At 40.9% G+C, this 242,364-nt stretch overlaps 2 protein-coding genes and 2 non-coding genes across 7 annotated transcripts; 2 read left to right on the plus strand and 2 right to left on the minus strand.

The window, feature by feature from the left end:
- The first annotated feature begins 21,584 nt into the window (after window positions 1–21,584).
- nr6a1 (nuclear receptor subfamily 6 group A member 1) lies at window positions 21,585–181,512 on the plus strand. Of its 4 annotated transcripts, none has more exons than XM_012968267.2 (11): window positions 21,585–21,698; window positions 58,719–58,760; window positions 69,877–69,927; window positions 158,973–159,203; window positions 167,293–167,348; window positions 167,735–167,892; window positions 168,236–168,463; window positions 169,323–169,577; window positions 173,284–173,405; window positions 174,290–174,442; window positions 175,581–181,512. In XM_012968267.2, the coding sequence occupies exons 1-11, from the start codon at window positions 21,656–21,658 to the stop codon at window positions 175,667–175,669; spliced, it is 1,428 nt and encodes a 475-aa protein (XP_012823721.1). In that variant the 5' UTR covers window positions 21,585–21,655; the 3' UTR covers window positions 175,670–181,512.
- mir181b-2 (microRNA mir-181b-2) lies at window positions 75,473–75,555 on the minus strand. Its single transcript, NR_049594.1, has one exon. It is a non-coding gene; the product is annotated as a microRNA mir-181b-2 (primary transcript).
- Window positions 79,628–79,722, minus strand: mir181a-2 (microRNA mir-181a-2). Its single transcript, NR_049610.1, has one exon. It is a non-coding gene; the product is annotated as a microRNA mir-181a-2 (primary transcript).
- Window positions 181,513–197,723: 16,211 nt separating the features above from the next.
- Window positions 197,724–205,492, plus strand: LOC101730772 (protein kinase C delta type-like). The gene is made up of 8 exons (XM_031891653.1): window positions 197,724–197,900; window positions 198,653–198,820; window positions 199,584–199,675; window positions 200,669–200,731; window positions 201,828–201,966; window positions 203,049–203,240; window positions 204,316–204,444; window positions 204,682–205,492. Exons 1-8 carry the CDS (start codon window positions 197,775–197,777, stop codon window positions 204,808–204,810), a joined length of 1,038 nt encoding a protein of 345 aa, XP_031747513.1. The 5' UTR covers window positions 197,724–197,774; the 3' UTR covers window positions 204,811–205,492.
- Window positions 205,493–242,364: the final 36,872 nt, after the last annotated feature.

Here is a 242,364-nt window from a genome sequence, read left to right on the forward strand (position 1 = left end):
ATATAAAGAGCTGCCATAATGGTTACTCAAAGCCATGGAGGATATGTCATACAAAGACCCTAAGGGCAGTGACAGACGGGGAAATTAGTTGCCCCGCGACAAATTTTCTTTACCGCAGGGGACTAATCTCCCCGCAATGCCATCCCACCGGCAAGAATGTAAATCGATGATGGGATGGCATACGCGTTGCTACGATTTCCGGAAGTCGCCGAAGTTGCCTTGAGAGGAAACGTTGGACGACTTCCAGAAATTGTAGCATTGCGTATGCCATCCCATCATCGATTTACATTCTTGCCGGTGGGATGGCATTGCGGGGAGATTAGTCGGCCGTGGCAACGAAGATTTGTCGGGGGGCGACTAATCTTCCTGTGATGGAACATTGGGAGATTTGTTGCTTGTCGTTAAATCTGGGATACGGTACCAGAATAATTTGTAGCCCATGATTAGATTTGACTTAGGTCAAGCCTGTGCTACTATGGGTGACAAATCTCCTAAAACTGTTTCCCACTGGCAAAAATACAAGTTGGTTTGGCTTTCTAAAGTCTATAAGCATGTTTTTCCCCTGGCAATTGCCATTATTGCTGGTGGGAAAGCATTTTCGGGAGGCTACTGTCACCCACAGTAGCGCATATTTAACCTCAGGCAACTAACCTCCCTCTGGTGCCATCAACCTAATACAGAAATTGTCTGACTGCATTGGCTGGTTGGCTGTCCCTAGAAGCAACAAAAGCAAAGAAAAGAGTTGCACTTTTAAGAGCTGTATACCACTGTAACTTTATAGCAATATTAAATGCAATTCTAACCTTGTTATAAGACGGGGGGGGGGGGGGAAACCTTTCCTTTAATGAAACAGTGCCCTCCAGTGGTAAGATTATCATACCTTTTAAGCACTAAAGTTAAAACTGAGCATCTGTCAGACATGGGAGTAGTGTTTGTTTCCATTGACAACGTAGCCCACTATTCATTGCAGTACAATTTGTGTTTTTAGTCTCCATTTATGTTGCATGTATTTACCATTTAGTTATAAGCACTGTGCATACTGTGCATCTCTTATGTTTGCGTCTGTAGAGCTGGAAAATAATACTGTATTGCTTTTATGGTTGAGATAATTCTATGATATCTGCAAAAGATAACTTCAAACAAACATTCATTTTAATCACTAGGGTTCATTTTTAATTAAGGGGAGTTTTAAGCTAATATCTCAATTTCATGTAAAACTACAAATAACTCTAGTCTTTATTTCTTTTAGCGAGCCAATCCATGACATCATAACCCCGCCCCAATATGGAATAACCCTGCCTCAATACATAATGGCCCTGCCCCCAATGTCATTTGTCCCACCCATGATGTCACTGTGTCTGCCCCCAATGTCATCAGGACGCCCCTTTGCCAAAGATAATGGTGGCAACCCTATGCAGCACATACGCTGCTACAGTATGAGCATCTCACGCATATATTCTTTTTGGCCCCTTTTTTGAATATGACATTGGTACCAATATCCTTCCATAAAATAAGCTATATATAAAATTTGAATTCAGCCAAATCCTTGGCTCTCTAGTGCCCATGGCATTCTAGGGTGAAATCTATTTTCACTTGTTGATAAATATGCCCCTTTGTAATATAATATGCCCTTTTTTGCAATCTAAAAAGAAAGCACCTGCTCACCCAGAATACAAACATAGTAGATTGTGCATTTGTAAAATGCGTTAAACACATGGGCGTTGGTGCACACCTTGAATGCACACTAACAGTGGGGCCTTTACTTTTAATAGGAAACAGTGGTCAGGAGCATGGCAAGGGAAAAATCACCACTAGCCAAACAAGGCAGTGATCAGACCCAGATTGGCAATCTGTGGATTTTGACACATGCCAGGGGCTACTATGAGATGTCATAGCGAGTGACTATTTATTGGGCTGGTGGGGGCTGTTTGGGCCTCTGTGCAGTTGGAACGCCAGGGCATGTTTTGACTCCCACTCTGAACCTGGCAGTGCTCACTAGCCTGAGGGCCCAATTCCCCAACTTTTTTGTAAGATAAAATATATATTACTCATTACCCCTCAGGACTTTGGGGTCCGACACTTAAACAGTGATTTATAAAGGATTCTTGTCTTTATTTCTTTAAAGTTAAAATGCTCCACTATGGCACTGAAACTGTTAAAGCGCCTGACTTTATCGCTGACCTTGCAAAGCCCATTGTATAAAAACATGACTTTGTAGTCTCCCAGCAGGCTTCCATATTATCCAAATAACCCGTGTTTTAGTTACTATTCCTTTTATTCCAACTGACAGCTCAAGATGGCAAAGGTGATACCCTCCAACCGATGTGAACTAAGAACCCCAGCTGCTGATTGGCTGGGGACTCTGGGATTTGTAGTTCCCAACAGCTGGGGGCCTGGGAGTTAACATGCTTGCCTTATAGAGTAAATGTTCTTTTTTTATTTACTTTTTGTTGATCTGTGTAAGGGGAAATATAAGCTGACATTCTCCATTGTCGTTGTTGGGCCAGAACTAAAAATTATCTAGAAGAGCATTGCATTGTTATTATTCATGGGGCAGTTTATTGCACTAAGCCAAATTGGGATGTAAGCAAGAAGCTGCAGGTACACACGAGCAAACATCCCACCACCTGATAACTGCCCAAACAACCACTGATACACAAACATTATCAGACTATGAAACATACAAGAATGCAAGCAAGGGATTTAAAAGCTGGGGGGTCATGTGAATACCAGATGGGGGCATAAATAGGATTATGATAAATAGTTCTGGTGAATAAGTGGCTGTTTTTTCCTTATCTCCTTAGTCTGACGTGATCGGGGGTCAAGTTGAAATTTCCATGTTTTTCAGGCACGCTAGCCTTTCACCAGGGGATCTGTATTGAGTGAGTAAAAATGCAGAGGGCAAAATGGACAAAATCTTGCAATTGCCATTACAATACTGGATTTTGTAGGTGTGTATGGACTAAAGCATTTTTATACGACCTGTTTTAATCACCAATTAAAACCATGTATTCTGCAGCCCTATGTGACCTTTAGGCCTATGATAAATGTGGTGCTTTCCCTGGAACTCCCTGCCTGTAGATGTTTCCCATTTGTTTGAATGTGATATGAACTTTTTTTACTTTCTATGTAAAATACTAGCATATTCAGGTGGGGATGACATAGGAATGCCAATCTGAGCATTACGTACAAAGTAGAGAGAACCTCGCACTATAGTAGTATATATTAGGGTGCTCAGTATTGGAAGTTTACAAAGGTAGTGTATCGTGTTATAGACACGAAAAAGCCAGTCCTGTCTTTTTCGTGTCTATAACATGATACACTACCTAAATCTGAGCATTACCACACAACCATGTCATAGTCCCAGCTTGTGCCATAGGCACATATAGCTTGTGGGCTAAATCCTCAATTTAGTCTCAGGGTCAGGTTTGTTCAGCACTATTGGCACTGTTTACATTTTCTCTGTGCTCTGAACAGTGTTCAGACAAACTCGTGCGTGTGGGAACACCCATACCGCCCTTTGAACTGGAGCCACAGATTCTCAAGTAGACGTTAAAGGGAATTTTGTTCAAAAAGAAAACTAGGTAGGCAGTTATAGCAGGAGAACAGGGCAACTGCTGCACTACTGCTCAGTTTTTTAATTGCCCCACATTCTGGGAAGCACTGAGTTAAACAATCTCCAAACATGTGAATAATAAAAAGTACTTTATGTTCTACAGTAAAATAACTATTGGTTTGCACTAGAACAGCAGCCCTGCAGCACTCAACTTTGTAAGCAAAACATTGTTTTAACAAAAAGAGAGATAATATGGATAATGTACTGCATCATTTCAGTAGTTAGTAAATATATCAGCAAGTTGTTATTATGAAATAGTATTGAAGCTACTGTATTCTGGGGCAACATACAGTTAGGGATGCTTCCAAAATAAATGTATAATAAATGTATCCAGAAGCTAAGGGTGCCCAAGGCAAGCTCCTAGCCATTATCGCTATCCCTCAACTCCATCCCCAATGCTCTCCCCACACCACACCAACCCCAATGGCTCTTGTCTGGCATCTGCTTCTAGATGTGCAGGACCAGAGTTAGAGAAAGCATCAGTGGTATGTGCCTAGGGTTCTAGTGCCCCCCACACACGATTTGCTCCCTAGGCATGTGCTACTGCTGCCTACCCTTAGTTCCCACCCTGCATCTCCGGTCTGCCCCAAACCTCTCTCCAGGCCGCCAAATGTCATAGCTAGGGTTGGATTGGGCTGGTGGGACACTGGGATTGAGGTCGGGGGGTGCAGGAGCTTGTGACTGGGGTGGGGGGATCCCCAGGCTGCATCACTGACACCCCAGTCCGACACTGGTCAAAGCTATGCCCCCCACCCTTTGTGCCATCTCCCATCAAAAGTAGAAGACCTACATACAGTAAAAATGGCTGTCTGCATCATTATTATGATAATATAGAAATACATTCTGTAGAGATAGTAAATGTTATTTCCAAGGTGAACTGAAAATAGCTATGCTTGTTGTGGGCAGCTCGGTGGTTACCCCTTGCACCTGAACAAACTGACCCTAATGTGACAGGTTCCTTGTAAGCTCCACTGAGGCAGGGATTGATGTGAATGATATATAATTGCCAAATATAATGTGGAATATGTGGGTGCTATAAAAAAAAGATGAAATATAAGTAAAGGAAGATAATAATACTCTGTAATCACCTTTTTTATTTTAGTACAAGTAGTGACCACTTTGATATCATAAAGGATGTCCAACCTTCTACTAGGTGGCAGCATCCATATTTAGTCTTTGGCGACTGACCTACAAACAGTGAAGATATGGGAACCCCTTATTCAGAAACCTAATTTCCAGAAAGGTCCAAATTGTGGGAAGGCCATCTCCCATAGAGCCTATTTTTAGCAAATAATTGTAATTTATAAAAATTATTTCTCTGTAGTAAAACAGTGCCTTGTACTTGATAGTAACTTAGCTTCATGATCCATATTGGTGGCAAGACAATCCTATTGGGTTTATTTCATGTTTAAATGATTTTTAGCAGACTTAAAATATGGTGATCCAAATTAGAGAAAGATCCCTTATCCGAAAATCTCTGAGTCCCTAGCATTCTGGAAAACAGATCCTATCCCCCTCCTAGATTATCTTTTTTAATATAACCATGGAAAGCATTCACTGCTCTTTGATGCCACCTGGTGTAACAAAGGGGAACAACATCAGTATCAGGTAACCAAAGTATTGGATCTATAATACAGTGTGTTTGACACTGGGGCTTTTCAGCATACAGGCTTTTTGGGTAATTTGTAGCATCATGCCTTAAAATTAGCTGAATTAAATATTTAAAAAACAGGATCCATTAATATGGATTTCTGCTAGCTTAGTTATAATCATGTATAATGCAACAAGCGGCCTATGAAGAGAATATGCCTGGCCATAATAACAATAGGAACAAACCACATACAGTACCACATACCTCTCCACAAACCTAGGAGGTGAATAAAAATCATTATCTTCAGAGCTTGCACTTAAATAAATGCTGTCTGCCAGACTTATCCAGAATCCCAGGATGATTCTCCTAGCCAAGAGGTTTTTCAGATTTCAGACATTTGGTCAACCCTGTTCCTCTTAGGCTGATGTCCCATGGAGTGTGTTATCTGTGAGTAACTGATACAAAATGCCTTTCCACCGGCACAAATAGGAATTGCTGGTGGAAAGGGTTTTGTATCGGTCTTCTGAAGTTGCGTGAATATTCCTCCTGCAGGCAACTTTGCACATCTTCAGAAAACAGAAGCGATGTGAAGTTAAGTCACCCACAATAGCAAAGATCTATTGCAGCTGACTAACACGTTCTGTGGGACATCAGCCCAAGGCTACCGCAAGCAGTACTGTACAGGAACTATTTTGGCACCGTGTTCTACATGACACAAGGACAGAGGGTACCAGGCCTCCTTGAACCAGAGCCCAATGATATCAATGACTTAAAAAGACCTCCTTCTTATATTTTTATCTTAGTTTCCTATCAATAACATCGGCATCAAACATTATTTTTACCAAGCTGGTAGTTGGGTAAAACTACCACCTTGGTAAGTTGGGTTGCCACCTGGCCAGTATTTTACCAGCTTGGTAAAAATTATGCTTGATGCCGATGTTATTTATAGGAAATTAAGATAAAAATATAGGAAGGAGGTCTTTTTTTTTTTTTTTTTAGAAAAGGTGGCAACCCTACCTATAAGGCTAAAGGCATATGGGGCATTTTATCCAGTGTAAAACAGCAGGGTTAAAATTCCTATTTCCATCTGTCACAGCTTAAATGCATAGGCATTGGAGGGTCCATAACATGGTTATTTACAATGGGAGCCCTGCCATTCTATGAGTTTACTGATTTACAAAGAGGGAACCTTTTCCATTTGCACCAAGGAAACTATTATATAAATTATGAATTGGGTTGTGTCTCAGATGTAGCCCCCCCCCCCCCAATTTTAACGAGAACAACATATTTTACACATAACATCTTAAAGATGCACTGTCATTCCTGTATGTTCTTTTTATAAGCAGCCAGAGAGCCTATTATGGCCTAAGTCCCCTAAAACCCCAGAATAATAACATATACAAAAGCTTTAGGGTTAATAAGTGAAACCATTTTTGATAACAAATATGATAGGTCCATAAATGGGATTTCCCACCATCTATGGCTCCCAAATAGATTCCATTACCACAAATAACAAATGAGCTTTCCAGCTCCCCATGTGCTATTTGCCCCTGGGCTGGTGTAGTTTTAGGAGAAAACCACGCCAGCCCAGGGTAGCTATGAATGACTGTTTCTCTTCCTTCTCTAGTCTGTTTTTGGAATTTGCCCAGTTCCAATCCCCTGCGTCTCTGTCAGTAAGCAAAGCTCTAATCAGCATCCACAATATTCGAGACTGGTTTGACGTTTCTTCTGTGGTCCAAAAAACAAGCCTACATAAATACCATAATTGCAAACTACATTATATCAATAATCTGTGTTAGTTTAACCCAAATCTCACAATACCTTGTCTTTATCTGGGGGTTCCAGGAATATCCATAATCGAAAATTAGCATTCAGCGTCTTGTCTTACCCTAAGTAGCCTTCAGACTGCCCACCCTACCCCCTGCCTGGGGCCTAACAATTTGGAAACCTTTATCCAGGTCCAGAACATGGCCAGAAGTTTCTGTGAAGCCGCCTGAGCTGCTCTATAAGTGTTACTTTATGACAGGTTCATACAGGAGAAAAAGGGGAACTCTTTTAATATTTACTGATACTTACAGATATTTGCAGAGATAAGAAAATCCACAAATAATCAATTGCATGTCTAATTTAGATTAGAAATGTTCCAACTTATGACATGAAAACGATAACAGGTTTACTGACTCCATCTACTGGTTACTCTTGATAGTACACACTCCTGCAACTGAAAGAAAGAAAAATTCAGATTATTGCTATTGCCCGGACTGGGATTCACAATAGGCCCAGACGAAGAGGCCTTAGAGCTCCGAAAGCTTGCAATGTATTTTTATTGTTAGCCAATATGGGTATCATTTCTACAATACTCTTGTATTTGTGTTTTTTTTTATTAGAATAGGCCCTGAAATTTCAAGTATGAAGATGCCCAAACAGCTCCCCACCAGCCCAATAAATAGTGACAGCAACCCTGCAACAGCTCTGCAACAGCAGTCAGAAAACCACTTCCTTAACAGGATTAATTAGCAAATAGGGTAGCAAGGTCAGCAGGTACAAGGAAACATACCCACAGTAGTTATTTGAGTAATGGCACATAGTGTAAGCAATGCCCATGATGAAGTTTATGCACACACATAAAAATGTTCATATTTTCTACAGGCATTTTTACACCATGTGACAATTCAGTAGCCACATGTGACACGTGCTGATGTTACTGGCTACATAGATTGTACCCTTCATGATTACACCTGTGATCATGTGTAACTATGATCTCAAAGCCAAGGGTTGTACTCTGAAATTCCTACATTATCCTCCAAAGTGTTTATGAAACCAAGTTTGATTTTTTTTTTAAATCTGACCTTCTAAGAAATACACACTAACACATTAATCGAAAAATTCCATGAATTGTGTTTTCTATTGGTATCGTATGAAAAGAATTCCAGTACCTGCTGCAGGGGTGAGAAATAATTCAGTAAATGGAGCTGCAGCTCAAGGACCCTTAGGAATAGGAGGCCTGATCTAGGGCAAAACAAGGCAGGCATCAGTATACCAGACAGAACCAACTACTGGATGTTCTTATGCTTGTGTAATGAGATCACCACAGGGCACATTTATGTGACCAGGTGGTAGCTCCAGGCTTCCCTCTATGCCCTGTGTGACTAGGCGCAACACACTTGGCCAAAATAATAGTGGCACACATGTCGCTCACACTCTGAACACTGGAAATTATGCAAGACAGACTTTTACATGAACAGGCGGTAGCTCCAGGCTTCCCTCAGTGCCCTGTGTGAATAGGCACAATATACTTGCACCAACATAATAGGGGCACACAGGTCAAGAGAATCACCAATTTGCATCCACAATGTTGCTGAGAATATGGGTAAAAATGGTGCAATATGGGCTAAAAATTATTTTTTGGGGCTTAAAATTACACTTTGCACACTGTATAAATGAATGTTCCCTTGTAATAGTTCATCTCCAATCATACAGCCCTAGTATGTTGTATAGCCACTTTGAAAAAAATAAAAGAACCAAAGCATGAATCTTCTTTCCATCAACAAGCCCATCACAATTCTTAGATGCAGGACTATTTGGCACTTAATTAAAAAATAGGTTCCAAGGTAAAATAAAATGGGACAGATTTGCTCATTGCTATCCATCACTATTCACATGCATTGAATTCATTGAATCTTGAATTGTTGCCCCTTTGTAACCAAATAACCATGAACTGATACTGCTATGTTCGAGGCAACAATGGTTCAAAGTGATAATAGGGAATGTGCTCTTCTAATTACACCAAATCATCTGGGCAGTGTAGATTAATTAATTAACAAACTGATTAGAAAATATAAAGCTTTCTACAACTTCCATGCACTTTATTATGTGTCTAAATACTACTGTAAAACTAGCATATAGAAGGTATTGCAAAAACATGGATAAAATGTTTAATGCCAAGTGGAAAAAGCCACATTTCAGGCTTCAAAAGCAGCAACTCTAAGCGGATCAATGGAGTAGTTATGGAGTTATGAGATAAATTAGCTGATGTTTCAGCATCTCTACTAATAAATAAAAAAAATGAACTTCATTCCTGCCATGTACACAACTCTTCTATAATTAAACAGAGGATGGAGTATCAGCTATTAGCTTTTTATGGCAGGGTATGACCAGAAATGTTGCTAATTTATTTTTGTTATAATCTCCTATAGATGCCATAATAAGCAAATAATTCAAATGTGTCTAATGATTTCCTTTTTCTCAGTAATGATAAAACAGTAGCTTGTACTTGATGGTAACTGAGCTGCATAAATCTATATTGGTGACAAAACAATCCTATTGGGTTTACTTTGATTTTTCAAGTAATCTAATAACCTTACTCTAGTCTGTTTTTCAGCTAAAGATCAAGATAGAGGTATAGCATCTATTATCCAGAATGCTTGGGACCTGGGGTTTTCTGGATAAGGGATCTTTTCATAATTTCGATCATCATACTTTAAGGCTATTAAAAAATAATTGAAACATTAAACCCAATAGGATTGTTTTGCCACTAATATCGATGCAGCTTAATTACATCAAGTACAAGGCACTGTTTTATTATTACAGATAAAATATAAATTATTTTTACAAATATTAATTATTTTATTAAAATGGAGTCATGAGACTTTTTGGAGCTTTTTGGATAACAGGTTTCAAAATGAATCCTAAGTTAAATCGTGGGCCACAGGGCTCCAAGTTTTATTTTAAGCCCTCTCATGTAAGTACAGTAAGTGCCAGGCCCAGACTGGCAATCTGTTGATTCTGGCAAATGCCAGAGGGCTGCTGTAAGATGCCATAGACAGTCACAATTTATTGATCTGGTGGGGGACTGTTTGGGCCTCTGGATACCTGAACTGCCAGGGGCTATTTTGAATCCCAGTCCAGGAGTGCTTGATTTTATGGGGTCCTTACCGCCCTGAGGCAGGCTTTTGGTTTCCAACCCCCCTCCCACCCAACACTTACGTGGTGAGATGGGCCATAGAGCCAAAGAGCGCAAAGTTACTAGGAGCGGCTTTTTGCCTCCCCTGGTAACTTGTGGGCTGCTGCCGTCTGAGGTGAGTTTCTCAACTCGCCTCATGGCAGCAGTGCCCCTGGGTGCCCTATTACCCTGACTCTTGCCTTGCCCATGACACTCACAGAGTAAGTGTTCCTAATCCTAAAAATACTGGTATTTTTTATGGTCCATAAAATGGAAAAAAAAAAGAAATGCCTCCCTTCGCTCCACTAGCTCTGATTACTGATTGTACAAATTAACCTGCTGGCTGGACTAAAGTGAAAGGATCAGCTCTGCTCCAAGTTCTGAATGGCAGGGCAGCAGAGTTTGGGGTTGTTGTAATGCCTTTGCTTATTACTAAAGCTACCCTCCATCAGAAACAACCCTGCAAGCTGCTTTCTTTCAGTCCAGAATTTGAATGGTTTTTAAGTAATGCAGCTAGCGCTGTCTAGTGATCAGCAATTAGAGCTAGTGAAGTGAAGGGGGAAATGGCAGGCAAGGCTTTGCGTTTTATAAAAACAATAGACTTTTTAATTCATGTATATTGGAAATTGATTGGAAATAGATAACCTGGAACCATTAAGGCCCCTGGCCACCAAAGTATTTTGGATATTAACTGTTTGGCTCCCAGGGGAGCCTTGATAATTTTGTTGTACAGGACCCCGTGATTTCTGATGGCAGCCCTGATTAGACAAAACAAATATTTCTGATCATATTAAACTCATTATACATTTTCCACCCTGTTTGATCGATATCTGACTGTGCCCTGATGTGACATTAATTGGGTTGGACATATTTTGAATCTATACATTAGGCAACAAGCTGCTGACTTGTCCAAGGAGTTAGAAGCTTATGTCTTACTGTGTGTGCGTGCATTTAATTCTAAATGAAAGTAGAATCAAGATGCCCATACACCTACGGGTGGGCGATATCGGGAGATATCGGGAGAATCCAGACTAATTCGATCGTTTGGCCCTGGGGCGGGTATAGGCAAAGTCGGTCCGGGGACCGCATCAACGAGCCAATGTGGTCCCTGATCCGACTAGATTTTTTAACCTGCCCGATCGAGATCTGGCCAATTTCAGGCCAGATATCAGTCGGGCAAGCCCGCCGGTATGGGGACCTTTAATATGGTTTTAAAGTGGCTATATAGGAATGGGATGTGCACTACCTTTCACTGATTCTGGGTTGTAATTATGGAAGAACTCTGCCCCTTAGAGCGAGCTACCATTTGCATTTCCTATTCAGACGAACAGAAAGGTGCAACTGGTGGTTAGTGGGCATTTTCAATGTTACAGTTCCCCCTGACAGGACCACTGATTATTAGTGTTTTATGTAAGGCCTGTGACTTGTGAAAGGCCCTGCTAGGAATGATACATTTCAGAGGCAGGCCAAGCTGACCAGGTGCCTTTGGCAATCTTCCCCCGGAGTGTGTGAGTGCCCACATGCATGTGCAGTGGCGTCTTCTGCCTACCCCTATCTCTGGATAAAAACCAGCACCTTTTCACCTTCCTCCTTCTACTCAGAGTGTTCTACAAAGCGAGTGTCTCAAGGCACAAACAATGATGTGAATCAAGTTCATAAATTTAAAGCTATGTCTGTAAGCTAATGTAATCTGTATGTTTAATATATATAGATCCATCTACTATACAGCGATGTGACATATATTGGCACTTTATATAACAGTAATAATAATTATAAGCCCATTCTGTGACCAACATCCTAGGCATGGGGAAGGACATTATAAATTGAGTTGAATTAAAAGGCAGTATTAAAGGTGTCACACCTAACAAATGTTATGATTGGAGTTATGTTTTGGAACAATCCACAAAAAGCTTAAAAAAATAACTTTTTGGAATATTCTGATAGATTTAAACATACATATAACCTATAGCAAAGCATAAATATGCCTTTCAGACCTTGATCGTATCATTTCAATAAGGCAATAACAGCGAAAAGGATTTAATAGGCATGTTTTTTATTCCCAAACTTCCGCAAGGTTCACCTTTTGTCCCAAGCAATAACTCATTCACTTCACACCCATGGCAGGACAAGGGAGAGCAGAAAACAAGATTGGTTGGGTAAATGTAAAACAGACGCTGGGTTTCCACCCCCTGCAGGTCTCCCTGATGAGATCCTGTTCATGAACTTTATAACCCATCGGCTGTTTGCCGGGAAATTTCTATATTAGCTGCAACAGAACCCACCTATTTGCCGTCAGCTGGTGAATTTTATGAGACCATCAAAACATCTTAAAAAAAAAAAAAAAAACCACACTACTGCAACGGAAATGGGAAACACAAAGGGAAACCAGAGCAGGGACTCACATAGAGTATATATATAAAAATAGTTTTCTGTGATGGACTCAGCAGGTATCTGTTTACTCAAAAACTGAGGTATACAAAATTAGGATCCTGCCTTTTTTTATTACATCTACAATCATATTGAATATTGGTTCAGTTGTCCAATACACTGCCCAAGATTTCTACGGTTGGCCATTGTGTTAGTGTAGACTTGGCCTGGTATTTGATCCTAGTGGTATCGCCATTTCTAGAGACTCCATTTGGGCTGAAACATTGGTTCCAATAACTTAAGAACAAGATACAGTGAAGATACAGTCTGATGCAAGAGTGTTCCATTAACATGCACTGTAGCAAATTGTTGTACTCTCTTCTTTCGCTGGTATTATCATGTAGTGCCCAAACTATATAAAATATATGCAACCAGCAGCACATTGCATACATCGCATTGATAAGATTGGGGATCTGTTGGTTTCTTAGAGGCCCAATGCATACATTGCATTGATAAGATTGGGGATCTGTTGGTTTCTCAGAGGCCCAATGCATACATTGCAATGATAAGGTTGGAGATCTGTTGGTTTCTCAGAGGCCCAATGCATACATTGCAATGATAAGGTTGGAGATCTGTTGGTTTCTCAGAGGCCCAATGCATACATCGCAATTATAAGGTTGGCGATCTGTTGGTTTCTCCGAGGCCCAATGCATACATCGCAATGATAAGGTTATTGATCTGTTGGTTTCTCAGAGGCCCAATGCATACATTGCAATGATAAGGTTGGAGATCTGTTGGTTTCTCAGAGGCCCAATGCATACATCGCAATGATAAGGTTGGAGATCTGTTGGTTTCTCAGAGGCCCAATGCATACATCGCAATGATAAGGTTGGAGATCTGTTGGTTTCTCAGAGGCCCAATGCATACATCGCAATGATAAGGTTGGAGATCTGTTGGTTTCTCAGAGGCCCAATGCATACATCGCAATGATAAGGTTGGAGATCTGTTGGTTTCTCAGAGGCCCAATGCATACATCGCAATGATAAGGTTGGAGATCTGTTGGTTTCTCAGAGGCCCAATGCATACATCGCAATGATAAGGTTGGAGATCTGTTGGTTTCTCAGAGGCCCAATGCATACATCGCAATGATAAGGTTGGAGATCTGTTGGTTTCTCAGAGGCCAAATGCATACATCGCAATGATAAGGTTGGAGATCTGTTGGTTTCTCAGAGGCCCAATGCATACATCGCAATGATAAGGTTGGAGATCTGTTGGTTTCTCAGAGGCCAAATGCATACATCGCAATGATAAGGTTGGAGATCTGTTGGTTTCTCAGAGGCCCAATGCATACATCGCAATGATAAGGTTGGAGATCTGTTGGTTTCTCAGAGGCTCACCCAGCCAAATGGCATTATATTAACTCTTATAATTATGTCTGGTTTTACATAGTAGAAAAAGACCCATTTTATGTACATATGATATTTCCCCTATGAGCTATAAAATATTTAAGATGCATAACACATTCTACTCATATTTATGGAAAATAATAATAGGGTACAGTGCTGGACTGGCCTACCAGGATACCAGGAAAACTCCCGGTGGACCCAGGTGTCAGTGGGCCCTCTTGCTTCTATCTATTTAGCCTATTTCATGGTCATTCCCTATTTCTGTATGGGGACATGGAAGCTCTATAGATGGAAGAATAGAGTATAGTATACAGTGTAGAGAAAAGAGACTAGGATAATAAAGAGTTTGAGGGAGGAGAGCAGTATTTAAAGTTCAGACAGTGGGCCCATTGTCCACGGTTTTCTGGTGGGCCCCTGCCATGTCAGTCCGACACTGTCAGGGTATAATATCAGTGTATTAGAACTCACCAAGGCATTCAGTAGGAGCCACCAAGGCATCATCTTTACATTGTATAGTAAGGGAGAATATTATTAAATGTTTCCATAACAAAGAAATGCAAGACAGATTGATAGATAGATTAGATAGATAGATAGATAGATAGATAGATAGAAAAACAGGTGCGCAATAGGTAACAAACCAGCAATGGAAACCAAATACTTATGTCCAATATAGTCCAGCACACGCAGGTCATTCATGAAAATATTAATCTTTATGTAATGTTTTGGCTCCAACTCAACCATTCATTAGGATAAAAGTTTGAGTTTGAGCCAAAACGTTGAATAAAGATTTATATTTTCATAAAAGTCCTGTGTGCTGGACTATATTGGACATATATATATATATATATATATATACACAGGAGACATGCATGCAGCCATAGACACCAAAATCAATGACAGTCCAGGTCCTTTTCTGGTAACTGTGTTACAATATTGATATTTATACTTTTGCTCCTGCATGAATTTCCTTTATTTCCATAAAGATTTCCAGAAGAGTACACTTGTCTTGTTCAACACCCGACCCTCCTAGGCATTCTCGGCCATTACATATGTAATAATAATATAGCAGATAAATATAAATAAATGTTCAAAGGAATATTTCATACATTACTGGAAAAAGAGGAATACAAGATAAATTCAACATTTGTAAGGGGCACATATATCAGCAAAATTGTTACCCCTGAGCAAAAATACTATTTTGCCCCCACTAAGCCAGGGACTGATGTGAATGCTATTTACAGTATATAATATCTGTAAAGTGCTGCATAAATAAAACAAATTTTAAGCTCATAATAATCAATAAACCCTTACTGGTGTTAATTTGTCTTTATCTTCCTTGTACCGTGCATATCAGTCAGGACACTACCAGATTCTCTACACTCCTGCTTTTCCCATTTCGCTTGAACATATTCTTCCTGATTGCTTCTTGGGGACACAAATAGTTGTGGTTTAAAAGAGGTGGAGTGTGATGACACAACTTATGGATCTTAGAGAATGCTGGGAGCTGTTGTGCTCAACAACAGGCAGGACAAACTCACATATTTGCACAAAGCAATATGATAATGAATTGATTAAAAAGATGAAAGGTTTAAAGAACTTTGTTAAATATAGTGCAAGGGTAAGTTAGGGCTAAGTTGGTACCTTGCTGTTGTAGTTAAAATACATACGTTCAGTCACCTCATTTAGGAGATTTATTTTGCCCTGTACTTTCTATAGTGTCCCTTCTCAAGCAAAGAGGCAGGAAGTTCAGTTTCCAATGATGAAATGTGTGGTTTCTTTGAAGATTTAATGTTAAATCTTTGAACAAAGCAATTTTTTTAAACTTGACATTCATCAAATTTCATTGTTAGCTCCCTCCTAATAATCTATCTTGCTTTTACATTATAGTGGAAATAAAGTGGTGTTTCCTGTATGTAAACAAACTACATATGGATGAAAATAGCCTATTGCAATCAATGAAATGCTGCCCCAGAAATATTCCAATAATACAGGTTTGGGATCCCTTATCCGGAAACCCATTATCCAGAAATTTCGAATTACTGAAAGACCATCTCCCATAGACTCCATTATAAGCAAACAATTCTAATTTTTAAAAATAGTTTCCTATTTTCTCTGTAGTAATAAAACAGTACCTTGTACTCAATCCCAACTAAGATATTAATCCTTATTGGAGGCAAAGCAATCCTATTGGGTTTTTGGGATTTTTAGCAGACGTTATGGAGATCCAAATTACGGAAAGATTCTTTATCTGGAAAACCCCAGATCCCATACCTTTACTAGGACTTGGACCCAAAAAAGTCTTTGGGTGCAGTCTAGAACTAGAATGTTCTGAAAGCTTGCTATGGTTATCTTAGTTAGCCAATAAAGGCTATATATACCTTTATACCACTTTTGTTATTTTTTATTTCAAAAGGGTTACCCTGTAAACATTTTTTGACTGGCTAACACGGTACATCACCTTTTCCTGCGGTGCAGTCTTCCTATCTTCATAATACCCATAAAGGGGACATTAAAGTTAACTTTTAGTATGTTATAGAATGGCCTATTCTTAGCAACTTTGTAACTGGTCTTCATTATTATTTATAGTTTTTTAATTATTTGCTTTCCTCCTTTCAAATTGGGGGGTCACTGAACTTGGCAGCCAAAAAATATTGCTCTGCGAGGCTTAAATTTTGTTTATTGTTACTTTTATTACTTTTCTTTCTATTCAGGCCATCTCCAATTCATAGTCCTGTCTCACATTCAAACCACTGCCTGGTTGCTATGGTAAATAAGACTGTAGCAACCAAATTGCTGCCTAAATACTAAACCGTAGAGCTTCCAAACCAAAGGCTAAATAACTGAAAAACCATACAAAAAAAAATAAGGACTAATTGCAAATGGTCTTAGAATATCAATGTCTACATTGGACTTTAGTAGTTAATTTAAAGGTAACCAACCACTTTAAAGGAATACCGTCATGGGAAAACATGTTTTCTTCCCAAAACACATCAATTAATAGAGCTTCTCCAGCAGAATCCTGCATTGAAATCTGTTTTTCAAAAATGCAAACAGATTTTTTTAATTTAATTTTGAAATTTCACATGGGGCTAGCCATATTCTTCTTTTCCCAGGGTGCCACGGCCATGTGACCTGTGCTCTGATACACCTTAGTCACACTTTACTGCTGAGCTGCAAGTTGGAGTGATATCACCCCCTCCCTTTTCTGCCAGCAGCTGATCAGCAGAACAATGGGAAGGAAGTAAGATAGCAGCTCCCAATAGGTATCAGAATAGCACTCAATAGTAAGAAATCCAAGTCCGGCTTGGCACTCCTCCAGTTACATGGGAGTAGGAGAAACAACAGGTTATCTGAAAGCTGTTCTAATGTCCTACTCCTACACCCATGTAACTGGAGGACTACAAACTTGTATGTTACTATGTATGTAAACTCTTGTTACTAGGGCTTAGAGAGCCTAGTAATCAGGAAGACATCCAAATGAAATACTGAAAGATGAAGAGGAGGGAGTCTGCATAGGAAGGTTTATAACAGTAGAATTGTAAGCAAACAAATCATCCATAGTGCCCCATAGTCTCTACTCCAAGCCAGCCCTCCACTTCTTTAAATATTGCACTGGCCATCAGTACTTTATGGCAGGTGGTCTCCAAGTTTCTCCTTAATCCAGTACTCCTCAGAGGAAGGTCAGACGTAGCACATGTGCAGAGTTGAACTTTGTGGAGAGTGATCTGGGCAGAAGAGTTCAGTGTTTTTTTTTCTATTGTCTATAACAATACATCAGGGCTAATTTACATGCACCAAAACAGCATAAATCACCATATTTTTGGCTATATTGAACACTATTTTATCATCATAATGGTGCCCTCTGCAATCAGGCTTACGTTATTGTGCCATCATTTAAATCTGGTAGAGAATCATGCATGTGGGTCAAATCTTGGCCCAACATGGCCTATGGCACACCCTTTACACATGGGCTATTTATTAGGCACAAAGGGCACCTTTGAACGTACCCTTACTGCTAAACCACCATGCTGGGTGGTTACAAAAACAAATCCGTTTTTTTTTCTAAATAAAGTACCAAAGGACCACTTTTTGAGGGAGGATGACATCTCTGCAATGTGTACTTGGAATGCACCAAATCCTGGCAAGTTTTGTCTTTAAAATTATAAATAAATACAATTACTTTATATTCACAGTTTTATTTCCAAACTTAACATATAAGTTACTTCTTATTACTTATCTTTCTATTCGGACCGAAGCGTTTTTTTTCATACTCCAGTTTCTTATTCGAATGACTCCTGGTTGCTAGGGTAATTTGGACCCTAGCAACCATATAGCTGCTAAAATTCCAAACTTGAGAGTTGCTAAATTACTCAAAACCCACAAATAAGAAAAAATAAAGACCATTTGCAAACTGTTTTAGAAAAGCACTCTTTACAACATACAAAAGTTAGTTTAATGGCGAACAACCTTTTTAACCTGAAATTTAGTGAGCCTCCTCTAAAAAATGGACTAACCCAGGTGGCAGTGCTAATCTCCTCTCTCAGCGTTCAATGTGGCGCCTGTGGCTTGTGTTGGCATGTGTGCATTACATAGGGTTACCACTTTTTCTGGCAAAAAATACCTGCCTACCTTTATCTTTTTCTCCTATTAATAACATTGGCATAAAGCATACTTTTTGCCGAGCAGGCCAGCAAAATACCAGGCAAGTGGCAACCCTAGCATAACATACTACCAGCTATCCCAAGGCCACCACATTGAACACTTAGAGAGGAGGCAAGATGGCACCACTAAACCATTAAAGCAATGCAAGCTTACCTGGGATTTCTTTCACTACATTCACACCTCCATTTTCCAGCCCCGGAGTGTGGGAGCCTCTGTGGTTCAGTCAAAAAAAATTATCTTCTGGAATAGAACATAGATGTGCCCAGTGTCAGACTGGGACCCCAGGGGCCCACCAGAAAACCTTATACCATAGGCCCCCTCTCCAAACTACTTTTCCTCCTTTCCTCGTCAACCTCATTATTCTCCTAGTCTCTTTTATTTACATGCTAGCATCTATTCTTCCATCTATTTCTCCTCTTCATTCCCATTTAGAAATAGGGAATGACCATATAGCAGGCCATTTGGTAAAGGCAGGAGGGCCCACTGACACCTGGGACCACAGGGAGATTTCCTGGTGGCAAATCCATTAAAGTACAAATCCAAATCCCAAAATCCGATCATTTCTGATGTTTTCAAAAGTCACGAAAATTCCGTTTGTTTCAATACGAAGATTTCGTACTTACGATCTGAAAGTTCCAAAATTTTCGTATTGCGAATCCGACAGTCACAAAATTTTCATATCCGAATGATCGTAAACAGCGGGAAAACCTTTCTGACTTTGGACCTTCAGTGCATGATTTTGGAAGCCTCCCATAGGACTTAATGGCACTCTGCAGCTCCAACCTGGCTCAAGGAAAGTCTCCCATAGGGCTCAATGGCACTCTGCAGCTCCAACCTGGCCCAAGGAAAGTCTCCCATAGGGCTCAATTGCACTCTGCAGCTCCAACCTGGCCCAAGGAAAGTCTCCCATAGGGCTCAATTGCACTCTGCAGCTCCAACCCGGCCCAAGGAAAGTCTCCCATAGGGCTCAATGGCACTCTGCAGCTCCAACCTGGCCCAAGGAAAGTCTCCCATAGGGCTCAATGGCACTCTGCAGCTCCAACCCGGCTCAAGGAAAGTCTCCCATAGGGCTCAATGGCACTCTGCAGCTCCAACCCGGCTCAAGGAAAGTCTCCCATAGGGCTCAATGGCACTCTGCAGCTCCAACCTGGCCCAAGGAAAGTCTCCCATAGGGCTCAATTGCACTCTGCAGCTCCAACCCGGCCCAAAGGGCTCAATGGCACTCTGCAGCTCCAACCTGGCCCAAGGAAAGTCTCCAATAGGGCTCAATGGCACTCTGCAGCTCCAACCCGGCTCAAGGAAAGTCTCCCATAGGGCTCAATGGCACTCTGCAGCTCCAACCCGGCCCAAGGAAAGTCTCCCATAGGGCTCAATGGCACTCTGCAGCTCCAACCCGGCCCAAGGAAAGTCTCCCATAGGGCTCAATGGCACTCTGCAGCTCCAACCCGGCCCAAGGAAAGTCTCCCATAGGGCTCAATGGCACTCTGCAGCTCCAACCCGGCCCAAGGAAAGTCTCCCATAGGGCTCAATGGCACTCTGCAGCTCCAACCCGGCCCAAGGAAAGCCTCCCATAAGGCTCAATGGCACTCTGCAGCTCCAACCCGGCCCAAGGAAAGTCTCCCATAAGGCTCAATGGCACTCTGCAGCTCCAACCCGGCCCAAGGAAAGTCTCCCATAGGGCTCAATGGCACTCTGCAGCTCCAACCCGGCCCAAGGGAAGCCTCCCATAGGGCTCAATGGCACTCTGCAGCTCCAACCCGGCCCAAGGAAAGTCTCCCATAGGGCTCAATGGCACTCTGCAGCTCCAACCCGGCCCAAGGAAAGCCTCCCATAAGGCTCAATGGCACTCTGCAGCTCCAACCCGGCCCAAGGAAAGTCTCCCATAAGGCTCAATGGCACTCTGCAGCTCCAACCTGGCCCAAGGAAAGTCTCCCATAGGACTCAATGGCACTCTGCAGCTCCAACCCGGCCCAAGGGAAGCCTCCCATAGGGCTCAATGGCACTCTGCAGCTCCAACCCGGCCCAAAGAAAGTCTCCCATAGGGCTCAATGGCACTCTGCAGCTCCAACCCGGCCCAAGGAAAGTCTCCCATAGGGCTCAATGGCACTCTGCAGCTCCAACCTGGCCCAAGGAAAGTCTCCCATAGGGCTCAATGGCACTCTGCAGCTCCAACCTGGCCCAAGGAAAGTCTCCCATAGGGCTCAATGGCACTCTGCAGCTCCAACCCGGCCCAAGGAAAGTCTCCCATAGGGCTCAATGGCACTCTGCAGCTCCAACCTGGCCCAAGGAAAGTCTCCCATAGGGCTCAATGGCACTCTGCAGCTCCAACCTGGCCCAAGGAAAGTCTCCCATAGGGCTCAATGGCACTCTGCAGCTCCAACCCGGCCCAAGGAAAGTCACAATACTAAAGCTTGAATGAATCCGAAACTTTTGTACTCGTTGCGACAAATAAGATTTTGTCGGGCAAATTATCGCAAAGTACGAAAAAGTCATGAAAACATTGCAGAAAATACGCAAAAGTTGTAAACTTTAGAAAGTATTCGGACCTGTGGTACTTTAATGGATGTGCCCAATATGTGGATTGTATTTAAATGAACTGCAGCCCTCCATCCACCTGTAACCAAACTACAGCTCCCAGCACCCCTTGTGGGCCATGTTTGGACACATTGTTTAACAACAGGCCCCATGTTAAAACTACCACATAACTTCTTCACTAGCCATGTCCAATGTGATTTACTAGCAAACACTAAGGGGAATCTAAACCTTGGCTCATTTACACACGCTTTACATTTTGCAGCTACTGGAACACCACGGTAAACACTGATTGAATGTTTTATTAGTGTTACTCTCTATAAGATTCAGCACCCACTATACACACTTGCTCTTTCCTAGAGCAAAAGCAGAGACTACGCTACCCATAATGCTCCGCGCTCACACGCTGGGCGTTCCCAGGTTCCCGCCCACCTGGTTGCTGCTGCTGCTGGCAGGGCAGGCTGACTGGCTGTGCCCGGAGGATGGAGCAGCGGAGCGGCCACTAGTACTGAAGCTTCTCGGCACCCCAACCGTGGGACATGGAGGTAGAGAAGGGCGCAAGCGGGCTGATGGATTCCCCGGGTGAGTGGCCGGGCAGACATGCTGGGTATGACCGTGAGATATAGGTGACAGAATGGGGTTGGAGAGGGCTGGCAGGGGATGCTGTAACCTATAGGAGTTTGCTATTGGCATTACAGGGTACTGGCACTTTTAATAGGGAAATGTCACATTAGTAGCATTGCATTAAAGAATGGGTATACATATCTGTTCTATGCATATGTGCAGTACCATAAGAACTAGCTATAACATTTAAAAGGGCATTAAATCCTCAAAATATATATGTTTTTGCTTGAAAAAAGAAAATGTGTTTTTTTTTAAGTAATTTTCAAGTAATTACAACTTTTTGCTTTTTGTTCTCAGCTCTGCTGGTTCTGACTTTTGAAGCAATGTAGGAGAAGCCAGCTGATTATCAGCAAAGAAGCATGCAAAGCTGACTTTCTGCTCCCATTGTTTCAACAGCCACAACCAGCAGTGCAGAAACAGACAGATACAGACTTCAATTGCACTTACATGTACAAATATACTTTCTATAGGAGAGTTGCTTAGAATTAGATTTTCATTTATTATGCCAAATGTTATTCGTAAGTATTTGTCAGATCGTATGAGCATGGGAATAAATGCATAAGGAAGTTTATATTCATATTTATACAGGTATGGGACCTGTTATCCAGAATGCTCGGGACCTGGGGTTTTCCGGATAAGGGATCTTTCTGTTATTTGGATCTCCATAACTTAAGTCTGCTAAAAATCATTTAAATATTGAATAAACCCAATAGGCTTGTTTTGCCTCCAATAAGGATTCATTATATCTTAGTTGGGATCAAGTACAGGTACTGTTTTATTATTATAGAGAAAAAGGAATCATTTAACCAATAAATAAACCCAATAGGGCTGTTCTGCCCCCAATAAGGGGTAATTATAATCTTAGTTGGGATGTAGTACAAGGTACTGTTTTATTATTATAGAGAAAAAGGAAATCATTTTTAAAAATTAGAATTATTTGTTTATAATGGAGTCTGTGGTAGATGGGCTTCCTGTAATTCAGAACTTTCTGGATAATGGGTTTTCGGATAAGAGATCCCATACCTGTACTTTTTAAATATTTGTTGGAGCTGTCCAACTGCATGCTTTGCTGGGATGAAATTAATATCAACCACAGTTTCAACATCTAGTGCCTTGAAAAGTTGAAATTAACAAAAAATTGGTATAATGTTTACTATGCAGAAACATTTGTACAGGTAATCAGTAAGATACTGGAAATGTGTTTTCTTTATTCTGCAAGAAAATGTATTATATTTGGGTTATTATGCGTCAGTGTGTTCTTTTAGGTGAAGTGAATCGGATAGGAGTGTTGAGGGAATTAGGGGTCATATCAATTCAATATAATGGAAAAGCGTAGGCAGTATAATGAATAGTGGGTATTGGCCCAGAGATTTTAATAGATGAGCACAGTAGGAAGTGGTATATGGAGACGACGGTGTTTGAGCAGGATAATGGATGAGCGGCATGAGTGTAACTGTTGGATATAGGAAAGGGGTGTTACAAGGATGAGTGATGCCATATGGATTTATAGGGAATTGTGAGTAACCCTGACAGAGTGATAGTGAAGGTATGACATTAATGGGGCTCTTTTTTATTAGCAGTATGAAAAATGAAAGTGTTTTAGTCAGAGCTCAGGGACTGATATAGTGGGTGTGTGACTGTCCCACGAGAGGGCTTAATCATGGTTTAGTATAATGCGAGTCTTGGGTTACAGAACAGGAGAATTAGAGAAAATGGGATATGGTGTTTAGAGAGCCAAGTGTGGTCTCTATCTCTAGGTAGAACCCATTTGGACTGTGACTTTGGCGAATTTGTGATTGTTTTCTAAGGGTGAAAATGGGGATTGGTGTAGGTTTGGGAGATGATTGTAAGCGATCAGTTATATAGAATACTTATACAGTGGTGTATATGGGGAAGATTATAATTATTTTCTGTGCTATGGCATTTTGTAGACTTAAATGGAAATCACGTCTTCCTGTGACAGTTAATGATTTGTCGACAGTTTTTCTTTTTATCTGTACAAAGCTGTTTTCTCAGGCAAGGATTCTGCAAGTTATTTGATTATAGTAACTCTAGAGCCACAAGTTGCTCATACCTGTTAGGTAGTGGAGCTGTTATCTGGAATGCTTTTGGTGTGGGGTTTTCAGTTTGAGGAAACTGAAAAATAAACACAGATTTGTGCTTGCTTGGGTAATACAAGTACAAGGTACTTAATCAGTGCAGAGTGTCAGTAATGGGATTTCTGTAATTTGGAGCTTTCTGTATGCCAGGTTTCCAGATAATATACTCTCCCTCCCTGTACCTGTTTAAGTGTGATGGCTGTACTTTTATTAGCGTACATGGCTTCCTGGACTGCAGTGAACTCACACATTATAATTAACTAAATTCACGCATCATTTTTCTTATTTGCACAATTACAGTTGTGTTTGTCCATTTTAAACATCGACTTATAATTGTGTCGTGAAATTCGGCAAAGGTGCATTCGGCAGCAGGGGGTCGTTTGTATTTAGCTTTTCATTGACTTCAAGATGCTTCCATTTGTCAAAAGGCAAACACAGATTTTGCAAACAAATACACAGAATCTGTGTTATTAGAATAGTCTCAGATGCCCTATGATCCTTCAATTACTATATCCATGTGAGATATTGGTGATATGTTGAGATATTCCTTGTGTTAATATAAATATATAATGTTATAGTTTTGAATGTTTATGGTAAACATACCTTTACATTTGATACATTTTGTTTAATGACAGTAAATAAGGTAATTAAGTTGCTAAAACAATTTTTTGAGCTATTCGGAGCAGTTCTACACTTCCTTAAGTGTCTGAATAACTAGCAATGTTGTTGATAGTTTTCCTTCAGTTCTGGTGGATTACTTAAAATAAATCAGAAATAATTTGTTTTGTACGGGGAGAGGCAGCTCTATTTGTGTTCTATTTTGCAATGAATATAAACAGTATATATATATATATATATATATATATATATATATATATATATATATATGTATATATAATGTATATACAGATGTCAATCAATATTGGTAACAAACTTGGCTGTGATCTTATTGGTTCAGTAGCCAAATTCTGGACCTATCTTTACATTTTTCAAGAAAAGCCCATATGGCACAGGAATTGATGTGTCAGGTTCCGGCACAGCATTAAAGCAAGTTAGTTGGAAATTGGGACCTGTTTTAATGTGTTTGTGCTAAATTTGATACTAAGATACCTCAAATCTCTGCTCCCTATTCTGCTTTACATGTTAATTGTCTCACTGGACGGGATGCCTGAACTAACAAGTGTGGAAAAAAAACTTCCGCATTAGCAGTGAGAAGTTCACCTTTAGGGCTGTTTGTTAAAATCAGTCAGAATCAGTTCACTTTATTAGTTACTTTATATGTTACTTTGCTAAATTGAGCATTAGTATTATTAACTTTTTTTTATAATAAAGCTTAGAAAAAAATCTCAAATATTTTTCTTTTACAAACCTGTAATTTGTTTACTACAAATTACTATTTTTGAATTATGGAATTATATGATTTGTACTGCACATTTATAATGCTTCTCTTATAATATGTATTTAAATAATAAAGACCAGCCATTACTTATATGACTTGCTTAAAAATAATCATTATGTATATAATTTTTGGTAAATTCAAAAATGTTTTTTGTTGCATAAGTAAGGGAATGAGACATAGACAACTATGACAACATAAATCTAACAGGAATGCACATTTTTGAGCTTTCTAGGTCATTAAATCTTATTTATTTTTTCCTTAAAAATAACACATATCAATTTCAACTTTTTGTCCATTATTTATATTGTCAGATTTATCATACATGCAGCAAAAATAGATTTTGTATGTGTTTGTAGCAATAACAGCCAATTGTTTTTACACCTTTTGTAAACTTATAGAGATGCTGTCTCTATGAGTGGGGACTATTGCACAGTTGCAGTAGATTATGGGGCGCATTTATCAAAGTCCAAATTTCGGATGATTCTAAGTACAATTGGCAAAAATTCGTATTAATAACGATAATTTCTGATGTGAGTTAATTACGTAAAAATTCGTATTGTTGTCGTAAGAAAATATTGTGGTATGACCCAAATTTACGAAATTTTTGCATCCGAATGATCGTAAACGGTGCAAAAAACTTTTTGACTTTGAACCTTCAGTGCTTGATTTTGGAAGCCTCCCATAGGACTCAATGGCACTCTGCAGCTCCAACCTGGTCCAAGGAAAGTCACGATACCGAAGCTTGAATGAATTCTGAAATTTTCGTACTCGTTGCAACAAATACGATTTTGTTGAACAAATTGACGCAGAACATGAAAAAGTCGTGGAAAATACGCAAAGTTCTATAAATTAGAAAAAATACAAATTTTTCCCATTTGGACCCAATTATACTTTGATAAATGTGCCCCTTTGTATCATTTTTTACTGACAGAAATTGTTATTAAAAGTGCCCACCCCTAAACAGTCTTATTTTTGCAAATGGAAGAGTATGTAACTGCTATTGGAAGAGTATGTAACTGCTATTGAAAGCAGTATTTGTGTGATTGTTTATATTCTCTTGCTCTGACTCCTAAACGATATATGATGAACTGTCATTGTGGAGAAATGATTTCTGCTACATTGTTTCAACAGTCACAACCAGAGAATGAAAAAGTGATAAGCTAGTGCTACTTTGAAAATGCCTTAATAAATATAAATTGGAGAGTCGCTTAGAATTGTGTTCTTACTTTTGGGTGGAGATCACCTTTCAAAGAGGAGAGCTACTAGCTTTTCTGTCTCTTGTGCCTTCTGACACCCTGCACCACCCATTAAAGATTCTATTTTTCTCTTAAATTCAGATCCTTTACGCTGGTTGTGAGTGTGTAAAAAGGATGTTTTTATTGGTAATGTGTGCAAAGCTTTGTGGGTGTCGTAAAAGGTGAACTTTTGAACTTGGAAAGATCCTGGAGCAATTAGCTAAAGCAATAGAATGGGGCTGCAATATGCCAAGCCTAATGCACTCTCGGATAGAACAGAGCCACCGCTTATTTATTTGTTTGCCCTGGAATGGAACCAACATTTCTCCATTACTTGCAACGCAATTAAAATGTTCAATATTTCGAAACAAAGTTGTGTTTAGAGAAAATCAGGTGCTGCATTCCTTTTCGCTTGTGCCTAATTTATTGCTGCCAGCTTATAAGAATAATAAATAAAGAGGCAGATTTATTAATTTTTCAAATATGGGGAAGAAAAAAAACAGGATTTATTCAAAAAAAGGGACAGCCGCATTTTTTATTCTCGAACACTAGCATATTTAAGAAAATATCCAGACAGAATAGTTGCAGTGTGTGTTATCATAGAAATTCACATTCTTTTTTATGGAGGTTGAAATTGTAAATTTTTTTAAAAAACTGGGAAATAAATGATTAAACTAAAATTGCTTGAGACAATGCCCACTGTATTTAGCAAGGTTTTTTCTCGAGTATGTCCGCGTTCTCATTTTTTTTCCATGTTATTCTCTCGCAAATTACACAAAAATTATTGATAAATCTTCTCTACATTTTGCAGATATTCACACCAATACTGTAGGTCACATTGGAGGAGATGCTCAGTTAAGTGTAAATTCACATTAATGAATGTAATACAAATAAGTAGTTACAAAGTTGCAAATAATTGCTTTAGAGTCTGGTGTAACCTACGACTTTGATGGAGGGTCTGCAGCTTTATGACACATGACTAAAATATATAACGTCAGATTGACTCAGATTGATTTATAGAATTGTTTCCAATCTTTGAGCATTCTATAGCACTTTTTAAAATGCTTCACTACTTAATTCAGCATTTCACTGATGATGGATTTATAGGAAATAATCAGATTTAATGTAGCTGTAAACTGAAGGGTCCTAGCAATTTTTGTACATAGGTTGAGTAGGTGCTTATGGTAAAAGGTGTATTTGGACGGGGATTGGAAGAATGCGATATTGTCGGCTCTCTAAAACTTTAATGACTAAGGGCATTGACATTTTAACTGCTCCTTAATAATGTATCTGTTTTGATGAATGTCCGTCAAAAGACAATTGATGGGAAAGAGGCAAACAAAAGGGAGTTGTGGAAATTGGGATTATTGCAAAATCCCTTTTCAAATGTCGGCTATGAGCAATGACCCCGGTGAGTCATTAATTCCTGGAACGATTGTAACTTGAGGATGTGTTTGAAGTATTGCGGACCCTTGAAATGGATCTGCGAAACGGTATCGGTACACTGTTAGAAAACTTTCATGGGCTCAGAAACAGATTGTATATAGTGTAATGTGATAAAATTACAGCACCCAGGGATAATTAAACCTGCTTTGTAAATCCTGTATTCCCACGTTTATGCGTGTATATAAAATGTATTTCCCTAACATGAAGCCTTTCAGGGCAATCAATCAAATAGTCTAGTTAAATGTATGTAGGAACATTAATTGCTTTGGGTTTTTCTACTGAAATGAAATCTGATAGTACAGCCAACTAAAAATATATTTAGTTTTCAAGATACTGCACTTACATTTTTTAATTCCTTCATCAAATTGAAAACCGATTTTAAAATTTATAACACAATTATTTTCCAAGTGAACAAATAAGTGTTCTAAGACTGGCCAGAGGGTCAGAACAGATTGAACTGAACAGGAAGTTGGTGAAGCTGAAATAATTTTGCAATTTTTGCCCAATGGAGGTGCCATGTAGTCATTTCTGAATTTGCGGCATCTTCTGGTAAGTAGCAAATGCTAATAGCTGGCAACATATGCCTTGTGATTACCAGCTCATTAAAGGTAATTGGTTAAAATGCACTATGCCCTGCTTTATACATTAAAGTAGGGGTTTTTAAATTGTGGTGCTGGCACCCGCTGGGTGAGCCTGGAGCAACTGTGCAGGGGCTTAGCCTGAAGGCTAAGGCTAGTGTCCCACAGAGTAGAGATCTATAGCGGGCGACTAACTGCTCTGAAATGCCTTTCCACCGCCAACAAAGGGAATTGCCAATGGAAAGACCGTCGCTTCGGTTTTCCAAAGTCACGCAAAGTTTTCTCCTGCCAGCAACTTGGGAAAACCAAAGCGATGCGTAGGCCTTCATCAGCGATTTGCTTTGTTGCCGGTGGAAATGCATTTCGGAGCGGTCCTCAGTTCCAACCATTCCAGTTAACAGAAACCATATCTTCACCTTTGAATGCAACCCTCTCTTACATAGAGTTACTATGTACAAAAGGATATATTACATGTTTTTGGGGGGAGTAAATAAAACGATTTATTTTAAAAATAAGTGGGTTGAATTATTGTCAAGATGTTGCCTTGATTAAAGTTTTTGAATGATGTGCTTGTATTGCAAAAGAGAATTTTATGTTATTATTATCTAGTATATAGCAGCAACACTTTTCTGCAGTGCTTTGCACAGTTTATACAATAGAGAAATACTTCTGCACACCACTTACGTATTTTCATAGGGTGCTTCAATTCCATGGCTGCTCCCAAGCCACTCCATGTACTTTACAAAGGGAAGAAGCACACCGATTTGTCAGCCATGCCTTTCAACACATTTATAATCTGTAAAAAATGTAACCATAAATACAAAGTATCACATTTAAAAGCAACTATACAAAGTATCCCACAGTAACCATACTAGCAACATTTATAAATAGCATCTCAGACTAAAACTTTCATTTATACCCTGAGAAAAATGCTTAGCTAAAAAGTAAGAAAAAATAAGATAAAGAAAAATCTAAACAAGAAGAAGGCAAGACGTTTTTATCTGAGCTTTCTGTAGCTAAGCATTTTTATTTTGCTAAGCATACGTAAGTTGCCCAGGTGATGCGGACAGTATTGGAACAAGTCCACTTACCTAGGGGTAGAAACTTGAATAAACAATTACTAAAAAGGGATGCAGTGTGGATTAAAAAATTCTCCTCAGGGTTTAAATGAAAGTTTGATGATGCTTATTATAAATGTTGCTAGTATGTTTACTGTGGGATACTTTGTATAGTTGCTTTTTAATGTAATACTTTGTAAAGACTGCTATGAATTTGGACTGTCGTTTCTCACATAGTTGATTGACGAGATGGCTGCTTGGGTTAATGGGTCACATGGTAGTATCACATGATCTTATTAAGGTATTTAAAGAGTAATGTGTTCACTTGTGTGTATTGCACCTGAAGAAGGGGGTAACCCCCGAAAGCTTGTGCCACTTATTTTCTGCAATAAATGTGTTCAAAGGCATGGCTGACAAATTGGTGTGCTTCTTCCCTTTGTAAAGTATTGCACAGATTATACATCATTACCATCAGTCCCTGCACCAGTGGAGCTAACAGCCTAAGGAGGTCCCTATCATCTTCACACACAGAAGGGCAAATATATCCTTGTGAACATTTCATATGGATAATTGAGGACTTTTTTGCCCATATCCAAACTTACCCCTAAAGAAGAACTAAAGTTTAGCTAAAGAAGTAGAGCAGACAATGTGTATATTATCTTTGGGTCAAAACGGTTTACATTTTGGGAAAATGTAAGATCTGGAAAAATAAAACACAGCTTGCCCATATGGGACCGCAAATAAAATTGGAAAATTGTAAATCCTGGTACTTCTATCTCATTCTGCTGCTATCAGAGTATGTCAGTAAAATCTTTTCAAATATAATACATACTTTTTTCAATTCCATTTATCTTGGGTGTGCAGAGCATTTTGTTTTTTAGGATCTGATTGTGACTGTCACTGCTGAGCCAAAAGTCCAATATACCCAAGGAAGGACCTGCTTGTCACTCCCCCGTCCCTCTAGTCACAACCTGCTCGCGTTTTCCCCTCAACACACTCATTAGCAAGATGCACACATTTTCCCCACTCTCTGTGGATACTCAAGTTGCAGAAGGATAGAACTTGGGGTAGTCAGACAAAAGAGCTATGTGCCTAGCCTCCCCCACACACTGTTATGCTCTAGGCAAGTGCCTCTTCTGGCTGCCCCTAGTGACTGTTATGGGTCAGAGTCAGGGCTGGAACGAGGGGTGAGCAGTAATGGGACCTGCTGAGGGAACAGCCTTCTTGGAAAGGAGGGAAATATGTTTTCATAAAGGAAGCACATCAGGCCAGCTCCTTGTCTCGCCTTGCCCTTTTCATGTATACAGGTCTGTGTAGGAGTAAGGGTGTTGTTGGTCCGATAGGTGGGGTGGAGGTAGCGCAGATTGCCACTTTTGTAATGGGTGCCGGACTCCCTTGGTCTAGCTGGTCAGAATTACAAAGAAACTGTTATTTTTGGTGCACAGTAAGAGGCAATTGCACTTTATTATCACATCATTTAAATAAGTGCCAAGTATACAATAGAGCTATTTTCCATAACAACCAAGCATCCCACCTCCTTGCTCTTGGGGTGGGTTAAGGGGCCTTATCATTAGTGCTGAGAGAAAAAAGAAATTAAGAAAATAATGGGCTACTGTTTGCAGTGTGTTGCATGAGAAGCTAGGGAGAAGCTAGGGGACTTGTATGTGGTCAGGCTCTGGTGTCTGTTTTCTAAGTCACTGGGCAGAGTCATTTATCTGTGGCAGAGGGTACTTAAAGGTCTGTACCTCCCACAAGAAGCTAATCAGAATCTCAGAAGAAGCCAGTGACAGTGCAGAGGATAAAAATCAGTGGAACAACAATAACCCCTAGTCTACCTTAGTCGGCTAACTAACCGCCCTCTTTCCGCTGTGAGGCCATAAGCCTTTTGTATAAACCCCCATCTGCACAATATCTGCAATGCCCACCATCAGCCATGGCATGTCATTTTCCTATGCCCAGATTGCCCAGTTTGGTCAGGATAATAAAACTCTTGTACCAAAATAAATTTCACCTTAAAAATGTCTGTATTTACCTACCAGGGGCAATGCAAGATGTTCACTAGAAGCAGCTGCAGCAATCCTTGCATTCTGTTCATTATGTAAATGATTGTTAATTAAAAAGACCAGCTTTAAGTCACAAAGGCTTAATAAGATAATGACTTTATCAGGAGGGGTCCGGTCCTGCTGTTGATCTGAGGGGATTCAATTGCAAAACAAGCCAGGGAATGCCCCTTGGGACAGAAAAAGCATCCTGCTTGTATAACCTTTCTCTTGATAGGGCCTAGAGTGGCTTTATTTCACTTTAATATAAATTTTTTTAACAAGCTTTTTTTGGAATTATTCATAGAAGAGAAGCCATCCACTTGGGGTGGTCAGATGTAAGAAAATGCATTGCAGGTTTATTCTCCATATCCATTGAAATATTAATAGCAGCACCCCTTTTCCCTTCCCTGTATTTAGGTACCACTATTTCTGGCACATAGGCAATAGTGTGGTGTTGCCAGACGGCAGGGTCATAGATTTCCACCATTGCCTTGGGTGCCAAATATCCTTTGTCCAGCTCTGGTATTTGCTTAGACTCTCAGGATGTTAGGCTATCAGTATATTAGGCATTCAGGCAACTGTGATCCTCGCATGGAGCACTGCAGTGATTAGAATTCCCTATCCCACCTGCTGGTGCTTTCTATTGATTAAAATAAGAAAGGTGATATTATGTTTATGTCAGTGAGAGGTGGCAGGAAAGAGCAATTTGCCATATTCCATAAAAAGGACTGGGGCAACCATAACATAAAAGCCTTTGATGCTATGCCTTTAATGGTTATTATTTAGCTGGATCCACCAACTGAACTGACTGTTTCTCTGCTAATTCTAGCTGTTCATTGTGTTGCCCAAAATGGCACAGAACCGATTAAGGCTGAATAACTGGACCACATTAAATTCTGTGCTGCCCAGTGACCAGAGAAACAAACAGAATATGTAGAAAGGCCTGTATCCTATAAAGATCTCTGACTGTAGGTTAGCTTCATATTTGCCCCACAAGCTATGCAGTGCTTTGCCAGTATTGTTAACATTTATAAATTTAACCTGTATGAGGTGATTAGTAGGGATCAAGTACATGGTACTGTTTTACTATTTGAGAGAAAGAGGAAATTGTTTTTAAAATGTTAATTATTTGATTAAAATGGAGTCTATGGTAGTTGGCTCTTCTGTAATTCACAGCTTTCTGGATAACAGGTTTCTGCATAACAAATCCTATACCTAAATCTAGATAAGGATGAGGCTAGAATGTTTTCTTCATGGTGATGTGCTGTTGCCAGATTCTACTTCTTTTCCCTTGTGATTTTGTGGCAGAACATGTTGATGCCCACCTTTCCGTTGTATTACTTTAGAGCGCTAAGCATAGTGTGGCTTCTGTTCTATAAGCCCTGACTCTGAGTCCATACACAGACCACAGATGGCAGTAGTAGGTTAAATTTCAGCCACTTCTCCATGTGTCTGTTTTTATCGGTGGTGTAAGGTTTCCTTGCAGTTTTATGCCTGTCTGTATTATTCGTTTTATTCTGCTGCTTTACCTGATGGCTCAGTGATTCCATTATTCTATCATGGCATGCCTGTGGACAATTAAATCCAGGAAATGGGCAACTTGAGGGCCTCTAGATGTTGTTGAACTACAGTGTTGTTCCCAGCATCTCCTTGGTAGCTCAATATCATGTGGGGTCTGAATGTTAGCCATTACAGATTTTCAATCTATCCGTTTAACTTTTGTGCCTGCATACTAATATGCTAAAGCTCATGGCTATACAAGAGCAGATTTATTATGAAGATTTGGTTAATCAAGAGATATCTGCTCTAACGTTTGCCAGAAATCTATTAATCAGGTTTAAATATCCCATCAGACAGGGACCACATTGAGCCGTCCCCTCCTGATGGACTGTTACGATCCAATTGTTGACCCAGGGGCCAAATGATTGGATCACCCTGGATTGGCCCAGACCTTGCCAAGCAACTGGATGTTATCTGCTTCATGTGCCTGCAACCAGGCCGACACAATAGCTCCGGATGCAGGTACAGGGAAAAGCTGATTCCAGCCGGGTTTTTTTAATAGAGCTTCTCTGGAAGTGAAATCCTGCATTCAAATTTTCGTAAATGCCAAAACAGATTTTTTTTTTATATTTAATTTTGAAATTTTGCATGGGGCTAGCCATATTTTTTTCTATTTATTTATTTCTCAGGGTGTCACAGCCATGTGACTTTGATAAACCTCAGTCACTCTTTACTGCTGAGCTGCAAGTTGGAGTGATATCACCCCTTCCCTCCCAACAGTCAATCGGCAGAACAATGGGAAGGGAGCAAAATAGCAGCTCCCAGTAGATATCAGAATAGCACTCAATAGTAAGGAATCCAAGTCTGGTTGGGACTCCTCCAGTTAAGGGCTCTGGCACATGGGGAGATTAGTTGCCCGCGACAAATCTCTCTTTTCACGGGCGACTAATCTCCCCGAACTACCATCCTACCGGCGAACATGTAAGTCGCACAGGTGATTTCGGCAAAGCGCCGAAGTTGCCGCGCGAGGCATTTTCGGCGATTTGCCGAAATCGTGCCGCCGCATGTGCCATCCCACCGGCGACTTACATGTTCGCCGGTGGGATGGCAACTGACGGCTCTCTGATGGCAACTCGGGGAGATTAGTCGCCCGCGAACAGGGAGATTTGTCGCGGGCGACTAATCTCCCCGTGTGCCAGAGCCCTAAATGAAGCAGGAGTCAGGAGAAACAAAGTTATCTCAAAGCAGTTCTAAAGGCAAAGACAAACGGGTGACTAATTGCTGCACTATAGCAGCTAAATCAATGCAGTTGTAGTCACACCGACTAATCGCCCCATGTGTCTTCGCCCTTATGTGTAGCACTGGCTCCTTCTGAAAGCACAGACTCGGGCAAAATTCTTGATATCGGGTATCAGCACAAAAATCCCCTGCTATTAAAGTGTACAGAATTGTATATTGCTCTGATAGCGTGTGGTTCTTTTGGTACAGGTATGGGATGTATTATATGGAAACCTGTTATCCAAAAAGTTCTGTATTATGTGAAGGCTACCTCCTATAGACTTTAATGAAATATTTCAAAATTTAACAAATAATTTCCTTTTTTTCTGTAATAATAAGACAATAGCTTGTATTTGATTCTAACTAACATGATAAATTCTTATTTGAGGCAAAACAATCCTGTTGGGTTAATTACATTGACTTTTAGTTCTTAAAGCATGGAAATCCACATTATGAAAAGACTAGGTCCCAAGTATTCTGGATAACAGGTCCCATACCTGTATGAGCAACTCCCATCTGAGCCAACATCTTAATACATTTTGCTCAAGTACTGCATATCTACATATTTATCTAGCAGTAACAATGCTGCAACCAAATTCACTGGTGCACACTGCAGCTTGAATACAAGTATGGGGCCTGTTATCCAGAAAGCTTGGGACCTTGGGTTTTCCGGATAAGAAGTATTTCCATATTTTGGTTCACCATACATTTAGGGGCAGATTCATCAAAGTACGAGTTTGAATCCCGAAATAGGAAAAATTCAGATTAGATACGATCATTTCTGATGATCGCAAATATCACGAAAATGCTTCCGAAAAAAACGGAATAGTCACGATAATATTGTATTGGCGATCAGAAAGTCACAAAATTTTCATATTGAACGATCGTAAACGGTGGGAAAACCTTTCTGACTTTGATCCTTCTGTGCATGACTTTGGAAGCCTCCCATAAGACTCAATTGCACTCTGCAGCTCCAACCCGGCCCAAGGAAAGTCTCCCATAGGGCTCAATGGCACTCTGCAGCTCCAACCCGGCCCAAGGAAAGTCTCCCATAGGGCTCAATGGCACTCTGCAGCTCCAACCAGGCCCAAGGAAAGTCTCCCATAGGGCTCAATGGCACTCTGCAGCTCCAACCCGGCCCAAGGAAAGTCTCCCATAGGGCTCAATGGCACTCTGCAGCTCCAACCTGGCCCAAGGAAAGTCTCCCATAGGGCTCAATGGCACTCTGCAGCTCCAACCTGGCCCAAGGAAAGTCTCCCATAGGGCTTAATGGCACTCTGCAGCTCCAACCCGGCCCAAGGAAAGTCTCCCATAGGGCTCAATGGCACTCTGCAGCTCCAACCTGGCCCAAGGAAAGTCTCCCATAGGGCTCAATGGCACTCATAGGGGCTGATTTACTTACCCACGAACGGGTCGAATGGAGTCCGATTGCGTTTTTTTCGTAATGATCGGTACTTTGCGATTTTTTCGTATGTTTTGCGATTTTTTCGGATTCTTTACGAATTTTTCGGATCCAATACGATTTTTGCGTAAAAACGCGAGTTTTCCTATCCATTACGAAAGTTGCGTAAAAAGTTGCGCATTTTGCGTATCGTTAAAACTTACGCGAAAAGTTGCGCATTTTTCGTAGCGTTAAGTTTCAACGCTACGAAAAATGCGCAACTTTTCGCGTAAGTTTTAACGCTACGCAAAATGCGCAACTTTTTACGCAACTTTCCTAATGGATACGAAAAACTCGCGTTTTTACGCAAAAATCGTATTGGATCCGAAAAATTCGTACAGAATCCGAAAAAATCGCAAAACATACGAAAAAGTCGCAAAATATTCGTTTTCAAGTCGGAACTTTTCCAATTCGGGTCGGATTCGTGGGTTAGTAAATCAGCCCCATAGTCTCCCATAGGACTCAATGGCACCCTGCAGCTCCAACCCGGCCCAAGGAAAGTCTCCCATAGGGCTCAATGGCACTCTGCAGCTCCAACCCGGCCCAAGGAAAGTCTCCCATAGGGCTCAATGGCACTCTGCAGCTCCAACCTGGCCCAAGGAAAGTCTCCCATAGGGCTCAATGGCACTCTGCAGCTCCAACCTGGCCCAAGGAAAGTCACGATACCGAAGCTTTAATGAATCCGAAGCTTTAATGAATCCAAAAGTTTCCTACTCGGCGTGACAATACGATTTTGTTGCAGAAATTTTGTTGCAAAGTACGAAAAAGTTGGCAAATGTACCAAAAAAGTTGCAGAAAATATGCACAGTACGACCTAATTTTTTGTATTTCATACCTGTCGTACTTTGATAAATGTGCCCCTAAGTCTACTAAAAAAATTATTTCTATATTAAATAAACCTAAATAGTATTAATTTGCACCTTATAAGGATTGATTATATCTTAGATGGTATCAAGTGCGAGGTACTGTTTTATTATTACAGAATTATTCATAACTTGAATCATTTTATTAATATGGAATCAATGGGAGATGGCCTTCTTGTAATTTAGAGCTTTCTGGATAATGGGTTTCCATACCTGTACTGGGGAAAGCTCCCATCTGTGTCTTTCCTTAAAAGCAACCTATGTACACACAAAAATGTGCTCCTTCTGATATGCAATTAATGTCTCTTAATGAGTTAATGGTTTTTACAGCTGCTGCTAGTGAAAGGGTGCCTCTATTGATCCAGTGCAGCGCCAATCACACTGACCTGATACCCTGATTGATTGACTATTTGTGAGCACAGCTGCCCCTGTGACTTTTTTTTTTTACATTTTTTTGACAGCATAGTAGGCCAGATTGGCTAGGTCAAAACTTTTGGAAGTTACAGCACTGAATACATTTCTTTAAAAATATAACATAATTGTGTGGCATTCTAGGACTTTATGATTGTGTCTCAGTAGGGTTGATATATACATTCAAGTCTGGACTGGGATTCATAATAGGCCCTGGCATTTCAAGTATACAGGGGCCCAAACAGCCCCCCAGCAGCCCAATAAATAGCGACTGTCTATGGCAGCACCTATGGCATTTGCCAGAATCCACAGATTGCCAGTCCAGGCCTGTATACATTGGCCCACAAATGTATTCTTTCTCTGGTTCTCCTGATTCTTACACTGAGATTATGTTAGAAAAAATATCTTAAAAAATGCTGCTTGTATAAGTATGCGCTTTATTATTTTATCGAGTCAAATTTCAGCAATAATAGTTTTCTCTTTTAAGGTAAATATGTACAGGTATGGGATCAGTTATCTTGAAACCCTTTATCTAGAAAGCTCTTACAAGTAGGCCATCTCCCATAGACAATTTTAAGCAAATAATTAAAAAAAAATAAAAATAAAATAAAAATAAAATTATTTTCTTTTTTCTCTGTGATAATAAAACAGTAGCTTGTACATGTATGGGATCTGTTATCCAGAAACCCGTCATCCAACTAAAGGGAAGGCCAGCTCCCATAGACTTCATTTTGATCAAATAATTCATTTTTGTTTAAATGATTCCCTTTTTCTCAGTAATAATAAAACAGTACCTGTACTTGATCCCAACTAAGATATAATTACCCCTTATTGGGGCAGAACAGCCCTATTGGGTTTATTTCATGGTTAAATGATTCCCTTTTCTCTGTAATAATAAAACAGTACCTGTACTTGATCCCAACTAAGATATAATTACCCCTTATTGGGGGCAGAACAGCCCTATTGGGTTTATTTCATGGTTAAATGATTCCCTTTTTCTCAGTAATAATAAAACAGTACCTGTACTTGATCCCAACTAAGATATAATTACCCCTTATTGGGGGCAGAACAGCCCTATTGGGTTTATTTAATGGTTAAATGATTCCCTTTTCTCTGTAATAATAAAACAGTACCTGTACTTGATCCCAACTAAGATATAATTACCCCTTATTGGGGGCAGAACAGCCCTATTGGGTTTATTTAATGGTTAAATGATTCCCTTTTCTCTGTAATAATAAAACAGTACCTGTACTTGATCCCAACTAAGATATAATTACCCCTTATTGGGGGCAGAACAGCCCTATTGGGTTTATTTCATGGTTAAATGATTCCCCTTTCTCTGTAATAATAAAACAGTACCTGTACTTGATCCCAACTAAGATATAATTACCCCTTATTGGGGGCAGAACAGCCCTATTGGGTTTATTTAATGGTTAAATGATTCCCTTTTCTCTGTAATAATAAAACAGTACCTGTACTTGATCCCAACTAAGATATAATTACCCCTTATTGGGGCAGAACAGCCCTATTGGGTTTAATCAATGTTTAAATGATTCTTTAGTAGAACTGAGATATGCAAAACCAAATTACATCTGGAAAACCCAGGGTCCTGGGCATTCTGGATAACAGGTCCTATACCTGTAGGTGATGGAAACCTACAGGTATAGGATGGAAACTAAGCTGCATTAATCCATATTGGTTGCAAAACAATCCTATTGAGTTTTTTTTAATGTTTAAATGCTGTTTAGTAGACTTAAGGTATGGCAATCCAAATTACATAAACATCCCTTATACAGAGAACCCAGTAGAATTGTTTTGCCTCCAGTATGGATTAATGCACCAAACCTACTTTTTTGAGTTAGGCTGAACCCACCCTGACGGATTCTGCCAAATCCCGAACCGAATCCGAATCCTAATTAGCATACACTAATTAGGGTCGGAAGGGGCACGTGGCAAAATTTTTCCCCCCTGACCATTCAACCCTTTCCAGATGCTAATTATCATATGCTAATTTATGCTAATCATGATTCGGTTCGGCCCGGACCGTGGATTCGGCCAAAACTGAATCCTTCAAAAAAAGCCGGGATTCGGCCCGAATCCCGAACCGAATCGGGGTTTCGGTGCATCCCTAATTTTAACCCATGGGTAAGTTTTAAAAGTAGATATTAAACAAAATTTTGTATATATTTGAAGCAATTGGAATGCCTTGGTCTTTGGGGAGTGATTTTATAGTCAAAATACAACATCACAATTCCATCAAGTCAAATGATGAGTTTGACATTACATTACATTAACATTTATTTATAAAGCGCCAACATATCCCGCAGCGCTTTACAATAAGTGGGTTACATACATTGGGCATACAGAGTAACATATAAAGCAATCAGACATATAGTACATTCTGTGTAAAACATCTTTTAACATTTGAAAAACTTTAAAACGTAACTACAAATGTAATTTTTATCATTATTTGCTCAAAAAGTCTGGTTTTAGTCACATAACCTTTTGCGCTGGGTGTAAGAGTCTCCTCTGAGGTGCAAGCTGCTAATTTGTGACAAATCCTAGAATAAAGTCATTTGTTGCTGCTTTGCACTTGTGTGGTTTTGCTTTCTTTGGGTGCTAATTAAATGATAAACTAATGAGAGTCTAGAATCTCTGTGGTGATTAAGGCACATGTGAGAGCCACTCGGTGGGATTCCATTTCTTAAAAACCATCCATCATTTCTCCGGCAATAGGATACCAATCCATCACTGAGTGCTGAGTTTGAGCTGTCAGTCAAGGGATCAGCGTCACAATGGCTTATTTTCATGCTAACGTCACATTATGTCTCTGTGAATGGAAAGGATACGTCAGGCTACTGGAAAAAGTTGATTTAGCATTTCCTTGACATCAGCAAAAAGAAGGTTTTATGGGTATGTACATAAATTGGAGCTAGGAACTGGCACTGATAGAATGAGCCCTAAATCTGCACTGGCCAAGCAATGCAACATTCAACTGCTTGTTAAGGGGAAAAAATGCAACTTGAAATTTGCCTAAAAGTGTCATGATTAATGCTAAAATGTTGCCAAAGATGAAGGCAGCTCTGGTAAAAGCAGAAGAAAATGGCACATAGCTAAATGGGGGGACAGAGAGAAGTGGATAAATGGGCACACAGGATAATGGAGAAGAAACATCAGGAGTGGAAGCGCTTAATAGAAAAGTACATTAGAAAGCAAACCTGCCCAAATGATATCTGGAAGATTTGGGTCAGACAGGACTGTAGATGGACCCTATAAAAGGGGCAATAAGCTGGCTTGGTCTGGAAGACAAAAGAAAAGAATCTTACATTTTTGTACATTTGGCCACTGGAGGCCACTGTTATACTAAAATGTTCACATCTACCATGTAATTGTGCACATAAATCCTATATACAGTTCCTTGACCATAGAGACCATACAGTGTTTGAATTGAAAATCTGGCTCTTCTAGTGCAGAGCCCAGTTCTACTTGCTTCCCTTTACATACCTCCCAACTGTCCTGATTTTCGCGGGACAGTCACGATTTTAACAGCTCAGCCCACAGCCCCCAGTTTCTTATTGAAAAGTCACTCATTTCTCTTTGGATCTCCTGCACTGAATGCCAAAAAAGATACAAACTTTGTTAGACCTAAGGTGGCCACACGAAAGATCGTTCAATCAGCCACTAACCGTTCAGGGCTGAAACGGCAGATAAAGGAGGTAGAAACAATAGGATTTCTTTTTTTTTTTTAAAGGTAATTTTTTTATTAACAACAAACAGACAGTTGTGCCAAACATTGGTAGTGTACATTTCCCAATAGTTTAAATTGGTTATACAGATCTGCAAGACATACTACATAGAGATGTAATTCCACTTTGCATATAAGACTTGTTGTATAGAGTTAGTCCAACCCTGCCTCAATCCACGGGTTCCAGATCAGGTCAAACTTAGCCTGTGTTCCCCTTGCTTCTGAGGTAAGTTTAATTAGTGGGATTGCTTGGTTTACCAACTGTGTCCATGTTTTTATGGACGGTGGCCGTGCTCCCATCCAATGCATGGCGATGTTTTTCCTAGCATAAAAAAGAAGGGTTCGGTACCGATTTCTGGCGTAACTGCTTGGAATAATGTCTTCTAGTATTCCAAAAAGGCATATGGAGGGAGAAAACAATAGGATTTCTACCTCCTTCTGCCGATTCGGCCTTGACGGCAGATTTTGCTCAGGCGCCTTCTATGGCGCCCAATCAAAATCTTTTAACCTGGCCGATCGGCGAGTAGACCGATATCAGCAGCCTCCTGCGATAAATATGTTACACAAACTAACTTAAAGACTACCTTTTGGAGCACTCACCCAGCACCTGATCTGGAAACTGGCACTTATACTGTAATGTCACCCACTGTGACCTATAGCACTTACATTTGCCCATTTGTGTCTGTTAGTTACCCCTCCCATATAGATTGTAAGCTCTACGGGGCAGGGACCTCCTTCATCTTGTGTTTCTGACTCTTATTGCAACTGCACCTTGTATTTATTGTATTTATTGTTGTACTTTGTATTTATCCATTATCTTTTGTATTTATCCATTATCTTTAACCCCCTGTCTGTATTAATGAATTCTACTGTACAGCGCTGCGTACATAAGTAGCGCTTTATAAATAAAGATATACATACATACATACATACATACAAAGTTGGCTTTCTCAGTGGTTGTGATTATGACACCAAGAGCAAAAATAATTAACGTAAATATTGTCTAACTGTGGATCTCCATATCTTAAGTCTGCTAAAAATATTGAATAAACCCAATAGGCTTATTTTGCCTCCAATAAGGATTAATTCTATCTCAGTTTGGATCAAGTAGAAGGTACTGTTTTACTATTATAGAGGAAAAGGAAATCATTTTAAAAATTAGAACTACTTGCTTATAATGGAGTCTATGGGAGATTTCTTTTCCATAATTTGGAACTTTCTGGATAACAGGTTTCAATAAAATTGTAGCCGTAGAGAGCAATAGTTTTTTGGCTGCTGGGGTCAGGGGCCCCTATTTGAAAGCTGGAGAAGCAGGCAAATAATTAAAAAACTATAATACTTAAAATACCTGTAAATTTAAGATGAAGACCAATTGAAAAGTTGCTAAGAATCTGCCTTTCTATAAGTTAACTGAAAGGTGAACTACCCCCATGCTGGGACTGGCAATCTGTGGCTTCTGGCAAATGCTAGAGGGGCTGCTGTACGATGCCATAGGCAGTCACTATTTATTGAGCAGCTGGTGGGCTGTTTGGGCCTCTGTGTACTTAAAATTCTATGGCCTATTTTGGAACCCAGTCTGGGACTGATTGTTCTGCTCTGATTTTCCTGTCAAAAGAGATTTGTTTGGAATTTTGAAAAGTTTAATAGATTTTTTTGTTAAGTAACAAGGAATGTTTCATATGGGTGACAAAGAACGGTATAGTTCTTATGTACTTGTATAAACCAACATGATTAATAGGCATCACTATAGCATGGTTACCTTGTGATTGATTTGTTAACCCTACTTATAAGTGGGGCATCATTTTTTTGCTAAAACCATGTATTGGGTAAATGCTCTGCTGGTGTCCAAACTACTAGCATTGTTGAATTTTTTAACAATCAGCCTTTTTTTGGGTTTGCATTTTTGATAAAAGCCAATAACAATGAGCAGCCATTAATCATTCTCCAATTTATAACAAAGACACAGAGCTACTAGTACAATTTATTGATGATTGTCTCTACGTGTATTTTAGCAGAGACAATTCTTAGTATTTGTATTGTCTATATGGCAAGGTATTTTCTGGTGTTTAGTACCCATGACAAATAGCTGCTACTAGTAGCTCCGTGTGTCTTCACCCATATAGATCAGACCTCTTCATTGGATCCGAGGGCCCTTTGTGTTAGGTTTTAATTTAATTAACCCTTTTTATGCAGGCATATCCTACAACGCAAAGGAAGATTCTTAAATGTTTAAACAGTGTAGCTTTTAAAAATAATGAATTCTGCCATTGATCAGTGCGCTGGTTACAAAAGAACTAGCAGCTATTAAGTTGGTAATCACATTTGTCTTAAATTTATCCATTAACAATGTAAGGATTTTTTCAGTGTAAGAAGGTTTTTTTTTACTGGTTTGTTACCAGTTTCAGTTTGAAATGTTTGATTTTTTTCTTTCAGCGCTGATTTATACATGTTTTTATATAGGTAATGTAACACAAGGAGACATTCTTGATTGATTACAAGGCAGCTTACCATAAAGGGGGGAAACGCAGAGGCAATTGGTGCCCAACTGCTCAGCCTAGGGACCTAATAGACAATACTGTATGATTTCCATATGGATAATGCTGATGTGTATGTATTGGCCAGTATCTAAATATATCACTATATGTGAGATGGAGCTGCAGCTTCCTGTATTTCTGCATTCACCAATGCCCCTTCCACCCTCAACACAGGTTGGTCTGTTGAAACTTACTCTATAGGTGCCATACATACATACAAAACATTCAATGGCATATTAGGTCTTCTGCTTTGTCAGATAAATTAAAGCATATTCTGATCAGATCAGTGGGTAACACAGTGGTATTATACAAAGTAAAATATGATTATTTGTGCATGTATGCTGGCCCACCAAACTCAATCTTTATCCAGGTACTGTAGATATTGTTTGTTTCTGGGATCGGCCAGTGCTGTTGGCCAATGCATCCTGAGTCTTCATATGAGAAGGTGAAGAAGAGCTTCTGCTGTTTCAGCATGTGAATGATTGGAGCAATATAAAGGTAGCCCCTGGTACACCTTCATCTTTTTGGCAGCCTGTAAGCCATGTATGGCTGCTGTAAGGGTTGCTTATTTTTACTTCCTCTAAAGTACAGTGATCAATCCTGGCCAGCTCTCTTACAGGGCAGTCATTTTATTTCCAAAGCTTTCAAATTACCTATCTGATTCCTATGTTCCTCTATGAGGGGGCTGCCATATTTGTGCAGCAGGACTCCATTAGCATTAGAAGCTATAACTGACAGGCTGAGAAGGGACAGTCAGGTTGGCAAAACAGTCAGAAACTTCAAGTAGAAATTACAGGTATCGGATCCCTTGTCCAGAAACCCATTATCCAGAAAGTTCAGAATTACGGAAAGGCCATCTCCCATAGACTCCATTTTAATCAAATAATTCACATAATTTAAAAATGATTTCCTTTTTCTCTATAATAATAAAACAGTACCTTTACTTGATCCCAACTAATATATAATTTATCCTTATTGGAGACTAAACATCTTTTTGGGTTTAATTACTGTTTAAATAATGTTTTTAGCAGATTTTAGGTAGGAGATCCGAATTACGGAAAGACCCCTTATCTGGAAAACCCCAGGTCCTGAGCATTCTGGATAATGGGTCCCACACCTGTACTTACAAAAGCAAACATATCAGCAAAAAATGATCAACGTGACCTATAGGTAACTTTTTATGTAGATTCATATTTTAAAAATATAGGTTTTTTTTTCAGTATCATTTTAAATTAACAACCATGACCCTTTTTAATGCAGTAATGTTTCATCTTTGAAGCAAAATAGTAATAAAAAATGATAGGTTGTAAAGCCATTAGTAGGTTGCAAAGCTAACTCACAGGTTGAAAACACTGTATTAAATGCTGATGTAAATCATTTATGGTTTTTCTGTGTGTGAATGTGGGATTATTTTGCTATTGATTGAGGCAGCAGGAACAATGTTGATGTTTACCTTCTGTGATAAAAGGGGGGCTTTACCTTAAGATCCGCTCGCTAGGCGATGTTGCCAAGCGAGCGGATCTTCTCCCGATATCCCCCACCTACGGGTGGGCGATATCAGGAGAATCCAGGTTAACGAGCTGATGCGGTCCCCGATCCGACTAGATTTTTTAACCTGCCCGATCGAGATCTGGCTGATTTCAGGCCAGATATCGGTCGGGCAGGCCCGTCGGTAGTGCCCATACACGGGCCGATTAGCTGCCGAATCGGTGTAAGGGACCGATATCGGCAGCTACAATCGGCCCGTGTATGGGGACCTTTACTCAGTTAACTTAGTAAACTGCCAAATTAGCTTTGATATAGATTTAAAAAGAATCAGCCAAAGTATGTTCAAAATCTTCAGAATAAAAAGCAGTATATGTTCATAATTTTCAGAATAAAAAGCAGGATTTGTTTATCCCATTCCGTTCTCTCTCTTGAATTGTGTAGCAGAAGTCAATTCTCCTCTAATTGTGTTACTCAGCTAGCCTCAGCTACATTGTTTCAGGAGTCAGAATAATCAAGGCAGAGAATATAAACAGCCAGACAGAATCTGCTTTCAATAGCAAGTGCTGAAATTTCTAACTAATAAATATGCTGAGAAACCCATTAATGTTTTGCATGCCTTTGACTTCCTTATGGATTTTGATCTTAATAGAAGTCAGTCAGAGAAGTCTCAGCCATTACCCTCTTCCATATTCAATACGTACCTATGAGTTACTGTGTGGGTCCTTGCAACAAGTCTGCACTTTGTGACTCCCTAAAACTGACTCACTCCCTCTAGGAACATTACCAGCTGAGGTATATATGTTTGCCCCAAAGTTTTATGCATAAACATATCTATATCATATCCATATCAAATCATATCTATAAAATCAAAACTTATTGAGAACATCTGTTCCAAGAGGAAGACAGACACCCCTTTCTCATCTCAATGGGCTTAGATTTTATTAAGTATTATGTAAAGGAGGAAACAGAATAAGGTCAACCAGTGTATAGTTGCCCTGATGTTGTTGAACTACAACCCTTGAAGGAGTGTTTGCCTTTAAGTCCCTCTTCTATTTATCTTCCAGTCTCTCATTCACACCATTACCTGGTTACTAAGGTAAGCAAGACCCTAGCAACCAGAGCTGCTGATATTGAGAACTGCTACAACTGGAGCTGGAGAGCTGCTACAAAAAAATAAAAACCACTTACAAATTGTCCCTGAATGTTAATGTCTATATCATACTAAAAGTTAATTCTAGTCCAGCAGAAGCATTTAGTTGAATAGGAGACAGAACAAAACAGACCTGAGTGTTTAGCTGTGACTGGGTGGTCTTGATATAATGCTTGCATCGGGTTAATTTTTGGCAACAGAATAAAAACATTTAGATGTGCTGCCTTGTCCCACAGAAGAGAGCTCATGTATCTGATAAGACTGCTTGGCTTTACCATGCGGAACCACAGCCATCTGTGCCTGTAGACAGACATATGTACAATAAGGGGACAGTTTTATATTTCTGTTCTGGGCAACTCCTTCACAGGTGTCCTAACAGTGAGATAGTCTGGCGTTCTGTTCTTGCTGGAAAATGGTGTCCTGTTGTTGTCCTTCTGTTATGATAAAAATAATGTGATTACTTTCCTATGGATAGAACGTGAGTATTTTCCTTTATTGCATGCCATCTAGGATAACTGTTCTCTTGCTTGTGGTCAAAACCATTACTGTTCCATGTTGTCTTACAAAACCTTCCATATTGTTGAGTTTATTGTAGGCATTGACTTAAAACCATTGCCTGGACAAACATTTTGGTGTGGGGCTGTAGAGTTGGTTGTTTTTTTTTGATGGAGGTATAGTATTTTTCATTTCTGTATGGAATGGTAGAGTTGGGTTTAATGGTGAGTTTGAGTCATTTCTGTGTAAGCATTTTGGATAAAGTTCGTATCTTTCCGTAATTTGGATCTCCATAACTTAAGTCTGCTAAAAATAATCTATATATTGAATAAACCCAATAGGCTTGTTTTGCCTCCAATAAGGATTAATTATATCTCAGTTGGGATCAAGTACAAGGTACTGTTTTATTATTACAGAGAAAAAGGAAACCATTTTTAAAAATTAGAATTATTTGATTATAATGGAGTCTATGGCAGATGGCTTTTCTGTAATTTGGAACTTTCTGGATAAAGAGTTTCCGGATAAGGGATCCCATACCTGTACTAATTATGCCGTTGACAGTGGTAGTTCACCTTTAAATTCACGTTTACTTTGATGTAGACAATCTTATTTTTTGTGGTTCATCAGCATTCTAATTTGGAATTTCAGCAGCTATCTTATTGCTAGGGTCCAGTTTACCATAACAACCAGGAAGCAGTTTGATTAAAATACTGGAAGATAAATAGCAGAGGCAAAGTAACTGACTATAAAATTGTAGCCTTATAGATTGATCCATAGATTGATATAGATTGATTGATTGATTTTTCAATTCTGGGGTCAGTGACCCCCATTTGAAAGTGTGAAAAAGGTAGAAGGTAAATAAATAAAAAGTGAAGACCAGCTGTTGAGTTTCTAAAAATAGGATATTCTATAACATATTAAATGTAAACATTCTCTACAGTGGACTGAGCACACTAATACAGCTAATGGACCTGGTTTTTGCCCTTAGCTTCTTAAGTTTTAGAATCACCACACTGTCCAATGCCTTCCTCTGATCAGAGTGAGATTTGTCCTGCTGCTTTTTGTTCACCACCTAAAAATATTAAGGTACCTTAAAAATAATAGATTGTGGTATGACGTGCTGGGGCACAGGCTTACTGCTGAACTCTAGCTAAGGCTTTCATCATAAAAAAAAGTCTTAAGGGCAGTAATTGCTAAGCCTGAAAAGTGGGCACGTGCTGGAGGGTTAATCTCACCCCCCCTGTGTGTAATTAGCATATGTTCCCATTCACTGGGGGCTGTGTTAGCAGGCTGGCGTGTGTCAGGGTCACAAGTGCTACAGATGTGTGGGTGGAGTTGGGAGTGTGCCTGAGGTGACAGGCCTAAACTCACAATGGAAAGGGATATGCTTGGCTCTGGATCACAGCACGCGTTCTTCCTGCTGTAGGAACGATGCCCTTGTAGAAGCCAAAATGATGTTAGGTAAGAACGATGGCTCACAAGCAATGCAACACATTTCTCCTGCAGAACCTCAATCTATTTTTTACCCTAAATCCCAACATTTTAATGCACTGCTGTGTCGAGTAATCTTGCGTCCCATTGACCCGGCACGGGGTGCTGGACAGTTGCCTAATGATAATGTGGCGGTTCTCGATTATTAATGTAATATCAACTTACCTTTCAGACCTAGATTTCTTGCAGAGGTGTGAATTCTTCTAATTTTACTTTTTGAGTTTAGTTATCTATTAGTAAATCTGTCCCAAGGAACAAATCAGAGATTTGCTTTGTGTTTTATGTATTAAAACCAACTGCTGACTGGCTGCCATTGGTTTTAATAACATTCAAATTTTAAACTGAGGACATTTTTTAAATGGAATCTTCATAATTGTAGTCTTTGTTTTATATGTGGGTGTTTATTGCTCAAAAGCCCCTTAACCACTGCAATCAAATTCTAAGCCTAGTGCCAAAAGGAGAATGATTTCTTCTAGGAGAGCTGGTCCTGTTGTGCATGGTTGCCTTTCTTACTCCAGAGGCCCCTATATGAAGATACTCAACCTTTTGATATGTATGCAGAGTATCTCATATAAGTACACTAGAGTGTTTAAAGATGGGTGTTAGGGGGTCATTAGCCTCTTTGATTGAGTAGTCTTGGATTCTTACAACCAGTCCACTGCTGCTCAGTGCAATGTCATTTTAAACACCTGTTGGTATAGGGTTTAGTGCCTTGTGTTCCTAATGTACACTATATTTGTACTTATTATTTTGCACAGGTTTGTATATATTTTTGCTCAGGTTCACATTATAGTAGAGGCTGTGGCAGGCAGATAAGAGTAACTGCTGCTGTTCTCCATGTAGGACAGATACAGCTGCAAAGTTACACTCTAAAGGCAAGGGGAATAATTAGCAAACAGACTGAATTGGCAATTGGTCACTGGTCTTTAGGGGAGCATTTGAAGGTTTGGAGGGACAGGGAATTCCAGAGAGATGGAAGCCTTAGACAAATCTTGCAGTTGACACAGAATTACTGCTTGAACTATTTTCATGCATCCTTTGAAGTTACCAACACTTTGCTTGTGGTAATGTTCTGTCATTGTAAAAGTATATTTATCACGTTAGCTATTTGTGTTGGCTACAAGCAACTGCTGTACACCAGGTAGCAGTCACAAGACACAGCACCCTGAACTGGGGCCAGAATGTTTGATTTTATGATTTCAGGTTTACTGCTAAATTTCTGAGTGATAACTGGCTGACCAGTGAGTGTAGGTTATGGGTCTGGCCATCTACCATTGAAGTGAAGGGAGGGGCAAAGCGGGACACTTTGCCACTGGCATAGTGAGCTAGAGAGTGCGTGGTTGGGCAAACATTGGGAATTGCCCTGTATGAAACTGCCCTTACTTTTCTGCCTTCCACCATCATGTGAACTGAGCCCTTACCTTATGTAGCAGTGTAACCCCCAACCAATGTCAGGTATATATCCTCTGCCTGTCATTGCTGCTCCCTGCCACAAATGCTGCCCTCAAATGTGCAAGGGCCTGTAATAATTACATTTGTAATGCTTCTATGTTCCTGAAAAGGACTAACTTGAAGTAATTCTTTTGGAGTGTTATAAAGGTGGAAGCGTCTTTTAACTAGCTCTTTAACTGCGGTTGATTTTATTGTATGTATCAAGACCTTATATTGCATTGTGGGATTTAGGGTGATGGCACACAAACCATTATCTCTGCTTCCTGACATGTATTCAAATAAGAAACACCAGGCAGGACCAGTTCCTACAGGCATTTTGCTTTTAAGGGAAAGGGATTCTTTTCTGCTGGCTGAAATATCCTGGTGGAGAAACGCCCTTGTTTAGAGAACCAGAAATTAGTGGACCCCCTTAAACATTTGGGCCCACTTAGATTGTAAACTCTACGGGGCAGGGACCTCCTTCCTACTGTGTCTCATACCACATGGCACTTATATATACATATATATATATTTATTGTATTTATTTATTATATCACTTGTCCTCCCTGTGTGTAATTTTGTATTCTGTAAGATTGTACAGCGCTGCGTACCACTGTGGCGCTTTATAAATAAAGTTATACATACATACATACACTATACCTCCAGGGCGTCCAGCAGGCACGGGGTCTATTTTCTCTACATTTCCCCCACTGGCCTTGAAGCCTTTCTGCTCATGTAAGTACTGCTGCCACTTTGGGAGCTCAACATTTGGAGTGATGCAATGGCAGAAGATACAGAGCTAACATTATGGAGGAGGGGAATTTTGACATAAGGTTAATCAGTGGGAGGGGGATGGGTTTACCTGTATGTTTTTGTTATATTTCCCAAAATAGCAAATAAAATATGCTAGTACGGGGATGGGATCCCTTATCCGGAAACCCATTATCCAGAAAGTTCCAAATTACAGAAAGGCCATCTCCCATAGACTCCATTATAAGCAAATAATTCTAATTTTTAAAAATGATTTCCTTTTTCTCTGTAATAATAAAACAGTACCTTGTACTTGATCCCAACTAAGATATAATTAATCCTTATTGGGGGCAGAACAATCCTACTGGGTTTATTTATTGTTTAAATGATTTTTAGCAGGCTTAAGTTATGGAGATCCAAATTATGGAAAGATCCCTTATCTGGAAAACCCCAGGTCCCAAGCATTCTGGATAACAGGTCCCATACCTGTACTATAGTTGATCCACTGCAAAGTATTAGGATAAGAGTGCTTTCTTTTAAGTTCTGATATCTGTCTTGTATATTTTTGTGTTTTTACTTAACTTTTTATTCAAAATTTGACTGTAAGTTACAGGTATGGGAACTGTTCTCTAAAATGTTCAATACCTGGGGCTTTCCAGATAAAGGTTTTTTTTTTCCAGAATTTGGATCTCCATACCTTACGTCTACTAAAAAATTATTTAAACTTGAAATAAACCAAATAAAATAATTTGATTATTTTGGCAACAATAAGGGTTAATTATATCTTAGTTAAGCACAAGATTATCTTTTATTATTGCAGAGAAAAATGAAATCAATTTTCAAAATTTTAATTATTTGTTTACAATGGAGTCTAGGGGCAATGGCCTACCCGTAATTCTGAGCTTACTGAATGACAGGTTTCGGGTTAAGAGATCCCATACATGTACATGCACATTCTTCATATTGGTGTGCATCACTTTAGCCTTCTTAATGTAATCTTGAATTCTATAAAGGCTTTATATAGTGTGTATATGGAATGATATTTCACTAATTTCAATAATTTGGTTGGGCAGTGCGTTTAACAGCAGGAATTGCAACAGCATTGTAAGGTAAAATACTTCTCTGTCCTCAGAAGCATATTGTTCATAAATATTTAATAATTTTAAAAATATAATAATTCTTCAGAAGGGTATTTTAAATGCATTATTAATATAAAAAGAAAATAATAAAATAAGTCAGTGCTGTATATTAAGCCACTTGCATTAAAAATAGTATTATCGAACTGTAAATGGTGACTTTAAACTCACCCAAAAAAACGTGCACCCACTACCTTTCCCTTTAATGCAATCCCACTGCTGTTCGCACAAGGTTTCCAGAAGGCTGTGAGTCGTGAATAGCACTCTGCTTAATCTGTAATCTCTGGTTAATAGTTTATGGGTTCTGTGTGTGTTAGCCTTAAAGGAAAACAATACCCCTAAACAATGTAGGTCTCTATAAAAATATATTGCATTAACCAACTCATATGTAAAACCATGTTTCATCTAAGTAAACCATTTTAATAAAAATATACTTTCTTAGTAATATGTGCTATTGGATACTCCTAAATAGAAAATTGCCATTTTAAGAATTAAGGTCCGCCTACTGGGATTATAGGATTCACTATGCACTTTAAACAAGCCAAGGCACACATATCATATCATGTGATCTCTGAGGGAAGCTTGAGAAAAGGCCAGATGTAGGCCTGAAATGTCGCTTTATCTAAAAGCCATGTATACTTAATAAAGGCTTTTTTAATGGAGACAAGAAGGTGCTGTTTGCTGTTTTTCTACATCTCTTAGGGAGGCAGAATCTCAAGTTTGCTGAAGAATTCTTTATGGCTAAACAAGTGGAATAGTTCAAGGACTGTGGTCTTGGCGAAGGCTTTGAGTGGGACTTTGTTCCTTCTTATTCATCGCTTGCTTGATAGTTATATGAGTTATACATTCATCTTTTAGCTTTTTTATCTCTTTGTATTCGATGTGGGAAATTGTATGTGTTTGTCCCCACGATATTTCTTCTGCTGTTAAGGCACTGAGATGGGATACATAGGGCCTGATTCACTAAAGTTTATCGCACGCTTTTTTGCGGTAAAAAAGACGCGACAATTAGCGCGTGATTCACTACAGCATTACCGCATGCGATAAGTCGCATTTTCGCATCCGGTATTTCTCGCGCTAGTTTTACCGCATACGTTCATTTCCGTGCTGAAAAGAATATGATCACATGATTCACTATAACTTTTGCGCGCTAAATATCGCATTCGGCTATGCGAAAATTAACACCTACTACAGGCAGGCGAAAAATTATACAAAAGTACAGTAAATGATTTTTTGCAATAAAATATGGACTTACAGTGTTATTTATTCAAGTCTGTGTTTCCCCTAGAGTGACGCAGCCGCCAGTTTGCAGCGAAATGTTCATTTTTAATACAGTAATTTTCTGCAAGTATTGGCGTGTATGGCTAACATGGCATGCATTCATTTGTGCGACTATTTATATTTGGCTACAAGTGATGAAATGTTTCGCCAGGCATGGATTCGCAGCGAATTTTTGGACGTGCGTTGAATTTTTTTGCGGCGGATTTTTTCATGCGTTTCGCAAAACAATCCGCCAATGGCAAAACGCCTGAAAAAATTTGCCACGCAAAAATTCACCGCACATACAAAAATTTATACAAGCGTCAAAAAATAATAGTCACAGCAACAATTTTTTTGCCCGCACAACATTTTTGCCGTTTCGTGGATCTTTCGAAAGATTTGCTAATTTTCACTAAAGATAACCAGAACACATTTGCTCATCACTAGTGGCTACTATTTATAAGCATCTACTATTTATATGATACCATTTATATGCTACCATTTATATGTGGCTAATATTTATATACACCATTTATATGCGGCGACAATTTTTATACACTATTTCTAAGCTACCATTCATATGCGGTGACTATTCGCGGGCGTAATTTAGCACATGTACCAGCAAATACCGCATTGAAATAGTCTTCGCGAGTTAAATAACGCATGCAATATCGCGCGTAAAAAAGCGCGAGTATGCTTATAGTGAATCGTGCGAAAAATCGCCAAAATTAAGACGCGGTAAAAATTTTAGCGCACAATAAAAATAGCGCACGTTTTATCGCCCTTAAGTGAATCAGGCCCATAGTGTTTTTATAATGGGCCAGAACTCATTTGTTGCTGTTCAGATTTGCCATAGGCTTGGTCACAAATTATGTGTAAGACTGGATAGGTGCCTATACACAGGCAGATGTTGCCCCTGAATGGCTCAAGTATGATGCCTTACCATTAAATATATGATCAGAGCTCAGACATATTATTTATGCTGGGCAGAATGTCCTGGAAGCCAAGAGCTGCATCCTCCTTGGAGTATTAACATTGACTTGAGGATCAAGTGATGGCGGTAATAATTTGCCAACCACTTCTAGCCCCATCAGGCAAAGATCTGCATTTTGCAAAACTTTTCTTGGAGGCAGAGGGCCATGAATGGCAGTCTAGCCGTGTATCGGCAGGTTTACAGTTGTCTATGGAGGATGTTGGCTGATTCTGATTGACCAAAGCGTTTGGATAAAGAAAGCCCCGTGTTCTTAATGGGAAAACACAAGGCAAGTGATTTATAGCACAGACTAACCGTACACACTCAGAATTATACATCACCTCATTGCCTGTTCCTATTCATCAATAACAGGCGGACTATTGCTTTTCTGTACATCCTCATGTAAGGCTGAATTAGAGACTGCACATTATTTGAAAACGGCATGATTTCAGACACCAGCTTTAGAGGCTTTAAAATCCAGATATTCTGGGCTTTTAAAATAAATACAAGTTGGCACTTGCTCCTAACTTCATAATGAATGCACCTACATCTGCATGTGATCCTCCTCTGAGTAAATGACACTGCATTGCTTAAATCTCAGTGAAACCACTGAAGCTTATAAATAACACCAATAGATGCAAAGCCAATTAGTTTCCCTTGCATCGAATGTAGCTGATTATTGGACCAATAACTGCAGCAATTTATTTTATATTACGTCTCGAGTGACATTTAAGTCAATAGCAGGACACTGCATAGAGAGGATGGTACTTTGTTTTAATGCATCAGGAGACAGCTAAATGGCCAGATGGCAATGATTTAATAATAAGTCACGGGACAATATTTATTAAGCAACCTTTGAACTCATTTGAATTGAGTATCGTTGCCAGCAAATGTAGGTAGGTAAGCAGGCCTGGGCTCTGGCAATCTGTGGATTTTGGCAAATGCCAGAGGAGTTGCTGTAAGATGCCATAAACTATTTATTGGGCCTATAGGAGACAGTTTGGCCCTCTTGGTTTATTTTGAAAATTTAGTCCAGGCGTGTAGGTTAGCATTGCACGCAGAGCTAAGTTGAACCAACCTCAAGATATAAGGATGAATTATTTATTTATTTCCTTATTTATATAGCACCACACATTTCCATTGGGTTTTACACAGATTATACATCATTCCTCATATATCAGTCCGTGCCCCAGCGGAGCTTACAGTCTAACATCCCTATCACATTCACTGTGGTCAATTTTAGTCGGAAGCCAATTAACCTGCCTGTTTGTTTTTGGAGTGTGGGAGGAAACAGGAGTACCCGGAAGAAATCTACGTAGTCACGGGGAGAACATACAAACCCCTTGCAGATAGTGCCCTGGCTGGGATTGAACTCAAGGCAGAAGTGCTACTCACTGAGCCGTTGTGCTGCCATGATCCGTAATATTTCCTTCTTGGTAACTTGGCAGGACCAAAACATTGCTTCCGGTTCAAGAGCTGGGGAGATCTGTTTGTTTAAAGTGAGGTGTCTGATAGGAACAACTATAATTTAAATGCGATGCAAGCCTAACATTTTGCTTATTAATAGAACTTGTAATTCTTGGTAACTTTATAATAAACATTAATTACACATTTGTATAAATATATATAGTTTTTGCTGTCTGTACTTCCTGTTATGTTCACCAGTGTTCAGTTGCTAGCTTTGATTAACAGACCTGTGAAGAAGAATGTTGGGCTTTGTGAGAAATGGATTCTTTGACTAAAGAAAGATTGTTGTCTAATACATTGTTTCAAGAGACTAATCAGTAGTGCAGAAAGGGACAGACTATTTCAATTACATTTATTAATAACTTTTATGGCAGTGGTGGGTTTGTCCCTAATTTCCTTCCCGCCTGCAGTAATGTGGATCGACGTTGGGATAACATGCGCCTTGTGAAGTAGCCTGAAGATTCTTCTTTAGGCAACTTGGGAAAGCAGAAGCAATGCATACATTTCCCCACCTGGAATTCACATTACTACAAGTGGGAAGGAAACCAGGGATATTATGTCATCCCCGTAGTATCGCAGATTTGCTACAGACAACAAAACGTTACAGGTGCCATTGTCCCTAAACCACTGAATGTTGTTGTTTTTTTTGTAACTTATATTTTTATTGATTTTTACAAATTTTCACAAGTTAGCAAAAGTAAAAGACATTATACATAATCACTTAGGAATAAGAAAGAAAGCAAGAAGGAAAGGAAGTGGGAAGAGTTACAAAAGGGGTGGATATAACTGAATGTTATTTTGTAAAGGTGTTAGATGTTCTTTCGTTATGCAAAAATCTGGGTTTTCTTCTTCAAATTATTTGTTAATCAATCAAATAACTTAAAAAGTAACCTGGCCCATCATATTGCTACAAGTAGTGATGTGCAAACTGAGTACTAAGTACTCATTTTAGTATAAGTAAGTGAGGGAAAGACTGAAAGTGTGACTGTCTCACTAATTGAAGGACACATGACTGGATATGCAACCTGCAGGCCTACCTGCTTTCACATCTAAAAATTAAGACCTTTTGGGATATATTCCTGACTATGACCAGTTCTGCCCAAACCCTGGTTCCGCATGAAATAATCGTCACCCCATTTAATAATGAATAAGGATTGACCTGCCTAAACAGGAATAATTGGAAGGTTACCACAATCAGATATAGAAAGGTTCAAGGATTTCCAAAAACAGATTGTTTGCCCTTTAAATATAGTAGGCATTCTTATATTAGATACACTATATTTTTGACAAGATATTTTTTATATTAGATACACTATATTTTTGACAAGATTGTTGTAAGCAGACATAAACTTTCCCTCACTTTATTAAAAAAATGAGTCATATATGGTGTGGGATGATTTTGACTTCCCAACCATCAGAACATCTCTGCTCCCCTTGGCCCATATTTCAGTAATGGGCTAAAATGTCCTGATTAATTTCAATTTGTTTTTGACTTGGCTATCTGCAATAAGATCATCAGCATTTTGCCATCCATTGACCATATCAGACTGTTGGGCATGTGTGCCAGTCAGTTGGATAATGGCAAAGTCACCTTATGTATGTGTCCTTAGGCTGGACATACACTCACCGATATAATCATAGGAAACATAGTTTTGTACGATTTTCAGACCTTGTGTGGGCTCCAAATTATCATTCCAGTCGTTTTTTTACCATGGTGATTGGTCATTTAGTTGATTGGACTGGTTAAAAATTGCGGTTGGATAATGATAAAATCTGTGCTTGTATTTGACGATATCCTTGGGGGACCTACAATGCATTTCCAGGCAGCCATTTTCGTATGACCGGTGTCTGCCAACTATTTCATGTTCCGAACATCCTCTGATTTGTTATTTTTAGGACTTTATCCTACAATTACGATTGATATCTGAACATTCGTCAAAAGAAGACTAAAATCTGATATTTTGTTTATATTGTATGGCTACCTTAAGATTTTAAAGTTTCAGCCCTAAATCTTTGTAGATCACTTGTACAGGTTGTAGTAAATACTTGGCTCCTCATTTTTTTTTATTCTGTAGGGCTGACTTTTAGGGGCAGTGTTGATCAGAGTTGTCTATTTTAGCCACGAAAAGTAGCTGCTACTAGTAGCTCCATGTGTCTTCACCCAAAGGTGGTTGATACCAGGTTGGTCCAGTCTTTGAGCCCTAGGGCCAAATGTTTGGATCACAAGGACAAGGATAGAGGCCATCGATCTGACAAAAAAAACAAACCTGCCGATCAACATCTACATGATTTTCAGCCACTTATCAGTCGGGTAGGCCTGTAGGAGGGCCCCATACATGGGCAAAAAAGATACTGACTTAAATCTAAATTTATTAGGATAATCCCTTTATTCCTTCATGTAATTAGACCCTGTCTGCTGATTGCAGTCCATTGAATGTAAAAGGAAAAAATCTTATGAAACAACTGTTGAACAGAGTGTCCCTAGCAGATGTCAGTGTAAAGCCTCACTTACAGTGAAAAGAATTCACTAGTAAGCACAAACTGGAGGAATTAATTATATTTGCAAACACACTTTGCAGCCAAGGAGGAGGTGGGTGGCATGGAGTAGAATGAGATTTCCTTGACATGTCATCCACTTTCCAGGCATCTGAGCCCTGCTGATAAGCCCGCCCCATCTAACAAAGGAGACCCGAAGATAGGCTTTCATTTGAACAATGGAATAAAAGTGAAAAGCCTGCAGGGCAGAGAGCCGCAGGTGAAAGGGACTCTTCACCGAAAGGGGAAAGATTTGGAATCAGTACAAACACAGCAATGAATCAATCTAACAGCTTTTCATTGCCAGAGGGGATGCTACAAATTGAAAAAGATATTATCTTCTATATTTTTTCTCTACAAGCACCTTTAGCGCTGTGTGTATTCAGTGCTGCATAGGAGACCATGCACACTAAGGGGAAATAAAGCAAAACTTTTAGTTTGATGCAGCTGCTGATTTTCTGTCATTAGATGATAGATCAATTATTTTTACCTGCGTTGAAGCACATTGAAACTCTGGGCACTTTTCATGCACTTGGCTTCAAATGGATAGGTATATTTCGGAGGAAGGATTCTGGGAGCTCAGAGTCATATTTATAAAGGTCACTGCATACAAATTTTGCTAACTGATGCCCAATTATTAGTGTTTCTTAGACGTCTAATTTTTTATTTTTAATATCACCAAGGTACTGACAGGTAAATCCCACAAGATTTTATATATACTAGACTTCAGTCGAGTCTAATGAAACCACTGTTCATCCAGAAGCCACGTTGTCCCCATGTTTGCTACACTTTGGAGAAACATGACTTAAGAGTCTCTAGACTCTTAAGTTAATGTTGAAGGGTGGGTGTAACGAGAAAAAATATCTTCGACCCACGGTAAAATCTTTTCTCAAAGGTCTGGAAAGATGACCCCTTTCCCAAACATGTTCTGATACTATTTAGTATTCACTGAGGGCCCCACTACATTCTTGGGCTCCCCAGCAAGTCCAGGGTCTGTTTCCCCTGTTGCTGTCCTTTCTTTTTTAACAACTGCTTAGAATTCTTCATTTGTTTGGTTGCAGGACTGATATAAATATTTATCAAATATTTTATTGAGGCAGCTGGAAAAATGTATTTATATTTTTTTTAAATTAAAGTACAATTTTTAAAAATATTTCCGTTCTTTTTTTCTAGGATTTTATAAGGAACCAGCTGGGGAAAATGAACATACTGCAGGTAAGCTTATAATACTGAAATATACAATTTAATGGATTAGCTAAATACTGAAACTAATCAAACCTGAAAAATTCTGGATAAAAAATTGTGGACTTGAGTATTCCAGTACTTTAAACTCCCATAACTTTACTAACACATTTTGAATCTCAAATGCTTCAACATCTGACGGGCAATGACAGGAACAGTCCTATAAGAGAACAACTTAACACATTTATAATACAATAAGAACCATACTACTCTGCCTGCCCTATGCTGCCTGTGTGTTGCCATCTCTGGGGCTGCATACTATGGTGCTATACAAACGCTTTTAAATACTTATCTCATTTTTATGGAACAATAAACAGCCACATATTTCATGGGAAAAGTTAACCACTTCTTATGCAGATGGAGGACTGGCGCTTCCAAACCTACAGTTATCCTACCTACCTCTCAGTTATATTATTTGCATTGGTGCTTCCTCCCAGACCCTCTCCCCTATCGCCTCACAAATGACTTCCCAAAGTTCCCTTTTACACTTTCTGTCCCTTATAAGATCTGGATTGCAACTTTTAAACTCTATAAGAAGGCCCCACCGCTGGTCTCCCCTAAACTTCCATCATGGGGCAACTTATATCTTCCACATCTCTGATACTTACAAGATTTCATTAACCATAGGACACATCCTGCATAAGACTGAAGACCACAAATTGGTATCACAAACTTACAGCTTAATTCTCTCTATGAAACCCAAGCCATTTGAAATAGCTAAAGTCCGCTCGCTTGTTGACATCCCTCAACTGACTTCTAAAGACTGGGAGGAAGCTTCCGATAACAGCTATAATTATTTAATATCGATTAGGGACCAACTTGTACAATATAAGATCATAGGATGGGGTAAACGTATACACAGTGGTACAGCAGTTAACATTGTCCCATTGAAGAGGTGAGGTTAATTCTCACCATGGAACTGTCGGCATGTACTTTATGTGTCCTGCCTGTGCAGATGGGATTTTCTCTAGGCATTACTGAAGTTTAGATTATACAAGCAATTTATGTGGCATGGTATAGTTGTCTCCACAGCTAACAGCTTGTCACAAAATTTTTTATATTCTACCCTTTCTTCCTATTAGATTTCTTCCCCTTCAAAAATCCAGTGGGTGCATAACAACTTAACAGGCTCTTAATTTTCCAATAGCTTGTAAAAAAAAAAAGAGAAGATAAATCTGTATCAGCTTAGGTGTTGCCCTATATGTCAATTCAGCAGGAGGTTAATCTGTAAAATTGGAAATAATATGTGGTACAGAACAGAGATTTATTTACAAAAAAATCACTATTGTATATTATCTTTGCTAAATGAAGGTAAAAAGCACTGGATTTGGAGAAATATATTTATTTTACTAACTTTTGAGTGGATGTGGCATTTCTATCCATAAAAGGGTTTTTTTTTCATTGTATTTGTGTTGCTATACTAAAATATTTATAATGTTTACAATAATTAGATCTGTGCAGTGCTTGTTTTTTAAAATATGTTGCCCAACACTGCTTTAGATGTTGGACTCAAAAGAAGACAGTGGGTAAGCTTGATACTGGGTGTTGAAATTTAGTATGTATTTAGGTTTAAATCCCCATTGCCCCCAGCAGAGTTGAACGGTGCAACTGTAGATTAAGGAAAAAAAGACGGGAGGTCGGGGCTTGGACCACCACCCTGTCTCTACAGCAGATGTTAAAGGAAAACTTAATTGGAGAATCTTTCTACACCCAAGTGTTCCACCAATCTAATTTACTTTGGCTGGTTATTTTCAAAGCAGAGGTGAAAATGCTTCTTATTGATTTATTTACTCTTCTGCTTATTCTTGATCTCTGTATGTTGAGCATCTGTTCTAAAGTAGAAAGATAAAGAAAGGGTTGGCTTCAGTCATAGGCTGTTATATTGTGCAGGGTTTCTTTAGGTCTAGAAGAAGACACTGATTGAATTTATATTTTAAACATATAAATCTATAACTTCTAATTTTATTTTAAATTTGTAAGCTATTTTGAGCAGCCTTATTCGCCTCTTTTATTGGTTATTGGTTGTATTTTTGTATTCTACTCTGTATGTCCAGTGTTTGATTTGCTTATGCTGTAGAGTGGTTAGTACATACTAAATCACACATACATGTTTAGATGCTACTATGCTTAAAAAAAGCATCTTATTCTTCATTGTCTATGGGTCTAAATTTGATTTTGAGATAACAGGTATAGCAAAGAGAGCCATTGTCTATAGTGACAGTGGGAATTCTAGCCTCTGGGAAGGAACTGTGTTTGTAGGATAGTGGGATGAGTTGTTTCAGCCTCTGGGAAGGGACTGTGGCTGTGGGATAGCAGGTATAGTAGGGAGAGATGGTGCTTATAGTAGCAGTGGGGGGATAATAGCCACTGGGAAGGGACTGGGGCTGTGGGATAGCAGGTATAGTAGGGAGAGATGGTGCCTATAGTAGCAGTGGGATAATAGTCTCTGGGAAGGGACTGTGGCTGTGGGATAGCAGGTAAAGTAGGGAGAGATGGTGCCTATAGTAGCAGTGGGGGGATAATAGCCTCTGGGAAGGGACTGTGGCTGTGGTATAGCAGGTATAGTAGGGAGAGATGGTGCCTATAGTAGCAGTGGGGGGATAATAGCCTCTGGGAAGGGACTGTGGCTGTGGGATAGCAGGTATAGTAGGGAGAGATGGTGCCTATAGTAGCAGTGGGGGGATAATAGCCTCTGGGAAGGGACTGTGGCTGTGGGATAGCAGGTATAGTAGGGAGAGATGGTGCCTATAGTAGCAGTGGGATAAAAGCCTCTGGGAAGGGACTGTGGCTGTGGGATAGCAGGTAAAGTAGGGAGAGATGGTGCCTATAGTAGCAGTGGGGGGATAATAGCCTCTGGGAAGGGACTGTGGCTGTGGTATAGCAGGTATAGTAGGGAGAGATGGTGCCTATAGTAGCAGTGGGGGGATAATAGCCTCTGGGAAGGGACTGGGGCTGTGGGATAGCAGGTATAGTAGGGAGAGATGGTGCCTATAGTAGCAGTGGGATAATAGCCTCTGGGAAGGGACTGTGGCTGTGGGATAGCAGGTATAGTAGGGAGAGATGGTGCCTATAGTAACAGTGGGGGGATAATAGCCTCTGGGAAAGGACTGTGGCTGTGGAATAGTAGGTATAGTAGGGAGAGATGGTGCCTATAGTAACAGTGGGGGGATAATAGCCTCTGGGAAGGGACTGTGGCTGTGGGATATTAGGTATAGTAGGGAGAGAGGATCTTATAGAAAAAGCAGTGTTTGTTGTTGGCCGAAGACCAAAGATCCTCTGCACTCACCTCTATGAATATATTTAGGACATAAAGATATATTTCATGCTTAAAACTACTAAGAAACTTAAAATTACTGGGGAGTGACTAACATTTTGCCACCCCCAGTGATTTTAAGTTTAGTTACCTGCCTCTGGCTGCCAACTGCCTCATTGCACCCACACCTAATGGTCTGATATTATTTAGTGCCATGAGCACAATGTGGCGGGCAGTGCTCTACTCTATGTTCCCATTATTTTTGTCATTAGTGAAGTGATCCCTGTAGTGTTCAGTTTAAAAAGCAGACTTTTGGGTGGTTTATCCTTGGAAAGCAAGTTGCAGGTAAAACTTAGTTCCTGTGAAAAATGTATAATGAAATAGAAGAATTCTTAATTAATCAGATGAAAGCGAGGCCAAGGGTGACTTTGACATAGTGGGCCAGCATGAATACATTGCTATGTGCAACCCCTGTTTTGTTGAAAGACTAATGAAATGTAGGTAGCTTATGGAAAAGAGTATTCTAAATATATTGAAGTGAGTGCAGAGGATTTCTTGTCTTTTTCTATATGCATTTTGTGGTCACCCTGTCCATCAAAACAGTATTTTACCTGATGGCAGCTGAAGACTTACCTTCCTGTACCCATGTTTCTTTCCATACTTAGGTTACAAGAAAAATGATCTGCTTTTGGATTTCGCTATAATGGAATTTAGGAAGCTCTAATTATGTTGCTTGATAAACCACCTCCTTAGGTTTATGTTAGGGAGCCAGCCTTAACCTTCTCTGCTATGCAGGCCTCTCCAGTTAGAAAGAAATCGTTAAGGACATTTCTCCACGGACAGTCTCAGGAATCCATGTTGCAGGTTCAGGCTAAGTTCATTTCTAGAGGGAGATGTTGCCCCCTCCAAAACACCCAGCAAAGCCGGTCAAGAGGGACAAGGGCGGTCAGGGGTCAGTAGAAGTTCGAGAAAGCATAACCTCCTCTTCGAATGCTTGACCAGCTTCTGTAAGCAGTTGTGTTTACTGCACCATCATAAAACTTTCAAGAACAAGGAGCCATGGTACCAGAGAGCCAGAAACCCACCACGTAAGAATGAGCTGCATTGTTGCTTAAAACAGGAGAAATAATTGATTTATGCTCCTCAGTGCAATTAAGCTATAAAATGTATCCCAGAGAAAGAATCCCTGGAGTTTCACAACAGAGTTTCACCCTTGATATCTGGGCCTCAAAAGATTGGTACCCTAATAAAGGTCATCTTCTTATAAGGGCTGAATTATTAATCCCATTCAGAACTGGTAAACACTATATAACTCTGGGAACAATCGTTTGCTATTCACTTACCACTCGTAGGGAAAGGTCAGTGGTGGGACTAGGGTTTCTTTGCTGGGAACAGCTGGTGCACAATTTTTGAAAAGTTTGTGGTGAGGTTTTTCATTCTTTGCAAATATAATATATCAAAATTCTTTTGTGTCAGCCAAGCCTGGGCTCAAAAATAATTTTGCAAACCTCACTTTCTAAGCTGTTGTCAGATTCTAGTAGGTGACTCCATCATGTATTGGAAAGGGTGGGTACTGGCCAATATATATTGTATGTATGTATGTATAACTTTATTTATAAAGCGCCACAAGGGTACGCAGCGCTGTACAGTCTTACAGAATACAAAATTACACACAGGGAGGACAAGTGATATAATAAATAAATACAATAAATACATATATGTATACATATATATATATAAGTGCCATGTGGTATGAGACACAGTAGGAAGGAGGTCCCTGCCCCGTAGAGCTTACAGTCTGAGTGGTTGGGTAACATACAGGCACAAACTGGAAGGTAAGAGTGCATCAGGTATGGGCATTTGCCCTTAAGCGCAGGACTGGGCAAAATAATGTCTTAGTGCTCCAGAAGGTAACAGCTGAGTTTTTTCTTAAAGAGAGTGGGTGAGTTTTCCCTACGGAGGGATTCAGGGATAGAGTTCCAGAGGTAAGGAGCAGCAAGATAGAAAGGTTTAAGACGAGAGAGCGCAGTGGGTGTGGATGGTGTAAAGAGACGGAGGCTCTGAGAGGAGCGGAGGAGACGACCAGGAACGTGCAGGGAGACCAGTGAAGAAATGTAGTGAGGAGCAGAGGAGTGAAGGGCTTTGAATGTCAGCAGAAGGATTTTGTAAGCTATCCTTTGCTTGACAGGCAGCCATGCTAGTGAGCTTAATTGAGGCTGAGCAGGATCCCTCTTAGGAGAGAGCAGGAGGATCCTGGCAGCAGAGTTTAAGATTGATTGCAGGGGAGAGAGGTGGGAGTCTGGGAGGCCGGTTAGTAGGAGATTGCAGTAATCTAAGCGGGAAAGGATAAGGGCATAGATTAGTGTTTTAGCTGTTGCTTGTGAGAGAAAGGGGCGTATCTTGGCAATATTACGGAGGAAAAAGCGGCAGGTTTTGGCAGTGTTATTAATATGGTTAGAGAAGGAGAGGGACTGGTCAAAGATAACCCCAAGGCAGCGTGCAGAATTTACAGGGTTGATGGTCATGCCATCAATGGTAATGGTGAAAGGAGGAGGAGGGCCAGGTTTGGGCGGGAAGACCATGAGCTCTGTTTTAGCTAGGTTAAGTTTGAGCTGGCGTCGGTTCATCCAGGAGGAGATAGCCAGGAGGCAGTTACCAATCTGGGTTTGGACATCAGCAGTTAGTGCAGGGGTGTCTAAATATATCTGGATGTCATCTGCATATAGGTGGTATTTAAGACCAAAAGAAGAAATAAGGTCTCCCAAAGAGAGAGTGTACAGGGAGAACAGCAGGGGACCAAGCACAGAGCCCTGAGGCACCCCCACACTAAGCGGAACCGGGGTAGAGGATTTGTTAGTAAGAGCGACAGAGAAGGAGCGGCTAGAGAGATAGGAAGAGAACCAGGATGCTGCTTGATCCCGGATACCCAGAGAATAGAGAATTTGCATAAGAATAGAATGGTCGACAGTATCAAAAGCAGAGGAAAGGTCCAGGAGAATATTCAGCAGTAACTTATAATGATCCAACATATAATCTAGGCATTGAGAGAGATAGAAAGACAACACACAGATTTTACAAGTCTTAGTTGACTTCTAAAAATCCTTTATATCTTTTGTCAGTTTTGGACATGGTATATAATATTATTTGGGAATATGTCTGCTTTAAGTTACTTGGTTGGATGCTTATTTTTTTGATATTAGGGATATTCATTCTGTAGTCCTCCAGCTGTAGATGAACTATAACTCTCAAAGAGATGCTATCACTGGAATGAACTCCCTACTTTAAATAGACTTGGAGTATTCAATGTGGGTACATTGTTCCCTTTTTAATGTTATAGTTCGTATATCGTCATATCAGTTTGAGTTCCATACATGTTTAGGCAGAACACAGGGTACATTTAGTGACTGACCTGAGGATAAAGAGCATCATGGGTTTCCTCCAGGTACCAGGGAACTAGGGGTAAGCATGGGTAGGCATGTGACTAGGGCAAAATGGTAGGGGATGCTAGACACATACCTTTTTCACCTACCCCTAGTCCGGCCCCTTGTCCCCTCCAGTGCCCCACACTCAGGTTAAAATTGATCATTCGGAGTTGAATTAATGGGGCTTTAAGCTGGCCATACACGCACCGATAACATCGTACAAAACCCCGTTTCGTACAATATTCGGTGCGTGTATGGCAAGTCGGCGAGTCGACTGATATCGGCGAGTCGACTCGCCGATCGGCCAGGTTAAAAAATTTTGATCGGGTGCCATAGAAGGCGCCTGATCAAAATCTGCCTTCAGGGCTGAATCGGCAGAAGGAGGTAGAAATCCTATTGTTTCTACCTCCTTATCTGCCATTTTAGCCCTGAACGGTTAGTGGCCGATTGTACGATCTTTCGTTCAAACGATGGTCGCACGAAAGATCGGAAATCACCACGTATGTGGCCACCTTTAAGCTGGCCTTACACGCACTGATAATTTCGTACCACGGTGATTGGTCAAAAATTTTCGTCGGGTAACAATAAATTCGATAAGAATATCCTCCTGTTTGTTATTTTTAGGGCTTTATCCTACACTTTGTCTGGATGTTAATTTTAGATTGTTGCATTTAAACGTACAATCGATATCCGAACATTTGCCAGAAGAAGACTAAGAGGCTGGACTGTGTAAATATGTCAGCACTATATAGCTAAAGGATATTACTCACAAGTACAAAGTTAGGATGTTTTTTACCTACAATGCAGCATTTCCTCTGAATGTACACAATACAAGCAGTGCTATATAAATTAAATATCTAGTGAATAATACACTCCTGTTGTAAAATTTAAGGATATTCTAGGTCACCAAGGAGTTCCATGTCTATACAAATGTATCTATACTTGTTAGAAATGCCAAAGAATATGGAATATGTATGAAAAATAGAATGCACTTCCCCCACCCCCTCCACTGTATACCAGATGCTTCCCCCCTACCCCCCAAGGCTAAGAATCTGGCACAGCTGGTCTGAGGGTCACTAGTTTGTACTGCAAACCAGCACTCCCCTAGCTCTGCAGTTTCTACAATTTTCCAGAATAAAGGTGGCCATACACAGGAAGATTTGCTTGTTTGGCAAAGTTGCCAAGTGAGCAGATCATCTCCCTATATGCCCACATAAATTTTAGGCCAGATCTCAGTCGGGTAGGCCCGTCGGGGGTGCCCATACACAGGTAGATAAGGTTGAGGCTTCAGCCACACAGGTCAGGCTGAGAAACTGCCCCTCCGCTTGGATAAGTTCTCAGTTATGTCTGCACTGAGAGACACTGTGGAGGCCTGCCTACAGAACATGGAGTGTTTTTCGGCACAAAAATGCATATTCACAAGTTTTGGTGCTGAAATCTGCTCTGTGTGTCTGCACCGAAGCCAATGCAGTGTCTTTGGGATCAGACACACTAGAGAGTGGAGCGGAGGGGCAGTGTCTTGGTCTGTGCTTATACACAAGATGAAAAACTTCCCAGTGTGGCAGTAGCCTAAAAGTACTTCACTTGCTTGTATTTCTTGGAACAAATGGATAATTGCCAACAACTACTGCAATACATTTTGTGAAAAAATACTGCATGACACATTATCAAACATTATGTAGAAACATGGGCAAATTATTAGGAAATATCCTAGAAGGTATCCCCTTCATTACTCTGAGCAACAAGGAACAACAATAAACAAATTGCCTTGCTGACACTAATGGCCCTTTTGTTTCTGCCTCTTGAAGGTCAAAGTTAACATAAAAATATAAAATACACAATGGGTACTTATTGTACCTTATTTACCTCATCTAATTTATGTAATCTGCTTATACGCTGTTCAAGAACTGTAGTGGAGCTGGAGCAATACATGCTGCTTACATGTGGATTCACAAATTATGCCCTGAGTTCCACCTTTTGAAACTCCTGTAAGATGAGTGGGAATTTCCATACTGTTGCCCTAAAGAGCAACAAGTTAATTATTTTCTGTAGAAGCAATGCCACCCCTGTATCTAGGACCAAATTTTCATACAAATGGCAAAATACTTATTTAGTCATGAAAATTGGCTTTTTTTTATTAGTCCTTAACTAATATCATATCAGAACCCAAGTAAAAAAATTTTGATTTACGTCAAGAGATATTTTGATTTAATGGTGACATTACTAGTACAGAGATTCTCTATGGCAAAATCGTTCTCTTTTTATGGAAAAAGGGGTACTTATGAATCTACTATAGAAATAAATATATAAACATACACATACATACATTTAAAGACAAGCGTATTGAGCAATCAGGAGGCAAACATCTACTTGAAAAACCCAAACAATTTTGACATAAAAATATTTTCTGATGCTTTAACATTACCTGTCAGATCCCTCGTGCGACTAATCTCCCCGAGTTGCCTACCCCTGCCATCCCACCGGCGAACATGTAAGTCGCCGGCGGGATGGCAGACGCGGCGGGGCGATTTCAGGAAATCGCCGAAAAAGACTCGCGAGTCTTTTTCGGCGATTTGCGTGTTCACGGGTGGGATGGCAGGGGTAGGCAACTCAGGGAGATTAGTCGCCAGCGAACAGGAAGAAAAGACTCGCGAGTCTTTTTCGGCGATTTCGGGAAATCGCGCTGCCGCGTGTGCCATCCCGCCGGCGACTTACATGTTCGCCGGCGGGATGGCGGGTCATGGCAACTCGGGGAGATTAGTCGCCCGCGAACAGGGAGTTTTGTCGCGGGCGACTAATCTCCCCCGTGTGCCAGAGCCCTTAGTGTTTAGTATCACCTTTCAGATAAAATGCCCCACTAAGCCACTATGCTGCCCTCTATACTGAATGATCGGTCTAACAAATGGTGGTATATTAATGATAAAATCCAGCTTAAATTGTATACCTCTCAAGTCTCTATGGCAATAGCTATGGGCAGTACTTGCCCAACATGTCTTATTTCATTTTGGTCATGTGTGCAAAAAAAACATTTTTGGTACCATTTTAACAGATAACATGTTTAGCAGATATGTAAAAATGATCTTTTATGTCTGCAGGGAGGTGGGTGGCCCAGAATAAGGCTGGAGGGTAAAGCATTGTTCTGGATTGTGTGTTTGGGAAATGCATTAGCATCACAGGGAAGGTCTTTAGTGACGGCCAAAAGCTAATTTTTGCTGCCTAAGGTACGTTAGGCCTCTGTAGACTTAGCTCTAAACAACACGGGTACCTCCACCCCAAATGTCCTGTTATACAGCCTTAGGGCCACTCACATTTAACTGGGCCTGGCCAGATGGAGTGTGGTTGGAGGCTTCAAATGCTGTTGTAATGTACTACTGGACATGATAAATCATATAGTAGCCCTGTGGGTTTGTCTTGCCCTTTACATCATTCACAGGTTTCTCTGTACTTGATGTGGTTGTGCTGTTGGAACAACTGCCCCCCTATCCCTAGTGACCAACAATAGATTGTCAGCTCTTTGGATGGCTTGTTTTTATCCTCCATTTATCATTACACATACAAGAAAGATCCTGTTTGTTAGAAGGCTGTGGTTTGTACATCCCCCCCATGTTCCTTAGCAGTCCTGACTGCTCCTTTTGATTCTGTTGCTGAAGGAGCTTGTGTGCGGCTTGTCTTTCACTGGAACTCAGGTCTGTTCCATGATAAATGGTTCCAGATGTGGGCAGGTGCTGCGTGGAAGCCAGGGCTTGTGTAACAGTTGTGATCAGAGACTATGTCCTGCCATCTGGCCACTCTTAGAAGTGGACACACACACACACAGGCAGGTATATACTGCAAGTGACCATCTGCTGACCCCTGCCTTTACCCCCTGCAGGGCAGGAGGAGCTGACCCGTGCCAGGTTAAACATTAGAAGACCTTCCCTTTGTTTGCTTTCAATCCCCTACTGTATGCCGGCCAACTGTATCCAAGAGATATCAGTAACCCTTTCCCTGCAGTGCTTGCACACTTGCACAGATTTTGATTTTTTTTTACGTTTTATCACAAAAGTTTCCAGTTTATTTTAATGTGGGTGTTTTATTTATTTAAGCAACAAAACCAGATGAACCCTATATAAAGGGAAAGATTTTGTGGGAAAAAAAAGATAGTATCTACCTAAAATATATGAAATTGTGTTGATCTTTTGTCTGCGGTTTAGACTTATCTTCTCTTCTCTTGTGGGATTTCCTTCATTCATTTGTCAGTGATCTGTGACGTTGTCTATCCTTTGATGGAAAATAAGCCATAAGTGTGTGTGTGTGTACATACATATATATATATATATATATATATATATATATATATATATATATAATATGCACCCATGGTCTTGGGTAAGGTAAATGTCAGCTAATAGAAACTTTCCTCTCTCTCCAACAGGGAACATGTCTGATCTTTCATCTGATGGATTTAAAATGAACTCCCTGGTTGGTAAGTGTAACAACCCCCCGTGTGATAAAAACAGCTGCTATGATTCTTTTATTTGGATTTGTGTAGGAGGTGCAAGGGTAGACTCAGAAGCTACAATCAGCAGCTCACTGGTTGTTGCTGAAGTATAGTGCCCAACATTCTGTTGGATGATGGGAGTTATAGTGTAGCAGCAGCAGCTGACTTCTAAAACCCTTAAAGAACTTGCATTAAACTGGGATACTGTGCCCATACTGTAGATTATAAGTGGGATAGTGTTCTTATTGCTGTCAGTGTGGGATACTGTATAACTTAATAAATCCGGGATGTTTAGTCTGCAGCCTGCTGCTGTCAAAGTAAATTTAACAGACTTCTCATCTTTCAATCCTACCAATACCAATAAAGGGTAAGGTGGGCATACATTATTACTAACCTGTATTTATATATGAACTTACACTTTTCTATTGTTCTGCTGTACAGTATAATATATGAACAATAAATAGTACAATGTGTGTGATCCATGCCGTGCCTGTAGATATCAATGCAGGGGGTAGCTTTTCATTCTTTGCAGCTGCATAGCTCCCTCTAGTGGATTTAAAATACGTGTTGTACAGTGAATTCCTACATGAATGAATGCATTGATAGCCAATATATATAACAGCAACTTTTAACTGTATATATGAACAGAAATGAACAAGATAATTTGCTATACAAAAGAAATGTTTGTTAGATAATTTTCTATGGCTCTGCCTGGTACAAGTATGGGACCTGTTATCCAGAATGCCTGGAACCTGAGGTTTTCTGGATAAGGGGTCTTTCCATAATTCGGATCTCGCACCTTAAGTCTACAAAAAAAAATATTTAAACAGTAGTTAAACCCAATAGGATAGTTTTGGCTCCAATAAGGATTAATTATATCTTAGTTGGGATCAAGTACAGGTACTGTTTTATTATTACAGAGAAAAGGGAATCATTTAACCATTAAATAAACCCAATAGGGCTGTTCTGCCCCAATAAGGGGTAATTATATCTTAGTTGGGATCAAGTACAGGTACTGTTTTATTATTACAGAGAAAAGGGAATCATTTAACCATTAAATAAACCCAATAGGGCTGTTCTGCCCCCATTAAGGGGTAATTATATCTTAGTTGGGATCAAGTACAGGTACTGTTTTATTATTACAGAGAAAAGGGAATCATTTAACCATTAAATAAACCCAATAGGGCTGTTCTGCCCCCAATAAGGGGTAATTATATCTTAGTTGGGATCAAGTACAGGTACTGTTTTATTATTACAGAGAAAAGGGAATCATTTAACCATTAAATAAACCCAATAGGGCTGTTCTGCCCCCAATAAGGGGTAATTATATCTTAGTTGGGATCAAGTACAGGTACTGTTTTATTATTACAGAGAAAAAGGAAACCATTTTAAAAATGGGAATTATTTGATTACAGTGGAGTCTATAGAAGATGGACGTTCCGTAATTCAGAACTTTCTGCATAAGGGGTTTCCGGATAAGGGGTCCGATACGTGTATATGTATGTAGTGCTAATGGTTGCGCAACATGTTGCAGTTTAATCCCTGGATTCTTGTGCAGTTTAAGTGTATTAGAAGGGTAGTTCCTTATTATAATACATATAATTTTCAAATATTATACAGCCAATAATCACTTTTACAAGATTTCTATTTTTTTTACCTGTTTTAAAAGATTTAATTTTGAAAAGTTTTTACTACTTATTATAATTTATATAGCTCAGACACATTTCCACAGTGCCAGAGAAACTACAGCAACTAATGTATCAGTTAATTATAGGCTTCGCTTAAGCCTAGGGAGCTTTCTCAGTAGTACCCGAAGCCTCTGCAACTGCTGGAAAATGTGTCAACTAATCTATCAAGTTGGAACAGTTGGTAACCTGGTTTTACTGAGCTATTACGGTAGAATGGTAGAAAAATATTATTATTTGTGATGTACAGTTTGAAATTTATAAGTTTAATTTATAAGTGATTTAAATTCTTAATGAGCAGTAAATTAAATTACATTTGATTTATGTCAAACCATGAATAAGATGTCAGAGATTATCTAGAACTGTCATGGAACGCTATAATTTGCTCTATGATTTTAACAATACCTTGGAGAGCAATTCTCCCTAAATACCTCCCTACCTGGCCTTCAGCCTGGGTAACCAAACTAGCCACTGGTAAGGTCCGTCTAGGGCAGGGGACCCTAAACGTCTATACGTGTGAGCCACATTCAAATGGAAAAAGTGTTGGGGAGCAACACAAGAATGAAAAAAGTTCCAGGGGTGCCAAAATAAGAGCTATGGTTGGCTATTTGTAAGCCCCTATGTGGACTGGCAGCCTATAGAGGCTCTATTTGGCAGTACTCTATTTGGGTTTTTATGCAACCAAATCTTGCCTTCAATCCAGAAATTCAAAAATAAGCACCTGTTTTGAGACCACTGGGAGCAACATGTTGCTTCTGAGCCACTGGGGATGATTTAGGAAACTCTCTGCTACAGTGTATTCACTTCATATACTTCGGACACCAGGGGGCAGCGTTAATCCACAGAGTGCAGGCAACAGATGTAAAAAAAAAAACATTTTTAAGAGGACATAAAGTCCATGGGTCTTCATGACATCAATATTAAGTGCATTTTTGAAGAAAAATAACAGCAATAAGCTTCATTATTTTGTGGGTCAGACCTGTCGTTCTTTAAAAACCTTTTAAAGTGTCCCTCCATCTGAAATGGTACACGCTTGTATATGTGTCTGTATGCGTGTTGCTGACTACAGCTTTTCTAAACTTGGTCTATTTCGTCTGTTTTATAATTCTATATACTGTATGCCAGATGTATTCATAGGTTGATTGGGATTTTGATCATTCGACAAAATAGTGGAGCTCATTTTAACTTTCCCGGTTGGTACTCCATTGCCTGAGTGTCTGACATTGGCACATTACTCCAACTGTTAAAAAATTGTATATGATGCCAGTGTTATTAAGAGCAATGTGATGTGCAGCATTTTCGGATGTTTTGTTGCCAGGGTGTGTAGTAGTACTGAGGCCCTTTCTATTCAGTGGCATTCACCCAGACAAAGGCAGCGCACTCTCAAGTGGGGCAACTATGGCCCAAAAATACATTAGTCAAAGTTTTTGAGAGGTAACTAACTGATCGACAGATGTACCACGTGTGTTGCTTGAAGTCCATGAGAAGCTATTGCACATGTTTTTTTTGGTCCGCTATCAGAACTACTAAACTCTTGGGTGCCCAGATCACTGTACCTGACATTGCTGTAATAGGTAAGCAATATAAGTGAGATATTAAGGCTGTTATCTTTTTCTGGCAACCCAACAGGCAGAAGGTTTCTCATGCTTTTCAATGGGAAAAGCATGACAGGCAATTAAATACTTTGTTCTTGCCGCAGTTCTCCCTGCAAGCAGAACAATGATTAACCCTCCATGTGTTCCATTACGCTGAATGTGCAGCCCTGATTTGCGTGCAGTGGATATAACAAAATCAGCTGTAGCGTCTCTAACTTCACTGTGTGTAAATATAATGTTTTCTAAAGGCAAAATGCTGCATCAAGAAAGAAGTACTGACATTTAAAGCTAATGACTTACCTGGGGGTAGTTTATTCACCTGTATCAATGACACATGCAACAATTAGTCGTTGTGTCTTTTAAAAAAGTCACGGTGACTAATCCATGCAGCGAACCTGCGTGGGTGATTATGTCACTGCAACTTATGCATTACCCTTTGGTGGGATAGTCACTGTGATTAGTCGCCGCGACCGACCGACCCATGTGTCATTGCCCTTAAGGTGGCCATACACTGGCCGATTCTAGCTGCCGATATCAGCCCCTTAGACCGATATGGCAGCTTATCGGCCTGTGTAGGAGCACAAACGACAGGCCTGCCCAACATCTGACCTGAAATCGCGCAGATATTGATTGGGCAGTTTAAAAAATTTAGTCGGATCGGGAGCCGCATCAGCTCGTTGAAGCAGTCCCCAAACCAACTTCCCCTATTTACCGGCGTTCTAATTCAGTTCACCCAATATCGCCCACCCGTAGGTGGGGATATCAGGAGAAGATCCACTCGCTTGGCGACCTCGCCAGGCTAGCGGATCTTAGCATGTATGGGCACCTTCAGGGTGAAGACATAGAGCTACTAGTAGCAGCTACTTGTCATGGCTGTTAAAACAGACAATGCTTATCATTTACCGATAATTGTCTTGTGTGTTTTAGCAGCAATTCTTAGTATTGTTTATGGCAAGGTATTTTCTGGCATTTAGTAGCCGTAACAAGTAGCTTCTTCTAAGTAGCTCAGTATGTCTTCATCCTAATACAGTACATGCTTTGCCAGAAGTGGATGTGGTGTGGTGCTTTTCTAATTGCTTTATCATCCTGTATATACTTTATCAGACATAAGACCCTATGTATTATAAAATACATAACCAAAGCACCCCTTATCCTCTGTGTTTCAATTCAAAATGAATAACATTAATAAATCACCGGTTGTGTGATGGGCAGACTGTTTCGTCATGTGTATGTGAGTGTATGCACGTTTTCCCATATTGCCGTGATAATGAGATAAGCTTATTGGTGGCCACAGTAAAGAAATGTGAATTAGAGCACTTGTACTGAGAAGCAAACCCTCTCAGCAGTGAGTGGTATAGGAAAAGTTATAGGTCCATAAAGACTTTTTACATTCATTTTTTATTTTGTCAACAATAGCATAAAAATCATACCCTATGCTTTACATAATTAGCAACGTGGGTGCTGTTACAGCCTCCTAGATGAGTTTTACCCACAGCAATTGACTTAATATATATACAGGCATAGGATCTTTAATCAAAAATGCTTGGGGCCTGGGGTTTTCCAGATAAGGAATCTTTCCATAATTTAGATTCTCATACCAACTAAGCATTATTCAAACATGAAATAAACCAAATAGGAATGTTTTGGCACCAATATGGATTCATGCATCTTAGTTCTCATCAAGTACAAGGCACTTAAAGAAAACATGGGAATTGTTTTTACAAATTAAAAATATGTGCTTAAAATAAACTGTATAATATAAAATTAAGGTAGATGGCCCTCCCATAAGTTGAAGATTTCCGGGTAAAGGGTCCCATACCTGTAAATATATATATATATAGTATATCAAATTGTCCGCACTCCCTTTAAACATCAATGTTCTCTCTCACATGGTTGGGTGCTGCATTTAGTTGTATTTAACATCTTTTACCGAAAGTACTGTGCACTCCATTAATGTTCACTTCAATTTATTGCTTCATACAATTACATTGACATTTCGGTCCTAGTCTGGAACCTTAATCAAGATGTTACAACAAGATGTTATGAAGCAATAAATAAATATATGTCCAGTGTATAGTTTGCACTCCAGAATGAAAAAAACTAAGTAACATCATATAAGACTGCACTCACAGGTCTTGCAAAGTGAAAAAAAACAAAAAAACAGGTACTTTATTAAACCAATGTTTCAGTCTCAGCAGAGACCTTGTATTGCCGCTGCTGGTTCTCTGGTCCTGCTGCACCTTTGTGGAGTGGTCTGCAGTTTGCATTCATTGATCAATGAGCTTTTCTAAACTACAACCCACCGACAGCAATGAATGTTTATTGCAGCCATTACATTATGTACTGTTGTGCTTAATCCAGAAATTGTCGTTCCATTTATACTCCGCATAGGTGATAAAGTGTGTTGTCTTGTCCCTTGGAGTTGAGAAGAATCCCAGTGCTTTTACTTCTTATCATATTTAATTATGCCCTTTATCATACATAATTAGCCCTTTTTTGGTTTGCAGGGAGGCAGGCTGTAGTACAGACCTAAGCATTTCCAACGTGATCCAAAGATCCAAGTCAATTTAGGTCTGTAAACAAAGTGTTTAACTGGTAGGTTTTCTAGTTTATGGGCATGGAAGAGACTGTGACAAACTATGACTGGGTTAAAATAGAATAAAAATGTATCCAACTTCTATTTGTATAGCTCTATCCTAGATGTTTCCTTAAGGCCCCCATACAAGGGCCGATAGAAGCTGCCGATATCGGTCCCTTGGACCGATTCGGCAGCTAATCGGCCCGTGTATGGGAAGAAACGAGCGGCCTGGCCGACCGATATCTGGCCTGAAATTGGCCAGATATCGATCGGCCAGGTTAGAAAATCCAGTCGGATCGGGGACCGCATCGGCTCGTTGATGCGGTCCCAGAACCGACTGCCCATGGCCGCAAATTTAATCCGATCGTTTGGCCCCGGGCCAATCGATTATTTTTTTTTAAAGCAAGTTGCTACCCAATATCGCCCGCCCGTAGGTGGGGATATAGGGTAAAGATCCGCTCGCTTGGCGACATCGCCAAGCGAGCGGATCTTATACTGTATGGGGACCTTAAGGCTAAGGGAGAAGACACACAGAGCTACTAGTAGCAGCTACTTATCACGGCTACTAAAATAGACAATGCTGATCATTTAGTAAGAAGACACATGGAGCTACTAGCAGCAGCTACTTGTCACTGCTACTAAAATAGACAATGCTGATCATTTACTGATAATTGTCTCTACATGTGTTTTATCAGAGGCAGTTCTCTGTAATGTATATGGCAGGGTATTTAGTAGCTGTGAAAAAGTAGCTGCTAATGAGTAGCTCTGTGTATCTTTACCCTAGTGTCCCATGGAGAGGCGAATAATCTCTCCAAAATGCCTTTCCACCGGCGACTGAGGTTATTGCTGGTGGAAAGACCTATGCATCGCTTTGGTTTTCCAAAGTCACACAAAGTTGCTTGCAGGAGGAAACTTTGAGCGACTTTGGAAAACCGGATCGATCGGGGCTGATTTTAGAAACCGCTGCATTGGCCCCACTGTGGGCACATAGAGCAGATTCCGGTGCACATAAGTACACAAAAAACGCATTAGTATGCATTTCGGTGCCAAAATCCGCTCTGTGTGCCTGCTGCCAGGCCAATGCAATAGCTCTGGGTAGAGGCACATGGAAAGGATGTTCATGGTGTAGGGGCTGATTCACATCCTGCATTTATCCGCAGATCAACAGTCAGCCTGTGTGGCCTAATGAATCACTGGAGATTTCAGAGTTGTGCTAGGCTGTATAGGGCTGATGTGATCATTTGGCCCTTGGGCCATCCATTAGATCAAAACAGAGGCCAATGAACTTAAACACGCCAGTGCAGTCCTCACCCCAAAAGGATTTCTAAACCTGTCCGATAGCTATCTGTGGGCCTGTTAGTTCGACCATTAGGCAAACCCCGCACACAAGCAGCTCTAGGGGTGCCACACACACACAAATCATTATCAGTTCAGTTCACTCTCAGATGCTAAATGCTGCAAGAGTTAAGGTTCTTCCATTCTGTACCTGACTCCAACACCCCCCCCCCCCCCCAAAAAAATGTGAAATTACTTCTCCATTATTATTGGACAACCCTTAATATAAGCTATAACTTGGCGGTGTTAAAATCCTCTGTGCTGAGAATATACCACCCAATTAAAATCTGACACTTTGGCCCAGATCATCTTTCCAATTCTGAAATTGACCTTTACAGTGCAGTGTACTTGAGGCCTCTGACTGGGTTCTGCTCTCATCCGGTATTGGCAGAACACCTGCTAAAATAAGTGTGTGCCGCTTGTAGGCAGCAGCCACTCACCCTGGGGAAGAGCCTCTGGTATTAAGCCTCTCCCAGCACGTGGCTGCGAGGTATGAATGGGCAGCCTTGTTCCCTCTAGCTGTAATTACTGCAGAATGTGAGAGACTCTGCCTAATTATGTTGAGCTTGGAACAAGGTTGTAACAGAAGACAGAAGAATAGACTGCCGGCTTCTCTACAAGCTACCAGTCTTGAACATGATATTCTAGTTGGGAAGGAGGCAGCTTTTCTGTACTGACTGATGGGACAGTGACATGGCATTATTCACCCATAGAGGGGACACTGACCTACACTGGTGCATTCCTGGCTCGTAGACTATGTACTTTTACTGAATAGCGCTGCCATTTTTGTTCTGTTCTCTGGGTAAGATACACACTAAAATGATAATCGATAAATAATTTAGGCATGGAAGAAACAAAAACTAAAGGCTGATTGATAAGTTAACGGGGCAGTTCACCTTTAAATTAAATTTTAGTATAATGTAGACTTTGATATTCTGATCAATGCTATTTGCAGTTGGTCTTCATTTTTTATTTTGCATGTTTTTTTTTAGCTATTTAGCGTTTTGTTCAGCAGCTCTCCAGTTTGGTATTTCATTTGGTTGCTGGGGTCTTATTTACGCTAGCAACCAGGTACTAGTCTTGAAGAAAGGCATTAATATGAATAGGGGCCTGCACAGAAAGCTATGTAACAAAAGTAACAATAAAATTGTTGCCTGGCAGAGCAGTGGTAATGAAAACCTATAGCAAAGTTGCCAGAAATAGGGCATTCGATAACATGCTACAAGTAAACTCAAAGGGGGACCATATCTGTGCTGTGTTTTTCCTGAAGACGTTTCACCAGTCATACAACTAGCTTTCTCATTTCAGAATTGAGAAAGCCAGTATAAACATTGTGCTGGGTTTGGGTATAGCGCTCAGTTCCCTACTTTTTTTTTTTTTTAATGGTGGCAAGCCCAATAATCAAGGAGCTGGGAGGGAAATGCTCACCCTTCACTATAATATTTCAGCACTTCAGGAAGTTGGTAAGTTTCCATTGCCCAGTATTACTCTGAGTTGTAATTCTTTCACAGTGACTTTTTAAGAACATAAAGAATGTTACCTCTTTCCCACAAGCTTAGCTGAAATGTGACATTCCTGTCCCCGGGCTGCCTACTTTTTTTTTACATTCCTTCTCAACAGCAGACAACCCATCATGTTGCCTTGTAAGGTAACCCAATCCTACAAAACAATACAGGAAGGTGTGCGGGGGGAGTAAAGGCAAACTCCTTTATGGCATATATATATCCTCCTTTATGGCAGCATTACAGTAGTTTTAACCTTACCTGAAATCTGTTTAATCTGTTAAAGGGGTTTTTCACCTTTAATTTAGCTTTTAGTATGATATCGACATTGAGACAACTTGCAATTGGTTTTCATTTTCTATTTTTTTTTCAGTTATCTAGCTTTTCTTGTTCTGCAGCTGTCCAGTTTGGAATTTTAACAGCTGTATAGTTGCTAGGGTCTTTTTTTTACCGTAGCAACCAGGCAGTGGATTGAATGAGATACTGGATTATGAACAGGCGAGGGCCTGAATAGAAAGATACAGATTAAAAAGTAATAACTAATACAATTGTAAGATCACAATAGTTTTTTGGCTGCTGGGGGTTGACCCCCCATTTGAAAGCCTGGCAAGAGGCAGAAGAGGAAGGCAGATAATGCAAAAATTATAAATAATAAAAAATAAATGAATAAATAATGAAGACCAGTTGCAGAGTTGCTAGGGATAAGACCTTCTATCATACTAGAAATATATTGGCATCAGATATTCTAACAGTCAAAAACCATAGGTGCAATCACCTTATACCAAATAATTACTAGTAAGTAAATCTAAAAATCAAATGGAAACAAATGCTATTGTGTTGTGCTCATTCAGCTATTGTAGCTGTAACTATAAGATGTGACAACACAATATAACCCCCCTCATTTATTATAAATAATGACATTCACAGCGTGACCGATGGAAGATTGGTGTTTCCAGAGACTGGTATTCTTTAGTGAGATTTGGATTTTTGTGAAAAGCCTCAGGGTACAGTCAACGGCCGATGGTTTATATTTTTACACTTTCTCAAACTCACCGACAGCGTTGAATGTTCTCTGAAGCCCTCAAGTTGGGGGCTCCAGTGCCGTCAGAGAGGCAGAAAATCTGCTGAGGCCCGCACATTCCAGGAGTTCGATTAATGTCTTCAGAGAGCGTATTTTGGTTAATGCAGGGTATTATTTTCCACCTATTTTCCAGCACTACTATGGTACCTCACAGACACGGGTGTCCACACTGCAGTTGTGGGCAAATACAATACAGAATTCTTCTGTTTTTTATTAGGTATTTTTATTACTACAGTGTGGACACCCATGTCTGGTGCACTGCTGTTTGTAATCTGTTTGAGCATATAAGTACATCATTGTTGGTTTCCAAGCACATAGTAGATGGTATGGGTTTTCACCTGATTGTCGACCGGATTTCAGCAAGGATCCTATAGAGGGAGCAAGCAGAGGGGGAAAAAAATGATTAGAGATGCTTTCACTGTTATGTCCATCATCATCATTATCAGAATAATAAATATTGATTTCATGGGAACACAGTTAATCACAAATATAAACGGGGAATATGTTTCTTTCACTTCATCAGTAGTGTTTATTTTACATTTTTCTTCCTGATCATACAGTTAATGAAAGTGTCTTAGCATATTGTGTGCACAGTACATTTCCTTCTCTGCTCCGTTGCATTTATATGTTTGCATGGGTGTTGTCTTTTTGTGGGCATCTGCTATATTGTTATTTTGTATGCTTTGTAATCTGCACTAGCAATAATACCCATAGCAGTCATAAAAATGTTGCTGTGTTCTCTGCAGGATATGTTAGGGCTGTATAACCATTATATAACATCCCATATATATGTATGGGATCTGTTATCTGGGAACCTGTTATCCAGAAAGCTCCAAATTACAGGGAGGTCATCTCCTATTGACTCCATTTTAGCCAAATATTTCAAAATGATAGTTAAGGGTCAAACTGAACACTGGCAAAGCAGCTATATGCCCTACAATTGGCTTAGTAGGAAGGCTGCTTTTCTGTGCCATGCAGCACTGATTTCTTAAGGCACCACTTGGGCCATCAACTGGGGGAGGATTGAATGTACTGTACAGATTATACAGATGTTTAGTCTGCTTTTTGCATTCAAAGCTTTGAAGCTACAGATGCCAAGCATGATAATAAGAGAAAGGCAGCCAATGGATTTTCTGTGCTTCTGTCTCCCTTTTCAGGGGGAATGGGGAATTGCTCACATCAAGAGATAATGGTATTGTTAGAGTAGCATGAGTCTGGTAACCGCTCTCCTACAGCAAGAGCAGCTCATTCAGAACCGAAATACTTTATTTTTATCTGACTGTAGAGCTTAGAATTGGGTAAAATAGGGCCCTGGAGCCCAAAAGTACTTGTATATGTCTGTTATGCACTCCAGTGTTTTTACCAATCGTTGAAACATATCATCTGTTATAGCAGTGTAATAACAACATAACATGTTTTTATCTTAATAATTTACTTTATTCCGTACCAAAAGGCAACTCCAGTAAATAGTTGCCGAGCTCTCTCTTTCAGAACCTGTATCATCCTGCATAAAATGTAGCAAGCAAGCAGTTAAGTGTCTTGCCAAATGTGAATTGGTATCTCTTTACAAGAGTTGTATCATCAGCAATTGTGCATTGCAGGCTACCCTAGCCAGCATTACTGTAAATATACATGTATTTGCTATGTATCACTTGCACTGACTATAACTAGCGCACTCTCAGTGATAAAGCAAGAAAGAACTGTTGTGTTACTGATAGAAAGGAAGTTGAGTCAGCCATATAACTATCAGGTTATCCACGTATGGAAAGAAAGTAAATCGTATTTGCTCCATAGCATTAAGCATTACACATTATCATCAGGCAAAAAGTACCCCTTCTGATGCAAAGCGAAGAGGAAGGCGACCCTGAGTTACTGATGCTCTATATATGAGCAGTAAGGTATCTGAACCTATGCGAAGCTATATATCTCTGACAGTACAAGTTCACCTGCTCAAGTTACAATGCTGGCAGCTATTTTTAAAGTCCGAGTTCCCACACAGTGCATTTAGTAGCTCTGTTTCCTGTTAGTAATAACGAAAGAACTTTTTCTGGATAGACAGCTTTAAACTGGGTTCACACCAGGGCAGGCAATCCCTTTTTCTTTCTACCTAGTGTCCTTAGGGCACGTTACAGTGACTGAAAAGAATTCACAGCTCCCCTCCTCCACCAGTCACATAATCTCTGTTATAATTCAGTACAGTGAAGGAGGTGGCTCTTTGTCGTTTGATGTACCAGCCCCATCCTATCCCTTGAGATGTATGTGGGCAGCACATTGTCGGTTGGGTTGCATGCAGTGTATATCAGTGTTAGGCCTGGGCTGGGATTTAAAATAGACCCTGGCATTTCAAGTACATAGAGGCCCAAACAGCCCCCCCCCCCCCACCAGCCCACTAAATAGTGACTGTCTATGGCAGGGGTGGGCAAACTTTTTGGCTCACGGGCCACATTTACTCACCCCCGGGTCGGACCGGGCCAGGGTGGGCAGGGCCAGGCCAGCGTTACGGCCCCCTTCGTCTCTTTAATTCCGGCACGCCAATGACACCAAGTCTCGCGTGATGAGACTTGGCGTCGTCGGCGGGCCGGATTAAAAAGGCCAAGGGGCAAGATGTGGCCCGCGGGCCGTAGTTTGCCCACCCCTGGTCTATGGCATTTGCCAGAATCCACAGAATGTCAGTCAGGGCCTGATCAGCGTGATGCACAATGCATTTTTTTTTAAAAGGCACATTTCTGCAGTGCTTTTCAGAGATTATTCATCATTCACATTATCCCCTGCCCCAGAGAAGCTTACAATCTCCTATACAAAGGTCCCTATCACATTCACACGTACTATAGTCAATTTAGTCAGAAGCCAGTTAACCTGTCTGTATGTTTTGGGAGGAAATCCATGCAGACACAGGGTGGAACATATAAACTCATATATGCTTTTGTGTGTGCCATGTTCTCAGAAGTGTATGTGTACATTGCTATAACTCAGGGCCCTTCTCCTGATGTTTGATGTCCATAGGAAGCCCTCTAACTTGCCTAATACCTTACCTAGCCAGTAATGAATCATTCTTTATTAGAGTTTAAAACATGAACAATGACACACAATGTTTCTCTCTGTATAATTAAATTGTATTAATAAGACCAGATTTGTGTTCTGTTTGAGCGATAAAAAAAAACGCTGTATATATCTGCATGGCCTGTATCTCCCCCATCCCATTCATCTTGTACACCACCCACCCCTCTGTGTTCTGGCGTAATGCCCACAGTCTGGGCCCAAACTACCCCTGAAACATAACTCTCACAGTGTATGGTTACAGATAGACTGCTAGTCCTTACACCAGGCAAAACCTAGAAAGCAAAATCACAGAATAGCAGCCCGTCGTTGCAAAAAAATCCCCAACTCTACACAGCCTATGACTAGCGCAAAAATGCTGTACAGAAAAGTAAGCTTGCAAATTATCTTTATAATTAGCTTTATAACCTTTCTAGCAAGAAACATCTTATATTTATACAGGAATGGCACCTGTTATCCAGAATGCTCAAGATCTGGGGTTTTCCCGAATTTTGCATCTCCAGAACTTAAGTCTACTAAAAAAATAATTTAAACATTAAATAAATCCAATAGGATTGTTTTTCCTCTAACAAGGATTTAGTATATCTTAGTTGGGATCAAGTACAAGGTACTGTTTTATTATTAAAAAGAATAAGGAAATTTGAATTGTTTGGTTTAAATGGAGTCTATGGGAGCTGGCCTTCCCATTATTCAGAGCTTACTGGATAACGGGTTTCTGGATAACATACCCCATGCTGGATGTGTAACTGTTGATCACAAAGGCAGCACTGTTAATTTGTTAAGTATTGTGCGCTGTTGTGAGCGACATACTCTGTATCCATTAGCATTAGGCAATTTAATCCAAGTAAATGTTAGTATCTGGTCTTCTGCAGCGCCGGTAATTCAGGGAACCCTGCTGCGAACGTCTGAGCAGCTAGCTCTGGCGGGTAACACCAGTAGAATGAAAGTGGAAAGTTCTATATTTATCCAGAAAAGTGTTAACCCATTCACCATGCATTTGCAAGTCAGAGCCTCAAGGATATGTTCTATCAACTGGCAAAGTTACTTTATCCTAATTCTTTAATGATTACAGATTGGGAAAGTACAAAGAACACTTATTTTTTTTTTAATTTACTTATTTTTTTAAACGGACAATCTAGCTAATTAAATGTGACTGCCCTTAATGTAAACGAACAAGCCTGTTTCAGGCAAGCCAACAGGGAAACAGCGTAGCGATGGAAAACTCATAAAAGCACTGTATGAAGTGGCACAGGGCCAGTGTCGTCTGAGGTGACCAGGGATTCTTAAGGCAACGCTGGAGTTTAACAGGCCCCAAATACATGCAAGTGCTGACCTCATTTTATGGTTGCTGAGCAAATGCAGGCAGGCGGCAAGGCAAGGGGGGAACAAATCCTCCCCTCATATTACTCTCAGTTAAAGTTTAGTTCAAAAGCCTAGACTCGTGCAGAGAGAGAATTAGGAATGGGCTGTAATTAGACGCCTATATAAATGGTTTCTGCAGCCAGACATACGCAGCTCTTGTAAGAATTTAGAGCGCTATACACGGCACTAGACAAGCTAGACAATCGCTTCTTTTTGTTGACTCTCAGCAGTGTTTGCCCAAAGCATTTCCCTACATGTTACTTACCCCCAGTGGCTGCAACTGCCAACGCTCTTGCTATGGCGATGCATTCCCTTATCCCATCACTTCTCTCTTTGTCCCTCTCATCTCTGCGCCCTTTCCTTTGGTCTATTCTCACCCCTCCCCATGGGACCCACCTAATGGCACAGCCTCCAACCAGATGAGGTCCATCGCTTTCATCAGCTCTGTGGTGTAGAGGAGCATGGCTAGCAAGCTGCCTATTCCTCTTAGCATAGCTTTTTCCTTCCTGCCCTGACCTCCCCCTCTAGAGAGCTCAGGGCTTCTCTACTGTAGATCCCAGCCAGCTGTCAATTCCAATCACTGCTTTTCTGCCACAATAAACGTTGGCTGTGGTGCCAAATATCTTCCAGCCCTCCATCTACAGATGCAGAGCGCAGTATATTAGTTTGCCTTTTCCTTAAAGGGAAAACACATCTATTTAGAAATACCCTTTATTCCCAATTTTTAGAACATATCTTCCTGAATATTCACATTTATAATGGGGGCTGCAGTCATTTTGTCTGGACAGTTTCCACAAACAGAAGAAAAATCTTAAACTTATATCTCCGTAGAATTAGTTAGCTTGGGGCAATCCATATGGCATCTTCACTTATAATTTTAGAGGAAACATGGCAAGTATATATGCCTTTTTGTAAGCTGTGCTGATATATACTTTGTAAGGGTGCTGGCACACTAGAAGATCAGTCACCTTCAATAAATCTTTGCTACTGTGGGTAACTTATCTGTGAATGCTTTCCAACTGGCAATAAAGTGAATTGCTGGTGGTAAAACATATGGGCAAGTTGGCCAAAGTTTCCTCGAGTACCCAGGGAAACAATGGCATGATAAATCTTATATAAAACACTTTTTACCATATATTTGATTTAAATATAGGTTGCTTGTTTAGTGGGAAAAAATCAGGACAGCATTGCATGCTTGTTCATCACCTGCTTAGTTTCTAATTAGGTGCCTTGGTTGTGAAATAAATCATTGCAATAAAATCTGTCTATCTATGCATGACAGGTAGGATAAAGTGGTGTAGCTAAAAGCAACATTATTTTAGGGTCCATCCTAAACTTTGGAAAAAAACTTTAAAAAATAAACATAATGATAAACTGGAACTTCTTTTGCTGCCCCCCAGCAGTTGCAATGTCTGTTGTATAGATTTTGTTGGCAATTGACAGTGTTACAGTAATTCGATTTCTCTTTTAAAATAAATTCACAGTTAAATGGAAATTGCTGGGGAAAAGTGGTTATCTGAATGTCCAAGTAACATGACTGTCTGTGGGTGCAGAATTCAGGGCCTCCTATGTTATGGTCATTGGTCAAATAATTAAAACTTCCCAGCCCTGTGTGTGGCTAAACTGGCCAAAGATCCACTTTTTTTGGAGACTATGCGCATTTATAATTTCTTCATTATTTTGAGAGTATGGGGTGGCAGCACCTTACAGTCTGCAGCTCAGCTCAATAGGGAACCCTGCTCTACTTAATTATTTCCTGTTCAAAAGGAGAAAATGTGCTGCCTCATATCTAAGTGTATTGTCATAATGAAATTAAATGGTCCCCTTGCTTGTGTTATTGTTGGCTTTTTAACACAGAAATCCAAAGCATTCCAACGTGAGACATGTTTAAAGGCATTGCAGCCATGTTTAAATAAGGGTTAGGACAGCTGCTAAAAAATTCCAAGCATGCTGCACAGAGCCCAGCTCCCTTGGCATCTGAATGAGGCCGAGAGTGGAGACCTGCAAAGCTACCATATGTGTCTTAAAGCCTTCGGAGATCATAGGGTTAAGGCACGCAGATGGCAGGAAGTTTGATTTCCTCCTGGGTGAACGTTTGAGATGGGGGGAGTTAAATTGTGAAAGCTTTGGAATTTAAGCTCTGGGGCAACTCTCTTGCTTTGTCTGTTGAATTTAATTTTATAGACAGAAGGTTTAAAAAGAGTCATTCTGTCACTGTATATTTCTGTCCTCTTTTCATACGGATCAGTAAGAGTAGTGGATGCATGGAACCACTCCAAAACCGAAATGACTAAGGAAATATTTGTTTAGCCATAATAAAATAAAATGTAATTCTAAGCAAATATCCAATATATATTATTAAAATATATTAATTGGTTTTAAAGTTATTTGTAAATGTAATTGCAACTAAGACCATTATTTGCTTATACTTTCCTGTTCTATGCACTCCCTTCTGCTTCTGACTTTTGAAACAATGTAGCGGAAAACCAGTTCTCCTCCAGGCCAGTTAATCCGTTGGCTTCTCCTATCTTGTTTCAGGATTCAGAACCATCTGGACAGATACTGCTCTTAATAGCAATTACATTTATCAATAACTTTAAAACCATTCAAATATTTCAATTTATGTTTAATGCTTATCTTTACTAGGCAAGGAGAGTTTTTTGGGTAGCCATTTCCTTTACAGGGAAACTGTAGCTACAAAACAAGTATTTGGTAGCATTTACAAACTACTTCAGATACACTTTATCATCATAAGCATCTGGTATCTTGGTAGTACAGATATAGGATCTATTATGTGGAATTCTTGGGACCTGGGATTTTTCAGATAAAGAGTTTTTCCATGGTATGGATTGCTACACCTTACATCAGCTAAAATTTATATATAGAAAAATCTTTTTTTTTAAAAATCTGAATTATTTTCTTAAAATGGACTCTATGATATTTGGTATTTTCTTAATTATGAGCTTTCTGGATAACTGGTTTCCAGATAAGGGATTCCATACCTTTTGCTACAACAGGTACCATCATTTGGTAGTCTACTTACTTTTTCTCTCAATGCAGCACTTATACCTTTATAAAAGAGCCTTGATCCTCTGAAACCCATTATTTATATATCATAATTCTGAACCATTGCAAGCTTAATTAGTAGAATAACAGAAATGGGACAGTTTAGTGAGACAATAAAAACAACTCTAAATAAGAAATATCTGACTGCCCCACCCTATTTAGACAACCATTAAAAAAATAGAAATATTTAAAAGGGATGATGTTTGAATTTAAGACCTGTTATAGCAGTGTCTTGGAACAGTAGCATAAACGTTCTTTATCAAAGCCAAGCAGCTATTACTGATCGTGCAATATGCTGGAGCATAGATTGTAGCACAGTTTGAAAACAAACCATGCATTTGACATAATTAAATATACACTATGAAAAAGACTAGTCACATATATGGACTAGAGTAAAAAAAAATCCATACAGCCGCCATTACAAGAGAAAAAAGCTTGAAATGAACCGCTCAAAATTTGTAAAAGAAGAAAAAAAATGGTGGTAGCGAGAATTCATGTTGCAGTGGTAGAGCAAAGAGGAGGCAGATTTTTAGCGGAATGTGGGTCAGTACAGCAGAGATTGGCGGTGCTGGGGGGAAGGAAGGGAGGAGGGTTGTCTAATCTGCTCAGGGTACAGAACGCAAGCAGCGTTCCTAATTGACCTCAATATTCACTGAACAGAGAATTTTAAAAATTTCTAAAGCCATGTTCTCATCTTCGCTAAGCACAGATGGACAGTGCCGATAGAGACTCCATTTGTGCGTAGGCATATATGGGAATTCTGGAGCGTGATTAAATTCATGATGTGGGGACCCTGTGTGCTGTTAAAGGCCACAGCTTTTTGCGTACAAAAATTTTTTCCCCTAGATTTATGTATTTATAGGCCTTAGCAGAAGATAAATCTGTTTATTTTACCTAGACAGGACCATATTTTATATATATATATATATATATATATATATATATATATATATATATATATATATATAAAAAGAAAGGGACCTGTTATCCAGAATGCTCGGGACATAGGACTTTCCGGATAAGGGATCTTACCATAATTTAGATCTTCATACTTTAAGGCTACTAAAAAATCATTTAAACATGAAATTAAACCCAAAAGGCTTGTTTTGCCTCCAATATGGATTCACACAGCTTAGCTAGTCAAGTACAAAAGTACTGTTTTATTATTATTACAGAGAAGGAAATAATCTTTCCAATTCAAGTTATTTGATTAAAATAGAGTCTATGGGAGATGGCCTTCCTTTAATTTGGAGCTTTCTGGATAATGGATTTCTAAACACACAGGTCCCATGCATATATTTCTCACTCAAGCTCAAGTCATAATAACTCACTAAGCGTTCATTTAATTGCAGTACATGAGTAAATATTTGTCCTGTTCAATTATATTACAACAACAGATCGGTTGCTTGTTTCCCTTCTCTAGCTAAGGGTTCCTAAACTGTGAGGTTGCACCTTCTAAGGGGGTCAGAACTGTGCCTGGATGGGTGGGGTAGCATAAAGGGTGAGATAGGGTGAGATTTGGGGAATATTTGCGCTCCCAAATGGAGCTTCGGGTAGGATTTGAGGAGAAGGAGGAGTATTTGCATTCCTAGATATTTTGGGAACTATGGTTGTCTTAATATGTCCCACAGAGCGAGATAGTCGCCCAAGATAGATCCGTGCTACCGCGGACAACTAACTGCTCCAAAACAATAGGGTCGCCGGGGAAAAGGCCTACACATTTCTTCGGGTTTCTGAAGTCGCACAAAGTTGCCTGAAAGAGGAAGATTTGCCAGACCAAAGCGATGCGTAGGCCTTTTCACCGGCGACTCCTACTGTTAATGGTGGAAGGGCACTTCTGAGCGTTTAGTCGCTCACGTTAGCAGAGATCTATCGCAGACAACAAACTCACTTCATTGAACATTAGCCTAACAATGGTTTCATGTATAATCTTTTTATTTATTTCATTTAATCTAGAAAACCTCTTCTCCCCAACATTCTGAATAATACACCCCATGCCTATAGCAAAATATGAAATGAACTTGTACTGTTCAACTATGGAATCGGCTATATAAGTCATATTGCAGCACAAGTTCATTGCATAGGTTTATTATATGTAACGTTAGCCATCAAAAGCCATCCAATTTCTCCTATGACATTGCCATGGAATATGGTCTGGTATTTTCTTTCAAGGACATGTCAACTCAAAAAAAAAATTTGCCTAATAAAATAAAAGATAATTCTAAGCAACTTTGCAATATACATTAATTAAAAATTTGTAATAATTAAGTTATTTGTATATATTATTGCAATTAAAAGCAGTTTTCTGTTGTCTGCCCAGGTGACTATGACTTTTGAAACAATGTAACACAAGCCAACAGATTGACAGAGAGTCTTGCTGGCTTTTGCAACTCTGTTTAAAAGATTATAAACAGTAGTTATAGGGAATTTGTCATGATTTTTATTGTGTACTTTTTATTTCTAAATTACACTGTTTACATAGTAAATAATTCACTCTACTAATGAAAGTTTTATTCTTAAAACAACAATTGTATTTTTAGCTGTAATATTGGTGTGTAGTCGCCATCTCAGTGCATTGTGCCTGAGTCTGAGCTTTCAGTAGGAGCCAGCGCTACACATTAACTGCTTTCAGGTAACTGGAAGAGTCCCAAGCTGGACTTGAATTTCTAAAGATAATGTACTTATGGAGCAAGCTTGTGATATATCTCTGCTACCATGGACAACTAACCACTCCAAAATGCTTTTCCACCAGCAACAATAGCCCTTGCTGGTGGAAAGGCCTACACTTCAGCTTTCAAGCAAAGTTTCCTTCTGCAGGGAACTTCTTGCAAGTTTAGAATGCCAAAGTAGGCCTTTCCACTGACGATTCCTGTTGTTGCCAGTGGAAAGGCAGAGATCACGGTTGACTAACTCGCTCCGAGGGATATTAGCCTTACTATTGAGTGATATTCTGATATCTACTGGGAGCTGCTATCTTGCTCTCTTCCCATTGTTCTGCTGATTGACTGCTGAGAGGGGGGTGATATCACTCCAACTTGCAGCGCAGCAGTAAAGTGCGACTGAAGTTTATCAGAGCACAGGTCACATGGTTGTGGCACCCTGGGAAATGAAGAATATGGCTAGCCCCATGTGAAATTTCAAAATTAAATATAAAAAAATCTGTGTTTTTGAAAAATGGAATTCAATGGAGGATTCTGCTGGAGAAGCTCTATTAACCGATGTGTTTTGAAAGAATCATGTTTCAATAGCAATTTCCAAATAACTTTTAAAGCATTAAAATTTTGTAATAATTTCATATTGCAAAGTTGCTTAGACTTATCTTTCTGGATTGACATCCTTTAGGCCTCATATACAGGTATGGGACCTGTTATCCAGAATGCTTGGGACCTGGAGTTTTAGGTAAGAGGTCTTTAAGTAATTAAGACCCAATAGGATTGTTTTGCCTGTAGTAAGCATCAATGGTATCCTCGTACAAGTTGCTATTTTATTATTAGAGAGAAAAAGGAAATCATTTGTTCATTAAATGGTGTCTATTTCCTAACTGGATAATTGATTTGTGGATAATGCTTTTCATACCTGTACAAATTAAAAGATCATTTTCAACATGAAGGCCTTAAAATGCCTTTTAAGCCTAAATTACATTTTTCTTATTGCTTAGTAAATATTCCATAATGTACATCTATGTAGGCACTCAGTGTAGTTAGGTTTTATAGCTCCCAATCAAGCTGCAGGAGCACAGAGCCTGGCTGAAATGAAACATTTTGTAAACATTACATAACAACATTTTGAGATATTATCAGTTGTAGTGGGGTCGTTTGGTTTAATAGCTTGTTTGTTAGCCCGGGAAATTGATTTTGTGTACTAAGTACTTCAGCATGAAGATGACTCCCCGCATATCTCGGCATGCTGAAATCAGTCTGGTCCGTAGGTTGGCTACAGATTACAGCCAAGTACAATTGCTATCTTCAATTATATATAATGGGATGAAAACATACAGTTCTCTGCATTTTGATGTCGGTAATAAGGAGAAATGATAGCAAAGATAAGGACAGGCACGATTTCAGTTGAGCTTGTTAGGTAAGTTTGTGTCTGCCTGAAGTGGGATGTTTACAACCTCGTGAATAGGACAGCTTCTCAAAATAGGAGTACATATGTAATAAGCAATATGTGTGAATATAGCCGGCCATACACGCACTGATAATATTGTACGACAACTCGTTTTGTACGATATTCAGTGCGTGTATAGCGGCTCGATGAGGTGACCGATAATGCAAAAGGCAGCGGATATCGGACAACTCGTCAGTCGGCCGGGTTAAAAGATTTTGATGGTGCCCGAGCAAAATCTACGTTCAGGGCTGAATCGGCAGAAGGAGGTAGAATTTCTATTGTTTCTACCTCCATATCTGACTATTCAGCCCTGAAGATCTGTGGAGGGTTGGAACGATTCAAAAGATCGGAATTGCTACGTGTATGTGTGAAGGTGAATCTTTATAAGCTACTTTATCATGTATGTATGTATGTATATCTTTATAAAGCTCTACTTATATATGCAATGCTGTACAGTTATCATATCTATCTAATTATCTATCTCTTTCTGTCTGTCTGTTTCTTTCATGTAATTTTCTTTCTTTATTTCTGCCCTCTTTCTTTGGTGCACAGATACATTGGGTGGCAACCCGCCTGTTTTTCAACGATCAGAAATTCCGCCAGTGGCACTTCATATCAGGACTATGTCCCAATACGTAATAGCCCTGCCTCAATATGTAATGATGCCACTTGTCCCCCTCAACATCATTGGCACGCCCCTTAGCCGGTTTTAACTATGGGCAAAGCTGGCAACCTTTAAAGTTACATCATCTAAAGGAATTGTGAGTCAGCTTCCCCTGAGCATTTTCTCTTTCCTGTCCTCAATGTGTGTAGGGGGGGGACATATTTATTATTTATTGCCAACAGAAACATGCTTATAATTGTAATCTGTATAATGTACCCAACTATTCTAAAGATGAAGTCTAGCGCCTTAAACTCCATTTTCAGGGTGCAACCTCATATTTCTCATGGGGGTCTGCACTAAACACCATTTAAGAGTTTTTTTGTAACAGTGCCTCAGATATTTTTGGGATGCAATATGTAATATTTGTTATTTTTGTTTTATATTATTTTACCTTTTGTACTGAGTGCTGTACATAGAATTTACCAGAACAGTAAATTTGGCCATGCACATAGCGTGACTGTGACACCATTAACCTGTAGAACTGACAATCTAATTATTTGTGCATGAGGCAAAGGCAGTTTATGAACTGGTAAAAAACTGGTGTATGTGTCTATGGCATGGAATTAGTGATTAGTTTTCTTCTAGCTCAGTGCTGTCCAACTTCTGTTGTACCGAGGGCCGCAATTTTTCCGACCTACGTGGTGGAGGGCCGATAATGGAAGCCAGTTTTGACCACTCCCATTTTTGAAACCACACCCACTTGAAACCACACCCATGTTATCACATGACCATACCCATATTAATGGTTGTAGTACAGCAAAAACCTGCCATACTCTGCCTGCCCTACCCTGCCTGTGTGTGCCATACTCTGCCTTCCCTACCCTGCTTGTGTGTGCCATACTCTGCCTTCCCTGCCCTGCCTGTGTGTGCCATACTCTGCCTTCCCTACCCTGCCTGTGTGCCATACTTTCCCTGTGTTTGCCATTCTTGGCTGGTTTGTGCCATACTTGGCCTGTGTGTGCCATACTCTGCCTTCCCTACCCTGCCTGCGTGTGCCATACTTTCACTGTGTTTGCCATTCTTGGCTGGTTTGTGCCATACTTGGCCTGTGTGTGCCATACTCTGCCTGTGTGTGCCATACTCTGCCTGTGTGTGCCATACTCTGCCTTCCCTACCCTGCCTGTGTGTGCCATACTCTGCTTGCCCTATGATGCCTGTGTGTATAGCACACAGGCAGCCTACAGTGACACAATGCTGGCACGGCTCCTACAGTCTGCACAATAACTATATATTAAAAAAAAATTTAATTGAAGTACCACCTCAGTATGTCTATGTCAGTATATGTTCTTTTTGTAGTGTGCAGGGATTAGTTGTGGGTTTCTACTGCTCCTGAGGTGTGAACAGGGGAACAATATGGGTGATTACAGCCTGAGCCTGAGGTGTGAACACTGCAGGGGGTGAACAATGCAGAGATTAAAAGGTGTGAACAACACAGGGGATTACATATTTAAACAATACAGTGGGTTTACAGCCTGAATCTGAGGTGAGAACCATGCAGGGGGGGGCAGTTAATCACAGTACTGATACCATTTAAAGCTTACACAAGAGTAAACTATCAAAGCAGCCAGACAGGTGGGGGGCCACACAGAGGGGGGCCAGTTGGACAGCACTGTTCTAGCTAATACATGGTAGACTATAGCCATCACGAGTGGTTGCTATGCTCTACTTCACTTGATCGCCTTTCATTTATGTTAAATGAGTCCAATTGTGGATCATGTGACACATGGAATCAGTATATTCAGTGAGCCATAGTGGAATATATGTATTGTGTAGGGGTATAAAGGCTGGTAGGTACTGGCAGATAAAGCGATCTCTTAAGAGCAACTAGTGGCACAAGTTCACCATAATACCATACTAAAAGCAGCTGATTAAAGATTTGAATTGATGTTTTTGTGATGAAGCAGGGGAAATGCATATTAGCCTTTAATTGGCCCCTGATGTTGGCTAGCATGCATTTAATGCTATTCATTTGCCCTGTTCATGCCTCTTTTGCTTTCCCTTTAATCATACATATAAGCTACTGATTTGCTTTCAAGCAGAATATACACTTTTTTAAATGTCAGATTTTTCATCCAGCAAGACTTAAGATTGATTAAATGCAGGGTGGCATTTAGGTACCAGCAAGCTGGCACTAGTTCCTACCTCTCATATTGTGCATAAAGCAAGCTTACTGCCATTGTGGGGTGACTCAGATTTTCTGGCCCATGATGTAAGGCTTATTGCCTTCAGCATATAACCACTGGGTATAAATCAACAAGGAGGAGTCCCCTTACAATTAATATGCTGTAATTATACAGAACAGAGGTTGCCTTTTGCGGCTTTCATGTATTATTAATGCCACCCCCTGTTTTCACATACCACAGTGATCTGGAGAAGGCGTACTTTATAATAATACATTCAAAAATGTAGTTCATACACAGGATACCAGCCTGCATTTGTTATTGTCACTTGGCATCTTAATTGGGGGGGGGGGCTTTCATTCTAAATATATATTGATATATGAATTCATTCATATTGTTTGTGCCAATATATGTGCTCTAGTTTCTAGGATGGTATTAACCTGCTGAGGGTGTTTGATGATTCTCTGCAAATTCTAGTCTTTCTTAAATAGGAAAAAAATTGAGATTTCCCAGCAGAATGTTCCAGAAGATGCATAAAGCACAAAAAAAGACAGCTATCTTTGCTCTGGATACTTAGCAGTGCAGTTTTACATTAGTGTGACAAATTTTTAGGAAAAAAAAACTTTTTTTTGATATGAGCTCATTCAGTAGGCAAAATCCTTGCCCCTCAGACATTCCCTCTCACTTACCCCGGTCCATTGCGAAGTGATGGATACTTCCCATAGTGGGTGGTAAACAAATTCTCTGGAAAGCAGAGGGGCTTCAAGTCCCAGAATCCATTACTTCACAATGGAAAAAGGTGCGAGAGGGGTGTGAGACATTGTACCTATAAGTCAGAGACAGACTGTCATGGTTTCCTTTCAATCCTTGAAATCATAGTGTTAATTCACGTCAAAAGTAAAGGGTATATTTTCCCTTTAAAGTTTGCAACTGAAATAAGCTGCCTTTTCTTTGGTTAGGCCAGTCATACTCAGAATTCCATTGGTTTAGTGGCATTCTGGAAACACCCATCTCAGTTTGTAGAGGACATATAGGCCGGCTAGTAAAATGTTGCGCAATACACCATAAACCATTTTACAGTGCTGGAAACCCAATGTGAGTGTCTATGGCTGCTCTTTGAAGAGGAGATTGGTGGTATGATTACTGAACAGCCAACTTGTAATTAGAACTTAAGAATTTCTCTTGGCTTGGAGTCAGTTTACTTGTTTGTGTGCTTTGTAGTTGCTTCATTTCCTTGCGTTACATGTCAGGAGACAGTGGCAAGGAATTATAGATTTGTCTGCGTTTTATTTCCACATTAAAATAGGGGCTGTCATCTCTTTAAAAGAAGGTTTCATCTCTTTTTGTTTTCTTTGAAATAAATTATGGAGACATTGTTTTCTTTTAATTCAGGCCCTATCCCTTCTGTATATTTGCGGAATAGTGCTGCCACACTGCTTACCTCTGCAGTTTTATTGGCCATAGACAGCTATAACAAAGAAATAATTATATATGGCCACAAGACCCTGGTATATTTGGGTTCTTCTCTGCTTCCATGTATCCATTGCATTGCCTTGCTCATATCTACTTTGGAGATTGGTGAATTGTGCACGTGCCAATTTTGCTCAAATTGGCACAGGGAATACCTAGGGGATGGCAAGAAGATGGCAGCAGGGCAGGGTCACTTTAAGTTTCCAGTGGGCCCAGGGCAAGCATCCTGGCTTGATCTTTCTTGCAGCCCTCCAGATATTGCGGAACTACAAATCCCAGTACCCGGCATAGGGCCACAACATCTGTACAACAAAGACAGCAGATTGCCTCCTATTGCTTTTAAATTACCCTCTTTGTATTTTAGACATTTACATTTTAAAAAAATGGCAATGCTGGCTGGCTTGAAGGAGAAGGAGCCTCTATGTAGCAGCTATTAAAGGATTAGCTCTTTCAATGCCAAGTTCCTTTAGCAGCCAAAGATTTAGCCAGCAGTGCCACTTGGATAACATCAAGAGCATTTCTGAAGCATTCCCTATAAACTAGTACATCAGCTGGGACAAGTGAGCTGTGACTTCAGAACAAACGCCTGTAGAAAGAAGCATATTTCTCACGTACCCTGCATAAATTTGTAGCTTCTTCCCAGTGCGAGATGAGCTCAGCACATTTAGCAGCTTCTCAAGCTGTGCTGCACATTGGCCCTGCAGAACTTTCCTGCCCTTGTGTCTTTTATTGGCTCTTGCCTTACAGTGGGACCCTTGTGCATGTCTCGCTGCCAGCATTTGGATTTTATGGGCAATAAAGTCCACAGTAAAACTAGTCCTTAATATTTAGTCCTAGGGCATATAGATGCTGTGCTGTCACCTAAGCTAGCAGCCCTGTGCCTCTTAAAGGAGAAATAAAACAAAAGAAAGAATAAGGCTAGAAATTCTGTATTTTATATGTATAAGCCCAGAGGTTCAGCAGCCCTATAAGAGTGATAATCCATTCCTTCAAAGTTGCCCATGGGAGCTCACTATCTTTTGATCTTGCTAGACCTTCTTTTGAGTGTCAGTGGCACTGTGTATGCATGTAAAGCTACAGTTCTACAAGCCTCATTTTTGCCTGGGGACTGATATGTGTTACGTGCCACCCTAGCTTTTATTGGACTGGTATTATTTACTCTGAACCCCCCCTTGTGCAGTATGTACTGGTAATCTATGAATTCTGGCAAATGCTGCTGTAAGATTTCAGGCCTGAGGGGGGCGGTGTACTTGAAATGCCAGGGCCTATTTGAATACCTATCCAGACCTGTAGGGATGGCCATGAGGCTTTAACCTAAGATAAATATATAGTTACATAAGACCAGAGTCCATCAAGTTCAACCCTTCCAAGTAAACCCAGCACACATACAACCTATACTGACCTATCTATACACTCACATACATAAACTCTCTCTCTCTCGCTTTCTCTCTCTCTCTCTCTATTATATATATATATATACACAATCTTTAATAATAACTGTAGATATTAGTATCACAATACCCTTGGATACTAATATGAGATGCTGGGTGTTAAAAACGGCATTAGAACCTTAAATGTTGCCATTAGCCTTAATGGGCCCATAGAATAACACACATCTCTATAAATGGAGTGGAAAGATTTTGACTTTTTTTTCTGTAAATGTTACCATATGTGATTTCAGCCAACACAAGGCTTTTTTTTAACATTTTGTTTCTTTTTATCCCATCCACACTTTGAATGCAGAGCTAAGAGCTTGTGTGATAAAAGAATCATTCACACCTTTCCTCTCTTGCAGTCTGGCACTGTTTCCTTCATATTCCAAAAATTGCTTTCATATTCCTCTGTTGCTAATTACTCAGTGTCTGTAGATTACTTTGCACTTGACGGATCTAAGTCACCTTATCTCCATGCATGAATTATTACATTTAAAATTAATTAGGCCGCATCTCTTTTAACCAGGCATGTGCTGTCTGTTTATCTGTGAGAATGCATTTGAACTTCAACTTCTAGCATTCCTATCACTGACTCCAGGCTAAACAGCAGCTAAATCCTTATTAACCTGGCCTGGACTGGGATTCCAAATTAGCCATGGCATTTCTAGTACACAGAAGCCCAAACAGCCCCCCACAGGCCCAATAAATAGTGACTGTCTAAAAGGCATCTTACAGCAGCCCCTCTGGCATTTGCCAGAATCAACGGGCCTGGTATAAGCTAATGACCCCTAACATTTGCATCATCATAAGTGGCTGGAATGCCCCGTTAGCACAAGGGCTGCATTAATCGGCGCCCAAAGCAAAATGGATTTGGTGCACACTGCTGCTACTTTGGTGCCTGGGGGAACATGTAAGATTTTGGGGCAAGTGTCAGTAGTATTGTATACACTGCATATTATTCTCTACGGGTTTGCGATCCATTATACAGAAACCCATTATTATAAGAAAGTTCCAAAGTACCAGAAAGGTATCTCCTATAGACTACAATTAAATAATTCAAAACATCACTTTTCTTTGTAATATTAAAACAGTACCTTGTACTTGAGAACAACAAAGGTATAAGATAATCCTTATTAAAAAAAAAAACAATCCTATTTCCGTGTTCCATACCTATATATATTTAGCAAAGGGGCCAACCCAAGTGAGAACTGCCATATTAATTATAAAAGTCAAGACCATCGCCTTAGATCATCACCATTTATTTATGACCGCTAGATGGTGTTGCTGTTAATGTGTTCGGTATAGAATGGCTTAGCAGGGTTAAGCAATATGGTCGCTCCAGCACACAGATACATAAATGAAGATACACAGAGCAGAAATGTTATGTACACTAAAAAAAGGCTATTCCTTTATTTCTTATGTCACGGGTGATGAACTGCCCCCAAAGAATATAGCTGTACAGTTTTGAATAATAGCTTCAATTGAGTACAGTTCTGGCCCCAGGATAGAAGGGTTAACATTAGGAAGGATGTGTCCTGCACTGACACTTCCTGAGACTTCACTGAACATTACTCATAGTTCCGATGGGCTCTGACGCATTCCATTGACATTTCTGCTCTGATTACCTTCATCAGCATCATTACCCCAAGGCAGGCACCAGCTGGAAATTTAGGGCAGAACCCTCCGGTATAAACATGATCAACTTAACTACACTGCAGAAGATCATGCACTTTCACGATCCTTGCCTCCCTAGAACATAGCAATATATGCTTCTGGGTGTATATGCATATGTGCTTCTAATTCAAATCAAGATTAGAAATTATACATAAATTCAGTCCACCATTTTCACTGTAAGTAAATTAAGCCCTATTGCCCCATTCCTTTGTAGTATTTCTGCCTCTAATGGCTGTCTAAACCAAGATTTCACGTAGAATATAGGGAGCCCAGCTGCACAGATGTGCTACACTTACCATTCCATATGCTCATGGCAAATTTTTGGTTTTGATGTTCTATAGTATAAGTGGGACCTGCGACACCAGGAAATGAAAATAACCTAAATGCATTAATGAATAGTCTTTACATTGATGTACACAATTGCCTATTCACTGGACTGTACCATTGCATCAGGAAAATGGCCAAAAATGCTTGCACATATATCCTGGGCACCCTAATAAAATGGGCAGAGCTTACATTGCTAATTAGTATACAGAGCTATTGTGGTTATAGGCAAGTCTCAACTGCAAGTCAAAATAGGCCCTGGCGTTTCAATGAGGCAGAGGCCCAAACAGCCTCCCAGCAGCCCAATAAATAGTGACTGTCTATGGCATCTTACAGCAACATCTATGGGATTTGCCAGAACCCAGAGCTTGCTAGTACGGACCTGCTCATAGAGATCAACTGTAATTTGGGGTTACTTTGGGGGGGGAAATAGAAGATTATTAATCTCCTAAACAGGGTCTGTCTTTCCCTTTAAAGTAATGCTAAGGCTAATGCATGGGGCATTTTGACAGCTTCTGCTTTTAAGCAGTGGTAAAAGAGCTCCTCTCTACCCATCACCACTCACCATAGTAATCAACATGAAACACACTGCATGCAATACATGGAGATGGGCCTAAAAGTAATATTCAGATATATACTATGCTGTGATGCAAGGCTGTCACCATACATGACTCACTCCTGATTCTGTGACAAATCAAATTAAATTAACTTGTTGCTTTAACCACAAGGATACATGCAAAGTGAGGATCACAGAAACCCGTGTTATTTTATTAACAAATTGTGCACATTGATAAATAATATCTCCGTATGGAGTGGAGCCTCATAGTAAAACAGGATATACAGATTTTTATTTGATTTTCCTGAAGTTATCACCTCTTTTTATATCTCTTACTGTTTGTCAACAGGGTGTTGCTTTGCCACTGCTGTCCTGCTGACACATATAACAGCATGGTTGCCAGGTGACTAGTACTTTATTATATCACTATTAAAAATGTGTACACACACACACAATTAGTTTACTTCTTAGTATTTTACTGTCCTAGTCGGTACAAATGATGCTTGACATCTATCTTAATAATAGGAAGGAGAGATAGGAAGGCCAGCATTTTTTCCAGAAAATGTGCCATTGCCCTTAAAGCATAGGCCACCGGAACTACTTTGCCAACATAAAGATCACTGTGTTAGTGTCTGCAAACTAGGGATGCACCGAACCCAGTTTTTTGGGTTCAGCTAAACCCCCGAATCCATCCAAAGGAATTCGGCCAAATACCGAACCGAATCCGAATTAGATTCGGTTCGGCCAGGACCGTGGATTCGACTGAATAAGAACCCTGCCGAAAAAGGCCGAATCCTGGCCGAATTACCGAACCGAATCCTGGATTTGGTGCATCCCTACTGCAAACACAGTTAATTCTTCAGCACAGACAGCACAGCCTAGATTTTTCTCAGTTTTATATTTCCCTGTGCTAGGAATAATTGAGTAAATCATATGTATCTGGCATCTTTCTAACACTTTCTCATTCTTTTTATTCCACGTATTTGCAGTATTTCCTTCAAATACTTTCCCCCAGGCATGTCTAAACTTGTCCTTTAGACTTTGTTTTCTATCATATCGATTTAGTTACAGTACATCAGGCAATATTTTTTTTCTACTGGAATAACATTTTTGCACACACACTTCAATTTCCAATAGTTCTGATTCTGAACAAAACTAATTAAAAGTGGGCATTTTAATAGATAAAAATGCATAAATCACCCCCAGACCGAGTTGACAGTTTATGGGCCCAGGTATGGAGCTCTCAAGACACCCTCTCTGAATGATATCCATCTATAACATATTAAAGGTTCATAGTGAACTTCTCTTTAAGCTGGGGGGCGTATAGAATTCTGCATACACAAAATATATCTTATGAGACCATGTGGCATTAAAGATCAGGCACAGACTGGCATTTAAAAGTGGTCCTGGTGTTTCAAGTACACAGAGGCCCCTTACCAGTGCACTAAATAGTGACTGTGGCATCTTGTAGCTGCCCCACTTGCATATATCAGAATCCACAGATTCTGTCAGTTTGTGCCTGTTCTAGATCGATAGAATCAGAATTTGCTTTTAATATTATGCAGAGAAGAGATCTGACACAGGCAAGCAATATGGCAGCATCCAATCATGCTTGCGCAAAGAAAGAATAGATCTTCAGTTTACAAAATAATGTTAATATGAATGGTAGAGAATGTGCTGTTGAGGAAAGCAACCAATTGTAGCATGAATTTGACTTGCCTGCAGTGACACAGTAGGAACACAACTCTGCCACTTTCTGTCTTAGTGCTGTGCTTATTGCAATGTTCCACTCCAAGTACTTCTCAGATATTACCATGGGGCTCACAGTCATTAACCAGACCATCTGCTGCCTTACTCTATGGGCATCCCTTTAATAGCGTACATGCCTGAGCCTCATGAGGTATGAAAGCGATGTATGCCATTGTATTAAATGCTTATATAGAGTCAAATCTCCTCTTTCGAACACCTTTCACTTATATGTGGGAATCTGCATAGCTCAAAAGGGTTGCAAAATTCAAAAATAAATGAATGAATGATAGGTTAAGGGGGAAGCCTTTCATTGGGGACAATTATGCTCAATTACACTAGCAACTATTGTTAGAGTTCTGCCATCTTTTATCTATTTAAAGCGCTTATGATCTGAACCCTTTCTAAATATTGCTAGTATTGCATGGTGGGAAATGTTTAAAAATTGCCACAAACTAATACATAATAACGCCGGTATCACCTGATGTATGGTTCTACAAGTCAGGGCTGTGATATGATACAGTATGCCAAACTTGCATTCCACCATTACTGAAGGGGACTGCTGGGTATAGTAGTTCAAGCAACCACCCTGGAGCTGTTCTTGTGACAGAAACATTATATTGTTTTAGAAATAAATGGTACTGATGATTGTGTTTTGCTGGGATAGAGATACATTCTGCCTTTGTGTAATTTACTTCCTGATCAAGAAGATGATGTCATTTTGGTGGACATTGATTGGCTAGTGTGAGGTTTGTCTCTCCAGCATTATAAGGGACACTAAAACTGCATATTAGTGAATTCATAATTAATAATACATGAAGATACAGCTTTCATAGATATTTGTATGTTTTCATACTGTCAAAATTATTGGGGTCTTCTTTTGGGGGGGGGGGGGATCAGCCATTTTGAACCTCTTCTATGCTGCATTATCTGAAATGAGGGGTGATATGCTCTTTTATATTAGGCTTTCTATAAAATCCTCTATCTCAGCCTGTTGAAGCAATGAACAGCACGTGTGGATATGTATACTAGCCAAATGGCAAAAGGTGCCTGCAGACATGTTTTATTATTATTATTATTATTATTATTATTATGGTTAGTATTTTTTTAAGGTATAGTTATAATATATTATATATGTGAAGCCCTGAACACCATGAAGTGCATAGTATCAGAGGCACAACAAAGGTTTTTTCCCCTCTGTGTGTGCGCTCAGGGCAGCGTTTACACACCGTCTCCCCTTCCCCCACTTGTCTGCTTTTGGTAGCTGCCATATTCATCTCAGCCTAATTTTTATCTAGATTTTCCTTGAAAAGCTGCAGAATGAATGGGCTTCCTGTGGCCCCTGTAGCCTGAAGGTCTTGCAGCACTTGTCCCTTCCTAGCTTTGCTTTTCCACAGGGTACTTGTACCTCATTTTCTGCTGCTCAGCACTTCCCTAAACAACATTACATCCCTGTGCTGTAGATCATTCATTCATTCAATCTCTAAACCTCGTGCACTTCATGATTTCAGTGTTTTTCAATAAGCCTTAATATGGAAGCACTGACATTTTGCTTCGTAGCTCTCCATATCATCATTTTGCATTCATAATATTTTTACAATACACTAATTTTAAGCCTTGACAGAAGTACTTGCCCAAAGAGCTTACGTTGAAATTCATCTACATGTATGGCACCTGTTATCCAGAATGCTCGTGACCTGGGGTTTTCCAGATAAGGGGTCTTTCTGTAATTTGGATCTCCATACTTTAACTCAACTACATAGTCATTTAAACATTGAATAAAGCCAATAGGATTGTTTTGCCTCCAATAAGGATTCATTATATCTTAATTGGGATCAGGTACAAGGTACTGTTTTATTATTACAGAGTAAAAATAAATCATTTTTTAAATTGGTGAAATGGCTTTCCCATTGTTCAGGGCTTTCTGGATACTGAGTTTTCAGATAATGAACATGTATACACGTTTTTTTAAAACACATAATAGAAATACATATTATGCCACATACATACAAACATACATATATGTTCACTGAAATGCATAAAAATACCATTTTCTTTGAAAAGACAACATTTGGAACCAGATCAATATTTTTTTGAGAACTTTTCAATTTTGTTCAAATGCCCTCTTTTTACCCCAAAAGCTGGCCATAAATGCTACAATATAATTGTATGAAATGTAGTTTTGTCAGATTTTCGGACATTGCGTGGGCTCTAAATTATCATCCCAATAATTTTTGTACCATGGCAATCGAACGTTTAGCCGATCAGACAGGTTAGAAAATTTTGGTGTATTTGATGTATTGTGTATCTGACGATATCCTTGGGGCACCTACAATGCATTAACAGGAAGTCACTGTCCAGGGCTTTATCCTACAATTTCAGTCGATTGTTAGTTTTAGATTGTTGCAATCGATATCCGAAAAGAAGACTAAAATCTGAACTTGTATGGCCACCTTAACATGTATTTTCCTGTTGATTATACTGCCGCTTTTACTCTGCCTTTAATAAACTGCCGCTGCTTTTGTGTTCGTGGGGTGCAGTGATCCATTTTAAGTCATGTTCCGTACAGGAAATGAATTCCTGAATGAACGTCGCTGCTCGGTTCACCATGACTTGCTTCTACAAACGTCTGTGCATGGTGTATGAGACTATGGCACACTAACACTATCTGCAGTTCACCTGTGCACAAGTAAATCACTCACACTCACACGGCTGGAGAATAACAGACACAAGCCCAGCTAGTGCTTTTTAAAACTGAGCAAAGATATACATTTGGCCTAGCGCCTTTCATATATAAATATGGTTAATAATTATAATTGTTTATACGTTAGAAATGAATAAAATCAATATTACATTGAGCAATATGAAGGCTGGGAGGAGCAGGATATTTTATTGCCCAGGGCACCGTCACCCCAGGGGTTAATTCTCCCCACATTACCTCTCTAACGCTCAGACAGAGCTATGTGTCCCCCCTCTTGCAGACCTGCTGTTGGGGCATTAAAAAGCTGTAATTTCCTGTCAGTGCCCCCCTCCCTCTTGTGTCTGTGCTGCTTTAAGCTTTGTGTCCTATAGATTGTGACTGCGTGCTAACAAATCTCTATTGTCCGGAGGATGGAGGGCTGGCGGGGTCTGAAGAATTGCTGTCTGGTTTCTATTCAAATCCAGGTAGCAGGATCTATGAACGAGACTGTTCCAGCAGCTACGTGAGGAACGTTTGGCTAGCAGAGAACTGCAGAGCCCAGCCAGACTTCCCAAAGTCCATGCCACCCCACCTCAATACGAAAACTGCTGGCTGGCCTTAACCCTTCCTCTGCCAGATATGGCTCTACAGCAAATACCATGTGCAGGTTCTCTGTCTGATATACCACCTTGAAGGCAAGATTTCTGCTGAGCTTAAAGTTTAATAAAAAACTAAAATAATAAAATATTAAACTCAGACCAGGAGTGAAGCAGGAAAGAACGACAAGGTCCCGCACTTTGTAGCACCCTACAGTTATGAAAGTCCATTGCTTCCTGCAGATATATCTATATTCCCAAGTTTAGAATAATGTAGTCTCAGGGGAAGGGATTGCAGTGGTAGAATAATATACATAGTAAGGCAGCACAGGCTGTCTGGGATTCTGGGAGTTGTAGTTCAACAACAGCTGCAAGTTTGATAGTAGGGTCTCATACAGAGGGTATTTTCCCCTAGCCATCGTAGTCAGCTATTCTGATACAAAAGGACAACCAGTCTCACCAGACATAAATAATTCCAAATGCACAGTCTGTCATACCTATTACAATGTTTTTATATGGCTAGAATCAATATGTATCTAAACTCTCTATTAACACTTGTTTAGAGGCAGACAGTTTGAAAATGATCACTATCTGTAGACTGCAATTTATAGATCATTTGGCCAAGGATACCTAACAACAACCTTTCAGCGTTAGGAAACTTAACTTTGCAGCATCATTGAACAGCTTTGTCTGCTGAGGGATGCTGGGAATTGTAGTCCACAACAACTGACAGGGCCTGGAGTTGACACCCTTAGTGCACAGTTAAACAAGAGAAGCAACAGCCATTAAAGCCATACATGTAATTGCAAGCTTGTGGTCCAAGAGCATCAGGAAAAAAATTGCTCAATCATTTCCTTGCCAGAGACTCGTGTAACCCGCGGCAGACACTCCAGGCAGCTAGAGAGGTCCTTTCCCTTGGGTGATAAGAGTTTAAAGGCACCCCTTAAAATCTAATTGATTGAATGGGGAATGGCACCAACTTGCATATCAGTATTTGGGTTTTCCTTGTGGGTGCCCCTTTCCTAGTTCCAGACCCCAGTCTCTTACCTGTTGTACCATGAAAACCCCAAGAACAGCAGAGACTCACCAATATTTTGGTCTTAAAGTCCTCCAAGAAAGCCCATTGTGATGTCTCTCTCTATGCATATGCATCTGTATCCCTCTCTATTCTGCATCTTAAAGCGAGGGAGATGTCTCCTGCAGCAGTCTGTGGATCCTTGTAGACAAAAGCAGGCGCGACTAGTAAAAGGGTGTGTGGGGGGGGGGGGAGTTGTGGGCAGGTTTGGGAACATTTCCTGTCACTTAGCACATTCCTCCTCACTCAAGGGGGGAAATTAGGAGGGGAGATCAGAGGCTTTATAATTTTACTCGTTAGGTTTTTTTTTTTACTTTTTTGGAGTCCGGGACCTCATTGCCTTTCCTTTTGTCTGGTTTGATGACTTCAAATGGGGTTTTTATGTGCCGTTTAACCTTACACATGCCAACCACGGCTGGAGCGGAGCAGCACCGCATGCTATTTACATGTCTGTGCTTGCCTGCTGGGTCCTATATCCCCCCCATTCAGGCACATGTAATGTGTAGCCAAGTACCCACTTGCTGGCTCAGCTTTCCAAAAAGTGTTAGTGGCAGATAGGCAGCCAAAAATATCTCTGCCATGTGGCCCAGTGTTCTGTAGTGAGCTGTTCTGTCTGTCCCTTCCATTGTCTTATGTAATTTTATGATCTCATCATTACAGTGCAACTAATGTGACCATTATCTTGATACTGTGTCAACACTGGAATTTAAGGCGTGAACGCAATTCTTTGCAATTGTATGTCTTTCTATGAAGTCTTTGGAATAAGATCTTAAGGTGGCCATAGACATTACAATAACAATCTTTCCTGCGACCATTGGTCACAGGAAAGATCGTATGTCCACTACACTAACGTTAGGAGCTGAATCGTCAGATATGGAGATAGAGACAATAGAATTCTACCCCGACGATTCAGCATTAGGGTACAGCAGATGTTCTGGCGGTCAAAATTTTCCACCCTGCCCAATTGACAAGATGACCAATATTGGCTTTGCCAATATCGGTCGCCTCGTCAACACAACATACTAAACTTCGTTTTGTATGATAATATCATTGTTTCTATGGGCACCTTTACAGGCACATTCTAATGAAACAATGACAAATTAGTTTGCGTTATACAAAAATATCACTTGGATTTCTAGCCATTTACGTTACAGAACTGCCACATGTAAGGCTTCTGGCAGATTATTTTGCCTTTCCCAGGTCTCAATGCATCAATTTTTTTTATCATTTGTTCAGTGCTTGAGTACAAGATTAGTTAGCCCCATGTAGCCCCTGTTTTTTTTTCCACTGCACAAAAGCCGGTTGACCCTCTGCTGCCGACCTATCAGGATTCTCAATCTGTCTGGGTTTAGCTGGTGTGGCTTTGTCCCCCCTGTCTGGCTTAGTCCCTCCCTGTCTAGTACAACCAGCCCTGCGGCTAGCAGAGTATTCAGTTACATTCAAACCCATGGCAAGAATGCTTGTTTGTCCTATCTTTCAGCATTTTTTGTTTTAGTGATTAATAAATCTACCATCAAACACCCTGTTATTCTTACATGGCATTTGAAATACTGCAAAGAATTTAAGGAAACAAAAGCTCGAACCGGCACTAGCAAGAATTCCCCCTGTAGGAAAACTGATGTAAGGAGGAACAAAGAAACCACGTGCAGATAGTCGGCAGATACCTCGGTGTACATATTCTAAAATACGTATGAATGGCTATTGTTAGGTCTGGAGGCGTAAATACTCACCAGGCACGAGGGATCCTAAGGTGAGCGCTGCAAGTGAAGGCACTGGGGGAGGGCTTTTCCTGAATGATAGGAAATCAGCACAGCGAGTAAAGGTTTCCCTCTGGTCTGTGTTGGAATGAGTGGCTTGGGCAGCCAGCACAGGAGAGGATTCCTAGGCACAAACCCATTGGAATGCCCACTGACTAAACTATCTTCTCCCTGTCTCTTGCATTGAACTATATATGACCCACTTGATGGACAGGAGCAAATGCAGTCATGTGCAGTGCTTGGAGGCATGTGATTTGTTTGCAGCATCGTAAAGAGAGGGGAGGACTGATCCCATTGGCCCGTTCTCCCTCTCCCCCTGGAAACCTTTCCTCCACCCTCTCATCCTTTATTCCCATCACTGAAACATGACCCATTCAAGAGCTGTAATTTGCAGTTCACGCTGTTTGGGTGTCTGCTCGGAGTTCAGTAGCTGCTCTAATTAAAACTTTGCACTTCCTGTGGCAGGTTTATCTAGAGAGACCAAACACCTGCACAGGAGCCACAAACTGCCTTGTATTACAGAAGGTGCCTGTGGGTAGCCAGTGGCTAGCATGGCAGTCCTGAGGGTGCCCTTTAGCCATGACAGTAAATTATTTTATTATTTGTATGTATGTATGTATAGAGCTGTACAATCTTACAATATACACAATTACACACAGGGAGGACAAGTGTTATAATAAATACAATAAATAAGTATAAATACACAGTGAGTAATTTCCATGTGGTATGAGCATTTCTTTGGCTGCTGAAGGTTAACTGAGATCTCCACCCACTGTAGAATGCAAAAAATATTATCCTTAGCAACTTTCCAGTATATATTTATTATATTATTCCTTTTCTGTAAAAGTAATCTCTCTGGCTGTTTATATTCATGGCACTACTGGTTCCAACACCTAAAACAATCGATCATTAGTGAGGCAAAAAGACTCCTGCTACGTGTGTTCAGGACCAGACAGCAAGGGATAAGGAAACACTGCATTTGATGGTAGTTACATGTACACATAATTTTACGACCACTGACATTTAAGGTATATTGCAAAATTGCTTAGAATTATATTCTCTTTCATTATCAAAAACAGTTTATGGAGGAGATGGCTTTTAGCATATACTTGTCCTATATTTATGGGAGATAATGAAATATTCACTGCCATCCTACAGATGCTTAGTCTGCCTGCATGATTTATTTATCCCTTCTCATAAGCTCTTCAATCTGCTGCAAAAATGCATATTAATTGCTAGAGACTCTGTCTGGGCCCAGCTTGTGACCCTAATTCCTGCCTTCTCACTGCACTGGCTGCACGCAAGGCTTTGGAAGCAACCACATTTTTATCTGCGGGCGGGGGGTAAAGAAGTGTAGCCTTCTGTTATCCAGTATTATTGTAATATTGTGTAATTCATTATGTGTAACCCATAATGCTTGTCCTGTCACATTAAAACTGCTGTGTGCCACTCTCTTTTTAATATTTTTAGGAAAAGGACAGATATTATTGATAGCATTAACCTCCAATTTGTTAACAAGTTAACAAATATTTGTTGTTGAGTGCCAGCAAATAATAATGAGTGCTGGGATAATGAGAGGTAATAGAGGTTGTAGACCCTAATAGCCATACAAGTTACAATTATGATCTTGGTTGCAGATCGTTCATAGACTACACTAAAGCTGGCCATACACGTGGCGATCTGACGATGTTTCGTGCGACCATTGGTCGCACGAAACATTGTCAGATCCGCCACACACAGTCAGGGCTAAAACAGCAGATAAAGAGGTAGAAACAATAGGATTTCTACCTCCTTCTGCCGATTCAGCCCTGACGGCAGATTTTGGTCAGGCGCCTTCTATGGCGCCCGATCAAAATTTTCTAACCTGGCCGATCGGTGAGTTGTCCGATATCAGCAGCCTCCTGCGATATCGGTCGACTCGCCGACATGCCATACACGCACCGAATATCGTACGAAACGAGGTTTCGTACGATAATATCGGTGCGTGTATGGCCAGCTTTATGTTCAGAGCTGAATCATCAGATATGCAGGTAGAAACAAAAGAATTCTACCCCTATTTAATGATTCAGTACTAACGGTGGTCGTAGGAAAGATCCACTCTACTAACGTTGAGCTGAATCGTCAGATATGCAGGTAAAAACTAAGGAATTCCCTTTCTGACAATCCAGCATTAATATTACAATGTTTGGGCACCTTCAAAGGCATCTGATAAAAATTTTCCAACTGGCCCAATCAACGAAACAACGGATATCCAAGGCCTCTGCCAATATTACTGTGCATTACTGTCCAAAGGGGTTATTCTAAGAAGGAGCTGCAATTTCGTATGTATATTTTATAAAGCTGAAGCCCAACTTCTGATCAAGAGCGCTGAGGTCTTGTGAATTTCACTCTGCCAATATTAGTTGCCTTGTCTCCCCCATACATTCATTTACCAATTATCTTTTCGTATGATGGTATTAGTGCGTGTACAATCACCTTAAACCTCATCATAGGGCCCCATTGAACAAAAGTTGTCATTGGCATAAGTATGATTTTAGTTATTATTTCATTCAGGAATATCCAACTTGGGACTGTTGCGCTTTTTGGCTTTTTTAAAGTACACCCTTGTAATTTTCCCTATAGGCAATAGAGGGTCTGCTGTATGATGCCATAGACAGTCACTATTTATTTGGCTGGTGGAGGGCTCTTGGGCCTCTGTGTACTTAAAAGTCCAGTCTGGCCAAACTATGGACCCAGACTGGACATTCCTAATTTATGTAATTTTTTTTTTTTTTGGCAGCTTTAGCTTTAACTAAGGGCTTTTTATGTGGGACAAATTCTGAAAGTTCCACTTTGACACTATTGTGGGGCCACAAACTAGTTATCCTAAACGTGTTTAATAAATAAAAATGAATTAATCAGACTGAAGGCAGAGCCCAAACAAAATAAACATTTCTGTATTCCATTTTTGACAGTAAATTGTAAGGTGACCTGTCCCTTTCAGAGCCTCATAATGGTCTGTAGAATTTAAGAGCATCTACGGCTGTTCATATCTGCCCTAAGCATTTGTGAGCCTGTGTGAGCTCAGGGGTGTCTTTGTATGAGGAACAATTAGAGAAATTATTTTGTGAATGGAATTACTATTTTGCTACAGAATTATAGGACAAGGGGCTTTTTTTTTTTTTGCTTCTGATGCATGTATTGCTGCTACCCCATGCCGATCATCTCATACACCTGATGTGTGTAATCTCCTCTGAGGAGACAAAATGATGTAAATATCTTCTTGCCCCCTTAAATGTAAAAATCCCCTAGTATAATGCGTCGATCACGTAAATCTTTGCACAAATCGTCTTTCCAAGACAACTTAGTAAAAAATAAGTGCGTGATATATTTTTACCAGCAGAGATTCGCTTTCATGCCAGTAAGAAGTCTCTATCAGGCACCTTGTCCCACACAGGAGAGAAGAGTTCCCATAGGGGCAACCAAGTGCCGTCTGGTTCGGAACTAAGAGTACCAAATCTCAGGGGCACATGTGTTTGCAAACTTTTCAGAGGAATCTTTGTATATGTATTAGATTTATTATCTGGAAACCCATTATCCAGATAACTCAAAAATGCAGGAGTTCCATTTTCCAGAGTGCTACTTTAACAAGTAATTCCAGTTTCTTTTTTTCTTTTTTAAAATATTAAAACAGCACCCTGTGCATTAAACCTTAGTGGTGTCCAAACAAGGCTATTCAGGCCGGACTGGCAATCTATGGATTCTGGCAAATGCCAGAGGGGCTGCTATAAGATGCCATAGACAGTCACTATTTATTGGGCTGGTGGGGGCTGTTTGGGCCTCTGTGTACTTGAAATGCCAGGGCCTATTCTGAATTTCAGTCTGGTAGTGATGTGTGGGTCGACATAAAGTCAAATCGCACCCGACACCAACCTGGCTGCTTTGTACCTGCACCCGACCCTAAACCAATGTACCCGGTGGGCACATGGTAAACCTCAGCCTGAACCTGCACGCTAAAGATGTGTGGATAACGGCCTGACCTGCGGGTTTTGGGCCAGCCCCCACATCACTACAGCCTAGACCTGAGCTTTTAGGGTCCTAATAATGGTTCAATGTTTTAATAGACTTACATTATAGTGTTCCAAATTAAGACCCCTTATCTGGAAATCCACAGGACAAAAAAAAAACAGAATAAAATAAATCCCTTGTATTTCTTTTAGTGAACAACAAAAAAAACATTACACCTTGGTCTGGTGTATTATTCCTACCAGTTTTGTATTGGGATTTTAGGTCATTGGATTAACCCCAGAATTCCCTGAGTGTGAGTTCAGTGATACTATAGTGAGAAAGTCCTTAAAGGAGAAGGAAAGGCAAAGTCACTTGGGGGTGCCAAAATGTAAGGCACCTCCAAGTGACTTAAATCGCTTAACTTGTACCCCGGGCTGGTGCCCCAGTTCGGAGAGAACAGCACCAGCCCGGGGTACCTGTAGCGAGCGCTTCCTGCTTCGCGCGCATGCGCATTAGAGTAAAAAGAGCTGAACTTTAACAGAGAAGTCGGCATTTCACTCTACTGCGCATGCGCTGGCCCCGGGCAAAACAAAGCAGGAAGAAGGAAGTGCTCACAGCTACCCCGGGCTGGTGGTGTTCTCTCCTAACAGGGGCACCAGCCCGGGGTACAAGGTATTAAAGCCTTTCCTTCTCCTTTAAAGGACATGTAAAACATATATGTAGCATTTGTATGAATACTTGATCAGTGGGTCAACTCTGACCTGTAAGGCTAGGCCAGATTATGCATTGCACTTGTATTCATAAATGAACCCTTATATCTAACCTAATGGTATGGGGGGGGATCCAACCTCTTTGCTGTTCTCCTGACAGAGATCCCTTGAATATGATTTATGAACAGCTTAATGAATAAAGAAATGGGGGATTTACAAAGTGCTGGTAAGACCCCTAATTCAGTGAAATTTTGGTCTTCAGTGCTCAAACAGAATATTATTAAATTAGAGTCTAAAAAAGGCAACTAAGCTTGTAAAAGGGAATGGAAAGTCTCTGTTATAATTAAAAACTAGCCACATTGGGGTTCTTTACAGTGGTGAAGAGGGGCTTAAAGGGGGAATATGTATAAATATGTAAGCAGGACTGTTTTGGGGTCCAGGGAAAAGATCTCACTAGTGGTCACCTGGCACCCCCTGCCACCAACACAAACATATTTGTTCTCATGCCCCACTTAATACATATAAGGCCAATTCTCTGCATGCCCATGCTTGAATCCGCTATGTCTGTGAGCTCACAGGCTGGTGCCTGTCAGTTCATTGATAAAACAGAGTGGGCAAGAGGTGGATAGGCCAGTATGCCTTTATAAAGAAGAAAGACTGCATAATGGACTTGTGCTAACAAAACAGTCACAACATAGGGAAAAGGACTGGGTTGTATACTGGTAACGTAACAGGTAGAACTACAAATTTTTTTGTGATGAAAACAATAGACAGAATGTACGTCCAGTACAAGCCTTATTCATTGCACTCATGTTCACTGGGGGGTTTACTGCCTCTTTAAATAGTTTCAAGAAAGGGTTTTAATGCTTTTCATCCTCTGTTCATCCATAATCCTCAGCTCCCCCAGCTTATCGGATCGTACTTTGACTCTTTCAAATTGCATTATTTTCTTTGGAGGGTGGATAGCAGATCAGTGTGGTCCCAAATCACGATGGAGTAGATATCACAGATACATTGATTAACAGACACAGATTTTGGCTTCCTCAAATAAAGGAAGTGGCCCAGCAGATAGCAGATAACTGTAATGGCTCCTCTTCATAAGCTGCCTCTGCTGGTGAATAATAAAAGAAAATAGACAGAACTAGCTGGATTTTTAATCTGTACCCACTGAAGGCCACTTCTATGAAATGCACAGATTGTTATTACTCAGATCAGGTCTTAAGATTTGTTCCCGGTATGCTTATATGTAGGGGGTTTTCATGGTGAGGGCAGTGAGGTTGGGGAATGCCCTTCCTAGTGATGTTGTATTGGCAGATTCTATTAATGTCTATAAGAGGGGCCTGGATGAGTTCTTGAACAAGCATAGTATCCAAGGCTATTGTGATACTGAACTCTACAAGTAGTATTGATGTTGGTATATATATAGTTTATGTATGTGAGTGTATAGATAGGTCAGTATGAGTCTGTATGTGAGTGGATAGATAGGTCAGTATGAGTCTGTATGTGAGTGGATAGATAGGTCAGTATGAGTCTGTATGTGAGTGGATAGATAGGTCAGTATGAGTCTGTATGTGAGTGGATAGATAGGTCAGTATGGGTCTGTATGTGAGTGGATAGATAGGTCAGTATGGGTCTGTATGTTAGTGGATAGATAGGTCAGTGTGGGTCTGTATGTGAGGGGATAGATAGGTCAGTATGGGTCTGTATGTGAGTGTATAGATAGGTCGGTATGGGTCCATGTTTGGCACTGGGGTTTGCTTAGAAGGGTTGAACTTGATAAACTTTTTTTTTAAAACCTAATTAACTATGTAAGAGCTTGCAATCTGTAAGTGTACTGGCTGTTAGAATAATAATGGCGCATGGGTTTCTGGCTTATGATCTGCAGTTGAGAGAGCATGTGTGTTTGCAGTAAGGCCAGAGGTTGGGCTGCTCTGTGAATGGAAGGGGTTAATTGCTTTGCTCTGCTTTGTTGTGTGTTTGACTTTTCCTGCCTGTCTGCAGACGCTCAGTAAGAGAGGTCAGGGCAGGACAGATGACAGTGGCTGAATAATGTTGTGTTCTGCAGAGACGTGCACTGTGCTGTGAAATCGCTCACACTCAAAGCCCAATTGACTGTGTTTTAGCAGCTTTTGTGCTTGGCTTTATTGTGAGGTAAATGGCTGCAGACTTTGTGCCCACCTCCCGCCCTGCACAAACCAACACCCTCCCCATAGCCCACCTACTGTATGACTTTTATTCACTGAAACAGCCTTGTGCAGGTGGAGCAGTTGGACCTTGGGCCCCATTGGGCTTCTCATTAATGTGAACAAATCAGAAAAGTTCTGGAGGTGGAGAAAAATAGGCAACAAGTTGGATTTATGAATAGCCTCCCATGACAAGGTGGGTTTTTACACATGAAGCTGGCCATACACACACCAATATAATCATCATTTTCAGACCGTGTGTTCCAAATTATGGGCCCGGTAATTTTTAAAAATGGTGATCGGTCGTTCACATAAGTTAGAACATTTCGGACTGATAACAATAAAATCTGTGCATGTATTCTGTATCTGACGATATTCTTGGGGGTCCTACAATTTCAGTCTGAATGTTAGTTCTAAATTGTTGCATTTAACTGTACAATCAATATCCAAATTCTCAGCGGAAGAAAACTAAAATCTAAACGTGTGGCCAGCTTAAAAAAAATGGCATACAGGAAAATTTGTTGCCCACGCCTACAATATAGGAGACAAAACCTTTGATGTTTCCACTGCAGAATGTGAATCAGTGATGTTTAGCTTTACTGACAGGCACACGCCTAAAGGTGGCCATACACGGGCCGATTGTAGCTGCCAATATCGGTCCCTTGGATTGATTCGGCAGCTTATCGGCCCGTGTAGGGACAGGAATGAGGGGCATGCCCGACCGATATCTGGCCTCAAATTGGCCAGATATCGATCAGGCAGGTTAAAAGATTTAGTCAGACCGGGGACCGCATCGGCTTGTTGATGCGGTCCCTGAACCGACTGCCCCATTGGCGCCATTATAATTAGATTGTTTGGCCCCAGGGCCAAGCGATCGAATTAGCCCACCCGTAGGTGGGGATATCGGGTGAAGATCTGCTCGATTGGCGACCTCGGCAAGCGAGCGGATCTTCACGTGTATGGGCACCTTAAGTGCAGATACACAGAGTGGAGATTGCCCTGAAAATGCATGCTTTTGGGTTTTCCGGTTGATATCCACTTTGTGTAGCTGCACTCAGGCCAACTCTGTGTCTGTCAGGGCAACTACACACAGGAGTAGATCCGCTTCTCTCTGCCTGTCTGCAAAGACATGGTTGGCCAGAAGTAGACTCTATGTTTATTGTGCCCTTGCCCTAAAGCTGCCCATACACGGACAGATCCGCTCGCTTGGTGATGTCGCCAAGCGAGAGGATCTTCACCCAATATCCCCACCTAAGGGGGTCAAAGGGACCGATATCGGCAGCTACAATCGGCCTGTGTATGGGGACCTTAAGAGTGGGTGACTATATGTCCTGTGTGCCTGTGTCCTAATATGTTTCCGCTTCTCCTTCTTGGCTATAGATCTGCAGCTTTGTCCTATGTTACACACATTAGAATCAGATCGAGTGCATTGCTGCCTTTTCTTGGGAAGGGGTAAATGGGTCTTTGTCAGACATATGTCTGCCCATCTCGACCTGCGATGGAAGACATTTTTCTGTCTGGATCGTTGTGAGTAATGTGTTTTACTTGTAGCAATCCAGAGCTTTAAGCAAGAAGATTTGTAGTCCACACAGATTTAATGTGGGTAACAAATCCCCTGCTGGAATGCAGGACAGATCCACTGCAAGGGAACACAGATAGACATGTGTAGGGGTGAGGGCACATGGGAAGATTTGTTGCCGTGGTTAAATATGGGCTACAATCTCCCATGAATGCTTTTCCACTGATGATAAAGTGAATTGCCAGTAGCAAAACATACATGGCGCTTAATTTTCCAAAATCTCCCAAATTAGGAAATTATTAAGCAGTTGGTACAGCCCACATTTACACTGAGTCTGTTTGCTCTGTTATGCAAATTGTATTAATTTGACTGCATTAGCTGATTTCCAAAGGACAGTCCTTATGCTATAACACCCATAACCCTCAGTCAGCCCCTGGTATACATGGCTGCCATATACCCATAACCCTCAGTCAGCCCCTGGTATACATGGCTGCCATATACCCATAACCCTCAGTCAGCCCCTGGTATACATGGCTGCCATATACCCATAACCCTCAGTTAGCCCCTGGTATACATGGCTGCCATATACCCATAACCTTCAGTCAGCCCCTGGTATATATAGCTGCCATATACCCATAACACTCAGTTAGCCCCTGGTATACATGGCTGCCATATACCCATAACCCTCAGTCAGCCCCTGGTATACATGGCTGCCATATACCCATAACCCTCAGTCAGCCCCTGGTATACATGGCTGCCATATACCCATAACCCTCAGTTAGCCCCTGGTATAAATGGCTGCCATATACCCATAACCTTCAGTCAGCCCCTGGTATATATAGCTGCCATATACCCATAACACTCAGTTAGCCCCTGGTATACATGGCTTCCATATACCCATAATCCTCAGTTAGCCCCTGGTATACATGGCTGCCATATACCCAAAACCCTCAGTCAGCCCCTGGTATACATGGCTGCCATATACCCATAACCTTCAGTCAGCCCCTGGGATATATAGCTGCCATATACCCATAACCCTCAGTTAGCCCCTGGTATACATGGCTGATATATACCTATAACCCTCAGTTATCCCCTGATATACATGGCTGCCATATACCCATAACCCTCAGTTATCCTCTGGTATATATAGCTGCCATATACCCATAACCCTCAGTTATCCTCTGGTATACATGGCTCCCATATACCTATAACCCTCAGTTATCCCCTGTTATACATGACTGCCATATACCCATAACCCTCAGTTATCCTCTGGTATACATGGCTCCCATATACCTATAACCCTCAGTCAGCCCCTGGTATACATGGCTGCCATATACCCATAACCCTCAGTTAGCCCCTGGTATAAATGGCTGCCATATACCCATAACCTTCAGTCAGCCCCTGGTATATATAGCTGCCATATACCCATAACACTCAGTTAGCCCCTGGTATACATGGCTTCCATATACCCATAATCCTCAGTTAGCCCCTGGTATACATGGCTGCCATATACCCAAAACCCTCAGTCAGCCCCTGGTATACATGGCTGCCATATACCCATAACCTTCAGTCAGCCCCTGGGATATATAGCTGCCATATACCCATAACCCTCAGTTAGCCCCTGGTATACATGGCTGATATATACCTATAACCCTCAGTTATCCCCTGATATACATGGCTGCCATATACCCATAACCCTCAGTTATCCTCTGGTATATATAGCTGCCATATACCCATAACCCTCAGTTATCCTCTGGTATACATGGCTCCCATATACCTATAACCCTCAGTTATCCCCTGTTATACATGGCTCCCATATACCCATAACCCTCAGTTATCCTCTGGTATACATGGCTGCCATATACTCAGTCAGCCAGGCCCTGGTATAAATAGCTGCCATACCATTTTCATTCTAGACTTCCACAAACTCAGTCCAGATTTATTTTCATTTTGGAGATAGGGAGGAGGGAAAAATTAATTTTGGCTTTAAAGAGTAGGAAAAGGGAATATCAAAAAAAGAAGAAAATTAGTTTGTATTTCTCTTTTAGAGGAGGGGGTATAGTGGTGCATTTGAGAGAAGAGATGACAGGCAAGTTTCTTGAAAATAAAGCTTTGGAAAAGAGGATAAATCTCTTGATGGATCTGCTGACACATGCTAATGTGAAATGGAGTCTATACAGAGGAACCAGCAGTACGGCTGCAATGAGGGGAATCATTCTTTCTGATGGGGTTCTTGCAGTACTAGTGAGATGAATAGATAAATAATAAGGCTGGAAATGTGGCACAGTTGGGCAAGGATAGAGAGCAGCATGTACTTGAGGTGCCCAGCAAATATATAAACAGCCAGAGTTGGTTAGTAAGATCAGATGTTTGGGTAGGAAGCAAATGCTGAGACGAGCTGACAGTATGAAACATAAAGTGACTGATACATATCTGTAAAGGGACAGGCATGGGATCTGTATCCAGAAACCTTTGCAAAAAAAGTGGGGGTGTAAATTAGGTTTTTGTGGGTTTTGGTATTCCCCATTTATTATATGCAGGTGAATACAACAGTTACCACTGGTATTCAAAATAGTCTGTGCATTTCCAGCACACAGAGGCCCAAACAGACCCTCACAGGCCCAATAAATAGTGACCGTATATGGGGTGGGTCACCTTTAAGTTAACTATGTTATAGAATGGCCAATTCTAAGCAACTTTTTCAATTGGTCTTCATTATTTATGTTATACTTTTTTAATTACTTGCCTTCTTCTTCCAACTCTTTGCAGTTTTTAAATGGGGGTCTCTGACCCTAGCAGGGAACAACTATTGCTCTGTGAGGCTGCAGTTATTATTGCTAAGGTAACTTGGACCCTAGCAACCAAATAGCTGCTGAAACTCCAAACTGGAGAGCTCTTGAACTGAAAATGAAATAACTAAAACAAACTTCAAATAATGAAAAATGAAGACCAATTGCAAATTGTCTCAGAATATCACTTTCTACAAACCCTTTAAGATAGCCGTATGGGGGCTAATAAAAGCTGTTGACAGACAGAGTCCCAGGCCAAACAATCGGATAAATCCAATATCACACATCTCAAGGTGGGCAACTTGGGAAAAGATCCGCCAAATTAGTGTAACTTTCAGTGTATGGCCACCTTTAGAGGCTTTTCACATCTGTAACTGCATTATTGAGTCTAACTGATGAGCTCCTCGGTCCAACAACCCCTATACCCACCTTAGGTAGGAAGACCCGCTCGCTTGGAGACCATAGCCAAAAGAGCGGATCTTAACCTTCAATACAGGATTTTGGAAGCCTCCCATAGGGCTCAATGGCACTCTGCAGCTCCAACCTGGCCCAAGGAAAGCCTCCCATAGGGCTCAATGGCACTCTGCAGCTCCAACCTGGCCCAAGGAAAGTCTCCCATAGGGCTCAATGGCACTCTGCAGCTCCAACCTGGCCCAAGGAAAGTCTCCCATAGGACTTAATGGCACTCTGCAGCTCCAACCTGGCCCAAGGAAAGTCTCTCATAGGACTCAATGGCACTCTGCAGCTCCAACCCGGCCCAAGGAAAGTCTCCCATAGGGCTCAATGGCACTCTGCAGCTCCAACCTGGCCCAAGGAGAGTCTCCCATAGGGCTCAATGGCACTCTGCAGCTTCAACCTGGCCCAAGGAAAGTCTCCCATAGGACTCAATGGCACTCTGCAGCTCCAACCTGGCCCAAGGAAAATCTCCCATAAGACTCAATGGCACTATGCAGCTCCAACCAGGCCCAAGGAAAGTCTCCCATAAGACTCAATGGCACTTTGCAGCTCCAACCTGGCCCAAGGAAAGTCTCCCATAGGGCTCAATGGCACTCTGCAGCTCCAGCCCGGCCCAAGGAAAGTCTCCCATAGGGCTCAATGGCACTCTGCAGCTCCAACCCGGCCCAAGGAAAGCCTCCCATAGGGCTCAATGGCACTCTGCAGCTCCAACCTGGCCTAAGGAAAGTCACGTTGCCGAAGCTTGAATGAATTAGTTAATGAATTAACTTTCGTTGTCATTGCACAAAGTACGGAAAGAACAACTTTTTTGTGGCATAACGAACTTATCATGGAAAAGTCTTACTTTTTTAATGATATTATCGTTAACAGTACGAAAAGTTCTAAACTTTAGAAAAAAATACAAATTTTTTTGTAATCGTGGCCATCGTACCTTAATAGACCACTATAATAGACTTAAGCAGAGGGAACACACATCCTATATAGTTTTTAGAACTGACTCTTAAATTATTAAGTTTCTGTGCTTTATAGAATTTTTTATTTGATCCTGCAAAGGCTGCCATTGTGTTAGTTCAGCAGTAGCTGGTCAGCCACAGCTTGAAGATTACTGAAACAGTGGATACTGCCGGTATGCAGCACTTCCATCCCTGCAGCTGACAAATTAGGGCAGGAAGCAAAGGGCATGAGGGGATGTTACTGGGTTTCATCAATCTTCAGCCTTTGCCTTGTCACCAGCTCCTCCATGCAACATGAGAACATGATGTGTATGGCGGCGGGGGCAGCGCAGGCAAGGAGTGCTTTGTCAGTACATTTCCTGTGTCTGGGGGCTTCCAGTCAAGTCCGTTCAAGGACCCCCCCCCCCCTTTTCCGACAGTCACAAGTACTTCTCAAAAGACTCAGGGTAATGTTCATACCTCAGTCTCTCTCTTACATACATTGTTAGTCTAATGAGAGATTAAGTGGTTATTAAAACAAATCATGTAAAAACTGCATATGAAAAAAATGAAGGAGATTTGTTGCATAATTCTTAAAGCAATGTTTTGTAATATAGGCTGCCTAAACAGCAGCAAGTCACCTTTCCTTATGAACACAGCTATTTGCCGGGGTTGGAACTAGGTGTAGGAGGCACGTGCTTAGGGCGCAATGGTGCTGGTGGGGTGATGCATGTGTGTGCGGGGGGGGGGCGGTGAGTCTGAGGTGGGGTGGCCAGTTCCCAGACTGCCCAGCTGGCTTGGCTCAGCTCTGATCTATTGTTATCATCATTTATTTATACAGCTCCAGAAAGTTACACAGCTCTGTACATTAATTTTTAACAAACAGGGGGTCTTACAATAGTTTAACAAACAAGGTTAACAAAGTATAAAATAGAATAGGGGGCTCGACTCACAAGAGCTTACAATCTAAATTCATGCAGGACAAAGTGTGGTTTACAGCCGTCGGACAATGTGCTTAGTTACTCTCCCATTTCAGAGGATAGCCAGTTGCTTGGTCTGTGAGGATGTGCTTGGAAGTGAGTGGGCTGGCATCTTAAAGGAACAGTAACACCAAAAAATGAAAGAGCTTTAAAGTAATAAAAATATAATGCACTGTTGCCCTGCACTGGTAAAACTGGTGTGTTTGCTACAGTAACACTACTATAATTTATATAATAAGCTGCTGTGTAGCCATGGGGGCTGGAAAAAAGGCACAGGTTACATAGCAGATAACAGATAAGTTCTGTAGAATACAATAGTGTTTTATCTGTTATCTGCTATGTGCCTGTGCCTTTTCTCCTTTGAATGGCTGCCTCCATGGCTACATAGCAGCTTATTTATATAAATTATAGTAGACTTTCTGAAGTAAACACACAACCTTTACCAGTGCAGGGCAGCAGCACATTATATTTTAGTTACTTTTATACACTTTCATTTTTTGGTGTTACTGTTCCTTTAAGAGAAGCAATAGGCAAATTGTGTATGGCTAAACCTGCATTATCTCCTTATGGTGGCCATACACGTTACAGTTATGATCTTTCCTGCTACCATCGTTCGTACCCTCCACTTACATTCAGATTTGAATTGTCAGATATGCAGGTAGAAACAAAAGAATTCTACCCCTATCTGATGATTCCTGACCTTTTTAGCAAATAATACAGTTTGTGTTGTTAATGGGTCTAGTGTGGCTGCCCTATTGAGATGGAGTGGACTTGATCTATTTTTGTTTTCTGCTTCTAAGGGGCAGACGGGGAGACTAGTCGCCCGCGAGAAATCTCCCTTGTCGTGGGGGACTAATCTCCCCGAAATACCATCCCACCGTCGAGTAGGTAAATCGCTGATGGGATGGCATACGCAGCGGACAGATTTCCCCGAAATCGCAGGAGTTGCCTTGAGATGAAACTTACGTGATCTCGGGGAAATCGCGGCAGCGCGTATGCCATCCCACCGGCGGGGGGATGGTATTTTGGGGAGACTAGTCGCCCGTGACAAGGGAGATTTGTCTCGAGCAACTAGTCTCCCCGTCTGCCACAGCCCTAAGGCGCTGCAATGTTTCTTTCTCTTGTAAAATGTGCCTGAGAGCTTTCTTATACTTGCATAACTTATTTCCTTTGAAAATATGGGAGTTCCCAGGCAGGGATCAGTGGTTTAGTTTGCATAGCAAATGACAGGAGAGCTGAGTATAATTGTTTTTATCTGCTAAAGTGGCAGTTGTGGATAACCAAACAGAGATCCAAGGTTATTTGTGAGTGTGCACACACACCTATGGAAAAAACACTGATACAAAATAGGATTTCTGCTTTGCTTATTTCAGTAGTTAAAGTGGCCATACACGTACCAATAACAATCTTTCCTGCGACCATTTTTCCCACGAAAGATCGTCTGTTCCTTCCATTGACATTCAGGGCTGAATCGTCAGATATGGCGACTTGCCGATTCAGCCCCAAACGCAGATTTTGTTTGGGCGCCTTCAACGGCACACAATCGAAATCTTTTGACTCGGCTGATTGCCAAAACGACCGTTATCCGAAGCTTTTGCGATATCGGACACCTCGTTGATCTGCCATACGCGCGGCGGCGGGGTTGCCGGGCCACAGCTGGAGGTAGGTAAAAGAAGATATACCTGCCTGGCACCCTCCCTCGCTGTTGCGCCCTAGGCAGGTGCCTTTTCTGCCTACCCCTAGTTCCAGCCCTGATAGACAGTCCCTATTTATAAGGCTGGGGCGGTTTGGGCCTCTGTGTACTTTAAATGCCAGGGCCTATCTTGAGTCCTGAAGCATGAGGGCCATAACAGAGGATCCTAAAAGGTAAACAATGGTGTAAGTACTGTATTATATAAACTGAGTAATTCAAATAATTTATCTTCTCTTAAAGTGACCACAAGGCTTAAAACACACATACCTAACATTATTTTCAGATATTTTGTGTTTGCTCTGTATCCCTCCTCTACATCAAGCTTTTTACCAATAAGGAGAATGGAATCAATTTCCATGTGGTCCACAGCCATCCCGGTCAAAAGATTAAATGATACAAGGCTGAAGTGTGGCCATAACAAGATTTGAACAGAAAAAAATGAGGGCACATCTGCTGAGTACTTGAGGCAAACCATAAACTCAATATGTCATGGAATATTACATCACTCTGGCACGCTGAACCTCAGGAACTATCTATCTCTGCCTCTCTCTCATTTAATGACTTTCTTTTTGTGAATTTATCTTTACAGGTATGTGTATATGTACACATGCAGACTTTGTATTCCGCTAAATAACCATCATTATATTATTATTTCTACATCAGCTTTATTTTTGCTTACATGAAATTTACTAGATGACCCAGCTCTAAAATGATAGGTAAGCCCTAGAACTCTACAGAACCTGCTATGAAAGTGACATGACTGCATAAAATGCTTCTTTTGTCCTCCTCATGGCTAAGTTGAAACTAAAAACAGTGTCCTTAATGCTGTCAGTATATTTTCTTATAATATTTGGTCAATTTCTAATTGGTGTATGGCCCCTAAGAAATTGATTTTGCATCTCTGTGCAATGGTTGACTGATTTTACATTATTACATTAACATTTATTTATAAAGCGCCAACATATTCCGCAGCGCTGTACAATAAGTACTGATAAAACACGTTTGAGAGGCATTGCTGGGTAATTGTCTTGACTGGCCTGTGGGTTGACATGTAGTCAGTTAGTTAGTTAGTTATGCATTTCTTTGGATCAAAATCAAGGGTCAAGGGTCAGACATATAGCCTGGGTGGTCCAGTTTCACAGTGCCCTCAGCTTCCCATACAAATGATTACTCATGGGTCACACGTCAACCCTAGTGCCCCTGCCCTGATCATAATGCAGGTGGTGCCTGATCTATGGGTGCTGAGTAGAACTGAATTTATTTGAAAATAAAGGGTGTTATGAATGGGGGGGGGGAGAGTGGAAATAGACTACAACTCATTGGTGGGACAGCAGCCTCTCTGGCATTTGCCCAAAATGGTAACCATATTGCTTGACTTGGCTAAGATGCTATTCACAGTCAGCAAAAGAACATTCACTCTTGGTCTTAAGGAGAATGCTCCAGACAAAGCAACCAATATGTCAGCTCCTAAATTTGGTAGTGAAACAGTCATTTATAGACTTAGCCTTAAACATTAGCTTATCATCTAAGCAATACTAATTATGTTGGGTTGCATTGGAGATCAGGCTTTGGGTGGGTAGTGACTGAGCTATTTCAGAAGGCGGAGGAATATCTCAAAATGATTGGTTGAACTAAAGGTGGCTATGCAGGTTAAGGTCTGCACGCTTCGCAATATGCCTACCTAAGGTAGGCAATATCGAGCTAATTTGACAATTTGGTTCTAGGGCCAAACAATCAAATTAATCAATGATGGGTATGGAAGCTGTTGGACTGAGGACCCTATCAATGAGCCGATGCTATCCCCAATCTGTCAGGAAAATTAAACCTGCCCTATCGACACCTTGGCGATTTTCGGCCAGATATCAATCGAGGGGGACATATAAATGGGCAGATAATTTACCGAATTGGTCTAAAATACTTGAATTGGCAGCTCAAATCTGCCCATGTATGCCCACCTGTAGGTAGCAGATAGCCAAGTGCTCTGCTGACAGTGTACCTTGCTGACCCGTGAGTAGCATGGCCATTTGGTATACTGAAGATGAGAATGTGAGTAGTCATTTTTTACACTGACATTCATTTACAGTGTGGGACAATGACACTGCAATTATTAGTAATGAACATAAAAAGACACTAGACTCTAAATGCATGAGCAGGGATTTCATTATTGCTCGTGGTCTTGGGAAAATGAAACATATCCACCCCCACTAATATAGAGGCATAATAAACAAGACTTGGGAGCTCTTCTGGGGATTCTGATGATTAATCCTTACTATAGTCCACAGGGGAAAATGATTTGATTATGGTTGACATTTACTTGTTAAACCTCAATCAAGCACATTGCTAAGATTTTCCATTAGTAGCTGAGAGCCCTCCAGCTTCTCCGCTTGTTTGACCCAAAAGCGTTGCTTTCATTATGCCCTGGGTATACATATATATATATATATATATATTTATTTATTTATTTTTTATGGCTTGTTCTGTATAGCTTTTCTGTTCAGAATTGTGGTGCTGATTCTTTTTGTGTGAAGAAAACACTGTGAATATGCCACCCGAGTGTGGCACAGAAGCAGCAGTAACATTTGAAATACAACAAGGCCTTTAGGCTTACCAAATTACATTGGCACTAACAGAGGGTTCTCCAGGACTCGCTCAAGTGTTTAGAGTAAATCAATTACTTTGGCAAGACTGTCTGGTTACCGTTTTGCTACTGATAAGGCATTTTGTTTGCCATCCAGCAGAAAACACCCTTGGACAACTCCTCTGTTCCCCGGACTACGATCCTAATGTTATTTAATGGCCATAATGCCCTCTACAACATCAGCCTAAACCTTGGCTTTTGCCCTAAAAAGAGGAGTGGTCATTAAGAGCATGAATAATGAATACAGATAAAGAGGGGGTACGAATTGGCAGCTTAAATCTGCCCGTGTGTTATCTTGGGCAAGTGCATATATTTTTAGAGGGTTTTTGTGTTTACATTTTATGATCATTATGGTGGTCATAACTACTTACCTCGGGTTATATTTTTCTGAGAGATGCCAGCCTATGAAATCTGGGACTAGAGGTAACATATAGGGTTTACCTTGACATGGTATGGTAACTTGGCAGTTTTGTAATCATAAACCCTTGTTTTTAAGTATGCACTTCCCCAGAATAAATTATTTGTGAATTAATTGGTAGACATATTATGGATTGTTAATTGTATATATGGACAGTAAAACTGCTGTATTCCCCAATAAACAATTTCTAGAATTCTTTCCATTTCCCAAAATGGTTGCATCCCTTTGCTGCATACCTCTAGTTCCAGCGCTGGATGGTATGGGCGCAAGGACACCTGAATCTGACTAGCTGTAGTCTTTAGTAGTTATTTATTTTCTTTTTTTTCCTTTTACTTCAAATTCCCCATATTACAGCTGCTGGTTACCCCCTTTCATTTGTCCCTCGGTGTCCTCACACAAGTGTGAGATTCCCTTTGCTCCTGGGAATTTATTTGTTTTTCTTAGATATTTGTTGTTCTCTGATGTGCATTCCCCGAGAGGATCTTTCACTCCCATGCTAGGTTTGTTCCATTGTTGTTCCAGTAGACTTAATTCAACAGTTTTTCTGTCCCTTTTTTTTCTTCAAATTCTTTGAGGATAATATATGTGAAATTTGGCAGCTCCAAGTGATACTGCTGTGTTGGAGGCCAAGCATTATTTAGGGATCTGTAAAGGTCTTGAGTAAAGGTGGCCATACACGTTAAGATCCGCTCGCTTGGCGAGGTCGCCAAGCGAGCGGATCTTCTCCTGATATCCCCACCTACGGGTGGGCGATATCGGTTGAATTTAGGCTAATTTGGTCGTTTGGCCCTGGGGCCAAAGAGCCGATGCGGTCCCCGATCCGACTCAAATTTTTAACCTGCCCAAACGATATCTGCCCGATTCCAGGCCAGATGGAATGCCCATAGGCTGGCCATACACTTTTAAATCCGTTTCTTTGGCAGGGTTGCCCTAGAAGAGGATCTCTGAGTTATTTGACCACTCACATGTTCTGTTAAATTGGTCAGCTCATATTGTGGACTAGTGTCGGCCTACTGGGGTGGGCACCCAAGGCAAACCCTTATCCCCGATCTCTCCAAAGCCACCCTCTGCGCACATTGCCTTCAGTCACACTCCACACAGGCCCCCCACTAAATTCCTTTGCTGCTGCATTGAGGACCACTCTCCAACTTAGATGAGGGCTGAACCAAGGGAATGCAGGCAGAAAAGGTACATGCCCAGTGCCCCCTTAACTTTGTACCCAAGGCACATGCCTCTGCTGTCTACCCTTGGTTCATAATTTGTGAATTATGGAGGTTACCACAGTTATATAATCATGTTAAATATGATCATTTCCATTTTATTTTGAACAATACCCTTCTTAATTCTGTGTGTACGGTTTATATGTGCACTGTGCTTGTGTTCCTTCTAGAGCAGGTCACCTCTCTTTACTTTTCACGTGTGCTTTCAACTTGTACAAATGCAGAGAGACAAGGGGGACAGACTGGATGGGGACAGTGCATCAGAATAATGATGTTTGGCTAATCTGGGCTGGAAGCTTGAGCGATAACATCAGAACCACCAGTGCTTTATCAGCCCCTCCTAACAATCTTTTTTACGGTTAAACAGGATTCCTTTGGGGGAAGGGAAACATTTAAATGAATTTGATGCAGAGTTTTTTTTTTTCCAAAGAGAACCACACACTGATTATGTTGAAAATATTCCCTAGTTTGACTTTGATTTTCATCCTAACTGCTCTGTTGAGCTCCATTGTACTGAATTATCCACTCCCTCTTTCATTTTCCTTTGCAGAGGAGATAGTACAGCAGCTCCCACTTATATTCGTATATTATTTGTATAATACTGACATATTGTGCAGTGCTGTGCAAACCATGAAACATTTGCATTCCCTGCCCCAGAGGAGCTTACAGGCTAGACACAGGCAATAACCTGTGCCTCACCTCTCACATTGCTTAATTCTGATTTTGCCCACTCCCACACCTTAACCCTTTTTCCTTGTAGATTGTAAGCTCTTTTGGGCAGGGCCCGCTTCACCTCTTGTATCAGTTATTGATTGCTTTATATGTTACTCTGTATGTCCAATGTATAAAACCCACTTATTGAACAGCGCTTCGGAATATGTTGACTCTTTAGAAATAAATGTTAATAATAATCTTACAGTTGTGAGAGAAAACCAATAGGAACAACCTACAAATTTGAAAGTGTACTGGCTGGAATCAATCCTAGGACCACAGCAATACAAGCAACCCGCTGTGCTGTTCCTGATGACTAAACAGGGTCGAACTGGGGGCCACAGGGCCCACCGGGGCTGCCGCCCCAGGGGCCTTGCAGGTGCCTCCGCCGGGCTGTGTCCCCCACACCCCCTTACCCCTCCCCAGGGGCCCCCGCTGAACCTCCCTAACCCCCTGCAGGGTCCCCCACCCAAAGTCCTTCCACTTGCTATGGTGCAGTGGTGGATAACTGGCACAAATGGTGGACAACAGCTTGATGTTGTTATAATTTTATTACACTTTGATTTCATTTTTTATTTCCTTTTATTGTTATTATTGACTTTAAAAATAATAAAATAACAATATTAAAAAAAAACAAAACACATCCCCATACCCATGACATGTACAATCACCTGACACGTTTCATGCCTCTCTTTAGCAATTTATCAAAGGTGATGCGAGTCACACTTAAGATATCTTATAAAACTATATATATATATTTACGAAAAAACCTGACCCTTCTCGGTCAGAATTCAAACCTTGGGGAAGATGTGTATTCGGAGAGACTCTCCAATATACCTCCCTTGGGTCTATAAGCCTATGAATACTGTATCTCCAACCCTTGGTCCTAATTTACAGCTTCTGTGCATTGAAACCTGACAATTAAAATCACCACCATGTTCCAATATGCTTGCCTATTGATGAAACATGTTTGGTTCGTGTACCAGTACTGTTCAATAAATTGGGATCTGTAGGTGCAAAATGCTCAGGGCTTGGGGTTTTCCAATAAGGGGTCTTTCCATAATTTGGATCACCATACCATAAGGCTACTTATGGTATTAAAATCATTTTAATGTTAAAAGAATTGTTTTATCCCCAGGAAGGATTAATTATATTTAAACTGGGATCAAGTACGGGTTTCTGAATAACTGATCCTATACCTCTATATATATAAAAACATAAAATATGCTGTGTGGGTGGAGGACATAAAACCCCCACATCTGACCTACACCCCACCGATTGAACTGCCTTGGTCTATACTAAAAAATGCCATCTACAAACCAAGCCAGGAGATTTCGATTGAAAGCACAAAGAATTCCTGAAAAATCGTATGCGTTAAATCTAAATTTTGAAATGTAGCTTTTTGTTGAAATGTTTGCAGACGCTCTATAATAGAGGGCATTTATGTTACATGTATTTCACTCTGCACCTCAAAGCTGCCCCCAATCCCTTTCATTTTTGTCTGAATTCTTCATGTAATATTTATTTCTCCGGAAGCAAACGAGCTACTCCTGCTGGAGTATTTGGGGGATTTATTATCATTTATTTATTTATAACGTACCAAGCATATTTTATGTTCAAAGTGTTAAACCAATACGATTTCATGTTGGTTGGAATGGGGGTGGGGGGGTTGCAGGCCTTAGCTGTTAACCCCCCCACCCTCACTCCCCAGGCCTTAAATCTAGGTCATCATATATTTATACGATCATGTAACACAAAGCCAGGATTTTTACTTAGGGTTGGAGCATAAGACCATCATCATCATCAGATGATAGCAGCCCATGCAGGAGCCCAATAGAGAATTCCTATGAGCCTCCTTAAGAGCCGCTATGTACTCTGGGCTTTAAACTTGTCTCTGTTACACAGACACCACTACTCTTGTGGCCAACCTGTAATCTGAACATGCCCAAGGTCACGCCACTCTGTAACCCTTTCAGGACAAGCCGTGTAATCTGTTCCTTTGATGTTCTTTGACATGCTACTAAACTAACTAATGGAAACTGCTCCTCTACCCATCCCTTAATTCTGTGCACAGTTTTGTTTTAGTAAAGAAAAAAGCTGGCCATACACATTATGATTTTTAAAAAGATGTTTTTATTATAGTAGGACAAAGCTTATCCTGAAATGATTTGAGTATGATTTTTCATAAAAAAAACAACCATTTCAAGCAATATCATCTCGGTGAAGTTAGGAAAACTTCCTGCTTGGCCCTCCAAACTATTGGACAATGGGCCAAGTTCATTGCTAACGATGAAAATTGTGAAACCTGCTCAATTGCTTTTTTTCTGACTGATGTTGGATAAAAAATTGCTAGATATGTGATTGTTCAGTGCTCACTAACCTTACGATAATTTGGCAGATTTGTCGGATCGCACTGAAATGGGTCATTAGGGAGAGACAAATCTTTACTTGTATGGCTGCCTTAAGTAACAAAATGTAACATAGATAATTTGAATCAATTATCATTGACAGTTATAGCATTAGTTATTGAAAAACCCTGTACTTGATCCTGTACTTTATCCCAGTTTAGATATAACTAATCCTTCCTGGAGATAAAACAATTCTTTTAACATTTTAACAGATTTGAATGTGGGCTCCATCACCCCAGACCTACTGCCTGCCCAGTGGCCATACACAGGTAGATTTAAGCTGCCGATTTGGGTCCTTCAGAATGATTTAGCAGCTTATATGCCTGTGTATGGGGCTCTATGACAGGCCTACCCAACGACATCTGGATGAAAATCAGGCAAATGTAGATTCTACCATTGGATCAAGGACTGTATCGCTCAGTGATGCGGTCCTTGCTCAGACTACTCATAATCTTACAATATATGGCCTGATGTAGAGGTGGTAGCCACAGGCAGGCAGTGGCAAGGGAAAGAATGTACAAAGTGGTGGGAGAAGGTTAGCGTTGGAAGGGGTATGTGGCAGGGAGGTAAGTGTTAGGAAGGGGTGCGTGCAGTCAGCACGTGGGAGGCCTCAGTGGCTGGGGTGGTGGGCCCACAAGATGGCGCTCCGCAGTGGGCTCTAAACACACCCCAGTCCTACACTGTATATTACCAAACCTTTCTTTTAATTAAGCCTGTGGTTAGTCTAAACGGAATTATTCTAACACCACTTAAAGAGTGCCAGTTTGCATAATATAGTTTGAGTACCAGTGCAAATGTCAAGCTGGCTGTACATGGGCGAATTTAACCTGCCGATTCGGCTCCTTTAGGAGTCTGCAGGTTGTCTGCCCAAAAATCAGTCAGATGTCTATCGGGCAGACTAAAAAATCCCATTAGGTGAGGAGCACATAGGTACGTTGATGTTGTCCTTTCCTGATGGGCCTGCATCAGTGCCTTTTCAATCCCAATTGTTGGCCTGGGGGCCAAACGATTGGATCAATCAGAGCTTTCCCACCATGTAGATGTTCAAATATGATGAAGATCAGCTTGTTCGCTCCTGTGTATGGCCAGCTAAACTGTGGTCAAAAAAATGTCAACCTTAAGAAAAAAAAGTTACAAAAAAAAGGGCCCTTGATCTTGCCATGGGGCACGTTGCCTGGCAACACATGGCAAGGCACAGATCAAAAGACGGTGTGGGTGATTTTATAATCTTAAGTAAGCAAGAGGTTACATTTAGTTACTTGAGATTCAATTTAGTTTCTTTATTCACTTTTTAATTATAATCACATTAAAATACAATGGAGGCCTTGGTTCTATGAAGAATGTAAATGTATCCATCTGAAATGTGATGCAGGGACATAATAATTCATATAAATGCATCTGTTTCATAGCATACGGGCCTTTGTTAGGATTTTATATGTAGGAGATGTGAGTGCTGTTTGTGTATAAATATACATGCACACTCCAATGAATTGATTCCTGCCATAGAGATATCATTCATAAATGAGAAATCTGCACTTTCCCCTTTTCTTGGCAGATTAGTGAGGATTAGGGGAAACAAATGGAGGCTGCTCGTATAGAGGATTAATATGCTAAACTGTCAGGGCCCCGTTCTGGCTACTAACGCCGCCACGCAAGATTTGATCTTGAGCAGATAATAAATCTGGACAGTGCAGTATCAGCCACAAAGTCTTCAAGCCGAAGCCCCCGACCTAAATAGCAGAGATGAGAAAGGAAATAGTTGATGGTATTTATATTTAAACTGACTGCTCTTTAATTAAAGGGGATCTGTCACCCTAAAATTAATTCAGAATCATTTTCGATCATGTTAGCTGAGCTGCCAGCAGGCAGGCGCCATTTTGTGAACACTGTTATTACGGCAAGCTTTGTATCACCCCAAAATCTTATGAATTTGCCATCTAGGTGATATCTAGGAAGTGCTGAATGGAAAGTTAAAGTAATTGTAATTAAAAATCTAAATTCATTTATAACAGGTATGAATGATTTAATTAAAAAAAATTTGGGTTCCATGTTGAATTTTTTATTATACAGCTTTTTATTTGTGGGTGAAAGGTCCCCTTTTAATTAAGGCGTTAGGATACATGCCCTGGGCCAGACCATCCAAAATGAATCCCATATTATTCTTCTTAGAGACAATGTAGCAGTGTGTCATTATAAAGGATATATTTCATGTTATACAAAGAAAGGAGTGTTACATTACTAGATACAGTTAGTGCTCAGAAGAGAGAATCAGAAATGTCAGGTTTTTATTAATAAAGTAAAACCCCTGAGAAAATGGTGTAAGGAAAATGTAAAATCAGGCAATTGCCTTATATATTGGTGGTATCGCAAACAAACGAAAACCTGAAATTAGGGTATGTAAAATTAAGGTTTCGCTGTATAGATATGGGATTTGTTATCTGAATCCCAATATCCAGAAAGCTCCAAATTAAGGGAAGGCGATCTCCCATAAACTCCATTATAAGAAAACAATTCTAATTTATAGAAAATATTTCACTTTTCTCTTTAATAAAAACATAAGTGCCTTGTAAATGATGGTAACTCAGCTACTTGAATCCATATTGGTGGTAAAACAGTTCTATTGGGTTTATTTCATGTTTAAATGATATTTTTAGTAGACTTAAGGCATGGAGAACAAAATTACAGATCCTTTGTCCGGTCCCAAACCTTCCGGACAAGAGGTCCCATATCTGAATACCATTATTTAATAGAAAGTTCTATGCTAATGTTAAAGGAAAAAGAAAGACAGTCACTTGGGGGTGCCAAAATGTTAGGCACCCCCAAGTAATCTAGACGTTCTCCTGCTGGTGATTCCAGAGCTAGTGGATATGCAGTTTGTGAACCAACAATGTTTAATTTGTGGGCCCACAGAAAACTGCCCTTTGATTTAAAATCTTTTTGGGATACAATAGAATTTGACTATTAAGTGATTACTTTATAAATCTTTTATGTATTCACTGACTGCATTTTTTAAGGGACCTTTTTGAGCCCATTCTTTAGTCCTCTGTATATGTAACTGGTAAATAGGTCCTGTATTCAGAAATAGCTTCCATCATATATTGGAATTGGTAGAGAAAGACAAAGGGATGACTAGAAGGAAAGATAAAGACAAATGTCCTGTTGATGGCTACTGCTTCATGCCTGGAAACATTCTATTCCCAACTCCAGCCCTGACTTTTATTACTTTTGTGAATGGGTTCCTTGACTAGAATGCTGCTTTAATTTCATCTGATTTTTTTCTTTTAGCTCTGCTCCAGAATTTCCAGGTGCAATTGGAATGGGTTATAAAGGGGGATTATGCCTCAGCCGGGTCATCTGGAGCGCTTATTATTCTCTTTTAGCATATTAGTAGGGCATGTAAGAAAGCTGTACTTTGGATGTATATTCATATGAAGTCTAGAAGCATAAACAGGGCAGCAGATGGACATTTGCTGCAGGGACAATCACAGAGAAAATAATTTTCTCCCATCCCTCCAGACATCTAGCATGCTTCACTGGATCCCAGCCAGCTCCCACGCCTTCCAGTATGCTGGTTGCCTAACTCTGTTCTGTATATATGCCCTCTCCCTCTTACTTGGAACCAAAAATGTGTATTTCCTGCACCAAAACTGCTGCAGGGATAGTCACAGAGAAAATAATTTTCTCTCATCCTTCCAGACATCTAACATGCTTCACTGGATCCCAGCCAGCTCCCACGCCTTCCAGTATGCTGGTTGCCTAACTCTGTTCTGTATATATGCCCCCTCTCCCTCTTACTCAGAACCAAAAATGCGTATTTCCTGCACCAAAACCAACACACTTTATTTGCTGGTTTTGCAGCCAGTTCAGAAATAACCATCCATATACTCGAGTACAAACCACAAGTCTACTGGTAACAATGTTACAAAGCTAGCCGCTAAGCATGATTACTTGTGCTTACTAAGTCTGTAAAATTTGCAGCAACTAATCACCCCGTTTGCATTCACCCAAATAGTGACTGCCTAGAGCATCTTACAGCAGGCATTTACCAGAATCCACAGATTGCCAGTCTGGCCCTGCTTTCTACCACCTGAATGCCAAACCCCCACAACTAGACCCTTTGACCCCCACCATGAATTTTAAAAAAAGTTTTCTGTGTCCAGGGAACAGGCATCCTTGGACCATGAATATATATCTGAATATCTGTGTATACTTAGTTGGCAAGGAATGATGTTCTTTAGGGCAATGTCACACTAAGCAGATTGACCGCTTTCCTGCACAGGCCTTTTTTATATAGATGTGGAGGAAAGTGGATCCACTCTTATGTGACCTTGCACTTGCTGTTTCTCAACTGGTGTCTTTATATGCATGGCATATCTCCCAGATGATCATTTTCCCATTATTCTACTGTACTGAACGATCAGCCTTGTGACTGCTCGTTGGTTATACAATTGCATCTCTCCATGCATGGTCCACTTATAAAATGGTGATTTCATTATGTTCTAGAAAGATTTCGACAAAATGTTCTATTGAGGAACAACGTTTATTCTGGCTGTAGCTTTTCAAAAGTGCATTTATTTCATTTTGGCTTAAGATATCTCATAAAAGCATTCCTGAGAAACACTATGCAGTTCAGGCAGTTAAAGGCAACATTCTCACAGACATTCTCCACTTCCATTGTCCCTCTCCCTACATATCGAACCATGTTACATCAGTCCTCGGGAACTCAAAGGCAGCCATTGGTCGGATAGCTCTTGCTGCTTACTCGCTGCGGGTTTATTGTTGCTCCAGATATGTCAGTTTGTATCAACACCTTCTCCGCTTATTGCCTACAGAAATAACAGTCCTCAACGAGAATGCACAAACCATTTCTGCTGCTCCAATTACTCCCTGACATAAACTCCTTTGCTGCTATTTTGCCTTCTCTAACCTTTCTTGCCAGCGCAGGTTTTTGTCATAGTATGAAGTGCATGGGGAGAACTCACCCAAAGACTTTTATCTTCGAACACAGTCAAGAACATTTTATCTCTGTTCTGTAGAGTACAAGCTTATAGCATCTAGAACGTGCATGCATGTCCACTGAAGGCTTTACCAAAAGTACCCTTGGAAACTTGATAGATTACATTCAGTTCTATAAAAGCAAATGGTAAATGGGGACTTAATAGCTTGACAGTTTTAGCAGTTTGTTTGGTATAAATAAGGTTCAGCTGGCAGAATATTAACTAAATAACACCCTCTGAATGCCTATTGTAGGTGCAGATTATATTATCTGGCATTTTGTTTGCAAATGCTTATATTTAACCAGCAGTGTGTGCAAGCAAATACCTTTTTCTTTTTAATATGTAATTAAACAAAGCAACTTTTCACTGAATATCTCCTAGCCAAATGGAGGCCCATAGGTTCAACACAGCCCAGTAAGTCATTTTTATGCACCCCCTCCATGTAAATAAAGGCTTCTTTGTATCAGGCCCTTGAACATGTTGTCTAAAACAGTATTTTCCAGCTACATGTGAAAAGGTGGACAGCACTGTCCTAGCTTATTGGTTCTGAAATGGGACATTTTTTTATATATGTCAGCAGCTATTGCAGTGGATGTGGCTGTGGCTGCCCAGTAATTGGACCATACCCAATAAAAGTAGTTGCGATATGCATGTGAACCTGAGCCTGACCCTGATCAAGGTTGAGAAGGGAATTTTTCACCAGACCTAAGCCTGCCCTCTTTTGATTGTACGAGATGACGTTACAAGGAGCTGACTCTATCAGTTTCACCACCAACAAGATGGAGCCCAGCTGCAAAGCACAAATAAAGTCATGTGTGCTGGGCCTGGGATGTTTAACCAACCACAACCCGGACACAATGAGCAGACCAGGCCCGGACTGGCAATCTGTGGGCTCTGGCAAATGCCAGACAGACACTATTTGGTGGGCTGGTGGGGGCTGTTTGGGCCTCTGTGTACTTGAAATACCTGGCCTATTTTGAAAAACCTTCAGCATTTCATTTAAGTGATTGAAACACTTGGGGTTCCTTAGGCTCCTTTGCTGCTTATATCAGGTAAGCAGAAACTCAAACTAGGGGCCAATTCTTTTGCCTCCACAAAAACATCCTTTCAGGCTGCAGCTCCTTACTGCTATTAAATCACACAGACTATAGAAAAGACAATAATTTGTGTGTTTACAGATGCTGGGATATATACTGTCCCTGTCTAACATGACAATGTGATTTGCTTATAACCCCAAAATACTGAAATCCTATAAATGCTCTGGGAACTAAACCCGTTTTTTCACTGAGTCACTTGCCACTAAATTGTATTGATGCTTCCAAAATAAATATTTATAACACATAGATCAGGCAGGGCAAATCGCAGGATTCATTGTCCTGAAATTCCCATCGTCGTTCTCTTAAAATCTTGAGATGGGCATTTCCTTTATTAAAGATCACTATTAAAGCCATTATTTTTCCACAGTGCTACTAATCATTAGGCAGAGCATTATCTCGCATAGTGAGCTCCTGTCTCATAGAGTTTACTATCTAACTTTAAGACTATTTTCTTTTTTTCCCTTCAAACAGGCCCAAACGGGATTTAAAATAGGCCCTTGCATTGCAAGTACACAGAAACCCAAACAGCCTTCATCCAGCCCAATAAATAGTGACTGTCTATGGCATCTTCCAGCAGCCGCTCTGCCATAACCCACAGATTGCCAGATGGCCCAATTGTCCCCATCGTATTGAACAGCAAAGAATCCCTACAATTTTATTTTCCACATCAAAAAAAAAAACAAAACAATTACAGGAAACTATTCACTTGTAATTGATACAGTATGGCATACTTTCCCTTTAATTGCCTGATGTGAAAAGGATTTGTTCGCTGGAGCTATCAGACAATAATGCATTTATGTAATTAGATTAAATCCTAGTAATGTAGGGTCTGCAGTATGTTACAGTCCAGCTCCTGCTCTCTGCAAACCCACCTTTGGAGTAAGATGGTGCACAATATAGTTCAACAAGAACTGGAAAATAGCGAAGAGTCCTGCTACGGTGCAGTATAATGGGCAAACTTTTCCCCTGCCTTAGCAAACAATCATTAGTAGTTGTAGCTAGAAAGCCAGCTGGAAATCCTGCATTTTATAAGCAGTGTCCATGAAATGGAAATGTTCAGTTAATAATGTGATTGTTTGGCCCTAGGGATTAGCCCAGTATCGCCAAACCAAGGTGGACATATTGGGGGAAACATTTGCTCATTTGTCGACCTCTCCAAACGAGCATATTTCACCATGTAAGGCCACCTTAATTTAGTGATTCACTGGAGCTCATGTGAGGATATCCCGGAGACTTTAAGCACTAATGCCCTTGAATGAACTGAAAGCTCTGTGGAGAACTGTGCCCTCTGCTGGCCAAACTGCAAACTGAACTCAGGCTTGGTTGTTTTGCCTTGTGTTTTGATCAGTTTTTGTCACGGCTGCAACTGCCTATAATGCTTTTGCTTTGTATCAGAAAACCACTGCTTTCACTTTTACTTAGGGTTGGATAAGCCATATTAAAAAACAAGTATTCTATATTTATTTGTTAATAGAAAATGTGATAAGCATTGTTTCAGCCAATAATAATGTCTATGTGTTTTTCTTGCATTTCTGTATTTAGCCGCGATGCATGTGTGTAGTATTCCATATTAGTTGAGGGTAAACCTTTAAATACTAAAGCCAGTGTCAAACTGTCCTTTTTTCTCCAAGAAAGTGCAATCTACTGCCTCCTGTCCAGGAATGGCATTTGCCTGTCGGTGCCCATGTCGGGCACATTAGCACTTCACATGGCACTGATGCACAGGGTTGAAGTAATAAATCAGCAAAGACCTTTAGCCTGCTACAGCTGAATATGTGGGACATTGGAGTACCACTGGGAAATTGTCAGTTACAACACTAAATAAAAAATACTATGCTGCTCTTTATTGATCTGTATAATATATTATTTCTATTCACTGGTAGTCATGTTCCGGCCTTCTGGTTTCTCTGTGATCCTGCCCCCACCTGGTCATTCATTAGACAGATCATGAAGTGCTGGTTAGTGCTGACCAGTGATTTACCTACTCTCCATTTCTCCTGGCCTACAGAGGTATTACGTGGCATTTATAGAGCATAGTGACACCAAAGTACAAGGTCCCACTAACTAAGGAGCAACTATTTGACTTGTTAGATTCTCTTTAGTGAATCAGAGTAAAATTTCAGAGGGGTTCATATCAGCTGACTCATTGGCCTCCTGTCATGGGGTGCAGTTGGTCACACACAGTTGGATGGCCACATTAGTGATGAGCATTGCTACAGGTAACTGCAATGATGCAATTTATCTATGTTAATAAATCAGTTGCTTGCTGCTGAATTGCTATAGGCAATGTAATTTACTTGCAGCAATTCTAATTAACGAAGGGGATGGCATTTTTTTGGAGATTTATCATCGTGGAATTTTTACAGTAGGCAATAAATCCCTAAAGCTAACCATACAAGGTCCCGCATTGCCTGCTGGCCACTCCAGACCCATTTGAATCTGTAATATAGTAAGAGTATATGCAGGGCAACTGATAAGGTGCTCTTCTGACCCAGATATTTCCCAATAGATATTTCATTGATCTGTGACCAGATGTTGGTATGGTAGGGTGCTGTATTTTGCCCCATACATGGGCCAATAAGCTGGATTTGGTCTGGCTTTGACTGTTTTGGGGTATTGATGAGCCTACATAGTCCCCAACTATGATTTGATGGTTGGCCCTGAGCCAAAGAATTGGATCAGCCTGATTTGGCAAAAACCCCCTTGTTTAGTGACCTCACCAAACAACCAGATGTTTGTGTATGGCCTTAGGTGATCATTCAGAACACAGATGGATTGATAACTAACATTGCCGCCTGTGTCTGAAATAGTTAATCTGGTATTCTATGTGTATTTGGTATATGTAGCACAACTGGGGAAACTATGACTGTTTTGTATAGGATTTGTTGCAGAGTACATCCCAGTTCCATAATAATAATGGCTAACAGCCTGATGTGAACGGACGCACTAGCCCTGAGTGTTTGATCTCCCAAAAACCCTTGATTTTATCCTGCAGACCCACTCACCACAGATAAAGCAGACCACCATTGGGAACAGCCCCCACACAGACACCTAATGGGGCAAAACCAAGCACCAAAATGAGCTTCAGAGGCTGCCGCTAAGCTGGGAAAGTTTACCTGGGAAGATAGGAACTCCCAAGATGGTGCCTCAACCCCAACACACAACTCCCCTACTGCACTTCAGAAACATGCTCAGAACCCCTAGACGCCCCAGAACCATCTCTTTCCGAACTGCTGGCTGAGATCCAATCCACCATGGACACATGTGTATCACTTATTAATGGACAGAATACAACACTTGCAACAAACACTGATGCAACCAACGACATGGAAAACAGGCTGCGCAGAAATAACCTATAATTTGTAGGCTCCCTGAAAATGTGGAGGGGTTGCTGCTGAACAGTTTATTGAATCTTGACTTAAAAAGCACGACCCCACCCCAAGGCATGGCTGGAAGCGGGAGTTGTTACATTGGCCCACAGTAGGCCACTGTGGAAACCCTGAAACTACTAACTGGTTTGGAGGAGGGGGTAGTTCCAGGGTTCCCCTGTGTCAATAGGCACAACTTCACTCAATTCGGAACAAGAGGCAGGAAGAACCAAGCAACACCTTGTACCACTATACAGCAGTGCAAGGAGAACATTTTCATACAAATACCTTTTAATGAATGTATGAGCTTTGTGCTGCAGCTTTGTGCTTGAGTAATACAACCCTCTGTTTCATTTCACCACTCTCTTGTGTAAAGTGTGTTATGTAATGTTCTGTGTTGCAATATTGAAACCACTGTGAGCCATCAGATTCCGAAATGTTTCTTGCAATGCCTAAGGGGGGTCTCTTTTTGTTTGTAGGGTCTTACCCCAGCATTCGGCAAAAAAATAACCTTGGTAAAGCACCTGCTTCTCAATGGCTATGCGACACAGTGTGTTTAGATGAGGGAAGCCCTGTCCATGGTTGCCTTAATGAACCTTGGGGCAACCCATATGCCCACCTGGACAAGCTCCAAACTAATGTGGGCAAGTTATCTTTTGGATAATTGTGGGCTACTGCTGTCGATTCCCATTGCAGCCAGGGAAAATTTGGCTCGGGCAATAGGTAGCATTGTGGGACAATTGTTTGCATTGCGCTGGGGTCCAAGGTTCAATAGCAGCCAGGGCACTGTCTGCAAGTAGTTTGTATGTTCTCCCCTTGCTTAAGTGGTTTTCCTTCTGTGCTATGGTTTCCTTACTCATACCAAAATTCAGATCATGGAGTATTTTCTGGAGTGTTGCTAGGTGGAACATGGGGCATGGGCAAGATGCCAGGGGAGTACCACAGTCAGAGTCTTGTGACCCCATTGACGTATCAGAAAAGGAGCAAAACTTGGTGTGGATCATGGCATAATGGACTTAATTATTGGGGTGTAGCTGGGCAGATTAGGGGTGTCAGTGAGAAGCATTATTTTCATTGTGCTAACTTTTACTTGCTGGCAGGGATCACCGCCCAGTGGACCGGTAGGCTAATAATTATATTTCTGATGACAGCCCTGCGAATCTGAAAGGATCTAGGATGGTGTCTGTAAAGAGCTGGTGGTGTCTGTAAAGAAGCCCTAATCATAACTTTTTTAGTAAATAAATTCATTTTAGTATATACTATCAATTTTCATAGTATAAATATATATATTGTCCAGAATAGTTCATTTAAACTTTAAAACTGTCTTGGATTTTAGAGGGGTTGATATTTAACCCTCCCTTTTCAAGGCACCAGCTAACAATTTGTCTTTTCTTTTAAATGTGAGCCCAACTGCATGGAGCCCATTCAGATTCTAGCATGTACTTTGCCCCTCTTTTTCACATAAGCGGCATGCTTCTCTCCCCCACCAAGCTTCATCTTACAAAAAAGGCACAGTAAGAGCCTGTGCATCTGAATGAGGAGCATTAGGATAAAAATGCATTAGAGGTGGAATTATCTGTCCTCTGGTACAGTAGAAGCTTTTCACTTTTTTTTAACCCTTTTACTGGTGACACCTGCTCGCTGTGCCTTGTAAATCTCTCACTTCCAGGTCTCATAGGAATTAGCACAAAATATCATTGGCTTGATTCAACAACTGTTGCTTTTTGGAAATGCATTTTTTTATTTGTACAGTCCAATCCATAGGGGTCCTTATTTAGGTTACTATAATCTAGAGATTATAGGTTACACACAAACTATGGACAGTTTAATTAAGGCCCAGGATGGTTGTAGACAGTGTAAAGAAACGCACGCAAGGACAGGGAGAACTTACATACTCAGTACTGGTCAGAATCTAACCCAGGCTTCCAGCCTTCCAAAGGAAAATGTTGTCATATGTGCAAATACTGCTGGTGCAATTTAATTAATTATGATGATGACTGGCTCATCTGTAATAAAAATATTGTTACCATGTAGACATACAACCTTCCTGACTAGGCCCTGACCAAAGATTTACATCACCCAAGCACCATACTAATGTTGCCCTTGGTGGCACGGATGTTGGCTTTGTACTGTGCCATATCTCACCTACTGCACAAGCAGTTTAGGCTAAGGGGGAAGCCCCCTAAGAAACCTGAATATTCCGAGGTCACATGGAGCTGTCATGGGAATGAAACTCGGGTTTCCCCGAATCAACTCTTGGAGCCCAATGAGCCCCGCTTCTTCCCGATTGGCCTGATAGCTGCAATACTGGAGCCAAAATGTTGTAAAATCTAGTTTTCAAATGCTGTATGTATTTTTTTTCTATGTATGTTTTACACTGCTGTGAAATATCCATAAGGTGGAAGAATGGCAGCTGTCCTTCCAACTGGTCATCTCACGCATTATAGAACTGGTCAGACCAAACACTATAGAGACTAAAATAGTCCATGCTCTTGGGAAGCCACCTGACCCCTTCACTTGGGTTCTTTACAGACAGCTGCTCTTGGTTTTGTTCGAACACTTGTATCCGTGGCCATGTGTGCTTGGCATCTCCCTATAAGACCCTATCTTATTTTCTACAGACTTAGGAAATTTTACACAGAATTTTGGATAGCAGTCGAACATGACCACACTGCCTGTTATTTATAGGAATGACATTCAGGGGAAACTTACAGATTTTGGATAAAATTGCACATTTTATGGCTACATTTTGGCTGCAAATGGATTCCATTCTAGTAAATGGTAGGCCAAGTTATAGCACCATTCTAAAGAAATACAGGAAGAAAATAAACTAGGGAACATATTTATGGAACCATGTAATAAATCACTGTGTAAATTCAGCGTATTTATAAAGTTGTGTATTGATTTTAGGCTATCATGTACAAAACCAATGCAAAAGGCAGCAGCCACTTGAAAATGTTGTGTAAAAAAAGTGTTTATCCATCGCCAATTTGTAAGCAGTGTTTTACATAGCAACGTTCAATGTAACTTATTTGCCATGTGGCTATTTCCCTCTTGACTGAATGTAATACGCAAGGTCTGAGTTGGTGTAAAATATTGGCGTTGAATACAGCAATCAGGTGTTGTAATATCAAATACATACCTTATAGCTAGTGTAAACTCCAGTCTCGCACAAAACAGCATATTTTTGCATTTCTATGCTTATATTCACCATCAGGTTCTCTGTCAGTGCATTATTATGCAGAGAGGATGGGATGGTCCTTGTTCCGTTAGTGTCTCTAAGCCAATAAGTTTATTTTTATCTGCTTTTTACACTATTTAGGGAAATAGTTACACTATATAGGGAAATCATTTTACAGAGCATGATAAATAGGCCCTCAAGTGTGCTTTGGACCTACCTTCTATATGAGTCTGTATCTGAATGCCACTTATATGTCTTCAGTATTCAGATTTTCTCCATTTGTACAGCGCTGCAGATTATAGTGGTGCTTTATTTGGCAAAATAAGGCTAATACCACACCAGGCTAATTCTCGACCTGCAGATAAATAGAAGTCTCTACAACCCCTATCAGCCTACCCCTGTACCTGCATCTGGAGCCACTGGGTCGCCCTGGGTGCAGACTCACAGGGCGGATTTTGTCAACAAAACATGCGAGTATTTCAGCAAGAAAATCTGCTCCGTGTGGCTGCACCCAGGCAGACCCAGTGGTGCAGGTACAGGGGTTGGCAGATCCGCAGGCCGAGAGTTAGCGTACGGGCTGATACTCGTCCTGCATTTATTCACAGGCTGAGAATCAGATTGGAGTAGCCGTAGCCTAATAAAATACCAGCAGTTTCACATATATATATGTCTGTATATGTTCAGAAATATCTTGTCTTACTATCATATATCACAGCTCCTACTGGCGAGTTACATTTGCTACTGAAGAAAGAATTCAGCCAGCCCCCAATTGCCTATGAAGTTCATGTGGAACCTCTGTAGGGTGTTAAGTTTTTTTTTATTTCTGTACCATCTCAAGGCCACCTCACAGCCTCACTAGCCGCAGCAGATTCCATGCTGAAGCCACAAAACACAAACACACAACAATTGGTCGATTTGCATAATTGCTATTTGTTATAGATACGCAAATTCCTGTCCATCTTGTTTCAGCACAATAGGACATTACATTAAAGGGTCCCATTTGCATAGCTCAGTCGCCTGAAGGGGTATTTGAATTAACCCCTTTAGAGCCACTGCCCCACCCCCTAATCAGTCACAATGGACAGCAGGCCTGGCTACCAGGGAAGAGGCTAACTGGCTATTAAAGACCATTGAAAGGATTTCTGTGACATTTGTAATTGAATATTCCTTATTTTGCGACAGAATTAGAAACAATAAAATAAATAAATGCATGTGGGGCAGGGAAACATGAACAGGGCAGGGAACTCCCAGATATGGTTGCCACTGGCCAGTAAAAATGCTGCTTAATGCCAATGTTAATAAAAATATAGGAAGAAAAAGTGGTGCAAGGGTTAAAGGCAACCCTACAACAGTATAGGAGTGTATACATAAATGCATGTGCTGGGGGGGACAGCCAGGACTCTGTACTGCACATTGTAGACCCAGAGGCACATAGATACTGCTGATTTTGTATGTAGCAGTATCTGGCTTGGGGCCCATCACATGGTAGTAGGGGCCCCATAGGCTTTTCCAAGGTAGGCAAAGCAATACCCATACCTGGTGGTGCTTGCAATGGGGAAGAGAAGTACAGTATTTATTTCTGACTTTTTACATAATGTATATATACATTATTCTACAGTATGTACAATTTGGTGGACTTAACCGCTTTGGCTTTAGAACCACTTTGGCTTTAGAATGCTCTTGATCTTAGTACATTCCTCAGCCCCCCAGCAGAGCTCTTTCCATGTAAATGCCCAAAGCTCCTTATCTCTCAGCTCATCAGCATAAGTATCCAAGCTGCCTATCTGGTCAGCATGATGTCTACTGATTATACTAATGGGAGCAGCAAGAGCCCTCCTAAGGTTGGCACTTCCTGGATTGCATGCACGGGAATAGCCCTAATAGATGATATTAAGGCTCTGTATGTATAAATGCCAATATCTTGGCATTTTCATTGATTATCAACTTATTGTGGTGTCCTATTACGGTATAGCAGCATGTAGCAACTCCCAGAATGCTCAGGAAGACAGAGGTCGCTGGGAAATACAATGCTAGGATGTGCAATGGGAGATACTGGTAAGAAAATCTCTTACATTTTTAATAATGTAAACAAATAGGTGTCTGCATGCAGAGAATCTATTGTATATACTAATGTATATGGCCCTATCCATAGCTGAATATATGGAGAATTATATATAGGTTATGGGAAATAATCACAGGGTCACATATTAATGAATACAAAGCACAGAGAATACCAAAGTGTGCCCAGAGATAAGAGCACAGCAAGAGCCAGAGATTGCACCAAATGATTACATACCGATCAGGGCATAAGTGTATTTTGTATTTATTTTTACATGGAAGGTTATTTAGGGTCCTGAACATGAACTGCAGTAATCCAGGGAGAATGAGGGTGATCAGTTCCACTTTGATAACCAGAGGGCAATAAACCGCCCCCCTCCCAAACCAGGGCTGACCTTAGGGCTTGAACTGTAGTCACATGACCAGCTCGTAAACTGACCTGAGAGGGTCTCTGTCCCTCCCAGCCCTCAGAGCCGATCTGGCAATTACAGCAACAGGAGAGTCCCCATGATGCTGCTGGGTTCATGGTAACATGCCCAGCTCCATGGCTGCACCCCAGCACACACGCACTGGCATGAGATGGACACATGGGAAGGTACAGTACCCACTCTAATCTGCACTGGGGCAATACAACCATTGCACATCTCTAATACTGGATGGGGTTGCTTTGGGCTTCTTGGATACTGTACCTAGAAATCAGCAGGATTAGAATTTCTACATACCCACAAGTATACCCTGTGCATCATTTCAACTATAAAGACTATGTACATGTGCTAACATATACTTGTATACCAACCTTTATATTTCATTTGGTCATTATAAACCCCCTCCCAAAAATATTAGCTATTATGATATCAGGTTTGGCCTGAAATACATTAATTACAACTATTTACATGGCTTATTTTTTTGCAACTGGATCAATTGCTGATCATATAATATTGCTTTAGCGTTAAATCATTTGTCTGCATTTATACGGGTATATGGGTATTTTATATACATTCTGTTTTGTAGAATTGTAAAGGCTACCCAATCTGTTTGCTTTTACTGTAAAATGATATTATTTTGTTTTTATATATATATATATAATTAGATACAAGCCATCATTTATTGGTAATTCAGTTAGAAACAGTTTTGGCTGCAATAGGTTTGACAACCTCCAAATTTAAAAACAAAATGGCTAAATATACGTGTACATTCAGTCCCCAAAATTAAAAGGTTGTTTTTGTAATAGAACAAGTAATGGGGCAGATAGCTAAGGAGACTCCTTAGTTACATCTGACAAGTCTTTCCACGCTGGTGTAACTATTACAAATCCAACATACAAGTCCTGCCTTGCTCTGTTTACACATAACAAGTCAACACAAATTTCAGTTGCAAGTGTAACACAATTTACACATTACTTATTAGCAAGCTATGCGCTTCCATGCAAAGAACTGGTTTGTTTCCAAAGCCATTGAAATACCCTGCACTTATTGTATGTACCGCCACTGTCCCATTGCTGGACGTGCAAGGTGTCCTGTCCCATTATTCATCAGATATTAATAATTAATGTGCAAGTGGTAAAGATAACAGCAGCAGGCGTTTAAATGTCTAGTGTCAGTGGGCCTAACACTGAGTCTTTGGAGCAAATATGTCTCTTTCTTTACTGCTTTCCTCTCATAATTATTATACTATATCTGTACTAACCAGTAGAGCCCTCCCAAAGCAATTCCAAAAGTAAGTTTGATTTCTATATAATAATATATTTCCAGTAGATATAATAATCCCCAAATGCCAAAGATAACCATGTCCCACCAACACCACCATACTCCAAATATAGCCATTATATTAATGATGCATTTACTGATTAATATGGTAAAATATGAGGCATTCTACTGGTTTATAAGAGGCGAACTGTAACACCTGTAATGTTGCTCAGATGAAGATTGAGATTTGTATCTTAATCCAGTGGGCCACTGGTTCTACATTGGCTGCCAGAGAATGAGATGAGTGATGACTGACAAGTGTCAATGAGCTGCCCAAGGACAGTATAAAATACAACAGACTTGTATGGCCATGATATTTACACACAAGGCAAACGGAATACCTATGATTAATAACTTTGGTACTGTATAGGTCCAACCTCTTAAAATCAAATTCTACTTTCATGAAGCACAGGGCCTAAACGGCATTCCCAAGGCTGCAAATGGGTGGCACAGGACTCAACCAGGCTTCAGAGAAAAAAGTTTCTACTCAAAATCCACCATTAACATCCCCCCCCCCCCCAACCCAACCCTTCCAACAACATGGCCAGGCCTTTAAGGGTTTTGTAATCATCCATGTTTTTGCATAATCTGAAGGTCATTTAACAGATGGAAGCTTTGGGTGCCTCCATGAAAATCCTAGTATTTAATTAGTCTTATGGGAATTATCACCTTAGATGGCCATACAGATGCATGCACATTTTTCATCCTTCTCCCATGGAGGGTATCTCTTGCTGGGAAATTCCAATTCCTGTAGTTTAGGCATAAACAGGAAATAATGGTTGGGACTTTTTCACTGCTAGTCAGTCTGTACTGTAGCACCACAAGGGGTAGTGTATGTAGCATTTCTTTCAACAATATCAGTCGGTCTGTAAAAGGACTTGCTCTGATGGATAAATCTTTAGACATTCCTACCATGGTTTTAGTGTCTCATGTACAAAATGAAGGGTCTGCCTGGTGTCAAAGCTGCACACCACTGTGGGTCTGGGAAGTGAATGTATAACAGCTAGTGTAGAGTTAATGGAGGGTAACAGGTTTGTTTATGCCCTAAACACCATTGATTGTCAGCTTCTGTGACTAGCATAGTTAATTTTTAGCACTATGTCTGATTCTAGCTGTACAGGAATAGCGTTTCATTGCCTTTACCCTCATATAGTTGATATTTTTTTTAAAAAAAAAGGACACATTTGTCCCTAGAACTTTCAGTCTATCAGGTAATATTGCTTGGCTTTGGCTTTTTCCACCAATTATAGCTGTGTCAGTTGCTAAACACTAATTCTAAAGAAAAGCTTCTCGTGTTAAACTGGGAGCTTTGAATACAATTTAGCAGGATTTAACCCAACCTTGCCGTTTTTAATCTTTATATTTAAGTAGTTGACCTAATCATTCCTTCTGGCGGGGAGGGGCTATCTCACTGCCAAATTCAGCAGCAGAGCAGCAAAATCCAGTCTTTCAGCACATGGGTGACTGTCCAGGAAGTCAGTTGAGGAGGGGGCTGGTCAGCTCCTTCAGGGGGAGGGGAGGGGGGGGGATTTTGGCATCTGTAAAGGATCAATAAGTGACAAGGCTTTTTAAGCCCTTTGTGTTTACTTTTTATTTGTGTGTAATAATTTTCCAGGGTTACTAGAAAAGTGGTCAACAATCAAATAAGTGTATATGAATGGCTTCCTAAATATGCCTGGTCAAGATGATACACCAGGCAGTGACTAATGCAGAGTCATCTGGGAAACCTCTGTTTAGTAGAAAATGGCAATGCATGGGGTGCATGTCCGAGAATACCAGTATATAAAGTGAGGGAGAACACCGCTAAGTTCTCTCTAGTTCTCAATGACTGATGGCCAATGGAACCCAAAGCAAACCTTCCGATGTCCTCTGAAGCTCCACCCAACTTTATTATTAACATAGATAGCTTTGTGGCCAATGTACCACCAATCAGAGGCCATTTTGTTATTAAAATGATGATGGGACAGTCTGTTGCCCATCCCTTGAAGAGCCTTTTCTTGAGTTAGAACAGATTTTTTTTTGTATGAGGATAAAGAATTTAGTTTTTAATAGGGAACCATTTACCTTTTGGACTCATATGCTGAATTTTCTGAACACATTCACTATGGGGGGCATAAAAATGGTGATAAATACAGAGATTAGGTCTCTAATCTTAGCTTTAAATTGAGCTAATTTAATAAAAATGCGGTTTTACTTTCAATACCATTTCACTTGAAATTCTGCTACAATCAGTTTAAATGTCCAGTGTTGTACTAAAGCCTAGCTGGGCCAAGAACTTTACTTTAGGTTTGCTCATCCCAACAGCACACACAGGCTTATACACGCACAAACATAGTGTTTGCTGAGCTAAATCAGCTCTTGAAATGCTAATGCTTTTCTAGAATGTAGACCTTGTTATTTGGCACCAAGGCTTGATCATCCCAGAGAGCGAGAGAGCTCACCCTACCCAGTATACTTGACTAACTTGCAGCCTGAGGGCTGGGTGAAACCTCTAAGAGGGGTTTAGATGGTTCCTTACATGCCTGAGAATGACATTCTTTTTATCTGGGTGGGGGGAAAACAATAGTATACACTGACGTGTGTGTGTCTGTCTGTGTGGTCAGGAAAGTGTTGTTGCACACACTTTGAGGTACTACTGTAGTCTGTTTGGACTTTCAGCAACTGAACATTTGTGTTTGTCAATTACTCCTATGAGCCTAACGTCTAAGAAAAAAATCTGGGTATTAAATTCTGGCTGAGGACAATGTTTGGGTGCGCAATGGATTCTGAAATATATTATTTAAATACCATATTCCTTTATGTAATTATTATCTCATAGAATAAAGATATAATTCTAATAAACCAGACATTCCTCTCAGCAGTTTGGTATAATGCCCTTTACTGATGCATATTTAATACAGGTATGGGACCCATTATCCAGAATACTCGGGACCAAGGGTATTCCAGATAAGGGGTTTTTCCATAATTTGGATCGCCATACCTTAAGTCGACTAAAAAAATCAAATAAACATTAATTAAACCCAATAGGACTGTTTTGCATCCAATAAGGATTAATTATATCTTAGTTGGGAATTATTTGTTTAAAATGGAGTCTATTGGAGATGGGCTTTCTGTAATTCGGAGCTTTCTGGATAACGGGTTTCCGAATAAGGGGTCCCATACCGGCACATCCCTTAAAATCTTGATGCAACGATGAAGCAGTTTTAGAATGTGTGGTACCATAGAGGGATCATATTACCCATTGTAGCCAGAACTAGCAAGTTCACAAATTGTAGATAATTACATCTGGAATGCTGTACAAGGTTTTTGAGATGACAGCTACCTGGGATGGGCAATCATATGAACATCAGCTTTGTGTATATTTTGCCATTTAAGAACCTTCCTGCCCAAACTTTAATGTCCATTATTCACTGCTAAACTTGGACCAGGCCATCACAAAGGTTTAGACCTAATAACATTGGTCAACCTCGTGGATTGGTTTTAGATACAGAGAGTGATAGAAAGTGCTCCGGCCTCAGAACAGAAACTGTATATCTCTTGCCCTAATGTCCCCACAGTACATATATTGCTTGGGAATATGGATGGAACCCCACCATGACCTTTGGAAACAATGCCCCCTTTAATGTGCACTGGGGGAGGGTTTACAGAGGGAGAGGCCATAAAATTCTACAGGGTTCAAGACAAGGTTGAGGCCTGAGCTTTGTCATTTTCACACACTGCAATTGTGTTTTCTTTAGCACTTGTGTTAAAATGAGGCAAAGCCAGGACTCCAGATAGAGATAAACAGGACAGTGAAGCCACATGTTGTTGTCACAATCCTGCTTGCTATTTTTGCCTTACCTAAAGATTACATTGTGTTATCTGTGAAGAATTCTGTTTGCTAGCTCACCTGTGGACTAGACCAAAAATTGATAGGGCTCAAGGTAAAACCACCCTCCTCCACTCGTTGGCCTTCAGGCAGAAGTAATCAGTCCTTAGGTAGATGCCCTCACGCATATTGTTAACACTGAAGAAATAATTAAAGTTGTACAGAAAGCCACTGGGCCTTGTTTTCTCATAGTGTTGCATGTTTTCTCAAGTGCAGTATCTTACATTTATCAATCAGCATTTGAGCTTTGACCAGACTAGCATATTTATACTATAAATCATATCCTGCACATCACACCATGCTTCTTTTGTGAAATAATTCTGTATTTCTATGTACTGATGGGCTATTGCTAAATACTGAAGTCCACAATTGGCTTATAGCCTTGCATTACAAGCTCCAGCAATAGAGAGTCCTACCCACACCATCATAAAGCAAACTGAAGTAGTAGCTTTAATATCAGAATTCAGCTGAATTTCCAGTTGCTAAAGGAGTCGAAGGTTTTTGATTGATAGACAAGTCTGACTATCGATCTGGGAAGCCCTATGATTGCCATCTTTGGATCAGTAAGTTGTGTTTTTCACTATTATGGCTCAGTCAGCTAAGGATCCATTGTGTGTGTACAATACAATTAGGCCCTATAAAAGCTTTATCTTAATAGAAAGCTACTATATTGACTATACCTATAATACAGTGTATGGAAAGTGTCCCTTCTTTCAGGCAACTGATGAACACTAAGGGCTCTGGCACACGGGGAGATTAGTCGCCCGCGGCAAAACTCCCTGTTCGCGGGCGACTAATCTCCCCGAGTTGCCTTCCCCTGCCATCCCACTGGCGAACATGTAAGTCGCCGGTGGGATGGCAGACGCGGCGGGGCGATTTCGGGAAATCGCCGAAAAAGACTTGCAAGTCCACAGTTGTCTCATGAAAACCAAAAAAAATGTGGAAAATATGTTTAAAAACTGCAGATGCTGTGCTGTAAGGTTTATTCACATTATTGTAATTATTATTGTGAATAAACTTTGCAGCAGGTTTTTCAACCTGTTTTCCACAACTCTTTTGTTTTCATGCGTATCAGCTTGTTTAGTAGGACAGTGGTGCAGGCACCTAACCATACACGCTTTTTATTGTTCGCAGTAGTCTCGTGGTAGTCTCTAAACTACAATTCCCAGCATGCCTAAACAGCCATAAGTGTATCTGTTACCCAAATATATTAGACAAGAGTTGTTCAAACAAGTTCATGCACTTTACATATGATAACCTCTACTGTATTGTGTCCTTCCATATACAGCTTTTTCTTGGAAATTATTGCGCCCATCCATACATAAACCACCTTCTCTGGGGAGCCGCTCCCTGCCTCCTCTACACTCAGCAGTCCTTCCTCCCATCATGCACACTCTAGGTGACCTCTGGTTGTCTCTTTTCATTTGCACATTGTACTATTGACTTGCTGCTAGAGATACCAGCCCTGCATTGTGTATCATGGCTCCATTGGCCTCTGGTAGTGGTGGTGAAGTTTCTCTCTCGCCGTATGTTAAACGAGGGCCCTCAGATTTCAAGGTTAAAGGAGGTGGTTTACATACAAATGCTAGGGAGTGCCACGGAGAGGTCAATGGTAACGCTGTTCCCATCCACCCAAAACTCTGCTGTGTGACACAAGGAACCCCATTAAAATGCAGAAAAAACAGAGCGGGCAGGGTCAGAAGTCAGAAAATCAATAGGGCCTTGGGAGCCCTTAATAGGGTCATTCGGAATTCCTAGAGAGTCTTGTAAAACCCACAGGATTCTTTGTTCTGTCACAGATCCCAGGCTGAATGATGAACAGAATGTCACGTCCTGACTCCTCACAACATTTCCTGTCTATCAGTATCTCTATTTCTTTAATTATCCCTGCAGAGACAGTTATACATATGTTTGATTAGCTAGTTCTCCATGGCCTCCTGGCTACAGCCCCCTAAAGCTGTCAGAGGATTATGGGAATTGTAGTTCACGGCTAAAAGGCTAGGGGACTGACATATGTCATGTTGGAAGGTTCCATCACTTTATATGTACCACTTGCATTGCTGATATACTATATATATATATATACATATACACACAAGTATACTGTTGGTAGCCATGGTAGTGCAAGATGGGGGTTGGGGCGGTGGATATTGCTGGAAGTTATACTCATTTATCTAGAGCTATACTACTATAGAAATACAATCAAAATCATATAAAGATGGCCATATCCATCTTCCTGTTTGGCAACCCTGGCCATCCATATCCATGGCTCAATGCGCTCCTTGTTGGGACTTACCAGTCCTACTGATTACATCTAATAGTGCTCCAAATGGATATTATTTCTGGTCTTGAGTAACTAACCGGCAATGCCCAGCCATATATTGGCAGCTTGATAGGAAAGCCCTATGGGGCATAAGAAGTAGAAACATGATTAGCTGTATGCAAGCAGTATGGCAGTCTTTAACCCCCCCACACACACTTTTCATAGGTGTAAGAATAAACATGAAGTAAAAGGAATGTTCTAAAAACATACAAACACAACAAGCCTTTCACTATTATTTTATGTATTATACCAGGGGGGAAGGTGAAGGAACCCACTGTCTGTACAAATAAGCTTTAATACTATATGCTCAGGGAACAGATTTAGTACCTTGCATGTATATGGGAATTATGGTGGATGGGTGTTTCTTTGTTAAAAGGAGAGATTTCAGAAAGAAGCATGTTCCCAACAAGAACATGTCAGAGGTCACACTGAGGACTGACAGCCATACAGGAGATGTGATGTCTCTATTTAGAGGCTTAAATGCAGAATAATGCAATTTTATTGTATTGTGGTAAAGGCTATTTAACAGCTAGGATTGTTTCTTAAGATCAGTTTTAGTTTTTAGTTTAGTTTAATTCTAAATTACAATCATTTACCTGCAAAAATAATATAATTTACAGTTGGATCCATTTGTAAGACAAAATTTGAGTCATTAAAAGTACAAAGCAAGCCTGTTCATCTGTTATCTTGCTCATAAGGCTGAAAAAAAAGTCCTGTACACTGAAACTGGAAAGTTAATCCCTTCCCTACATTTTATCAGATAAAAGCAAGGGCGGGTAATCAGAAAATTCATGGTTAGCAAGAGAAGAGGAGCAGGAATTGCGGATTTTTCCAAGTCAGATGTTCAAACAGATTAACAGACTTGTCTCACTGATCTGCCCAGAGCATTCCTCTGCTGACAACTACCAGCCCCCAAAATGCCTCCCCAGGAAGCCATAAATAAAAACCTATACAATGAAGATTCCCATACCATTCTTCATATCTTCACATCACAATCTACTATACAAGAGACCTATTTGCCTTTGGGAACTGGGGTATCTGTGTATACTTGTTGGAATTTGTTTATTTTTGTATTTAAATACAGAGGTGACTAAATAGTAGCAGTACAATTAGGGTTAAGACACACGGAGCTACTTAGTAGCAGCTACTTGCCACAGCTACTAAATGGAAGAAAATACCCTGCCATAGACAATACTGAGGATTGCCTCTGCTAAAACACATGTAGAGACAGAGATCAGTAAATGATCAGCATGTATATTGATTGCTCTAGCCTTGACAAGTAGCTGCTACTAGTAGCTCTGTGTGTCTTCACCCTTAGGGTTAAGAACCCACAGATTGGTTGAGTCTCTCACGATAGACCTCTGCTATCACGGGTGACAAAGCACTCAGAAAAGGCTTCACATTGACAACAATAGGAGTTGCCGGTGGAAAGCCCTTCAGATGGCTTCTTTTTCCGAAGTCACGCAAAGTTGCCTGCAGGAGGATGCGAGGGGCTTTCCACCCGTGACTCCTATCGATGTAACATTTTACTGCACAGATAGCCATTTTTGTGGATTAAAATTACATATATAAAATATAAGTATAGTATAAGGCAAATATAGTACAGGCCATGGAATTTTTTAGCAACTCTAATATACTTATAATTTTTTAACCTTTTTTTAGTCACTCAAATTAAGTCAAGTTTTTAAATTCATTTTGACAATCCTCATTTTAATAGTGGTTTTCTGCTGTAGGAAGCAATTTCCCATTATTAAAGCAGAACCCACCTTAAACAAGGTCCCAGTCCGTACACTGCAGTAAAAGGGTACATTATTTCTCATAATACCGTAAAGTTCCATTAGCCACGTTACAGAATTATATCAGTAGATGCTGTTTATAAGGATATACTTTACAGATTATTTATGGCTGTTTAGTAAGAAGCAGCCATTATTGCGCTTATCGCCACAGACACAAATGAAACAGTGCCCCCCCCCCCAGTGGCCAGAGTAGCAAGGGAAAGTGGCAGAATGTTTCCTAAGCGTTGTCAAGCAGTAACTTTTAGAACAAAGCATGTTGCATGTTTTTCCACTTTGCAATCAGTGTTTTAATGAGCCTTTATAATTATGTAAGTATTTTTGTTCAGCCAGGATTGCCCAGCGGCATTTTCATTCCTGGCAGAAGGTGTGTTTGGGCCAATAACAGCGACAGTGACATATTGGTTAAGCTGGTAACACTGATCCAGGCAGCTTGTTTGCACATCTATATTTCAGCAGGAAATGGCGGTATTCATAATGTCATCACATAAAGCTGTACTGATCAGGCGCTAGACACACGCTTGTAGAGATTCATCAGTGAAACAAGATTTGTCATGAGAAAGAGACAGAAGGTCTTTGCACATATAGGTTTAGAGCATGTGTGTTTTAGACAGTTATGTATATAGCAAAACTGTAGAAAAAAACACATACAGGTATAGGACCTGTTATCCAGAATGACTAGGACCTGGGGTTTTCCAGATATGGGGTCCTTCTGTAATAGGATTGTTTTGCCTCTAATATATTAATAATATCTTAGTTACCATTATGTACAGATATACTGTTTTATTATTACAGAAAAAAACTAAATATTTTTTAAAAATCTGAATTATTTGGTTTAAATGGAATCAATTGGAGACTACCTTCCTGACATTCTGAGATTTCTAAATAATGGGTTTCTGGATAATGGATCCCATACTGTACTTCTTTGTCTTAAGGTGGCCATACATGGGCAAATTTCTGCTGCCAGTTTGAATCCTTCAGACCGATTCAGCAGCTTATCTGCCCGTGTATGGGCACCCCAGGCGGGCCTACCCAACCAATATCTGGCCCAAATTGGCCACATTAGCAAGGTTCGATTTTCCCTTAGATTGGGGGCCGCATCAGCTCGATGCAGTCCGATGCCTCCTATGCCCGCTGTTTGAATTTGCTTGTTTGGCCCTAGTATCACCCTCCTTAGGTGGACACATGGGAAGCAGATCCACTCATTTGATGAGGTTGGGCAGGCTCACTGAAACTGAGCTAGCATTCCAGCATCTTTCCATAACAGTATGGGCACCCATAGGCACCAACATTCCATTGTCTTTATAGTGACCCCCGCCTTGCTTTCTTGCTTTTCATTCATGAGTGTACTCTATGTGCACAAACCCATGGCTGAGCCTGTTCCCTATTCACTAACTGTGATGGCCAAGCTATGCCGGCAGTACAGTAATGGTGAATAGGTTATTCTCTAGAATTTCAGCCTATTGATTCTCTGGGACTATTGTGAGGTCAGCGCTGCTCTTTTGATATAAATAGCACCCGATGACAGTTTCATGACATTACTGCTCCTTGAAAGGAATTCCTGAAGGCCTTGGCTCCCATCGCTAAATAAAAGTAGAATGACATGAAGGTACTGGTGCATTCCCTTAGTATTTAGCATAGAGAAAGGTACCCTGCATGTGGGAATACTCCTGCCAACCTGGAGATCCCAGTGTCACCGGGGGCAGAATTGTACTTATATTCTGTAATAGAAATGCTTCTTACATTTGGACATCCATGTGCGTAATCAGATTTTCTGTGTTTGCCCCCCTTAAGGCAACAAAAGTAAACTGCAAGGGTATTTGGATATGGGGGGGGGGGGGGGGCAGAAAGAACCAGAGCCTATACTTGACATAGTGCAGTTGTGCACAATATTTAGAGGCATGTGTGGTTTGTAAATCAATATTTTGTTTGTTCTGCCTCCTGATAAATCAAGGTTGTCAGCACAGGTGGTTCCCAGGGGTCAGTGGGGGATAAAGGGATTAAGATGTTTACTCAGCGGCTACAGCACATACTCACATTGTGTTTACTAGCAGCTGTAAGCGCCTCTATCAGCCACTAACCACATGAATACGATTCTCTGTGAGTCACAGGGGTGCCCTTAATGTTCATTCTCTTATAGAAAATAATGGGTTTATGGTTTTATATTATCCTTCATGAATGCTCTTTCTCTTTATATTCATTTGAATTGGATGCAGATTTTTCTGGATGTCCCACCATATTATTTTGCAACACACAGATCCATTTATGTGGTTCATGGGCCAAACAAGGGGATCTCAAGCCCAGACTGGCAATCAGTGAGTTCTGGCAAATGCCAGATTGGCTGCTGTAAGGTGCCATAGAAAAGTCACTATGAATTGGGCTGGTGGGGCTGTTTGGGCCTCTGTGTACTTAAACTGCCAAGGCCTATTTTGTATCTCACTCCGGACATGATCAAGGCAAGTGTGGCCCAGGGTGTATTAAACACACTAATCACTGATTGCCCCAAATCAATGCCCCCCAAAATGGCCCATAGGCCGTAGTTGCTTCATCTTTTTCTCTGCAAGCATTATGGCAGCTCCCATATTTCAATAAAAGCAAATGTGGATATTCCGACTCATAATGTTTTTGTGCTTTCCTGGCTGCTGTGCCACGATTTCAACATTTGTGAATACTGTAAGTTGAATTATTTATACAGAAAGAGGAATTCTATAGCACCTTAATGAACATGAATGGCTGGATTGTGTTACTGTCAGTGTTCCATTGTTTATTAGCAACAAACCGTGAACTGCCATAAAATTGTGCGCACTGCGAAAAGCTGAAATCGCCCTGGATTCGGTGCACGGTGGCAGCACAGTACTTCACCCTGTGGGCACGCGTCCCAAAAACTGAATTATTTAAACATTATATACAGTAGATTGTAATTCATTGTAGTGTAGATGCACATGTTAACCCCTTGTAGTCCAGCAAGGCCGGCAGCCAGCAAACCACAAAGCGCTGCCTTGCCTCTCCTATGCGACAACTAAGAGGTTAAAGCTGCTTTTTATTCTGCCCCAAAAGAAGAGGAAAATGCAAATGGAGTGGCCGGGAGCTAGGGGAGCTGTCATATGAGATCTGATATTGTCTGATTTCAACGTTCCCACTGCGACAGAATTGGGCTGCTGACTCGGTGAGCCCGATCCTCCTTGGCGTGCCGTCATTTCCAGCGACGTCGATGTCAGACGGAGAGGGGAAACTGTCACTATGATTACTGGAACATTCAACTTCGTTAACCTAGATGTATCCTCATTATCTTGGATCTGCGTTTAATCTTAACTCACGCTTCACATTGCCAAGTCAGTTAAAATAACTCTCTTTAATTTATCTCCCTGCTGTATCTGGCAGCCTGGGGTTTTATCTGTCCTGTAAATCCTTCCCTTTGTCTTACAATGAACAGGCACTGCGCGTAAAATATTAAGGGGAAAAAATTTTTGTATCTGAATGCATTGTGTTTTTAAAGTATCGTGTAAAATAGATCATGATCCACTGTCGGGATGTGAGATACGTAGCATGGGATGGGGTTGAATAATTAATCCCTATAAAATAAAATGCCGCCTTTGATGTTTGTGATGGAATAGGTGTCACCATGTTGGTATCTTCTCTGCAGAATGGCTTTGGATTTCCCCACATAGTTCAGAAACCTTGGGCAGTGGGACATGGGTGGCAGCTGTAATGTCCACAGCCTTCTGCAGGTTATTTAGACTAAATAGGAGCATTACAAGTATTCTGCTCAGGGAAACCATAATACTAGCAGTGGCAGATCCATTGATGCACTACCCTGAAACACACCATGAAACTAGTTCTTCCCTGCAACCTTCACCCATGCAGCCTTCAGGGCAGTCACTGGCAGGTAGGGGTTTGAACCAGGGTGCAGTATAGTCCAGATATGGGTAGTATATGGCAGGTTAGACTTTAAAATGGCCAGTTCTTTACGTTTAAGTTGGTCTTCATTATTCTTATTTCATTGTTTTTTGAGACTATAGTTCTACTGTTATTATTACGTTTTATTACTTATCTTTCATTCAGACCTGCTCCTACACATATTCTAGTTTCTCATTTGAACCCCTTTAAACCGCTCTTCACAAATTAAGAGCATATAGTTTTGACCAAGCAGGCTTTCTTGAGAGTTGCAGGCATTATTTCCCTGCCTGAAATGATGGGGTCCATTAATAAAGTGCAATAGAGAGCAATAATGAGTTGCAAAACAAATAATGCTATAAGAGAAAACACCAGAGCTGGTTTACTAAACAGTGATTGCTTCTGTTACTGTGCACATATATGTTTTTGCATTGTACAGGTATAGGACCCCTTATCCAGAATGCTTGGGACCAAGGGTATTCCAGATAAGGCGTCTTTCCATAATTTGGATCTCCATGCCTGTAGTATAACACAAGTGTCTATCAGAGAATAAAGTCTTTGAAAGCCAATGTTCACCATTTATTATTTTCACTTTACAGATGACCGCGTTGATCAGAGAGCATGCCTTATCTGCGGGGACCGTGCCACAGGACTGCATTATGGCATCATCTCTTGCGAGGGCTGCAAGGGGTTCTTCAAGCGCAGCATCTGCAACAAGCGCGTATACAGATGCAGCCGGGACAAGAACTGTGTTATGTCGCGCAAGCAAAGGAACCGCTGCCAGTACTGCCGGTTACTTAAGTGCCTCCAGATGGGGATGAACCGTAAAGGTAAGGAACTAAGGCAGGATATTATATAATAAATTATTGCCAAAAAAGGGCAGCACAGACTCTGTATGCAGGCAGGTAATATATTGGATATGGTATTAAATTTCATAACAGAGGACTTGATAATTTGGGGTATCCAAGGTATTCAACTAGCAGTTAGGCAGGTTATATATAGGCACTATGGTTGAACGTGATGGACGTATGTCTTTTTTCAACCTAACTAACTATGTTACGATGTATTGAGACTAAAATTGGTGAAAAAATTAGCTAAACCCTCTACACATTAGCACATTAGAACGAAAGAACATTCAAGAGATGCATGGGTAATGGGGATTTCAAAGATTTTGGTTGTACAGTGACATAGGATGTCGTTGTCTGGACAATTGATTGTAAACCATTGTGAAAGGCCTCACTTACACAGAGGCCGACATGGCAGAAGACCATTAAATTGGGTCAACCATCTTGTATCATGTGTGAAATGCTTTAATTCAAAATAACACAGCCTATTGAACAAAACTTTTTCCCTGTATAGGAGAAAAACCCAAGCCATGCAAAGGCCTCCCAGCAGCGAATCATTTTGTTGCCAGTAGAAAGGCATTTTGGAGCAATTTGTCGCGGGCAGGAGCAGAGACCTGTTGCAGGCAATGAAATCTCTCCATGAGATATCAGCCTTAGGTTTACCTTCTCAGTTTTACAGCACAGCTAGGAGAGTTCCCAGATGGAAACTGGTTTTGCCCTCTTTGGGGCTTATCAGTGTATTGTGATCGTACTGAAATGCACCATAACCTAAAGGTGGCCATACACCTTACAATTGCGATCAATTAGGAAAGATTGTTCCCACCCTTCACTGAGGTTCAGGGCTGAATCGTCAGATATAGAGGTAGAAACAATAGGGATTCTACCCCATCTAACAATTCAGCCCTAAACGCATAATTTGCTTGGGCGCCTTCAATGGTGCACGATCAAAATCTTTTGTCCTGCCTGATAGACGAGACGACCAGTATCCAAAGCTTTTGCAATGTTGATCGTCTTGTCGATCCACCATACCCGCACCGAGTATCATACGAAACTTTGTTCGATAATATCTGTTTGTGTATGGGCAGCTTTAGATAAGCAGCTCTCGTTGACCATTTTTGCCCTCTTGCTTCTGGTTAAAGTACATCTGGTTATTGTGGGCTGCATATACGTGGAAAGGTACAGTTCATGGGATGTCGCTGTTTTGAATTCAATCCAAATAACCTGGAGAGTACACATGTTCCTCAGTGCAACAGTGTAATTTATTGAGATATCACAGAGTGCGGTGATATCTCAATAAATTACACTGTTGCACTGAGGAACATGCGTACTCTCCAGGTTATTTGGATTGAATTTGAAAGTTGTACAGCCAGCACGGGGCCTGTTACCTGTTGATGAGTACTTTCTTTGAATACTGGAACCTACAGTAGGACTCTGAATTTTCAATGTCGCTCATATTAACTGTGAACACTTGGTGGATGTGTAGATTTCCCTTTTTTGTAATTCTATAAGAGACTTGCCTATCTGATTCCAGCAGTATTTACTGAGAATACTTGCTTGTCTTAGTCTTATTATTCCTTGAGTTTGTTAAAGGAACAGTAACACTAAAAAATAAAAATGTTTTAAAATAATTAAAATATAATGTACTGTTGCCCTGCACTGGTAAAAGTTGTGTGTTTGCTGCAGAAAGACTACTATAGTTAATAGAAATAGCTGCTGTGTAGTCATGGGGGCAGCCATTTAAATTGAAAAAAGGAGAAAAGGCACAGGTTACATAAGAAGATACTAGATAAACTGTGTAGAATACAATGGGAATCTATGCTACTTATCTGTTATCTGCTTAGTAACCTGTGCCTTTTCTCCTTTTTTCAATTTAAATGGCTGCCCCCATGGCTACACAGCAGGGTATTTATATAAACTGCAGTAGTGTTTATGAAGAAAACACACAACTTTTACCAGTGCAGAGCAATAGTATATAATATATTAATTATTTTTATACACTTTCATTTTTTGGTGTTACTGTTCCTTTAATGTATCACTGATATTTTTCATGGTATTCTAAACAATGCGAGGAATAATTTTGTATGAATTCAGTGTGCCAATGAGTATTCCCTGCCCTAATATTCAAGGTAACACTCTTCTAATTACCCTGGCCAGAATCTGAAGTTCAGTTGTTGGGGGCAATAGTCTGTTCTCACCCAGCTGCTAGACCCAAACCTGGCCGTGTATTTACAGAAAGTTACACTTGCACTCCAGCCACACTTAGGTGCCAAGCTGCTCAGCTCTCCATATGCTTCCAACAATAGGCTGCTCTACACTCTGCTGTCTAAATCAGTCACTATCACTTTGCAAAATGTAGGTTTTATATGCTAGGTCTCCATACATCAGCATTCTAGATATATAAACATTGAACACATTTATGATAATAATGCTTTGTTCCAGACTTTCCAAACAATTCCTGTCTACCAGTTTAGACAGATCCATGGATATCTAGGTCAAGGACAGAAGTAGGAGAATTCAGCTAAAGAGAACTTTGGCCAATAAAACACCAACAAGCTTAGGTATCCTGCTTGTTATTAACCACCAGCTCCACCAAAACTAAATGCAATACCTGTGCCACAACGCTGCAGCGACAAAGTAGGATAAAAAGGTTTAATTATTACATGGGATCTTTTATAGGTTTAATCATTTGAGTTATGCCATAGAATCCCTGGAGCCCATATTTTGTATTGAAAACTGGCTAAAGGAGCAAGATGGTCCACCAGTAAAACCCTTCTTCAATGGAATGGTCACCTACTTAAAATAACTTGGACTCCTCGCGTTTCACATCCTCACACCTCCCCTGAAATTCTGTATCTACAGACTCTGAACTTAAAAAAATATTTGGTAAAATAATGCTTCCCCCCCCTTGAAGAAGGTGGGGGGTGGGTGCAAGCCTTGGCCATTTGACCAGCCATGATTACAGTATCTTCCTAGACTCCACTGTATTTTACAAGGTCAAAAGTTAGGAAGCCGAGAGAGAGGCAGGAAAGTGGTACAGTAATTTATGGCTCTAACATATTGTGTCTTTGAAATGCGCAGGCCCTTGTGTTAGGCCGGGCTGGAGGTGGTAGCTCGGGTGTAAGTAGAAGGGTTGACACGTACATCAGAGTGATGCAGGAAAATGTGCTGAAAGTTGAATTATTGTGTCAGGTTAGTATAGTGTAAATAAACTGTCATTGTTTAGCTAACCCCAGAGTGAACGTACCGGCCTAATATTCACAGATTCAAATGTAAAATGTTCCCTGTCTTCAACATGTAACTCAAAACCCACTTGGTTGCCTTAAGACAGTCCCCTGCTAAGGATAAAGACAGACTGGATCAGTCTTTTATTAAAGAACCTTAATAAAGGCAGAAACCTTGGTTCATCAGTCATGTATGGCTCCATGTGCATCTCTACTTTTACTCTTACAATATTTGTGGTTGTTTAACATGAAATTAACTCTTGGCATAATGCAGAGAGTGACTTTCTGAGACAATTAGCAATTGTTTTTCATTTTATATAATTTCTGATTATAGCACTTTTTATTCAGCAGCTCTTCAGTTCAGAATTTCAGCCGCTATCTGGTTGCTAGGGTCCAAATTATCCTAGCAACCAGACATTGATTTGGATAAGTGGCTAAGTAATCAATAACATTAAAATTGTAGCATTTATTTTTTTTAGATGTTGAGATCCGTGACCCCCATTTGAAAACTAGAAGAAGTTGAAGGCAACCAAATAAAAAAAAAAAAATATGAAAAAATAAAAAATAAAGCCCTAATAAAAAGTTGCTTAAAATTAGCCATTTTTAACATGCCAAAAGTTAACTTAAAAGGATCTCCCCCCCCCCCCCCCGCACAGTTGCACGCCTTCTGGTGCCAGCTGCCCCACCCTGGACTACTTGCCACATTGTTTTGCGAGCTTACTTGGGGGGTATGGGGGGCAGGCAACTTAGCACTAGGGCCAAAGAATTAAAAATATAAATGTTCTGTATGACACCCTATATAAATCTATTCATAGAACAAACTGTGTTTTCCCTTTTGGTTTATGGGACATGGGGTGTTTAAATTCTGTCTGATATTATAGGGAAAACCAAAAGTTATTATGGACATGGGGTGTTTAAATTCAGTCTGATATTATAGGGAAAACCAAAAGTTATTATTAAAAGTTCATATGGTTTTTGTAAATTAATTTGGTGCTAATTTGGCAAAACGCAAAAACAAATTGGAAAACCAGGAATTATTATGGGAAAAGATGACCCTACACAGGTTCTACTGTATCCAAACTATTTGGCTTGTTTGATGGATATTACATTATGGCACAAACATGGAAAAGTCACATTGCACTGATCCAACAGCCCTCCTGATTGGTTGACTGACTCCAGTACATGTAGTTCTAGTGGAATCATACAGTAGAAGAAATGATTTGTTCAATGGCCAAATTCCGTATTAAATATGGAGTGGGGCTGTTAAATGATTTTTCATTCAATCTCCTTTTGCTTATGCCCCGCACCCAAAAGCAATCACGTTTCTTACAATATAGTCTTAATTCCTAAACTGAAGCAGAGTTTGCTCTATTGAAAAACAATATTTATACGATATTTTACTGAATAATTAATTCTATGCTGAAATGTTGTTCTCTGTGATGTTTTTATTTCAAAGCACTGACTCTCGAAATGAGTTTTTCGATGTGACACTGATATACATTAGAAGCATATTTCTGTCTATAAATAAGTGAAATTAGCTGTTTGCATTCGCATTCAGTGCCCATACTTGAATATTGTGTACTGCCATCATTTGCAGAAATAATAGCTTTACATTGTTTGGCCACTCGAGATCAGCTCAGCAGTAATTTGGACTCGTCATGCCCGGCCGATTGACGGCAGGCTGTTCATGTTGCTCTGCTAGTGCTTGTGTATCTAAAGCTGGCCATTATAAGATCTGCTCCTTTGGCTTTGGGTATGTGATAGGGGTAATGGAAAGATTCATTTTCACCACTGTTTCAGTTTAACCCAAACTTGAAAAGGTTCTCTCAGGGCATTTCCTTGAATCCTTTTACCAAGAAAACGCACTCCTTGCTGGGAAAGGCTTACTGTGCCACCATACTTTACTTTAGGTACAGGTCAGCCATATCAGTAGCTCTGCATAATGCTGGCCTGCGAAGAAAGGTGGCACCAAAGAATCCAGAATTCAAAAGCAGCCATGCAAAAGTCCGTCATGGTGGCAGCATCCTTTAAAAACAAAAAGAGGAGTGGTGCAAAATAAATACAGTAAGAGAACATGCTATACAAGTAAAGCCCTGATTTGGTGTCAAATTCAAATGTCTAGGTGTGGGTGGTATGCAGTAGCCCTAGACAAAAGCAATGCTGCAGTGGCTCAAGAACAAAAAGTTGAATGTACTGCAAGTCCAAACTCCATGTTTTAAAAGTATCACCTGAACAACCCACAGCGAATCTGTGGGGAAGAATGGGCAAAAAGTGCTCCTTAGACTTGAGGGCCCTTGTAGCAAGTTAGTCGCCCGTAGCAGAGATCTATTAGGGGCGCTAACTCACTCCGTGGGCCATCAGCCTTAAAAGGGACCAAAGCAAAGTATTTAGAGTTTTGAAATAAATATATTACAGAGAACAACAATTCAATGCTATTCAATTACTCTAACCCCCTTGTTTCCAAAAGAGGCTTTGAGTCATGCCCATGTCCTTGCTTTTGAAGGTTTTCTCAGCAAATCATTGACTAAACATTTGACTGAAGGTTGTACTAAAGGTATTGTGTGGGTATCGGAAGATTGCTGATTGGTGATCATTAATAGGCTCCAGTTTATAGCCCCCCTTCTCTGCCCAGATTAGTTGATTCCTTTTATTTAGCGATACAGATATTTCTGTTTGCACTCTTGAGCCTGAAGTTACACATAGCTAGCCGATCAGAGCAATATGGCCATGCACATAAATAGAACTAAAGTGTGCAAATATCATTTGGGACCATGTGTCGCCACTTCTAGCTGCCTTTTTAGACCTGTGGGAAATGTATGAGATAAAAAAACAGAAATTGTCTTTGAGAATTCACGTTATCTTCTGTGTTTTAGCCATAGCCATTGCATATTGCCCAAATATCCAGAGAGAGGCTCTCTTCCATCCAGAACTGTTTATTCTGTGTTTGCTATATGATCCATATGGGGATGGCCTAGCTAAGGCTTTTAGGCTAATGCCACACGGGGCTAATTCTCAGCCTGCAAATAACCGCAGACCAAGAATCGGCCCCTACTCTGGCGTGAGCCTTTCCCTGTGCCTGCACGTGGAGCCATTGCGTGGGCCTGGGTGCAGGCACATAGAGTGGATTTTGGCACATAAGTGCACAAGTATGAATCCAAGCTTCCCTACAAGATCTGTAGCTAGATTGCCATATATAGGCTAATATCTACTTTGTGAATATTAGCTGTCCTTAAATGTGCTAGCAGTTTTAAAACACTGTTGGAATAGTAATACAGTCTAGTAGTGTGTCATTAACTGAAGTGATTTTGGTGCATTTATAGTGTATGTATAGAGCCTATAATTATTTGGATTTGGTGCAGAGATAAAGTGTATCTTTGAATCTGGTTATTACTGATAAAATGACAAACAACAACAAAAACCAACCCATTCTTGCTCTTTCTTTGTGGAAAAGAGAGATCTGTTGTCATGGGAAACACCTGACCTACCATTCCCATTATTGTATTCAGTACAAGACCTTAGTCTATTGCGGCATTACTGATAAGGAGATTACATTCTTCCAGAACTGACTGCAGCCTGTGTTAGTCAAACTAGGTACTCGTCACAGCCATTGTTGACCAGTGGAAGCCCAAACCTGACCCACAGGTGTAATTCACAATATGAAAACACAGGAAAGACTTGCCTCCAAATCCAATATGGCAATTGAAAGGAAGGTGGGGCGAGCTCAGGTTTCATTTCCCGCAGCGATGACGCTGGACACCAGAGACAGTGACTTTACACAGAAGCCTTTCATCTTCCCTAGAGATATACAGAGTGATCAGGTTGTTAAAATTAGACATGTGCACTGCCCTGTGTGGGGCTACTGGGTCAGCCCATAGGTCCCGGCTGAATATCAGTCAGGAGATGATCTGAGCTGTACATGAATTTGCTGATACCCTTAGAGCACTATGGCAGGGTGACAATAAATAGCAATAGTTGATATATCTTTTGAGGTAAAGAGGGAAAAAGTTAAACTTTTAAAACTTTTTAAACCTGCATTCAGTCATCTCCGCATCTTGGTTCTGTACCAAGTTCCCCTTACTTACAGGGCTGGAACTGCTGATTGACCCAACTGGCTTTTTGTAATGGATTATATTCCATTTAACAAGTGGTTCCGCAGCAGTGCCATTTCTTGGTCATCTTGCACATTACATCTAAAATTAGAAAAAAAACCTTTTGGTTGTAAAAAGTAAAAATATAAATATTAAATGTATTCTTTGTATAATTAACCCTTTCTATTATGCAAAGGGTTAGTTGCGCTAATTTCCCCTCTTCTACTCTGATATTGCAAATTCAAGGGGTGATGTAAACACAGGGGCACCTTGAAGGGGTCCCCAAGTGCAATGGGCTTGAGGCCCATCAGAGGCTTGCATTTGCCACCCGAATCACTGATACTTCAGATATGACAGCCAGAGCATAAACCAGACTGCCATTGATTCTAGTGTCACTGCACTAAAGGTTAGCTGAATTCATATACATTTAGGGTTGATGGCACTCAGGGCCATCAAAAAAAGATACTAAGCTAAAATCCTAGCGTAGTCTAAAACTGGTAATATCTTAGTAATCACTGAAAACATTACTCTGAGTAAAAAGTTTATACTAATTAATTTGAGGGGGCGGGGGGTAAGATCTCCTTTAGTACACAATCCTGCAAGATAGCAGTGTGATGGAGCAACAGCTCCCTCTGTTGGGCAAAGAAAATCCCTTTTAAATGTGATAACATTTATGTTCTCCTGTAACACCTAGCTTTTTAATTTCTCCTGACTTTATCATTTTTTTCAACACCTCAATCTAAATGACTGGAACTTGTTTTTCAGCAATTAGAGAAGATGGAATGCCTGGAGGAAGGAACAAGAGCATCGGCCCTGTACAGGTAAGTAAACACATAGATCAGTGGGGCACTGTAGTTATAATGGTTTAATATGCAGAAATGTCACACTGTATAGAAACTGGGGATTCTGCATATGGCAAGGAGTCCTGGCATTTTCATACCTAAACAGGATGTGTATCAGAATCAGAAGTCATTTTAGTTTCTAAGTATGACAATTAAATGCAATACTGTATATTAACAGTACATCAGCACCCCCTAGTGGCAATGTCTAAATAGCAACGTGCAGCAATATTAAATTAGAATAAAATGAAAGTAGCTTGGCTAAGGCTTTGAGAACCACCTGGCATTGCAGAACTGTAGCCATCAGGGAGTCCTGCTATACTGTTTTATACTGCATGGAATTTAATACTGCGGATTTGTCCTTGCAGATCTCCGATGAAGAGATTGAGCGGATAATGTCTGGACAGGAGTTTGAAGAGGAGGCCAATACATCATGGAGTAATAATGGTGACAGTGACCACAGCTCTCCTGGGAATGGAGTCTCAGAAAGCAATCAGCCTTCCCCTGTGTCTACCCCTTCCTCCAGGTGGGAAGTCAATGAATATAATTGGGCAGCTCAGCCAATATGGCTGTGTAGAACCCTCAGGAATTTATGGAGCAGCGAGTATATTAAACAGAGCAGTTATTTGTATAGTACACATACATACACTTTACATGGGACTATCTGGGGCTTTTTACTGCAGGAAATTTGCACAGCTTTGTTCACATAGAGGGTAATAGGGGGATAAGTTTGGGCATTTTGGGACTACTTTTAGCAGCTGGCAAAGTGTCCCTTGTCCTTGAAGAGCAAGTTAAGTTGCTACTAGAATGTAACTGTACATTTCTCATCTGCCTCTAGAATAACCCCACCTCTTTGTCTTTTCATACAGTAGGTCAATGGAACTCAATGGATTCGGCTCACTACGGGACCAATATTTGGGGACGCCGGGTCCAATGCACTATCAATACCTACCTCATCTCTTTAGCTACTCGGCTCACCCAACATTAATCCCAACACAGTCACGAAGTCTTGACCCGCAGTCGCACACACTCATTAACCAGCTGCTTACGGCTGAGGATATAGAACCTCTCAGTACGCCTATGCTTATAGAGGATGGGTAAGTGTGTGTGTCCTAACCTTTAGAATAGATACCTTTTTTCATTGGGTGGCTTTTATTCATTACCCAGAATAGAATAGAATTATATATAGTTCCATGTATTTATTTAAAGGGGAACTATCATGGGAATCTGCTTAACCTGGCTCGGATCTGACCGGCAGCTTGTGTTCTGAGCAGAGAGGAGTGGTCCAACTATTCTTGACTGACATCTAAAGTTCAACCCCCACCTGCCCAACTTTCCTATCTGATAGAAAACCTGGAAAAGACTTTGAATAAGGTCTAAAAATCCAACCCACTTTCCATCTCTCCTGAGTTACTAACAAACACCTAAACTTTATTTCTTGGTTATTTATGAGAAAAACATAAAATGAGCCACATATCACTTGGTTTTCAGAGCAGCAGCAATCGAGTTATTTAGCACCTAGCAACTTAAACCATACATGCCAAGTGAGCTGGCAGGACATGTGGGAGTTGTAGTTCAACAATAACTTTAGGGCATCCACTTACACATTCCCATACAACTACAGTTTGCTTTTTGTATAACTTATAAATAAATGTTGTAGGAACAGTAACTTGCGCTGCTGTTTGTGCAATTACATTGTAGTCACTCTATGTATGCAAGCTAATCGATAACTATATATAAAGGCATTTCTTAAGAATACATAGACTGACTATAGCAAAGTAAATGCTACAGACTTAGCTGGCCAATCAATGAGCCTGAAAGCCTGGCTAGTCAGTCTACATAGGTGTCTGTGAATTCAACATACAGGAATCTATGTGCTTGTGCACACACACAGAGTTGCCCAAATGGGTCTTAGATATTGAGCCATAATTGAATGGTATCATTGTGTTCCCCCAGGTACAAAGTGACCCAGTCAGAGCTGTTTGCCTTGCTGTGCCGGCTGGCAGATGAGCTGCTGTTCCGGCAGATCACTTGGGTGAAGAAGCTGCCATTTTTCTGTGATTTGTCCATCAAGGACTACACATGTCTGCTTAGCACAACATGGCAGGAGCTGATCTTGCTCTCGTCGCTCACCACGTACAGTAAGCAGATCTTTGGCGACTTGGCCGACGTCACTTCCAAGTACTCTCCTTCTGAGGACGAATTGCACAGGTCAGTGCGGGGCCTATGGGTAGCTGGGGGATAGTCACAAATATTACTGCACTGATATCATTTTATAGAGTGTAACCGACTGAGTGAAAAGATTTGCATTTATTCTTATAGCTTGTAGGGGTGGCTCATTCCAGGTTTATTGTCCTGCTAAATCACCCTGTCTGATATTGCCCTTAGACGGAGTATCATTTTCGCTGTATGTTGGCACACACTGGCAAAGGTTTTGCCTATCACCATCCCATACAAAACTAGCACAGTAAATAACTGGCAGGATATGGCATTATTTCTTCTTCCAGTTATTTACCATTCACACTCACAGCTGTAAGTGCATTAGTATCAGCAGATAATTGGCCTTGTTTGTTGTAATATCAATTAGCTACCAATACATATAATCCCCACACAAACATTTACACAGTTAAGCTACTTAACATTGGGATGAGTGGTGTGCCATATAGAAGAAGCAGATGCTGCCATAGGAATACCATTTTTTCATTATCACCATTCTATCTAGACTGCTAGACTGCCTACTTTTTTTCTGTGGTTGCTTTGGGTTTATATTAACTGAATCCTCATCGGACAGAATCTGCTAGAATGTTAGGCTAATTCCCTTCACATAATTTCAGTGGAGTAAGGGTTAAACCGAAGCAGCAGAGGGCAGCAGCCGAACCATGTTGCCCTTTCCATTACCTCCACTATATGCCCCCAAAGTTCAGACTTTGCTTTAATGTAAAATGAGTGTGCAAGTCTGATCTCTGGCCACTCAGTCGTTAATTAGCAGGCAGGAGCTGGGGGGCTTTGTTAGACCAGCCATCCTGGCTCTGGGCCTCTGTCCCCCTTATCTGCTTCTCAGGTCTGTAATATGAAAACTGATTAATGATGTGTGTTCCTTGTAATCAGGCTCTTATCTCACTCTGGTCTGCAACTTGATTTAGGGGTTGTGGCAGCGTGCTCAGATCCACCACTAACAAGCTCCCACTGCCACACATTATTTAGGAACTCCCATACTCCCCCTACACCTCCAACAGGTTTCACTTTAGGCAAAAGACTTGCACTGGCAGCTGGGAGAGCTTGCACATTGCGCTAATCCATGTTCCCAGGGTAGAAGATCCATTGGGCAAGAGCTACTATACTATTTTATATACTATTTGTAATACATACAAACATAAATGCATGTAGGCTGTTCCTGCTACATAAAATAAGTAGGGGGTGGAATGATATATATGAAGAATATCAGTAATTAGGCACATTGTTTCAACAACGTGGAATTCAGAGGTGTTTCTGGGAATATTCTGCTTATATTCTGGCCAAGGAGACATAGAACGTGGTTCTGCCAGTGTGTGGCAGCATCGGATAGGAGAGAAAATCTGTGTATGATGAAAGTGCAAAATTATTTCACTCACATTAAGTCTGGTGCAGAGACACCCTAAATGTAAGATATTTTCTGCAAATCCTCATCTATAAAATCTCATAAAATATTATATTATCCTAAGCAACTCTCTTATATGCTCATTGCAAATTTGCCATCAGGGTTTGAAGTTATTTGTCAATGTATTTGGTACCAAAAGCAGTGTTTTTTCTGTACTTTTCTGAACAGCTGGTTCTGTATAAAGCTTGTCTCCTGCCATGTTGTGTTAAAAGTCAGGGTTAAGAATAGACCAGGACAGATACTGCAGTTATAATAGCAAATAACATTAAATAGGTGTAACTGGACAATATTAGGCAACATTTTTTGTTTGGTTTACATCCCCATTAGGGCAACAATGACAGCTCTGCATGGAGCGTGTACTGTTACTGCACCGCTTTTTTGCCATGTAAACCCCATTGGGAATAGCACAGATGAACCTTCTCCAGCCCCCATCACTAACATAAGCACTTGGTGTGCCAAAGGGATGGCAGGCGAGGGTATATTGTGATTAGAATTCAGCCAGCGCCAAAGGATAGGGGTCACCCAGAGCAGCCCAGCGTGGGACATGGTTTCTCCCTGCAGTCTTTGCACCTGCTTTATCTCTCTAAACAACCGCCATCTCTACAAAGGCATTTCAACACACCCTATATTACTGTGCTTCATGCCAAGCTGCCTTTTTTTTTTTTTAATAAATCTGCATTCCAGTAAGGCCCAGCATTGGAAAGAACTCACAGGGCTTAAATGCAAGTAGTTGGTGTATTAAAGGGCACGTGCAGCACTGGCGAATCAGAGGTGCCAAACTTCCATTCCCCCAGCATTGTAAGCCAGTTTAAGATTTTTTTTCTCGCAATTCCAGCGTCATTAAGGCATGCAGGTAGTTACAACCAGAGCAGTAATTCAGTTCATTAAGGGAACACTAACATTACCGTCACCTTCAATAATTAGTTGCTGTAGGGTTTCCCCAGCATCAGTAGTTCAATATGAGCCCTATAGCTCCTCTCAGCTACGTGGCCCCAATCCTTTATGCCCTGGCTTCCATTACTTACAGTTTAGATTCATTCTCTATTTTCGAGTCATTTTTAGTGGCTACAAATTAGTCAATATAAAACTTTTTTTTGTTGACTGCTGAGCTTACGTGAAAATTGTACCTAAATAGTTAATTAAAGGGTTTTACTTTATTTCCCTTTGGGTGAGCAGTTCAAGGGAACAGTTGCAGTTCATCTAATTAGTAGGGTAATATATAAATATGTGTCAGTGCCGCTCTGTTGGGCACCCAGTAACTCTGCTTCCTGTGCAGGGGGATCCCAGCTTTGTCTCACTCAGCCGCCTCTGTCTTCTTTCCTTATTCTCTTACCAGACGTTTCCTTTAACCCTGGCCTAAACTAGAGATTCTACAACTTTGCAAAGTTAAGGTGGCCATACACGGGCCGATTGTAGCTGCCGATTCGGCAGCTTATCGGCCCGTGTAGGGGCAGAAACAACGGCCACACTAGTCCGATATCTGGCCTGAAATTGTGCAGATATCGATCGGGCAGGTTAAAAGATTCAGTCGGATAGGGGACTGCATTGGCTCGTTGATGTGGTCCCCCAAAACGACTGTGCCATTGCCACCATTAGATTCGATCGTTTGGCCCCAGGGCGAAACGATCCAATTAGCCTACATTTTACCGATATTGCCCACCCGTAGGTGGGGATATCGGGACAAGTTCCGCTCGCTTGGTAACGTGTATGGGCACCTTTAGAATCTGTCTCATAGTGAACCCTAATAAAACTAGCTTCCCCTACTGACCAATCATCCTCATTGTTCAGCAGAGCTATGTGTATGGGGCAAGGGTTCAGTTTTAAAAATATGCCTTAGAATTTTCTTTTAAATAAGGGTTCCACTTCTTTCAAGCTGGAGTAAAACTGTAATAGAAATGTACAATATACATTGGGTGGGATACACACAGTATTGCCTCCTTTCTATGGTTCCGATAGCAGCAGGATATGAAAAGGCTTCTCTTAAATACCTGCCGATGCACTGTGCACTGCCCAACACTGACAGATGACCCACAATGCACACAGAATTGCAAGTGATTAACAGCAGGGGGCATCTGGGCCCCCAAAGTTACCACCTGTTTTGAATCAAATGTTAGAGAACTTCAGTTGGTGGTGGGATTAAAAACAACTCCTGTAGCCAATGAGAGCTTTATGATATTTGAGGGACTGGCATGAAACCCATGAATATGGGTAGCAGAGGCTCATGGTTGCTGACTGGGAAGATCTCATTGTAACGTACAAGTGCTCTCTGTGCTTCTGCAGGTTTAGTGAGGATGGAATGGAAGTGATGGAGCGGCTCATCTATTTGTTCCGCAAGTTCAGCCAACTCAAAGTTAGTAACGAAGAGTATGTCTGCATGAAAGCCATCAACTTCCTAAACCAAGGTAAGCAAGTCCATGTCCCTCACCCCAACGTAAGAGCTGCCTCAGTATCTGAAACTGGCCTGCACTTTGGCTTTTAGCACTAACAGAGAAGGTTACGTAGCACCGAGTGCAGGCAGAGCAAACTTCCTTGTATTAATCACATTTTAATGGGTCAGTAAATTCAGGCACCAAGGCCAGAACACGCGTCATTTAAGCACAGGCAGCAGGTCTGAGCTCCAGTGACACACTATTCCCATCCAGATAAGATTTGTGACTGATGGCCAGCTGCTTTCACTTTATCTCTAGACTTTGGCAAAGGACAACAGAATCCCTGCCCATGCGCAATAGGAATCATTCAGCCCGAGTCTGATTTCTGATCAGAAATCATTTCCATTTCTTTTATGTAATTAAAAACCCATATTCACAATGCAGTGGCAGAATTCAGAATTAACTGAATCCCACTGGATAGAAATGATGCCCCTCGTGTCCCCTGGTATCAGTTTTGTGCAAACACCAGGTAGCCTACATTTACAGTTATTGAGCCATGGGTTTAAAAGTTGTCTTTTTTTTCTGGTTTTGTGACTACTGTATTTGTTATTTACAAATATTACATATTGCCAACATAATCCTTAAACATCAGTCCCTGCCCCTGAAGAGCTTGCCATATAAGGCCCCTATCACTACAGTCATTTTTATCAGGAGCCAGTTAACCTGCCTGTGTGCTGGAAACAGACCCAAATCCAGCCAGATTACATAGTACAACAGGGCTGCGGCTCACACACATTAGTGCACCACTAGCCAAACGGAAGTATCACATAGAATTTTAGCACGGTTCAGCTGCCTGCCATGTCAGCACAGTGGCTTATATAAAGAGTGACAATGATTTATGTTTTTTTATTCACCAGATATCCAGGGCATAAGCAGTGTTTCCCAGGTGGAACAACTGAACAAGAGATACTGGTACGTGTGCCAAGACTTCACCGAGTACAGGTACCCGCACCAGCCCAACAGGTTCCCAGACCTCATGATGTGCCTACCCGAGGTTCGCTACATTGCTGGTAAGTGACCATACCCTGTACAGATTGCTCACAGCGGGGCCCATTTATTAGAAACACTGGGAACATTTGCATCCAATCTATACCCCCAGAATGTATACTTAACCAACAGTTTATATCATATCAAGTGGCCTATTAAAGAATCTTACCGAATATATATATTATTTATATATATATAGGTATTGGGATCCCTTATGTGAAAACCCGTTATCCAGAAAGTGCCGAATTACGAAAAGCCCGTCTCCATTTTAATCAAATAATTCAGACCTTTAAAACTGATTTCCTTTTTCTCTGTAATAATAAAGGATTATTATAAGGATTATTTATATCAGTTGGGATCAAATACAAAGCACTGGCTTTGTATTTGATCCCAACTAAGATATAAATAATCCTTATTGGATGCAAAACAATCCTATTGAGTTTAATTAATGTTTTAATTGACTTAAGGTATGGAGATCCAAATTACGGAAAGACCCCTTATCGGGAATACCCTTGGCCCCGAGCATTCTGGATAACTGGTCCTATACCTGTATCAGTAAATATTGCCCTTTTACATCTTTTCCCTTGAGTTGCCATTTTGTGAGGGTATGTGTGTTCCCTCAGAGATCACCTGACTGGAAATAATGCAGTTCTAACAGGAAGTAGTGTGGGAGTATAAGCCAGAACTTTGTCCATGTCCCAACATCTATGTGTGCCCTTGGTTTGTTTGTGTGCATTGTAATTTGTATGATACCAGGGGACGGCTCATAGTACAGGTATGAGACCTGTTATCCAGAATGCTCGGGACCTGGGGTTTTCTGGATAAGGGGTCTTTTAGTAATTTGGATCTCCAAACCTCGAGTCTACTAAAAAATCGTTTAAACATTAAAAAACCCAATACGATTGTTTTGATTATTTGGGATAAAGTACAAGGTACTGTGTTATTATTACAGAGAAAGGTAAACCATTTTTAAAAATGTTAATTATTTGCTAGTAATGGAGTCTATGGGAGAGGGCCTTTCCGTAATTCGGAGCCTTCTGAATAACGGGTCCTTATACCTGTACTTAAAATGGCGTGCCAAGTGCCTCTACAGAAGGAACTTGATGGTTTTATTGGCTCTTTTTTTGTGCGTCTGAGACATCAAATTGTTCTTTTGTGCAGGAAAACTGGTGAATGTCCCTCTGGAGCAACTCCCACTGCTTTTCAAAGCCTTCCTTCACTCATGCAAAACTAGCCTGACCAAGGAGTGAGCGAGATGCCAAAGCCATGTGGAAACTGCATTGAGGCAACTTGGATTAGCCGAAGAAGAGAGGAGAAAAAAAAAAAGACAGTATCAGCCCAAAAATGGGAACCAAAAAAAAAAAAAAAAAAAGAGAAAAAATATTTTTTTTAACTCTTTTCATATATATTTATTTCCTGACAGAGTTGAATGTATTATCTTCAACACGGGTGCACAAACGAAAAAAAAAAAAAAAAAAATGCAGATTCTTGCATTTCATTGCTGTTTACAAACATAACTTTTTGTCTTTTTGTTTTGATAAAACACCTTTTTTTGAGGAGAACTTTTCTGCGCTGAGGGGTTAAATGTTACAGTGTTGCCTTTTTAATACTAATTTTGTAATTTTTTTTTTTTTTTTCTTTTTCAATGAATTTAGATTTCTTTTTTTCGGAGGGATAAGAGTTATTTCGATAGTGTTGGGCAAAAACTACCTCAATTTTGTGTTTTGTTAGAAAATTTTAACTTTTTTTTGTACTGTAGACAAGATTTACTTCGTCGGAGATGAAGAGGAATGTAGCGGTGATTTTGACTCTGGGGATATGGGATCTACTGTGTTTGGCTTTGGGATGGGGCCTCTTAGTGCTTTTCGGGGGGTGGGTTGTGTGTTTTTTCTTTTTCATACTGGATTTTGGACAGTAATTATTATCCCCAGTATGCTGGGAACCAAATAAGTGTAACATCAGCTTAAATCTGTTTATAGTATTTAAAATAAACTCAACTAAATCTCAACAACTTAATCACCCCCCCATAATTGCTTAGTTCTCAGTTTGTTTAGACTCGGTTTTTAAATTACATTTTTAGTATATTCTGAGTATATTTAAAACAATCAGGATGGACAGTACGATAAGAGAAATATTAATATAATTATTGAATGAATTTTGAATATAGAAATCAACATTTTATCATCTTTAAAAATATAGAAAAAACGTAAGTAGATAAATTTTTCCTAGCGGCAAATAACGAGGTTATTTCCACGTTTAACTTCACCCCCCCCCCCCGTGCTTAGTCCAAAGCATTATTTATATTTTTGCCGTGTACAAATCAAGCAGCTCTTTTGTTACGGAGCAGCTATCCCGCCAACCCATGAATCACTGTGTGCACTGTCAGGGACAACATCTAACCTTGGGGCTACTCTATAACCGCATTATGGATGGACATTCAAAATCAGATTGTGACAGTGGGTAGAGTAATGAAATCCATTTCCACTCATAAATAACAGCTGAAAAAAAAAATTTATTTTGAGGAAAGGAATGTAAAAAAATGGCTGCCGGCTAACAATAAATATACATCTGGCTGCAGCGCTGCTTGTGCCTGAATGGTAGCAAGAGGTTTCCAATGTGCATATATATGCTTTACTCTCATCCAGAATATTTGTCTATCATCTAGTGCCTTTGCATGGGAATTAATTAATCATGTATTTATAATGTTTAGATATAGCTGCTTCTGGGGCACAATTATAAAGCTAAATTTATCATCCCCCTAATCTAACTTATCTAGAGGCATAGTACCATTAGGCAGTGATTTTTATGGTTCATAGTCATTAAGTAACTGATAGAGAAGGGACAGTGGTTTGATTTATCCTCTCTCCTGGGTTGTGCTGTAGCTTTTCAGCTAAGATAAAGAGATAATCTTTATAATACACAAGAGCCATGTATATCTTGTAAAGGAATCCTTATAAATGGTGCTCAGTGTCATCAGTTTATAATAGGTGTCTAGTGATGACTCAAATCTTGTGTATTATAATCAAATAATGTACCCCTGAAATATGAGGATATTATAAGTTCTATCACCTGTTTAAAAACATTCAGAGTTTGACCTTGTGCTTTTATATGGTCATGGGACTCCTCTGTGATTTATAATATCCTTGTGTTTTACAATAGGGGGTACATTATTCCCTATGTAGGAAACAAAGGTTTCTACTTTATACCTGCTGTGTAGTCAAAAAGCATCACAAAGCCAAACACAATATGTTTCCCTTTGGTTTAGGTTAACTCTAAATGTTTTCCCTTTTCAGCAGTCAGCAGACTTTGATGCTCAGCGCACCTATCAGATGTTTGCCATGCCAATGTGCTGCACAGTATTCATTTGGAATAGCGAAATGGGAAAATATATCGACTAGAGCATAACTTGTATTTATATCTTAACCTGCCTGGGGACTGCCTATGCCTACGGTTTCCACAATGGTAGTAAAGAGGGAATAACTCAGTAAAGGGAAGCAGTATGGCAGCCCACATGTATTATTTACTAGCCTGGGATATGCCCCAGAGCTGCTCATAAGGGTAGTGGACAAATGACAAAAGTGGGGATAAGTATAAATGCAGGAATGCTTTGGGCTCTCCATGCCTCTGTATAAAAGAGAAACCATACTGACACGTATGAAGAAATTGTGCCGTGTTGTACCAAGGAAAGGCACTTAAACCCTTGTGAATGTTCTGAGCCAGTGGTGGAAGCCTGCAAATAGGACAGCAGCTTTGCCAGGTCCTGGGAATGGACACAGGCACATTGGCACAGCAGGGGCCCCAACTTGGAGGTGGAATTGTAAATCAGCTATGCCAAACCTGTGGCCCTCTTATTGTTACCCCCAGTACCCCAAACACCCCAGTATCCATGACCCTGACATCAATACTGATATTATGGAACTGGGCTGAGCCCTCAGTAGCACTCCAGTTGTTGCAGAACTAAAACACCCAGCGTTCTTTCAGCAGATAAGCTGGTAAAAGTGTGTTGATGGGACTTAGATTAATATACAAGTTGCCACTGCCCTAAACAGTGTAATAAGAGGATACTTCTTTCTATTGCAGCCTCAGGTATTCAGAGCAAAACATAGTAGTAGCTTTAGATACAGACATTAGGTCAACCTCTCTAGACTTATCACCGAATCCACTATGAAGGACAAATAACATAGAATGAATCCCCATCTATCTGTGGGCAAGGATAGTCAGTGTTATAGCAGAGATAAATCCCTTTTTCTTCCTGTTGCTAGGGTGTTTGGCACCATGCGTGTTAGAACCTGGTGCAAGCAGGTGGGGAGATTGATATGTCTGTATTTCACATGTAGATGCATACATATATACATGCAGTCCCTAGCTGTATAACCCTTCTATGGCTATAGTCTAATATAGGCTAATTTGGTCATGGGTTGATGGGAGTTAAATGATAGCGAGAAGGCCACATATTGGGCATCTCCATGCTACAAATTAGACAACAAGCAGAAATAAAAAGATATAATTGATGTACAAGTCAGCCTCTGTATACAAATCCCATCATTAGCTCTGCCGCAACTAAACCCTAGGAGGCTGAGCTGCTCTTTGCCCCATATACTGTCTCTCCTTCAGTACTAATCTGCTTCTTTTGGCGGGGGTTTAGCAAAAACTTATTTTTTTGTTATATTTTTCTTCCTAAAAGAATTTTTTTTTTTTTTTTTAATGCTTTTGTTCTTTTATGGTGGGTGTTCAATAGGTGTTATGATTTTGCTTCTGATGAGCCGAGATTTCTTGCCCCTGGATCTTTAGTTATTTCTTAACCCTTTCACTGGGGGAGAGCAGGTAATGCACAGATTCTATCCCTAGTACAAACGAGAGGATGGGGTTCAACAGTTATCCCTTTAAAGGCAATGACATATAGGGCATTCTGTTGTCCACATTAAAATGCTTATGACAAAATGCCCAAAAATACCCCACCATTGAAATGCTGCCTCTATGTTATTTGAATCCTATAATAGTGCAGATGTGCTTTTCATGGCATAGCAGCGGCAATTTCAGTGGTGCACAATGGCAGGGTATTTCTTGCATTAAAAACATAGATAACGAAATGCCCTGTGGGTCATTGCCATAAGAGCCAGAGAGCATGTTTGCCACTTGTGTGTGGTTGGTTTATTGGAACATGCTAAAATCCTCCTCCCCCTGATATCAGTTTGAACCAATCCGCACCACTGATACAGGGCTTCTTGGCCCGAAAATGCACAGTAGAGCACCCTCAGACTCCCTGCACTCGTGGTGTGGTTATCCTGAAGTTAGCCAGAGGTGGCAACTGAGAGCTAACATGCTAGGAGAGACTATGTATTTTGCTGGAAATCTGTGTATTGCAGTATCTACCCCAACACCCCCATCCCTGATTGTTTCCATGGAAATAGTCTCAGAACTTACCTTACTATCTATGCAAGATCTCTAGCCCTCGGTTTATATTCACCTATGGGGGAGTCATGTTTTTTTCTGTCTGTTTGAATGTGAGTTTTGTGTCAGTTCTCTGAGTGTACAGCGATTGTAAGGCTGTGAATAACCCATTGGACTTTATCTGAATGCCATATTACTAACTGGTCTGAGACTAATTCTCACACCCTGTGTATCAGGAGACCAGGAATAGGCAACCTGTATCTGTTGGCAGGGCCGTGGTGGCTTGGGAGTGTTTTGCTTCTGCAACAGCTGTTATGCTAAGGTTTTCTATCCATTCCTTGCACAGTGTGTGCACAAGTTAATTAAGGGGCAATTAAAGCCCAACAAAAAGGCTGGGTGGTGAAGGTCCATCCCTCTCTAACACTGGTCTGCCCTCTGTCTCAGAAGATTACTTTGGGTGTGGTCCTTGTCACTTGACCAGGCGATTTCAAAGAGATGGAGCTCAGAAAAGGGGACAAGTCTTGTTGGGCTTTAGTCTCCCTTTTAGGATAGGCAGTTAGAAAACTTAGTATGAGACAAGCCTACTGCAAAGCCACTTTAGTTAGACCACCGTAATATCATACCAAATCAGTATTCCGCTCTGAGGGCAACATTGCTGGTGTCCAGCTGTTGCACAAAATAGCCCTCAGGGCTCCAGTTGCCCACTCTCCTGCATCAAACACAGGCCGGTCAGCCTTATTTTTGTCAAATGTATTACGGGTATGCTGATCGGCTGCTTCAGTCCATCGTATAATTGTGCCTATTAATGATGTGCTTGTACTGCAGAGAAAAGAACCCAAGGACTAACCCATTACCTCTTCCACCCCCGTGCAAATTATGGAAGCTTCCATAGCTCTGGCAAAGGGGTGGGGGGGGGGATACAAATTCAACTACCTATGTATATCACTAATGTGTAAATGATTTTTCAAGGTCTTGTCTATGTAAAAGTGTATTGGAGCTATGTCATCATCAATTAGAGGGGTGTGGCCAGGTGACCCAAATGTCACAGTACATGGGACAGTAAATATTCCCAACTTCCCAAATATTTAGTGAGAAAAACAAAAAACTACCTCATGCAAGTGGGTCAGCCTACAAGCCACCCCCACAATGGATCCCAAGCACCCAGAAAACTACCTCTTTGGTTCAATAGGGGGAAAGTAGCTGCAAAAAGGGGGTTAAAACAAGGCTAAATATCAATTGCATTTACTCTTCTGTACCTAAGTGAATGTACTGCTGTCTCTGTCTACTTTTAATGCATTTGTGGAAAGATTTTCTTTGAAAGCTTCACTTTTTCTATAAATGGAGACATTACCTTTGCAGCCCTAGGGTTGGAGGCTGGGAGTTTGCACAAAAATTGCATTCTTTCTCCAAAAGATTATATTTAAATGCTTTTTTTTGTGGCAGCTACTTTTTCCCATATTGAAATCCATGTTTTTATGCTAAACCTGTGTATTTGTGTAAATAATATAAAGCAGGAGCTTGGGGAGGAATGTACCATTTGATTGTGGGATGTTCCATATCCTTTCTCTGAGTACAGCACACGTTCCTCTTCAGCCTTGCATTGCTTTGTAACTCCACTACCTTTGCAAATGTGACCAATGTGTATAAGAGCATGTCTAGAGAGTGATAGATGTTGAAACCAATAAATGTGAATTGTTCTTGTCATACGGCTCTGTCTGGCTTTCTTTCCCACTTACTAAAGCAGGGATCCCCAACCTTTTATACCCATGAGCCACATTTAAATGGAAAAAGTGTTGGGGAGCAACACAAGCATGAAAAAGGTTCCCGGGGGTGTCAATAAGAGCTATAATTGGCTACTTAATAGCCCCTATATGGACTGGCAGCCTATAGAAGGCTCTGTTTGGCATTATACTTGGTTCTTATGCTACCAAAACTTGCTTTCTTACTAGAAATTAAAAAATGAACACCAGCTTTGAGGCCACAGGGAGCAACATCCAAGGGGTTGGGGAGCAACATGTTGCTCATGGGCCACTGGTTGGGGAACACTGTACTAAAGGATGCAAAATGCTTCTTACAGGCTGTACATGACACAAAGTACTTATAAACTCTATGGGCCTGATTCACTAAAGGGCGATAAAAATTATCGCACGCTTTTTTGCGTTAAAAAACGCAAAATAATTTGCGCGCGATTCACCATAGTATTATCGCGTGCGAAAAATCGGCATTTTCGAATGGGTTATTCTCGCACTAGTTTTACCGCATGCGTTAATTTCTGCGCTGAAAAGAATATGATCGCATGATTCACTATAACTTTTGCGCGCTAAATATCGCATTCGGCTATGCGAAAATTAACACCTACTACAGGCAAAAAATTATACAAAAGTACAGTAAATGATTTTTTGCAATAAAATATGGACTTACAGTGTTATTTATTCAAGTATGTGTTTTTCCCCTAGAGTGACGCAGCCGCCAGTTTGCAGCGAAATGTTCATTTTTAATACAGTAATTTTCTGCAAGTATTGGCGTGTATGGCTAACATGGCGTGCGTTCATTTGCGCGACTATTTATATTTGGCTACAAGTGATGAAATGTTTCGCCAGGCATGGATTCGCAGCAAATTTTTGGACGTGCGTTGAATTTTTTCGCGGCGGATTTTTTCATGCGTTTCGCAAAACAATCCGCCAATGGCAAAACGCATGAAAAAATTCGCCACGCAAAAATTCACCGCACATACAAAAATTGATACAAGCGTCAAAAAATAATAGTCACAGCAACAATTTTTTTGCCCGCACAACATTTTTGCCGTTTCGTGGATCTTTCGAAAGATTTGCTAATTTTTCACTAAAGATAACCAGAACACATTTGCTCATCACTAGCGGCTACTATTTATAAGCATCTACTATTTATATGATACCATTTATATGTGGCTAATATTTATATACACCATTTATATGCGGCGACAATTGTTATACACAATTTCTATGCTACCATTCATATGCGGCGACTATTCGCGGGCGTAATTTAGCACATGTACCAGCAAATACCGCATTGAAATAGTCTTCGCGAGTTAAATAACACATGCAATATCGCGCGTAAAAAAGCGCGAGTATGCTTATAGTGAATCGTGCGAAAAATCGCCTAAATTAAGACGCGGTAAAAATTTTAGCGCACAATAAAAATAGCGCACATTTTATCGCCCTTTAGTGAATCAGGCCCTATATGTTGTATTATGCATGATGTTCATTCTACTTTCTTCTGAATATTTGTCATATTCCTAGCCCCTGGCACTTGGGAGGCCTGGAGGCAAGGCTCGGCCATGTATGAGCTATAAGGCCACACTAAGCACAGAGTCTGCAGCCCTGTGCTTAGTGTGGCCTTGCCCTAAATGATTTTTACAATTTACAGTACCTCGTAACAGGTATTGGGGGGTGCTGGGGTGGTAGCTAAATATCATCTCTCAACATGAGTTTAGTGAATAAGACTTATGCTGAAAATTTTGCCTATTGTTTTAATCACATAAATCTCTGGTTGGCAATGGTATGGCAAAAGGACTAGTCCCTGGATCAATTTTCAGTAAAGATGGCCATACACGTTTGGCCAAACTAGCAGATCTTCCCCCGATATGCCCATCTATGGTGGATTACAATGACAGCCCCTGATGCGGTCCCCAATTTGATGGGAAAATGAAACTTGCACAATTGACACCTGGGCAATTTTCGCCCAGATATCGATCAGGGAGGCCCATCGTGGGTGCACATACATGAGCAGATAAGCTGCCAAATTGGTCAAAAGGACTCCAATCAACAGCTGAAATCTGGTTGTGTATGGCCACTCTGTATTTCTCCCTTGCTAAAAAGACATCCAACCCTTTCTTTAAACGCACTAAAAAAAAAAAAACCTTTCTGCACCTTGAGATTGATTTCCTCCAAATCATTAATTACAATTAAACAAATGTAATAAAAGTGGGCACTATGGCACCCCACTAAAAGCTTCACATAGAGAATACTATTGGGGGAGGGCATTGGCAAATATACAGGGATTGTTTGGTACAGGTATGGGATCCCTTATACAGAAACCCGTTATCCAGATAGCTCCGAATTACGGTAAGTCCATCTCCCATAGACTCCATTTTAATCAAATAATTCAGAATTAAATTAAAACGGATCTTTTTCTCTGTAGTAATAAAACAGTACCAACAACCCTATTGGTTTTAATTAATGTTTTATTGATTTTTTAGTAGACTTAAGGTATGGAGATCCAAATTACGGAAAGACCCCTTATCCAGAATACCCTTGGTCCCGAGCATTCTGGATAACAGGTCCTATACCTGTACTAGGTATGTCCATTAGGGACGCTAGGCTGCTGTGGGGAAGGGCGGCTGTTCCAAGGACTATAGCTAGGCAGCATGTATCAGATTTTTCCTCCCATCCCATCCCATGTGCAAAAGTTCCTGATTAACTGAAAACCAATCACAATAAGCATTTTCATCCAAATAAAACATTTCTAGATAATATGGATTTTTAAAGGAGAAGGAAAGTCATTTCAGCTTAATAGATACGTCACATTAGTGCCACCTAGAATGCTATATTCAGCAGAAAGCTTTACTATACCTGAGCAAAGAGCACCAGAAGCTCCCTCTGATAGCAGCGGCCATTTTAGCTTGGTCTTGGTAGCTTCCTTTTGATAGAGGACTTAAGGTGGCCATACACGAGCAGATCCGCTCGCTTGGCGATGTTGCCAAGCGAGCGGATCTTCCCCCGATATCCCCACCTACGGGTGGGCGATATCGGGGACCATTTAGGTAAAAAAAATAATAATCCGATCGTTTGGCCCTGGGGCAGCAATGGGGCAGTCGGATCGGGGACCGCATCAACAAGCCGATGCGGTCCCCGATCCGACCAGATTTTCTAACCTGGCCGATCGAGATCTGGCCAATTTCAGGCCAGATATCGGTCGGCCAGGCCGCTCTGCTCTCCCCATACACGGGCCGATTAGCTGCCGAATCGGTCCAAGGGACCGATATCGGCAGCTATAGTCGGCCCGTGTATGGCCACCTTTAGTGCAGCGTTTCTGTGGCTGTATTTACATAGACCTTTCTGATAAAGCTTAATTAGTTTTTACCTTTCCTTCTCCTTCAAGTGGTAACAGCGAGAGGATATAACAAAAAGAATAGGTCACTGCACCATAGTAGCTGAGGCTGATGGCAAACAGACAGCACATTTCAGCCTTTGATCATGTGAAAAAACAAAAGGCAACCATATCCAAAGCTGTTGCTTACTGCCACTAGAGTGACTACTGGGCCAAGACTATGGTGTGCTCTGAATTCCCAGTTCTGCCTATCTGCATCTATTCACTCATATGTTGTCAAATGGGATTGTTGGGATTGCGTCAGTTCTGGAGCAAATCTCATGCAATTCTTTTGACGCAAGTCTTCTGCACCTTTTTTATTCCATTCACTGTGGGAACCCTGAATTACCAGTAGTTCCCGAGTTCCCCAGTGTCTTCAGTGAAACAGAAAGGAGGGACACAGAGGTGCTTAGTGCAACTACATGGAAGTGGGATAAGTGTGTTTAGATGCATGTGGCTTTAATGAACAAAAGAAAATATAACAATAACATACCTCCCAACATTTGAAAAATGAAAAGAGGGACAAAAAGATTTGGGGCGCGCAGTGCGGCAATTTTTTGACCACGCCCCAATTACCACACCCCATTTAAAAAACAAACAAACCCCTTTTATATAGATGAAATGGCGGGATCAGACGCAAATGTGCTATACCCTCATACTGTACTGCCTACGGAAAACAATATAGCAACTCCTACATATAAAGTACAAATATAGAGAGAAGGCAGTCAGTTATAAGTGAGTTATAACTATGTACCAGTTTTGCCCCCATACACAGTAGCCCCCCATACACAGTAGCCCCCCCCCCACATAGTGTCCCCCATACACAGTAGCCCCCCATACACAGTAGCCCTCATACACAGTAGCCCCCCACACACAGTACCCCCATACACAGTACCCCCCCCCCATAGGAGCTCCGCCTTCATCTGCGGCTTCTCTCCTTATGCGGCTCCTTGTGCGGTGGTGCCAGGCCCTTTTATAAGGTTGCGCCCCGTGCGTAATGACGTCACACGTACGCACGGGGCGCAACCTTATAAAAGGGCCTGTCGCGCTGTATAAGGAGAGGCATAACAAGCAAAGCCGCAGGTGATATCTCTCCCAATCCTGGTCCCTGCCATATACCCATTTCCTATCGCCCACGCAATGCTTCTCTTCTGGTAAAACCCTCACAAACCGCTAACCCGTCTAACATTATTCACATTCCCACTCTCTCCTCTTCCTATCTCCCCTTCTCTTGTGCCCTTCTCAATACCCGCTCTGTAACTAACAAAGCCGCTTTTATTCATGATTTGTTTTGCTCCAAGTCTTTTCACCTTTTTGCCATAACAGAGACCTGGCTCTCTCAGAATGATAATGCTATTGAGGCAGCTCTCTCTTATGGCGGCCTTTCCTTCTCTCACACTCCTCGCATTACTGGCCGTGGGGGAGGGGTGGGGGTTCTGCTCTCCCCTCATTGCCAGTTTAAACTAATCCCTATACCCCCTACTTTCAGGTTTCCTTCTTTCGAGGTGCATATGGTTCAGCTGTTCCACCCTCTCTCGGTGCGGGTGGCAGTTGTTTACAGACCTCCTTCTTCAAAATCCTTGGCTACTTTTCTCTCTGACTTTGAATCCTGGCTCTCTTTTTTCTATGCTCTGACACCCCTGCAATCAATTTAGGCGACTTCAATTGCCAAATAGATGACCTCTCTCAGCCCTGGCCCTCTCGATTTCTCCATCTAACCTCCTCCTTTGATCTCCGGCAATGGACTAATACAGCTACCCATAAGGACAGTCATTTTCTAGATCTGGTCTTTTCTAAAAATCTAGATCTATCTACATTTAACAGTGAGCCTTTTCCTCTTTCAGATCATCATCTTATCTCCTTTTCTACCTCGCACGTGTCTCATTCTCCCTCTAACGCTCAGCCTAAAACCCTGATTCACAACACGCGAATGGTTGATATAACTGCTCTCGCTAACTCTCTTAGTTCTAGCCTCTCCTCCTCCTGTGTTTCCTCTGATCCTGAGTTACTGGTAAATACCTACAACTCAATTTTATCATCTGCAATTAACACCCATGCCCCCCTGCAGCCCCAACGCAGTCGTGCCCGCAATCCCCGTCCCTGGCTTAACCCTCAGACGCGATTTCTGCGCTCCTGTGCACGATCTGCTGAGCGCATTTGGAGGAAATCACGCATTAAAGCTGACTTCCTCCACTATAAATTTCTTATGGTGTGCCTCAATACTGCCCTATCCCAGGCCAAGCAAGCATACTATAACACACTTATAAACAATAATAAATCAAACCCGCGGCGCTTATTCTCCATATTTAACTTGCTACTTCATCCCTCACCTAATGAATCAATCGTATCTGAACACCCCCCAGGACTTTGCTGACTTCTTTAAAAGCAAAGTCGATTCTATCAGCAATCAATTTTCCCAACCCTCAGATACCGGTAATCTCAACCTTCCTAAATCTCCTCTCTCCGTATTCAGCTCCTTCAGTCTCGTAACAGAGTCTGAAGTTTCTGAGCTTCTCCGATCCTCTCCGCCTACTACCTGCTCGCTGGATCCTATGCCCTCGTCCCTACTAAAACAGTGCGCCCCTGCCCTTACTCCAGCTCTTACCCACATATTCAATTCCTCTCTGGCTTCTGGTACTTTTCCCTCTCTCTTCAAACAAACATGTGTCAAACCCATTCTTAAAAAGGCTACACTGGACCCATCCTGCCTTTCTAACTACCGTCCTGTCTCTCTCCTGCCCCTAGCCTCTAAACTCCTGGAAAGTCTTGTCTTTTCTCGTGTAACTAACTTCCTCTGCACCCATAATCTGCTGGACCCTATGCAGTCTGGTTTTCGGCCTGCGCACTCCACTGAGACGCCTTATGTAGAGTGGCAAATGATCTCCAGACTGCCAAGGCCAAAGGACGCTACTCGGTTCTCATTCTCCTAGACCTTTCCTCTGCTTTTGATACTGTCGACCATTCTATTCTTATGCAGATTCTCTATTCTCTGGGTATCCGGGATCAAGCAGCATCCTGGTTCTCTTCCTATCTCTCTAGCCGCTCCTTCTCTGTCGCTCTTACTAACAAATCCTCTACCCCGGTTCCGCTTAGTGTGGGGGTGCCTCAGGGCTCTGTGCTTGGTCCCCTGCTGTTCTCCCTGTACACTCTCTCTTTGGGAGACCTTATTTCTTCTTTTGGTCTGAAATACCACCTATATGCAGATGACATCCAGATATATTTAGACACCCCTGCACTAACCTCTGATGTTCAAACCCAGATTGGTAACTGCCTCCTGGCTATCTCCTCCTGGATGAACCGACGCCATCTCAAACTTAACCTAGCTAAAACAGAGCTCATGGTCTTCCCGCCCAAACCTGGCCCTCCTCCTCCTTTCATCATCACTATTGACGACATGACCATCAACCCTGTAAATTCTGCACGCTGCCTTGGGGTTATCTTTGACCAGTCCCTCTCCTTCTCTAACCATATTAATAACACTGCCAAAACCTGCCGCTTTTTCCTCCGCAATATTGCCAAGATACGCCCCTTTCTTTCACAAGCGACAGCTAAAACACTAATCTATGCCCTTATCCTTTCCCGCTTAGATTACTGCAATCTCCTACTAACCGGCCTCCCAGACTCCCACCTCTCTCCCCTGCAATCAATCTTAAACTCTGCTGCCAGGATCCTCCTGCTCTCTCCTAAGAGGGATCCTGCTCAGCCTCAATTAAGCTCACTAGCATGGCTGCCTGTCAAGCAAAGGATAGCTTACAAAATCCTTCTGCTGACATTCAAAGCCCTTCACTCCTCTGCTCCTCACTACATTTCTTCACTGGTCTCCCTACATGTTCCTGGTCGTCTCCTCCGCTCCTCTCAGAGCCTCCGTCTCTTTACACCATCCACACCCACTGCGCTCTCTCGTCTTAAACCTTTCTATCTCGCTGCTCCTTACCTCTGGAATTCTATCCCTGAATCCCTCCGTAGGGAAAACTCACCCACTCTCTTTAAGAAAAAACTCAGCTTTTAGCTTCTGAAGCACTAAAACATTATTTTGCCCAGTCCTGCGCTTAAGGGCAAATGCCCATACCTGGTGCACTCTTACCTTCCAGTTTGTGCCTGTATGTTACCCAACCACTCAGATTGTAAGCTTTACGGGGCAGGGACCTCCTTCCTACTGTGTCTCATACCACATGGCACTTATATGTATATATGTATACATATATGTATTTATTGTATTTATTTATTATATCACTTGTCCTCCCTGTGTGTAATTTTGTATTCTGTAAGACTGTACAGCGCTGCGTACCATTGTGGCGTTTTATAAATAAAGTTATACATACATACATACATACAAAGCCGCAGGAGAAGCCTGAACGTCCTGCTCCAGCCAGCGCATCCTGCTGTGCTGGATAGTTCAATGAATGTTCCGCAATGCGGGACATTCATGGAACTATCCGGGACAGCGGGATGCGCCATAAAAATGGGGGGTATGCAATAAGGGAAACAAATGCATCAATTGTAGCTTGACCACATTTGCCTCTGTCGTGATTACAGTATGTGCTTGTGTTCTCTTTAGCATTAAAGAGGTGCTTCACCTATAAGTTAACTTTTAATAAATTAAAAGGCCAATAAATTAATAAATTAATAAATTAAAAGGCCAATTTTAAGCAACTTCAATTGGTTTTCATTATTTAATTTTTATAGTTTTTGAATTATTTGCTTTTATCACTCCAGCTTTCAAATGGGCATCACTGACCCCGGGAGCCAAAAATCTATTGCTCTGTGAGGCTACAGTTTTATTATTATTGTCACTTTTTATTACTTATCTTTCTATTCAGACTCTCTTCTATTCATATATCAGTTACTCTCTCAAACCACTCCCTGGTTACTAAGATAAATTGGAACCTAACAACCAGATAGCTGCTGAAATACCAAGCTGAGCTGCGGAACAAAAAGTAAAATAATTAAGAAACTATCAATAATAAAAAATGAAGACCAATTGCAAATTGTCTCAGAATATCACTCTCTACATCATATTAAAAGTTAACTCAAAGGTAAACAACCTCTTTAATAGATAACTAAATATATTGGCACAGGTTTATGTACAGGGAGCCTTTCATATGTGTGCAAGCAGCCATGGATAAAGAATCCACATACAAAAAAGCTCTAATAACATGATGCCCCCTTGAGGAAAAAACATTACACAAACAAAAAAATGGCATTCTCCTGATTTTTTTTAAATTCCCAGAAGTTTGTGCCACATTCCGGGCATGCAATCAGCAACGTCATCCGGAGCATTTGTGTATGCACGGGTAGTGATTTTCTGGCTTCAATTGGGCATTTGTGTATGTCCGTGACATTGGGGGGATTATGGGATATTATATATATATATATATATATGTAGGGAGGCCGTGTACCTGTAAAGCCTGTAAAATCCTCTGGGATGAGTCTGTGCAGGAAGGGGGAGGAGTCCCCACCCCTGTGAGCAGAAAGGAAGGAAGGCCTGCAGTGGAAGTGCCGGGAGAGAAGCAGACAGGAAGGAAGGCCGCAGTGGAAGTGCTGGGAGAGAAGCAGACAGGAAGGAAGGCCGCAGTGGAAGTGCTGGGAGAGAAGCAGACAGGAAGGAAGGCCTGCAGTGGAAGTGCCGGGAGAGAATCAAACAGGAAGGAAGGCCTGCAGAGGAAGTGCCGGGAGAGAAGCAGACAGGAAGGAAGGCCTGCAGTGGAAGTGCTGGGAGAGAAGCAGACAGGAAGTAAGGCCGCAGTGGAAGTGCTGGTAGAGAATCAGACAGGAAGGAAGGCCTGCAGTGGAAGTGCTGGTAGAGAAGCAGACAGGAAGGAAGGCCGCAGTGGAAGTGCTGGGAGAGAAGCAGACAGGAAGGAAGGCCTGCAGTGGAAGTGCTGGGAGAGAAGCAGACAGGAAGGAAGGCCTGCAGTGGAAGTGCTGGTAGAGAAGCAGACAGGAAGTAAGGCCTGCAGTGGAAGTGCTGGTAGAGAAGCAAACAGGAAGGAAGGCCGCAGTGGAAGTGCTGGGAGAGAAGCAGACAGGAAGGAAGGCCTGCAGTGGAAGTGCCGGGAGAGAAGCAGACAGGAAGGAAGGCCGCAGTGGAAGTGCTGGGAGAGAAGCAGACAGGAAGGAAGGCCGCAGTGGAAGTGCTGGGAGAGAAGCAGACAGGAAGGAAGGCCGCAGTGGAAGTGCTGGGAGAGAAGCAGACAGAAAGGAAGGCCGCAGTGGAAGTGCTGGTAGAGAAGCAGACAGGAAGGAAGGCCGCAGTGGAAGTGCTGGGAGAGAAGCAGACAGGAAGGAAGGCCTGCAGTGGAAGTGCTGGTAGAGAAGCAGACAGGAAGGAAGGCCGCAGTGGAAGTGCTGGGAGAGAAGCAGACAGGAAGGAAGGCCTGCAGTGGAAGTGCTGGGAGAGAAGCAGACAGGAAGGAAGGCCTGCAGTGGAAGTGCTGGGAGAGAAGCAGACAGGAAGGAAGGCCGCAGTGGAAGTGCTGGGAGAGAAGCAGACAGGAAGGAAGGCCGCAGTGGAAGTGCTGGGAGAGAAGCAGACAGGAAGGAAGGCCGCAGTGGAAGTGCTGGGAGAGAAGCAGACCGGAAGGAAGATCCCAGAGATTAATGTGTGTTGAAAGTCAGTGGGAAACCCCAGTGGCAGGTTACAGAAAGAAAAGGAGTCCTTGTCAGAGTTCAAGTACAAAGCATGCTCTTTTTAGAGCACAGAAAGCCAAAGGGATTCTTTTGAGGATCCCCCAGGTACAGTGTCCCACAAATAAACCTATGAACCTTATCTTTGTGTGTCATTGTGGATCAGAGAGGTTCCTAGGGAAGGGTACTACATCCTAGTCTGTCCTGACCCTGGTTGGAGGCAATGCAAATTGTAGTGTTACTGCTCTGCCATAAAGTGGAGACAAAGGACTTCTTTAGCACCATATTTAGTGCTGGAAATTCATTAAAAAGTGTAAGGCATATGGTGTTTGGCAGAGGTCAAGCCATCACCACTCCCTGTTCATCAGCCAGATAGGGTTTGTGATCTTTTATTTTTCTGTATATCCCAGCCTTTGGGTTGGGAGACGGACAGCGATATCATATGGGGGAGCGGGTGATGTCATGGGGTGGGAAAATGGGCGGGCTAGGTGAAAAATTTTGCGTGGGCCACAGCCCCCAGGTTCCAATACCTATGCATTTAATAACATTATGAGCAAAGTTTTGGCCACTATGGCAGCAATTACCAAAAGCCCCATGTGCCATTAGCTTTATAGCTCTGTTAAAGTCATTTGTATCACTTGGATCAGGGTGGCCTGGTGCTCTTTGTCCTTCTGCCATGTAGAGCTTGGTGCCAAAACAGGGTTAGCTGAATAGTAATGATAAACCTTTCCTTTTAAATTCCAGTTTCTTGAAGGGTATCGGAGCCAGATTTTTAATAAGGCTGGGGGATACCTTCATTCTTGGCAAAGGGTTAATAATTAAAACCAGCCTAATAGTAACCATATATAATACTGCCTTTACATTACTGCAGCATAGACACAAAGCATCATGCTAAGCGGTGCCAGGAAGCTGTTTGTTTTTGCATTTTTACATATTTATAAAACAACTGCATATTGTACAGTATGTACTCATATAGCAAGTATAAGCTACATAGCAACGACAGGAATATGTGAAATGAGACTTTATTAATTGTAAGACTTTACTTTAAAAAGGTATAAGGCTAATGTGGTGCTACTTGGTGTAGGGCTTGTAGTCCCATACTAATTAAAATTACATTTGGTCCCCACTGGATCTCTCAGCATAACTGCATGTTAAAGTTACCATTTATGTGCGGCCTTGGTGTTATAGCCACTGGAAATTAAGTTAAGCTAGCAATACATACTGGGATTTCTTACACAGTTTGATTGATGTAGAAATCCATAGGCTCAGCTTTGTGCTAAGTGTTCTGGCCATTGGATCAACACAGTCTGTCCATCCACTTGTGTGGCCATATTAATTAAATATTTAGCACTAGGGATGTAGCGAACCTCAAAAAAAAAGTTCGCGAACTTACGCCAAAAAGTGCGATAGTTTCCAAACTTTGCGAACCCCATAGACTTCAATGGGAAGGCGAACTTTAAAACCTAGAAAAGCCATTTCTGGCCAGAAAACTGATTTTAAAGTTGTTTAAAGGGTGCCACGACCTGGACAGTGGCATGCAGGAGGGGGATCAAGGGCAAAACTTTCTCTGAAAAATACGTTGTTGACACAGCGTTGCGTAAAAACGCAAGCTATTCCTATGTATACGCAAAGGCAGCTGGCAGACCTAGCGGAAATACGCAGCGTTTTTTGCTTTTTCGCACTATTAGCACCATGGAAACGGGATTTGCTTACACCAGTGTGGCGTTTTTAGGCCGAGAAAAAACGCAGCGGAAAAACGCCTAAGGCGAACCCAAATTGCGAACATCACGAAAAGTTCGCGAATTTGCGAACACCCGATGTTCGCGCGAATTAGTTCGCTACATCTCTATTTAGCACATGAAATAATCTGACAGGTGCAGCTTAGCTTTGCTCAAATGCAGCCAGATTTAGTCTTTCCTTATTGAGCCCATTCAGCTGAACATATGCCCCAAAGGGCATCTTTTTCTACCTGTTTTGATCATAAATTCTTATAAATGATCCTACATTTCCAATTGTTCTTATAATGGGAACCAATCTGAAAGATTTTAATGTGTCCATTTGAATGCGGTTGAGTAGACATGGCACCTTGTCACAATAGCATATTGGCATACACATGGGCAAGAGACAGTTGCTCTGTGACAGTTGCTCTGTGACAGTTGGAAATGTGTCACTCTGCTCAGAGTTTCTTCAGAGAGAGACGTGCTGTCAAGCGATTTTCTATAAAGATCAAGATTTTTTGGATTTTTTTAGATCATTTTTGATAATTTTTTCGATTATGGATAAAGGGTGTCAGCAGAAGAGAGGAGATTTGCCAAATTCGGGATCTTTCACCTTTCCGCTTCCAGATCCCCGTGAGAAGAGGAAGAGAGAGTCAGATGAGGAAAATATAGAGGGGCAATCTAAACCTAAAAGATTCACAATTGGGAGGAACATCCAACAAGTGGAAAAGATTTGCCAAAATAGGCGTCAGTGGGGCAAGACCGTCTTTGTGAAGAATATAGAAAAAAGGAAGATAAGCGACAAACCAGCAGAAGGTAAGGAGAGGAAAGCTGAACATAAAATAACTGTAACATTTGTTTTCTGCCCCAGGCATTTTTCCCCCTAAAATCACACAACCTGATACAAAGCAAATGTAACCTTGTACCTTCAGCTTGTACATTCCCATTGTTACTACTAGTGTAAATCCTATTCCTACCACCGTTATTCCCTCTTTTATGCTGGGCTGCAGTAATAGGTGCTAGCTGGTAGATTTACTTAGTAAGGGGGCAGGAGATGTGCTATTTGCTAATGCTATTTGAATTATTTACTTTATGTGGAATTGTCTTGGTGCCAAATAAATACATATACAGATCTTTCCTGCCGCGCCACCATCACCATTAACTTTAATTTGCAGCAACGTACAGTAGGTGGTTTTTCACAGTGAGGGCAGTGAGGTTGGGAAATGCCCTTCCTAGTGATGTTGTGATGGCAGATTCTGTTAATGCCTATAAGAGGGGGTTGGATAAGTTCTTGAACAAGCATAGTATCCAAGGCTATTGTGATACTAAAATCTACAGTTAGTATTAATGTTTGTATATATACAATTTATGTATGTGAATGTATTGGATAGGTCAGTACAATATAGTACAGTATAATCTCTGCAAGTATGCATTTGATTTTTTTACTTTCTTTTACCTTATTCTGTGTCTCAAAGGTGTTGCTGAACCTAAATTTTAATGCTTTATGATCTAATTTATATTTATTTATTGGTTGCTGTACTTGTATATATGTGAATTGTTACATTGGTGAATTGTTAATTGGTATTAGTGATGGTGAACATGATTATTTTTAGGTTTAGGTTTATGACGTAGACTACTACTATGTGACTGTGCAAAAGTGACTGCTGCATGTTGTCTGTCTCTTTCGGATGAGTGTCACTAAGTTTAAGTTAGTTATCATTAGTTCAAGTTGCCAACTTGCCACTACCAGGAGGAATTCCACATATTCAAGCTATGCAAAAATGCAATGCAATTAACCCTTTTGACAGTTTTAGTGCTTTTAATGTATAAATGATGAAAATGTTGATGTGCACATAATGGCAAAGCTTTTCTTGTACTAAGTGGCTACTACTAGTATAATATTACAGTACTAGTATTTCATTATTCTTGATGCCTTTATTAGAACAATCTTCAACAGTCTAGTCTTCAACTCAGTATGGCATGTACAGTCTGTGTGAATTCTGGACTTTTTCAATTCAATATGTCAATTCAATATGTCTTCTACAACTCCTCAATCAATAGCAGTAACACATCAAACATCTTAAGTACTCATTTTAAGTATAGCACAATAAAAAATTACAATCAATTTCAGTTACAGTTAGTCACATACATTTTTATTTTTTTGGCAACTAAAAAGTGTTTACCATATACAGGTCCTTTTCAAAAAATTAGCATATTGTGATAAAGTTCATTATTTTCTGTAATGTACTGATAAACATTAGACTTTCATATATTTTAGATTCATTACACACAACTGAAGTAGTTCAAGCCTTTTCTTGTTTTAATATTGATGATTGTGGCATACAGCTCATGAAAACCCAAAATTCCTATCTCAAAAAATTAGCATATCATGAAAAGGTTCTCTAAATGAGCTATTAACCTAATCATCTGAATCAACAAATTAACTCTAAAAACCTGCAAAAGATTCCTGAGGCTTTTAAAAACTCCCAGCCTGGTTCATTACTCAAAACCGCAATCATGGGTAAGACTGCCGACCTGACTGCTGTCCAGAAGGCCATCATTGACACCCTCAAGCAAGAGGGTAAGACACAGAAAGAAATTTCTGAACAAATAGGCTGTTCCCAGAGTGCTGTATCAAGGCACCTCAGTGGGAAGTCTGTGGGAAGGAAAAAGTGTGGCAGAAAATGCTGCACAACGAGAAGAGGTGACCGGGCCCTGAGGAAGATTGTGGAGAAGGACCGATTCCTGACCTTGGGGGACCTGCGGAAGCAGTGGACTGAGTCTGGAGTAGAAACATCCAGAGCCACCGTGTACAGGCGTGTGCAGGAAATGGGCTACAGGTGCCGCATTCCCCAGGTCAAGCCACTTTTGAACCAGAAACAGCGGCAGAAGCGCCTGACCTGGGCTACAGAGAAGCAGCACTGGACTGTTGCTCAGTGGTCCAAAGTATGTCATTCGGAAATCAAGGTGCCAGAGTCTGGAGGAAGACTGGGGAGAGGGAAATGCCAAAATGCCTGAAGTCCAGTGTCAAGTACCCACAGTCAGTGATGGTCTGGGGTGCCATGTCAGCTGCTGGTGTTGGTCCACTGTGTTTTATCAAGGGCAGGGTCAATGCAGCTAGCTATCAGGAGATTTTGGAGCACTTCATGCTTCCATCTGCTGAAAAGCTTTATGGAGATGAAGATTTCATTTTTCAGCACAACCTGGCACCTGCTCACAGTGCCAAAACCACTGGTAAATGGTTTACTGACCATGGTATTACTGTGCTCAATTGGCCTGCCAACTCTCCTGACCTGAACCCCATAGAGAATCTGTGGGATATTGTGAAGAGAAAGTTGAGAGACACAAGACCCAACACTCTGGATGAGCTTAAGGCCGCTATTGAAGCATCCTGGGCCTCCATAACACCTGAGCAGTGCCACAGGCTGATTGCCTCCATGCCACGCCGCATTGAAGCAGTCATTTCTGCAAAAGGATTCCCGACCAAGTATTGAGTGCATAACTGAACATAATTATTTGAAGGTTGACTTTTTTTGTATTAAAAACACTTTTTTTTTATTGGGCGGATGAAATATGCTAATTTTTTGAGATAGGAATTTTGGGTTTTCATGAGCTGTATGCCACAATCATCAATATTAAAACAAGAAAAGGCTTGAACTACTTCAGTTGTGTGTAATGAATCTAAAATATATGAAAGTCTAATGTTTATCAGTACATTACAGAAAATAATGAACTTTATCACAATATGCTAATTTTTTGAAAAGGACCTGTATTACAATAACTAAACAAGCTGTAGGTAAAGGCTTGCTGTCTATAATACCCTAGCCCTGCTCTACATATGTTTGCAATGTTTTCTGTAGCTTTAGTAAATGTTTTACTATCTACTCAATAGGATTCGGTTCGGGATTCAGCAGAATCCTTCAGGGTGGATTTGGGGGTTCGGCAGAATCCAAAAAAGTGGATTTGGTGCATCCCTAAATAAAAGGCACTAAATTTGCCCAGGAGCAGTAATCTATAGCAACCAATAAGCCAGAAGAGTTTACTTGCTGTTTTAAAGCAAACATCTTGTTGGTTGCTATAGGTTATTGCTACTGGGCAAACCTAATGCATTTTATTACATATGGGAGTAAGTCTTCATGAAGGCTACCTAGTAAATTAAAGAGATGGTGGTGCAGAACTGCTGAAGAAAATTCCATGAGTCAGGGCTTTTGTTTTTTTTAAAAAAAGAAGCTAAAGCCCAGTGTAAAAATTGTATTTCCTACGTAATCACTAACATAATGACGCCACCAGTGAATTTGGGTTTCCAGGTAATGAAAAAGTACTGGGCAGAACTTTGGATCATGCAATAATTCAATCATTTTCCTACATCTAAGGTATCCAAACTCATTGAAAAATTTTGGGAATTCAATATTAAGCTGGGTAATATAAACTGTAGGTAAAGACCTGATATTAAGATATACAGTGTACTCCAGCAATATGATGAACTAATCAAATGTCCCTTTCCCCAGAAGAAGAGCGGGAACCAAAAAAGCCAAGGGTGGATAATGAAAGTCCAGATCGTCAGCTGATTAACAACTACAGCTTCCACTTGGAACTTGGCAATGGATCTTACGGCATGGTAAGTGCTGAGCTTCCCAGGGTGCTCTTTCATTTTGAGGTTTTTTTTTCTTTTGCAAAGGATAATATCACAGCTACTGTAACCACTTGCTTTGTTTCCAGCTTTCTATTTGTACTCTGCTTGATTTCAAGGGGTCTTGCTCTCCAGATCAGCTCTATATTCATGAGGGGCAGGTTGAGTGTGGTTTATGGGTGTTCCCTTACCAGCCCCCCCCACTTGCACATCACTATAGCCTATAGCAGGTGTGCAGCTCTGCCCTGTGTTTAACAGTGATGGGCTTTTGTGCCATGGTATTTTAATTGCTGCTACTTATGGCTCTGCTTACATTACTACTACCTACTGCCAGTCGCTTATTGCTCCATTCCAGAAAATCTTACGGGAAAATTGCTTTCTTCAAGTACTCCCCAAAATGTTTGCTGGGATCTCAATGCATTTTTACACAGATTGCAACGTACTACAATACATATAGTGATCATATGGATCCATGTACAAGTTTGTACTTTTGCTGCAACTTTGGTATCATGTGACCAATCAGAATAACATTTGACTGTATGCAGCTGCAGGGTAATTGAATGCAATATCAGTTTATACTTTACAATTTAGATCCAGTTGACTTTACTGTTCGTTAGGATGACTGCAATATAAATAAGCCTAATGCAAATGTGCATAAAATCTAATTATATCGGAAGCATTTGATCACTGTATTCAACTAGGTCTTCTAATCATTTATCTCTTCCCTCTGCCTTTCTCAGGTTCTGTTGGCAACATTGAAAAACACATCGGCGCATGTTGCTATGAAAGTTATTCGGAAGGATGGCACCGAAAAACAGCAGCGGAGCATTGAGAAAGAAGCTCGCACACTGCGGATCACCAGAGAGTGTCCCTTTCTGTGCAAGGGGCTTGCAGCTTTCCAAACGCCGGTACAATATAGTGCCAATGTTACTATGCCTTTGTGTCAGTTAGTTTAGTGGCCTTATATTATATACCTTACACTGCTACGCTGTATATCCAATCACACTCTTTCACTTGGTCATATTTTTCTGTACAAAATTCCTAGCCCGGCAAATCCCTGTGCATGTGTGATATACTGGTCTAGGCAATAGTGCTCGTGGCTGAAATTGCTTTGGGTAAAGGCTGGTAAATGAGCAATTTTTATACAGTAATGGTGTGCTGGTACCTGGTACATTCACCTGTGGCAGCGATGCCTGAGCTGGGCAAGTTGATGGGTGGCGCAGTAGCGCTCTCTGCACCAGAAGAGCCAAAATTCTGATTTAAAAATCAACATTTTGGCTCTAAGTTACCAGAATTTGCTTCGCCTCATAGCAGCAGCGCCCCTCACCTGTGGTGCCTTTGTTCATCCAACTGTGAGACCGAGTGCTGATCTTGCTACACATCATATCTATATCTATATATACCCCTGTGCACTTTGTGCTCCGCTTCAACTAAGATGCTGATAGGAGAATGTTTGAATAAGGCCCATATCTACCTCATGGGGTTTGCTGCATATTATATGGTACAGGATAGAGAACTGATACAGATATTAATGCAGGAATAGTTTTCTTCCAGATCACAATAAAGGTTTGTGCTCTTGGTATTTAGCTCTACTTCAATAGTTGTGATTACTATACTGTATTTTACTCAATACTCATATTTATGCTTTTTTCATTTATCTGTGTAAACCAGCTGCATGCCTTTCTGGTGATGGAGTGTGAGAGCAAAACAAGCCTTCTCGATCTGATAAAGAGTCAAGGGAAATTGCATATGAAGGCTGTTATGTAAGTAACAAACAAACTGCAAACTGTCAGTTACACAAGGCTGAGAGGTCCATCAGATTTAGCCAGTAGCCAGAAGTAGTTCTAAAATATCTGCTTTGGGTCCAGAGAATAGCAAATCCACATTAAACTGCCTCCACCTCTGTTTTAATCATATAGGAGTCATAGTTTAATGAGTCTGCAAAGGGCCATGGAGCTTATTTACTAATTTTCCAGTTCAAAGGTTGGCTGCTATGGGCTACAGAACTAGGCAGAACAAGAACAGGCCCAGACTGGGATTCAAAATAGGCCCTGACATCTCAAGTACACAGAGGCCCAAACAGTCCCCACCAGCCCACTAGATAGTGATTGTCTATTTCACCTTATTTGGCATTTGCCAAAATCCACACATTGCCAGAGTGGGCCTCACGTAGACCCTGGGTATGTTTATTCAATGGCAGACAAATACACAGGGTTCCCTATGCCAAATTATTGTTTGGGCCCCTTCAACTTTATTAAACCCAGATGTTTTTCATAGGGTCCCCCAAGTTACAAGGCCCCTATACAGTTTCACTCTTGGTGTCAGGCCCAGATTTGTGGCAAGGCCACAAAGGCACAGGCCTAGGGAGGCAGGACTAGGGGTAGCTTGCAACCCCGCTGCATCTAAATTGGGTCCAGAGCATTGGGTAAGTGCAGGAGAACCGTACACTGATCCCCAGTGCCCCGTACCCGACAACAGAAATTTGTACACGCACGCATATGAAGTGTAGGGGGTTGGGGGTAATGCACCGAGATGGGGCACCTCTTATGTAAATCCAGGCCTGAATGTTGTGTATCTGTAATACTATTCCCTAGGGAGGCCAGCAAGAAAATAGAAGCAAAGTGAAATCTTAACTCTGCATGAGGGGCTGGAAACCCAAATGTCTTACTTTTCAAATAATGTAAAAACAAACTTTTAATAGAACTAAACTATAAGAAAATACGATGGTTAATAAAAATGTTCATATTTTTCTACAGTTTCTTTTCAGCGGAACTGGTGTTAGGCATCCAGTTCCTTCACTCGCGGGGGATTGTACATCGGTAAGTAACATTGCTCTATCTCTGCTCTCATTTCTGTGAACCAAAAAACAAAAAAGGATAGTTTTCCTTTGCAGATTGGCGATTATGGAATAAAATGTGGCCTCACCAGTTTAATGCAGAGCAGCCTGTAGATTTTAAAAAGGTGGCAGTAAATGGAGCCATGATGCATTTGTACCCCCAGAGTAATACCCCCATGTGCTGCTTTCCCCTGCACTGTATAACATAGTGATATTTTGGCTCTGTGCCCCTTTAGTCACATCTCCCTATGGCTGCATAAAACAATATATAATGCACATGGATCACTTCTTCATAATTATAATGCATCAAGTGAAGGGAAAGCAGCGAGGAAGAGAGTCAATATAGCGAAGAGGCAATATAAAAATATAACATTATAAATAAATATTTAATATTTTTATCACTTGATTCCATGGAGCCAGTCTTAAACACAGTTTTATCTTATTCGCTTACAACCTTAAATAACAGTGAGGGGCATTTCTAAAACATAATTGCCCTGCCTGTGTTTATATTTATAAAGCTGGATGCATAAAACGTATGCCTTTAACATGCTAACATAATTGTGAATCTTTTTTTCACAATGCAAAAGTATTTAAACATGGTTTATTCGCAAGCTGCAAATATTTATGCACTATATTCAGAAGTTGGCTGCTATGGGCAATATTTGCGCACAATTAACACGCAAAAAGGGCCTGCTCGCACAAACTGCAATCTTATTTGATAATTCTTGTGCACAATTCACATTTCACTGCCATTCTCAAAAAAGAATTGAAAGATGGGCACAGTAGTGCAAAATGTAAGCATTTAGGGGAAAACATGAGCAAATCAACCATTTGTGGAGCATTTTTTCTGCTCGAACTTTATAAATGAACCCCCTTAATAACTCCCCTTTAGTTAATACTTCTCGTTTATACCAGCTTTGGCCTGTTTCAAACAGTTGTTGGATCAAGAAAGCATTTTATATAATATTCCCTTAGTCCTAGTTTTGTGCTGCCTGTCCTTTTTCTGTGCTCTTTCCCTTTTTCCCCTTTACTTTCCTGCCCTATATTAGGTAACAATATTATTAACCATTCTCTTCCAGGGATTTAAAGCCTGCCAACATTTTAATCAACAAAGATGGCCACATCAAAATCGTGGACTTTGGGACAATTGAAGAGGACATTTACGAGGGAAAGAAGATGACGGAAATATGTGGAAGCGTAATTTTCATGGCTCCAGAGGTGAGAAATTCAGCTCTAATACACTTACTAACGGAATTAGTGAGATGTGCAATTAACTACAGGCCTACCCCTGAGAGCCACCAAAGCAACCTACAGCCACAGGGGTATATGTTGGGGGCTAATAGGTTGGGCTAAAAGATGTTAGTTATATTTTGCCTTGCAGTGTATGTCGGTATATGGTATGTATTTATTGTTATTTATTTATATCCATAGAGCGCTCCTAATTATGTGCAGCAATCCTTGGCCTTTACAGTTAAGTCTAGCTGCTAAACTGCTAAAGTGCAGGGGGCAATAGCTTCCAATTAGCAATTCATTTTGATCTGCCTAAGTTATTTAGAAAATGAAATCGAAGCCCTGTTTGGTTGCTATTGGCATGTTAATGTGGAACTGAGCAGTATTGGCATTTTCTCTGTCAGTGTATTATTAGCTTTAGAATAAATGGGGGGGGGGGGGTTTCAACAAAGGGAAATTGCCCCAAACTGCCCCTGCTGTCTGTCCCTCAGTTGATTGGGATATACCTGTAAATACCAACACTGGTGTTTCAGCCTACATTGTTACATTGCTTTTAGTCATATCCCATGCAACTCAATGGCAGTGTTAGGACTTGATTTCAGGTGCTATTGCACCAACTGAAAAACCCACCCTGAAATCCACCCTGTGTGTCGTTGTTTAATTCCTACTCCCTATCCTCACCTAAAGCACTGACTGAGAGTCATTTTATTTGTATTACTTTTAAACAATAAGTGAAATGCACAATAGTGATAACAAAGACTGCTGGTCACACCCATGAATCTTAACATGGCATGGAAAGGGTTAATCAAAGGATGTAGGAACTTGGTACAGAACTGTTTCCTCTAAGCTGTCTGCTCATGCCCAGGGCACACAATAAATGTGGGTGCGCACAAAGAATTTTTTGTAAAGACAAAATTTTGTACTGCGCACGCCAGTTTTTTTAGTGTGCAAAATTTTAAAAAGTGCTCACAAAAGAATTTTTTTTTTATACACAAAGTCAAAAATACATTAGCTGGAACATTGGTTACAAGAGTAAGTATTTAGTAAATGATTTGTTCTTGCTTTTCTAGATACTTTTGAGGAATCCATACGACGCAGGAGTTGACTGGTGGGCGTTCGGGATCACCCTGTGCTTGATGGCTACTAGGGAGATTCCATTCAATTGGGAGGGGAGCACGAGCTGTCTGGTACAGCTGGTGGCCAAAACCAACCCGTGCTACCCAAAAGGGATCAACATAGAAGCCAGGAAACTCCTGGAAGAGGTGGGTATAAGCACAGATATAGCAAGGGATTATAGGGAAGCCAAAATGTTCTTTTCTGGGAATTGGAATTAATGTTTATTTGCCATCTGGGATACTGATGGCTCTACAGCAAGGTAACTGTAAGGCTGTAGCTTTGTTACCTGACCCAATGTTGGGCTGCAAAAGAGCCGTGAATCCAGAGGCAGAACTGTAGGGGAAGCAGCCCCTGTGACTGGTGGGTGACCCAGCTGGAATAGGGGGCACAGAGGGTCCCTGACTGGTGGGCAGTTCAGTATATATTTATGGAAATTGTCTTATTCTCTAACATGAGGGGGCCCTAAAATGATTTTGTTGTGGGGCCAGTAACTTCTACTGACACCACCTGTTTGAATATTAAAATATTTCAAGCCCCAAACATGCTGTAGCCATCACCTTTATTTACTCATAACGTAATTAACCAGGATAACCCCCATACATGCACGCACACAAAAGTGCTGACACCCCACCACCCACATACACATATACATTATATATATATATATATATTGGCTGTTCATGTATTTTTCAATATATAATTGATTATTTGCAATAGATCCGGTGTTGCTGGTCTTTTCTTCAATATTTAAATTCTTTTACCGTGCACCTGGGACAAGGATTGAAGCGGTGTGCCACCCTTGGTTCGAGATATATATATATATATATATATATATATATATATTGATATACTCAGCCAGACCCTAAACACACACACAAGCACAACTCCCTACCCTGAGTACAAGATGCGGCTATACACCGGTGTCCCTCTCCCCACATACAGATGCAGCCACCCCTTCTACATACATACAGCAGCCTCCATAAACATGAATGCTGCCAGCCCCATCCCCAGGCAAACGGTAAATGTAGAAACCACAGCGCAGCATTGTACTTTTATATCAGCAGCCTAGATATTAGGTTAGCTAGCACATTAGCCAGGGTTAAACCGCACTGCACCTAAATATCCATTTTTAAAAATATATACCTTATTATTGTCTTTGGGATGCACTGCCGTGTATGTTGTCTGACTTCCCTAATATACAACTGTTGCTTTGGCCTTTAGTTGTTAGTGAAGGATCCAGCGATGCGCCTGGGCACAAGAGGCAATATCAGGGATCACCCCTTCTTCAAATCCATCAAGTGGGCAGACCTGGAGAACCAGAAGGTGCCATCCCCTTTAAAGCCAGAGAGAGTAAGTACAAGATTGAAGCTCCCACTCCTATAGATACCAAACTCCCAGAGCCATTATTCTCTTTTCCTTAACCTGAAGCTTCATTTAGTACATGATTGGGATTCAGTAGTCAGAAAAGGCATACTCAGTGGGAGTCAATTCTACAGATATTTTATAGGGTAGCTAATATTTATCCAAGCTGCAATATTGTAATAAGCCAAATTCAGTCTCTTCTTTTTTTTTTTTTTGTTCATACAGTTTTCACCAAAAGACTTTATGGCAACTTATGAGGAACCACTGAAATTCTTGGAAGACCCCAAGATCGGTATTTCCTCTGGGGACCCAATGGTTCTCCAGGAATTTTCTTTTGTGAATTCTGGTTGGTGAGTATAACATCTGGCCCTGACATCGGTAACAGCCCCAACCCTTCACATCAGCCCTGCCTCAGCCTCGAGCCACTATTCAAAACCATCGAGCCCCTGCCTCTGGCCCCTAAATAATGGGCACTCCTGCCCCAGCCTCACTACATCTGGCTACTGCGCCAACCCTTACTACAATGGGCCCCACGACACCGGGCCCCCCTGCCTCCGGCCCCACGACACCGGGCCCCCCTGCCTCTGGTCCCACAACAACGGGCCTCCTGCCTACGGCCCCACAACACCGGGCCCCCCTGCCTCCGGTCCCACAACACCGGGCCCCCCTGCCTACGGTCCCACAACAACAGACCCCCCTGCCTTTGGTCCCACAACGACGGGCCACCTGCCTACGGCCCCACAACAACGGGCCCCCTGCCTTTGGCCCCATAAAACCGGGCCCCCCGCCTACGGCCCCACAACACTGGGCCCCCCTGCCTCAGAGAAGCAGATCCACTTCCGTTCGCTGCTCCCTGTGCTGAAAACTACTGCTTCCACCTCAGTGCAGGGACACGGAGCAGCTCATGTGGGCTCATTTGCCCATGCCCTTAGGCTGCATTTCCATCAGGAATCTATTTGGGAGCCGCAGATAACCCATTTATGGACCTACCATATTTTTCATCAATAAAGTTGTGGTTTCACCTCTTAACCCTAAAGCTGTTGTATGTGTCATTATTCTGGCGTTTCAGGGGACTTTGGGTAAAATTTTTATGAACTACTGCGGACTAGTTATTGGGCCCCACAGCAATATCATTGGGCCCCTAAGCACAGTTTACAAAACAATGCAAAAACTTACGTAACTTCCATATCAAGTAATGACAGCAAACTTAGCGCAAATTATCACATTAATCAATGGAACTCTATCTATAACCTGCTTATTATAGAGTAACATCAGCTGTTTATATTGCACATACAAGGGGCTTGACCAAGCCCCAAAGTTTCTAATTGGGGCCCTGGTGGCCATACACGGGCAGATTTAAGCTGCCGACTGTAGTCCTTCAGACCCATGTTAGAGCCCCCTGAGAAGATCTGCCCGAAAATCAGGGATTGGGGACTTCATTGGGACCTCACTGATGCCATTCTCTGTCCGACAGCTCCTATACCCATCTTTATAATTTGATCGTTTGGCTCTAGGGCTAAACGATCAAATAAGCCTGATATCACCGACCTTAGGTGGGCATATCGGAAGAATATGTATGGCTACCTTAAGTTACGTAAGGTTATAGACAAGTCAGGGAAGGATTTGCGGAATTTATATGTTATCATAACATCATTATAACCATGTTTTCAGTGAGTGTTAATCTATACTCCTGGGTATTGGCTAATACCAAAGGCGGGGGGGGGGGGTTATTGTATTGCTTACAGTGGCAAAGCCCCTCTTCCTGGACTGCGCCATGTATTTTCGGTACCTGCTGCTGCTCATTTGGTTTTATGAAAGATGTCTCAGCTCATTCCAGCATGGTAGCTCCCACTTAAAACTGAATACAAAGGGATTATGTTCAAACAGGGAGCTCTGCTGTGCACTTTGGTCCCACAGGAGAAAAGTGATATAAAAAAATAATTTTCTTCAAAGAACTAAAAGGGATAATCACAGGGGGTGGGAAAATGCTATGCACCCCCCTAAGTGATTATAATTGCTTACCTGGTACCTGGGGCTGTTCTCCTGTTTGCTAAAAACTGCCCTGGCCCGTGTATTCTGTAGAAGTTCCTTGACACTCTCTCACATGCAGTAAAGTGCACGCCAAATTTAGAAGAAAAAAGCCAGCTTTTTCCTCTGCTGCGAATACCTCTGCCCTGGCCCAGACAAAAGACAGAGGAGAATGAAAATTGCAGCAGAAATAGCCCAGGCCCGTGCAGTAACAGGATCAGCAGCCCGGGGTATCGGGTAAAAGTTTATAATCACTTTGGGGGGGGGGGGCAGTGGGGTGCCTAACATTTTGGCACCCACCAGTGATAATACCACAGACTCACATAATCAGCCCCATTTCGCCGTAGCCTAAGCAGACATGTTTAAGGCAAGCAAATATAGACCTCATAACAACCCACACACACATTTATATAACGTTTGTACAAACCTCCCTCCAACCTGACCTAAACTGAGCTCTATTTATCACTTGCCCGTGACTCTGTGACTCTGTACAGACCGGAGCAGCCACAGAAAAGCAGGACTGTCAGGTTAAACATACATCTTAAAGAGCTGGAGGGGAGTTTGGGAAGGTGAGTGTGAAAAATTGGTCTTGTGCACTGTGTCCCTGAAACAGTGATTTAATGGTGCCCCCCCTCTCTAGAAGACACCTTGTTATTAAACAATAACATTTGTACTTTTGCTTGATACCAGCATGTAATGGTTATGATTTTATTATAGCTGGATAAAGACACTATTGTAGTTGGATAATAAAACTGAATCCAGTGGTTAAAGGGGTAGTTCACTGTTTAATTAACTTTTAGTATAATGTAGTGAGTGGTATTCTGAGAACATTTGCATTTGGTCTTCTTTCTTTATTATTCTCAGTTTCTGAATTATTTAGCTTTTTGTTCAGAAGCTTGCCAGTTTGGAATTTCAGCAGCTATCTGGTTGCTAAGGTTCAATATAACCTAGGAACCAGGCATCAACTTGAAAGAGAGACAGAAATATGAATAGAGGAAGGCCTAAAAAGAAAGCTAATAGAAAGATATAAAAGAAACAACATTTGTAGCCTGACAGAGCAATAGTCTTTTGGCTGCTGGGGTCAGTGACCTCCATTTAAAAGCTGGAAGGAAGAAGGCGGCAAATAATTAAAAAAGCAAAGACCAGTTGAAAAGTTGCTAAGGATAGGCCTTTCCATAACTAATAGTTAACCTTAAGGTGAACCACCCCAACATCTGCCCAATGTGCCAGTCCAGAACATCGAAAATTCTGCCTGGAGTTGTGTGATTATAAGGTGTCAGGTAGGTAAATCCATTTGGCTCTAGATAATTATGGGCTCATATATACAGTCATAGGTCAAACAGATTAATGGGACACCTATTACTGGCCTGTTTGGCTATGGTTAGATTGTAAGCCCATATACACACATCTTAGGTCTCCCACATAATGTAGCAGTCTCCTCAAGCCAGTAGGCACACTGGGGCTCAGGGGGTTCTGTAGCCAGAGGCCCTGAGGGACAATAAATGAGACAGAACTAGGGTTAGGGAGAAGAGGCACATACCTCCCAACAGTTTGAAAATGGAAAGAGGGACAAAAAGAAATGCTGCAGCAATGCGGCTGAAATATTTTGACCACGCCCATTTTTGTGACTTCACCCCCCTAAATACCATTTCCATTTGACTAAATTTGGCAGGTTATTTAAAGTTTGAACACATTTCTGGGGGTTTTTGGGTCTTTTTTAAAGTGTTACAGTTTTGTTAAAAAAGCTGAAAATGCCCTTTAAGCTGCGAGTCTCAGTACCCCTGTTCAGCCTATAAGTTACACTTGTATCTCAGTGCAGGTGGGGCTTGTTAGGCTAATGCAAGAAGAGGTGTAGGGCATATATTTTCAGCAAGCGTTTAAATACTGCCCTACGCCTCCTACTTGTGCCTGCACCCAAATAAATGGAATACGACTGGGTGTAGGCACATGTAGCCGAAATATGCATAAAAACGTGAGAGTTTTCCACTTGGCAAAAATATAGACTCTATGCCTCGTCTGGCATTAGCCTTAACTTTCTGGGCTCTCTGCCAAAAACCCAAATGTTGGGTTGAAAAAAATCTGATCTATTGTTTGCTCTGCCCACTTTTTTAACCCTTGACCACAGTTATATAGTAAAAACCACTGTGCAAAGTTTGGGGGCCCTGGTTTTAATAGTGTCTGAATGGCAGCAATTTAAATTTCCCCACTGAAAGTCAACGAGTGACATTTCATTGGTGGTTGGTGGCTCCTCCCACTTTTTCTGGCCTGAAACTGCAGTTACCCAGTGACTAACTCTGCAAAGTTTAGGGACCCTAGGATTAATAGTTAAAGAATAGCAGCAGTTTAAATGTAAACCAATAAAAGTCAAAAGGTAAATTGTGATTGGTGGTTGGTGAGTGTGCCCACTTTTTCTAACCTTGAGTCGGAGTCACCCAGTGACAAACAGTGGCACCCTGGCATAAATAGTGTCAGAATGACAGCATTCTAAATTTAAACCAATAAAATTCAATGGATGAAATCTGTTAGTGGCCCAACCCACTTTTCCTATTTTTGAACTGCAGTCCCCCAGTGACCAACTTTGCAAAGTTGTGAGACTGACAGCATTTTACACTTCACCATTGAAATTAAATAGTGATGTGATTGGCTGTTGGTGGCTCCACCCACATTTTTCTAACTCTGAACGGCAACTCTGAACTATCATCCTCCCACTCCCACAGGTACTATGCTATATCATCCCACTCCCACAGGTACTATACTGTATCCTCATCCCACTCCCACAGGTACTATACTGTATCCTCCCACTCCCACAGGTACTATACTGTATCATCATCCCACTCCCACAGGTACTATACTGTATCCTCCCACTCCCACAGGTACTATACTGTATCATCATCCCACTCCCACAGGTACTATACTGTATCCTCCCACTCCCACAGGTACTATACTGTATCCTCATCCCACTCCCACAGGTACTATACTGTATCCTCCCACTCCCACAGGTACTATACTGTATCCTCATCCCACTCCCACAGGTACTATACTGTATCCTCCCACTCCCACAGGTACTATACTGTATCATCATCCCACTCCCACAGGTACTATACTGTATCCTCATCCCACTCCCACAGGTACTATACTGTATCATCCTCCCACAGGGACTATACTGTATCATCCTCCCACTCCCACAGGTACTATACTGTATCATCCTCCCACAGGTACTATACTGTATCATCCTCCCACTCCCACAGGTACTATACTGTATCATCCTCCCACAGGTACTATACTGTATCATCATCCCACTACCACAGGTACTATACTGTATCATCCCACTCCCACAGGTACTATACTGTATCATCCTCCCACAGGTACTATACTGTATCATCATCCCACTCCCACAGGTACTATACTGTATCATCCTCCCACTCCCACAGGTACTATACTGTATCATCATCCCACTCCCACAGGTACTATACTGTATCATCATCCCACTCCCACAGGTACTATACTGTATCATCCTCCCACAGGGACTATACTGTATCATCCTCCCACTCCCACAGGTACTATACTGTATCATCCTCCCACAGGTACTATACTGTATCATCCTCCCACTCCCACAGGTACTATACTGTATCATCCTCCCACAGGTACTATACTGTATCATCATCCCACTACCACAGGTACTATACTGTATCATCCCACTCCCACAGGTACTATACTGTATCATCCCACTCCCACAGGTACTATACTGTATCATCCCACTCCCACAGGTACTATACTGTATCATCCTCCCACAGGTACTATACTGTATCATCATCCCACTCCCACAGGTACTATACTGTATCATCCTCCCACTCCCACAGGTACTATACTGTATCATCATCCCACTCCCACAGGTACTATACTGTATCATCATCCCACTCCCACAGGTACTATACTGTATCATCATCCCACTCCCACAGGTACTATACTGTATCATCCTCCCACTCCCACAGGTACTATACTGTATCATCATCCCACTCCCACAGGTACTATACTGTATCCTCATCCCACTCCCACAGGTACTATACTGTATCATCCTCCCACTCCCACAGGTACTATACTGTATCATCATCCCACTCCCACAGGTACTATACTGTATCCTCATCCCACTCCCACAGGTACTATACTGTATCATCCTCCCACAGGGACTATACTGTATCATCCTCCCACTCCCACAGGTACTATACTGTATCATCCTCCCACAGGTACTATACTGTATCATCATCCCACTCCCACAGGTACTATACTGTATCATCCTCCCACTCCCACAGGTACTATACTGTATCATCATCCCACTCCCACAGGTACTATACTGTATCATCCTCCCACTCCCACAGGTACTATACTGTATCATCATCCCACTCCCACAGGTACTATACTGTATCCTCATCCCACTCCCACAGGTACTATACTGTATCATCCTCCCACAGGGACTATACTGTATCATCCTCCCACTCCCACAGGTACTATACTGTATCATCCTCCCACAGGTACTATACTGTATCATCATCCCACTCCCACAGGTACTATACTGTATCATCCTCCCACTCCCACAGGTACTATACTGTATCATCATCCCACTCCCACAGGTACTATACTGTATCATCATCCCACTCCCACAGGTACTATACTGTATCATCATCCCACTCCCACAGGTACTATACTGTATCATCCTCCCACTCCCACAGGTACTATACTGTATCATCATCCCACTCCCACAGGTACTATACTGTATCCTCATCCCACTCCCACAGGTACTATACTGTATCATCCTCCCACAGGGACTATACTGTATCATCCTCCCACTCCCACAGGTACTATACTGTATCATCCTCCCACAGGTACTATACTGTATCATCATCCCACTACCACAGGTACTATACTGTATCATCCCACTCCCACAGGTACTATACTGTATCCTCATCCCACTCCCACAGGTACTATACTGTATCATCCTCCCACAGGTACTATACTGTATCATCCTCCCACTCCCACAGGTACTATACTGTATCATCCTCCCACAGGTACTATACTGTATCATCCTCCCACTCCCACAGGTACTATACTGTATCATCCTCCCACAGGTACTATACTGTATCATCATCCCACTACCACAGGTACTATACTGTATCATCCCACTCCCACAGGTACTATACTGTATCATCCCACTCCCACAGGTACTATACTGTATCATCATCCCACTCCCACAGGTACTATACTGTATCATCCTCCCACTCCCACAGGTACTATACTGTATCATCATCCCACTCCCACAGGTACTATACTGTATCATCATCCCACTCCCACAGGTACTATACTGTATCATCCTCCCACAGGGACTATACTGTATCATCCTCCCACTCCCACAGGTACTATACTGTATCATCCTCCCACAGGTACTATACTGTATCATCCTCCCACTCCCACAGGTACTATACTGTATCATCCTCCCACTCCCACAGGTACTATACTGTATCATCCTCCCACTCCCACAGGTACTATACTGTATCATCCTCCCACAGGTACTATACTGTATCATCATCCCACTACCACAGGTACTATACTGTATCATCCCACTCCCACAGGTACTATACTGTATCATCCTCCCACAGGTACTATACTGTATCATCATCCCACTCCCACAGGTACTATACTGTATCATCCTCCCACTCCCACAGGTACTATACTGTATCATCATCCCACTCCCACAGGTACTATACTGTATCATCATCCCACTCCCACAGGTACTATACTGTATCATCCCACTCCCACAGGTACTATACTGTATCATCCCACTCCCACAGGTACTATACTGTATCATCCTCCCACTCCCACAGGTACTATACTGTATCATCCTCCCACAGGTACTATACTGTATCATCATCCCACTCCCACAGGTACTATACTGTATCATCATCCCACTCCCACAGGTACTATACTGTATAATCATCCCACTCCCACAGGTACTATACTGTATCATCCCACTCCCACAGGTACTATACTGTATCATCCCACTCCCACAGGTACTATACTGTATCATCCCACTCCCACAGGTACTATACTGTATCATCCTCCCACAGGTACTATACTGTATCATCCCACTCCCACAGGTACTATACTGTATCATCCTCCCACAGGTACTATACTGTATCATCCCACTCCCACAGGTACTATACTGTATCATCCCACTCCCACAGGTACTATACTGTATCATCATCCCACTCCCACAGGTACTATACTGTATCATCCCACTCCCACAGGTACTATACTGTATCATCCTCCCACTCCCACAGGTACTATACTGTATCATCCTCCCACTCCCACAGGTACTATACTGTATCATCCTCCCACAGGTACTATACTGTATCATCATCCCACTCCCACAGGTACTATACTGTATCATCCTCCCACTCCCACAGGTACTATACTGTATCATCATCCCACTCCCACAGGTACTATACTGTATCATCATCCCACTCCCACAGGTACTATACTGTATCATCCTCCCACTCCCACAGGTACTATACTGTATCATCCTCCCACTCCCACAGGTACTATACTGTATCATCATCCCACTCCCACAGGTACTATACTGTATCATCATCCCACTCCCACAGGTACTATACTGTATCATCCTCCCACTCCCACAGGTACTATACTGTATCATCATCCCACACCCACAGGTACTATACTGTATCATCATCCCACTCCCACAGGTACTATACTGTATCATCCTCCCACAGGTACTATACTGTATCATCCTCCCACTCCCACAGGTACTATACTGTATCATCATCCCACTCCCACAGGTACTATACTGTATCATCCTCCCACTCCCACAGGTACTATACTGTATCATCCTCCCACTCCCACAGGTACTATATTGTATCATCCCACTCCCACAGGTACTATACTGTATCATCCTCCCACAGGTACTATACTGTATCATCCTCCCACAGGTACTATACTGTATCATCCTCCCACTCCCACAGGTACTATACTGTATCATCCTCCCACTCCCACAGGTACTATACTGTATCATCCTCCCACTCCCACAGGTACTATACTGTATCATCCTCCCACAGGTACTATACTGTATCATCCTCCCACAGGTACTATACTGTATCATCCTCCCACTCCCACAGGTACTATACTGTATCATCCCACTCCCACAGGTACTATACTGTATCATCCTCCCACTCCCACAGATACTATACTGCATCATCCTCCCACTCCCACAGGTACTATACTGTATCATCCCACTCCCACAGGTACTATACTGTATCATCCTCCCACTCCCACAGATACTATACTGCATCATCATCCCACTCCCACAGGTACTATACTGTATCAACCCTCCACTCCCACAGGTACTATACTGTATCATCCTCCCACAGGTACTATACTGTATCAACCCTCCACTCCCACAGGTACTATACTGTATCATCATCTCACTCCCACAGGTACTATACTGTATCATCCTCCCACTCCCACAGGTACTATACTGTATCATCCCACTCCCACAGGTACTATACTGTATCATCCCACTCCCACAGGTACTATACTGTATCATCATCCCACTCCCACAGGTACTATACTGTATCCTCATCCCACTCCCACAGGTACTATACTGTATCAACCCTCCACTCCCACAGGTACTATACTGTATCATCCTCCCACTCCCACAGGTACTATACTGTATCATCCCACTCCCACAGGTACTATACTGTATCATCCTCCCACTCCCACAGATACTATACTGCATCATCATCCCACTCCCACAGGTACTATACTGTATCATCCTCCCACTCCCACAGGTACTATACTGTATCATCCTCCCACTCCCACAGGTACTATATTGTATCATCCCACTCCCACAGGTACTATACTGTATCATCCTCCCACAGGTACTATACTGTATCAACCCTCCACTCCCACAGGTACTATACTGTATCAACCCTCCACTCCCACAGGTACTATACTGTATCATCCTCCCACAGGTACTATACTGTATCAACCCTCCACTCCCACAGGTACTATACTGTATCAACCCTCCACTCCCACAGGTACTATACTGTATCATCATCCCACTCCCACAGGTACTATACTGTATCATCCTCCCACTCCCACAGGTACTATACTGTATCATCCCACTCCCACAGGTACTATACTGTATCATCCTCCCACTCACACAGATACTATACTGCATCATCATCCCACTCCCACAGGTACTATACTGTATCATCCTCCCACTCCCACAGGTACTATACTGTATCATCATCCCACTCCCACAGGTACTATATTGTATCATCCCACTCCCACAGGTACTATACTGTATCATCCTCCCACAGGTACTATACTGTATCATCCTCCCACTCCCACAGGTACTATACTGTATCATCCTCCCACTCCCACAGGTACTATACTGTATCATCCTCCCACTCCCACAGGTACTATACTGTATCATCCTCCCACTCCCACAGGTACTATACTGTATCATCCTCCCACTCCCACAGGTACTATACTGTATCATCCTCCCACTCCCACAGGTACTATACTGTATCATCCTCCCACTCCCACAGGTACTATACTGTATCATCCTCCCACTCCCACTGGTACTATACTGTATCATCCTCCCACTCCCACAGGTACTATACTGTATCATCCTCCCACTCCCACAGGTACTATACTGTATCATCCTCCCACTCCCACAGGTACTATACTGTATATCATCCCACTCCCACAGGTACTATACTGTATCATCCTCCCACTCCACAGGTACTATACTGTATCATCCTCCCACTCCCACAGGTACTATACTGTATCATCCTCCCACTCCCACAGGTACTATACTGTATCATCATCCCACTCCCACAGGTACTATACTGTATCATCTTCCCACTCCCACAGGTACTATACTGTATCATCCTCCCACTCCCACAGGTACTATACTGTATCATCCCACTCCCACAGGTACTATACTGTATCATCCTCCCACTCCCACAGGTACTATACTGTATCATCCCACTCCCACAGGTACTATACTGTATCATCCCCCACTTCCCCCCACAGGTACTATACTGTATCATCCTCCCACTCCCACAGGTACTATACTGTATCATCCTCCCACTCCCACAGGTACTATACTGTATCATCCTCCCACTCCCACAGGTACTATACTGTATCATCATCCCACTCCCACAGGTACTATACTGTATCATCCTCCCACTCCCACAGGTACTATACTGTATCATCCTCCCACTCCCACAGGTACTATACTGTATCATCCTCCCACTCCCACAGGTACTATACTGTATCATCCTCCCACTCCCACAGGTACTATACTGTATCATCCCATCCCACAGGTTCTATACTGTATCATCCCACTGTGCTGGTTTTCTAAATATAGACTGTATCTGTTTATAATGTGCCTGGGATGTCAGTACCCACTGTTCTTCTCTCAATTAAACTAACTAAAACACATTTAAAGGGAAAAGAAAGTCAAAGTCACTTGGGGGTGCCAAAATGTTAGGCACCCCCAAGTGACTTTGACCACCTACCTTTTACCCCGGGCTGGTGCCCCTGTGAGGAGGGAACAGCACCAGCCCGGGGTAGCTGCAGGCGCTTCCTTCCTCTTGTTTCGCTGCGCGCGCATGCGCAGTAGAGAGAAAAGCCGAACTTAAACATTAAAGTCGGCTTTTCACTCTATTGCGCATGCGCCCACCGCTGGCATTCAGGAAGAGGAAGCCAGAACACGGAAGCGCTGCGCTCCAGGTACCCCGGGCTGGTGCTGTTTTCTCCCAACAGGGGCACCAGCCCGGGGTACGAGGTAAGCGGTTAAAGTCACTTGGGGGTGCCTAACATTTTGGCACCCCCAAGTGACTTTACCTTTCGTTTCCCTTTAAGCTAAATGATCACAAACACAAATGGAAGGAGAACCCCTCATAGAAATGCATGTATGAATACTTTTACATCTTAGTGTGAAAAAAGCACTCCCACCCGCACTTTTGCACAGTATCTCTGGGAGTCAGTGGGAACCGCAAGAGGTACTGTAGTTGGGAGGTTCATTTTTTACACCAGCAGCGAATCCATTAAGTCTCACATTAGCTTTAGGTCAGTCTATGTATGACCCATCTTTAGTCTCCCCAAACAAAAAAAGTCACCCTCCGCCTATGAAGAGTATTTATTTTGGCATTCAGAATTTATTGAAAAGCACATACGTAGAACTTTATAACAATACCCATCCTCCAACCTGACCTAAACTGAGCTCTATTTATCACCTGCCTGTGACTCTGTCACTCTGAACTGGAGCAGCCACAGAAATCAGGCCTGTTGGCAGGTTAAACATACATCTTATAGAGCAGAGGGACTTGGTCGTGTGCAGCGTGATTAAGACACTACTGTGGTTGGATAATGAAGTGTAATCCAGTGGTTAAACAGAGAGAGCATCACACAAACATCTGCCCAATTCCTAGGGCACAACAATGGGGGACTGCTAGGCGCTTACCACATATGTCTGCCTACCCTCTTTGGGCCGTCAACTAAGTGGTAGTCAACTAAGGGGAGCAGCGGTTTCTTTTTATTTGATAGTGATGTCAAGCCTTCCCCCCCGCATGTCACCTTACACAGGGCTTCTGCCTTGGGCACCCTTGCTGCTTGGGTGAAGGGAAAGGGGCTTGAGAGGGTCATGGTCTAGGTTTCAATATAATGGTTTTTCCCAAGCATTTTTTTCACTGTGGCCTTATACTTATTGGCAGGGCCCACCCCACTGGCTACTGACCCAGGTGAGACATATTCTGTTATGTTACTCTGTCAAAATCCCTGTTGGTTACCTTTATGGTTTAAAGTGGAACTCAATAACAGTTTCTTGTACAATAAAGGAAAATTAAATTCCATCTACTTTCTATAAGGCTGCCATCGGGGGGGGTTGGGGGGTCGGAGAGGGGGTACAATTGTGGCAGGACCGTGAAATCTTCTTTCATAAGGGGACCTGGTCGTGTCGCCAAAGTTACGCAAACTGCATAAGTTATGTAATCTACAAGTAGTTAGGCAGGTTATATAGGGGCATTATGGTTGAACTTGATGGACGTATGTCTTTTTTCAACCCAACTTACTATGTTACTATGTTACATATCTTCCATAAAAACTGCTTAGAAAACTATATAACTATATTGCCTAGAAATTAAGCAACTTTTGAATCAAGCAAAAGACAATGCAGAGAAGCTTTGCAAGGACAAACTCCACTGATCACTAATTAACTAATTTATTAGCACATTCATTATTCATTTTAACTGTTTGTATGAACTGCTTATTATAGAATAACATCAGCTGTTTATATTGGGATCTATTTACTTAATTATATCAGTGTTTCCTATATGAACTTTCCAGCAGGGGAATGACTGGTTATTGGGCCCCTCAGCATCATCATTGGGCCCCTACGCTTAAGTTGTTTTTAAAGAAACATAACTTACATATCACCTCCACTGACCCCCCAATTAAAATACTGAATATTAGCACATTAATGATTTTTACTATCTTATGAACTACTACTGACTATTTACTAGGCCCCACAGAAAGATTATTGGGCCTCAAGAGGAGCAAAAGAGCAATTTTAGGCTAAGTCTTGTTGAGAAGTGAGTAGGGATTAGGCAAGTTATGGGCTGTGTTTGAGTAAATCACCATGCACCCTGGCGTGGGACTCAGAATTGGGCCTCTGTGTACTTGAGTGACTAATCAGAAGTAGTTAGCCGCCATATTGTTTCTACGATAGTCAGGTGGTTTATAAGTAATACTTATTACACTTGTATCTTAACCATAAGAGATAAACAAGAAGAACATATATCAAATATAAGAACAACACTCTCTGCTTAGTAGTAACAAATGCCAGAAACTTATTTTATGGAGAGTTCTCCTTCTATTGCACTTTACACTGTACTGTAAATTAAGTTACCCCTTGAATACAATATTGGTAAGATAATTCCTCAGACTGCCCCACCAGGATACCAGGAAAACTCCCGGTGGGCCCAGGTGTCAGTGGGCCCTCCTGCTCCTGACCATTTGGCCTACTTCATGGTCATTCCCTATTTCTGAATGGGAACAAAGAGGAGAAATACATGGAAGAATAGATGTAAATATAAGAGACTAGGAGAATAAAGAGAGAATGAGAGAGAAAAAATAGTTTGGAGAGTGCGCTTATGGTGTACAGGTTTCCTGGTGGGCCCCTGAGGTCCCAGTCCGACACTGTTTGGGCCCTCAAAGATGCTTTTCTAGGGTGGGGCAGCTCTGTTACATTACGATACTGTGCGTAGATGATCTTGTTTTGTGAAAACAACCATTTCATGTTGTGCAGTTAAAGCTTATGGGGGCACTGCTGTTATGTACACTCCTCACATTTAATATATTAAATGCTGAAAAATCTAGTTAGCAGGTTGCTTCCACCAGCTATTCAGCCCTCAAGGTATCTCCCAATGTAATGTGTGCCTGAAACAGCACCAGTGCACCAATATGGAGTCAGCTGGTGTACTCTGGTAACCTGCAACAACACTCTATGGAAGAAAACAGGCCCAGACTGGCAATCTGTGGGCTGCTGGAAGATGCCATAGGTAAGCAGCGGAAATCTGTGCACTTGCCCCCATCCTGGTACTACCACACCATTGGCCACTCCCTGCCAGACTTAGTGGCAGACACAGAGCAGAAGAACACAAGAAGAGATATGACAAGGAGCAGCTACTGATATTTTATTGGATTTAGACAATAAAACTGCAATAAACCACATTAAAAAATTTTTAATAAAGGAAAGGATCTCTGATGCCTCCTGGAGGAACCCTTGAAAATTGCAAGGTCAAAATACTGAACCAGATCTGGGTCAAATGAAACCCATCAGCACCACAAACATTAATAAATAAGAACCTAATCCCTCAAAATATATTTATAATGTCCAGTGGGAAAGGTTTCCAGTAGGCTTGCGCCAAATCCAGAATTTGGAAAAGGATTTGGGCAAATCGTAGAACTTGCAGGATTTAGATTTTCCCAAATTTTCATTTGGATCATAGGTTTGATTCCGGCCAGAGAACTACCTGGTTTGTATATTCTGTCTGTTCATTTGCCAGTTTCCTCTCACATAAAAACAAACAAAAAACTCGACCATAGTGTGTGTAAATGTGACCTTAGGTTGTAAGCTCCACTGGGACAGGGTCTGATGTGAATGATGTTCTGATCTCTGTGCTACTGAATATGATTTTAAAATATAAAGAAGATTTTATAATCACTGGGGGCAGACTGGGATTCAAAATAGGTCCTGGCATTTCGACTACACAGAGACCCAAACATTCTCCCCCAGCCCTAATACATAGGGGGAGTTTTTTTAAGACACGAACGCTTGGAGCGTTCATTTGAACACTCCGAGCGTACTTTTGCCGATTTTTCCGCGCTTGTGCAACTTTTTTGTACGCCCACGTGACTTTTTCATACGCTTGCACGAAAAATTCGGAAAGGTTCTGCCGCTGTTTACAATCGTTCGGTTTGAAAATTTAGTGACTTTCGGATCGCCAATACAATATTATCGTGACTAATACGATTTTTTTCATAAGCATTTTCGGGATATTTGCGATCTTCAGAAATTATCATATCCAGTCCGAATTTTTCCCATTCGGGATTCGAACTCGTGTTATAATAAATCGGCCCCATAGTGCCTGTCTATAGTACCTTACAGCAGCCACTATGGCACCTTACAGCAACATTGAAGCTTTGAACCACTGAATGCAACTATTTTTATTTACAATTAATGTCATTTTTTTAAATCTGAGTATGTAAATAAGGGTTTGATAGGAACAAATGGGCTCAGAAAGTGCAACTGCAATGAATTATAGGTAGAGAATGGCCATTGCTAAAATGATACCTTTTTGTAAATATACCTTCCCTAAAAGCCTTTAATTCAGGCTCCTGTCCTGTTTCACTTAGGTATTTACCTATTTTACCTATTGTGTTCACTTGATCTTTTAAAACATGAAAATGCCTTACAAGGAGAATTTTGCATTATTACATATACACATTACCACATACTTTTTTTTGGTTTTAAACAAATACTAAAATATTTTTTTTTTTTTACAAGAAATGAATAAATAAAACATACACACAAAATAAATAAATAGATGAATAAATATATGTAAGCCTATTTTGGCTACGGTTGTACTTTTAACACGCAATCACCTGCGTGTGGCGCTACAGGAGCCCTGAGCCCCCGCTTATTATGGGGTACAGGTATGATATAAATGAATGGCGTGCCTCCACCCAGGGGTAGAACTATATTTCTCCTCCCTGGGAAAACTCTATGAGGTCCTCCTTGGACCCGGACTCCCCGCAACTCCCGGTACCTTGCCCCTCCCTTGGGGTAGCTGCTTACCAGGCAGTTGAGGATCCTCAGTTTATGAACAGCCAAGACACCGGTTAAAATTGTGAACCAGATGAACTTGTTTATTGATGATGCAGGCAGAACACTTCAGAGGATGTCACACAAACGGCTCAAGTCACACACTCTCTCTTTGGGCTACCCCCGGTACTCCCGCCGGATGCTTCCACCTAGGAATTCACCCCGGTCCACGCGTAGGGCCCCTTAACTGGGAACACTCCCAGGTACTGACTTGGCTCCTCTTACTACACACTACAGGCCCTTAACTCCAGCCATGAGTGCTGGGGGATCTTAACCCCTCTCTCTCCTGTTGGGGCTATCGCTGCCCATTCTCTCTAGCCTGCCTGTCACTCCTAGAGTGACCTGTTACAGTACCTCCTGTACTAGAACACAAGCCTGTTATACGCTTCTTTACAAGAAGCAGTCCCAGGACTAAGACCTTCACAAAATGGGTGTCAGCCCTTTTTATATTGCAGCACACTGCCACCTAGTGGTTGCTGCTGCATAACAGGGAAACTCCCTTTTCACACATAAACACTCAGGACCACCTTTAGGTGTCCAAATCTCATAAGGCCACCCTCATGGTGCCTGTCTAAAGGGGAACTAATCCTGGAGGGGCCCAATTCTTTGGGGTCCCTACATATACAAATACCGGTATGGGATCTCTTATCCGGAAACCCGTTATCCAGAAAGTTCCGAATTACGGAGAGGCCATCTCCCATAGACTCCATTATAAGCAAATAATTCTAATTTTTAAAAATGGTTTCCTTTTTCTCTGTAATAATAAAACAGTACCTGTACTTGATCCCAACTAAGATATAATTACCCCTTATTGGGGGCAGAACAATCCTATTGGGTTTATTTAATGGTTAAATGATTCCCTTTTCTCTGTAATAATAAAACAGTACCTGTACTTGATCCCAACTAAGATATAATTACCCCTTATTGGGGGCAGAACAGCCCTATTGGGTTTATTTAATGGTTAAATGATTCCCTTTTCTCTGTAATAATAAAACAGTACCTTGTACTTGATTCTAACTAAGATATAATTACTCCTTATTGGGGCAGAACAGCCCTATTGGGTTTATTTAATGGTTAAATGATTCCCTTTTCTCTGTAATAATAAAACAGTACCTGTACTTGATCCCAACTAAGATATAATTACCCCTTATTGGGGCAGAACAGTCCTATTGGGTTTATTTAATGGTTAAACGATTCCCTTTTCTCTGTAATAATAAAACATAACCTGTACTTGATCCCAACTAAGATATAATTACCCCTTATTGGGGGCAGAACAGCCCTATTGGGTTTATTTCATGGTTAAATGATTCCCTTTTCTCTGTAATAATAAAACAGTACCTGTACTTGATCCCAACTAAGATATAATTACCCCTTATTGGGGGCAGAACAGCCCTATTGGGTTTATTTAATGGTTAAATGATTCCCTTTTCTCTGTAATAATAAAACAGTACCTGTACTTGATCCCAACTAAGATATAATTACCCCTTATTGGAGGCAAAACAATCCTATTGGGTTTATTCAATATTTAAATGATTTTTAGCAGACTTATGGTATGGAGATCCAAATTACAGAAAGATCCCTTATCGGGAAAACCCCAGGTCCCGAGCATTCTGGATAACAGGTCCCATACCTGTACTGGGATTATGGATGCCAGCAGAAAACCAGTTAGTTGTTTGATTACATAAACAGGTATGGGACCTGTTATCCAGAATACTGGGGACCTGGGGTTTTCCTGATAGGGGGTCATTCCGTGAATCACCAGACCTTAAGTCAACTACAAAATCATTTAAACATAAATAAACTCAGTGGGATTGTTTTGCCTGCAATAAGGATTAATACTAAAACAATTTCTGTTTCACAAAAAAGAAAATAAAAGAAATAAATACATAAATAAATTAAATTGCTTTACATTATTCTTGGGATTAAGGATGCCAGCAGGAAAACAGTTAAGAGTTGCTTGCTTATGTATATTTCAAATATGTATACAAAAAATATAAAAATTACTTACACTGTATTAAATACAATAAAACCATAATTTTACATTCCCTAATTTTTCCTTTATTTTACAGTTTTTTTGGTCCTGCCAATACTTAATGCATTTACTGATTTTATATTTTCCTTTGCTCCATTTTTTCTGGTCCCCTAAAAAATGTAAAATAGGGGTTCTACTGTGCAATAAAATAAATACAAAAAATAAAGTAATAAATACATAAAAAAATAACAATGATTACATTATTACTAGGATGTAGGATGCCAGCAGGAATGGCAGTTAGTTAAGAGTAGCTCAATTAGGTATATTACAAAAAATAGTGATAAATATTCTGTTTTACAAAAACGCTTTACATAAAAAAATAAATAAAAATGCTTATATTATGACTGAGATTAAGGAAAATAGCAGGAATGCTATTTAGTTTAGAGTAGCTCAATAAGGTATAATTAAAAAAAAATAAACAGTAAACTATATTCTGTTTTACAAAATAATGTAAAAAATCAAATATATAAAAATTCTTACATTATCACTTGGATTAAGGATGCTAGCAGGAATGTTATTTAGCTAGGAGAGCTCAGTTAGGTGTGGTAAACAAAATGCTAAACAGATATAGATTGTAAGCTCTACGGGGCAGGGACCTCCATCCTCTTGTGTCTTTGACGTTTAACTTACTGCAACTGTATCTTGTATTTATTTGTATTTATTGTTATACTTTGTATTTATCTATTATTATCTTAATAACCCCCTGTTTGTATTAATCTATTCTACTGTACAGCGCTGTGTACATAAGTAGCGCTTTATAAATAAAGATATACATACATACATACATAGTAAAACCAGCCCAGGATTTGCTCACATACGGAGCACGTGGGGACGTGCAAAAAAATTCAGCTCGTCCTGTCCCCAGTGCTCCGTATGTGAGCGAAAAGGATGTGCATTTACACAATCCTGGGTGGGGCGTAGAATGGGGCGCCCAACAGAAATCCGGCACTGAGTAAAACAACTTCTGTTTTACAAAAAAATTCAATACAAAATAAAATAAATACATAAATGAAAAAATGAATAAATAAAATTGATTATAAGTTATTACCGGGATTATGGATGCTAGCAGGAATGCCAGTTAGTTAATAGTTGCTTTATAAGGTATAGCTAAACATAATAATTTTATAAAAAAATAAATTAATAAAAAAATCTTTTATTATTATTACTGGGATTAAGGGTGGTAGCAGGAAGCCTGTTACAAACATTAAGTTTACATTTACATCATATGATGGTGCTTAAAAAACAATGCATTTCGCCACCACGTTAATGACAAGACTCTTTGCAAAATGCATCTTCATATGAGTGTTACTCATGTTTTAGTGACAATATTCTTTTGTTAAAAAAAAATTATATATTTATTTACTGGCCTTGAGCAAAGACACAGTCAAACAAAACAGTAGTTTTTCTGTTGGAAAAATGGTGCACTTTATTCATCTCATATAATAAACTTAGATTGTGCCCAAATCCTGGTTATAAAGAGGCACATTTTCCTTGAAAGGCAGGCCACCCCATACGTGCACCCAAATTTACTTTATTTTCAATTTGAAAGAAGCAAACTGTATTCACATAGGCCAGTGCAGAAAGCAGTTTGGTGCAGATGGAATGCTAAGCAACAAGGTTATGGTCACTTAAAAAGCTATTAAATTTATTATGCCCCGCTGAATTATCAGTACAGGGTCCTGGAAGTTCAGGGACTTGTGGATAAATGACAGCAGATAGAGAGATTACTCACATGCTACGCAGGAGAATAGGGACCACACTCGCTCCAGCCACACGTCAAGAACGTGCCAGAATAATGAGGCTGGGCCCCCTGAGATAAAACATTAGGGACCCACATCTACAGCTTGCTCAACCTCAAGGCTGCCTAAGAACAAATTTAAAATAGGTTCAACATGCCAAGAGATTTGGTTATCTGCTTTGGGAGACCAAAGGGTTATGCACTGTATGAAACAGGCTGGATTGTTCCAATAATTTATGTCGAAGTGCTTACAGTCATAGCGTAGGACATAAAAAATGGGCTTTTCCTACATAGAGGCTGGTTGTTTAGTTAACAGATGCCAAATGTCAATCCTTGGTCAACAAGGTAACAAATAAGATTGGCTGTATATATTATATTTCTCTTCTAAAGAGGGTTTCTTTATTTGCACAGACAATGCAAACATTGTTTTGACATCACATTTCACACCCCAACATGCCAACAGTGGTAGTTATACCTATTTATAATAATATATAATAATAATAATAATAATTATTATATATAATAATAGAGGGCAGAAAACATAGTGAGCGACCTGAGTCAGATTTGTCTGAATATAAATATAAAGGCCATATTTTCTCATAATTTTATATTTTTGTGAATTTAAAAGACATCCACATAGTGACTTGTGGGTATGGTGTCACTTAAGACCCCCCAATGTGCAATGTGCATAAGCATGTCATTTGCTTGCTGCAAGTCCATTTCTTCTACTGATGCAACCAGTCAGAACTGTGGAATTACTGCTATATCTAAGTGGTGCTAATTGCTGGTTTTCCTAGCGTCAATAAGCTACTATGTGTACTGGGCATAGTTGTAGACTGGGCAATCACATTGCACATTGGCACGGGGACAATTATTCAGAAGTGCAAGGAGCACATTTGGCTCAAGAACCTTTTATGAATATCATTGGCACACTATGCACCACAATGTGTCCATTTGAGCACCCTGCAATTGTGTTTGTGGAAATAAATGTGGTTGAGGTGTGGGCAGTGGTAGATTTGCCCCACACTTTGAAGTTAAGCCAAAAGCTCTGTCTTGGTCTCATCTGGCCACAAAATATTTGTAAACATTGCAACTCGGTTTGGACATGTTTCTGCGCCACCCTTCTTCACAGGCCAAAACAAACAAAAAAAACCCCAGAGAAATAGTTCATCTTTCAGCAGGACAGTTATACCAGACACCAGGTACACCAAGTAACATTGGAGTGGCTCAAAAAAACTAAAAGGTAAGTGTCCTTTTTAAATTTCAATTCTTTTTTTAAGAACAAAATCAAGGGGATGAATACTTTTGCAAAGGGACTGTATAAAAAATGATTCGTTTTTGGAATGCCCTTCTAATGCTGTTCTAATATCATACTGGAAAGATCAATGGAAAGTTGGGCTGTGCTGACCATACTTTAAGTCTAATGTTCAACAGGGTTAACATGGAAACTGAAACTTCTCCATCTTTGGTCCTTGCAAGGTAGATAATTCAATTACCAATAAACAACCCCTTCCCTACACCCCTTTTTTCTTACTGTTCTGGATTACAGATTAGGATTACATTAGGCCTATGACAGACAAGGAGATTAGTCACCCCCTTAAATTGCTACTTGAGGAAACTTCATGTGACTTTGGAAAGTAGAAGCGACTAGAAGCATATATGTTTTCTTCCAGCAATTTACATTCTTATGGGTAGTAAAGAATTTGAGGAGATTAATCCCCACTGACTAAATGCAGGGGTATTATCTGTACACCTTCAATCTAATTATGTCACAAGGGACAAACATGGAGCAGCTTTAGCTTTAATTGCAAAACAACTAAAATATTTAAAAATTATTAAAACAATAGACAAAGGGGCTGATTTACTAACCCACGAATCCGACCCGAATTGGAAAAGTTCCGACTTGAAAACGAACACTTTGCGACTTTTTCGTATGTTTTGCGATTTTTTCGGATTCTTTACGAATTTTTCGTTACCAATATGATTTTTGCGTAAAACTTACGCGAAAAATGCGCAACTTTTCGCGTAAGTTTTAACGCTACGAAAAATGCGCAACTTTTTACGCAACTTTCGTAAAGGATACGAAAACTCGCGTTTTTACGCAAAAATCGTATTGGTAACGAAAAATTCGTGAAGAATCCGAAAAAATCGCAAAACATACGAAAAAATCGCAAAATACCGATCATTACGAAAAAAACGCAATCGGACTCCATTCGACCCGTTCGTGGGTAAGTAAATCAGCCCCAAAGAGTATGTTCAGTACAAGCCCTATTCATTGAACTCTTCACTTAATTTTTCAGGGTTCATTGAGGTCTGGCATGGTGCAGAGAGACTGGCGAATTGCTAATGTGGTGCCGTTGTTAAAAAACGGATCCCGTTCTCAGCCTGAAAACTATAGGCCTGTTAGTCTGACATCAGTGGTAGGAAAGTTTTTGAAAGGGGTAATAAGGGATAGGGTACTTGAATACATATGGAGAGAGTGCAGAGACGTGCAACTAAACTGGTTAAGGGGATTTAAACTATGCGTTTAGACTGTCAGGGTTGGGGTTGTTTTCTCTGGAAAAGAGGCGCTTGCGAGGGGACATGATTACTCTGTACAAGTACATTAGAGGGGATTATAGGCAGATGGGGGATGTTCTTTTTTCCCATAAAAACAATCAGCGCACCAGAGGTCCCCCCTTTTGATTAGAGGAACAGAGCTTCCATTTGAAGCAGCGTAGGGGGTTTTTCACGGTAAGGGCAGTGAGGCTGTGAAATGCCCTTCCTAGTGATGCGGTAATGGCAGACTCTGTGAATGCCTTTAAGAGGGGCCTGGATAAGTTCTTGAACAAGCATAGTATCCAAGGCTATTGTGATACTAATATTTACAGTTGGTATTGACCAGAGTCCATCAAGTTCAACCCTTCCAAGTAAACCCAGCACACACAACCTATATACTATATATTAGTATATATATATACTTAGTTTAGCATATAAAGCACACACAATAATATGTTACTATACTTTGAAGGAACACTAAATGGCCCTTTCATCCCCAGAAAGCCTTAACCTTAGTGTGGCTATTTCATGGTATAGGACTGCTTTACCACTTCTCAAGTGCAGTAGCCTTAATAATATTTAAGCAAATAATATAGCCATTTAACATGGTTGTGCAATGCATTATCCAGGTTTGTTAGAACTTCTATTCAGTAGTAGCTAAGTCACCCATACAGCCTAGGTCTTAAGAGGCCTGTATGGAAGTCCATTTTTATATACATAGTATCATGAACTTTTAACAACCTAACCCCCCCCCCCCCCAACAAAGGGACTCCCAATTAAAACAGGAAGGAATTTCAATTTTCCTGAACAACTGGAAAAGCCCCTTTCATTCAAAATACTCAAGGCCATTTAAATTCAGACACTTAGGACAAAAATAGTAAGTATGGAATCAGCACAGAATGGAGGTGGAAGAAGTTGTGTTCTGACAACAAAGGAAATGGACACTTCTTCTAGTACAATGTACACAAAATATTGGAGTAAATTCCCTTTTGTCTAAAAGGGGATTTACCGCTTACTATGGCAGACAAAGTGTTAACAGTGTACCAATCACTGCCAAGATCCTTGAACGGTTGAAGTACTCTGCTCCTGACATCAGTGCGAAACATCTGGCGTTTTCCAGATAAGACTTTGGAACCATTGCTTCCGCTAAAGGCAGAAAAATCCCCCCCCCTTCATTTTTTGGCTCAGATGCTCCTCACCTTAAATGAGCAAATCATTATCTTACACAACTCTTCTTTTAATTGAACAGAACTAACATCTGTAGAACAGCCTGGTTTCTCTTTTGGCTGCCTCATAAAAATATCTATATTTTACTGCTGTGTAAAGCACATAGTATGATTAATTATGACCTTCATTTTGTATATTCTTGTATTTTTAAAAAAAAATAAAACCAATAATAGGCCTGGCATGTGTCAACCACTTCATGGCACAGCATATAACAGATACATAATACACAAGAGCCATTAGTATCCTGTAAAGTATAACCTTGTTAATGGAGCATAATGATGCCATCAGTTTCCATGGGAGCTTAATGATGTAATTATTGTCACATGACTTGCTGAAACTTGTATATTATAAAAAATAATGTACCTCCTATGAGGAGTTTCACAGCCTTCAGCCAAGTCTTGGGTGACTTCTAATATCCTTAGATTTGACACTTTTCCCTATATAACTGCCACAATTAGAATCTGGACTTCTGGATTTACCATGCCACAGTGTTAATATATTGTTACTGTTACTTTTTATTACTTATATTTCTATTCAGTCCTCCTCCTATTCTGTCATTCACACAACTGTGTGGTTGCTAAGGTAAATAGACCCCTAGCAGCCAGATAGCTGCTAAAATTTCAAACATGAGAGCTGTTGAACAAAAAGCTAAATAACTGAAAAACCACAAAATACAAAAAAATGAAACCAGTTGCAAATTGTCTTAAAATATGAATGTCTAGTTTGTGCTAAAAGTGAATGCAAAACCATTTTAACTAGCAAAATGTCAGTTCACTTAACAAAGAGTTGCCAGTTAATTCCCTTTTACTTGAAAGAATGTTCTCATTGAATCAGAAATCCTAGTTATATTTTCTTGTGTTTGCTGTGTTCAGAAATGATCTAGCTGTCCTGACACTTTAAAGGTCCCCATACAATATAAGATCCGCTCGCTTGGCGATGTCGCCAAGCGAGTGGATCTTCACCCGATATCCCCACCTACGGGATAGTTTAAAAAAAAAATAATCCGATCGTTTGGCCCTCAGGTCAGATATCGGTCGGCCAGACCGCTCGGTTCTGCCCATACACGGGCCGATTAGCTGCTGAATCTGTCTAAGGGACCGATATCGGCATCTATAATCGGCCTGTGTATGGGGACCTTAAGTTTGTTGGGGCTCCCAATACAAAGAATTCCACTGGAGAATGTATTATATTATATATATAAGCTGATCTCTTTTGGGGGAGTCTTCTTAAATTTCCATAACTGTCTACCTATGCTGTTCACTATGAAAACCCCTACCCAGTCTATATTGTAGTCACTTAAGCCTTAAATACTGCCAAAGTTACATGTAAATACATGTGGGAAAGTCAGATATATTCATAAGCTCTTTGTATGCTTTTTCCCAGTTAATACCAGGGTATCCCTAAATTAGAATAAAGAAGGTTTTTATCTTTACGTGTGTACAACTAATGCAACCATACATTACTTATACTGGCTCCTACAAAGCAACTTTAGGAGTCATTTACAAACTGAAAGGCAAAGTATAATTAAAAAACAAAACAAAAAACAAGCCCAACTTTGCACACTGCCTTCCAGCTGTGTGTTCAGGAGTGGGTGGAGACACAGGCACCCCATTCTGCCCCCTAACTTGCACATCATTCAGATTTGAAAATTAGGGTGCAGTGGTGGCTTCAATTTGTAATATGGCCCTTTATGGTTCTTTTTTTTTTTAATCTGGCGCAGAGTGCAGCATTGCCACCGCCGCGAGTTGGGTGTAAATGAGCATTATCGGGCACACGTCTTAGTGCTCCTGAACTTTCAACAGGGGCAGTTGTAAATTAGGCCCTTTATACTTGTCGGCTAAGTGTAGTGAAGAATTTCTTGCACAACATAAAGGTTGCCTTGCAGTGCTGGAGGGCTCCTAGGTTCAGTTCAAGGAGTATGTATTTTCCTCCAATGCCTGCATGGGTTTCCTCCGGGATCTCTGGTTTCCTCCCACACTCAAAATGCAGGCTGGGTAATTGAATTCTGAAAAAAATTGACCAAGGTGTGCGTAGGTGATAGGGACCTTAAATTGTAAATTTGACTGTGGTAGCGACTATAAAGCCCTATAGAATAGGATGGTGTTATAGAAATACAGGATAATAATAATAATAATAAAAATATATAAACCTCCCAAACACATTTATCCAAGTCCTTCCAAGTCACATTTATCAAAGTACGATTGAATCCGAATACAAAAAATTAGTTTTCGAACTGTGCGTATTTTTTGCGACTTTTCGTAAATTTGGGCGTCTTTTTCATAATTTGCGACAACTTGCGCTGCAATTTGTGCGACAAAATCATATTTGTCTCAATGAGTATGAAAGTTTCGGATTCATTAAAGCTTCTGTTTCATGACTATCTTTTGGCCAAAAGGTTCAAAGTCAGAAAGGTTTTCCGATCGTTCGGATACGAAAATTTTGTGACTTTCTGAATGCCATTACGATATTATTGTGACTATTACGATTTTTTGTAAGCATTTTAGTGAGAAATGATCGTATTTAATCCGATGTGCAGAGATTTCAGCACACCATGCTTTATTAAAGGAAAACAGTTACTGTTCTAGTTAGAGCTGCATTATTTCTGGTCATATGATCTCAGATGGAGCATAAATATGTTGGTTAAGTATTAATTCTGAGGGTATAGTTTTCCATTAAATGTCTGCAATTTTAAAGCTGAAGGTTGGAAACGATATTTGCTTTTAAAATCTCTTGCAATAGTTCCAAAAATCTAACAGGAGAAACATAAAATGGTTAATTACAGAACTTTTTATTGTGTTAGTGGTGACAGCGCTACAGAGGGAGATTTGGTTACAAAATGATGTTATATAGCAAGGTCTCCAGGTGAAAGGTCGTTGTTTCAGCCTAAAAAACATACAATTTATTTTGCCCCACATGTAATTTATCCTCTGTGCACTCCAAGGGTCTGAAGTGCGCCTTCCCCATTGATTAGAGTGTCACCCACTTGGCTGGTAGATACCACACTGAGATTGTTTGTGTAGGTTTAAATCAATAGTGACCTGACAAAGATGGTGGAGGATGGACATTTTATTTTGGAAATAAGCAGCTAATTTGTCTTAACTGTTTTGAATGCAAACACAAAGTGTCAGTGACGCATCTCAAGGACCGTTATGTGGATGTCAGGGTCCCTTGAAACGGAACGCGGAGGCTGAGAATTTATACAGGGCTTGTATAGAACGGGGGGGGCAAAGGGAATAAACTGAAAGGACTTTAGCCATCATACGAGACAATTATTTACTGATACTGATGCTATTACTTTTAAGCTAAAAAGTCAGGCATTTAGGGATAATCAACATGTTACAGATATCTAATACCAGGTACTGATTTGGGGCCTTTCTAATGTTTGAATATGTATGTATTGAAATCCACGTTGACTGCTTCCAAACATATACAGGGATGGGATCCCTTATCCGGAAACTTGTTATCCAGAAAGTTCCGAATTACGGAAAGGCCATCTCCCATAGTCTCCATTATAAGCAAATAATTCTAATTTTTAATAATGATTTCCTTTTTCTCTGTAATTATTAAACAGTACCTTGTACTTGATTCTAACTAAGATATAATTGATCCTTGTTGGAGGCAAAACAATCCTATTGGGTTTATTCAATATTTAAATAATTTTTAGCAGACTTAAGTTATGGAGATCCAAATTACGGAAAGATCCCTTATCAGGAAAACCCCAGGTCTTGAGTATTCTGGATAATAGGTCCCATACCTGTATATTGCATTTCTAAGTTTTTTCCAAGGAATTGTTACACACATTTCTCTGTTGTATTATGTGTCTCATGTATGTCAAACAAAAAATTATTGTGATCTTAAGATGTTGGTTGTATCTCCATACCCCACTAAAGCACTACAGGGCCAACAAACACCAAACAAAATCTCTAAATAGGTTTTAATAGGGAACCCTATTCTATAACTTTAATTGGCTGTTCATGAAGCAGTTTGGGGCAATAGCATAACATTACTGATTGCAGTATGTAGTGTATCCATTTTAAATGTCATTGAGTGCTAAGGCCTCCCCATGCCCTGAGTTTTTTAGTGGGCCAAGTTAAATTGAAAGTCAGCTAAGCTACAATCGCTGTAGGTTACAACAGGGAGCTAATATAAAAACTATCAGACAGACATTTTTGACTCTGTTACACTTCAGTTACTTTAAATCCTATGAGGCGGAATAGGAGGGGGACTGGCATGACTTCCCCAGTTGTAAAAGAGTCTGTACCCTTTGGTGGTTCCTTTCCATCCTCAGCTGTGAGTTACTATATTTTCTATTTTGCCTATGGTATTATTTTTGTTATTTATATATGCAGTGTTCTATTTAGTATTAGTCAGACACAAAAATGTCCTAATCTCCCCATGTAGTTGGAGTCAGGAGGCTGAACAATTTGCAGGTACAGGTATGAAACCCCTTATCCAGAAACCCGTTATCCAGAAAGCTCCGAATTATGGAAAGGCTGTCTCCCATTGACTCCATTTTAATCAAATAATTCAGAATTTTAAAACTGGTTTCCTTTTTCTCTGTAATAATACAACAGAACCTTGTACTTGATCCCAACTAAGATATAATTACCCCTTATTGGGGCAGAACAGCCCTATTGGGTTTATTTAATGGTTAAATGATTCCCTTTTCTCTGTAATAATAAAACAGTACCTTGTACTTGATCCCAACTAAGATATAATTACCCCTTATTGGGGGCAGAACAGCCCTATTGGGTTTATTTAATGGTTAAATGATTCCCTTTTCTCTGTAATAATAAAACAGTACCTGTACTTGATCCCAACTAAGATATAATTACCCCTTATTGGGGGCAGAACAGCCCTATTGGGTTTATTTAATGGTTAAATGATTCCCTTTTCTCTGTAATAATAAAACAGTACCTGTACTTGATCCCAACTAAGATATAATTACCCCTTATTGGAAGCAAAACAATCCTATTGGATTTCATTAATGTTTTATTGAACCCTTGAATACCCTTGGTCCCGAGCATTCTGGATAACAGGTCCCATACCTGTATCCATAGCTGACCAAGGCAGCAAGCAGAAAAAGCTACAGGAATCATTCACTGATCAGCACAGCTCTAAAAACTGCCACAGAATGGTGCAAGTTGTCCAACATTTTGCTTCTCTTGTAACTAGTTTAAATTATAGTGGAATTCTGGGAAACAGAAGGACACTGTTGTCTCCAGGACCTGTATGCTGAATTCCACCATAACCGACTAGGAGTCCATCAATTTATCATTGAAAATATTTGTTCCCAAAAGTGGCAGCTTCTTTTATTTTGTCTGTTTTAGCCCCTATACTTGGCTATATTTTATTTTGTTCCTTACATGTCGTGACTATGTATTTAAAAAGTGATTCACAAAACTGTGTTCACAAGCTCGGTGATTTTATATTTGTGCGACCTTCACAGCAAAAGTTTAATATCCAAATTAAGACTTTTTTTTTGTACAGCAAATGTTCTGTCACAAATAAACAAAGCGGGTTGCTAATCTGTGCCATAACGGTTGATGAAATTCCACAGCTCTCAAATGCATTAAGCAGACGCATTAGTATGCATGTGTAATTTAGAGACATGACCCACAGATCATGGGCAGAATGACTACAATAGGACTGCCCATCTCACAACCACACAATAGGCATGAGTTTTTAATTTTAACGCTTTCCCCGACACAGGGAAATTGGAACTAAACACAAACAGCTCTACTTTAAAACCCCCATCCCATAAAAAAATGTCCGTAGATAATTATTTACATGCAGCCTACTGTTTTTATGTTCAATTAGCCTTTCCACATCTCTCTTTGTAGAGGACTTGATACCTTCATTGTTTTATCGCTGCACCCAAATTTCAGTAATAGCTACGCAATGTATCACCTTGACGGCATGGCACAAGGATTGGGCATTCAAATAATATCAGCATCACTTGGTCCAGACCTGCCATGCTTTCTCTGCTATTTATTTCAATTAAAAACATTTCATTGTATTTCTGCATTTTTGTCTCTGCCCCCGTCTTCTCAGCTGTGAGATACGTAAACTAGATAATAAATGAATGATAGGGATTTTATATATACATATTATCTATCTATCTATCTATCTAGGGACCCATAGGGTTAAGCTCCCCTATGGCTTTAAACCCTACCTCTTCACATATCCGCTGTTACTGGGCAAAGCCCTTTGTATCATTTTCAGTTATGTCACTATATATTACACTATATATTGGTTTAGTCTGGTTGATCACACCCCTTGCAGTCTCATACAGTGTCTAGCAAGGAGGTGTGGCTTCCTCTTTGGCTGCCTCTGCTTCTCAGGTGAAAGACCCCTGAGCCTGGGAGCAGAACTAGGCCTCAGAAAAGCCATTTGCCCCAGAGTGTCACCATCCACTATGGAGAAGTCAGGGGACAGGGCCCCGTGAATGAGGACAAGTAAGATCAGCAGAAATTGTCATAGCACTCTCTAGGAGAGTGAGACAGTGAGCCTTAGAAAGCAAGGGCAGTTTTAAAGCCCCACCAAGGAGAATAGATTTGGAAGTACCCTTCCATCCAGCAATGTTGTCTCAGTGTAGGGCCATGGAGTAGATATAGGAGACAGGCTAGAATAAACCCAGACCCTAATCACCTGGAGGACTCTCAAGCTAGGGGTTATCAACCTGAGGAACAAGGTATCTATGCAGACTATCTCCAAAGGGGTTCCAAGCTGAAAGGTGCATTTACCCTGCCCAGACTCTACCAAGAGGTGAGATAAAACGATGTGCATCCTCTCTTGTTCCTCAGAGTACTGCTATCTTACATCATCAATATCTGCATTTGTGAGTATGTGATCTAACCCAGCATCATTCATTTGTCTCTGACAATAAACTTGTACTATAGTTCAACTGCAAGAACCTTCTGGCATCCATCTTTGCTAATCTGCACTGCACACAGTTACAGTGTGCACCCTTGCTCTGCCTGGTCTCTTCCACCTAGCGAAGGCCCATCCTGTTTAAGAGAATAGCATGTAACCTATGCTCTAAACCTAACACTAGCCTGGGTTTTGTCTAAATATAGCCAAACAAGCGTTACATATACAGGTCCTTTTCAAAAAATTAGCATATTGTGATAAAGTTCATTATTTTCTGTAATGTACTGATAAACATTAGACTTTCATATATTTTAGATTCATTACACACAACTGAAGTAGTTCAAGCCTTTTCTTGTTTTAATATTGATGATTGTGGCATACAGCTCATGAAAACCCAAAATTCCTATCTCAAAAAATTAGCATATTTCATCCGCCCAATAAAAGAAAAGTGTTTTTAATACAAAAAAAGTCAACCTTCAAATAATTATGTTCAGTTATGCACTCAATACTTGGTCGGGAATCCTTTTGCAGAAATGACTGCTTCAATGTGGCGTGGCATGGAGGCAATCAGCCTGTGGCACTGCTCAGGTGTTATGGAGGCCCAGGATGCTTCAATAGCAGCCTTAAGCTCATCCAGAGTGTTGGGTCTTGTGTCTCTCAACTTTCTCTTCACAATATCCCACAGATTCTCTATGGGGTTCAGGTCAGGAGAGTTGGCAGGCCAATTGAGCACAGTAATACCATGGGCAGTAAACCATTTACCAGTGGTTTTGGCACTGTGAGCAGGTGCCAGGTCATGCTGAAAAATGAAATCTTCATCTCCATAAAGCTTTTCAGCAGATGGAAGCATGAAGTGCTCCAAAATCTCCTGATAGCTAGCTGCATTGACCCTGCCCTTGATAAAACACAGTGGACCAACACCAGCAGCTGACATGGCACCCCGGACCATCACTGACTGTGGGTACTTGACACTGGACTTCAGGCATTTTGGTATTTCCCTCTCCCCAGTCTTCCTCCAGACTCTGGCACCTTGATTTCCGAATGACATACTTTGGACCACTGAGCAACAGTCCAGTGCTGCTTCTATGTAGCCCAGGTCAGGCGCTTCTGCCGCTGTTTCTGGTTCAAAAGTGGCTTGACCTGGGGAATGCAGCACCTGTAGCCCATTTCCTGCACGCGCCTGTACACGGTGGCTCTGGATGTTTCTACTCCAGACTCAGTCCACTGCTTCCGCAGGTCCCCCAAGGTCAGGAATCGGTCCTTCTCCACAATCTTCCTCAGGGCCCAGTCACCTCTTCTCGTTGTGCAGCGTTTTCTGCCACACTTTTTCCTTCCCACAGACTTCCCACTGAGGTGCCTTGATACAGCACTCTGGGAACAGCCTATTTGTTCAGAAATGTCTTTCTGTGTCTTACCCTCTTACTTGAGGGTGTCAATGATGGCCTTCTGGACAGCAGTCAGGTCGGCAGTCTTACCCATGATTGCGGTTTTGAGTAATGAACCAGGCTGGGAGTTTTTAAAAGCCTCAGGAATCTTTTGCAGGTTTTTAGAGTTAATTAGTTGATTCAGATGATTAGGTTAATAGCTCATTTAGAGAACCTTTTCATGATATGCTAATTTTTTGAGATAGGAATTTTGGGTTTTCATGAGCTGTATGCCACAATCATCAATATTAAAACAAGAAAAGGCTTGAACTACTTCAGTTGTGTGTAATGAATCTAAAATATATGAAAGTCTAATGTTTATCAGTACATTACAGAAAATAATGAACTTTATCACAATATGCTAATTTTTTGAAAAGGACCTGTATATATATGTGGAGTATATAGGCTGCTTTCTAAATTAAGGTTGGTTATTCATCCACTTTACAGAGTGCTGGTAAGGCCCCATCTAGAATATGCTGTTCAGTTTTGGTCTCCAGAGCTTAAACGGGATATTATTGAATTAGAGAGGGTCCAGAGAAGGGCAACTAAGCTGGTAAAGGGTATGGAAAGTCTCAGGTATGGGGAAAGACTGGCCGTGTTGGGTTGTTTATGCTGGAGAAGAGGCGCTTAAGGGGAGACAGGGGTAACTATATATAAATATAGAGTATAAGGGAATTATATAATAATATCTCAAATGCTTTATTTACCAGTAGGTTCTCCCAGCAGACACAGAGGTATTCATTCCTTTTAGAATAAAAGAGGTTCCATCTTAATATTTAAAAAGGATTTTTTACAGTGAGAGATGTGAAGGTGTGGAATTCTCTCCCTAAATCATTTGTATTTGCAGATACATTAGTTAGCTTCAAGAACAGCTTAAATGGCTTTTAGCAAGTGAGGGAATACAGGGTTACTGATATTAGTGCTTTGCATATGATTTATTTTGCAACTGATTCACGGACTTGTCATCTTGGAGTCAGGAAGAACATTTCCTGCCCTCTGAGGCAAATTGGAGAGGCTCCAGAAGGGAGTTTTTTCTCCTTTTTCTGTATCTAACTAGCAGTTAGGCAGGTCTCTTTTAGATGAACAGGTTGAATTCCATGGATATACATCAACTTAAATTACTTTGTTACTGTGTAGTACCTCACAGCACAAAGAAGATATTTGCTTTAAAACAAAAGGTGACCAGTAGTGAGTAGTGTGGGTCAACAAAAAGTCAAGCCACACCTGATCCTAACCTTCCCATGCCCAACCTGCCCATGCAATACACCTCTATTTATAGACCTGCAATCAATCTGCCCCATCTCTCGTGTCATGAAGGGGGTATGGTGGGGCAGGCGTTTGCCTATAAACAGTGGCTACTGGAAGCGGAAGCCAGGCACTAGCCAATGACCAGCAAATCTTGATCGTGTGAATGTCGGCCCAAACTTGCCCAACCCAAGTTGAAAGAGTTGAAAAGAGTAGTACCAGTTTGGCTGCTGTAGTAGATCTGTAACAAATTTTGTTATCATATAACCTTGTTATTAGGGATGCACCGAATCAAGGATTGGGTTTGGTACTTGGCCAGGATTTGGCCTTTTTTGGCAGGGTTTGGTTTCTGTGCACGCTGTGCTTTTTAACCCTTCCTGATCCTAAGATTCAGATTTGGTTCGGTATTCAGACGAATCCGTTGGTGTGGATTCGGGGGTACGGCCGAACCCAAGAAAGTGGGTTCGGTGCATCCCAACCTGTTGTTTTATAACAAAAAAAAATAGAAGGCAATTGCCATCCTAGAAGTATTACATTATAGCTTTTGCTCAAAACTTACAATAAAATTAGACACAACATATTATTCCTTTAATTATTTCTGGAATTTTAGCGTTATATATTCTTAGGAGTTTGATATTTGCTCTTTTCCTTCCATTATCCCCCCTCCCCTTTATCTCCAGTGGAAAAAAATTGCCTGGGAAAAATGTATCATCCCTTAGTAAGACGCCAGTACAATATGTTTTATTGTTCCTCACCATATTTTGGCAGTTTATCAATATGGTTTGTACCCATTACTTAATGTCTATTTCGTGGCCATGTTGTGTATCAAACAGAAAACATGAATTAACAAAAACAATTAAAATCTTTTTTGCATCATGCAATGAATGTTTTAACAAGAACATTTTTCGGTACAGAAATCTTCTCTCCTTTGTACTGAAAACAGCAACAGCCAATGACAATAACGTGCAAGCTGTGCCTTGCCTATGTAAGGGGTTTGACATTCTGAATATCAACCTTTCTCTGTATTGTCACTGCAGGAAGAATTTATTTTTTTTGCAATTTGCAAATATTAATAATAAAAATAATAAATATTTGCTTTCTCCACAAACTTCCATTTTAAGAATATTTTCACTTAAACTTCTGTAATGTGTAATATTTTTGATGAATGCTAGAAATTGATACAATTTTGCTATAGTTTATAATAGAAAATCCCCCCAAAATGCTTTAGTAAATCATACAAACATATGGGAGAAAACCTGATTTTGTTGCCTTTTGATAGATGAAAAATATTCATTTTAGATTCATGAGTGAAAATCATCTCCATTGTGAGTAGTTCGGCCCTGTAGTGTCTTATCAGTAAAAGGTTGGATCTCAGCCCTGTTTCTTCAGGTTCTCCAAAACCCATCAGAGGATCTGGATTCTGGAAAGCTATTTAAGTACTCCACATGTATACTGTATACAAATACATGCCCAGTATACAGTAGAAAGCACAACTATCTTTAAGATTTTCTGGGAGGTGCAGGGGGGCTGAAAGCATGTGGGCAGGGGTTGGTGAGGTTGGGGTGAGGTAGTTCATGATTTGGGTACCCCAGTCAGATACTGAAAGAAACTCCTAAAACTTCCCACTTTCCCCATAGAATTAAGGCTATTACACAGACTCAATTGTGGTTGTGATTAAATGAAAGTAAATGTAGCACTTATTGGCACCATTCATTAAAATAGAACTAAAACCTAACTAAAGAAGTAGGGCAGAAATGTTCTACATTATGTTTTGGGCTTCTGTACCAACCTAAGGCCACCACAATCCTTTAGCAAGGAAGATCTGTCCCCCAAAAGATACCATCTCAGCATCTTCATTTCATTGCTAATGCTCTGTGCTGCTGTCAGTTACCTGTGTTTAGTTACTGACACACAATATATAGTGTATATAAAAATCTCAATATAAGGCTGACTTGTAATTAATACAGATAATTACACCATTAATTAGCGTTAGAATTGAATAATCAGCCCTGTACCATCAGCTTACATTACAGGCCAACCTTTTTGCTTGATAATTTGCTACAACCCCTAAGCTTAGCTTCACAACAGCTGCCCAGAGCCCACTGTGCAAGTGAGTATCGCAGACACTTTCCAAGATGAGGATCCCCTGTGACAAGCCCTGGATCATTGCTGCTATTGAGATACTGAAACTTTAGGCTGGTGCATTTCTAGCCAAATTAATTTTCAGGGTTTAGTTCTCATTTACTTGTGTCCAAACACAGTCACATCTGTATAGTTCTGCCAAGCTCCATTGCGCCCATCCTTCCTCATCTGCTGAATCGTGTGCAAATTTACCTTTTGACGCCGTGGAACCCTAGAGCTACCCTCACCATGAACATGGAGGTAATTCCAAGGTTTCTAGAGGAGGTTGTAACAACTGGCACAGCAGACAAAAGAAAAAAAGGCACGGGTAAAAGACATGTTGATTTGAATCCCAAAATACTAAAGTATGTTCACTCTTTGTCTATAGCAGTGATCCCCAACCAGTGGTTTGTGAGTAACATGTTGCTCCCAGGGGCCTCAAAGTAGGTGCTCATTTTTTAATTCCTAGCGAAGAGGCAAATTTTGGTTGCATAAAACCCAGTTTAAAGCCAAACAGGGCCTTCTGTAGGCTGCCAGTCCACATAGGTGCTATTAAGTAGCCAATTATAGCTCTTATTTGCACCCCAGAAACTTTTTCCATGCTTATGTTGCTCCCCAACACTTTTTCCATTTGAATGTGTCTCATGGGTATAAAAAGTTGGGGATCCCTGGTCTATAGTGACACTTAATGGCAACCTGCACAAGGCTGTATTAGCGTGTATTGTGGATTTTTCCACTGGTGTATAAATATCGGTGGTGAAATTGCTGTGTTACATTACCCTCATATAATCCCCCAGTCACTGCTGGTATTTTTGGCTTGACAATGTGTTTTCTGCTGAAAAACCCCATACCATAAATGGGTGGCAGCGGGGCTTATTTTCTACAGCACTGTTAGCCTATATTAATAAAATATATATACAAAAAAGGATTGACTTTTTCACAAAATGCATTTTAAACAAATTACATAGAAATGTGCTGTTTGTACTTAGAAGCACACAAAGAACAATGCAATGTGTTGTACTTGCTGTGCTCCCAACTGTAGAAAAAACATCTGATATGTTTCAATAAATTGAGTGATGAAGGAAGGGAGTGAGAATGAGTTTTTTTTAAATTGCTGAGCTTCATGTCAAACAATGGCACAGAGAAATTTGTTTTTGGCTACATCAGAATGTCAACGGTTTAATTAGCATTCTGCAGTGGAGGTAGCCTCCAGATTAAACATATATTTAATGGTAGAAAAGAGCCAGTTGGCCCACACACGCCGTAATTCTGTACCTGCTGTAAAACATCAGATTTTGTTTGAGCAGAACCTCCTTTTATTTGCAGAACAGCATAAAATGTAACACTGTGATGCTGTGCACTCGACTCAAACAGGGCATATTGTAGAACCAGGTCACAACCAGAACCGGGTTAATGAGCTTTGGCACCAAATTTAAGGAGACCAATAAGGACTCCCTACAGTTCCACCACACTATTACTGACAGTCTGACATAATTAGTGACAGCTAGGTTCTCTGCTGCCTACATCTAGCAGGTAATACACAACTTCAGCCATACAGATTCCTCTGTGTACCAGCACACTCCTGCTGACATATACTGATGCTACATGCGCCAAAGCAGTTACACTAACACACACTTGTGTATTATGAGAAATAATAATTTCACCCAAGCTCAGGAACCAAGAAGTTTGACACTAATGTAAGTACCTGCCAGCTTTTGCACGTTGCCTCTTCAATCATTAAAGAAATACTGTCATGGGAAAACATGTTTTTAAAAAAAAAAAAAAAAAAAAACACATCAGTTAATAGAGCTTCTCCAGCAGAATCCTGTATTGAAATCCGTTTTTCAAAAGCGCAAACAGATTTTTTTTATATTTAATTTTAAAATTTCACATAGGTCTGGCCATGTTCTTCATATCCCAGGGTGCCACAGCCATGTGATAAACTTCAGTCACACTTTACTGCTGTGATATCACCCCCCTCCCTCCCCCTCTAGCAGCAAATTAGCAGAACAATGGGGTGTTAGCAAGGTAGCAGCTCCCTAATGCCTGTATTGCTAAAAGTAGTAGGTATCAGAATAGCACTCAATAGTAAGAAATCCAAGTCTGGCTTGTGAGACAAGTTACATGGGAGTAAGAAAGAAATCCAAGTAAGTTACATGGGAGCAAGTACATCCAAGTAAGTAAGAAACCCAGTTACATGGGAATAGGGGAAACA

Source organism: Xenopus tropicalis, chromosome 8, assembly GCF_000004195.4.
Source record: "Xenopus tropicalis strain Nigerian chromosome 8, UCB_Xtro_10.0, whole genome shotgun sequence".
In the NCBI taxonomy this organism is placed as follows: domain Eukaryota; kingdom Metazoa; phylum Chordata; class Amphibia; order Anura; family Pipidae; genus Xenopus; species Xenopus tropicalis.

Excerpts from the sequence above, each read along its gene's own strand:
- LOC101730772 (XM_031891653.1), top strand. The coding sequence starts at position 197,775 with ATGTCCCTTTCCCCAGAAGAAGAGCGGGAACCAAAAAAGCCAAGGGTG. Across the intron at positions 200,732-201,827 it reads TCGCGGGGGATTGTACATCG|GGATTTAAAGCCTGCCAACA; the intron begins GTAAGTAACATT and ends ATTCTCTTCCAG. Across the intron at positions 203,241-204,315 it reads CCAGGAAACTCCTGGAAGAG|TTGTTAGTGAAGGATCCAGC; the intron begins GTGGGTATAAGC and ends TTTGGCCTTTAG.
- nr6a1 (XM_012968267.2), top strand. The coding sequence starts at position 21,656 with ATGGAGGTAGAGAAGGGCGCAAGCGGGCTGATGGATTCCCCGG. Across the intron at positions 167,893-168,235 it reads GTGTCTACCCCTTCCTCCAG|TAGGTCAATGGAACTCAATG; the intron begins GTGGGAAGTCAA and ends CTTTTCATACAG. Across the intron at positions 173,406-174,289 it reads CATCAACTTCCTAAACCAAG|ATATCCAGGGCATAAGCAGT; the intron begins GTAAGCAAGTCC and ends TTTATTCACCAG.